This window comes from Carassius auratus, unplaced genomic scaffold (assembly GCF_003368295.1).
Source record: "Carassius auratus strain Wakin unplaced genomic scaffold, ASM336829v1 scaf_tig00014308, whole genome shotgun sequence".
In the NCBI taxonomy this organism is placed as follows: domain Eukaryota; kingdom Metazoa; phylum Chordata; class Actinopteri; order Cypriniformes; family Cyprinidae; genus Carassius; species Carassius auratus.
Window position 1 is genome coordinate 350,933 of NW_020524488.1, and position 288,358 is coordinate 639,290.

At 37.3% G+C, this 288,358-nt stretch overlaps 8 protein-coding genes across 11 annotated transcripts in view; 3 read left to right on the forward strand and 5 right to left on the reverse strand.

Moving 5' to 3' along the window:
• Positions 1-37,400: 37,400 nt before the first annotated feature.
• Positions 37,401-164,566, forward strand: LOC113074315 (pro-neuregulin-3, membrane-bound isoform-like). 2 transcript variants are annotated; one of them, XM_026247114.1, is made up of 9 exons: positions 37,401-39,715; positions 118,530-118,662; positions 149,105-149,178; positions 153,824-153,853; positions 156,050-156,152; positions 156,811-156,937; positions 159,699-159,811; positions 160,193-160,381; positions 163,492-164,566. In XM_026247114.1, the coding sequence occupies exons 1-9, from the start codon at positions 38,863-38,865 to the stop codon at positions 164,159-164,161; spliced, it is 2,292 nt and encodes a 763-aa protein (XP_026102899.1). In that variant the 5' UTR covers positions 37,401-38,862; the 3' UTR covers positions 164,162-164,566. The 2 variants fall into 2 exon arrangements, with proteins under 2 accessions (XP_026102899.1, XP_026102900.1); XM_026247115.1 differs by having other exon boundaries at positions 153,827-153,853.
• Positions 164,567-173,278: 8,712 nt separating this feature from the next.
• Positions 173,279-189,608, forward strand: LOC113074340 (SH2 domain-containing protein 4B-like). Its single transcript, XM_026247164.1, has 9 exons — positions 173,279-173,370; positions 175,428-175,512; positions 185,146-185,369; positions 185,558-185,711; positions 186,967-187,105; positions 187,198-187,507; positions 187,709-187,836; positions 188,924-189,144; positions 189,230-189,608. The coding sequence occupies exons 1-9, from the start codon at positions 173,279-173,281 to the stop codon at positions 189,320-189,322; spliced, it is 1,446 nt and encodes a 481-aa protein (XP_026102949.1). The 3' UTR covers positions 189,323-189,608.
• A 3,434-nt stretch (positions 189,609-193,042) lies between these two features.
• LOC113074316 (BMS1 ribosome biogenesis factor) lies at positions 193,043-208,697 on the reverse strand. The gene is made up of 23 exons (XM_026247116.1): positions 208,517-208,697; positions 207,805-207,984; positions 207,397-207,587; positions 207,167-207,246; positions 205,683-205,871; positions 205,463-205,605; positions 205,234-205,355; positions 204,578-204,771; positions 204,205-204,344; positions 203,472-204,052; positions 202,892-202,993; positions 201,530-201,684; positions 201,329-201,410; positions 200,030-200,109; positions 199,740-199,952; positions 199,071-199,259; positions 198,717-198,897; positions 198,097-198,155; positions 197,838-197,960; positions 197,558-197,705; positions 196,027-196,202; positions 195,775-195,936; positions 193,043-193,950 (listed from the first exon to the last, which is right to left on the reverse strand). Exons 2-23 carry the CDS (start codon positions 207,972-207,974, stop codon positions 193,723-193,725), a joined length of 3,708 nt encoding a protein of 1,235 aa, XP_026102901.1. The 5' UTR covers positions 207,975-207,984; positions 208,517-208,697; the 3' UTR covers positions 193,043-193,722.
• An 825-nt stretch (positions 208,698-209,522) lies between these two features.
• On the reverse strand, positions 209,523-213,691 carry LOC113074341 (homeobox protein OTX2-like). The gene is made up of 4 exons (XM_026247165.1): positions 213,666-213,691; positions 210,894-210,937; positions 210,432-210,604; positions 209,523-210,326 (listed from the first exon to the last, which is right to left on the reverse strand). The coding sequence occupies exons 1-4, from the start codon at positions 213,689-213,691 to the stop codon at positions 209,622-209,624; spliced, it is 948 nt and encodes a 315-aa protein (XP_026102950.1). The 3' UTR covers positions 209,523-209,621.
• A 1,091-nt stretch (positions 213,692-214,782) lies between these two features.
• LOC113074342 (uncharacterized) lies at positions 214,783-218,254 on the reverse strand. The gene is made up of 2 exons (XM_026247166.1): positions 217,439-218,254; positions 214,783-217,238 (listed from the first exon to the last, which is right to left on the reverse strand). The coding sequence occupies exons 1-2, from the start codon at positions 218,252-218,254 to the stop codon at positions 215,208-215,210; spliced, it is 2,847 nt and encodes a 948-aa protein (XP_026102951.1). The 3' UTR covers positions 214,783-215,207.
• A 2,371-nt stretch (positions 218,255-220,625) lies between these two features.
• On the forward strand, positions 220,626-231,398 carry LOC113074317 (zinc finger protein 518A-like). The gene is made up of 2 exons (XM_026247118.1): positions 220,626-220,766; positions 224,490-231,398. The coding sequence occupies exon 2, from the start codon at positions 224,508-224,510 to the stop codon at positions 228,969-228,971; it is 4,464 nt and encodes a 1,487-aa protein (XP_026102903.1). The 5' UTR covers positions 220,626-220,766; positions 224,490-224,507; the 3' UTR covers positions 228,972-231,398.
• A 9,879-nt stretch (positions 231,399-241,277) lies between these two features.
• Positions 241,278-256,665, reverse strand: LOC113074318 (adhesion G protein-coupled receptor A1-like). Of its 2 annotated transcripts, XM_026247120.1 has the most exons (8): positions 256,533-256,665; positions 256,375-256,459; positions 255,692-255,840; positions 249,576-249,703; positions 248,257-248,380; positions 245,206-245,357; positions 244,428-244,523; positions 241,278-244,220 (listed from the first exon to the last, which is right to left on the reverse strand). In XM_026247120.1, exons 3-8 carry the CDS (start codon positions 255,692-255,694, stop codon positions 242,759-242,761), a joined length of 1,965 nt encoding a protein of 654 aa, XP_026102905.1. In that variant the 5' UTR covers positions 255,695-255,840; positions 256,375-256,459; positions 256,533-256,665; the 3' UTR covers positions 241,278-242,758. The 2 variants fall into 2 exon arrangements, with proteins under 2 accessions (XP_026102905.1, XP_026102904.1); XM_026247119.1 differs by having other exon boundaries at positions 256,375-256,665.
• Positions 256,666-272,267: 15,602 nt separating this feature from the next.
• The window catches only part of LOC113074319 (gamma-aminobutyric acid receptor subunit pi), a 22,475-nt gene continuing 6,384 nt past the window's right edge, over positions 272,268-288,358 (reverse strand). For both annotated transcript variants that reach the window (XM_026247122.1, XM_026247121.1), the window contains exons 3-10: positions 282,827-282,927; positions 282,499-282,566; positions 281,315-281,532; positions 280,860-280,942; positions 277,547-277,684; positions 277,069-277,221; positions 276,175-276,368; positions 272,268-275,078 (exon numbers count right to left, since the gene is read on the reverse strand). In XM_026247122.1, the coding sequence (XP_026102907.1) occupies positions 274,743-275,078; positions 276,175-276,368; positions 277,069-277,221; positions 277,547-277,684; positions 280,860-280,942; positions 281,315-281,532; positions 282,499-282,566; positions 282,827-282,927 (1,291 nt within the window). In that variant the 3' untranslated portion in view covers positions 272,268-274,742. The remainder of the gene's footprint in view (positions 275,079-276,174; positions 276,369-277,068; positions 277,222-277,546; positions 277,685-280,859; positions 280,943-281,314; positions 281,533-282,498; positions 282,567-282,826; positions 282,928-288,358) is intronic.

Genomic DNA, 288,358 nt, shown 5'->3' on the forward strand with positions numbered 1-288,358 from the left:
AAATGCTGCCCTTCAACTAGAAAGCCCTCATAAAATGTCTTCCATATCAGCCGGTTGTTGGGTGCCTGCATCAAATCGATGAGGCCATCAGAGGTGAAGCCTGCAGGAGGCTTCTGTTTAAAGGACAGAATCGTGAGCACAAACCTAGCATTTTTCAGACCCCCCTCTTCCCCACAGTGCCACCCATGTTTTAGTACTGTAGTTATCCATCATTGTCATTAAAGTATGAGTTTAAGAGAATTGTCTGCTGCTGTAGTTTCGTGATGGTTATATTTTGTTGTGGTATTTGTTAGCAATTTTGCCTTAATAGTTTGCCAAATCAAGTACTGTTGTGACCAAAAATGGACATACACTTTTCAGTACCTTCAGAATGTTAATTATTTTACCAAAATAAGAGTGATCATGAATAAGACATTGCACATAAAAGACGTTTACACATAGTCCACAAGAGAAAATAATAGTTGAATTTATTAAAATGAAAAATGTATACTTAAATATACTCAATTCTTAATACTGTGTTGTTAACCTGGATGATCCACAGCTATTTTATTTTATATATTTATTATTTAATTTTTTCATGAGTTGCTTGTTTGTCCTGAACAATTAAACTGCCTGATGTTCTTCAGAAAAATCCTTCAGGTCCCACAAATTCTTTGTTTTTTCCAGCATGATTTTGAGATCCATCTTTTCACACTGAGGACAACTGATGGACTTATACGCAACTATCACGAAAGGTTGAATTGGTCACTGATGCTTCAGAAGAGAACAACGCAATTCTGACTTTTTTTTAAATCAGAATTATGATAGAAACTTGCAATTGTGTATGATAGAAAGTCACAATTACCCTTTTTTTTTTTTTTTTTAAATTTTGTCAGTTTCAGAAACAGGCTTCCATAGTTAATAGGGATGTCATGATTCGAATGATTCATGATTTTGATTTAGAAAATTCGATTTTCTAATGATATTGTTAAACAAAATAAGACTGAAGACATATAGTAAATGAAACGGTAGCATTTCATTAGGTAACTGCTGCATGTTTCTTTGTGAAATTGAAATATAACAAAACTAAATTTAAATGTTAAAACAAACTTAAAATCAAACAAGTTACACAAATAAAATAAAAATTTAAATGGAAGAAACTAAGGCTTTGTTTGTGTTCTTTCCATTTGAAATGAGAGGATTTCAGTCATGATTCAAACAAAGATTCAGAATACGTGCAGCATTAGTAGTTTTTAATCTAAATTAGACTGTATAATTAAAAAATTTGATGCTAAAACAGAATGGACTGACAGTTTTGTGAAACCATACTACATAAAACATATCTGAAATGAGCCGAATGAGACACAGGTTCACTCTCTGAGTGCATGGGGCGCTTATAGTATGAACAGCTATGATAAAGAACTGCATTTATGAACACTAATATGCATTGTTCAGAGGCAAGATGAAAAGAAAATATCATAACTTTTCTAAAGACAGTCAATTCCCCACAGACATACTTTCACATAAACTCCTATTCCAATTTTATCACGATTTGTTTGGCTTCTCAACCAATTTGAATCGTCCCATATTTTAATAGATTTTCCATCGGCTTGCGGTTAATCGTTACATCCCTAAAAGTTAACTGCTTGATAATAGTCAAATCTTTTTTTTTATGCACAGCTCTTGAGAATTGGCATGAGTATAATTTATACTTTTGCCACTTTATAAAATATACAGCTGCATTGTTTGGTTTATTAAAATTAAAGTGGCAGTATTAAGCCCCATACCCTATTTATAGTGAAAACATTAGCATTAGACAATTATGTCATACTTTAAAGTTGTCTGCCGCATACATTTATCCACTGACCCACAAAATGTCAGGACTGAGAGTGACAGATATAAGAACAAAATTATCAAATTAAATATGTAATGAGTTCAGTTGAGCACACAAGGTCAGGAAGAAAGATTGCTCCCTCAACTCACTGTCTAATGAGAATATATTTTATATGTTGAAAAATAGCAACTAGAAATGGTTGTTTAAATAATTTTTTAACATTTCTAATTGCAACAATATGGTTGCTAGTTCAGTTTCTATTTTGAAATGTGAAATGTGAAAAAAAAATGCGTGGACACTTACGGACACTTTGGTGTCAGATAAAAAAAAAATAACTATAAAGAGGAGCATTTTGCTAAGCGCTATATTGCTTATTCATATTCTTACTTAACCTGTTGTCTACATGATAAGAAAGAATGCAAGGAGCTAAAGATAAAATTCAACACCTCCTATGAAGCTGCATGTCCACAGGACATCTACAAGATGGATTAAAACGCAGATAAAGACCAGAAAAATGATACATAAACACATGACAGTATGACTGAAATGTTATTGTTAGAAAGATAAAAATAAAATATTTTTATTCTGTGCCGCTTGAAAAAATAATTTGGCGCCTAATTTTGTTTCTTATAGGAGCCAATGGCTCCTACATTTATAATATATTTTACGTTTGGAGACCTGTTTTAGCAAGCAATTGTAACAATCACAATCTTCAATCACAAACAAGTTAGAATGATGACACCTATTTAGCATGCTCAGTAGAGTTTTCTTTCTGCCTGAGGAAAAGCAGAGTGATGCCCAATATTTTTTATGCAAAAATATTTTTCTTTTAGTACGTAAAAATGTTATGCCTTTGAATTCAAAACTATAATAATTGTTTTATCTCCAGGTTGTTGGTTTAAAAATCAATGACAAATGCTATCACTTTCACTGCAGCTAATATTTTATCATGGCTGTGAGTTTGGAGCAACTGCAACAATGAAAGAAATATCATTGAAATATATATTTTTAATATTGACATTTGATTAATGAGCATTGTTCACTTAATTTAATAATAATAATTGATGGTAGTAATAACACCAGTATATTGCTTTGAGGCATGCATTTATTTCAGATATAGTGGGTTAACAATATCTAAATAGCCTGAATGCAGCGTATCGGAAACAGATTTGTCCAGCAAGTCTTGCATAGATGAGCTGCCTCCAGTCCCCTCAGCCATGAAAATGTATCATTAGAAAATGTTTCATTAGCTTAGAATGCAGTTTAAGGGGTTTCTTTCTCAGCAGTTTCAGGTGAAAGCCCAGTGCATGGAATAAAACAATGTTTGATTAATCTTTTTAAAGTTCATGGAGTGTATTTGTATGAAATTGCTACACCTTTTCAATGAGCTACAGTATTTTAGTATATCGAAGAGAGAGATTTTTTTTTTTTTTAAACAGCCCTAGCCTACTGGTTTTTAAGCATACAGAAATGTATGAGAGGGATTTAGTTGCACTTTATGCTTGTTTGACCCTACAGGGAAACTCGATCCTGGGCTGGTAGCAGCCCAGTGCACAGTGCATGTAATTGATTTTCAGGTTTTTAGTGAGAATTCTTCTGAAGAATCATAATTGCATAATTGAGGGAGTTGGACTCTTCCCTAGGTCGCAAAAGTCTGCTGCTCAGCACATTTGCATTCTCAGTTGATTTAGTCATGCATAAATCTTCCTTTCTTTCTCTTCTAACAGCCATCTCTCTCAATCCCTCCTGCTGACACCTTCCCAAAAGCCCAGTAACTTTTCCGTTGTAATGATTTGTGGATGTAGAACAAACGGTGACCTTATTTGATCCTTTGGAAACATACAGTATCACTGGGGTTGGGTGTTTACTCTATTTATGAGACTGAAGCTGCATTTGTCACATAGCAATCTATAATCCCATTAAATGTATCATGCCAATCATTCCCCTCTCCATGTGTCTGACTGATTCACAAGGAGCCCCTGGCACAAGTCAAGCTGCCTGTGGATTGGAGCAGGGTGGTGTTTTGAAGAGACCTGCTGTTGCTGTGCAACTGTGTGGTGTTGACCTGAAAAGATGGCAAAGGTTTATCACTCCACCCTTGTGATCCTAGTGCAGCTCCTATCTGTCTCAGAATAGCTGCATTCTTCACTGTGACCCAATCTGAGCCACAAACGATCAGTTCTCTACGTTTTAACTCTAAAACTTTTCAGAATTTTCAGAAACATTTTCTTGCTGACCTCCTATCTCCTCACTTCATCTTAAACACGTGTCATAAACTCCCTGGTGGCGATAATGCGATTTTGAGTCTGAGATGGGTTGTTTTTCCATTCCCACCCTGGATGAAAAATAAGATAAAGTGTGTAATTGCATAGTCATGTCCACTCTCTTATCTTCAGCCCCATGATCTCCGAGCAGAGGTGAAAGCTCCCCAGATTGATAGACGCAGAATAGAGCTCATTCATAGGTAATCCGCTAATAAGGATGAGCCGCGTTTCTGCCAAATGGAAACACAGTGTTGATTGAATGAAATTCCATTCATGTGTGCTTCCGCTGTCTCCTCTTCATCACAGTGCTCTCACAGTTGAATTCCCCACATAGCCAAAGAGCGGGCAAATCAAAGCATGGTGCAATTTGCAAGTTCAACACAGCTCTTTACAGGAGGTATTTAGGCAAGTAAAACAGCTTCTCACCGGGTGCACTGCATTTAAAAAGAAAAAAAGAGAAAGATAAAAAAGACTGTTGATCTTGGAGGAAAGTGGTGAATAGAAACTGAATGTCTAACATTAAGTTTCTTACACTGATATTTCTTTATCCACAAGTTGACAGCTGTAGTTGCAGTCATGAATACCATGTTCACTGTCAAGTTGTGAAGATAAAGAAATGGAAATTCCGGTGTAAAATACTCAGTTCATAGAAATGTTTTCCCTCATATTGTTCATTAAAGCTGCAGTCGGTAACTTTTGATGCTCTAGCGGTTAATGAACAGAACTGCTTGCGTCTTGCAGAAGAACATCGTAGCCGGAACTACTTCTCTCTGTTTATGTCTATGAAGAATCACAAAGGTACTGGGTACCCCTGAAGCAATCTAAAATAGTCCGAATATAAACACTTATTATAGGTGTACCCTAGTGATTCAGGACAGGCTAAAAACATGGTTTGGAAAATGGATTCATGGTGTACTCGCTTATTATATACATTTTGTATACTTTGAACACAAAAAAAAAAAAAGTTACGGACCGCAGCTCTGATTGGTTGTTTCTTACCGGGAGCGGTGTATTTCTGCAAATGGCAATAGGACCACTGGGAGGAGCCAGAGGAGCTTGATTTTTTTCACAGATTATCTTTCTCACATTCTACTGTCAGGACATAATGACAGGTTTTACAAATATGCAAAAAAATACATTTTTACAAAAGTTACCAACTGCAGCTTTAAATAACTTACAAACGTAATTTGATAACTTTCTGTGATACGTATTTTAGAAAAAATTTGGATTTTAGAAAAAGTGTGAGTGAATCACCACGCTCAGTGCACACTACACATTACTGCACACTACACATAGCTGACATGAAATGTCACTTTGACGCAGTGTTGGATCGTCACTAAAGTTAACTTGTTAATTCTTGCGAGGGTTTAAACCATATAGCACTTGTGCACTCCCCTACAAACAGCCGCTTCTGTACTGTGCTGCTTCTGTACTGCTTATACTTGTGCATTTTCTGTACTAGTGCATTTTTTGATCAAACATTTAGGTGAGAGAATTATGTATTTTAAAAAAAAATGTCAACCCTCCCCGTCCTTCCCGTTTTCAAAAATAAAAATTCAGGCCCTGAATGAATCCTGACTGTAAAAATCCTGACTGAATCCTGTTTTTTGACAGCCGCGTGATTCGCTATATACATAAACAGATGGAAGTAGCTCCGGCTAAAATGTTGTTCCGCAAGACCCACCGGTTGAGAAACACTGCTTTAAATGACAACATCTTGATTCTATAATTTTATTAACCTGTTAAATGTCACCCTGTCCCGTACACGGGACGCCTACGTTGACTATACTATTTTACAATCAAATGTATTCTAATCTTGACAAACTATATATCGTTGGAAAGGTCTAAGACTCCCAAATATATATTATACCAATATATATATATATATATTTAATTATGTAGGAAAAAAGTAATAGATTAATTTATGACAAGAGTGCACCCTCAGAAATCTACATTACAAAAGGAGTTTTGACCTTTGTTTAAAAAAAAAGACTTCCTCGTTGCCTTTTTCTCTATCACATTTTAGAAATCATCAGAAGTTATATATCACTTGAAAACATAAAATCTCAAAATTCATCCTTTAAAACCCATTTTAAAATCAGACATTGCATTACCATGTAAATGGCACATCAAAATCATGCTACAAAATGTTTTCAGTTTGTATCATGCACGTTCAAGTCTATCTTCAAAAACGTGAGTGACAGTTAACAGGTTAAAGTATTTTCTCCCAAAAATAAATAATTAAAAAGTTAAAAAGGAAGTAAACATTGTAACCAACAGGGTAATTGCATTGGGAATCATATTTTTTCGTCTTAAACAAATCTGCCAAACAGAAAAATGTATTGGTTTATGCCGATATTTGAAAAATGCTAAATATCGGCCTTGGCATTATATTGGTAAACCATTACACATGATCTAGTGATAAGATGGCCCTGTGTTGCTCTTAGCGTGTTCAATCAAGGCAAAGTGTCACATCTTTCTGATTTTTCTTTATTGATTATGATCATGGTAATAGACCACAATTCTGGGCCCCTGTCAAAACCATCTCTGGCAGCAGTGAGGAGGGAGTGATGGTCTACTGTATGTCCTGAAAGGTGAAGAGGTGCTTCTCTTTCGACTTGGTTACTTGATTGAAGACAGGATCAGAAGCTCTGGAAAAAGCCATCTGTATCAGAGCCCTCTGATGTTTGATGTTGTAGGTCCACTGGGTTTTCATAAAAGAGAATCCTCACCTGCATTGTAACAAGTCCATCTGGGCTCATTCATACAGCCCCAATCATTGGCATTTCACTCTAAATAAACAGTTTAATTGAATCTTACATTTGAATTTCCAGGTTGTGTTTCCCATCAAAATTTCCTACCCTCTTGAATATAAATAGGCTTTTTATCTCATGCTCAATATAAATATAATGCTTTGGGTGTTATCTTCATGCTGTGGTAGATATCAATTAGGTGAACCAGGCATGTAATTGATTTTCACCCCGTTAACTCTGCATCGGTAACCTTTGACGCAATGGCACCCAAGCTGTAGTCTGGCCTTTTTCAGCCTACTTTATTTTTTAAATGATGCACAGATTTACTTCCTTTTCCCTTCAACTTTAGTGTATTTTGAACTGTTTACTAGTGTCAGGGGGCAGCATGAAGTTTTCTTCTCCCTGCTAGCGTGAAAGTAATCTTGGAATGTGAGTTTCAATATGGCCACAGGGTCAGGAGATGGAGAGTTCAATAAAAACAGCCCTATGAGAAGACTGACACAAGAAAAAAAAAAAAAGAAAAGAAACCTTGGGTCTTCTTCCTGCTTTACGGCAGATCGCAAACTTATAAGTGGATTACTGACACCTATATATCTCTCAAATGGACCACTGACACTCTATCTACAATCTCTATTAGATATTGAAAATCAGAGGTAAAAAAAACTATATAAATACTGTTCACTTTCTTGCATAGCCCGACCCGTTTTGTGTCTTTATGGTCATGAGCAGCAGGGTTTAATTAGGTTTTGTTTGTGTATGTTTTTTGACTCTTAAAGCCGTAATTCCTATCCACTTACATTATACAGTACGATTGACAGTCTGCAATGGTTTGAGTTAAAAATCTCTCTTTGTGTTCTACTGAAGAAACAAAGTCACCTACATCTTGGATATCCTAGGGGTAAGCAGCTAAACATTACATTTTTATTTTTGGGTGAACTATCCCTTTAAGTGCGAGTTTTCTTTCTTTATTCAAGTACAAAAATTCTGTAACTTTAAATCAAAATTAAATTAATAATTTTATTCTTGTCTTATTAAAAGCTTACACTTATTTTTTTTTCAGGGTCACATATCAGATAGATATCCCCTCCATCTGTCATCAGTCTATTCCATCCGCCTTTTTTCTTCCGTCTGTGTGTCTGTTATTCTATCGTTCTGTCTTTCTTTTCTATGTCCTTCCATCCCCACGACCATCATTACATCATTCTGTCTCTTAACCTGTTGTTTTCTCTATCTATACACCTATCTAGTTAGCACAAAATACATTTTGGAATGTGATTAGCAAGATGGCCACAGGGTCAGGAGACTTGAGCAGAGGACGGAGAGCTCAGCTATCATGATGAAAACAACCCTATTATAAGATTGACACAAAGAAAACAATGCTGTTATGAACAACACTGGTTAACAAGCAATGTTTAGGGGTTATATACAGGCCACTTTATTTATATTTGCACTTCGGACGGCCGGAAGTATTTCTGACAAGTTAAGCACAGTGGCATTGGTAAATAATAGCCTATGTGCACCGCAGGAAGGGTCAACTATAAGGCAACAGCCAGAAGCTGGAGTTTTTATGACGCTGGGGATATGACATCATAAGGCTTACTGAGAGCAGTGTTTCAGCTTGGATAAATTTAATGTGTTTTATCAGCCTTTCGGAAAACTGTTTATCAACCCTTGTTTTTCCCCATACAATTCTAAAATGCAGAAAATTAGATTTCACACAAGTTCACACAACAGTGATTCCAGACGTGCAAACGGGATAACAGGCAAAAGAAAGTGCAGATAGTCTTTCTGATGAATGTGACAGTCTGCGGCTCCCGTTCGATCACATCAGGCATCAATGCGGAGGATACATACACATATAAACCTTATCCAGGTGCAGATCAATAAAAAGCCAATAAGCTTTATTAGCCTGCATACATGTCTAAGATGAAGACTATAAAAGAGAGAATCAAACCCGAGTGAAGAGGCCTGGGGAGAAAAGAGACAGGAGAGATAAATTTGCCTTTTCCCTCCAGTCTCTCTCTTCCTCTGCCTTAATTTGCTGTCATTATAACCTATTGGGGGTTTGCTCTTGGCAATAAAGAGAAAGAAGACAGACAATTTTGCTATCAGCCCCCCAGCACAGTAATTTGATTTGTAGCGCCAGCAGATCGTGCAGTGTAGATTGAGTCAGTGGTGCTCGGTGTTTCAAGGTTACTGTGGGAGGCCTGCTTAATCTCCTACGGAGAGCTGCATCTCATCTTACACTCTTCAAACGCTTGCATTTTGTCCTTCCAGTCTTGTTCTCCTCTTCTGCTCTCATGTTTACACACACAATTCAACAGGGCTGTCCTGAGCGGCACCTGCCTTCTCACCTCCTTCTGAGATCTTCCAAATCACTGCAAAAAAGACTGACTGCTGCAAACAACACTACAGAAACTGACTTTAAACTGCCAGATAATGAACGCCAGGAACTCAATGCTCATTTTGTACTTTCTAGGTACTGTTGAAAACACCAGCTTGTCTGTCTATCTAACTATCTGTCATTCTATCATTCTCCCTATCATTCTATCATTCTGTCATTCTATCTATCTATTGTTCTACCATTCTATCTATCATTCTGTATCTTTCTGTCTATCTGTTGCTCTATCGTTGGCTCTATCCATTGCTCTAGTATCTTTCTATCTATCTTTTGCTCAATTTTGTCTTTTGCTCTGTCATTCTATTTTGTCACTCTTTCCTTCTGTGTTTTTTTTAATCAGTCTGACTTTTGTTACTTTTCTTTGTCTGGGGTTCAAGTCCATACTGCTGAAACCCTATTGTAATTGTTAGAATGGCCAAGGATCGGCAATCTCCACGTAAAACTGATTGGGTAGACCAAACCGTAAGTCATAGAGACTTGAAACTTGGAGCAATGTGAGTATTCACAAAACCTCGCACCAATCGGCCTGACAGGGGCGCTACAGAAATTCAAAGTAAAAAATCATTCATAACTCCTAAACCATTATTCGCAGGCTCAAGTGCCTTGTGTCTTTGGAATCCTTGGCTTACACCAGACAAAATTTAGATGTATTGGATTTGATCATCACCTGGCAAAATATTTGGGTATTTAGTTTTTTTTCTTTTGAAAACCTATACTTTTGCGAAGTAGTCCTAGGTTATTTGCCCAATCCGAATTATACCAGTGCAGAAAGATTATCTGGGGATTGAATATCAATTATACATACATATATATAATGTTGCCCTTTCGACTCATAATTGCAAAGGAATCCCAAAACGTTAGAAAGGGGCAGGGCCACTTTTGCTAAAATTTGCAATAACTTGGAAACTTAGAATGGAGTGAGATATATTTGCCAAACTCAGAACACTACAACTATATAACCGTTTGTCCAATCAACATGAAAATTGGAATGCAGTGTCTTTGTCCAAATTGCCACATGTGTCTATAAGTGCATTTGTGTGTCAAAAAAAAAAAAAAAAAAAAACGCCATCGGCCAATGAATTATGAGCACCTATTATTCAAAGTAAACGAATATACCCAAAAGCCTACAAATCCTATACAATTCAAAACTTCTTGAATCTAGGTGAGCACATCTGACAGAAGATTTTAAACAAGCATGCAAAGTTTTATGGAAATCTGCTTTTTGAAATTTTTCAAAGCTTTCAGTCAAGCCCATATTTACAGTTTATTTTTGCAAACTTTATATTTCTATTGAAAATGTATGGTAACAGTATATGAATTTCATTGAATTTTAATTCATGTTAATTCTACTTCCATACATTCGAACAGAGCAGCTAGATGCACCGCAACTGAGCACAGGTGGCTTGCATGCATGACCCTGATACCCTCTCTGCATTAAATAGCTACTGTAGCAGCGGAAAGGGTAATGGTCTGTCACCCCAGAGGCTTGTGATTGCTAATGGAAGCAGGTGCTATAACTGTTTTTAGCTGTGTTACCAGGCCACACAGTCTGCACTGTAATATTGCAATTTTGCAAGACGAGCTGATATTTATCCAGACTTCAGCTGAATCACATCTCAGCAAAATCATCCGCATGTTCAAGGAAGAACTTCCTTTGTGCAAAATGTCAAAGTGTGGGAGGATCAGCACGTGCACAATGCCATGCAGACACACACACTCACTCTCAAATCACATAGAAATGTCGCCCATCGTTCACCAGAGTTGCCTGAGAGACTCAATGAAAGAACACACAGACCACAGACAGGATTTTATGTTCAGGGGTTGCAGAAGGACATTGTGGCTTTATTCAAATTTCACAAAGACTCAGGCTTTTGAGCAATTCACAAAAAAGAGAGTGAATCATCTGTCGTCATGGCTTAAAGCTCAAGCTGGAAATAAATAAAAAGCTTTTTTTCTTTTTCTTTCTCTGTCCATAGTTGCCAGACTGCAATGCTCAGTGTGAGCCAGGGAGTTTGTGTGAGTGTTGAACATGGTGGAGGGCCAGGTGTAGGTTGACTCGGTAGAGGTGAATGCAGCTTGGCTGAGGGGTCGGATGCAGTTTAGGCAACTCTGTGTGGTGGTGGGTGGGGGCTCTGATGAAGATGCCTAGATAAAGACTGTCTCCTGGTATGGCCGTTAATGTGAGTCATTACTCAGTGGCACTCTGCTCCTGTTCTGCTGTCTTATTTAGAAAATTACTTCTTGAGGCATGTGATGAAACTGCTAGGAGGACAAAAGGGATACCTTATGCAAAACAGCATTGCTTTTTTTAAAAACGAGTTGAGAAAGTAATTTGCACATTGACTCGAGGAATAAAACTTGTGGTTATTTCACAGCTGGTTATTTAACTTTTAACCTCTTTGTATAATGTAATAGTTTTGTAAGGTCTATACTAATCTAATGGAGGTCTGAGCAATGCACTTGTCTGATCAGACAAGAGTGAAAATCAATAACTTTTTCATTCTCCTTCCAAACTTGTTATCAGTTTGAGAAGGGTGAACCGGTGAAGAACTCTGATACTTATCCAAGGACATGTCCTTTAGCGTGTGTCTATATGTGTGTGTTGCATTTGATGGTTAGTAGGTACACAAATGTGTAGAAAATGTGCATTTATTTTGGTTTTGACACTGACAGGACAAAGAGCTGTGAAACTGAGAATAGGCTAAAGCAGCAGCATTGGATTAAAATGAAGCTAGACCTTTAAACCTTAAAAGTACAGTCAGTATATTTTTTTCCTCTCATTATAAAAATTGTTTCACTCTATGAATAGTAATTTTTGAGACATGTTTAAAGTCCTATTGGTAGCCTAAGAAATGTTTTATTACATGTGGATCACTTCATAGAGATCACATGACCAGCTTTTAACGTGGTTGTGGTTGTAGTAAATGCTCAATACGAAGGAGTAGGATTAAAGGAATCTTTAATCAACAAACACACATAGACCATTAAAAAGAACATTAATCCAGGACAAAGATGACACCAAAACTGAGACCTTATAAGGAATGCAAACTAAGGAGCAAACAAGATGATTAATACAACACAGGTGATCATAATAAACGATGATAAACTAATAACTAGAACAGGAACTAAACCAAATAAAGGCAAAGAGAAACTGAACGGGAACAATGAGAATGACATAAGACAGATATCACCCTCTCCCGGAAGGCAGGGGTGGTCTCCCTGGAGGCTGGTGCAGGATAGGAACAGTGTGGAGACAAGAAGAGCCAGGGAGTTTGGGGGTCCATGGTGGATCAGGGGACTCAGGAGGCCACGCCGGATCATCCGTCCCAAACAGCTTACAATATTTCAGACAAAAGCTGTCTCTCATTTCACAAGCTAGGACCACGCCACAAACAAACTAAGAAACTGGGGTAGAGTAGAGAGAGGATGAAGGGGTCGAGGGAATGGGGTGAAGGGGTCGAGGGAATGGGATGATGGTCAGGTTGATCAGGTCTTCTTGAATTGAGGGCTCAGAGAGACTCAGAGTGGGGGTACCGTCTCTAGACTTTGACTTGACTTCAACTTGATTAATCCTCGAAGGGAAATTTAGATGTCACAGCAGCACAACCATACAATGAATAAGTTAAAACAACTTTAAAACAACATTCACAAACAACATAAAAACTTGTTCTCCAGTATCAAGTTGCAAAACATTGTAATTATATACAAAAACATAAATCCCAAAAAGTATGTCATCTTAAATAACACTGATTATACAACCTAATTGCCGTTGGGAAAAAAGACTTCCTACGCTCCCTGTGACAGTGTGGATAGATCAATCTTAAGCTGTGGGTACTCATAAAGTCACAAACTATTTCATTTAAAGGATGACAATCATGATTTATCATCGTATAGAGTTTCCCAATTCTATCCTGCATTATCACCTCAAAGGTGGTTAACACACTCCCTACGACAGAACCTGCCTTCTTTATTAGTTTATTTAACTTATTCTTCTCCTTTTCTAGTAGTCCCCCTCCCCAACTTGTGACAGAGTACAATATCACAGATGAGACCACAGAGTCATAGAAGGTCTTAAGTAGTACATGACTTACACCAAAGGACCTCAGTCGCCTTAACAAATGAATACGACTTTGACCTTTCTTATAAACATGAATCGTGTTGTCAGACCAATTGAACTTATTATTCAAATATACACCCAAATACTTGTACGTTTTTACAATCTCAACTTCTGACTCTCTTATTTTTACTGGTACCACTTGCTGAGGAAAACTACTAAAATCAACTACAACTTCCTTTGTCTTACTTGCATTTAACCTATGACCATTTTTCTCACACCAGTCCACAAAACTCTTTAGTAGCTCCCTATATTCACTCTCATCATGGTCCGTTATACAGCCAACAATTGCTGAGTCGTCAGAAAATTTCTGAAGGTGACATGATTTAGAATTGTACTGAAAATCTGACGTATAAAAAGTGAACAAAAATGGAGCTAAAACCGTTCCTTGAGGGACTCCAGTGCTGCACCTCACTACTTGAGAGACACAGTCCTGCATCCTCACATACTATGGTCTAGCATATATTTAGGCCAGAAAATGAGGACCCCCCCCCCCCGATACAACCTGATAGAGATATAATGTGGGAGAAGGTTGACTAAATGGATGAGAAGGGAGGGAAGGGTGGGTTCGAGAGAACAAGACTAGCAGTGCAGTGTGACGTGGCCCGGTATATATGGAGGTTCTTAGAAGTCAGGTGATTGTTTGGGCGTACCCCTGCCCCGAACTTTAGTTAATACCAATTAACTCCATTTTGGCCGGATATGTCATCAAGGATGTCTGACTTCAGAATGTAACCCATGTAAAGTTGACATTTATTTCTTGAGAGGCATAGTTTATTTTAATTTCCTTTTCACTTTAGAATGTAATGGGTACTTTTCTGAAATTACACATCCTTAATAAGATATGTAGCTGACAAATGCAGCCTCTGGAGGGCGCAGCCTTCAGCATGAGACACAGTAAAAGTGTTTCCTGTATTTTGTTAATATTAAGAAATATGTGTCCTATAGTGCCCGACTACAAAACGATGACATCTGTACCATCTAGGGTGCCATATGGTTTAAATGACCCTCTAACAGAAGGATGTTCACTCTAGAGAACAGGTCTCTACATGTACCTGCTTGCACACATATTTTTGAAGCTGTATTAATAAAGACTTCTCATAGATGCAGTTATTGGGAAACCTTATACTAAGAAAATGATAATTGCTAAATGCTACCCTTACAGAAACCTGTAACATTCACACTGTTCACATCAATATGCATCAACTAAGCAACCGCACATCATTCCTTTCAAAGAGAGATTCCTGATGTGCCACAACAAGACCGTTGGTAATGCAAATGGCAGAAATGTGACAGAGTTGGGTTCTGTGGAAGATATGAATGACTTTTAGCGATTTAATCAATGCGCGAAGCAGAACATGATTTTGCAGATTTATGATAATTTCAAATAGTTTGTACCACTTCAGATATCCTTAAGTAATTTTTTGACGTTTCATCGTATTTGTGAAGACATTTTGTCAAACACACATTTAATTGGCTAAATGGGGACAAAGACCATAGAGTTACTAAACATACTACAGACTAACCTAAGCCCAAACTTGCATTTATACAACGAATGATGATGTCCTTATCCCCATTCCATAGACGTATTGTTTTCATATACAGCTAGTAATAAAAACTATAACCTAAGCATATGTTTTAAGGTATTACAATTTGTAAAGGTGTAACAGTGTAGATTTTACCTGTGGTTACAAGGTTTCTATAACTGTGGCTTTATAAGCTGCGTTACTAAGCATAATTATGCATTATAGACAATAATAAAATATAAAGAGCTTCAAATAACATGTTACCAACAATTATTTCATAGCAGTTATTAATTTAAACATTCCCTTATACATTAATAAAGCCAAAAGTTCTGTCTATTAATATAATTTAATGGACCTGAGTTAACTTGAACAGCTGTATTTTTAGTAACTAATATTAACAAAGATTGTGCATTGTTAGTTAATATTAATTAATTTATTAGTTAACTAATTGGACCTTATTGTAAAGTGTTCCTGAAAACATTGTGCATCTTTATGACGATGATAATAATAATAATAATGTAAATTTTTTACAAACGAGGACATCACCAGAGAGGTTTTGTCAGATTTGGCTCACTCTGGGTACTAATTTGTCCCCAAAGTATGGTTAAATGGGTAAACAAAAAGCCAATGCAAAAAATCTGCACACTAAACAAAGAGTAAAATTCAAGGTCTTTGGAACAGTTGTTTATTCCTGAAGATTTATATGAAGATGACAACAAAAACTAAAGTGCACAAACAAAAAAGTGACTGATCAAACTGAATCAGTAAATTAGGTACGCCGATGAGAAAAAAATAAGAAGCTTGTTTCCTCATGGAGTATAAAAAATATCCCTACAAGTTCAAAATTTAATTTACTGGTTTAACTACCCTTGTGCGAAAATGTGGTCCCTGTTAACGTAGGGAATACCAAAACAACAACCACACAATATTATTCCTAATGATTGTTTTTAAATGCTGTTTTTAATGTTTTTTTTTTTTTTTTTTTTTTTTACTGCTGGTAATTACAGTACTTCCAGATAAAAACAATTGGTGTGATGACTAATAAAAACAGGAAATTAAAAAACAACTTGTTTATAAATGTTCTACCCACAGCAGCCTCATGTGAAGTAATAAAAATGAGGAAAGTTGGTAATAAGCAGTGTTGCTCTGAAGATGGCAATGCATTTAATAAAAAAGCTTTTTTTTTTTTTTAAAGTAGTTTGAGCTAAAAGAGTGCTTCACCATTGAAGAAAGTAAGGTCGATCAACTCCACATGGGCAGGAGAGCACATTGACTGAGTCCATCTGAAAGTGAGTGAAGGATACAACATCATCCTCAGGGATTTTTGAAAGCTAGCTTTTACATTTGGGAGAGGAAAAGGGAATTGATTTAGTCACTTGTTTTGCCGCATTGACCACCACCCTGCTGTTTTTTTGTTTTGTTTTTCTCTCAACTACTCCAATCAATGTAAGCATACAGTATGTAAGGAGCATGCTGAGAGACGGATATCTGTGACTTTTACCTCTAGTAAAAACAGATATGTCTTTGGTAAACCTGGTCTAGATTAAACAGATTATTTCCTTTTACTGCCTCGCTACATTTGTGAATAGCAAACAAAATAACAAAAGCACAGCAGGCCTGCATACAGTGTGGGTTGTGCATGTGTGTTCATCTGATCAACATGTGTATGTCCATGGATATGTGTGAGACTATATGTGTCAGTCTTGTGTGAAGGCCACGGAACTGTTTTGGTGGTATATGACAGTTTCATTCAAGGGAATCCGAAATAATCAAGCAGTTATACTTAGTTTATTGAAGTTTGCAAATGTTATTTAAATGAGTTTGTTTCAATGTTTTTACTGACGTGAAGAGACTGCTCAATAATTGCTAATTCTTCTGTTCAAAGTTGTGACATAAGTATTGTATTATATTGTGTGCTTTAATGTTTCATTCATAATTATTAACATTCAAATTGGCAAATTAGAATTATTTATGAAGACTTATGTTATGGCTGATGGAAAATGCTGCTTTGCTGTCATAAGAATAAATTACATTTTAAAGTCTATGAAAACAGAAAGCACTTATTTTAGATTGTAATAATCGTCCATATTATGACTGTTTTTACTGTATTATTGATCAAATATATACAAACTTGGTGAACATATGAGACTTTAAAAATTAAAAAAATCTTACTGACCACAAAAACGAGAATGAAATTTATCATATTTATATATGTTATGTTTCTGTCAATTTTAGAATATTTACACATTTACTTTGGAATTAATTTGTGAAATCACAAAACAATCCTTAAAACAATAATTTTATATTACACCTAAAATAACTAGTTGTGTACAGTGAGTTGTACAAGAAAGCAGATATAACTGAAAAAACAATAAATAATTTTTTGGGGGTTTAGCTTTTTTAGTTAGTCATTTTTTTTAACAAGTTCCAAATGCAACAGACGACTTTACTGTGTAGGTGGAAACATGGTGTATCTGTAGAGTTTTATTTATTTAAATGTGTCTCTAGCAATATCAAGTCATCTTTATTTGTATAGTGCTTTATACAATACTGGTTGTCAAAGCAACTTTACAGTGTCAAACAGGAAAATAGTTTGTCAATAATATAAGAAGACAAAAACGTACCTAAAACAAAACCTTTGTTTCTTGAGCTGAACAATTTTGTATGGAGATCATTTGTTTTCAGAGTCTTTCATAAGACTTTCAGTTTTTGTGGATTTTAAATTGGGAATCACAATGGTTGGATGGGCTTCATCAACTGGATTCAGTGTTTGGGACTCATAATTTAGTCATTTTCAATGCAAAAAAAAAAAAAAAAAAAAAAAAAATCATCTAACACCAAAATACAGATAAAAGATGAATCTTCAATTTTCATTCAGCGGATGGAACATGGATTCTCAAGGGAAACCTTCATGCTTCTGTCCTAAATTAATTCTGCATGTATGGCCATTCTCATAGAGTGTAGGCGGCCTTTTGTGATGATAGAGAAAAAACTTTCTTTATGTTCACCAGCTAGCTTTTAGTTTTCTTATTGACTACTAATACATTTAATACCACATTACAAACAGATTAAACATAAAAGATAAAGAATAAAACACCCCTTTTTTGGGGGTTTAGGTTAAAAAACAGGTGTAATGATTTAGCCGTATTGCTAACTTGTGCATATAAATGCTAAATAGATCAATTACAGAAATTATTTAATCAAAGACTGTTTTACTTTGTGACTGAGTACAGAACTTATCAACATCAGTGTTATCACAGTTGGGAACACTCACTTACACACAGTGTGCAATTAGCATAATAGGTGCTGTAGAAAAATTCTGCCTCTATACTGCAGTTGTGCACAACTCATTCTGCTATTAGCACAGCACTCGTGGTAATAGTTCCGATTTTCAGTGAGGGGAGAAAAGGTAAATTAAATGACAGACATCATTAATAAAATTAAAAAAGCCAGGTGATTCTGACTCATTTCAAATGATTTCTTTTTTTTTCATATCTACTTGATTGCAGCATTCACAGCATTCACATTTTGAGCTTTTTATACTTGTCAGGCATAATGAACTAAGTTAACCAACTGGAGCACAGTCTTGCATGTGATTCTTTCGAAGGGATTTCTTTTGTCTCCCCATTAGGGAGACACAGGTTAAGACTTCTAGAGCTTCATGAACTCATTGCAAGTCAGTATTATTTCCTTTCACTTCATCTATATGTGTGATATATAAGGTCCTACAAAGGTCTACTTTGTTTTGATTAGGACTGTACTCTCTGCTGTGTTCTGACATTTACATTGCCACAGGGAGCCACTTTCCCCCAATGCCCTGATATATCTGATGTTTGTTTGCAGTTATTCAAAGACACCGTTCTTTGTATAATGTCGAATATATAGATAAACTTAAATCTAACTATATTTAAAACATTAGTTTGTGTATTTGGTGTAATGAAATGTGTTTATGTGGTTTAAGGTTCAAAAATCACATTATTTTCCCCATAATGTACATTATTGTTTCTACACTATGCCCCTCCTTTTTTACAAAGGTCACTGGTCTGAAAAGAGAGTTGTGCTTTGATTGGCCAGCTATCCAGTGTGTTTAGATTGGCTGAATGGCACAAGCGTGTGACTGAAATGTTATGCCCCTCACGACACTGTGATGGCGTATCCAGGTCTGAACACCTGCATGACAGGATAAAAACAATCAATCCCATTACAAACGAGCCATTTGTTGCATCCAGTGGAGACATAATTATGAATTATAATGACTTTTTCTATGTTTTTACGCTCTGTTTTGCATTGCGCCGCGTAAACATTAATCAATGTCTGCATTTGTGATCGGAGAAGTGACAAACGACAAGTTCTGCTCTACACTGCTCAAAATTCGTGTTTGAATCATCCGTGGCAAATCCTTTACATATGTAAATGTACTTACAGACTGTGAGTCAGAACAGCCAGCATTGTTGACTACTCTCCCAGGATGAGGAAACAGTTCTCCATAAAATTCGCTGCACAAAGTCTGATATTTGGTTTGAAATGTTCTGGAACAGTGTTGTTAATACAACTTAACCACTGATTTCTATTTTTAGCCTCTATTGGAAGGCCAAAAATTAGTTTTGCTTTCACAACGAAACACACAGCATCTGTTTCCACAACAATACTACAGTGAGAATCAAAGTTATGCCTTCTTTCTTTGCGTGAACATTTGGGTGGTGTTATGCAAATCTTCCCACATTGTGAATGGGTGGGTTTAAATGAGGGATTTTAGGTGGGCGTCGACCAGCCTTAACTTTTATAAAGAATATCTCTTTGGGTTTGAGACGTTAGGCTTTGCAACTTTAGGGATCTTATCTATTCACGAACAGCTTGTAACACTCCAAAGAGAAAGGAAAACTTAAAATCACATCATATGACCCCTTTAATAAAAATGTGAATAGTATATAAATAAAAATAAAATAACACTTGTTTGGAAAACCAAACAATAATCATTTTGATAATTTAGTGGCTTCTGACATTTTTGTGGAATTAAGTAGACATTTTATTTAGACAAGTACTGAAAGTACAATTAAATCGTATTGTGAATTAGCATATATTTTCTTCACAGTTAATCAAAATGATGTTGAATGCATTAGTTATAATAATAAGTTATACAAATTAACGCTATCAATGACTTGTCTCATCATGCACTATTAACTATTAATATTTGTTGTCAATTTAAATCAGTTATAATTAAGTAAACTTAAAATCTGATCTTTTTAAGGAAAAGGAACTGTGTCCATGTGCCACAAGATGTGATGGTGGTTTATTAGTCATAGTTTCTCCAAATCTAGGACACAGGATAAATACATAAGCAGGGAGTTAACTCCTAAGGGATCTCTCTGGAAGCTGGGCAGGTCAAAGATGGTGTGTGTAGAGTTGTTCAGTACTGCAGCTGCTTTCTCAGGGACTTGAGTATTTCTCTCACTCTGTAATATAAGCCTCCGTTACATAGGTAAGCTGTGACTTTAAATCAGAGCTCTGCAGTGTCACATATTTGATGACCTGTGAGTGTTTGGCGTCTAAGCTCCTGCATCAGGATGGCTGAGGGGCTGGCATGCATGGTTTTTGGGAGGCTTGGCAGTATGAGACTGAGGACAGAACAAAGTCTAATGAGACTTAGGAGACAGATACTGCTATGTGTTTCAGTCTGTTCTCTCAGTAACATGCAGATTTTATTAAATAAAATAAAAAATCTTCATTCAAAATGAACTATACCTTTTAGAGTGGGGTGATGATTTACAATGTACAGTAGGTTTAGGATCATCGTACAACTGCCAGAATCTTAATAAAATTACAACAGTTGTCTCCTCATACTAAAGTGAATCTCACAAAATTATTTCATACTATAGTTCCCTGATTTTTTTAGATTTTCGGTTTAGGTTAGATTGTTCTGCAGCCTTTTATTAAAAAGGTCTGTGTAACCAAAAGAAGGTAAGGTTTCAGGATTGCTCATTACTGCTTTTCTATGCCTCTCTTTTTTTCACCTGTAACGTTGCTTTTTAGCATTGGTTTATGTTCATGTTTTCATGTCTATTCTTTTATTTTATTTTTATTATTATTATTAATTCAGTAGCATCTGATAGTTTATCTAATCCTTAGATTATATAATAATGGTACGAATGTATTATTTATCTGGGTTTCTACGCATTTAGGTGTGAAAGGAAACAAAGAGGTAGATCTTTTAGCAAAACAATCTCTCAAATCCCAAATTATAGATTCACAGGTTACATTAAGTAAAGCTGTACAAAGGAACTAAGGAAAATATATGTACAGTTAATTTCATATCTGAAAGAGAATGAATATGAAGATCCTAGAATGTGGGTAAATTATTTTTCCTATTATCTCTCTCAGCCATACTTTTTTTCCACACTCCAGTCCAGCAGGTGACAGTAAAGCATCTATGGTTTGCCAACCACCAGAAATGCTTAAATGGGTGCTTTACTGTTTTTTTCTAAGCTTGATTGTGTTTATGGGGTGCAGTCTAACATGTTAATGCTTCGTTAAAAAACAAAAACAAAAAAACAACAACATAATTTCACATAATTTACCTTTCTTCCACACCACTTTGTCCCTTCTCTGCGAAACACACAGATCATTTCTTGTTTTTTTTGAAGACCCTTCCTTTATAAATAGACGATGGGCTCTGATTGTATGTCTGATCCCACTTCTGACAATGGGTCTTGGGAAGTCGTGGCCTAATGGTTAGAGTCAGACTTAATTGTGGGGAGTGCATGATCAGCTCTCTCTCCACCTTCAATACCGCGACTTAGGTGCCCTTGAGCAAGGCATCGAACCCCCAACTGCTCCCTGGGTGCCGCAGCATAAATGGCTGCCCACTGCTCTGGGTGTGTGTTCACAGTGTGTGTGTGTGTGTGTTCACTGCTCTGTGTGTGTGCACTTCGGATGGGTTAAATGCAGAGCACAAATTCTGAGTATGGGTCACCATACTTGGCTGAATGTCATGTCACTTTTTTTTTGATTGGTTAGCTATTCTAGTGTGTTGTTATTGGCTATACCACCTCTAGTGTGCGTCTAAACGTCCTGCCCCTCACCTCAGCAGCATGTGCTCTGGTTGTTTTGTAAACAACGGCATTGTTAATATCGCTTATCAGTTTGACCTCGATTGAGAAGTATTATTGAGTATTATTGAGGATATTATTGAAGAGGATCGTGCAGGACCTGTGCAAGCATAGCTTTTAATGGTAGGCCTATGTTTTTGTTTGTTGTTGTCATACTTTTAGATATGCTGTTATTTGTTGCTGTTATTGTAATGTTTATGTTAGCTTTTAATATATGTTTTTATCCCAATTAAAGCTTTAATACAGCATGGCAACTGCACGCGCATCCATGTTTAATGCTTCTCATAGCTATGTGGAAATAAGTGTATACTTGGAACAGTTCAACGTGTGCATAGCAGGGGGATGCGAGGATCATAATTAAGAACGGCTGCTTTAGAAAACTGATTTTGAAACTTGTGAGTCTGTTAGAATCCTTAGAAGACAGAATCGAGATTCATATATTAGTAGCACCTCTAGCACCTTAACGTGTACCTCTAGTTTTCACAAAACCAGAAAGTAACTTGTTGTAGTCCCTATGAGCCATTTTTGTTCAAAAAGACGATATCTCCATTTGCATTGAACTTTCATCTTCTTAACTTTGCAAAAAGCAACATTACACACTAACATAAAAATAGTGAAATCGCAATCAACCACCTCTTTAAGAAGAAAAAGTAGATTGTCCATTGTCATTGTTTGTGTAACACGCTGTTGGTTAATTGTGTTCAAGTTCAAGTTCTTGTTTAGTTAAGTCAAGCAAAGCCAATACATGCCTGATATAAAAAAACTCCACAATAAAAAAAATACTTTTTGTCCATATTAGAGCGCTTTGAATTAAACCAACTTGTTGACTGTCCTGCACATGACGAAGGCCACACTTTAGACCTTGTGTTTTCCAATGGTTATTACATAAACTCTTTTAACTTCTCGCATCATTTATTATTACAGGTGGAGATCTATCTTTTTCAGATTTTATTGAGTCTTCTTTATGTTGCATTTCTCTGTCTGATGATCTGGATGATAATGTCTCTGCGCTGAATTCTGTTCTCTTGTCTGGCCTGGACACGCTGGCTCCCTTGAAATCACGATCTGTTTCTTTTGTACGCTCTGCTCCTTGGTACAGTACACTGATGATCTGCATGCTATGAAGGCTATGTGTCATAAAAGGGAGTGAAGATGGTGCATATAACGTTTAACTGTTCATCTCCAGGCCTGGAAAGACAGCTTACTTGAATATAAGGCTGAAATTGTGTCAGCTAGAGGTGTTTATTTTTATCAGATAATTGTCAGCAATCACAGAAACCCTAAACAACTGTTTCAGTCAATCAACAAGCTGCTTAAAAATCACAGCCTTTGTAATGTTCCTGCTTTAACTCACCTTTGTAATATATGTTTCTGGTGTTTTTTTAGCACCAAAAATTTATAATATATGACCACATCATTACTACTCATACTTCTGCTACCGCTTTACCCTAAATATTTCTTCATTTTCTGGTATTTCTCTCTCCAGCTTTGCTATTCATGATTCCCCAGTCTCTCTGTAATATGGTTTTGAAATTGAAACTTCGACTTCCAGAGCTGATCTGATACCATCTTGTCTCTTCAAATCATGTTTTGATTCCCTTTGTCCTGTTGTTTTGAGAATTATCAATGTAACTTAACTTAAAATTGCTGCTGTCACCGCGGAACCAAAAACTAACAACATAGACTTTGATAATTTGAATAATTTTGATGAATCTTCCATTCCTCACCAACATTTTTGAACAAATACGTGACTTCTCAATTGCTTTCTGATCTTTCCCCTAATGATCTTTTTGAGCCACTTCAATTTGGATTCCGTAAACTCCACAGCACTGAAACAGCCTTAGTTAAGGTTACTAATGACTTGTTAATGGCTTCCAATTCTGTCTGTCTATCTACAGTATACTGATTTTTCTTGATCTTAGTGCCGCATTGACACTATAGATCACTATATTTTAATGACCTGTTTAGAGACTATCCTTGGAGTTTTGGATTCTGCATTGAAGTGATTTAGGTCTGTTTGGTCATCGGGCTGTCTTTTTTAACGTATAATTACCTGACATAAACACTTCCACTTCTTGCATCATTAATTAACAAGTGATGATTTATCTTTTTCAGATTTTATTAACTATATCATACCTCTCTGATCATAAGATGTTTGTTGCGATGGGTGGTTGCTGGTCTGAGGTTGGTGTGGTGCAGTCTGGTGTTCCCCAGGGATCAGTTTTGGGCCCTTTACTTTTTAGAATTTGAATTTTTTTCATTTGGCCCATTTTTAAGAACTCTTAACTTTCATTTTTATGTCAATGACACTCAGATCTACATAAATTCAAAACCTGATGTCAATATGCCTGCGCCTTTTTTTTTCTCAATGTTTTACTGAGATTAAAAAATGGATGTCTGGAAACTTTCTCTCTCTAAACAGTGACAAGACTGAAATTATGCTTATTGGTTCAGCTCACCAGGTGCGCAAATCAGAGTCTGTAAGCTTATTAAGTGTGGATGGTTCTGCTTTAGAAATTTCAAACTAAACTAAAAAATCTGGGGGTGATATTGATGCCAACTTAACACTTGATCCACATGTTCGTAATACAGTCAAAACATATTTTTTTCATCTCAGAAACATTGCCAAATTACGTCCCATGTTGACTTTTTCTGCAGCTGAAAAGTTAATCAATACTTTTGTTTTTTCTCATATTGATTATTGTAATGCTTTGCTGGCTGGAGTTAAGTAAATTACAGTTGGTACAAATTCAGCCGTTAGAATTCTGACTAGGACCAGTGCAAGGGAGCAAATCACACCTATCCTGGAAAAATTGCACTGGCTTCCTTTTAATTTTCGTATTGATTTCAAAATTCTCATGCTCACTTATAAGGTGTTGAATAATTTGTCTCCTCAATATTTGTGCAAGCTTTTAACCCCCTACACCCCTAAACGTGCTCTACGCTCTTCTGAAGCATGTCTTTTAACTGTTCAAACAACTCGGCTAAAACCTATGGGTGATCAGGCTTTATCTTCTTTATCCTCCTAAATTGTGGAATTCCCTGCCCACTGTTATAAGGAATGCAGAATCCCTTAGAGTTATATTAAATCGTCCTTTAAAACATACTTTTTTTTAGGTTAGCTTTTATGTGATTACATTGTCTTATATTATTTTAGCTTTGTATTGTTTGGTTAGTTTCTTTACTGCCTGTATTGTTGTGTGTATCTTTCAACCTCATATTTTTATATGTATGTACAGCGCTTTGAGATGCTACTTTTAAAGGCGCTATAAAAAATAAAGCTTACTTATTATTATTATTATTATTATTATTATTTGTTTATTGTGTATCTGCTTCTACTTGAATTTTAATCAACTGCACTTGGGTTCTCACTTCACTCGCCATTTTGTTACATCGCCATTCTGCCATTAATTGTAAGATACATTTTTGAGCTCCGGTCCTATTCTTTCTTATGGCATAAGATTTGAGTTTTGTCAGATCTATTTTTTTTTTAACTCTTTTTTTTTTTTTTTTAATAAGAGTCTCCTTTCAGATATTTTATAATACAAGGCCTGCATTATGTATACATTATTTTGGTTGCATTATGAACTGTATCTGGCATTTAATTCTTGAAGCTTCTTCCCAGGGTGCCCTGTCACTGGAAGGATAGACTAAGAACATTGTTTAACACACATTATCCAATACATAGATTTTTCTAGTATCAGCACAATACATTTAATGTTCTTTTATACTCTAATAAATTAAACTGTTTAAATGTCTCATTGTAACGAAAAAAAAAACACATTATTTGATAAATGTTTCATTGTGCTCCAATTTTTAATGCACTTCTAAATGTTTCAGCTGTTTCAACTATGCAATCAATAATTCTGTACTTGGACAGGATTTACCGTGAAAGGTTCTGGTTTCTCAGAGTCATTCTAATGACATAGTTTTATTACACTTGCTAAAGAATTGTATTGATTCATGATTTTTTGCTTCTTCTTTTTTTTTAATCATTGTGCTTAACCTAAACCACTTCATATATTATATCTCGTTATTCTGTTTACATCTACACAATAACGACTTTCACTTTCACCACTAAGTACCCATTTAAACAAAGATTTCAATTATGCAAGTAACCAACTTTTTTCCAGCTAGCTTGAAATGAGATGCTTCTGCAATAATGAATCTGATCTGAGATCTTAAACAAATGAAGGGCAAGCATCAATAAAGATGATGAAGTCTTGAGGGTGACTTCAAAGAATCTAAATTAACCAACATAGTGTTTTGGCCAACACTGAATAATGTACATATGGTTTAGCATCAGAGATGTGTAAGATTCCTTAATGTCTTGTGGTCTTAATATAGACCAGAGCTTTACTAAAAATGACAAACGTTTTGGTCACAACATTAATTTCTACAGCATAATAATGGTAATAATCCTTCTTTCAATCTAAATGTGTTAACAAATATTTTTTTTTTTTTTTTTTACATTTTGGATTGCTGTTGTCTATGGACCTAGGCTTTTTATACCTAAGCTGCAATGGGTTTTTGGTGATTTTTTTTTTCAGTTTAATTCAGTAAATACAGTAAAAATAGGGTGAGCTATGTAAAAGTGGGACAGGCTTTTCTGAATGTTTAATGGAGCACAGTTCAAAGATTTTTACTCCCAGGGTTTTTGTGATTGATTTGTGACTGTTGTGGGTACTGGTTTTCACTTGAACTTTGTTAAGATCAAGTGGGACAGACAATCAGCAAAACTGGGCCAGTGGTTTAAAATGTACTGTAAAAAGTATTGTATGCACTAGAACAGTTTAAAACAGTTGTCTTCATTAAAAAGTTAGACTAATCATTTATTTATTTTTTGTCAAAACCGGTCTATATTTCTGGTAGAAAAATCATGTCCTAAGGTGGTCAAGCAGGTGGTCATGGTACTCTAACAGCCACACTAAGCATGATCAAGGTCTAGTAGGTCAAGCAATCCAGCTAATCTATCGTGTAGATCAGATTGAATCAGTTAATGTACCATGAACTGTACCAGTACTCTATACAGAGGCTTTATTTTTAGAAGAAAAATTTGGTTTTGCAATTTATTTTGTATTTGACACTATATGACTGTTGGGCACGGTTTAGCACAACTCTGCTTCCGTGCCTCATGTGACAGATTTCACAGACCCCACTCTAAGCATTCAGCATTGCATTTTATTAATTTATACAGTTCTTCATCACTGACTAGTGTATTATTTAACACATCTGTCTCTATGTTATACAAATTGTACCTCTGTCATGCAGTAGTGGCAGCATCTCAAGGCAGTGTTTGTTTTCATTCTTGCAGACGCTTCTGTAGTCTTTATCTGCCACCGCTGTAAACAGAAGTATACCAAAAAATCCAACCCTTTTTAATGATGCTTGTGTGAAACTCTTTCTCATCTAGACTTCTCCATTTCACAGTGGAGGCTGTATGTCCTATATCTCTTAGTAGCACAGGTCACAGATGCAGCAGGGACAATGGTCGCCCCTATTAAAGTGAAGGATTTAAGATTTGTGACATATGTTTGTGTGTTTCAGTGTGTGATTGAGCTGCTGATGTGTGTGTGAGTGGATGTTTGTGCTAGAGGTGTGACACACTAGGGATGCACACTCCTGCGGCTGTGTGCTGGGCCTGCAGGGACGTGCATGTGTGAAATGCCACTTTGAATCACTTTCTAATCTAATAACACCAGCATGTTCAATCACCGGGACGGAAAGAGACAGTGAGAGGGAGACAAAGAAGATACATAAGCAGTATTTTTGTGTGTACTGCATATTGGACTAATGTGTTCTCCCATGTCCTTTTGGTCTTGGTTTGCAAACCCTTAAGTAAAGAAAATATTTTTCTTTATATACGAACGATCCATATATTAAATTATTTAACAGTACAGTATATTAAACATATACATAATATGTTGTGTGTACACAAATTCATATTTATATGGAAATATCTTGGCAACATGTTGGTATGTCTCAAATATAGTCATTAAAAAAAAAAAAAAAACATCTAACAATAAATACAGTTGTATGGCTCTTGTCATGACAGATTGCTACTGTATATCTTCTCAGTTCAAGCAGCACTTGAACCGGTCATTTATTCCACTTAGTTATAGCATGAAATAAACATGAATGAACATAAAGTATCCTGTTTCAACCACGGAAACACTTCAGTGCACAATTTTTTTCAAGTTCAAATCCAGCGGCATTAATCTACTCTCCTGTCTGGTTTGTTTGTCCACCCATACAGTATAGCTACACTTCGAGCTTTGGGTTCTGTTCCATGGAGATTAAATATAAATGTGGCTTGGCCTTCTACAGGTAAGTTACATTTTGAACCTCAGTCTGCTCATTGTGGAGATCAGCATGTGGCAAGTGTAATGAAGTGTAATGCAAAGAACATTAAATGGTTGTTGACAGGCTAGAGGCTGAACCTTGAGTAGACTTTATTCAATAGAGGCTTGAGAATAGTGACACAATATAGGGAATCGCAGTGGAGTAAGTTGCAACTCACTGAATGATTCTTGACAGCTCCCGCTTTCTGTTATTGCGGTACTTACAGATGTGAATCTGTGATGTTTCCTTTAAAAGGTAAAATAAAACAGGCGCTCATACATAGTCTTAGGTTTTCTTTGATGCTCTGTTTTACAATTTGACTTTCACTGTCTTTGCCTGCAAAACATTCTTCCTTCCAGAAGTCAGATACATAATGTATTTTGTCATTCCTTCTACCCATATAGCTCTTTCCACCCCAGATCTACTTTTTTTTTGTCATTTGTTCAGTTATGTCAAGGCAAGCAGGCAAACACTGAAGAGGCAAAACACTGTAACTATGACAACACTGGAACTGAGAAAATATGACTTCTGATTGATTTTGACAAATTTTTCCATTCCATTTTCTCAAACTCTGAGTATACAGCTGAGCCTTTCACAGAACAGATCATAACCTAAAAGACCTGATTTTGGTCATAGCTAGTTTCTGAAATTGTAAGTGCATTTTGCCTACATAAGGGTTCCTCAGATCCATTTTTGGTGGGCCACTGCACTGCAGAGTTTAGCTCAAACCCTGATCAAAGGTATTTAATTAGGGTTGGAGCTAAACTCTGCAGGACATTAGCCCTATAGGGCAGGATTTGAAACACACACTTCAAGGCTGCATCCGAAAACTTAGGAAGCTGACTTGCTGCCTCGCTGCCATATGAGGCAATGACTTTGCAGGAAGCGTTTTTGCACGAAGGCATCTCATGAAACTGATTTCCAACAGACTTTTGAGGCAGCATAATGTTTAATGATCTACAATAAAATATAACAAGTTTTTGTGATAATAATGTGATAATATTTTATTACTATAATACTGATCTCTCGCCAGAACTAACATCAAAGTGCAAAAAGTTAGTCAGAAATATACATATACACAAACTGAATACCAAATACAAATATTTTTTTTAGCTCAGCCATCACAGAATGGAATGCACAGGATTGTGGGATATCAAAGGCAGGGAAGGATACATCTATGCTGCCTTCAAAAACCGGCCAGATGAAGGCATCTCAGGAGACAGGAAATAAAGCTGACATTGATTTCGGACTTGCCTCCGAAGGCAGCATTTTTTCAGTTTTCGGATGCAGCCCAGGTCTTGCAGTCTCAAATAATGAGCTGATGAGTTGAATCAGGTGTGATAATTGAGGGAGACATACAAAATGTGCAGTGCAGGGGGTAATCCTGGACAGGTTTGAGAACCACTGGGCCTAGTCATTTCTAAAGTGACCTGCTGCTATTCAGGAGGCTTCAGACTGCAGCTCTTTTCCTGTTGGGGTGCATCTACAGCCAGTAGTTTGATAGATTTCCAAAGAAAATTACATCATCAGAATTTCTGCAGAATGGCACATACAGTATAATGTCGAGGAGACACATTTTAAATCATTTTGGCTATCAAATTTGATTCCAGCCTGACAGATTATGAAAGTTTATATGGATTGTTTGGCATTATAAAAGTATTTTCAACAGCCTGACAGTCTGTAAAAAAAAAGAAAAGAAAAAGAAAAGACATTTTAGTTTTATTTTAATAGTTCAAGGTAAACAAAAGATGCTTTGGCTAATTTAGTTTAGTTCCTTTTAAATGATTAAAGTATTACTTATGCTTCTCATGTGTATGCAGGCTGATGTGGCAGTCATTAAGTTGTCCAGCTTGGATAGTTTCTGCCTTAATAATACAACATAACTAATTTCTGTTTGAGACTGCAGATGTTGTTGTGGTGAATTTCTTTGCTTTTTAATTAGTCTGAGAACCACAGATCTAGCCATTTATAATTTAGTCTCATATAACCACAATTTTGAATATCGGCACACTTTGACTTATTGACTAAGCAGTTCAATTTGCATCATATTTTGGTAAAGAATTACCTACTTGGACAGCAAGAAACCATCTGCTTGATATTAGAGAAATCAAACACATTTGTTCTTTGCGGGGATGACTGTTTCTGAAATAGCTGATGTTGCAATATTTAGAAACTCATTCAAATAAAGGAACAGCAGAACACACTGTACAGAATCAACAAATAAATTGGTGAAAAGTGTGTGAAGACTTTGTAATTAGAAATGTTCTACAAGTGCAGGTGACTTCTTCACACATAGTAAATAAAACAGAACAATTTGTTCTATTTGTGTATACGGTTCACTTGCAAATAAGTGTCTCAGAGATTTGATACCACTAATAATGCAAACAAATCTAGCAACCCGGTAAATATGGATTTGTTTCTAAGTGGACTGGATCCTAAACTGCATGCATTCATTCATCCCATGTATGTACAAAAATTTGGACTGTAAACAACTAAACAATGTCTATGCTGGAGTGTTCTCAGTGATATGGTGCACGACAAAAGTGTCAGTGTTGATTTTACAGGTCCTTTAAGCTGTGCCAGTTCTGTTGGGATGTTAGGGTGCTCAGAATGCAAACTCATACTGCTTTCATCTTACATAAATCTTTGCTTTCTAACTGCAGAATGGCTTCTGAGTACACAGATGATTTTCGGTTTCGATTTTGGATGATCTTTGATTTCATGAGAATAATCAGATTGACATCAGAATAATCAGAATAATGCTCTTCCACTGTTACTTATTCCTCTGTTGATTTTAATGACGTGCAAAGCTAAGCTATTTAAAAAAAAATGATCTAGTCAGTGGGTATTATCAGTCTTTTAATAGTCCGATAAATGATTGACCATCATCATGACCCATCCCTAGTTCTGTATGTGCTTCCAAACAGCCTCTGTTTACCTTTGATCTCATTCCATGCCACCATCGTGTTTGTTTGCTTGTTTGTTTGTTGACTGCAGCCACTGACTATTTAAACAGGTTGCTTTGGTTTTTTTCAAGACACAACAGGTCTGCTTTCAAAACAATGCAAATTCTGCCCGACATCTGGTGGGAACCAGACATTCAGTAGACGTCTAGTTATCAAAATGCCATAATTTCATGAGGCTTTAGTCATGATGTAATGATGTCATATAGTCATATGGTCCAGACTTATAGCTTCTAAAGCAACCTTGGACCACATCTGCACTAAAAAGACATTCCAGCTATGATAAATACATAATTATGTCTCTTTGAACATTGAATAAATGTATTCTTTAAGGCACATGGAATGGCTTTGATATTAAAGCACATTGCTCAGAGTATTACAGCGGCTTTAGTGGATGATCACAAAAGAACAATTTACTAGACCCGCAGAGAAATAATGAAACCAAAGCAATGCACACAGAAACATTCACAAAAGGGAACAATGGTCATTAGATTGCGAAACTGCCTTCCTGTTTATGAAATGATTCTCAAAGGCATCTCATGAATAAAAGCCTTCCTTGTTGCAGCGTTTTGAAAGATTGAGTTATAGTCTTTCCCTTTTCAGATATAAGGTTCATTTATCCAAACGTAACAGCACACATATATATCTAGATCTCTTTTTTATAGCATCTTTTAACATCTTTATGTTAATATATCATTGTTTGAATATTGCAACTACGTCATTAAGTATACTTAGATTCTATTAAGTCGTCTGCTGTTAGTCCTTAGATGTACCATCCATTTCAAGGCCTAAATATTGTCATCCACACGTGGTGTAAGAGTGCCAGGAGGACAGTCCAGGACAAAAATATCAAATATTCAAAAATCTTGAGTCAATATTAATTATGCATTAATTTGGCATGTTAAACTGAGCAATGTAGCACTGTTTTCATCCTTTTTATTCTTTCTTCTTTTTTGATGAAAATCAGTAAAAAGAAGGCAATAAGGTCATCTTTAGGGAGTGAACATAGTAACTCAATGGAATAGTACATGCTGCAGCCCATTAAAGCCGTAGAGGACGCAGCCTTAAAAATCTAATTGCTTTCTTTCATAGGGAGCCTGCGATTTTTCCCTTGAGCATCAACCATTTTTTAAAACACATTTCTATAGATGAATTGTTTGGCACAGTAGGATAATAAAAGTGATACTGTAAAAGGGCTCAGAGTCATACAGTGGAAGATTTAGAGGAGCGTCGGGTGTGTCAGAGCTAAATCATGGAGAATTCAACTAGCAGGTATGACCAACTGAGTCAACAGCATCTAAATGAAAATCAGTGTTGAGGAAGAACGACAAAGAGAGAAAGACGAAAGATGGAAAGAGAGGGAAAGGGAGGGGAGATAGAAGAGACAAATAGACTTTCTCAACTTGGAAGGCGATAGAGCCGCTTTTCAGTGTAAGAGGGATTTATAGCCCAATGAACGAGTCCCCTAGGGAGGACCTATCCTCAGAACTATGGCCCAAAAAGTCGGGTCAGCTGAACGTTGATAAATCATGGAAACCAGACCGTGTGTGTGCAGGTCAAAAAAAAAAAAAAAAAAAAAAAAAAAAAAAAAGATGGTCAATTTTATCTATCTTTCATTCTACAAATCTGTATATAATTCAAATTGTCGTTTAGTCTATCATTCTGTTTGTTTATATATTTTTCTGTTGTTTCTATCTATCTATCTATCTGTCTGTCTGTCTGTCTGTCTGTATGTCTGAATGGTGAAGATTAGGTCTCTGATGAAAATGTCTGACCTCTGCTGGTTGTAAATGGTCAGTGCTTGTTATTACCCTACAGCAGATTGTGTCCCTTCCTCCATAGTGTCTTCTCTGGACGTCTTGGCATCACGCTGCTCTCTCCAATACCAGCTGGGCCTCTCACACTGTCCATAGACCACAGTTTGAGAGAACCCTTATCTGTTTCTGTTTGCTTCTGTGAATGCTCTGTACATCTGATTGTGTACTCTTTTTGGCGCGTATTTATTCTGGACTGTGAGACACTCAGCGCGAATAGCCAGACTTTTCAAGTCTGAGGTCTTGTTTCTAACCTGTATGGAGTGCTTTCTCTCTCTCTTGCTCTGATGCTGAAGCAGGAAAGCCCTCGTTCAAAAGGGCTAATTTTCCTGGTGCTCTTTCTTAATTCAGGAGAGTGGTAATCCTTAGTGACAGGCATATATTACAGCTGCTGTGACAATCTGTCACTCACAGCCGGCCTTGGTAACTGTGCACTCTGAAGATGCATTAGAGGGCCTCCCCGCCCCAGTGGCACATTGTGACATCATTAAACAAGAGGGCTTTTTGATTAAGTTGCTTCCAAGCAAAAGGGACAGAGTGAACTTGGGGAGAGGCAAGCTTGTCATGTTAAATTTCTATGAAATCAATTTATGGTGCCGCCTAACACAATATTACTGTACATAAAAACGTATGTACTTGTATTTGAAGTTACACATAACTTTAGTCAGGCATAATTGTAACTGTCAATTTACTTTATAAATGTAGTTTCTAATTAAAACTATTTTTGAATTTAACCAGAGCTGCTCCAAAATTCTGCATTTAGAGTGCTTACAAGATCCATCCCACCAGTATGTAAGAAAATGCATTCTGTTTTCTTGTGTGTATGTAAATGTGTGGGTTTGTGTGAATGTGGGTGGATCTCAGTCCAGTCTCAAGTGTAATGGCAAAAACTCATCTTTTGAACAGACGGAACAGTCTTTTCCAATCTCCTGGATGCAATTATGTTATTCTGGCAAGGCTCGCCATAAACAATGGATCCAGTTCAATTCATGGTCAACTGCACCTCAAAGAAAATGACCAGTAAGAATATGACTCCATTGCACAGACTAATAAGACGTTATTTACCAACAGAGAATTGCCTTCCTTTAATGGCACAATCTCTTTCATTGTATTTTGTCACTGGCTTCAATAATCTTTCTTTTATAGAACCTGTTTGCTATTTAAATCCATACAGTAACTCAAAAATAAATGTTTAGATGTATACTGACAGTCCTGTCATTTACAGTGTCTATTCCAGTGGCATTGGTTTCATTTGCTCTGCAGAGGAAAATAGATCCAATACATTGGGAATATTGTGCTCATGGTGTTACACAGTCCATGTCTCTTTTGCTGAGGATCAAAATCATTCAGTATTGTGCTGTAAACTACATTTTTCCATCTAAAAAATGATACTGAGTGAAGATGAATTTTTGTGCTCTTGAATGTGTTATTGCATTCATGTCATCCAGTGTTGAAGATGACGGCATGGCTTATGTAAATATTTGCATCCTCCACATAAGGAACTGCACCACTGGTGGTATCTTGTTCTCATCTGATGTACTTCTTTTGTCTTCTTCTCTCATCCTCGCCCTGTCAATCACTCTTTTGTTTCCCCTTGGTGCTCAGGTTGACAAACAAAGGAATCCATGTTCCCTGTTTTCTTAGTTTCACACCACGTTCTCCTATATATCTCATTAGAAGGAGGTCCTATGTGAGGTCACCACACATTTAATTGTCTCTGCTCTGCAGTCTCTGCAGAAATGTCAACCTGTCAGTCAAGTACTGTCAATCAGCACTTAAATGTGTCCAAATCCACCAAAGATCACACTCAAGATGGGTGTGCATTCACAGTCTAGTGCCCCCCAGAGGAAAGTTTTTTTTTAAAGGTTCTGATTGATTGTTTGCAGAGGGATATGCTATAGAGCTGGGCGATATGACGATATTATCGTATACTGACGATGTCTCGTAAGTATCGCAATGTCAACAGTCAGGTAACAGAAGATTATTGATATTATCGGGGTAAAAATGACAAATGATAAACTTATTGTAGTATAAGTTTAAAAAATATGTTACATAGCCCCATATAGTCACCATACAGGTCTTTTTTGCATGCAAGAATAAAATAATTTTGGGGGATTGGGAATCGAATAGTTATTCCAATTTTGGAAATCAAATCAGATGCTTAAGGTCAGGAATCAAATTACTTCTGCTTCTCGATTTCTGTATGCACATTTATTGTGATTTTCTTAGATTCAACAGCAAGACGAAGAAACGGAACACACTTCTGCATTCACACGTTTTCTGTGAACACACACACACCGTGAACACACACCCGGAGCAGTGGGCAGCGTTTTTTATGCTGCGGTGCCCATAATAATAATGGATTAAGGATTCAAGGAACACAAATATAAAGCTCAAATATATTTAGACTTTTTTCAAGTATAAGTTAAGCATTCTTAAAAGTAAGTTTAAGCATATTTCTGAGGAGTACATAACAAGGAAACTAAAAGCATACTTTCCCATTTTTTGGTAAAAAAATATACTAATAGCACACTTGAATAAATATTACACTATATTTTCGTAAGTGTTCTTTCAAGTTCTTAAAACAAATTTTAATTTAGAGATTTTGAAGAATGTTGGTCCAAACAGTTCAGCCAAAAATATCTTCTTTTGTGCTCAACAGAAGAAAGAAACTCATACTGGTCTGGAATAACTTAAGGGTGAGTAAATGATGACAAAATATAAATTTTTAGGTGAACTAAGGCCTCTTCACACCCACACCATATTTGCATGAAAAATCTGTCCAAGATTTATTTATTTATTTTTATTTTTTTATGCAATTTGTTTCTTAAGATCAGTGTATTACAAATGGCAACGAAAATGGAATTTACATTGTTTACAGGTGGTGGTGGCTTATAGAAAAACAAAAATACCCCAAGTACGCTACAACAAAATTGCCGAACATTCAAAGAGAGAAAATTAAGTAAAACAATATTGAAATTTGAACAGTATTTGAGATTTTTGAATTAACAATGCATTTATCAAAGCAAAACCTAATATAAGAGTACAGAGACAGAAGAGCCAGTTCCAGAGTTTTAGATTACTAATCATTGTCACTTAAAATAGTCTGCTTGTGAACCCCACCAAGTCATAGTTTTATTAAACAGCAAAGACACTAGGCCTTTGACCAAAAGCACAAATCGTATTTGTTATGATTTGCAGTTTATCAGTTTTATTTCGCAGTGCGATGGGAAGATATATAGAACATATCTCTGTGAAAAAACATTCTCACACCAACATTGATCTCAGTGATCAGGCCTTTAAACCCTGCCTCTCCACAATCAAATTCATTTTTGAGTGCAACGACCACATCTCAAAGACCAATCAACAAACGACTGAGGGAACCAAGTTTTTATTTATTTATTTATTTATTTTTATTTTATTATTTTTTTGTGATTACCTTCTACCCACTGAGTGTTCTGGTTCGAGACAAGTCACTATACACTGGCACCAAGACTGTATGTCTTTATGTGTCTTCTAGGAGCCTATTCTTAAGCTGTCCCTCAGGCACTGAGGGGTGTGCCTGTGAGACAGGTGTCTGGGGGGATTTGAACTACTTTACATGTGCTGCTCTTTCTTAACAACTCCTTTCCTTTCCTTTCCTTTCCTTTCCTTTCCTTTCCTTTCCTTTCCTTTCCTTTCCTTTCCTTTCCTTTCCTTTCCTTTCCTTTCCTTTCCTTTCCTTTCCTTCCTTCCCTTCCCTTCCCTTCCCTTCCCTCCTTTCTTCCTTCAATGCAAGTTTAATTGTATTACACTTTTCATGATACAAATTGTTGCAAAGCAGCTTCACAGAAAATTAAGTTTCTACAATATATTTAGTAGCTGCTTATCAGTGGTAACTATGTCAGTTAATGCACATGTGGCAGCAATGTATGGAAAAATCAATTAATGATGTAATCAAACAGACGATGAACACTATTAACAGCTGAAAATGAACACTGTTAACTTCTTTTAATTTGATTTCCTTTCCCTCTCTTTCCCTTTCTTCTCCCCTTTTCTTACCACCTATTCCTTCCTTCTCTTTTTCCGTCCTTCAGTCATTCCTTCGCACTTTTTCTTTATATCCCTTCTATTGTTTCTTTCTTCCTTGTTTCCTTACTTCCTCCCCTCCTTCGCACCTTTACCTCCCTATTCTTTCCCCTTCCCTTCCTTCCTTCCTTCCCTTTCCTTCTTTCCATCCCTTGTTCATTCCTTTGTTTTATTCTTCTTTTAATATTTATTTTCTTCACTTATTCCTTCCTTCACTTGTTCTTTTCCTTTCCTTCATAACCCCCCCTGCTCCTCCTAGTCTGGTCACAAACAAGCACAAGTACAGTTATTTGGCAGTTCATGTTTGTCAATCTGGACATATGCATTTTACAAAGATGGAAGGGCCAGGAAGAGATAAGAAATTTATAACTAGCATCTTTCACACCCTCCACCCCTATCTGAGACACAAACACTCCAGAAAACACATGCAGACACACACTGCAGCCTCTAAGAAAAGCAGCCGCATCAGTTTTCAGAGCGGCGCTCTCTCCTTTCCCCCTCCCTTTTCTATCTCACTCTCTCCCGGTCTCTCCCTCCTCTTCTACTTTCTCTCCATTGCACATTCTATTGCTTGCTCTCTCTCTTGTTTCCGCTCTCTCTCTCTCCCTCTGCTTGCTTCTCTCACACTCTGTATGCCTGTGTTTCTGCCAAGGTCTGAGTCTTTCAGTGTGGGAATGTAGCAAGCTCAGAGACAGGACTGCCTTTGAATTCTGGTGCAATGACGGATGCAGGACAGTGGCTCGGATGTACACTGACAGAATGGGAGAACTAAAGGCAGGGATTGGGAAAAGGATCTGATGGATTTAACCCTCACAGCCGTCTCTATCTGATCACAGTACACCCCCCCCCCCACCCCCTGCTATTTTCTCCTTTGGGGTGGATTACCGGCTGCTCGTGTCCACTGATGCATCACTGTAGAGACTAGAGGGAAGATCCAAACTGCGTAGCCAGAGACGAAGTGCCATGTCCGGAAAGAGGGAGAGAGATGCAGAGCTGTCCCTTGAGTGGAGCTGTGCTTCTGCCGCTACCTGAGCTTCTCCACACACACACATATATATGCACACACTCACACACACATACAGAGGCAGGGCTGCGCCAGCCGCGACGACCGATGCGTTAATGCAGCTGTGAGAGAAGATCTGCAGCAGGGAGCTGCCCTCGCTCATGGATTTATAAGGAAAATTTGACTCCAGGCAGAAAACAGACGGATCCACAAAACTTAATTTTGTTCTATTTTTCATCTCTTTATATGGCGTGTCTTGGGAATTACCTTTGGTTCTATGGAAGCTGAACTAAACAGAGGCTTGTTACCAAAACCCGCTCTTATCCCAAATCCAGTCCCCTTCGCTTCTTGATTGAGTGTTTGTGTATGCGTGTGTATGTGTGCGCGTTTACGTGTACGTGACTAAAGGTGTCTTTGATCATTAGGGTTTGTTTATTGTATTTGTAAAGAATTACTATTTATGTATTCATATCTATATGTATATAAATATATATACATATATGTATATTTATATATATATTTATATATATGGGCTGATGTTTGCGGTGCTATTAATGCTATTAGTCAGTGTTGCATGTATCTGTAGCTGTGAAAGATTGTTAAATGAATATTAATGAGAAGCCCAGTTTTGGCCCCCTACCCTGCCCCCTCCGCTGCTTGCACTACTTCCTGGCTCGGCCCTGCACCCCAGAAGCATGAGTGAGAGAACGGCATTAGGGGCCACCATGGAGACCATGACCCTGGAGGAGCCCGGGGGTGAACAAGCCTCTCCCCGGGCCCCAGGGCCCCTCCGCTGTGGCCCCTGTGCGGTGTGGCCACGCCAGCAGACCTGGCTTTGCGTTGTGCCCCTGCTGATGGGCTTTGTGGGCCTAGGCCTCAGCCTGATGCTTCTTAAATGGATTGTGGTGGGCTCAGTGCAGGATTATGTCCCGACTGACCTGGTGGATGCCAATCGCATAGGACAGGACCCCATTTTCCTATCTAAACCCAGTGCCCTGCCCAAGGGTTCTGATGGCACTACGTCTACCACTCCCACCTTGCCCTCAGCAACTCCGGGTTCAGCAACCAGAGCAGCTGATGGTACAGGTACAGTGCAAAGGACTCGAATTGGGCAGTCCTCAAACCACACGGCCAGTAGCAGTAGCAGCAGTGGAGGAGGTGGCGGGGCCTTAGGGGGAGGTTTGGAAAACGGAGTTCCACACCTGCATAACAGAGTGGGAACACGATTGATCAACAACGCCACCCGAGCCACCAATTCTGCCCCTCCGGGAGGAAAGGAGGTGACTCCGCGCAGCACAACTGTCCGAAAAACCAACGGCGAGGGTGGGAGCCAAAATGCATCTCCTTCTGCACGGGCTGGGCCACAGAGTATGACTACCACGAGCACGACAACCACTACGATTATGGCCAGCACAACCAACACGCAAGCGGCCCAACCAACCTCCACCCTCACGTCCCCCTCCAAGCCCGGTCAACGTTGGAACCATGGGCGCTCCACTAAGGGCCCTTCAACCAAGCCTACTCGGCCACACCATCGCTTCAGGACGCGTAAGTGTGATCGTCTAAACATTTTGTTTGTATACTTGCATGGATGTCGGTGTGTAGATATGTTATTGTGTGTGTGAGCTTGTCCCACTGTGCGTGATGGCATGATTTTATGAAACACCTTTTTTTCATATAGCCACAATATTTGGTAAAGTCTTATTATTTTTCTAGCTTACAATAAAATCCCTTCCCAACTTCTTATGCATCAGGATAGATACCTATTCCAGCTATCTTCTCTGCATTACAACAGAGGCAGTCAAGCAGTCTAATAGTGTTTGTGCTTGCTGCTGACTTCATTAGTTCTGCATGTTAATGAGATAATGCACATACAGTAGTCGACAGTTTTTCATCTCTGTCTTTATCCTCTCTGTATCATGTGGACACAGTGCTGCCCACATGTTCTATTTATTTCATATCAGTTTTCAGGAATAATGATTCCCAGTGTTGCAGCTTCTATTTTCCCCCAATAGCGTTAGCATGTTCTCCCATTTAAAGTAGGTCTATTGTCAGAGAGAGATTTTGCCTGATCTAAAGCAGATATACAAGGTGAGAGGAGTAGAGACAGATAGAAGGCAAAAGAGGAAGTGCAGTGCTGGAGAGGGTGCTGGCTGTTCTCATCCTGTCAGTGGAGATCAGGTATTAGGGTGGAGATTCGATTTAGATAATAAGTAAAGATATGAGTACTGCAGTAGGTATGGTAGGTAGACTTGAGGCAGTGGATACATGCTAAGACACTCATGCAAGGAGTATGTGCACATAGACACACACACACACGAACACACACACGAACACACACACACTAGAGAGAACTCAAGAAGATATATATGAGATTGCTGCTAATGGGAAATAGTATTTACATTGTAATCTGTGCATACATGACTCCATGTATGTCCTTAAACATCTGTATGATAATGCCACCAGTTCCAGTCTCAGCATTAACAATTTGAAATTGCAGTTGAAAGGCCACAAGCTAATCATATTTTTTTGTCAACCTAGTAGTTTGCTACATGAAGGCTACTTATAAAAATAATTATTCTTTTAAATGCATACATATCCCGGTATATGAGTTATTTATGGATTTTACAGTTCAATTAGCCGTATTTGTCTGGAATGAAAATAGTGGGGGTTTTAAATGAGCAATGTCAATTAGGCTTGCTATACTACTATAAAATCAATAAATTGTGAAAATAATTATTTGCATTTTTTCTATTAAAAATTTCACCCTGTGATGTCAAAGCTTTATTTTCAGCAGACATCACCACAGTCTTCAGTGTAACGTTATCTTTCATAAATCATTCTAATGTGCTGATTTGGTGATCAATAAGCATTTCTTCTTATTACTGATATTGAAAATGTATCGATGTTGAAATATTTTTGTTGAAACAAGGATGCATTTCTTTTTTCTTCCCAGTCTAATTCACATGAATCATGAATTAATAATTTTACTAGAAATGCAGTGCTACATGTGAGAGACATTTCAGGAGATAACACATTTGTCTGCTCCTACATTTGCTCACACTCTGTGTACACATTGGTAAAAGTAGCTTGCTAATTTGAAAAGCCAATCTTCTTTCACACTACTGAGTAGGTGAGTTTGAGTTAGTTACTCTTCAACAATGCACAATTCACTCATGAATCCTGAAAAAAATTGACATCCAAACAGTTGACTGAAAAAAAAAGTCAGTTTTATTTGGGAATGAGGAATTGGCATTAGACTGCATGTTAATTTGATGAACATCTGTAATCAAATCTGGACTGTTGTTTATTTGTAAAGCAAGGTGTTAAAAGCAGGTCATCACTTTTGTGTGTCAGCACTAATTAGCTAGTGTGGAGTTTGAATGTCATCCAGTCCTGGGACTTTAAACAGCTTCTTACAATGAGAAGACAATTGCAGAAATAACTTAAATGGATTTCACATTACTGCTTCAGCTTTTTCGTCAATAATTGTATCTTAGAGATCAGAGAGAGGTTTATAGCATTTACAAATCTAAGCAGTTAACCATGAGATGTTTTCTCATAAGGAAGGCAAGTCAAGATCTGCTGCTTTACATTCCCATAGCTGACCTTTATATATACTGTATGTATGTATGTATATATATATATATATATATACATATATATTGTATGGAGAGAAGATGTATAATTTAATACAACACATTCTCTCTTTTACAATGCAGTGAATTTTCTCTTGAGCTGTAAGTGCCCTGGAGCGAATACTGATAAGGGAAGGGTGGGGGCAAAGGAGGGCCCTGACCCTGGTGCCAGAGAAGGATGAGAAGGATCCATGCTTTTGGCCAGTGTGCTTGCACAACACATGGCTGTCTTTTTCATTTATTAATAAGTTGACATTGTCTGTGTCAGAGTCATTGCTAAATCTCACAGGACCTGTAGTAAAGTTTCTAAGGTTGGTCTTTAAATACATAAAGCAGTGTGTATCTCAAGTGGATATTCCTGACCCAAAAATGCAAGTATTAAAATGCCTGATGAAAAACAAGCAAACAAAATATATATTAGTTTGTGGTTGGTTAAATTTTTCAATGTGTTTGAAAGTCTCTTATGCCTACCAATGCTGCATTTATTTGATAAAAAATACAAAAAAGCAGTAATTTATCCTAATAGCAATATCAGGTTCTCCTATCTGTAATTGTGAAATATTAAAAACATTACAAATTACTACAGTCTTCATTGTCACATGATCCTGCAGAAACAATTCTAATATGCTAATGCTAAAACCTTACTTATCCCAGTTTCAACAGTGTTGTGCTGCTTAGTACAATATTTATTTATTTTATGAAAATTAATATTTAATTTAATATTTATCTTGACCAAAACCTTTGTGGGCACCCCACTCACAGGGTCCATAACAGTGTACCTGGTTTGTCCACATGACAACACTGAACAGAAAGCATAGTTGTATGGCACATTAATGCAGGGGTATACTTTTTTATACAGTGAACAGTGCACAGATTTTGTTCTTGGAATAGATCTGCAACAAACAAGGGAGGTGTTGTTGTTGGGCAAAGCTGTTTTATGAATAGAAATGGCAAACAGAAAAAGAGTAGTGGACTGTAAGTTAGATTTTGAATGTGCAATATTGTGTTGGGTAATACATCACTGTATAATATAATACAAGCCTGTTCTGCCCCTGCTTGGGCTTTCTCTCTGAGGATCGTCTGACGGGGAACATGATGAAATGCACTGGTAGCAACCAAGTGTGAACGTATTCATCTTTACGACTGCAAAATGATCTCATGTTTTGGTGGGACTTATATGGTAATGTACCGGGAGAGACTATGTTGTATTTTCCATAGGATCCCAATTGAATAAGCGAGACTCTAACATCATTTTAAAATCGTCCCAATGAGAGTGCATCTCTCATTCATATGGGATGACATGTAGCCGCCCATTAGCTGCAGTGCTGTAACCTGAGCCGCTCATCTTCTTCCCTGCCTTCTGACTCCATTTCTTTCACCCTGATGCACAGCGACCTCCGCCTTTACATTTCCTACTTTAATATTAATATTATACTTTATTCTGTCCTCAACCTCCTTCTTATCCTTATTTAATTTTCCCTCTCTCTCCCTGTCCTCATGCCTGAGTTTTCTGTATGTGTTTTTCACAGTTTGTCTCTATGTCCTATTTATGTTAAGGGATGATTCGGCTCAGGGGCCAAGCCTCATTACTTCCTGTGTAAGGAGGCAGTGGGCGTCTGCCGCTCTAAATGCAGCTGGCTATCTGCCTTTGGGGGGCGGGGACACTTCTTCACTGACACATCATTGTGATTCCATGCACACCTTCCACGGCACAGTCGGAAGCCGGTGTGGTTGAGCGGATTTTGTCAGGTACAAAAGCGCAGTGGCATCAGGAGAGAGACACCGAGAACATGTCAGACTAAAGCCTGGGGAAAAACCTAGCCAGAAAATCACTAAAAGAGAAGACTCGATGAAGAGAAAAGCTCTGAATTGGTGATTAATAATTTTGATGGCTAACATGTAGCATGCACTCAAGTAAGTGCATATGCCGCAACCCCTGTGGTTCGGGAGGGGAATAACCATAAACTCATACACAGGGATTAAAGACAGAAATCCATTTTGCGCCGTCTCATGGGAGGTCAGCGAGGCTTTCACCCGGGCCAAGAGGAATGTAGTTCCAGCAGCTGCTGCCACACTGCTTTCCCCAGATACCAGCAACAGGGTAGTCACGTGATCCTTGACCACCAATCACAACCTTAGAGGCTCAGAGAGTGAGAGACGAACCTTGAGGAAGAACTTCTCACTCTACCTGGTGCTTTCCAGGCCGCTCCGAAATGAAGTTCCATACTTAATCGCTTTTATCTTGCAGATAAGCTGAGTTTTATCTGCAAAAAGTGACATGACATTTTCAGTGGATTTCCTGTTTGTCCTCAATGGTCTTTGTGTAACTGTGCGCTTTTAGACAGTCCTCTCCAAAATGGTCTTGTTTAGTAGTGACATTTTAGTTCTCTGTGAACGCCGGGCTCTCTCCTCTGTCTGGAGAGAGGGCGAGATTAATGCGCCCCGATGTGTACTTGTGGTAAGTGGTAGTGAAGGCCATCTTAGACTTCTTTAATGTCATTGTGTGATTTATGAGGACAAAATGTCCACTGGGAAGCCAAGAATATGAGGGGACAGTTGTCGCAGAGTAGGCTAAAATATTAATGCACAGAAAGAGAAACATGTAGAACGCATGTGGCAGAAAGTATAAATAATAGATGAAGTGGTGCGGATGTCCCATTCCGAGCACTGGGAAATGGAGTCATGTGCGTCTGCGTGTTTTTTTCATTGCAACATAGACTTTCAACATAAGTGATATGATGGAGCATTTCATGGACAAACACACGATACCATAACTTGCCTGTACCAATTTACTGTGATTGTGTCGTTTTCCCTGCCATACTGAGGCAACCAGGACTTCTCTTAACCTTTTGTAATCCACAGATAAATAGGAATTACAAAATGATGTAGTGCAGAGAAAAAAACTGTATCTTGAGGAAGTAAAAGTGAATAGAATTTTTGGAAAAGACTTCCTAGGATGGTCAAGTCTGGTTTGTGCTATTTTGGGTTTTTTAGCTTTTTATTAATACTGGGGTACAGGCCCCCTATCAAAAAAGTATCCACATATTTTGATAAGTTGTGATTGCTTGCATTAGAGAGTTGTTCAGAAGCTGCATGCTCAATAAAAAGCTGCTTCAACACTGAATATTCATCTCATCCAGTGCTCTTTTTGTTACCTGTCTTATAAAGTAGCCTGTTACTGTTTTGGTGTGTGGCGCCAGGATTTTTATTGTAAGTGTGCCTCCAGAAAACTGGATGGGCCATTTAAAATAAGCCCCCCCCCCCCCCCCACACACACACAAAAAAAATGGGTTTCCCTTCATCTCCGTTCCACCATTCATTTCATTGGATCACTTGCTGGTGATGATGCAGAGTCCACACGTGGGGTAGAAGCCGCTGATTGGTTGAGAAGATTTCACTTAAAGCTTATTGGATGAACAGCTGGAATGAAAATCACTCACTATTCATAGGCCTGGGCCAAAATGGGTGGGCCTGGACCTAAAATGGGTGGGCCCAAAATTAGCTTCGCCGCTGGTGGAGCAGCTGCAAATGTTTCGGTGCCTGAGGGAACTCTTTGAATGAATCATATGCAGTCTCCATCAAACAAGGACTTATCAGTGATATTTTACTGGGCTATAGATGCATTTCACTAAAAACTTCCCAGTTCCAAACCTGTATTGTTTTTTTTTCCACTAAAGGAGTTTTTTCAAGCTAGTCCTGGTTTCTTTAAAGCTTCAAATAAGCACCATTAAAGTATTCCATATGTCTTTTAGCTCTTTATTCTAAGCCTTCTAAAGCATTACAGTTTTTTTTGTAAGAAAAGGACCATGCTGTCTGTGTTGATCTCTTATTCTTTGGTCCCTTATTGCCTTTCCTACCACCTACCCATTTGTTCATAAACTGAAACTTACATCTTGTCCTATAATAAGATATGACATGATATTATTGCATACTGCTGTGGCAGAGTAAAGGGGATTACAGTTTAGCTATAGAATATCCTCTGTATTGAATTACACAAGTTATCAGCTCGCCTCTGAAAGGATAGATAACCATAGATGGAACTGACATTTGGGCTTTCTGCACTTGTTACATTGGAATGTTCATAAGACGCTAAAGTACTTAGAAAAGAATGGTACTATATGTATTTGTGGATGGAGACTGCGTTTTGACACTCTTCTCTAGCAAGAGGTGGTGCACTGGCCTGTGGGGAGAGCAGGTCCTGTCAAAAGGCTTGAGATGTTTTTCAGACTCGCTTTGGTACACTGCATCATCCAATGGGCTGGAGAAACGGCTTGAATTATATAAATTTAATGATGATTTTTATCATTATTTGTAAAAAAGAATATTTTTATGAGCCTGGTAATACTGAGCATTAAATTACAATTGGGTCTAATTTGTGAGGAATTATGCATATAAATGCTTTTAAAAGCAACCAACAGACTGTGAGTACTAAAAACATTTTCCCTTCTTAAAAGGTGTAGATGAAAAAACAAAATGGATTCTGAATGCATGAAAAATTGTGACCGTAAACACAGTAATCAGAAAATGATTATTATTGCAACTAGTACGCATTGTTCGGAAAATGAGCTGCGATGGCATACATTTGTGTTTAAGAAAATGTACAGGAAGACATTAAACTTAGTTTTTGTTTTGTATCTAATGTATTTGTACACTGAAAAAAAAAATCTGGGACATATAAAGAAGGTGCACAGTGTCATTCACACAAACACTCAACACCATCATGTTAACTCACATTATACTGAAATAATGCAATAAACATTAATTTAACAACATTAGATGCAAGATAAAAACATAATGTACACAATTAACTGATAAGAAAAAACTAATAAAAAACGGTTATTTAAAAAAAACCCATAAAATGTGAAGTGTCATTTAGGGAATTCTGGGAGTGATTATACAATAACTTTGTTATTTTTCACTACCGAAAAAACTTGTGTTAATCCTGTAAAATTACATTAAATATAATTCAGTTATTCACATGGAAACTTACTGTTAACCAATTAACAGGTTTTTGCGCTAACATTTTTGCAGCCTTTTGCTGTTAAAATCACAATTGTTTTTTTACAGTGTAGGTTAAGTATTCTGTGTTTATATATAGAGTATGTGTGCGTATGTGTGTGTGTGGGCGATGAAAGTCAGCAGAGCTGTCCAGAGCAGTAGTGTTGGGCTCACTGGTGTAATCCTGGCATGGTAAAAGCTTCGAAGGGATAATGTAAACGACTCCAAGCTCAATGTTGTGCTCACCTCCAAACTCTGGCTCTCCTCTAATCTCCCATCTTCCATGTTTATCTCCCTTCCTCATTCCCTTCTGTTTGCCAGTAACGATCCATGACCCCGGCACGCTGCATTCCATCCCAAAACAAAGTTTGCACATCTCCTGAATAATGAGCTGAAGAAATACGAGTCTGGGGGACTCATCAACTCAAACTACACGAAGAGCTTCTCAACTTGTCAGGCAACAGTGTGAATTATAAAATAGGATGCTCTGCTGAGGATCTACTCTCCACAACATCCCTCGCTTTCCATTTGAAGTGAAACATTAAATCATTGATAGTTGAGTTACACACCAACAATACCAAGCATTTCTTAAAGCACCTATCACAGACAGACAGAGAGGAACTCCAGTGCAGGGAAAGTGTTTGATCTGCTCAACATGCAACAAAGCACATAAAAATAGCTGTATGAAAAAAAAAATACACCGGGAAGATGCACTTTGACGTTGGTGTGCTCTGGAGTGATGCCTTACTTGCAGTCATTTGCCAAGCCTGACATGTAGTTCGTTCCTTTTACCTGAATATACTTGTTCAAATCACAATCAGGTAAAAAAACAGGTGTTGCATACAATTTGTTCCTCCAGGTATGGCAAATATTTCCAGATATATTCTACTGTTTTACTTTTTAAATCAGTCATTTATTTATTTATTTATTTTAGCATGTTCCACGTTTACTTGCATATTTCAAATTCTCTTTGATTTAGAAAAAATAATTTATAGAGAAAATGTGCCATGATTTTGGGGTTCTTCTGGTAGCCATCATTAATTTGGCATGCTTACTAATCTTTACTGGGTAGTGCACTTCAGAAATATCTGCAATTGCATTCAGCTTCCCCCGTGGTGCTGGTCCAGATGCCATTACTTAAGGATTTGAGACGGCAGATTTATTGAGCTGCCATCAGGTTCTTGCAAGTGTGGTATTTGAAAATGTGTGTATTTTAGTGGGTACTGTACTGGTTAGGTGATATGGTACAAAATGTTATCACAATATGTTTTCTGTATCTTATGATATTGATATTTATCACAACATTTGTTTACCGTTAATTAGGAAAGTAATGCTTTCCACATTCCATGATCTTGATATGATGTAATTTATTACCCAGTTCTATGGGTATGTAGCTTGTCCAAGTCTCTATCAGGTTTATCTGTATTGTTACCTGCAAGAAGCACTCACATGCTTGGGTTCACACAAATTAAAATTTTCCAGAAAAGTAGTCAGCTAGTAGAATATTCACAGCTCAGTGTTTACCTTATGAAAATGACTCACCAAACGGCTTGCAGCATCAGTGGTCTTAGCTGTTTTTGGCAAGTCCAGCGTTGTTTATGGAGAGCGTGTGAGGGGAGAAAATGTCCACGCAGCCTAGATGACGCGGGAAAGCGTGCACCATCTCCGTTGCCAGATTCATGCTGTTTGTATTGTCGTGCACACACAGTCATGTCTCAGTCGTGTCACTCCTGTCAGCCACTTCGTGACATAAGTTTCAGCTTGCAAAATTTTTTGACTTGTCAGTGAACATACAGCATGTCAGCTGCCAGAGTGATTTACTGACAGTATAATATATTTATGAATGCAAAGTTGATGTCGTTTTTATGTTGTATTTTTTTTTTTCTATTCCCAAATTTTTTTTTTATTATATAAAATGTTTCAGGATGAAATCACATATATATGTGTGCGTGTGTGTGTGTGTGTGTGTGTGTGTGTGTAAAAAGTATTTGATTCAAATATATTCAGGAAAATTACATTTTATATATAATATATAACCAGGATCCGGTGTGTGAATTGAGGAAGATTGTTCCAATTATTGTACAAATACAACTGAAATCATGTAATCCAGAATTATTCGACACAGTCACATAATGTAGACTCTGGCTGAACTAAATGAGTCTATGTAACCTTAACGCCTACACACATACCTGGAGTTCATGTAGCACTTTGACTGTAGAGTTCAGGGACTCCCCTTTTCACATTTTCAAACATGCAAATCTCTGCAAATAATTTGTGGTCCGCTTTCCAGCTCTCTTTATGTGGCTTGGCTGTAGGCGTGCTGTGCATATAGGACCTTCAACATTAAATATGAGAACTTTGTTCCCAGCGTGGCATACTGCTCTGCAGGATTATGATAAGATGTGCTCAAGCATGCCATCTCAATAAAATTAAGGCTAGTGGCCTTTCCCACACCTGTCTTATCTCTCTCTGTGTGTGTGTGTGTGTTCCCCTCTGGAACTCATTCAGCCATCTGGATGAAAGGACTGTTAATGTATCCTTTGTGAGTGGCTTCCCTTCCTCCTTTATGATGGCAAACATTACAGTATGGATGTGGTTTGCCATCCATCTGTTTGTCCAGCCAGGCCAGTGGGATTCAGATGAAATAATAAAGATTAAGAAAATATATGGATTGGAGATTTTAGAGTCATGGTAAATGGATGGATTTCCCTTTCTGCCCAACAGCCTCTCTTTTTATTTTTTATTTTTTTTTTTATAAAAAAAATTTTTTAAACATTTTTTCCTCTTCTAGAGCAGTGTGCATCTTTTCAAGGTGCACAGTGACAGCTATAGATGTGTGTGTGTGTGTGCGCTTGTGTGTGTGTGTGTGTGTGTTAGATGTTTATTTTAGCATGGCAGCGTGTGCTGAAGACTTTATGTATTTAATGTTATTGTACACCGCTGATGTCTCAGTTTTTTTCCTATTTGAGAGTCCTCATCATCTCTTCAAGGTGTACTGTGACAGCTATAAATGTATGTGAGATCCTGTTTTCAGCATGCAATCTGCTGAGAGCAATCTGTGTGACATGGGTTGTGACGATGGATGAATTATTTATTTATTTTTGTTCTGACAGGGAGCTCAGTTTTTGCTAAGAGTGGCGAAACAGCCTTTAGGAAGCGTGTTTATAATAGAACAGAAGAGAGATAAGTGCACTGATGTCTGCCTCTCAGTGCTTAATGTCAAAGGCCAGGCAGAGACACTTCTTGTGGTAGATTGCTTGAAGATTGGTTAGATTGCCAATACTTTTTGAGTATGACCATTCAAGATAGTGAGGGTTTGTATGTGTGTGAGAGGAAACATAAAAGAGTGTGTGTTTTACATGTTTGGGAGCAGCTAAATATATTCACAGACTCTTTGGTTCAGGCAAGCTCAGTCTTGCTTCAGGTCAAACCCAGGACCAACCCATCACAAGCTTGGTGTGCATAAAAAAAATAAAAAAATAAAATAAATCAGCACTTTGGTTTTATAATCCACAACAGCTGTGTGGTTTGTGTACTATTCAATAAATACTGTGTGTGTTTGGGTGTGTTTTCTAGATTATGTAATTTGCATTTGTGTGTGTGTGTGTATGTGGGCAATGCCTGTTTGTCCAGATGTGGCCAGCTGCGGATCTGGTGTCCTAGATAACCATGTGCTCGACTCCTCCAGGGGTATATCAGTGAGCTCTGCTTTTGGCCATGTCTTTGGGCTCCCAGTGTCACCTCTCATTACAGATGCAGAGATATACTCACCATAAGCACAGGAGAGAAGCATGTTCTCTGTTTATTATTCAGACAGATATTACAGACAATCTGGTAATGGCGATACATTGCCTGGTTTGCATGGCTGATTCCTCACGAAACTAAAATAAATGGGAATATACTGAAAAATATAATGCAATATATAGTAAATAATGCATTTACATATATAGCATGATAAACTATTAATAATGTTTTTCAATATACTGCAATATATGCATGGACCATATGTTGATACATATAAAAAATATATTACAACAAAAACTGCACTACATTTTTACATGTAATCGCTTTATTTGAAACACTCAATTAATATATCTTTCATGAGATGACATAAAGCTGAACACATATTCATAATAGTGGGTGTAAATGTAAAACAAACAACAACAACAACAAAAAAAACATGACATTATTATATATAAGTAAGTTTATTGTCACATTTTTTTATATATGTGCATAACGAAAGCGGCAATTCCTTGCTGGTAGCCCCTGAAGGTTCTGTAGATGCCGTAACTATAACTAGCAATGCAATGTATATCGGCGATATATATTATATAATATTCTGTTTATTTAGGCCCATAGGAGATACATATCAGCTGATATTGTATACTTTACATTTCTGCTCTAAAAAAATAAATTAAAAAAGTAAATAAGAAAAAAAAATAACAAATTTTTAATACTTATAAATGTAATCTTCATTACATCTCAAAATCTATGTCAATTTTAAAGACAAAATAAATTTTCCTTTTCTTGTTTATCAGCCACAGCATGAAACTAATTGATTTCTTTTTCATATCTTCTGGGCAGTTTGAATATTTTTGCAGGGCCTTTAAAAGTGTGAAATGCACTTATATTTTTCCGTACGCTTTCCCTTCACAGCTAAGCTTGTGATCAGCCAACCAGCATTGTCATTTATATCACTTTGCTGAGGCTCTAGACATTATTGCTTACATACTTAAAAATAGTGTTATTCATGAGTAAAAAGTTACATTTTCAAATTGTACATTTTTACTTAGAGGAGTGCTTCACCAGCCAAGCAGCTGTCATTGAGATTTCCTTGAAATGCTACCTATACTGAAGCTTTCTATAGATATGGTAGAGGCAGGTGAGATTCTCCCTTTTTGTCCTCTGTCAAGACTGCACAGGACAAACATTGCTCTAAGGGCCTGAAGGAAAGGCAGATTAATGCAATGGGCTTGAATATTTTATATCGAATGTATTAAAGCCTCACTCTTTTTCCATCAGTCTGTAGTCACTGCAGGATCCTGCAGGGTGACTTTGACTCGAACAGAGGTAGGGATGCCCCATCCCAGGACTCACACTCTTGTTTGTCACATTTTCTTACCACCTAATTTGATCACCCTGGCCTACACCTTCTGTTTAATTTAATGTTTTCGCAAATTTATGATATGAAATATCAGTGCTGCCTGGCAGTGTGATGTTCTTCGTCATCTCATGGTCAGGTTTGTGGGCTGTCAGTGTATGTATGCTTGAAGGAATATCCATCTGTGTTTGTTTCAGTGTTGTTTCTGACTGTTCACTCATTGCACCAACAGCAGAGGCTTAAATCTTTAGCTACACAATAAACATGTGTTGAATTCATGCTATATGATGTGTTTGCGCCATGTCTGCAGTTTGTAAATCTAGTTTAAGAGGATTAGGCCTGACAGCGTCTGCCTCTGTGAGGTCTGCATGGCAGCGGATGACGCCTGAATGATGCATGTCAGGAATGTGATGACATTGTGATAATGCACCACTCGCTATCAGCCCCTGCTGGTCTGGAGGAAGATTTTGTCCACTTCTGATTGACACTGGATCCTCTTATAGACAATGAAAGAATCAAAGGGCCCGGATCACAAAATGCACTCTCCCACTCATGTGTAATAAGAGTACTTTAGAGACTGTTGTGCCTGATGCACCGATTTGACCAGTACTTTGCTTTAGACATAAAGGAATGTCAGAGTCCACATTCCTCAAAGTGCGAGATCAAAGTGATATATTCTCTCTAACGCAGTGAATTAAATCTCAGCACACTGTGCGAAGCACACCTTGCCAGCGGTAAGGGTGTATTTAAGTCTGGCCACACACTCTCATTCGATCACCGGCTGTGGTGGCAGCTGCTATGCCTTGGTTGTGTTTTTCTCCTCACCTGGACTAATTCATTATGCATACTGTTTAAAATGTCACTCTTCATTTACTGTTGGTCCTAAAACCCCTGGGCTTTGTGCTGAGTAAAGTCTATCCTCAGAATGTTCCCATGTGTCTTTTGTTTCTATGTGCTGTTCTCCCTTGCTCGTCTCTTGATGGGGATGGAATGCTATCCATTCTGCTTTCTGTCCCCTCTTGTATGTCTCTTTTGGTTTCTCTTCATCCTCCTTTACTGCATATGGCTGTCGGTGACTCTTTTGTACTTTCTGTGGCAATATCGTTTTCTTTTCAGTCATTACTTCTTTTGCTTTTCACCCCCCTGCTGCTTTTCACTCGGTTAAATACATCAGCTGTTGGCTTTCATCTCAGGCTCAGTGTTTTATTAAAATTATTGTACTTTGTCAAGGTTGCATGCTTACAATTTACATGCATGATTACACATTACAATTAGCTGTTGAACTATGCAACAAGATAAAGCTTAGCTTTAAATAAAGATCACATCAATCAATATGGTTACAACAAGGTTGCTTTCAGTGTGGAAGATAATGTACACTGTAAAGTAAAGACACAATGTTAAAAGTTTAAGTTTATAGAGCTGTATTTATTTGGTGAAAACCACAGTAAAACAGTAATATTGTGAAATATTATTGCAATTTAAAATAACGGCTTTCTATTTGAATGTATTTTAAAAGATATGTATGTGATGGCAAAGCTGAATTTTTGAACAGCGATTACTCCAGTCTTCAGTATCTCATGATCCTTCAGAAATAATTCTAAATGCTGATTTGGTGCTTAAGAAACATGTCTTATTATTATCAGTGTTGAAAACAGTTGTGCTGCTGAAACATTTTGTGTACTTTATTTTTTTCAGTATTCTTTAAGAGCTTAGTATAAGTTTATAACATGATTTGTATACCTTGACTGAACATTGATTTAAAATAGAAAACGATTGTATTATTATAAATGTCACTTTTAATCCATTTGATGTGTCCTTGCTGAATAAAATATGCATTATTATTATTTATTTATTTTAAATCTTACTGATACCAAACTTTGGAATGATAGTGTATTTGTAGTTGTTACATTTAAAGGAAGGATGTTAATCTGATGTCCTTTTAATCCTTTTTTTATTTTTTTATCTGTGTACCAAAAAAAAATATTTTGAGGAATCTTTTCTAGGCTGTTCAAAGTGACAATGGCTTTGATAAACTAGGGCTGGGTATTGATTTTAAACTTCCTGATTTCAGATGTATTGTCCATATATATATATATATATATATATATATATATATATATACATATACACACACACACTATATATACTGTAAATTGCTCTCTCTCTCTTTCTCTCTCTCTGAAACTTGGTGCATTGTGAAAATATTAAAAAAATATATAGAATCCTACACAACCAAATTGACTTACTGAAGTAAACAAGTAAAATAAACTAAAATTTTGAGTGCTACTTTATAGTGAAGATGGTTTTAAAAAGTGAAATGACATCAGCCTGAGTTTCCTGGGTGAAAGAATGTGTAAATAAGAAAGAAGGATTATCTCCTCAGATGTCAGAAGTTCACATTTCTTTCTTCTGTGGAACAAGAAGGAAGATGTTTTTTTGTTTTTTTGTTTTTTAATAAATTTGGCAACAAAGCAGTTTTGGTTACTACTGACTTGCACTGTATGGACAAAAACCAATGAGACTTTTTTTCAAAATATATTCTTTTATGTTCCAGAAGAAATAAACTTATGAAGGTTTGGAACATTAGGTTGACTTAATGTTGACAGATATCATTTTAGTGTGAAGTACAGTATACATATAAACAGCTGGTTTGTGCACATAAACAGGTCAGGGATCCTTCTTAGTATTTTAATAATATCAGGATTGTGATTAATTAGAAAAATCAATGTTAATTCAGACTTAGAAACAACACTAAATGCACCATATTAGTAGTCCATACAACTTGTGCACTTGTAATCTGAGTTCAAGCAACATGATAATTTAATGTGAGCAACAGACAGATTAAACACATTATTCACAGATTTCCCTCCAGTGAGCTGTTAACTCGAGAACTAAATTATTATGATGATGATGATGATTATTATTATTATTATTATTATTATTTTTTTATTTTTTTTTCAGTTTATCTATCACTAATTTTGACTGAATGAACATGACAATCATAGTTTAAAGTTCAGATTGGATAGAAATTGTTCTTTAAAGTAACAGTGTACCAAAATATAATAATAATAATAATAATAATAATAATAATAATAATAATAATAATAATAATAATCATCATCATCATAATAATTTAGTTCTCGAGTTAACAGCTCACTGGAGGGAAATCAGTGAAATCAGTTGTTATCATATGCACATTTTGAAACATTTTTAGGTTACCTAATAAAACCTTCTCTCAGTGAAGCTGGAATTTCTTAATATTCTTAGTGCCAAAACTTCAGCATCAGCTAAAAATTGTGCAGAATGTGACGCCAAAGCCCAGTGCCCTGCCCTCTCTCTACTCAGAGCTTTATATAAAAAATAAAAAATACAAGAAGACTGCAGTTTGAGTAAGCAGTAACATCTGTTTCAGCCCACTATATTAATTTCCTATTCTCTCTCTCTCTCTCTCTCTGACCTGTTCTCACTTACCACAGTATGTAAACATCGGGCATGTCAGCAATAGAAAAGGGACAAAGAGGAAAAGATCTTCTTTGCCAATAGCTGTTAACATGAGGAGAGCTGTCTTATGGTGGTGGTGCTGAAAGCCACTCCGCAGTGCTTTGGCAGACAGGGTGCTGTCCAGTGCTGAAATCTGAGGCCTCGAATGGAGGAGCACAGCGTGAGCTGCAGTGTATGTGCTTTTCTGTGTGTGATTGTGTCTATGTGGAGAAAGAGTAGAAGAGAGGTCAGTTGGAGTTGCATTGTTTCACATGGCCAAGTTCTGCTTTAGAAGCCAATTATGCTGTAATTGTACAGCCAGAGCAGGTGAGTTCTTCTCTCTCTACTGTCTGTGATAGCTGTACTGAAGAGTCGGTCCGCTGTGAAGAGTTCCAATAAACGTTCCATTATTACAAAACAGCCCAGGGACTGTTGCCAAGAAGTATGTTTGTGTGCCATATATGAGTGTAGATATACACGTGTGTGCTCAAAATGAGACTGGGGTGGTTCTGCGAGTGCAAGTGCCATGTGTTACAGTTTCTGTGATATATATGTGATGCAGTCTGTGTGTGGTTGAAACAAATTAATTTTAGATCTGATCTTCCCATAAAGCTGTTATATGGCTTCAGAAAGCTTGTAATTTAGTGCATTAGTTATAAAAATCACAGTTTGTGGTATTTTTTATGATGATTTTATGCTTCTGTCATAATTTTGAAGCTTGACAGACCCAGTCGCCATTCACCTCTATTATACTGTATGGTAAAGAGCAGCAAGACTATTTAAATCAATCAATTTAAAACTAATCCTTTATATTTTACTGAAGAAAGATAATCAAACCAGTTTTAAATGGCATAAGAGAGAATGAATGATGCATTTTTTTTTACCGCTTTTAGGTGAACTACCCCTAAATCTTAATGTGGCAAATTAATACCCTAAAGGTGCATATTAGTACATTGAGGTTGTATATAAGTGCATTAAAGGTGCATATAAGTACCTTGCAATGCATCTTATTAGCATAAATGGACATATTAGTACCTTTATGGGTAGACAAAGTACAAAAGTATACATTTCCCATCCCAATGACAAGCTCACTAAACAAGTTTTTTTTTCTTTGCACATCTTTCTTTTAGTGATAGCCAATGAAAGGAAGACCAACAACTCCTTCTCACCACATACACCCAAACATGTGCCAGCATCCTGTTTATTACATTCTCTCAAATCCAAATATCTCCTAAAATTTCCCATTAAAATAGCAGATTTTATGATGGCTTCATTCACGAGTCATTAGTCCAGGCAAAAAGATCACCCATAGCACAGGATGACTTCAATCAAACTCAGATCCTTCAGTATTTTTAAAGATTCATGGACAGCCATTGGCTTCCAAGTAGTTCTGGCGCACATTCATTTTAGTGATGGAAAGGAGAAAATTGGACCCATAATGCTCCTCATCATATTCAGCCTGCATGCCCTTTGAAGAAATTAAATTGCTAAAACCAAAAAAAAAAAAAAACACACACACACACAAAAAAAAACAAAAAACACAAGGGTTAAGGGTAAAACATTAAAAGCACAGAATTGAGTGTTGAGAGAAAATATCAGGTCCAGAAATACACAACCAATTATTGATTCTATAGGGAACCCCGTTGGGAGGTGTTGCCCTTCACCCTAGCTGCCAATCAAGCATGATCAAAGCTCAGTGACCCCCACCCCATGAGACATAAAAGCATTCATCTCTGTATCATTAGAAAGCTGAAAAGGCTAACTGCGGGACTGTGCCTGCAAAGGGTAGGGTACAGTAATTCATTTGACATTATGTGTCATTTGCATACAGAGTGTATGGACGAATATATTCAAAATCTCTCCCAGTGGGGGCAATAATATTAAAAATTTACAATTATATCCTATGACAAGAAGTCAACCTAAATAATCAAGGACAACAATGCTTAGTTTCTAAGCTTCTAAGCTTCTAAGCCGCTCAGTTAAGTACTAATATGCCCTTTTAACATACTAATCTTACTTTTAAGTTACTAAAATACTCCTTACAGATACTAATTTGCCCATGTAAATTACATTTTAATGGCACTCTAAGTTGTCCTAACTAGACATGATGCAATAAGATTCCAACAAAAAGTAATTGTATAGACGGTTTCAACGGCATCAACATAAACAAACTTTAATGTGCATGAGCGCTTTTGTGGACCTAACTTAACTTCCGGTAGACTCCAAATACAATCAATAACAACAGCCAAGTCCCTCTAGAGTAGATATTTTTTGATAACAAACAAAATGTGTTTTCTGTGTGGATCAGACGGACTTAATGAAAATGCTAATTCATTATTTGCCAGCAGGAGATGTTTTAAAGCATAGACATAAAGCGCGAGAAATAGAGGTTTCCCCAGTAACAGCTGTAAACGAAGCAGAGCTGGTACGCTCACACGCTGCTTTATCACGCATATAACATGCAAATCTTCTTTCAGAAATACAGCGATATAAAAACTCCAAAAATCTCCAAAAATAAATAAATGTATGGGAAACACATCCCGCAGCACAACCACCTGAGCCCAACTTCAGTCTACTCATCACCTTGGCTTTAACTGCGTTTGCAGATGGCACCGCAGCCAGACCGATATACACAACACAGACCGGAAGTTAACTTAGGTCCAGGCGCGTGTGCCCGATGAAACCGTCTATAGCCAAACTAGACTCAACAAAATTAATCAGATATCAAATCCAATCAGAAGAGTATGTGGGCGGGGTCTCTCTACAAATGCACTGCAATCATGACAAAATGGATAATTACATAATCTAATATTTAATCTTTCATCAATACTAAACCATTTTAACATTATAACAAATACATATTGTATGACCGAAACAATGTTTGTCATGGAATACACATTTTTCACACTTAGTTCACCGTTTTAATGTTCATGTTTCGTTTAATTTTTTTTCAAGATCTGATGTAAATTATTCATTGCTGCTTTCAATATGGCTATAAAGATCATGCAAAGAGATATTCTAACTCACTAAAGAGGCTCCTACCATGAAGTAGAGCACAGAGCATGAAATTATTATTCTCATGGTTAGGCTAAAATAAAATACGCTGACGCTCATCACCTATCGTTGTCATGACTGGTTTGGACAGAAACTCTGATTAACATGGAAAAGATGCCTTTTATGTGCAGTGCCATGTTGAGTATTGCAATAACACATTGTCAACGTACTAATATGCACCTTAATGGTTCTAATATGTGTGCTAAGTTACTAAAATGCAAACTACTAATATGCATCTTTAAGGTAGTCATGCCCAATTAAGATACTAAAATGTTCCTTTTAAGCTACTTAATATGTCATTTTAAATCATTAAGTTTCACTTTTTAGCTAATATCTTATATCTTTAAGGTAGTCATATGTCCCTGTAGGGTACTAATATGCATCTTCACGTTACTAATATGCACCCTTAATATACACATTTGAACCCAAGTGACAAGCTGTTTTACCCTTAAAATTATAATTTTTGCACACTTTTTCTGACAGAAAGCAGACAATTCAGTAAATATTTTAAATTGCACAATGCACACAGTGTTCCTGCAGTATGCATATGCTATATATATATGTTCCTGTACAGTAGCTTATCTGGTATAGCATAGTGCTAACAAAACCAAGGTCATGGGCTCAATTCCCAGGGGCAATAAATGCTGATTAAATGTACTATAATAGTCCTTGAAGTCACTTGGAATAAACAAATGTGAATGAATATATATAAATGTATGTAGTTATTTGAGATCATGTATGTTGAGCAATAAGAATGTAAGTAGATATAAATTAATATGCAGCGCTATCACTCCTATATCCCTGAATCCCTTGATGACGAAGAACTTACTAAACTAGCAAACATCTGTCTTAAATAGACTGTAGTCTCTTTGATGTTCTGTTACTAAGAGCAGTGTGTCAAACCTTGTGTTGTTTTTTTGGTTTATGCCATTAGACGTGTGACTTTTAGAGTGCTTCCAGGAATTAGGTTATACTCAGAAGTCGACAGGAAATAGCAAAGAGCAGCAGGTGATGACTTTTATGAAGGCTTACTTAGAGGATTATCTTATAAGCAAAACTTAACTGGAAAAGAATCAGACAATTCTCTGAATCTCAGGCTCCTCCAGGCCCACTAAGAGCCAATAATATTCCACTCACTTGCAGCAAATGCAAAGCAAATCATGTCAATTTAAGTGCCGAGATTGGGTGCCTTTACTTGGTCTAAATTAAATCGCTCTGTCCGAGAGTCTCTGGAGGGTTCTGCTCGGTAAACAAACATGGCCAACCATTTCATCTAATCTAGGATTAGCCCCACCTGCCGGTCTGATTGTTTGAGGGCACTAACTGCTAAAATTGCTTCAGAATGAGAGTGTGGATTGTTACGAAAGGGTCAGTTATAGCACAGAGCAGAGATTCGAGTTGCATCTGCGATTTGTGTACCATGAAATCCTCCGAAACTAAGGGGCATTAACCGTGTGTTAGCAGATGCAAATGCCATTTTTTACATAACAAAAGCACCTGAATTCTACAAAAAGTCTTCTCACTCAATCAATTTGGCCTGACAATGCTTTGAGTTAGCACTTAGGAATATAAAGTTGAACAAAAGGGAATAGTGAACCGTCAGAAATGGCATTAGGGCAGCCTGCTAATGACACTCGTGCTGCAGTAATGGCAACGTGAGTAATGATAATCAGTGTGCAATTATAGCAGGTACTTGCAGATGTTATGAGCCCATTCTAGCCAATGCGACGCTGAACGCTTTAAACTTCAGGGCTGAAAGCATTGACAGGTGGAGACGGGGCCATTTGCTATGGACCACTAATACAGAGCCATTTAATCAGTGAGTCTGGGCACAGCTGTGCATTGTAATAGTTAATCCACAAAGCCACACATATACGTGCGTTGAAAAGCCCCGCTGACACATGTAAAAACACACTGGCAGAAATGACAAATGCCACAATCTTTATGATTATGGCTTATGTCACATTATCACATTATCACATTATCACGACAACTAAAACCGTCACTACCAATTCCTCAACGCACAAGTCAAAGTCACTCGCTCGTTTGACTGATAATACCTGGTATTGTGGGGCAGTAATGGTGGAACATAATGGGGACCTTGCACTGTCTGATTGCAGTGTGTCGCTGTGCTGCAGTGGGCAGATGCGTGAAGGGTCCAGCGGATCATCCAACAAATCACATCACTCATGGCTCATTTCCATGCTGTATTCCCCCAAGCCTGGCAAGCCAATGGGGCCATGTGCTCTGATTCATCCTCTGCGTTGTGAAAGAAGCGTATACATTATCTTAACACCAGGCTGTACTTAATTTCACAGAGTCATTATGGCCCAGTGGCGGTTAAAAGCTAGACACAATCACAGTCTGTGATCCATTGTTGCATTAGAGACAGATCTGGGTAATTAGAATAATATCCAGAGATACAATTCATTGGCAGACAAGTGGAAATAAGCGGCACAATTCAGCTGGTTGGCACTGTGTTTTTGATCTCTTGATTGACAAGTTAATGTCTTCCTTGCACGGCTTTGTAGATTTCCAAAAATGCCTGTTTTCTCATAACATGTTGTTTCATAGCTCCCTGTGGAGGCTGTTAGCTCTTTTGTCCATAAAAATAGATCTGTAAATATCCTTATTGTTGCAGTAGTGCAGGATTACCTTGCAAAAATGTCTGTTATGACCATAAATGCATCAAATATATAGTGTGAATAGATTAGAGAGAATTTAATGCAACAGATTTACAAGTTTCTGTGTCATTCAAATGAAAGCGGATTGTGACAAAGATTCTGTTTGTTCTCTATACCTATTCAGGCGTAGGAAGCTTTTGGTAACAGTGCACCAGAACAAATGCTACAACAATGATTAACACAAAAAAGAAAGATGCAAACAGAGAGAGCAACACCTAGCTGAGGGCAAAGGAGTGCATTAATCAATTACAGCAAAGGCTAATGCTGCACAATATCAGATTCATGAAGTAGACTCTGACACTTACAACAAGGTTTAATCTAGTGCTGAGTAGTGAAGGGAATCGTAAGGAATTTCAACAGTTCTGGTTCCAGTTCCACTTAATGATTCTGATTCCTTCATTTCATTTAACAATTCTCTTAGTACTTTTCAGGAAGCTCCAGTCAGAATTCACTGAAAGTGATTGAGTCGGATGTAAATCCAGTAACTGCCCAGATTGATTCAGTGAGCAAGCTGCCATTTGAGACTCATTAAAAATATATAAATTTAAAAGAACTGGCTTTTAAGAGTAATTAATTCATGAAAGGGACCTCACTGGTTGTACTGTACAGGGGTGCGTTTCCCAAAAGCAACGTTAGCCAACTATGGTTGCAAGTTCCTTCGTTACCAAAATAGTTCAACAATTCTGTGTTTCCTGAAACCAGAGTTCAAATGAACATTCTCAAACAGCGTCGCAAACTTACATTGTAGGAACTACAGCTCTCGACCTGTGGTTAGAAGGATAGTTTCTTGTTAGTAAGACATATTGACTTAAATAAATTATGCTCATGGGCACAATAAGCAAGCTAACAAGAAGTAAAATCTATATCTTCCATTCTATTTAAATACATAAACATTTTAATCGATAAATTTCAGCGCATGCTCAATAAGCACCATTTTTGAAGAGCGCGCACATGCATAAATGCCTAAAGGGAACCCCGGATGTAAGTAGAAATCCATGATTTAATCAAACCTCAAATAAAGCAAAAAAAAAAAAAAAAAAACATGAAACAAAACATAGTAAATTAGTTATCAGGTGCCATGTTCAATATAGCAGAATCTCAAAGATCTCAATTCAGTTAACTAGCAGAAGTTATTACTCCAACACATGCGTGTGACATCATTAACAACGGCTCTAAATTGTTGTACTAATGTGGTTCAAACGACAGGGATGCGACCATATTAGTTTCCACAACAATGCATCATACTAGGGTGCTTTATTCATTTATTTTTTTGTTTTACTGTCACATTGGAAAATTTTGTAAAGTATTCTATGTATTTGCTTATACTGTATACATTAAATTGTAATTGAAAGACAATAAAGATTGTAATTATTTGTAAGGTTCAGATGTTATACAATATATATCATTTTTCTAGAATTTCAAATCACTGACTAGACTGTCAATTAAAAGTTTGTTCAACCAGTGGAATTGCTTTGGGGTCTTTTCCACCACTGGCCACTTTTCCACCATCAGGCTGAACCTTTCTAAAAATGGTAAGGAACTGTTACAGCAGGGGTACTCAAGTGCAGTGGCCAAGAGGGTCATATTTAAACCACATAAAATGCAAATGGCCACAAATTTCATCATAAGACTTTACGACCATATTTGCAGTTTTACTGATTTAAAAATGCAGTTTATTACACATCTACTTTAAGCCTTTCTTTTCCTTGTCCTATTTAAAATAATATTTTTTTTTACATGAAAATAAAACAAAAATATGGAACAAAAAAGTGGATTAGCAGTTTGTTTCACTGTATTCAAACTCAAAACATTCCTTAGCAAATACGTTCTCACATTTCTTAAGAGAGGAGTATTGTTTTCCCTATTAATGCCCCAAACAGGACTGAGTTTGCATTGATGACTGCTAAATACATGAAATGTATGTTTCATTCATACTGGAGGCCAGAGGGTACCCTCATGCAGAAACTCCACATGTGCATCACAGAAGCCGTAGAACTATCACTGCAACTGAATAAAATGAAACTTGAATACAAGCTTGTTTTTTGTGCTGCTTAGAGGACCATTTGCCATTTATACTATGCAAAGTGTCAGGAGAATCAACTGCATTTAAATGCCATAAACATAAAGTCACACTGCTTTATATTTGAGCTACTTTTTTGAGTGCATAGTATATAAATACATTAATCCCCAGCATGACACAGGGCACACAATTAATGCAGATGGGCCTCCTGTTGAGTACCCCGGGTACCGGTTTATATTTCCTCTTGAGCTTGGTTTGGCAAGGCACGATTACAAACCTTTCTGAGCCTGGAACCATACTGTTAGAACCATACTGTGTGCAGTGACGTCACCACTCGGGATTGGTCAGTTGTTTGCTGCCTGGCTTCCAGTTTTCACATACTATCTGTAAACATTTGCGATACCAATGGCAATGACTGATCCATTTCTATTATGAGCTCTGTTATCATACCCACAGTGGAAAAGGAAACCATGTCTGTACCGGAATGGAATGGTTAAGCAATGAGAACCATTTAACCTGACGGAGGAAAAGTGGCTTTAAGCTCAACTTAAGAAGGACAGAATTGTTTATAAGCTAGTATTCAGAAATGGGATAATGTACATTTAAGAATCATTAACACAACCATAAACCATAAAAATAATCTTTATTTTATGCATGTATTTATTTATGAACTTGTTCTGAATCAGACCTGCCTTGTTTTTTTCTACCTTGAACTTATTTTACTTCCCAGGTACTCTGCAGAAAATTTGATAGTGTTAAAATGTTCTATAATCTTGCCAACACAAAAACTTGAAAACAGGTTGCAGACAAATTATTTTATAAGAAATACAAGTTCTATTTTGTACAAATTGGGAAAAAATTAAGCATCTTCCTCACAAGATTGCCAGCTATGAGCACATGAAACTAAAAGATGAAAAGTGAGAGAGATAGAGAGTGAACATCCAAGCAACAGAGTTTGACAGAGTTTTCTTGGGTGTTTTGTTCTGTCCTTCCGGCGATAACCTGACCTTTAGCCCGGGATCTATAATGCCCATCATGGAGAGGGAGGAGAGATGTCTCAATCCTCCATGCTGCCATTTCCGTTGCCAAGTTCTCAGCCATAATGACATTCCCCTGTTAGGGGTCATTGGCACTTAGGTTTTCCTGACTTTGAGTGGAAATCTGACTTTGTGCCAGAAGAAGCATCTTGTAGAACAGCCATAAGTTTTTTTATTATTTATACATGTGTGTAATAATTTATTTTACATTTAGTTTTTCTGCCTAAATTACTCAATTTAAATAGCTTGCATTACAGTTCATAGTCAGATTGTTTTAAGCAGGGTCAAGTAGAAAGCCATAGTGCCTCTGTTGTTCCATTTTTTTTTTTTAAATCACAGAAAACGCTGATGACAAAATACCCCAGGAGCTTCATATATCTCATCAAAGGGAACCATTCTTGCATCAACATCCGCTTATTTGTACGTCACAGGGACAGCCTGTGGCATTCGGCGATTAAGAGAGATTACTCTCTCGGACTTCTGCATGCCTGGTAATGTCGCAAAGAATAAACTCTGACGCAATGGGTGAGCTCTCACACAGACAGGGCACTGCTGTGAGGGAAAGCAATAAGATCATGAGCCAGGGAACCGAGCGCACATTGCAAGACCTATAAATGAGGTAAAGAGGTGAATCAACCTTGCAACCTGCATATTTCATCAAAAAAGAAAATAATAATAATAATAATATATATATATATATATATATATATATATATATATATATATATATATATATATATATATATATATATATATATATATATACCTACCATCGTTAACAAGGGAAGAAGTACTTCACTGACAAAATGATTCATATTGCTGACAACTCCCTGCAGAATGGCCAGTTTTCATGTTTGACCTAGAGTGCTCTCAGGGTTATCACGGGTAAACTAGATTTGAAGTGCTTTTCCATGTCTGCTTTCTCAGAAATTAGAAAGCTGCAGATTGCACTGCCCTGACCTTGACACTGGAATGACCCTAAATGAAGAGCATGAGCTGACCGGAGTGGGGAGGGGGTAGGGGGACATAGAGAAATACAAAATAAATAGTTGAGTAGCAGGCAGTAATCTCAATGCCATTTACTCTGCTATCCTCATCTTTGCTCTTGGGATGCACAGGAGCTTTTTGAGTTAGCCACCAGATAACTCATCCCATCCAAAGAAATGTGTGTGTGTTAGTGCTGGCAAATAATATGTATATGTATATTTATTATTTATATGTGTTAATAAACACATATACATACCGTATATATATATATATATATATATATATATATATATATATATATATATATATATATTAGTGCTGGGCAACGATTAAATATTTTAATCGCGATTAATCGCATGATTTTCTGCGATTAATCGCGATTAATCGCAGCATGCGCAAAATTCAATAATGAAATCAAAAGTAGTGTATTGTGTAATTTTATTCTTTCAAAGTTCTACTGTATGAACAAAAGTGCAATACAATTTTGTTTGTCAAAACTTTAAACAAATAAAGTGCTTTTTTACAACAGTTAAAAGTTAGTAGCAGTTAACATTTCTTGTAAATCTTAACTTAAACATTAATGTAATCAAATTAAATATAACATTAACGTATAAATAAAACATTAAAGTTTTGTTTAGTTTGTATATATATATATATATAAATTATGTCCAGAACCTCAATCATAACATTTTAACTGCCCCCTTCCGAGCAACAACATCAATCTCCTTTAAGAGACTGAGAATCTCAGTAAAAAAAAAAAAAAAAAAAAATGTTTATCTTTCAGTGATGCAGATTGAGTGGACAAAATTAACTTCATTTAGCCTATCCATTCTTCCAACTTTACATTTACTTACTCATCTGCACCTAGCCAGTTGCTTAGACACACAAGGTCATTCACATTTTCAGATCAGAATCAGAATCAGAATGAGCTTTATTGCCAGGTATGTTTACACATATGAGGATGAATTTGTTTTCGTGACAGAAGCTCCGCAGTACAACAGAATGACAGCGAAAGAAAACACAAAACACATAATAAAAAAATAAAAAATAACGCGGTTTCTTGGAATGGTAGGGTTTTTTGTAAATTTGTATTGAGATGATAAAGAGAGACATTTTGCTGAAACGTGCGCTAAACATTTTATTCCTGTTGCACATCAGTGGGACATTTCAAATAAAGTCAGCACACTTGGCACAGATAGCGCAAGAAATATGATAGCTGCTGCGAGACATCTGCTTTTTGAACACGCCCTCTGCAACGCGCACAGTCTCCAGTGTTCTGTCATAGTATCTCTGCACAACAGCGCGTTTGACAACGTCCTGGCCAAATGCAGCGAGTGCTGCAGAATTAGAACAAAACAAATTGAACTTAGACAAAAGAAGGAGTCGCTTATACAAGTCATTCCTACCAGATGGAATTCGGCTCTGGACATGATTTTCTGTTTTGCGCTGTAGCTCATCCCAAGCAGCAAGTAGCCTACTGATAAACATCCCACCCCTCCTGTGACCCATGGTTTGTGTTGTATTCGGTTGTTTTATTACAGTCTAGCTATGTGTAGTGAAACGCAGTGAGCAACGGACTTTCAAAATAAAAAGTACGTTAACGCGCGATAAACTAATTGTCGGCGTTAATTAATTAATGCGTTAACGCGATAAAAACGCGTTAACTTGCCCAGCCCTAATATATATATATATATATATATACAGTGTGGTCTGCTTATCAGCTCACGCACATCCGTTAGGTGTGGATATTGAGTTTGACATTATATGAATTACTTACTTGTACTTCATAGACATCGTTAATCTCTAATAAATCCATTGTACTCTCGGTTGTTGGTGTTTCTTTTTCTGGACACCGCTATTCACACACTGTGTGGTATCGGCTTTTAGTATCAGGGGGTTTTTATGAGTACGAGTACAAGTACAGGAGCACAGTATCAGGCCCGATGTATCCCTAGTATATACACATAACAGCCAGAGCTCTCAGAATCATAAGAAGGAAATAAATATTGTAAGTGTATGAGCTTATAAATAATCTTTTTTTAAAAATTGTTTTATCATGTTTCTTGCAAAAGGTTTCATCAGAATGCACAGCCAAGTTTTTTCAGTCGATACAGATAGACGTGTTTAGGTCTAGATGGTTTACATATGGCATCTTCCAGTGTGTGTTTGTGTGTGTGTACACATCTGTATCTATAGGTTGGATGGAATAGGCATGAGTCATTGTAATCTTCTGATGTGCACTTCTTATTCGCTCTCCTACACATCTCTTGCCAGCAACCGAATTGAAGCTCACAGGGGCAGGAAGGAACAGTCAGGGTGCATGAGCTTCACAATCGTACCTTCTTCAGATTCTGAATGCTCTGGTGTCAACAGAGATCACACGATGCAGCTCTAGAAATGGTTTAAAATGAATTTGACAGTTGACATTAATGTTACATCTGCAATTCATGACCTTCTGAGGCAAGAAATTACACTTGACATCCTGAAACTGTAGCGAAGCCATTGTGTATGAGTCAGGAGGTTCCATTTTCATACCCCAAGGTGAATAGTCTGACTGCCATAATCTGCATAGCCAATCCTATTTTTGCAATTTTGTTTCCTGTGAGATGATGGGCCTTTTTTGAGCACCATTTACAAAGTAGATAGTATTACACGTCTTGGTAAAATGTCAGTGTAACAGTTGAATTTTGATAATTTTTTCAACTAATTTTTCTGCTTTATTAAAAATATTTTTATTACAAACTATATTATCAGCATAATAGTTTTAGTGATAAGTTGCACTTAAAACTATGTATGAATTTCAGAATTTCATGATAGCAGCACTCGTGCTACATGAACATCTTATATTCGAGTAAAACATGATAGTCATGTTCTCCATCATTATTTGGGAATGATCCAAAAAGCATCTTGTGCTTTAATGGAAGAAAGTTAATCTGACATTTTGAACAAAGGATTTCATTTTCACATTGTCACAAATATACATTAAGAAGTTGTGCAGAATTCAATATATTTATTCTCCTTTTTTATATTTAAAGAAAATTGTACATTTTATTAGATTTTTTTAAACAGTTTTATTTTTGCATAATTTAATATATTTGATATTAATTCCTACAGATGCTAATAAATTTTTTGTTCATTATGTATTATAACAAAAAAATATATAATTGCATGTTTTATATATATATAGGAAATAGGAAATAATTGTCACGAATAGTCCAAGGAAGACAAAGAAGATTATAGAGCCATATGAACTTTAATAAATAATTTAGAAGACAAGCCAGATGTGAGACAGCTGAAAGGTGTACAAAGAGGAACTTAAATACTGTGATAATGAACTAAAGGGAGAACATGTGTGCTAATTGATGAGAGTGTCCATGGTAACTGAACTAGAACAGAGAAGCAGGAAAGTGATAAATACAAACCAAAAATCAATGAAAATTAAACTAAAAAGAACATGACCATGACTGTTATAAACTAGACTGCAAAAAGCTCAATGTGAATTAAGACTTTAAGGCCCGCACTGTATTTCTGAAAATCACCATTTTGCAATGTGTCCTTTATGCACGTCAGGTTAAAGTCTCAACAACCATGGAGAATGTCAAATGCAGATGTTGACAGTATGATAGTATAATGGAGCAATCTATACTTAATTAACTCCTTTAGCCTGATTAAAAGCATTTCATTTTATGGCTGGAAACACATTTCATCTGAAAGAGAAGGCCAATTAAAAGCTTGTTAGTCTGCTAGATTAGTTGTGTGCGAGTGTATTGAGTGTTCTATAGCCTCTTTTTAATCCAATCATGATTTTGCACACTAACGCAGGATGCGCTTTAGTATGTTTCAGAGTGAACGGAATGGGTTAAGGCCATTATGTGACGTTACATCAGAGCCATTCTTTTCGCCCTCTTGTTTTGGTCTAGCTGAATCGCTCAATGTGAACGCAACCTTACCTGCTTTAAGCATTTGTGTGGCCCTTTAAAAGGTTATGTAACTCTGAATTTTGGAGTTTAATGGAGTCACTGTAGGGTGTGACCTCTAGAATTGCTTAGTAGATCTTCAGCACACTAAAGTATAATCTATATGACAGTGCAGTCAGCCATTTAAAAGAAAAAGAGTGTGTGTGTTTCTGGGTCTAGTTACTGGCTGGATTGTTGAGTATGTCAGTGTATGTCAGCAAACTACTCATTTGAGTATCTATATGGTAAAATACAGCTGAATAATGCATTTTTGTTCACTCAGAGAGATCTTTTTCGGCTGCAAGTTAAAATACTGCATATAAGATTCACTTACGTGATAAACTCACACACACTGATTTATCGCAGTTACATCAATAAACTGATGACTCTCCGATGTTTAATACTTCTCTTCTTTAATTAATAGTTTAGCCTAAGTACGTATGTATGTATGTATGGCTGCATGTTACACTATGGAGCAGCAAGAACTGTCAGTAAGAGGAGAGTGCTGCCCGTAAGCACGACTATGCTGCTCTTTTATGTCATATTTCACAGGCACACAATCCATAATTTAATAACTCAGTGAGGGACTGGAGGTATTAAAACACCAAGGTGGGACTGAACTAGACTGTGTATTTATATGTTCATATTCAGAATTTTCTCATCGTGAGCATTAATGGTAGGCTGAAAGATCTGAGTCAACATTCCTTAGCTGTCACTATACTTTAATATTCATTTGGAAGCTAAAATTAAGTTTATTTTTAGAGTGGCGTTTGAACCGTCTGAACAGATGCACTGTCTTATACATACACTAATTTATTGCTGTTTAATTACAGTGCTTACACTCTAAAAAACGCTGGGTTGTTTTTTCAACCCAACTGCTGGGTTGAGGCCGTTGGATAGGACTTTGGGATGTTTTAACCCAAGTTTGGGTTGAAAATAACTCTCTTTTTTAACCCAGCGGACTGGGTTGAGGACGCGGACGTGAAGGAGAGCACGCACGTCACGTCAAAATCATACGTCTCCAGTGCGAGCAGCCGCCATTTTCTCAGCGTGATAGAAGCGAGAAGCGAGTGAAAGACTATGGTAAGTAAATATTCAAAATGTAAAGTTATCTTTTATTGTTTACCCGGTTGTATGAAAGGCGGAAGGTTTTATGAAAGGCGGAAACAAAGGAGCTTAACGTTATATATATTTTAAAAAAAAACGGACGCGGTTTTCGCCTCAGACACGGAGGTCTTAACTGCCTCATATAACGTTACTGAACGGAGGATGTACTTTTAATATAACGTCTGTGAATGTATTTTGTCATATTTACATAAGATTTTACATTATCTGTACTTTTTGAGGCGTTAACAGACGGTTATGGTCACGGTTACGCTCATGTGAATTTGTCTTTTTTTTTCGCGGTTAAACTGAATGTATGTTTGTCTCCTAAAGGAAACGGCATTGTGTAGTAAAGACTAGCATAATTATTTTGAGGCTGTTGAAGTTGTAACTGTTAAAAGTATGTTTTACATGTAATATTTCTTGTCGAGCTCCTGTCTTCATTGTCCTTGCGCTGAGAGTTAAAGACACAGAAGCTGTTTGTGTGAGGAGTCACAGACCTGTGTGAGGATGAGGAGGAGGAGGTGTTCTTCTGAAGAGAGGGACAGACGGTTTAAGGAGAGTAAACTTCAGAATAACATCAAGTTATCTTTATTTTTACTAAGACTAAAATAATGTGTGTGTTTTTTTTTTTAGATGTTGAAATCCAGAGACAAGATAACTTCTTTCTTTTGAGACTGATGTAAGTTAAATTATTACTTTTTTTTTTTTAGAAAATTAATGTTTCTGTTGTGTCCTGCCTGTTAACTTCACATTTTGATGCAAAAACAGTGTGATTTTATATATGTATGTATGTATATGTTAATATTTTATTGAAACCATTGATGTCCCTCTTTGCAGAACTCAAACTAACTGGAGTTAAGGACACACAAGTCTGCTTGTGTGAGGAGGTGGTTTTCTCAGCTTCTTCTAAAGAGAGGGAAAGATCGTTTAAGGCAAGTAAACTTCATATTTCATGTTATCAGTTGTTGTTGTGTTTTACTAAGAGTAAAATAATGTTTGTTTTTTGTTTTTGTAGATGTTAAAAGCAAGAGACATGGGAGAGCATCATTCCTTTGAGATTTTATGTAAGTTATTTTTAGAAAATACATTTTTCTGTTGTCTCCTGCCAATTTACTTCACATTTTGATGCAACAACAGTGTGATTACGTGCTCATTTCATTAAGACCATTGATGTCTGTGTTTTTTATTGCAGAACTCAAACCAAGTTTGGATTTGTCTTGTCTGATTTGGAGAGTCATTATTCTTTGTCTTCGCTCTTAGAGGTAAAGTTCACACAAAAAATCATTTACTTGCCCTCAAGTCATTCCAAACCTATAAGACTTTTGTCTGTCTTTACAACATAAATTAATATATTTTTAGTTTTCTCATAATATTTGTTAATCCATTTATAGTCTAGATAATCAGTATTTTCAAGCTTCATAAATATAGAGTTATTGTAGAAGTAAATTCTGATATTTATATATGAATACATCTTAAATTATATGATAGCAAACATGTATGTTCAAAATAAAATACTGGTCTCCCAGACCAGCAATGGAGGACACAAAAAGAGAATATTAAATATATTCATACGTTTTCCAAAAAATGAGCAGAGTTTGTATGAGTCTGGAAAAACATGGGGAGAGTAAATTATGACCATTTTAATTATTTGTTGAACTAGCGGTTTGAAGAGCAGCCCTCCATGTACATGAATATTGTGAGGTATGTGAAGGTCATGTCTGTTTTAATGTTTCAGTAAAGAAGCTTTCTGAAAGCAATATTTATTCAAACAATATCGCATGTCCTCACACTAGTGCTGCCATTATAGCATTCTGGAGCGCTGTGGTGGACTGAGACATTAAACAACCACACAAAGTGTTGAAACTTTATAACCGATTATTTACCTATCCTTACGGATGTGAATACACCTCTACCTGAAAATGGATAGTTTAATTAAATGTTAAATTTTTTCAAATGTGTTTCTCTTAGGCCACTGATGAAGAGCAGGCGGTGACTGGGATGAATGCTGGTCAGAGAGGAGAATCTTCTTTCCCCTAAACTGATGCAGCGGTGGTTTTAAAGGAGGACGCTGCCCTGGATGATGTAGAAGATGTCACATGCTGTGCTGATGGGGTTTCTTCATGATTACATCAGTTATGCTAAAGAGATCATGAAAATTGACTGTGATGCATGATCTGTATTCATGGACTATGAAACAAACTGTAAGTGTATAATTTGTTTTAAAAAAAAAAAAGTTAAATGCTTTTTCTGTGTTGTTTAGTAGAAGAGTTTACACTCTGTCATTCATACACCTGTCACTTTCTTTCACACACACACACACACACACACACACACACACACATGCGTCTGTTAAATGTTATAATATCAAAGTTAATGTTGTGATTTATTTGTGTACTGTCATGCCAGAATAGTTGGAAAAAAACCTAACTAATTGTAAATTTATTGTATGTGTTTTCGTATATTTTTATACAATATATACAATTGAACAAAGTCCAATTTGATCTTAAGTTATATTCATCAAATGTTCAATGCTTTGTTTATGAACTCTGTAGCTGTTAATGCCATCCTTTTCTGCATTTCTTCTAACATGTTACTTTTTGACTTTTCTCTTGTTTTTAATAAATATTTTCCTTTTGGTAATTATTATTTGTGTGTAAAAGTGATATTTAAAATGAACAACATTTGTAGGTTTAATGCCTAGCTCAATTTGGGTTAATTATAACGTAGAAATGCATTGTTTCCCCACATGGCTGCACTCTGCGAGTTTATTTTCTGCCAGCAGGAGGCGCTAAGAGCGGGAGAGGTAGGTTTCTCCGGTAACGGCTGCAGAGCGGTGCTGAGCTCACAAACGCTGCCTTATCAAGCACATGCGAAATGATATCGAACATTTTCTAAATACAGTAGTTTTCCTTCTGAAATACAGTGATAAAAAACACCCGCTCTGTTTTTTTAAACCTTGCAATATAGTCATTTTAAACCATAAAAAAGGCAACCCAGCAGGCTGGGTTAAATATGATAACCCAACTGGTTGGGTTAAAATAACCCAGCGCTGGGTTCGTCCCTTTTTGACCCAGCGCTGGGTTGTCAAAATAACCCAAATTGGGTTGTTTTCAACCCAGCAGTTTTTAGAGTGTACGAGGCGATTGATATTCCTGTTCTTTTTATTCTCCACACATTTCTGCAATTAATTCAGATTGAGCCATTTAACATGCAAACTCAATTCAAACTCCTTTAAATCATTTCTAAAGTCTTAGCTGTGTCTTTTTATTTTTCTTGAAGAAATTGTTTTAGAATAAATTTATTGTTGAAGTTCTCCCATTTTCTCTCAATGATTTTTATTTATATGTACAAGCACAAATACCTTAGAGCAGAGTAGTTACAGTCAAGCCTTACAATCAAATGAATTTTTAGAGTCTTTAAATAATGAAAAAATATATCAACATATTTTGAAAATAAAACATTGTAATTTTCTTTCAACATTTACATTTATGAATGCAAAATATTGGACAGATATTAAATGGGTCTATTCTCAGAAGTAAACAAAAAAACAATTTTATTGGCTTATAATTTTGACTGGTTGTCATGTGCATTTATTTGTATACCAAAATGTAACTGGCCTGTTCTTTCATTTACAGCTCCTTTTGCATTACAAAGATCAGGCTTGTATCTGAAGTGGAATGCATTTGGTTTGCCGCCAGATTTTAGTATGAAGGCACCTTTTAAGGAAACTGTTTTCTGGCTTGCTATTGAGGCCGTATAAAGTCTTCTGATTATCCATAACAAATTCAAGTGAGCTCTAGAGACAATCAAATATTTAATGTGCATATATCTTGGTATATATATGCATACATATAAACACGTGCACATATTGCATTGATAAAACGAGTGGATATTGTATTTTCAAGACATGTCTAGATGGCAGTCTCATATTTTCATCTATTCACCATAATACTGTTTTTCTTTTTTAAGCCTTTCATTAAATTAAAGTCCCTCAATTTTTCCCTTTTAACTTATTCTTTTAAGAGACCCAAACAGTCCGCATGAATTATTTAGAATGTGTCACGGTGTACAGTATGTTTGTCTGTGGACAAACGTAAATGAATGGACAGTCCCACTCACCCCAACAAAGAGAAGACTTCATCTGTCCAATCAAGTGGAAAGAACAGGTAAGGAAAGGGTCTTCCAAACGACTGTGGTGTAAAACTTTTGAAGTGATTTTGTAGGTTTTTGATTTTGTTTCGGTTTTGGACAAAATCAAATCGACTGTTTAGACTTGAGGCTCCCTGAGTGCCCACGGCAGACATGTTGCCTGGTGTGTTAGTTGCCACCAGTGGCGGCTCCAGACAATTTTGATTGGGGGGGCAATGGGGGGGTCCTGGTCTTTTCAAGGGGGGTCTCATGAAAACCAACAAAAAATACAGTGGACATGGCTAATAACTGCATATTTCTGCTACTAAACAACAAAAACACCTTTGCAATGTAAACAAATGACAGGCTATATTTGTTATTCATATCCTTCACACTGCACTTTCATGTCAGGTATATTATGCATTTTTATTGACATTGATATTTTTACATCTCTTTCCAGATAGATATTATTGAGTTTACAGGCTAAAGTGGTCTTGCTGTTGTAAACACTGTTGCTTTTGTAGAAAAAATATTTGCATCACATTTAAAATATAATTATATTTTAATTCATTTCTGAATAGTTTTTATTTTTATAATGATAATTCAGAGAATGAGAAAATCTGAATAAGCCTTACCAGTGTTGTGATAATTATTTTTACGTGTTAAAAATAAATAAGTACTGTAATATAATAAAAGTTTATTCAAATAACATAAAAAAGACCAGACCCCTCGATGCATGTGAAACTTTTCTCCCTCAAACAGCACGCTAGTGTTACTTCTACACTACAGCAAAGAGTATAGAAGTTACTTCTACACTACAGGCTACACACAGCAATATAAACAACGTATCTGCATGTTCTCACATCACATCGTTCTTGTAAAATAACAATAAGTAAATAAACACCAAAATCACTTCGCTGAGAATGAAACAGCACTTACCAGCTGCCACGATGTTGAAAATATCCTTTAGCAATTAAAAAATGCGCGTGCAGCATGAGGAATCTTCCCGGTTGGATGAGGTCGTAGTCAGGTGAACGGTCATCATGTTGGTCATTTTATTTACGGCTAAATTATTATTAATAAATTGTACTAATATTATGATTGGGCGTGGGCAGGCATTCACAAAAGTTTATGTTATTACAAAAAAAAATATGAGGAAATTTTGCTTTGACAAAAGGGCACTTAAGGGGCAAAGGAGCAGGTGCTCAAGTGAACCGGTTCTTTCGGACAATTCGATCAAATAAACCAGCTGAAAAAAAATGGTTCACCGGTTCTTTTGCGCTCGATGTAATGCCGTCATTGGCGATGATTGCACTTCATTCAAGCCTTTGGTTTACCCGCGCTTATAACATTAGCACAGAATCAGTTCAGAATCAATCACCAAAAGAATCAGTTCGGTTCAGATGTGCTCTGTGTCAGTCTGCTTCACGCTGAATCACGCATGCGCAGTTATCATCAGCTCATCGGTTCTCCAATCGGACGCGTCCGACAGAAACGGTTCTCGGTTCAGTGTATGAATAAATGTCGAAATAATTATTATTTATTATTGTTCTGCGTAGTTTGAAGAGAAACATTTTTGGATCTTTATCCCGAATATATATATATTTTTTAATCAGGAAGAGGCTGGGGGGTCAAATGGGGGGTCAAGGCATTTTTTGGCAGGGTCTTGAGACCCCCCAAGACCCCCCCTGGCGCCGCCGGTGGTTGCCACTCACCATCATCTCTTAATTTTACACTGATGGAGTGTCTATTCTTCATCACAACCAGAGAGGGGACAACACAGCTGAGACTTCTGTTACTCAAATGTCAGGGGAGGAAATACCAGGGAAATACCCAGATTACTTCTGATGTAGTGGGCGATACCAAATGCACCACTGAGCATTCAGTAGTGATGGGAAATACTGCACGTTTCTGTGATTTGGTGGTTTCAAGCATTTTGTTTAAATTCAGAAAACTATTTAGTAGTTTCTTTATATCAAGTCATGACAGCATTGTGACACATAAGATTTTCTATAACTAAATATATAGGCATAGAAACATATGTGGGCGAAAATAATGCAGTTGTATTTTTCTGTAATAAAGGTGTTAATTGTAAATTAACACACATACTGGTCAGAAGTTTTAGGTTTATAAGACCACAATATTTCGAGGTTGGTACTGACCCCAATATTTTGGATGGTAGTTTATGTCCCAGTTTAGTTCAGTCATGATTGAGATTTAAACAAAATAATTCAGAAACTAAATATAATTTGGATTTACATAATAAAATTCATCACCATAATGAAAAAATAAATAAATAAAAAACATAAAAACCTTTTCTGTACTTATTTCCTGTATGTTTCTTTCACATTTCAGTTTTTCTTTTAAGAAAGAGGTGGATTTGTGAGTTAGTGAGCCATTGAATTGAATCACTGCAATCTGAAAATGTCCTGAAAGAGACTGTCCAGTGCATCAGTGAGTTGTTAAACTGGATCATTATGAGTCACATGTCTATTCTCAGTTCAAGAGTTTGTTAGCCGTTAACAAGCCTCTTTAGGATTCAAACATGTCCAAAAGAAATAGTCGTGAGTGAGTTGTTGCTTGTTACAAGTCTGAAAGATATTGTTCTCAGTTCAGTGAGTCAGTAAATTGTTGATCTGAGAATTACTATTGGTGACTGATTCATTCGGAAACATTTCTGAACCTATTAATTGAAAAGATCTAACTCAAAATAATCATTTGTTTATCTATAAAAAATGTGCAAATTACCTAGTCCAACAGGTTTCCTCAATTAAGTGTTATGTACGTATCGGCAGCCTTAACTGTCTGACCACCGACTATCTACTTGTGACTAATGATGACATTTCCACCAGAGAAGTACTGACGGAAGCAGATTTTATCTGACTTTCCCACCCACACAAACACACTCATACATATATACACATGCACGGAGGCAAGCAGCCCACATTCGTCATATCTATCACCCACATTCAATTAAAGTGGCTAGCTGACGGAATTGTCAATGTGCTGTGGGCAGCTTTGAAATGCGTAACTGCCTGACAGCATCTTAGGTGTGCTTGGATAAGCAGATGTGCGTGAATTGTTGCGACTCTGATCATGGGTGGAGTGTGGCGAAGCTGTCATAAGCTCTGCCTTGCAAAAGACATGACAAATGTGCTTATGTGGACACGCAGGTTTGTGTATGTGTGTTTCAAAACGCCGCATTGACTCCTGAGGTGTGTCAGGCGAAGCTTGCTGTATACCATCAGATAGAAAAACAGAATTAGTGTTCTCCTCCTCCCTCATGTTCTCAGTAAGATAAGAGAATCAGCAGACGTTATAGTTTGAACATGCATAGCTAACATGCTATCCCACGCAGCAAAAGGGTTGATTAATAGGGCATTTACAAATGTCAACTAGTTTTTCAATTAATTTTCCTTATCCTTCATATTCAGCTTCATTTATTGTTCCGTGAATGTGAATATGTGTGAGATTCTCTCATGTCAGGCTTTATAATAATGGTGATATCAGAACAGTTTCAGATGAGTGCTTTAATTCATTAATGTTAGTGGTTTCATAACTTTATTTCCCGAGAACTTGTATATATTTGGCCCTTATATAATGCTAATTAGTAATAGCCTGCTCCCGTAGGGCGGGGTGCATTCCATCTGTAGGGGGTGGATTTCTGCGCTGTGCTGCAAGCCCCATCTCATTAAATACTAAGCACATCCAGCATTGACTGGCTTCATTTGCCTGCATCTCTTGCACTCAGTCGGTTTCATTATCATTAAAACTAAAACTTGCTCCCAGACACACTGTGAAGTGAGAATACAGGCAGTTAGCTTAAAAGGATAGTTCACCCAAAAATGAAGATTCTGTCATTATTCACTCACCCTGTATGGGTCAGTAATTATTTACTGAAACCTGTATGACTGACTTTATTCTGAGGAAAACAAAAGGGAATATTTATAGCAGGACATCCAAGCTGCTCTTCACTACTACAGCTGTCAAAGCAATGCTTTAATTTCATTGTTTTTAAATATTTGAACAGGCATATTACTGATCTGAAGTTTGGGGTTTGGTACGATTTTAGATTTTTTTTAAAAACTTATTATTATTGTCGCTTAAGCTTACAATGACAGCATATATTTTTGCAAAATTGAAAATTATGATAAATTTTTTATATATTGATCTATATCAGTCGTTATAATGTACTTACCACATTATTACATGTAAATACTGTATGTAACCTTTATTTAGTCAAATGACAAAGGGCTTAATTTACTTAGCTTAAATTAAGTCAGTTCATTTAGCTATTCCAATATCAAAGTTATTAAACCACTTTTTCAGTGCATTCAGACTTTCAGCGGATATGAAATTCTGGAGAAGAGCTGGTACAGAGTCAGAGAATCTTACTCATCCTGACATGGGAGGACCAAATGCTGTAATAGCTGCCGTGGGGCGGGGGGAAGGTGTGAACATTCTGACTTGATGAAGAAAAACTGTCAGGGTGTGGGAGCGAGGATAGATGATAATAACAGTGGGATCAAAGAGTGTTATTTCCCCTTAGGCTCTGCAGTGTTGGAGAATGATGGTTGATGCCCATTTTTGATAATGAACTCCACTGGTTGGACTCCTGCAGGAGTGGGATCCTCCGTGTTCGTACATGACAACAAGAGATCCACTTGGTGGCAATGACCCATGGGTCAAGCCTATTAAATTATACAGCTGTGCTGTGAATTATCGTCTCTGAGCTGTCTAACACAATTGCAATTAGCTTGGACTAAATACTATATTTAAAAGCAATAAACATTTGTGTAGACTGCAGACGTCCTGAAAGATGGGTGTTGTTTATTAAGGACAGACTATCTGCCATATAGACTTGCTTAACACAAAAGAAATGTGCTTTCTTTTTATTGGCATGAATTTTAAAGGGGCTACATGCCTGTGCTTTACTTCATTTATCCACCACATTCAACCCCTGGAGTACAGCTCTTCCACACTGTGGATCTTTGATTTAAGCCGCTGTTGTCCCTCCCATACCCGCCTTATTAGTCTGTGTCGACTACCCACACATTTAAATGTTTCCAAGAACCAAGGGTATTCCGCCAGAGCTTGAAATGAAACCTGAAAACAGTGCTTTGGTATTCCGTGTGCACCATGCAACCAATTCTGCTGACAAATGAGGCCGCTTTAGATTTCCATGGCTTTGGAGGAATACTCTTTGTCTTTTTGAAGACCCGTACAAAAAATGAGAATAAAGTTCCTGTGAATGCATATATAAATATATTAGTACGCCATTATATATATATATATATATATATATATATATATATATATATATATATATATATATATATATATATATATATATATATTATATATCTATATTTATGATTGAACAGCATTTATATTTTACCATCTTTCTGAACATCCACAGTTGGTGACCGCAGAGCTTTTCTGGATTTAATAGTGTCTTTGAAAGAATATACTTTTTGGAGTGGAAATAGCTTATAGCATTTAGGGCTCACAAATTACAGAAAGGCTCCAAAGCCACCAGAGACAAGACAGTATAGTTCTAGACATTGTTACCATGCACAGGCCATTGGCGTGGCACTGACAGAGTGAATGGCTGGACTAAGCGTGAAAATTAAGTCATTTTCTCCCCAAATGAGATCTCTCACTCTTCAATTCATTTCTGTGGAGCAATTTCAAATGATTACAGTACCTCAAACAAAACTTGAAACGTTAGATGACAGTCTTGGCTTGCAATAGATAATGGTGTAATTATTAATTAACGATTATCATGATATGGGCTTGAGGTTCATTGGGGCAATGTAATGCTGCAGATATTACTACATGAGTCTTTGTAATTATGTGGGCGACCACAATAAGAATGAATGAGTTTTATACATCTTTGATATTATAACAGAAACCTTCTTCATATTCTTCATCTGTATGAGTATACATACTATACCATCTTAGGATATGGGTGAGAGAAGTTTTGTCCCACAACACACATAAATACAGCAGTGTTTGCTTATTAAATATTGCATCACAGATACATGTGTGTAAATTCTTTGCTTTTCCATGCACTGTCCCAGTTGCTCTTAGCACAATTTAAACATCAAAATCAATAAGGAACTTGTCCAGTATACTATTACACTGGGCAGGAAGTACTAAGGGGAAGCAGGAAAGAGGTCTGACCTAGCATGAAATATGAGATTTTGATCAAATCTGGAGAGAATGCACTGTACACTTAGGGAGTTCTGTTTTTTTATGCTTGAGCTTGTTATATTTGTTTGTCATTTTAATAAGAGAATCAGACAATTCTGTGTCTGAGTTAACAAGGGTAATTATTCTGTCCATTTGGCAAATTGAAAGGAAGAGTATTGGGTTCAATGCTGGAGACCACTCACGTTTGCTGTGTTAAAAAGTACCTTTTATGGGGTACACAGCGTACTCATGGTGTGCTTTGGAGTCCAATAAATGAAAATGATTGACTTTCTCTCTAATTTTACAGCATATGTCTTGTCGAGCACACTTAACACAGAGTGAGTTCTCTGTAGACGAACTGCTGCTCTCTGGCTGTAGTGAGGAGGATGTGTCTGCAGCCCTTGTGCGAGACTAAACTCAAACAGTAGCCGACATGAGTGTTTCCAATTCAGATTCAAAAGCACACCCCACGCAACCACACACAATCACAAGATAATGAGGAGGACAGACAGCAATGGCGCATGGTAAAATGTTCTTATTCCCATCCCCCTATTTCATTCTCTCCTTCTTTTCCTCCCACTGCTCTTTTTGGAGCCTATTCTTTCCATCTGTGAGAGCGTGGGTCTCTGTTGTCAGCTGGAGGATTGAGCTGTGACGGGTTATGAAAAGCAACCTGTTTAAAAATGTCAGCTCGGCTACACAGCTGTGGGGTCTTGCGAATGGGCATGAGAAAAAACGTGCTTTGTTGCTAAACTCCCACTTGCCATAACCGTCTGGGACAAAGTGGTCATTGTTTGGATGGTTAGCATGGGCCTGTTAGCTTCCGACAGTAGAGGCTAAAATTATTAACTGTGTAGACATGTCTAGATCTTTTCGCGTTTTATTATTATTATTATTATTATTATTATTATTATTATTATTATTATTATTATTATTATTATTATATTGTTTAATTACTTTGTTTTTAAGTCTCTTATGCTTATTAAGGGTGCATTGATAGAGTAAAAAAATTATATTGCAAAATATTATTACAACTATTACAATTTATTTTTTATATATTTTAAAATGTAATTTATTTCTGTGATAGCAAAGAAACATTTCTTATTGTTAATTTTAAAAGCTATTCATTTTTATTTTCCAGGTTGATATTTTTGTGGAAACCTTGATTAGCGCTCTTAATATCTCTTTTAGCATCACTTTTTCTCATTCCTGCATGTTCCTTTCAAAACCGAAACCAAATTGTGCTTCTGATGATCAAACACAACTTTCTAAAACAAAGAAGGTAGACCTCTCTAAAGATAATTTTAGATGTTTAATTACTGTTTGGGGCATTGGGATCAATGGGTTTAATTAACTCATTTTTGTTAAAAACCTCAAATTTGACCAAAATGGAAATCTTTCACTTGTTTTGCCTGTTGCTCGCAACTAGCCTGTGCTCTTTCCGACTCATTTTGGCAGCACAGTCACATATTATAGTACATCTACCTGTACATACCTATGTATTACATTACTTGTTCACTTTCTCTGATGTTTGTTACGTGACAGCCGATGACAGTCAGTGTGTGTTCTTGTGGTGCCATTAGCTAATTAACATGTTCTTATGTGTTTTCCCTTTAACTCCATAGTTATTAGCTGCATGGCATTTACAGGTCAGGCGATTTGCTCAAAAATCTCCCATGGGTTAAGATGGCTGATTTCAAGTTGCATATTTCCAGGGGGTTCTATTCTGACTGAGCAACTGTGACAGATAAATGGGAATACTAATAGATAGTTCCTCCAGATAATATAGACCTATTGGTCCAGATTCTCTTCTGGTTGTCTTTGTCTGGCACTTCCTTCTTTATCTTCTTCTGTAATCAGTACTGCAGAACACACTACACAGGCTGGAGCAAGTCATCTGGTGAGGCATCACTACTGGCCAGATGAACACAAAGGCTAGAACCGCACCAAAAAGAGAGAAAATGAGAACTGTGCGTGAAAAGTGAGGGGGTGGTGGGTTATGAAAGACAGAGAGGGAGACAGAAAAAGAAAAACGAATAATGGAATCAGTTCCAGGGATCAAAGATTAAGCCTGTGGCCTTGGAGTTGAGGCCAGTGTAAGCCATGGCAGCTGCCAAGAACACAGGCGTACAGGGCGGAATCCATTTTTATGAAACTGAAAGGAAGGTCTGGATCCATCATTTAACCCTTCCTGGTCTGAAAACCATCCGTCCTCTGGTAAAAAAAAAATTATTCCCACAAGTATGTCAAGGAGGAGTCCAGCTGTGGCCCCAGTTTGAGAAAGCACTTGTTATGTGACTTGAGAGGGTTATTGAATGGATCCCCACCTTCAAACCAGAGCCAGGCTCAAATGACATCATCTGCTGCTGTCCCAAGGACGCAGTGATCTGTTAAAGGAGAGTTCACACGCAAAAAAATATCATTTAAATTATTCATTTATCATCGTGCTCTGCCCTGAAGCTCTGAAATCTGTGATCACGATAATGTAAATGGTGCAGCTTTTTTTCAGACCAGTTATTATTTTCATATAGTAAGGATAAGTTAATCAAATAATGTCAATAAATACTTTTATAATGTTACAAAAGATATTTCAAATAAATGTTGTCCCTCAACCTTCTATTCATCAGAGATCCTCAAGAAATATGCATCATAGTTTCCATAAAATTATTTCGCAGCACAGGTGTTTTCAACATTGATAATAAGATGAAAAGATACTTGAGCATCAAATCAGAATATTCATATGATTTCTTGAGGATTTTAATATTAAAATATTGTGACACTGAATACTGGAGCAATGACTGCTGAAAAATCAGCTTTGCCATTAGAAGAATAATGTATTTTGAGGTTTATTTTAAAATAGAAAGTACATTTTAATTGTAATAATATTTTAGCATACAGTATATTCATTATTTTTATTTTATTTTATATCAATAAATATATATAAACTTATGAAATATATATAAAGTTGGACCTGTTCTTTATACAGAGCTATGGTATGATTTCAGATATTCTGCTTTTGTGTTCTACAGGAAGAAAATAGCAGCATACAACCTGGGGCTGAGTAAATAATAACAACATTATAATTTTTGGGTCAATTATTCCTTTAAGCATCTCAGCAGCTCCCATTTTTAGGTTTGGTATGTGGAGGTAAACAACAGCAGGGTAAACAGTATAAAGTAAAAAAGTAAAACAGCAAATGTCAGTGCAGCATTTCCTTTTGCTCAAACAGCAAATAAAAAAAGTACTTTGCTGTACAAAATGGGAAGAATTAAGAGAGATGGATTGCAGCAGTCAGACGAGGAAGGTGCCACATTTACTGTCATTCTCTCAGCAGCTGTATATGAATCTGTTTGTAAAGGCAGAAGAATTAAAAGCAGTATAACCATTTATACAGTGCTGTTAATTCTTGTCAACACTACTAAACAATATAATGTTACAATTACTGTAGCATTTCTCACACAACATTAAGTAGGATTAGAGACTCATTCGTCCAGTAAACTAGCTAGCTTTCTAACAAATAAAATGAGAACACAATCTCGCTCACACTTGTAATGGAATTGAAAATAATTTGTATGCCTTTTGATTTATTTTATAATTTAAACATTTTCAGTAATCCTGGAGATGTTTTTAGAATAATTATATATCAATACTGTTAAATCCATTGCAGCAGTGATGTCTTGTTTTCCATAATTTTGTTCTAGGTTAAATTTGAATAATTACATTTAATTTACATATATATATATATATATATATATATATATACATATATATATATATATATATATATATATATATATACATATATATATATATATATATATATATATATATATATATATATATATATATATATATATATATATATATATATATATATATATATATATATATAATAATGTATATATATAAGAAGCAACCTTGAACAGAGGTTCTTTCTATAACATCTCTGTTTAAAAAATCTAATAATAATAAATAAATAGATGTCTTCTTTGTTCTCGCTTTCTCTGCTTTTCTGCTCTATAGCTTCTATACTTTAGTGTACTTATGAAACTTGCTGTTCCGTAGCGCAAATATCATCAGCTCTTATGATAAATTGCTTGTGATGTTTCACATTTGTATATATATATATATATATATATATATATATATATATATATATATATATATATATATATATATATATATATATATATATATAATATAATATAACAGGAAATACAGAGACCCAGTGGATTAAACAATATCCATTAAAATTGAAAATAAAAGTTTTCTAGATTTATCCTGCTGAATTAAAGCCGAAATACGTCACTGAGCTCAGTGGGTCCATTGTGACATCTCAAAGAGAATTACTATGTCACCAGCTAAAGTGCTTAGCAACCCTGCAGTGGGGGGCAGATGAGCGCTGATCCACCGGATTAACATGGTTTGTGATGATGAGAAATATTTCACTCACATTTCTAGTGCTTTACACGGGGCTGAGCGGCCTCCTGCCCGCTGCTGACGACATATTCGACACCACACTCTCATCTTCACTCCTGATCTAAATTAAGAGTCTTACTCAGCCTAAACATTCATTAATAGCACCCCATCACACTGCATCCTTTAGGAATTTTGCCACGTTATGGCAGTTTGGTTTTCAGAATATAAAGAAGCAGAACTCTAGATAAACTTGTTGGCATTACGAATCCACTAGTTTATTGTTAGATGGCAAGTCAAGCATCATGACTCATCCCTGGTTGTTAGACATTATTTCTATATCCCTCCGTCTGTCATTGTCTTTGATCTCTTCATCTCTCTTTCTCCTCACTCTGAACTGCCACCTAATTTTCTTTGGCTGTGCGGTTATGTTAGGTAAAAGTCACTGATTGGAAGCTCTATGGGTGTAGTGGAGGTCTTTAATGAGCATGTGGACTAGGGAGGGGGCGGCAGTTGTAAGGCCACAAGGGTATTTATGAAGCTCATCTGCAGTCTGAGCTGCTTTCACGGGAATAAGGCAATGACGTCCTCATCAGCACTGTCTGATTTAATTCCAGCACACTGTTTCATGCATCATATTTCTATAACTGGATATAGATAGACAGCAGGTTTTATTTGCAAATGATGCATTTGTTTGTGTGAAAGTTGCCTTAGAAACATGGAATGTGTTAAGATTAAATAGTTTTTGTGTGTATTAGTACTACAAATTTAATAATTAAGATTGCCTTGATTAATTTTTTATTGTTTTAGTGTGACAAAAATGATATGCATTATCAATCAGTCTGTGATATGGGTTTAAATTTAAAGGTTTATATAATCATTCTCTCTAAACCGAGAGTGTTTTCAGAGAGAGTTAGTATATGTTTGCAGCCCTTTCATGTTGGGCATGTGCTATGATAATTTCTACAAAAATGTAGGCATGCACTCACTCATGTAGAGATATCAACATTAGAATGAGGGTAAGACCAAATGTTTGTGAATCTGGCTTACTTAAGTGTGTCAATTTTCAAGCACATTTAGGTCTCAGCATCTTAAAGTATTAAAATCATTTGAACATCTTTAATTTTTTATACATTTATAATAATTTTATTTTATTTTATTTTTGTCCAAGACTCAGACTTTCAACTATAAATATGGAAATCCATTTTAAATATCTGAAACTGAAAACTAAAACTGAAGAAGCTATAAAAATGTAGTAAAATAGTAAAATGTTTCAGTATTTATTGTGTGAAAAAAAGATTGATCAGGTTTATTTTTATTAGATTTTTTTAAAATGTCTCAGTTCTGCCTTCAGTTTAAACATTCCAAACAGTTTAGACTGTAATAAAGGGATTTATTTTTATTTTTATCTATTTTTTTTTTTTGCTTGTAAAATTACTTGCTTGTAAAATGTACTTGCCAAGGAGACAACAGACCCTGTGCATTTTGTATACACAGCTGGGCCAAATATGACCAAAGTTCAAGAAAAAAAAAGTACTTGCTTATTAGTGAATTAAGACTCAGCGTACCTTAAATTATTTTTGTTTCAATACATTACATTTTGAGTTAAATACGTTTCAGTGAGCCAGACTACTTGTTAAAAACAGCAGTTTCCTCTTCCTGCAGTCTTTCAGTCAAAACTCTGGCAGACGCTTTTTTGCTGTGTATCACAGGGATCTGTGATCATCTCTCAATTACAGACTTGAACTGACTTGCAGTCACTTACAGTGGATGTATTGCATGCGAAATTATGCACCTTGGAGACCAGGGACAAAATACTCTATAATGAAGCCTGGCTGGTTTGGTTTCCCCATGGTTCACTGTTTTGGCAGACAAGTTTAACCGCATTACTTGTCTAATTATTCTCTTGTTAAGGCAGAATGTGGCAGAAGGCCGCATCCCTCACATAGGTTCTGCAACAATGTTGCTTGGCCTTTTTCCGAACAGATCCATAATGAATTCAGGAAGTAGTTCACAAAATAGGCTTTGTCTGTGTGATGTGTTTATTTGGAAAAAAGAGTGAGGGTAAAAAACAGAAATGCAGACAGAAAGCGCGTTTGATGAGATTATTGGTGTAGCTGCAGACAAAGCACCCCCTATAAGCTAGTATGTTTGTTTGTGTGTGTGCAGGTTGAAAGAAGCTCTTTTGTTTCCTTTTTCATGCAACCCGCCACAGTTTATGCATGCTGTTCTTAGTTTACAGAGCCACGCCAAATATATTTAGTCTGTCAGTGTGTGTAAATCTCTTCCTTCCTTCCTGCTTTCTAGGAATAATTGTTTTTGCTCAGAGCAAGGTGAGACGTCGCAGAATTTACTGCTGCTCCACAGATAAACATCCACTGAAAATGGAAGCTAAAGTGTTGTCTTTCAGCACTATAGTTGACGCTCCACTGACAGGTTGAAGGTCATCTGAATTGTTCAGGGGAGTCTGTCAGTCTCAGTGTTGCTGCCGTGACAGACCTCCTGGCCTCTGAGCAGCTCATTGAAATGCAGAGCGATATGTATCAGTTCTCATGCTAGAATCCATAATACATTTTTCTCTGTGACACGTTTCAGCTATCGGCCATCGATCTCCACGTCATTCAGTGGTATCCGTCAGCCTTGGGGCAGACTGCGCTCACATCTTCCTCTAATTGCTCATGCATGGAGGAGCACCGTTTTTGGGGACAGGGAAAGTGTACATCTCCATCACTAATTTATAGCCTTTATGGAGCCAAGTTATATTGGGACAAACTGTTTTTTTTTTTTTTCAAATTAAAAAGTGGGAGAAGGAGAGGCAGGGTCAAGGTGGTAGCACACAGGAAGTGAGAGAAAAGATGGTTTTCACTTGATGTCACTTTTGTCCATAACAAAGAAATGCTCAAGGCCATATCTACACAAACACATCTGTTGTGTTTAGATGTCAATACATGCATGCAGAGGCTGTCTGCTTCAAATGTTTACAATCTGTATGCTGAATGCAATGTAGCACTTTGCCTCTAAACAATGCTACTATGTTTCCCAAGACAGTGAATATTCACCTGGGAGCTCTTTCATGGCTTGTCTGCTCAGTCAATGAACTCTGAAAGAAATTAAATAAATTGATTTGTTTGCAGGGGGTTCAACCAAAGCATAATGGGACATATAATGGCGTGTTCTTTGTTTTCCCTCATTGCTGGAGGTTAAAGATTTCTTGACATTTCTGTTTGAGATTTTCTTTATTTTTCAAGTATCTCAGCTGTGTTGGCGGACACGTATTCAAGCACACAATGTATCAGCGGTATTAATAAGCCTCAGTGGTTTGTCTGGGCTAAACAACAAAGGTGCCTAAATAAGCAGTTGCAAAAAACAACAAGCAGTCTCTAAATTACATTTGTGTCAAGAGTCTCTCAGGTGAGCGGAGACAAGTGAAGTTTAAACAGCCCACTTCCACCAGAGTGTGGATTTTACTGGCAGTGAATGAACATGGAAGTGATACCAGTGATTTTTTATTCATGAGTGTTTCATGTCCCTTGACACAGGCAAGTTTTTCAAGCTCTATATTTGGCAGTGAAGAGTTATGGGTGTACATCTCAAAGAATGGATATATATATATATATATATATATATATATATATATATATATATATATATATATATATATATATATATATATATATATATATATAATCTTACCTTATACTTACCATACTGTGTTTAGTTACACTGCAATTAAATAAAAAAAAACTAGTCAACTGTTGTGATGGAGTTTTGAATATTGAATATTTTGAGAAAGTGATAGAGAACTTAATATATTTCTCTTTTTACCTGGTGTAATGCACCTTTCACGTTTTCTTCCTCTTTTTGAGTTTTTCATTCAATGCTTTTGAAAATAGAAATACAGAAGTTATATTTGTTATGATCTTCCATTTAACTGTATTGACGTTTAGCCTGTAGTTTACTTCCAAGTTCCAAACCCAGAAATTAGAAAATAATTCATTATTTTCTAAAAGTTTTGAATTTACATACAACACATAGCCTGTGACATAATTCTGATTCATAACGCAGAATTATTATTGTGGCGAGTGGGGCGGGGCCGAGAGGCGTGGGAACGAGGAGTGAGGCCAGGTGTAGTGATTGGAGATGAGCTACACCTGAGCCCCACCGCTAGTATCGAGTCCCACGTAGGAGATGGAAGGATATAAAACTGGAGCGACGACCGTGAAGGACGAGAGAGGACCAGGCCTGGGACATTAGTTTATGTTTTGGCTTTTATTTATGCGCACCAGTCGTCCGTGAGGGGCTGGTGCGCCGTTTTGTATTTACTTTTGATTATTAAAGTGTTTTTGATTGTGCGCCGGTTCCCGCCTCCTTCTTCCCGATGAATATGGAGATTTGTATATCATTACAGTGGTGCCGAAGCCCGGGAGAAGGAGGGACGCGCTGCTGAAGATCCCTCGCCGCTGTGGTGAATCCGCGGTGCCCTCGAGCTGGCGAGGTTTGTGCCGCCATGGACGCTCGAGGCGGTGGGCTGGAGCGAGTTGCCGGGGACGGGCGAGCTCGCTGCCGACCGCCCACGACAAGGAGGGGCGGCTGCCGTCCGTGAGGGAGCGGAGGAGTCGGCGCCGTTCGCCAGGGGGCCGGAGCCTGCCGCCTCCGTGACGGAATCCGGAGGGGCAGGGAACGGGGGACTCCTGCCGCTGCCCAAAATCGGAGGAGCCGTCGCCGTCCACCGGGCGGCGGAGGAGTGTCGTGCCGTCCGCCGAGGGCCGTCCAGTGCCACCGCCGGGCACCGCGGAGGAGATCACCCAGCCGGTGGAGGGCCGAGCAGCAGTGCGTCTGGGAACCGGATTTTTTTTTTTTTTCCTCTCTCCCCTCTCTCGTCCCTGTCGCTCCTCCTTCCATCTCCTTTTCTCTCGCCTCGTCTGTCCTACCCCCAGGTTCCCGCAGGTCCCCGTGAGCGGTCTCCCCCGGAGGGAAGGGGGGGGGGGGTAGAGCGCAGTCTCGGGAGTACCCCCCGGCCTGCGAGGGGCGATGGGGGTATGTGGCGAGTGGGGCGGGGCCGAGAGGCGTGGGAACGAGGAGTGAGGCCAGGTGTAGTGATTGGAGATGAGCTACACCTGAGCCCCACCGCTAGTATCGAGTCCCACGTAGGAGATGGAAGGATATAAAACTGGAGCGACGACCGTGAAGGACGAGAGAGGACCAGGCCTGGGACATTAGTTTATGTTTTGGCTTTTATTTATGCGCACCAGTCGTCCGTGAGGGGCTGGTGCGCCGTTTTGTATTTACTTTTGATTATTAAAGTGTTTTTGATTGTGCGCCGGTTCCCGCCTCCTTCTTCCCGATGAATATGGAGATTTGTATATCATTACAATTATTTAAAGACAATATACAAAGACAACACTGCAGACATTTCTTTCTCTCACTTATACTGTTTTATGTTATTGGTACCACTTTACTTTGATTTAAGCAAAAACATTTTGACAGTGGTTAACCATATGTAGTAAGTTAGATGTGCTAATGAGGTCCCGAACACATCACAAATGGGATGTACTAATGTCATAACAACATATCTCCAATGTGAAAGTATATATACTATATTAAGTTTCAGGCATCCTTGGTGTTACATGAAACCTAATCACAACCTTTTATGTTCAACAATATAGTTTATAATGTGATGGAAGGATAGATAGTTAGCAAGCATGGGGTTAGGTCTTGTGGAGCCTGAAGATTAATGTGTTTTCCACAGCTGAATCGATCAGTAGACTCCAGGTGACAAGAGCTGACTAGCACTTGTGTGCACACTAGGCCAGATTCCGTTTGGCAACAAGTGTCTGTTTGCATATGTACAGTATTATTAACACTGTTGGGCTATAACCTGCTGTGTTTTGCTAGTGAGTTCCCCGATTGTAAGCCCTCTCTGTACGCTCATGTTAGAAATGTGTTATTTGGCAGAGGTGTCAATGTATGTTTATGCCTGTGTGAACTGATGTGTGTACTTAGAAGATTGCATCAGCCTCTGCTCTCTGATTCTTAGCTTGCGGCCAGTCTGATCTCAGGAAGAGGTACTGACATTGGTCAAAAGGGCCAGTGTACACACATCCCTCTGAGCCTCCATCACTCTCTATGAACAGTACTCTACATCTTCCTTATTCTAAACTAATACTAGTTTGTTTGCTACTAATTATGTTTTTGAATCTGAATTTTTAAGATATTCCCTGTTGAAGCAATCAGCACAGGGTAACAATTCACACTAATAAGTAGTTGCTTATTAGCATGTCTATTATTAACATATTGGCTATTTATTAGTGCTTATAAAGTACATATAATGCATGACATCCATAATCCTACCCAATGCCCTAAACTTAACAACTACCTTATAAACTATTAATAAGCAGCAAATAAGGAGTTAATTGAGGCAAAAGTCATAGTTAATGGTTAGTTAATAGTGAGAATTGGACCCTAAAATAAAGTGTGACCGAAAAAAAAACCCTGAATTGATACAATTCAATTAATCCAGGGGTTTTCAGACTGGGGACAGCAAAGTGGGGTTATTCAACAGTACATACACACACATTTAAAATGTATTTTATGAAAGTGAAAACCCCTGGACTGGTTGGTCGTTGCTCACACTCTACTAACTCTGTCATTTTTTTTCACCAAAAAAGATTGAAAGCAAGGCTTTAAGCCATCTTTATTATTCACAGCATGGCACAGTTGCTGTGCCATCAACAGTGAATTTCCCCTTCATCATTGTATAAATCATGTCATAAAATGTCTTATCTTGGAAAAAGTCCTTCACTGACTTTGCATCAAAATCTTTATTTGCTTCTCCCCCTTGTATCAGGCAAACAGAAAACAATTGGCACTTGCATTCAACATCACTAAGTTGCTCTCCATGGCAACAGCTCCCTTTTATCTAGTGCTCTTCTTTATAATTTAACCATGTTGGAATGGTTTAGGTACAGTAGCATTATCTCGTTAGTGGGGAAGTTCTGGCTTGCTTAAACGTATTGGATGATCATATGCTATAATTCAACACTGTAATCACAAAGATTACACAGTGCTCTTTCATAAGTTAAGCTACCACTGAGGCAAGCTGAGAGGGAGATTGGCACTTTTGTAGCTGGTAACAGAATTGCCTCGTTTTTTTTGCAAAGAGATTCCTTCAGAATGATATGGTCAACTGAGCCACTCATGATCCCTGTTAGCAAGTTAGGCTTTATCTGAAGCAAATTGAAGTGACTGTACATGCCATGCCATTCTTGCAAGTTTACACTAGAGAAGATAAAGGGAGACAGAGTGGAAAGCCCAGCAGAGACCTGAGGTATGAATAGACATTGTGTCTACTCACACACGGATATATCCGGACAAAGGGTGACTCCATCCAGAACACTAGATTGGGCACAGTGCAGTACATTATGCCATTCATCATCAAACAGAGACTCTGCGCCTCCATTCAGCTCAACAAACCTCTTGCAATTCTCACCTCCACCAATGTCAGAGCAACAAAGAAGCCACTGAAAACCATCACACACCAATCTTCATAAACCGTTCTGCTCAATTGTGTTTTATTTTGAATGAATAAGAAAGCAATGAATGTTTATGGTTTATTATAAGTAACGGTATATTGTTTTATGGTGCATCAAGATTGCTTTTATTAGATACTTGTTAAAAACTCACAAAGTCAGCGTTGTGTTTTTCTTTGCGTTCGCTTGATTGGCACTTTGATAACTTGCATCATCAATTCCGCCATTGGAAGCCAAATGACTTCGAAGTTGTGTCAGGGGTCCTAGAGGACCATGCGTCCACAGTTCGCACTTTGCCGCTGGCTATCATTGTAAAATAAACACGCAGGCACTTCTGTAACTGCACACAGCCTAAAGCTAGATAGATTTGTAAGGGAGAAGACAAACACGGCATGCTGGGATATTGGTGGCAGGGAAACCAGCGCCCAAATGCTAATTGGAAACTCACCCTGAGCCGGCGGAACGGTGATTAATGATGATTGTTTCTGTATTCAGCATACTTTCCTGATTGAGCCTGAGTTTCACATGAGTAACTCTGCACATTGGAGAAAAGGAGGCAGGCTGCCAGATCTGCCTATAAGTCATCAGCCACCCGCTGATTTGCATCTGCAGTGTGAGCGTGCTTATATATTTATACATATCTATATCCTGCTGGAGGCTTGGGCCTGTTCCTGGCCCTAAGGGAGATGGAGAAGCCTGAGTTGGGAAAGGCTGGCCGATTAGCCTTCTACACAGCCTGCTGTTGCTCACAGTCTGTCACCTTCCATCTTGAAACCTGGTGCAGAGAGCACAATTGCAGGCAGAGGCACGGGAAATGGATTGAGAAGCTCTCACCTTTCAACTCTGGCTTTGGCAGACTGGCGGGATTCATTTTCACTTTCATTTCTATCCTTCAACCCACCCTCCCCCCACCCCTGCTCCTCTGTCATTACCATCCTGCCCGCAGGCCTTTAACCCACCACCGACTTCCTGCCCAAACATTGTGTTTCGACCTCAGAACATGGATCACTTAACTCAAATGGGTACGAGAGGGCTTGTAAAATGGGTACAAGAGACCTTGCTGCACGTGAATAATAAAGCGAGTTCCTGTCAGGCCTCTTTGATCAGAGAGCTTAAATGGCACGTCCTTTCAGATCGGGCTTCATATGTCTATTGAGTGTGTGTGCATTCGTTGTTGAAATGGGTTCATTTTAACTCACCGTGAGAATTAAGCACAGAGGAGCAACACAGAAAGGAGTTTCCTGAGAAATAGACAGAGATAGCGCAAACAAACACATGTGAGCACTGAATATGAGCACAATGTGGCCAGATGTATTTTATAGCTATTTATATTCAAGTGAGTGCACCAATCAAACAATTATGTGCAGGGAATAACATGGTGATTTAGAGGCATGCTTTGTTCTCCATTCTTCAGTCTCAGTGGGATTTTGTGCTACCTCTAAGCACATTTAGGAAAGGCCCTGGCTGTGCTTTAAATATATTGCCTCATTCCACCGTTGCCAGGAAAATGTTCCTGAAACCTGTTCTAGCATTGACTCTTCAGAACATCTAGGCAAGGGTCACCCCAAAGAGAGTATCCAAAAATGAGCTTTGGGTGCTGTTCCAACATTTGTTATGGAGAAGTGTGAACGAGTTGTGTAAAGAGAACTGATGCAGAAATCAACCCCTGTATGGAGTCTTTATATATGTGTTTTTTTTGTTTTTTTTTTTGCTTTGTTTTTTTATCATCATCCATCATTCACACATCATTCACAAGTTATTGATGATCACAAGTTAATGTTTTTATTTATTTATTCTGTTGACAGGCCCAATATACATTTATGTAAAGATATAAAAAATTAAATAAATTAATATACATTGTGTCGATATGAAATAAATTAAAACTTTTATTTGGCAAGGAGGCAATAAATTGATCAAAAGCAACAGAAAAGACATTACAAATGATTATTTCCACTTCAAATAAATGTTCTTTTGAATAATCTACAGGTGTTTTGAGTCCCTTGTTTGTCTTGAACAGTTAAACTGTCTGCTGTTCTTCAGAAATATAATTTAGGTCCAACAAATTATAAACTAGGAAACATGCCTAGGTATCTTTTGTAGCTTCTGAGTTAAATATTGATAATGATAATGATAATAAAAATAATGTATAATGTATTTTGTATGTTTCCTCTTATTTTGGTAGTAATTAACATTTTGCAGATGCTGAAAAGTGAATATAAAGTGTTCACCACATATAGCCAATATTTCTTAATTTATATATATATATATATATATATATATATATATATATATATATATATATATATATATATATATATATTTTTTTTTTTTTTTTTTTTCATATTTACTGCTGCAAATTACCTCATTTGTTTTGGTACGAGTCTTCTGTATTGCTGTGTGTATTTGAAGCTAAAGTGCAAGGGTTGCTAGGAAGGCTGTTTGATCTTTTATTAAAGAGATCATAGATGGGTGATTATTGGATTTTGCGCGAATGTGTCCAGGTGGTTCTGGAGTAGCTGACTCTGATAAAAGCCTGTTTCCCATTAACACACTAACAGTTTATCTAACTGTGCAATCGCATTCTCCTCAGTTTATTAAAGTGGTTAGGAAGTCACTTGTGCCCCATGGTGACTGGTTGTAATTTTTCACCCAAAGGTCTGCATGGTGAGAGATTCAGCAAATGTGAGCCATTCTCTCTTGCTCTCCTCTTATCTCTCCCACTCACTCAATCTTTGATTCCTCCCTTATCTCCTCTATTTCTTTCGTCTTACTCATTCTCTCTCTTTTTCCTCTCCTCTGAATAACCCATCTTCAGTCTTCTCTACACACAATGACATTTTATTTTGTTTTCCCCCTGTCTTTTGGGATTCTCTTTCCCTGGAAAACCAAAATAGCAGCCCTTGCAGTAAATGCAGTTACTCCCTCTGATACATCTCCATACCAAACAGTAGCCCAAAACTGATTGGCTGAGATAGTTTGTGGTTGCAGTCTGGAAGCACTTGGCTTGATTGGCGCTTAGGCAGAGGCTATAATCACAGTTTACAGCAGTGTTACAAAAGACCCAAACACACTCACATCAGACCCCTGAATACCAGTTGTCACAAAATATACATACCAACAACAGCATCAGATCAACAACACAGCAGACCCTCGGCTAGATGCCTTGTGATTGAGACACGCCGTTGATTGAACTCTTGTCATGATCATCGACAAACCTTTTCACTGAAATCAGATTGTCACACATTTGACAGCTCTGCGTGATTATCACTGAAACTGCTCATGAAAAAAAATCCATACGTTGTCACCAGATAAAGTGAGTCACTCTGTGGCATATGGAAATGATGGTTGAGACACGACTAGTGACTTTTCTTTGCCTGAGTAGAAATTATTTTCACCTCCTGCTGAGTCCAAGACAGCACTCATAGAAAGGCACCTCTCGGCTCAGATAAAAATGTCATATACACACATATTCACAAACAGCTTTTCCTTCCCTTCACCATCAAATACACTCATGAACCCACACATAACATTTAAGACCTATAAAACATTTATTTTCCTATACCCAGAGGGGAGGAGATGCACAGTTCCTGCCAGTGATATAATTATGGTTTGGATTATTTCAAGCGGATGATACTCACAGAAATGCTGTGAACAAGATATTTAGCTTTGTATTGTATTTTTTTAAATCCATATTTGAATGTCCACAGATAACAGACCAAAAAATATCATTGGCTAACTGTCGTTAAAAATAATCATTGAATGGGGAGGTGAGTGTTATTTTGAAATAATGAAATTTTCATAAGAACTACTGATGCGTGGTGTTTTGTGATGGGGAGGAAGCACATATGATGTACAGAGAGTGAAGTATATTGTCCCGATTTGTCACGAGGAAAGAGCACAGTGGTTTGTCAAAAATAAAAGTTTAAATAAAAGATGCACTGATTGGCTGATTTTCCGGTCAATTAGATTTCTGCCTTGTCGTTATACAATTTTGCCTGAATGGGTCAAGCGATAAATGGCAATTAAGTCTAGAGATAAGAGTCTAGCGATAATGATACTGTATATATATTTTACTAAATAACGTTCAGTAATGTATATTGAATATTTCAGAGTATATTTCTTTCTTTCTTTGTATTCTCTCTTTTTTATGAAAGGAACCATTTACAGGTTTCTATTATAATGAAGAATTGGAGTGGAAACATAATTATCATAATCATGTTCATATACCCCCCCCCCACCACCATGTATAATTTTAATATTTGTATACAACTTTTTGTGTGTGTATCGATAATTATACCTAATATATATATATATATATATATATATATATATATATATATATATATATATATATATATATATATATATATATATATATATATAATTTAATTATTTGGGCTCTGTTCTTTAATGTTTTAGTAATATACCAATTGAGAGGATTTTCTGTTTACATAATTTGTCTCAGTTAGCCACCCTTATCCCCTTGGATTTGTGTTGTAAGTCAAACAGGAACTGGAATTACTCTGAGACTCCAGGGCTGCTTTGCGTTCACACATCTTTTTATTATTATTTATTATTATTCAACATTCAAGGTGAACTACATTAAAAGTTCTCAAAAAGATGTTCTCTTCATAAATTACTGTGTAAAATGCTGTTTTACAGCTGCAGGCAGAGCAAATTACAGAATGAACTATGGGTCAACAGGATTTTATTTAAAAATAGCTGAAATATATACATATACAGATGTTTCCGCTGAGAAGCCGATATAAGATTCTTTAGTCAAGTCAGCCTTTATAGTCAGACTTTAGAATCTTTAAGCTAGATAGATTAAATATTTCAATTTTAATCAGTGTATTTGTGAAATCCCATAAAATTTAGTTTGATTCATATACAGTAGCAATATGAGAGAACTTAGAAGGACTTAAAGTATTACTCAGCAGTGGCACAGCAGCGGGTTGTTTCCTCTGTTGTGCACTGCAAGAGGAATTTACGAGTTGGTGAAGAGATGAGTACATACTGCATTGTCCTGAAAATCCAGTGAGGATTTGGTGTGTTCTCATACAAAGCCTCAAATCTGCACCTTTGGGATGCAAAGTAATCCAGTGTAGTAAGCAGTGCTATTCTGTGGCTCAAGGCAGTGTGTTTCTGCTGATCTGGGACCTGTCCATAGGGCTGCTTCAGTTGGCTCTGGCAGTGTGTCACTGCTGAGTTGTCTTTCTCTGATCTTTGAGAGTCAGCAAACTCTAGCGACGACTCTTCAGCCTGCACACATCATATATTGTCTCACAAGTGCATTGGTCATGAACCTGTCTGCTCTGGCCCCTAAAGGTGTGTTAGACTGGGAACATGTTACAGCTGCCTGATCTGTTATGGTTCAGAGTTGCTGTGACTGGAGGCATGGCTGTGTCAGTGTGGTTGTCACTTCATTCCTGTTCTCACATCGTTTGTGCCTGTCTGTAGCAACAGCACAGTACAAAAACCTCATGTTATGAACACATAAACACATAAATCTAACTATCTATCTGTCTGTCTGTCGAGCTTTATGTCTATCGTTCCATCTCTGTATCTACCCACTGTTCTGTTGTATCAGCTGATTTGTTCATTGTCCATCTATCGTTCTTTTGTTCAGACTATCTATCTATCTATCTATCTATCTATCTATCTATCTATCTATCTATCTATCTATCTATCTATCTATCTATCTATCTATCTATCTATCTATCTATCTATCTATCTATCTATCTATCTATATCTGTCAGCTGACTTGTCATTCCTTTAATTTGTTTATCTGAATGTTTAGCTTTCGTTCTGTCATTCTATTACTGTTAATTTATCCATATCTCTGTTTGTCTTGTATTGTTCAATCTATCGTTCTATTTATCTGCCATTGTCCTATCAGTCAATCTGTCTGTCAAATCTTCTATCCATCTATCTGTCTGTCTGTCTCACATTCTGTGTATCAGTCAGTCCATCTATCTATATTTTTTCTACATGATCTTAAATAGTTGGAACTTTGCAACAAATTAAAGCATTTGGAATTCACCAAACTTCACCGAACAACGAGTGCTTGGAGGGAGACGTAGTTAAAGTCTGTCATAGCACATTTACATAAGTGTGCATAATCGTGTCTCTTTCCCAGTGCCATTTGTAAATATTGAGATAATAAGACTACAGTTCTGAGCTAATAGGCAATTGTTTTCATTTAATAATTTAACTGTTTAGTTTGAGAAGCTTTTAGGAGGAACATTACAGACATCAAAATTAACTAGATCTGAGCTTACATTTTGCCAGTGATAAGTGAAATCTGTGCTTCGCCACTTTTGAAAAGCAAGAGCCGCCACTGATGCCCGAATCTCGTTGACTGTCAGTGTAAGTCAGTGCTGAGTGTGTGTGTGTGTGTGTAATTTTTTTATTAATTTTTTTTAATCAGAGAGAAATAGGTTGATGATGTTGTTCAAGCCACTTTAACCAAAATCTGAATAGAACACAGTTCATTGACTTTCTAAAGTCATGTTTTGTAATATGTGACCCTGGACCACAAAACCATTTTTTACAGATTGAGATTTATACACAATAAATAAGATTTCCATTGATATATGTTTTTTTTATGATAGGACAATATTTGGCCAAGGTGCAACTATTTGAAAATCTGAAATCTAGGGTGCAAAAAAATCTAAATACGCAGTAAATCGCCTTTAAAGTTGTCGAAATGAAGTTCTTAGCAATGCATATTGCTTATATATATTTACAGTAGAATATGTATAAAATCTCTTCATGGAACATGATCTTTACTTAATGTCCTAATGATTTTTTTTGCATAAAAGCCAAATCAATTTTTAACCATACAATGTATTTTTGGCTATTGCTACAAATATACCCCAGTAACTTAAGACCAGGGTCTTAATCACGTTATCTGTTCAGTGCTTTACTTGTCTACTACAGTAATGTACAGTGCATTAATGCCGTAAGTTATTTTTATTTAGGGATCTTTTATCTCCATATATTATTTTGATCAATTTACAGTCCAACTTGACAGTAATGTTTTCCTAAGACATCAAGAATGTTGAAGGAACAGAACCTCAATATTTGGGTAAATCACAGAAAGGTGTTGTTCTGTCTCCTTTAGGTAAGAAGAGTCTTAGAGTTGATTTACACAATCATTGTACACGTTTTTCATGTTTTTGTTCATGTTTGTGTGTGTGTGCTTGTCTTTTTTATTTGTGTGAATGGAAGTAAAGTGGAGGATAAAAAGGGACAGAAAGAGGAAATTGAAAGATTAAGAGGAACCAATTTATTCATGTCTGAAGGTAGATGTTAAAATTTGTACAGAAAGCAACAATAGTAACAGCGGTTAACCAAACTCCCTGTGGATGTAATTAAAACAAGTACCATGCTTCTCCCCCCATATGCCCCTAAAGGTTAGCACAATCATAACCATGATGAAAATGATGATGGGGAGGAAGATATAAACTGCTGTCAGCTCTGTATTGTTTGTGTTTAGAGCTTCCTCGCTGTCAGCTGCATAATGATGACTACAAAATGTAATAGCCAATCAGTGGCAATAAATGAGCGGAATTTGTAGCAAAAAGTGCATGTGATTTTGTGCATAAGCACACAGACATTCATTTTTGCTCCTTTAAAGATGTGATTATGCGATTGCCTGCGCATTTATGCACGCATACTCCACTCATGTTTACAGCCACAGTTAAGTTGCATCTCCCCCATGAGTGCTTTTACATACAAAGTGCTCATGTACATTAGCTGTCCCTGCTGAAGATTCAAAGGGGGACGGCGTCTCATAACTATCCACCGTCAGAGCAATCATGGTTGCCAAACAAACACATTTGTGCTTTGTCCCTACATAGGCTCATTCCTGTTTTTCCCCTGTCTGCCTTTCGAGCGTTTCATTCATTCATCCTCCTGGGTCCCAGAGCCTTGTGACTGAAGTTAGACTGAGGAAGAGCTGCATTTACTGCTAGAGAACGAGAGGAGAGGCTCCTTCACGCCTCATTGGATCTGTTTTCACTCACTAATTTTCTGCCTCTGTTGGCTGTTCCGTACACGTCTGGGCTGTTTCGTGTCCCCTGACGCCTGTCACTCTTTAGCTCTGCATTCTTAAGTAATGCCATCCTCTTGCATAGGTGCCGTTTTACACCTCAGTGCACAGGTCCCATTACAAACAATCATAGCTCGCCCACATCCCATATTGCAATTTGAGTTTGTTTGCATGGGTTGTGATCTTGCCCTGGTCCAGTGAGGAAGGCTGCAACAGCTCATAGATAAAATGTATATTTCATAATGAAAATAATCAACAACTATTTGCATTTATGGCAAAATAGTTTTTTGATCTTATTTATTAATATTTAAATGAGCTTAAAAAAATCAGCTCTGTTTTATTTATTTATTTATTTATTTATTGTACAGTTTTAGTACTTTTTTTACAGTTAGTTGCCAAGTTGTTCATTTAATATTAATGTATTATTTCATTTCAGCTTTATTTTAATGAATGAAAATGGTTTTCAATAGGGTTGATAATAGCATATTGTAGGATAATACAGTTTTCACCCTATGAAGAGAGCAGTTATCACAAGGAAAACTAGAGATCAAGTCTAAAGTTCAGTCAGTTGACAGAGAGAGAGAGTATCCACACTTCTGGCCCTTGAAAATGAGAATTAACTTCGGATCTACAAATTCTAGTACTGAACTGAAAAGTACAGATAATTCTAGCAACATCTGAACATGATGTTCGGTTCTTTGCTTAAATATGGTTATTTAAAGTTCCATTCAGAAGCATCTATTGTAAAGGTCTTAAGTGAGTCATAGATCTCACAATGTCAGCTGTTGAGATGTTGGGAGGTAGAGACACATAATATTCCCTGGAAACCCTGAAAAAAATACCATTAGATAAAACAGGCATTACCTTTTCCCTAATAGGTTGAGCTACAGCACATTTCTAGAACAAAGCAATAATAAGCAAACTTGAGCTGAAATAAATTTCTACTTATGATTTGGTATGCAGCTCAAACGCCTGGATGCATGGTGCGTTATTGACCTACATGACCCAAGGCACAATTGACTTTACAGCTCTTATTCAGCTATTGCTAGAACGGTTATTGCTAGAACAGCAAAATGCAACGTAATAGAATGAAATCATTAAACTCTAGAACTCTTCATTTATTTGACTGCATAATCAAATTAATTTTAAAACAAGTACATCTTTATTCTCTGAATAATAAATGAAATTAATTAACTCTTGTTTCTAGCGATTGTAAATACGCTATACACTAAATATCCTTTTTTTTCGTACAACTATTCTTATCCTTACAGTGTACTATTGCTATTTTATCCATGGATTAGATAGTAGAGAGGAAACTTATGTGGCAAAAAACATGAGCTGTTGAGAAGAAGTTCTGCAAGTCTTGCAAAACCATCAAATTCCTACATTAAAAAAAAAAAAAAAAAAAAACTGTTTATCCTGCACTGTTTATCCTTGGGGTTTTGCCATAACATGAATGAGTTATATTTTAAAGTATGTTCAAATGCAAAATATTTCACAATATCATAGTTTTACTGTACTGATCGAAAAAATGCAGTCATTGTGAGCATAAGAGACTTCTTTCAAAAACATAAAAAAATCTTGCCAACAGCAAACATTTAAATGGTAGTGTACATCTAGCATTTGTTTTGGTTTCACACAGTTTAAAGCACATATGGAATACCATGAGCACAAAAGGAATAACATTATATATTTATATGAGTAAGGATTTTATTTTTTCAGCTGTAGAATAATATAGATTATTCAGATGATAATTCAGCCATTTGCATTGATTGCATTTGATAGTGTTATTAGATTTTGTTACACAACATAGCCATAGAATTTGCAACATTTTCTATTGGCTTATTCATAGCTATCTTGGTGTATTAAACTGGTATCTCTGTGTGTTGTATCCTCCAAAAAATTAGCCGCTTCACATTTCACCTCTATTAGAATGAGCGAAGAAAACAGCCGAACTAGGGTCTGTTGTTATAAAGACAGAGGTAGTGTTTCATTGTAATTGTAATTGACCAATTTTCTTCTTATTTGGCCTGTTGAACCAGTAGAATTTATCAATTAAATACAAAGGGAATGAGTAAAGGGAACACCAAAGATGGTGTCCAAACTTTCAAAGAAGATAAAGTATGACCAGTGCTAATAGATTATTGGATTATTGACTAATAGATTAATTGCTACATATGTCTGCAGAGCGAAGAGAAGAATGGGTCAGGGATGGTCTTTGAAATTAAAGTGTCCTTCTCTGGTTGGATGAAGCTGTGAGAATGTCTGGGTTCAATATGAGATTGGATAGAAAAGTCTGACCCAGGTTGATCCTGCTGACAGGTTAATTATATGAACTGGCTGCAGTGGAGTGTAGCCTATCAGATAGAGGCAGAAATGAAAGCTGTATCACTGGCGACTACTGCAGTGAGTTCAGCTGTGAACTGATGGCTGCAGCAAAGGCTGCTGGCACCAGGCTTCACCCTGATTTTATGCTAGAAACAGACAGAAATAGAGAGTAAAGGGAGCCGCAGGGAGTGTGCATGTGTGTGCTTCCAAGAGAAAATGAGACGGCGCTAGTCTCATTTGGTGATTATCACCTCTCATCCCCACTCAGATGAAGGAGGAACACAAAATTGCACATTTTAGGAAAAACATGTCCTCCTTCATTAACTACTGCTAGAACAAATCAAGTCTGATGTTTCAAGCACGACTTGAAATTCACAAAATAAAATGCGCAAGTAGAGTTAAAGGTGGGGGTTTACCCACAATTCAAAATCACTTTCCCAACATGCAAGTAAATTGAATTAATAACAATACACTGCATCAAAGAGTAGTATAATATTGGGAAAAAACAAAATAGAACAGAAACATGAGATATTGTGACTAAAGGGGTCGTGAACTGAGTAATTAAAATTCCTTTGATCTTTTGGCATATAAGAGGTCATTGTACTATACAAATATCCTGTAAGTTTCAGAACTTAAAACTTTCTCATTAATCTAAAAACAGCTTTTGTTGAAGCCAATCTGCCAAAAAGACAGGTTGGGGAATGTGCCATGTGCCTTTATGATGTAATAGTGTGGCTAAACACCACCTCTACAGAAGATCAATGCCTGCTTCTACCTCACTGCCTGTTTAGCCCCGCCCACTGATTTACACATGTAGTGTAAATAACGAGAGAGTCAAACGCAGGTCTATGCAGACATCAGACAATAAAAATGCTCTGAAGACAAGACACTGTACAGTACCAAACTGTGGAAAATACAATCTTTGCATTACCTTCCTTCTGTTCCCAACATTAGGAAATAGTTTATTTTTAATGAAGCTCCAGACCATGTCAGTAAAAAGTTTGTTTACAAACAAGGCACAATTCGAAGCAGGATTTTTAGAAAGATTGAAACTATAAGACAGTGCTGTCCCCGCTATATTTGGATCTGACAATAATGTCGCACCGCAGCCGTGTGAGTAACTGTTTTTTTAATATGATTGCTATTTCTTTGTCTGTTATTACAGATCATTTGACATGTACTTATATTTATGCATTTGTAACCTAAATCAAAGCAGCATCCATGTGTGAAAAACTGCAAAACTGTTCAATGAAAATCATATCAATGGGCATTTATTTCAGAGTTTACAATCCGTCACACCCATGCAAACAGAGCATTCCAATGATGGGGGTCAAAACAGGACAGAAAATAGCCTATTCCTTTTTTTTTTTTTTTTTTCATGTAAAAATCTTGATAACATCAAAGAACCATATAAAATAATAAAAAATGCAGTTCATGACCCCTTTAAGCCACTCGTCTCAAGTGAATATGAAAAATATTACAAGGAAAGCAATTACCGATGGCAGCAGATTGAAGGGGATGGATATGTAATTGAGAGACAGATCTCATTTTTCCCCAAATAATTTGTTTGCTCGCAAACATTGTTTCTGTGCAGCTATTTCATCTCAGATGTGAGTGATCATACAGGCCTCTGAGCTCAGGTGGAACAGGAACACTCCACACAGAACAAGATTAAGGGAACAGGGAGGGCTGTTTGTGCGGCACTCCAAGCAAACTCATAGCTGGCATTATGCTGAACAAAAGCAAACATCTACTTCAGGTGCAAGGTTTGAAAAAATGGAAGCTAATTAACTTGATTTGTCTCCTCGGGACTGGTGGGTGATGCAGACACAATTTCCCCGGTGTATCTGTCTGTGTCACTCACACACTCCACCCCTGAACGGCTGTTTTTGTTGAGTGTGGAGTTGGCTTTTGCGAAAATCACAACATGCCTCAGAGCTGAACATTTTTGATAAATATGTCTAGTAGGAGTGCCGCGCTCTGGTGGAAACCATTTTGAAAAACAGGTCCATCAGTCTGAAGCTACATTTTATGTGTCAGGGCTAATGCTTTCAGATGTCCTTCCAGGAAGTGGTCTGTCTTTCTCTTGCTCTCTTTCACTACATTATGTCTATTTCTATTAACTCTCAGCTAGTGGTCAACTGACTTGGGTTTTGCTGAACCAGTGCCTTTATCTGTGTAGGTTAAGTATGTACGTACTGTATAAAAACATGAATAAGTTAAATACTCATTTATCCTGAAATGTAATGCATGAAATGAACTTTAAATTGGACAAACTGCTTAATTCCCACTAAACAAAGGCAAAGCTAAAGCAGGTAAACTAATTCAGGTAAATGTATACACTTAAATCTTTGGATATTCAAGTGGACACCAGTCAGTGCTGGTAATCTCTAAAATATTCAAATGTCAAACAGCTAATCAGCTTGGCCTACTCTGCTGTATCAGTCGGTACTTTATGCCAGGTTTCTATATTTTTAAAGCAACTCTGTATTTTTGTACAAGTACAGTTCAAATGTGAATACACAGATAGGGTTTATGTTGGCTGAAAACATGTAATATGGGCTTTGCAGTTCTGAGTACATAATTTGCTCCCTCACTGAAATGATTGCAGCATAAAGGTGAAGTGCATAATTTGTGCAGCACTAGTGGGACCAAACAGAATTGAAATTGGCTGAACATATCACCATTGGCTCAACTGGAAGTATGATTTTAAGATGGGGCTTCCCAACTCAAAATGTCTTTATTTTTGCAGTTCCGATCTTTTTGCCACTACTTGAAGCACAGGAATGAAACACTTGACCTTTAAATTTGTGTGAAGTTAAAGATTGTTTCACCAAATTTGTGTGTACTCTCAAATAAATCTAATCTTTGGTCCTTCATCAAAAAAGAAGAGAAGATAATTTCAGCTGCCTACTGCGAAAAGAGCCATTTTACAAACACATCTGATGCATATCTGATGAGGTATATTATTCATGTGTGTTTGTGTTGCAGGGAATGTTTTAGCAGCACATCTGTGTGCGTTTGTGCAGAGGACTCGTGTGTGTTTGTAGAAGTGCATATGCACACAGGCTGTACTCCCCCACCTTCAGCTGGGCTCCTGCTCATAAATCACAGGGCTGTTGGTTAATGAAAATCTCAGGCAGGAGGGAAGAGGAGCGATACTAAGAGAGAAAGTGAGCACAGCAACAAGGGCCATTGCTTTTTTCTCTCCTCTTATAGGCTGTTCTGCTCTCCCCATCTTTTTTCTCCACCTCTAGTCTCCTCCCCTCTCATCTGTTCTCTTCTTGTCTCCTCTTGCATCACCTCATCTCCTCCCTTCGCACCTTCTCCCTTTGCCACCCCTTTTCACTTCCGCTGTCTCCTTTTGTCTAATCTTTTTTCATCCTCTTTCCTCTCCTGTACTCTTGTTTCCTCTCCTCTTATCTCCTCCCATTTTCTCCTCTTTTATCCTCTTCTCTTCTCTACTCTTCTCTCACTAAATCCTGGTCTCTTCTCCCACCTCTTTCATCTAGTCTCGTTTCTTCTCTGCTTTCTCTCTTCTACCCGTGTCTTAATTTCTCATCACTCTCCTCTCATCTCCTCTCCCCATCTTGTTCTCTAGGCTCTCCTCTCATCTTTTTTTGTCATGTTTCTCCTTTCCTCTCACCCCATATTATGTGTTCTCCTCCTATCTCCTTTGTATCCCTCTCCTCTTGACCCATCTTGTTCTCTCTCCGTTGTTATTCCTTGGTTCTCCTCTCATTGTCTTCTCAGGTCTCATCAAGTATCTCCGGGTTCTCCACTTTTATCTCCTCTCCTCATGCCTTATCTTGTCTAGTCTCTTCTCTTCTTTCATCTGATCTCCCCTCTTTGGGACTCCTCTCCTTTCCAACCCGCTCATCCCCTTTTCTCTTAAATTTCCTCTTCACCTGTCTTCTCTTCACCTCTGTTGCCTTTTCTCCTTTGACCTCCTCCTAGTCTCTTCTTCCATCTCCCCTCATCTAGTGTATTCTCTTCTTCTCCTGCTTTTCTCTCCTCTCGCCCTCTTTTCTCCTTGAGTCTTCTCTCTCTTTCCTATCTTCTTGACTCGTCTCTTCCCTTCTCCTCCTGTCTCCTTTCCTCTTTTCTCCTCTTCCCTTCACCTTTTTATCTCCTCTCCTCTTTTTTCCTCCCCTCTCCTCTCAACTCCTTTTGTCTCTTCTTGTGTTTTCTCTCCCACCCTCTCTACTGTTTTCTCTTCTCCTTCTCCCCTTCTCCCCTCTCCTCTGTGTTGCCTGGCAGCAGTCCATCTCTCGTTCTCTGAGGTTAGATGAATGTCACAGGTCTGCATACTAAGCAGGCAGGGAGCCTGGCACTTGGCAGGGCACAGAGGTTAAACAGGATCACACACATTCAGAGTCTGTGTCACTCAAATGCACCAGCACCAGGGGGTCCATGATAGACACCCCAAGGAGGCAGAGAGCGTGACCCCTCACTTGTTTAGAGTGTGTCAGCATGATTGGATCAGCCCAGCTATTGCAGGAAATGGGTTGAGAGTGTGCTGAGCTTCAGCCTTATAATCCTCTTTTCTGGAATCCAGAGAGCTGGCACCTCTTCTGTTTGTTTGGACGGAATTCAAGTGAATCACAGGTCGGATACTATCCTTCATCTTGACAGCAGTGGCCTATTGCATATAATATCCAGGAGATGGCATGATATGTAATATTATGACTTAAATTACAGGCTTTCCTCTGCAAATATTGATATATGTGCAATTAATTGTGATTCATTTGATTAATTAGCATTATTCTTATCACCTCACCCACATGAATGGTCTGTGCAATGTTACTAACAAGCAAACAAACAGCAAGCACTGGCCACAGTCATCTAGAGCAGAAAAAGGTCAGTGTGGTGAGTCTTGCATTAGGTCTGTTGGTTTATGTGTCAGTGGGTCCTAATGCATCTCCTGTGGATGCCCATCTTTGAGCCATATGCTGGGAGCAGAGCCAAGGGAAAGGGAGGAAAGAGACAGGAAGAGAGAGACTTACAGACCGGCATGCGCATACTCTGTTCTCCGTCCTGCTTTCTTGCATACTAAAACCAGGCCACCTGCTAGCAGTACATCACACCCTGCTTGCTTCATCTCACACACACACACACTGCAAAGAATATACACTACCTCACAAACTCATTGCCCACTGCTGAATCACATTTCACTCCAGAGGGTAGTGGAGGAATCACTCTTCTGATTTGTCTGGCACTCTGAGAGAAAATGAAAAGAGACAGATACAGGTTGGAATAATAAATAACCATAACACTATACTTGTAACTTGCTGCTATCTTTTCACTCCAGTATCTCTTATTCATTGCTTTTTTTTATATAGACAGGTATAGTACCGCCTTTATTCTAGCTTCCCACAGAATAACTTCCTTTCACTGACAGAAACCGGGAGAGGGTTTGAGGTTTTCTAATTCAGACAGTCCTCTCCATTTAATTTTTCCTGATTTCAAATATAATGCTTTACTCAGGCTTGAGATCTAGGTCATGTTACTCATCTTAAACCTGATTTTCTCAGTTCAAACGTATATGTGTTTCATCTAGCTTAATGTGATTTAGCCAAGTAGGACATGCTCCTGAATCACTCTTGTTGGTAGTTGAACCAACCAATAAAATTTTAGGGAGGGGTAATATATAGGGTTAGGGGTTTAAGGTCAGGATCAAGGATGTGATTGTTTCATAATAGTATTTTTCCAGGACCAACAAAGGATTTTGATTTACTAAATCATGTTGCTTGTTTAAAAACATAAGCTAGCACTTTATTCTGCAAAAAGATTATTATTTTAATCCATTTGGGTGTTTCTTCAACTACAGACACTTTTATTTCCCAGGGGTTGATATTTTTAAATCATAAGTATAGCTTTTAGCTATAGTAAAATCACTGTATCACACAGTCTCCACTGACTTATTGCTTTATGATATTTTAAATGATTACATTAGTGAATAAATTAATCATACACTATTTAAAATTAAACTGTGTTTAGATGATTTTTATGAATTTTAACACAAATTATGACTGTTCCTCATCTGTGGCATCATTTTAGCAAAAATAAATAAATAAAGGAGACGGCAATGAAGAGCTTAAGAGAAACACGAGACACAAGAAATGTAAGGAAAGTAGTTAAGATTACTTATTTAAAATGATTTCCAAGCTGAAGATGTTGTAAACAATAATAATAATAAAAAAAAAAAAAAAAAAATATATATATATATATATATATATATATATATATATATATATATATATATATATATATATATATATATATATATATATATATTCTGAACTGTTTTCATGTACAGTATAGAATGCTATTAAACACAACATATTATTTAAAAGGTTGGATATTGTTATTAGGTGTATGACATAATCAGGCTAGTATATAAAACGTGTTGAAAAGTTGAAGAAACACCTGATTAGTTTCTAATGAATTAAGAATATAGTATTTACAGTTTAACATTTTAAAAGCACGTGCAGCAAATCAATTCACTACTTTAGTTGTCAGTTTTGCTTTTGTTCATAGTTTTTTTGTGTGTGTGTGTATGCAATCCAGACCCCTCATTCCTAGCACTTTCTCATCCCATCTCTCTTTCACTCTCTTGTCTCTAAGTCCCCTCCCATTTATGCTGGCTCTGCACATCCTCCTGTGTCATTGCTTGAGGATAAATATTTCATTGGGTGTTAAATATAGCAGTGCTCACAGTGAAGCTGATGGAGCTACACTTCCTCTCCAGGACAGGAGTTTGGGGGTGGGGTGGGGTGAGGGATACGGGGGGTATAAGACATGTGAGGCGAAAGGACACCCAGTTTAAAGGAGTCTCCATCATGGATCAGCTCTGCAGCTGTTATCTTATCGCCAAGGTTACTCTGGTCAAACACCCAGAAAGTCTGTAAAAACATGTGCTGCAGCATGTTAGGAGCTCTACCCAAGATATACTCTATGTGAAAAGCAGTAGAGCGCCTTTGACAAGACTTCACTATTGTAGCAGGTTAAGCTTATTGGTAGCGCTCGCAGGAGCAGACATCTACTATGTCTTCAGAGACACGGCTCATAATAACTCCTCCTCTTCTGGAGAAACACGAGACCAAGCAGAAACATAAAGTAGCTTTGTGTGAGTGTAGGAGAACAAGAGACAGAGGGAGATAAAGAGGAAGAAGACGAATAAGAATAGCAAGATATAGAGGCCAGGAGAGAGTGTGCGAGTATAGGCATGCATCCTCGGTGCTGGATAATGAATACATGAATCAGTTTGACGTTTTGAGAGTGTAGGAGGCAGAATGATTTGAGCAGATCAAATGATGAATAACTGGCCAAATCTGCAGTACATCAGGAGACTTGAGGAGGCCAAAGGGTCCTGGGTTTGTTGCCTTATGCAGAGAGACCTCATAAAATACAGTAGTGTGTAATCTGGATCTCCAGTGTCAAGGATTTTAATGCTCGTGTTCCTGCCGCAGGACATCAGTACATTGCAGGATAATGTGCTATAAAATATCAATTAATGGCTTTTGTGTGATAAGTACAGAGAATCTTGTACAACCCGTCAGTTTTGAGCTCTGTTCACCTATCTATCTAACTGTCTATCTGTCTGTAGGTCAATTTATTGTTCTACCTATCGTTCTGTTTACAGTAAATATAGTTCTATTTGACTGCTGGAATAAACCATCAAACTTCATGGCTTTTTAAACCTTTTTTAAAAACAAAACATTTATCACATTATGGACAACTTGTTTTTTTTGTCACATGATCAACGGGTAATGAAGTTAAGAGCTGTTTAAAGACTACATGGAAATCCACCCCCTTGTTTGTTAAAAGCATACAATCTGCACTAATATGCCTCCAGTCTACATAATTTATTTTATTTCATTCAGGGATGATTAGGACCCTCTTTTTGTGGCATTGGGAGATGTTTCCTGCTTATGAATGGAAGGTTTAATACTACCATACCATTAATTAATAAAACCATACAATTTCAAGTTGTGCAGTTCAAAGTAATTTATGGACTGTCATAGTGGAGGTTGTGAAAGCACATTATTTACCTTACATAATTTACTAATGCATGTGAGACATTTCACTTAATTAAGGATATTTGCTTTTAGTGTGATAAAACCATTTAGATACATTACCTGTCCACTCCATCATGATTTTGTATTTTTAATGTAATTTTGCCATGCCAGTAAATGGCTAGAGTCTCATTTTACTCCTCCAGGCCACTAGTTTTGTCTTAATTGTCACTTGCATTTTGTCAGGCATACTTTGTTCAGTCATGGCTATCATTGTTTCCAGAGGAAGTGCTAAGACGAGTCCATTCACCTTTCTAGATCGCACCCTTTTGTGAGAGTTATTCTGTCTTCTTTTTTTTTTCTGTTCAGAGCGGTAATGGGTCTAGTTTCTGGCATTAATCTGTCTTAAGTTTTCCCTGTCTTCGCCTCGCCGGGGGATTTAATGAGTCAGTCTCCTTTTCCTCTCAGGGGAAGTCATCTGTCTAGACACTTTCAACTCTTCTTAACAGAGCAACAAATTGTCTTCCCTTGGTTTTCTCCTGTCCAATTCTGGTAATTGTAGAAAGTTGTAATGAACTTTGCAGCATCTTTAAATATCTACCCAATGTGGAAAGCATGCTGTGACATATTCTCAATGGTATCTATCAAAAGGGTTTTCACTGAATACAAAAAATGTACATCCGTTAGAGTAAGTGAGTTTTATGCCATTCAATCCAGATTTTCTTACTTCCTTGATGTTGAACATCAATTGTCCCTTCTTTAGCAAATATGCTACATAAGACGTCTTACATTGAGACTGACCAGGAGATTCACTGTGATGATGTTAATGCAAGCGCAGCGCGAAAAAAATCGCTGTTTACTTTGAAACTTCAAATGTATGATATGTAAAGGTGCTGTGCTGGCACAGCGATCCATTATACGAGTTTATTGCTGTTTTGCTTGCCTCATACATGCTGTCATCTGAGCTTTCTGAACTGCAGCTAAATGAAAAATGGGTAGGGCATTTAACTACAAGAAAGAAAGAAAGAAAGAAAGAAAGAAAGAAAGAAAGAGAAAACTCTATGAACATTAAAATGTGCTATATTCATTACCAAAAATGATTTTCAGTAGCATCATGTTTTGTAAAAGTTAGCCCTGTAGCATTCTCTAGCTTTGTCCATTTTGGAAATAAATACATAATCATTTTCATCTTAATTTTTATGAAATTTGTATGTGTCGTTTGTGTGAGAAGGTGTTTCATACTACATCTGGCAACTGGACAACCTTGGAATTTGTTGACGTGATTATTCATGAGGTTTGGGCCAGTGCAAATGTAGCAAACATATAAAATATATATATATTTTTTTTTTTATTGAAACATTATAAATATGGGAGAAATATGGGAAAACATTTTTTAAAACAGTTTATAAAAGTTGGCCCTGCTTAGTTAACCTCCATTCAAAGCCGGACATGTGAAAAGGGTCAGTATGAGTACAAACTAGAGCAATGTTTTCATAGTGGCTTGCTTACAGTTCTTGCTATATATTAAGCTGGGAATATTTTAACATCTGAAGATCTGCACACTTCACAAGTGCATTAACAATTCCTTTAGTACATGAAGTAGGCCACTATCATCAAATTTAGGGTTCAGACTGAAAACCAGAACTCAGCTAAAACATGATTTATTTTGCTGTAGATTCTGTATCAGCACAGTCATGCTGTGCCGGAAACACTATCAATTTAGTGCACTGTTCCCTCCACAGCGGAGAAAGAATGGAAACATTCAGGAGACAAAACCGAATGACATGAAGACCATTGAGTTCTTATGTTTTTTTTTTTTTTTATGTAACTAGTTCTCACTCCCCAGCACTAGTTGTGAGTTGAAACAGGCTTATTGCAGAAAGTTGTCTCAAGGGCCTGTCATCCTGACCGGTGAAGGACAGGGCGTGCTGTTACTGTGTGACAGATGTCCGTGTTTACAGCCATCATGAGCTGTCAGTAAGTTGACGCGTTCATAGCCCGCTGTCCCTCTGACAGTAAAGGCATACGCTTTTACGCACAAGTCCTCCTACTAACCTCCATTTGTCCATGACAGGTGGCCCCACTGGGTAGGTGTGAGAGGGAAAGGCAAGGTGGAGGCTGTCATAGGTGACCATGTGCGTAGGTGACTTGTGTCATGCCTGTTCAATAAATTAACAGAGAGTTCAAGTTAATTTAATTTATCTCTGAGTAACTGCAGCAGTACTTATATTAAACATTTTGAAAAATCTATTTCTGTTTCTCTTCTGAATTCATAAATTTTAACTTAATGAATTTCATGAATTTGGCTCAATGTCATTCCAAGAGAGCTCATTTACTGTAGCAACCCAACAGCACTCGTTCATTTATTCTTCCTGTAAGATACACAGTCTAAAATGATTTGTTTAAAAGCACTGACTCATTCAGGAATTAAGTGTATGGGAGAGTCATAGCGTAATTTACTCAACTAATTTGTTTAAAACACTGATTCATTCAGGAGTGAAACAAATGATTAAGTAAGCCTTTGGATCCTTTACTTAACCAGGGTATTTTTTTTTTTTTTTTTTTTTTTTTAAATACAGATGCATTCAGGAATAAAACAAATGACTGGCTTACAGTGAGTCATTGAGTCATTTATTTAACCAATTTGTTCAAAATACTGATTCATACAGGAATAAAACAAGTGCATCTGTTTAAGATAGAGAAATTGAATCGATTTAAATTTGAGTAACTGGAACTAGCAGAACAAAAATAAAGAATATAACTGGAAATACTGTGTCTAAACAGTAAGTTACTCAAAAGTGACTTGTTTATTGGAGCATTAGATAATAAACAAATCACAGTCATGTTGTTGGTCCGAATAACATAAAATGTAATTATCATGTTGTTGGTCCGAATATCATAAAATTTAATTATCACAACATGAGAAAAGTGCACAGCTTTTGCCATTCATTGCACATACTCTGCTCTAAAACAATATTAAGCAGCAGATGAGCGAAGTGATACAAACGGGGAAACGTCCCAGTGCTCTTGAACTGTATATAAGATGTCCAGGGATGTCACTGTCCAATCAAATTAGAGGACCAGAACTAAATATTGTATAATCCATGATCTTGACCCACAAAAATATGCTCTTAATAACTATTTTTGTTAGTGAAGACCAGATACAGTTTCCTGCATAATTTATTCTAATATATTGGCATACATTATTCAAAATATGCAAAACATCTAAGAATTGCCGGGGCTTATATGTGGTGCTTGTGTCCCAAAAGCTCTGTACGCTCAGTGGTCAGACACAGACTCCCTGCTTCACTACACCACTCAGGAGAGAGCAGCAGGACAGTGGGCAGTGGTGCATGATGGGAGATCTAAGCCCAGGTTCCCAGAAGACCTTCCAGCTCTGTGTGTGTGCAGTGTTTGATGTGCAGTGCAGTAAACAGCACAGAAGAACTCTGCTCATTCTGGTGTCTCCCCAGAGATACGCCAGTGCATAAGCACACTAATGAGCAGGGTGATTACGAGAAGGCTTTCAGGAAAATGTTACAAATGTAAATGTGCATTCTGTCTCTACTGTGACAGAAAGCATGTATGTTTTTACACATGGATATGCATGTCTTGTCAGATATATGGAGGTAATTAATAATGAAAGAGTTTTTAATATTTAAAATCGTTTTTTTCCTTTCATCTCTTCAATTCGGGTGCTTTGGGACTAGAAACCGAAAGAGAACAGCAGGGAATTATAAATTATAGTTAGAGATTGCTGCGAATTTTAAATTGGTTGATTATTTTCACAGCTGAGTTGTTGAACTGCTACATTACATACATTACATAGTACAACACATTGTGTGCGGAACCGGTTAGTGGAACAACCGCCTATGATTTGCTCTTGTATTCAAAGCTACTTGAACGATTTTAATCGGCTGTAGGCAGGAAAGACCAGGCTATTGCACTTCCAGAACATTTTTTTTTTCTTCAGAACTCCCAGGCTATTACAAAGGCTATTTAAACGCACATTCACACACACTAAAACAGCTGTGTTTTAGTGTGTGTGAATGTGCGTGTGTGTGGAAAGAGAGTGTACCAATTGCCCCTGTCACAGTGGTCACATGAGACAGTGGTCACAGTTCACCTCACATGAGAGCACACGTCAGAGTACTAATATCATACCGCATTAATTCTTACCATAATACTGAACAGTTCTATCCTTTATAGGCACAAATTCTTTTAGCTGTCAGAAATAACTTGTACCACCATAATTGGACCTAGGTAATTATTATTTTAAAAAGTGTTTTTTTTTTTTTTTTTTTTACTAAAAGTAGTTGTTTAGTTAAGTAGAACAGTACTATTTATAGTTTTAATGAAAAGATGTTAATCGTGCATTATGAAGACTTAGTTATAAACAGTAGCATTTTCAATTTTGTCATTTAATTTTTCCTTTAAAACTAGTGTTGTTGCATTTTCCCTGACTCTATGGTAGCTGCCAGCTACAGTGTTTGCAACTTTTAACCAACATCCTATCTGTAAAGAAGAAACGTATTTAAACTCAAAAGCATCAAAACTTTAGAAGAAAAAACAATTATTATAATAATCTTGTGTTAAAATTGACCATAGTCTCCCAGACTACACTGAGAACTATTTTCACTGCAGAATTTATTCATTTATTTAGCTTTTTCAGCATGCATGAAGGATGGATATGTTATTTTTGTCCATTAGCTTATTTCCATCTATTAAGACAAATAAACCACAGGGATTTCTGATTTAATTCTGAACTGCTGCAATACTGCTTCATGCACCTTATCAAGGGACTTACTTGTGTGGATTGCCTTCCAGAAAAAGAAAAAAAAAAAGAAAAAGAAAAAAAGCCAATTTTAAAGCAACTGGGATGAATCAAATGTTATGACAAACCATTTTGGTAATAACAAGAGGGGAGGATTTATCACTAAATAACCAGAAGCTGAGCAATTATCATGTTATGCTTGAGCTGGCTGCCCATGAAACCATAGTGTCTGATGTGCAGAGATCGCTCTCGAGTCCCAACGCACAGGTGCACTGTGTGAATGCGCTCATTTTTCCACTGATGGCCTCAACTGGTGATGGCAAACTCAGAGAACCTGCTCTGTCATCTTTATTCATTTCTTTGTACTATATCTGCCGGCATTACATTTTTTCACATTTGTAAAAGTTTCTCTTTACAAGCAAAGCCCATTGTGGGAAGAGGAGATCGTTACCTCCCTACAGACTTAATTAGGCTAGGTATTGGGGGTCGCCGCCCACGTGCTCTCAGTTTCTGCTCTGCTTCAATAACCTGTCAGGAATAAAGAATAAAGCATGCATTGTGGGTGCTATGCCTCAGTTCTGTCTCTGCAGGCGTTTGGCACCTTTGATTTAATAAACTCATCAATGATCACTTCTAAAATGAAGCTGATCACTAATAGCGCTTCTGAATCCCAGAGCATTGATTGCAATGTTCATTAATTCATAAAGCACTTCCGCCTCCCCCTTGAGATCATGTGTTTATTATACAGGATTTTTTTCCTTTTAATATAGTCCTGTGTAATGATTATTGCATGTTCTGCCAGTCCTCGCCTGCGGATGGGCTCAATATGGCAGATTTTATGAGCACCTATATTAGAGCTGTAGTGGTTAGAGATCAGTCCATAAGTAGCCCTGGGTCACACAGTAAACACTGCTGATTGCGCATCGACTAGCCAGATAGCAGCAGTACACCAGTCAGGTCTGAAATACCACTCTGGAGAAAAACAATACTAATAATCTACCCAAAAGAATCCTCCGTTTTAACAACAAAATGTGCAGATCAATGGTCATTTGATCAATGCTTCTTAGATGCTTTATGTATGAGTAATAAAACCCCCCGTTTCTATGGACACTTGAACAAGAGGATATGAAAAATCCAGTCGGTTGCTGTCTGAGGGCAAGGATAAGGCATTTGTCGCTTTTAATTTGTACTGTTTATGGTGCAAAGCAGTTGCTTTTGGCTACCGTGTGACTCCACGTAATGGAGTCATCCATCCCAGCTTTCTCAAATGAACAAAGCATCTTTGTTCTCTTTTTCTTGTTGCAACAATTTTCTAATCCGTCATCGTCTTCTGCACCACCGACCTGAGATTTATCCATCAATACGTGAGAACAACAGATTGATTTGACCTTTCCTGTGTTACTGCAGGTGTCTGGTGCTATTTGGATTGCCTTGTTTTTGAACAGGGTGCATTCTTGCACTGCCTCCTCTGCTGGCAGCTGCAGACTACAGATGCAGCTCTCGAGCGGGCGGTGGGTTCTTATGAGCATCTCTGCTTTATTTCATCTAGTGGCAGATGCCTGGGAGATTATGTGTGTGCATGCTTTCAGTGCATTGTTTTCTGCTTATGGACATGGTTTGTGGTGGTATGACGGCGTAAAAATGTACCAGGTGCTGCAGGCCTGGGTTTTGTGTTTAGAGTGACTGCAAACAACACAGCAGATGTTGAAGTCAAGAAAGCAAGGAAGGGTCAGAGGAACCGGATTCTTCAGACTAACCCTGTTCTGATCCAGATTAAAAGGTGCCAGCAGTCTTATATAAACAACTGTGATATGTGAATCATCACAACAACGGGAAGGTGTTAATGCAGGCTATTTAGTTTTGACCAGCATGCATGATTCATTATGCTTCAGTCTTGGTTAAGCGTGTTATTTACATTCATAAATGGCACTAATTAAATATATTAAACAGACAATGCGTTGTGGTCCACATCTTGTTAAATGTTACATATTATTCTTTGATAAAGCAGGTATATATATATAAGAGGGTAATCAGAACAAACTGTTTCTCTGAACTGAATCAGAATTCTCAAAGCTTCATATAAGAGGGAGAGGGGACATTGTTTCAGCTTGCTTGATTATTGCCTTTATAAAATTTATGGTGCAATACCTTATTAGAATAAATAGACATGTAGCTAAGGATTTATCAAACTGGGTCTCAGTCATAAGTATTTTTATTTAGTAAATAATAAACACATTATACATAACTATTCTCATAATTACTTATATGAGTATATATTTTATTATAATTCATTTTACTTATTCATTTTATGCTATTGACAGCCATAGCTGTAAGGTAATACATCTAATCTTACATGAATGCATGAGTAAATATGAGTACCCTAATGTTGGGTCGAAAAAAATACAGTACCAACTAAATATAATAGTATATTGCACAATATAATTATTTTGTTATACATATATTTCAGACACACACACACACACACACATGCAGTTAGTCCCATAAAACATTTGAAAAATCCCTGTCGTAGCTTATTGTGTGAGGTTTATTATCTCTGATGGCCTGTGTCATTAAACCCTCATACCTTATAAAGCTGTATAATTCTAGAACATTTTCTGGTCCTCACATGAGCTCATTTGAAATTAGTGGAGTAATTGTGAAACCATCGTAGTACTACTTGTGATTCAATTAACACCATTCATGTCATAATATTGAGAAATCACTCAGATGTAATTTGCTCACTGGAATGGACATTATGGAAATGCATGGATTATTGGTGTTTGATTCATTTGATTAAACATATTTAATCTTGATTAATTTCTTTCTGCCCCCTTCCCGCGTTTCTTTCACATACAGTTGCCCCCACAACCTCCACTGTACGTTCGGAGTTCTTCAAGCCGTGCCAAGACAGTCAGGAGATGGCCTTCTGTTTGAATGAGGGAGAGTGCTTCATCATTGAAACAGTGGCAGGTGTACACAGACACTGCAGGTGAGCCTATGTGTTTGTGTGTGTCAGATAAAAGTTTTTTTTTTTTTTTTCACCATTTCTTCAAAAACACTGACAAACCCCTAAGATATAATTTTTTATGGTTCTTACAGAGTAGCTATTACCCTTTTTTACTAATCCGTGGGGAAATGCCAAGAAAACTAAGACGGTCTGTGCTGGATTGGCTTAATGTATGCTTAAAATCACTAAAATAGAGTGCAGATTACTCCAATGATGTGAGATGAAATGAGAAGTCTTGCTGAACGATGTGGTCTATTTTGGAAATCTTGGCACATGGGCTGTGAATAAGGTTGAGAACTGGTTGAAATAATGCCAAAAATACGAATGCTGTTCTGTTAATGGTTCTTGCATGTGCATGCTTCCACTGATACCATAATAAATACATGTTTAGATAGAAAAACAATGGAAAAGCAGTCATGAGTGGAATGCCAAAAATAAAAAAAAAACACATTTAGTGTGAATGGCCACTAAAAGTAATGCAATATGACAAAATGGTTCCACAGTACGGATACTAAATCTACAACACAATCAGTGTTATCAATTCGTAAAAAGAACATCTCTTAAGAGCTACTTTTATTATTTTATTTTATTTTTTATCAAAAACCTACAGCTCAGTCAGTGTTTTACGATTTCTGAATGAATTAATCTATTGAAACGGTTCTTTTTAGTGAATCAAAGACATAACGCAATGCTACTAAGTGGTTTCTTTTCTGTGAATCAAAAACATATAGCTAATCCAGTCTAGTCCTGTTTCTGAACAAATAATTCTGAGTCTGTCTGATCTTTTTGTAGAATCAGAAACATTTAGTGCAACCAGAGCAGTCCAACTCCTGAACAAATGATGCTATTGAGTCGGCTGTTTTCTCTGGTATCAAAAACAAACAGTACAGCTCAGCCAGTGTAGTCCAATTTCTGAACTCTGACTGACACTTGAGACAGTCCTTTTTAGTAAATTTTGTGACATTTTGTGCAGTTATTGTAGTCCATTTGCTGAACAGCTGATTCTAATAAATTGTTTGATTTTTTTATTAGTGAATCGAACGCATACAGCTTACAACTAAGTATGAGACTTAAATGGAAGTCATTGATCCACTGTTCGTTAATGTCAACACTTAATGAGATAGTATATCTGTGTACTATATTGTGAAGGTCAATTATTGTATTGCATTTCTGGTGCCTCTAAAAAAACAGTGAAAAAAAAAAACTTAGGTCCATGCATATTTATGTATTTATCACGTTATACTGTGCAATACAGATTGTTTCAAAGCATTCCAAAGCAGGTCTACAGAATATAAAGGTGTCATTGTTCAGATCAGTGTAGATTACCTTTGTTTCAGTTTAGTTCAATAACTGCCATTGCTGCAAAATTTTCAATTATTTTCAAAAGGCGGAGATGTCATTATTGATAATAATCTAATAATCTAGCTCAGTTGTCATCCAATGTGCCAGTCCAGTTAAATAAAAAAATATTACTGCATATTGTGTTTTAAATAAGTCTGTTTAAACGAACATTTAGCAAGAATTGTTGTACTTGTTTGGCATTTGATCTGTGTTTTTTCCCCCCAATTTTTTTTTCTTTAAACTGCTTAAAGAATCATTAAATGTTAAGGAACCAGATCAGATGCAGAAACATGATACTGTAATTCCTACACTCTGGCTGTAAATCTAAGAGTGCTTTGCCATGAGCCATGCAACGAGAACTTGCAGATGTTAATGAATATACATTTAGTGTTATGCCCCATCAGAGGTTCTTTTTGCTCCCCAACCTCTTTTTCATCTGACAGACCTGCCTGCTCCTCTTTATCACTTAAATGTAATCATGTTTTTTTAAGTGTGTGTGTGTGTGTGTGTGTGTGTGTGTGTGTGTGTGTGTGTGTGTGCGTGTGTGTGTGTGTGTGTGTGTGTGTGTGTTTGTGTGTGTGTGTGTGTGTGTGTGTGTGTTTTAATAAATACCGCTACCTCAGGCTAAAGGCTCAGCTCAGGCTAATGTTCAGTAGAGCACCATGCAGTAAATGTAATCAGAGGTTTTACCCCTATTATGGCAGTTATTTCTCTCCTTTATTTCTCTTTTATCTTTTTTTTCCATTTGGCCTTTTATCAATCCCACTAATGGGATTGTTGTTCCCAGTCATTGCCATGGTAAAAGATCTTTGGTGTTCATAATACGCACACAGATAATAAAGAGCTGTGTCCAAATATGGCAGTAATATAAAATATTTATAATTTAATGTTCATGGCACAGAGAGGGTGCCTCCAATATCAGTCGTCTGTGCAATTGGGAATTGTTTTCCATCACCTTTATTGCACTTATAAATTGAACAGGGCCAGGTTTCTCATAATATTAGACGTTCATAATAAGTAAATGTGATATACTTTTGTATCCGTTAATTACATTTTAAAACATGCTGTATTATTTCATCACAGGTATTTGCCTGTAAATATCTAGAAGGATGGCAGAAAGAGAGCTAGAATTGAAATTACAGTGTTAGGATTAATAAACAGCATGTGTCTATTTCACACCAAGGAAAATCTGACAGGAGGGATTGTTCGATGCACTTCACTGAAGACAAATGATAAAGACATAGATGTCTAATGCAGGAGCAGGATCTCGGAAACCTTTGTAGGGGTATTAAGGGATATGACTTGACAAAATGAATCATATTAATGATGACGATATGCTCTTTTTCAAGTTTCTTATCAAGCTCTCTCTTCTCAGAGGAAGCAGTGGCGATTAAGCTGTCAGATCTCGACACACAGTGTTAATCCAGGAAGCTGTCTCTCCTCCCTTTCGCTGGCTTTAGGGAGGACTCGCCGTGCTTGTACCCTCTTTAATGCCCAAATAACATCTGACGGATGTTAACTAAGTAAGACTATATAATTATGGCATGCATAAATAAACTAAATTTCAATCAAGAATATACACATCCTACACATACTACCTTAGCATTGTCTCAGCTACAGCAGAGACTGTATGGATTAAATGGGGGGAAAAGACACAAGTTTTTGTGCTTAAGTTTATGGTAGGCAAATGTTAATATAAACTTTTGGTTACACTTATTTGAATGTGTCCTTGTTAAAGTTATGCATTACTGAGTAATATTAATAAACAACATGTACTTACTACAGGGTTAAGATTAGAGTTTATTTTAGGGTTAGTTGCAAATAAGTATGAATAATTTATTACCGCAGTATTTATTACAGTTATTACTATAGTAAGTACATGTAATGTAACAATAAAACTTCAAAATAAAGTGTTGGTAGCACTTTATTTTACAGTCCTGTTCCTCGTGTACATACTATGTACTTATTATAGTAATTACAATAACTATGTAATAACTAGGTACTAACCCTGAACCTACCTCTAAACCTAACCCTACCCCATTGTAGTTACCTTGTGTTACCAGAACTTTCTTAGATAAATACACTGTAGGTACACTATAAGTACATGTTAGTACACGTACTGTAAAATAAAGTGCAACCAAAATGTTACCCTAATTTTCATATCATGATAATTGCTGAAACAATTATGGTGTTGAATTGCAGATGAAGTGTAAAACAGATGTTTTTTCTGTTTTTTTTTTTTTGGGGGGGGGGGGGGGGGTCATTTCTTGGCGCTGCTTCATAAACACCATAGCAAACAGCTAAGAGCAATCTAAAAATGAAAATCTAAAAGGCTGTTTGAAAGCATGTAAATATTGTTAGATTTCCATTTAATATGAATTAATGACCTTATATGACCTAATATGAATTAATGTCAATGACCTTCAGAGAGTGTATTTGCATTTTCAGTTTACACACAATGTTATAAATTTCAACCATTAGATAGATCATTTAAACAATTTGAATAATAGGGTACACTGAATTTTTAATTGCCCATGATATCAAAAGATTGCATGTTCATTACCACAGAGGACTGCATTCCCAAAAACTGGCACATGTACTTTATAGTTTATAGGTAAGCAGTTAAAAACAGATTTGTCAAGATAATGGCACAGATCACAAACAAATTCTGTTGGCTCACGAACAGCATGTCAGGTGGCAGCAGTTCGGTGGCTAAAACTGAATGCAGACAGCACACCTGCTGGTACTGTCCTTCCTTTTTGGCTACTCAGTTGGTTTAAAGGATGAACATCTGCGGATGCTTTATTGTAGTTGTTGAAATGAATCACTTACATAGTGGCCCGACAGTTCAAAGCATTTTAACTGAAGCATGCATGTTTAAACAGACACAGGTTTGTTTGGATAAAATGGCTTTTCATGTGTCAAGAATTTCACACCGCAGATGTAAGATAAGTGGTGGTCTAGTGATTTGATACCCCATTGAATGTCAAACTCAGCAGCTTTGTATCAGATTGAGAAAGCTGAGACAAAGATAGAGGGTTTAGAAAAGAGATGGACGGAGGGGTATAGAAAGAGACAGGAAGGTTGTAAAATGCTGCCCACATAAAATCTTATGATGTTTTACTGAGTAGTCTAGGTTAAACCGTACTTTAACTATTCCTTCAATTTATGAGCATTCTTATTTATTTGTTGTCTGTTTTACTGTTGCTGTAGTTGTTATTATATAGTGGTCGTGATGGCAGATGGAGTGCTCTCTGAATTGAATTTGATTTGAATGGAGAGGACTGAGGGAGCGAGTGATAGAAAGAGACAGGGGAAGGAGCAAGGAGAGCATGTTTTTCTCCCCCGAGTGAGACGAGATGTCAGCAAGAGAGCTTGGCGTAATTAATCATTCTAAGTGCACTAACAATGAGAGAAAAGGGGAATAAACATTCAATAATCACATCAGATGGGCACCATCGAGCAGGCCTTTAAGAGCCCCCGGGTGAAGGAGGTCGGCTTTGATGCTGTGGAGTGCCGAGACCCCAACCCTGCCACCTCTCCACACCAAGCAACAACTTGGTCTGCATGTATTTTACAACACGCAATAAAGCAGTATTCAATGCAGTGCTTTAGCCATGGGTGGCCCATAAAGTGGACACCTCTGCCTTGTGAGGTACAGTCTGATTATCTGGACAGAAATGGTTGAACTGGGATAACATGACATTACAGAATATAACTACATTTTACATAGTGTTTTATTGTTGTTACTACATTAAATGCAGAAACCAATGGCAGTTGTTCCAGATGCTTCCTAGGAAAAGAACTGTCCCACTGAACCGTTCCATTTTCCCTTCAAACAAGCAGTGTGTGTCTATTTAAACAGGATTCATACTGAGATAGATGTTGGAAAACTAAGATGCATAAAACAACAGTCTACGATAAAACAAACACTTCATTAATAAACTGAGCTATATTGGGGATTGGCGACCTTAGGCACACATGACAACGGTGTGTAAATGAAGAGAAGCTAATGTGTTTTAAAACCTCTGCAGATGACAGATTGGAATAGGCATATACAGTAATAATCAATATTTCAGATTTACATGCATGTAGTTAATAGACACATTTATATATATATATATATATATATATATATATATATATATATATATATATATATATATATATATATATATATATATATATATATATATATCCTTGCTCAACAAAATATGAATTACTTAAAAAAGTTCTAACATTTATTTGAAAGAAAAAGTTAAACATTTAAGTGAAAGTTTTAAGGCATGTTTTATGTAAGGTTCAAATTAAACAAGAATCTTTTAATTATGTTCTTTTTGTACACAAGCTCACCTCAGGAGGATGGTTTTCTAAGTGGTTTAACTGATGGTTTTACAACCTAGCCTTTGTTACAACCATACATTTTATCAGCTCATGCATTTCAATGGGATCCCAAGCCACAACCTTGTTGCTAATGCTATGCATTTGAGCTACAGAAACACTTTCCACTTTCCTTACGTGTTACTTAACATTACACATACAATCTTGTAACACTCAGGGGACTGACGTGTCTCAGTGGTTTACTAGAAAAAATGACAGAACTGTGAGCAACATTATGGAGCACTGTTTCTAAAACCGTAAGTTTGTACTACACTAAAAGTTCTGCAGATGACTGCAAGTCCATTAATTGTTTGAGCACTTGTTTTATGGCTCAATGCATGTTTTATTTGTGACTCAAAGGCTTGACTGAGGCATGTCGACATCATTGTTAACTCTAATTAATTTAGTGCACTCAATGGTGAGTCAGTGGTGCAGTCTCATCATCTCAGTGACTTCCTTAATTGGTGAAAAATCAACAATCAGCACATACAGTGGAAGCAAAGTGACATGAACTTTGCATACATTAAATCTTTTTGCATACACACACACACAGTGAGAATTTCTATTGAATACCAAGTCACAGAAACAAATATCCAAACTCTGTTATAATTCCCAAGGTTCAGGGAGGTTTAACTTATATATAATTGTTCTTCTAATCAGACATTTATAAAAGAGGCTAAGATTGAGAAGCAGAAGAGAGAGAGAGAGAGAGAGAGAGAGAGAGAGAGGTGGAGAGAAGAGGGAGATGCAAAATACTTTTTGACAAGGAGTCTCTTTCAAGTTAGAAGGTTTGATGTGCTAATTACATGCAAATATATGCAAACGAGCCTGCTTGGTGCCCAAACCCAGGCAGAATGTGTGAGGCAGAACTGCAGTCTGAGAAGCAGAGTGTGTTGGCTATAAATAATCAAAGTAAAGAGGAAGTTGTGTTTTCACATTAGCCTATTTGAACAAAGACCACAATTTAGGTTCAAGGGCAGATAAGAGGATTGATGAAGAGAGCATCCTCTGTGATGAATCCCATTCACCTATTTCATTTCCTGTGGCAACTGTCTGTCTTGCTGTCGTGTATGCATGTACGTGTCTCAAATAAGCTGCCATCTTTATGGTAAAAATCCTCATGTCAGATAGGGATATGCATTCGAGCCATTATTTTTGTGTATCTGTAGCAGCTGCAATGACAAAACAGATTTGTATATGCATTATTCTACAACAGGATGTAAATATAAGATAATGTATATGTAATTTAAAATAATGTATTATATATGTATATAATAATAATGCATATAAGAAATGTTTTTATATATTTCTTGTTTTTTATGCACGCTGAATAATCAGCCTACAGAATATGTTGTTCTTTTACTTGGTAGTTATTAAATATGAAGTCATTCTTCATGCCAAGATGTTTGTCTTTATGCACATAACAAATATAAGGGTCATAATAATACATTATTGTCTGATCTTTCAGAAATTTGCCGTGTTCCAGATTGTACATCATCTGTGTTTATGAATGACACCTTGTATATATTTACAGTGCGATATGATCTCTCATCACATGATTGGCAGATTTGTCACTGCCAACATTGTGTGTTTTTAGAAATTTTGAAGAAAGTGAGAGAAAGGATGCTCATGAATAAGACTGAGGAGTGATACGTCAAGCCTCGCAATGTCTATGAGACCAGATTGGACTTGTTTCTCATTTCCTCTTGCAAATCAAAGTATGCAAGGGAGACAAGATGAGAGGCAATCTTATTTTGCCTGAATTATCACTTGTGATTGTTACATCGTTGTAGCTCTTGCAGAACGCACCCGTACGGTCTCCCTACTAAACCTGACAATGTCTGAAGTCCAGGCTGCCTCTGAAGAATCAGGTTTGTAGACAATGTATTCCAGAAACAAATGAGTCTCATCAACTTCTAACGCAAACCATATGTTTTCTGTTTCTCATCCCATTCTTTTCTCTTTTTTCTCTTCCCTCCTGCCAGAGAGAAAAAAAGAATGTTATCCTCTTTTTTTTTTGTCTTGAAAGCTTTGCTGCAAGTGACAGAGGCAGCATCAATTTCTATTTGGTAATGAACTGTTCAGCCTAATGTGTGCTTTGGAGCAAAAAGGGCTCAAATTTCTGAGTAGCTCAATGAGTTTTTCAGTGAAGTGAGAGAGAGGAGACATTAGAGCTGTGATACTCCAATGGTTTTAGCCAGAGAGAGAAAAAAAGCTATATTCTTGACTGGCAATGAACCTGGAATCAACCATTTCATTGAGAGCAAAGGGACTGTTTGTTTCTGTGTTTGTTCTGCTGTAGCAGGTAGTTAAATTAGGGTCTTCTGAAAAATTACTGTTTATCCCCAAAATCCTTGAATGTGTTTTTGTTTATTTCTCTCATTGGCCCAGTTAAAACAGTGCTGCGAAGGCAGATGACTGCATTAGGCATGTAAAATCTTTATGTGTCTAAGACTCCAGAGCCGCTTGTATATAATTTAAATGAACAATTCATTGTTCAGAACTCAAGTGTTATAGAAAGTAACCATAATCCCATGCATTTGCAATTTGAACAAAGGGAAACAGCCGTTGGCACACAGAGACCATAATTGAACATGTTACATTAATCTAAAACAAGAGAAGGTTATAGATAGAACAAGAGAAAATGCTAATTATTTTTTTCCCATACCCATCTACCAAAAATTCTCCAGGGGACACAATAAACAAATGATGGTGCTGAGTTTTCCTCGCTATTATTCAGAAATGCTAAGTATTTAACGCTTCGGCCCAAGCAAAATTATGGATCATCCAGTGCTTTAAATCCCAGTTCTGGGTGTGTTTTTGAGAAGGGAGGGGCAAACGGGTTGCACTTTTCACTCGCTTGGGGATTTTTTTTACCCCTTTAATGGCTTGTCATAGTTAATATACGCTTGTAAAAGCATGTTTATGCTGGCCTTAAAGGTGGGGTAAGCGACATAAATATATAGATGACAAAAAAAAAGAGAAAAAAAGAATAATACATCTGTAAAATAAAAGAAGGCATAAGGCAAGAATTGGGATCCGTGTAAATATCGCTTTCCAGCGCTGGAGAGAACTCAAGGAGCGTAAGGCCTGCAATCAGACACCAAGGTTGCTTTTTTTCTTTTCGATAGGTGAGTAACACCATGTCTGCACCGCAACAGCTAAAGTCTGTCCGTGTCTAGTACACTGGACATGTCAAAGTGACCGTTGAAAATCATTTTAAATTTGTGTCATATTATGTCATAAATAGAGTACAGCAGCAGTTTTTTGTCGGGGATTTGTTGTGTCGTGCCGCATCCAGTGTAGACCAGAGATTTTCAACTCCAGCTCAGCCCCCCCGCTCTGCATATTTCATACGTTTCTCTTATCACTTCAGACATCTGCTCTATTTGACCATATGTGCCCTGCGAAGTGGACATCACCAGATAGCCTGTTCACCATAATTCCATTTCGAAGTAAGCGTGTATATTCCATTCAAATGGCATTAAAGTGTGCACGACGAGAATTTAAATTCTTTATTTAAAGAGGTATATTATGTCACACTTCTCTAGTAAGTTTTGTCTGTGTGTGAAGACGCTGCAGGCAGCAGCGCAGCGCAATTCCATGATTGAATGTTCCGAAGTGAAGTAAACTTCAATGGATTTCCCCTGCTCAGGGCGTAGGGAGCAGTGAACACTGTGTAGAGATCATGTCAGTCGGAAGACAGTTCATTCACTTAGCACTCTTCTAACGAGCTGTTTTTTTTTAATCGGGTGTGTAAGAGAAGAGCCGCTGGTGTAGACCATAGTGTAACATTGGTTTTGCTTTGTTTCACAGAACTAATCATTGCCTGCGTACATTGCGTACATTTGTGTGGGGCGGAGAAATCTACATAAATAGGGGCGAGACCCTTTTGGGGTATAGGTATGTTTGTTTTGGTCAACATTGGCTAGCAGAAACCACTTACCCCTCATTTAAAGTCAGGAGCTTTTGTTTTCACAGGTCTTGATCCACAGGCGACCATTAATGCTGAATTATATCAAGATGCCGTATCGACGTGAAGAGGCTAAATGCAGAGATTTTAGTAGTGCTACCGACTTTATTACAGCCTATTAGCAACAGTGTCTCCCATTATGGAGAGGTAAGGTGGGGATCGATTCAGGATAGGCAGTATGTCTTGAACACAGAAGCCTGTTATTCTCACAATAAATCTGCATGGCCCTGTGTGCTCTGTAAACATTTATAGGTGAGCATTCTTCCTTTTACAGAAGTCGCTGAGGTAATATTTCCCGTTCAGTACAGTAGAGCTTCTCTAAAATCACCCCAGTGTGTAAAACCCAGATAGTTGTGTGTTTGTGGAAATGCCTGGGCCACTCTATTGATTTCTGCTGAGGCTTTGCCAACAGACTATTCTTGATTTCCTCTTTGTTAGCTGAAACCTGCAATTTCCATCATTGTCCAAAAAAATGGGCAACGAATGAAGAATAAAGGACCTTGTACATTTTATACATTTAGGACCTTGGTGAATCTAGGAGTGTAGCAGTACGCAGTGTGGGGCCAAGATATCGCTACATAAAAAAGAAGAGACAGGAAAGCCCCGGTAGGAAGACACTTACTAAATTGTCAATTGAATTTTAATGGAGGGTTAAGGTCAGAACCATATTTCACAGCAGGAAAGAGGCAGAGGCAAAGTAAGAGGGACCGATTCTCAGATTTCAGCCTGAAAATGAGATGCTGTTTTTTCAGTGTTTCAGCTGGTGACGCTAGCTGCACGGATATCGCACATCTTTAATTTAAAAAGTTTTAAGCTTTTAAGTGGATGGTAAGAGCGAGGTGGATTTGGAATGAAATAACTTGATATGTTTGTGCAGCTGCTGTTTTCAGCAGACATGTAGAGAGATCTCATAATCATAGATTTTTAAGTGGCAAGATAGCAAAGTTAATCGCAGATGGTTGGGGGGGGGGGGCTGATATCAAAGAGGGGGCTGAATCCCTCCTAAATAGGGTCTAGACATGCTCATTTGAGTGGGAAGATATGAAGCAGAACACTACTGGTTACTGTAACCATCTATTGATAGTTCATGCAAGTTTAAGGTTAACTTTGGCTCCATTCAGGTTACTTCTGGGGAGCTTCTTTGCATCTTTTCAAAAGCGTGTGTCCTCGGCATACCAGAGGGTGCGCAGTGAAAGGATGACAGATGAGGAGAGAGTGTTTCTATTGTCTATCACGATTGTGGGACAAGCTCAGTTTCTTATACTTAAGCAGGGGGTAGATATTCCTTCAACCTGGATCCATCAGATTATATAAAGTCTCATATTTACCTGTCACCCATGGTTATGCAATAAAGTGCTTTGGACTGCTTTGGCTTTCCATGTGCCCCTGTCCCTATTTGTTGTTCCCTGTCTCATTCTGCCGCTCTCTGACTCTTCTCCTCTGTCTCAGTATCTCCCCCTGTGTGTCTGGCATTAGGATGGCATTAGTAATGTGGCTGTGATGAATGATGTAATGTCTGATGCATGGCTGTTGTCAGAGCTACTTTGTGGCATTATTAAATTAAAGACACAGTAATGTCAGCAGCACAGTGTTTGTAAGTAAATCCGCTCCATTTCTCACGGTATTCTGATTGACACTTCATTATGATTGCCTAACTGGACAGCTGTCTTAGATCTGAGCACAGGCTGGATAACTTTTTGGCCTTTTAGAAGGAAATTAATCAACGCTGTTTTCTGAGACAAGAAAATAATCTACAATTCAAATGAAACAGAGTATTACTACGTATGAGCTCAAATAGCGATTGAAAGTAGTGACATCAGCAGATAAGGCATCAGAATGAGACTTTGTATAACTCCCTTGTGTTGGCATTCTCACTGAGGTGTGTAAACAGGAAAAATATAGGCAAAAGACAAGAACTTGAATTGGAAAGTGGCTGTTGTTAATTCATTTGATTTGTTTATTGTTTTGTCCTTTGATTTTGTTTTGTTCATTCTTTGATTTGCTAATTCTGTCCATTTTCTTTGAATTTCAGTTTATTTTATTTATTATTTAAACTTTCTTATATTCAGTTCAAGTTCATTTTACATTCTTTAAATTCAGAAATGTAAAAGGCAGTTCTGAGTGCTACACAAACTTGGACCTTAAAATTTTCAGTCATGTTCAAATTGAAACTTATGAACTGTGAATTGAAATGATACCTTATGATAGTCAAGAATCAGATTGGATGGGATGGTACTTTATTTTATTGTAAAACAAGACCTGATGTTGCACTGGTACTCCTAAATATTTTTTCACAGTCACACACAATCATTTTCAGTCACAAATGCGACTGAAATAGTCTCAGCGGAGACCCCTGTGAAGGTAAGTAATGTTAATGCATCATAACACTTGCAGTGTTTACAAGAGATTTGTTGACTAATAGTTCTATAAGGCATTCATTTGAAAACCATGAAAACATCAAGTGGATCTGCAACATGAATTTACATTGGGCTATAAAGAGAAGGGACATTACCTTCTCATTTTTATAAGTTTGCCACACGCCACTGAGCCAGAAAGTTTTGATGGTGAGGGATCAGGTTGCATGGTGCAGAGAGATGAATGGAACTTTCCAGCGAGTCACTAAATCAATAACTTACTTAAGATTGCCTTGCTTTTCTCTGCAGAGGATTTGCAAACACAAGTCATTCTAGGCTATCTCATTAAGCAAATCTTCCTCTCGCTGGCAGTCCAGCAGTATTGCAGCTCACAAAATAACAAGTTTGAATAATAGAAAAAGTGTCAGTTTTCTTATGTATGTCTGTTTACTGCAGATACACACAGGATGCTACAGAAGACAGCATGACCAAAAAAAAAAAAAAAAAGGCAGATGGGGCATGAACAGAGGATCAGGATTCATCTTTTCAAAAGATGACATCCTGAACAATTCCTCTCACTCTCTCTTTGAGTGATGTTGAAGATGTTAAATCATTCTCTAAAGGAGCGATGGGTGAGCATCAGGATCTGTCCTGTAAAATTCATATGGTGCACTCTGCTGTTGTCTTACTCGGTGACAACAGCTCTCCCCAAAAATAAGATCTAACTGATGCTCCAGACACAAGGACATTCAGTGGTGTGTTCTTAAACATTGATATGTTTTCCAACAATATCTGTGTCTGATCTAGAAACGCTGCAGCTGTAAATAATTTAGTTTCCTCGTCTTACACCGAAGCAGAGGGTCAAGATCGGGAGATGGAGAGACGGCCATGATTGGCATTCCTGACTCAGCTCCACTCGTGCAGGCTTCTTCCATCTGTCCGCAAGGCCTGAATTACTGAAAGCCAGTTGTTTTTAATGAGACTGAGTCTGTGAGGCAACATGCCCATTAATCAATAACTCAAGCTGAATAGGTACAGCTCCAGAAGCAGTGTTAGTGTGTAAACAGGAAATTACTATCAGAGGGTTGTGGGTGTCTGGTCTTTTGGCAAATTTGACAAAGCTATTACAAACTAGGCCCCGCTTTGCTAAAGATTACACTCTGGTGTTGTTTGCCTTATAATTAACCATTATAGGCACAGGAAGCTTTTACCGGATCTTGTCATGAAAAGAAAGCCTGGAAGGCCTTGTTTTTGTTTGGGGAGTGATATGTCTTCCAGCTTTGGCTTTTTTTATGTTGTTGTTGTAATTTTGCATCAATTTTAATATAATAAGTAAATATGCATAATTTTTGCAGATACTGAGTAGGATATCCATCTTGATTAGTTTGTTTGTTTTTCTCCGAAAACGCTGTGTTTCCATGGGAATGCTGGCCTATTTAACTCTCCTCTCACTGTACATGCTTGTGGGCAGAATTATATTTTGGGCTGATAGAATTAGCTGTAGCATTAGCTTGATCGCTTGCGTTCACTTATAAATAATAGCCCCAGTTCCTAAACAAGGCTTAATATGCTTTCATGGGCCTGAATCTGCAAGTCTGCAACTGTGCTTAAAGTCCATAGTTTGTGGCTAATAATCTGTGTGACAGGGTGACCTGTCCCTGTTGGTTAGCGCAGCACATACATACACACACACACACACACACACACACACACACACGCACACACGCACGCACACACATACACACACACACACACACACACACACACACACACACACACACACCCTCTTACCTCATCCTCCGTTCCCTGCTGGGGCGTTGTGGGTGCACACGCACGCCATTAACACGCTGGTCATCATACACGCAAACATAGCCTCTCAATTTCCATCCCTTTCAGAATCCCTGCTGCGCATAACAACATGCATACATACCTGAGTTGTGTTTGTTTCTGTTTCTATGTTTTATGTTTCGTCATGCTATGTTAATACATACCTGTGTTCGGTGTTTGTCAGCGTCTGTGTTGCCGGTCTTTCACGTTGCTTCTCCACCATCGATTGACCGAACCCGAGCGCCACCCAGCTGCCTGGATAAATAGTGCCAGGAACAGCATTCAGCACTATTTATCCAGGCAGCTATTTATCCAGGCAGCTGGGTGGCGCTCGGGTTCGGTCAATCGATGGTGGAGAAGCAACGTGGCCGCATCGGCGCGAAGCAACCGGAAGTCGGCTCATCCATTGCAGGCGGCAAGGAAGTCGACCAGAAGTTGAAGTGGGCTGCGTGCTGCCATCTTGTAGCAGAACTTCACTTGCGTTAGCATTCCCACTGACTCCCATTCATTTTGGCGTCACTTTGACAGCGAATAACTTTACATCTGAGGCGTTTAAAAACTCCGTTTATCCATTATTTATTTCTAAAGATACACAAAAAAGGTATAAAGGCCTCCATTACCTTCTGTGTTACATTATGGCCACGTAGAAATAGTTTTTGTAAAAAATAGGCTAACAATTGCGTCACGACCACTCGACTCTCTGTCGCATTACCGTACAGACAGGAGGAGAAGCTCGCAGGCAATTTGCTTAATATGGCGTACTGTCGTTACATTTTAAAATACTATACAAAATAATTAATCAGAATACTTACTCCTGCTCACTCACGCTGTCTCTGCAATATTAAAGATGGCAGTTTGCACGCACAGCTACAAGAAGATTTACATCTGTCAGACAGGTTGCTGACGTCGTCAAGCTTCGTTTGAGTCTGCGCGTCAGAAACGGAAGTGCTAAAAAGAACGCTAAAAATGGGCTTCAATTGTCTCAGTTGAGTTCCAATGGGGTCGCTGTGTCCATTTCTTTTACTGTCTATGGTCCATTGTCTTGGTTCGTTAGGGGGGATAATGGAAATTTGTTATTATTATTATTATTATGCTAATTTTTGTGTGTCTACATTTGTATTTGTTATTTTTGGTTTGGAGTTTGTTTCTGTAAATATTTTGCTATTTTTGTGTGTATATATTTTTTGTGATACATACAGTGTACATACTCACCTGAAATACTTATCCACTAATTTATGTAATGGTTTTAACAAAAGGGGCTGGGCTTGGGCTATGAAGAGGAGCCCGAAAGAACTTTTGGCTGTCAGTTAACCTGGCGAGCGAGCGTGCAAGTGTGGTGCTGTGAGCAATTTATCTTTGGAGGAGTTTGCGTAGATATATTTATATATTTTTGTCTTTGTTTCCTTTTGTATAGGGTTTAATGTTTCAGTTTTCTTTGTTACTTTTGTATATAGCTTTTCGTCGTTTGTGTACTGGGACTGTTTCACCTCTCGAGCACTGTAAATAAACATCACTTTACACCTTACATCTCTGCGAGTATTGCCATATTTTTTGGGGGGATTATTATTTTTCTTTTTTGGCATACCCAGTTTCGCCTGACAGCGGGCCTGTGAAGACCCATTGTCCCACAATCTGATCATTAGCAAAGCCAAAACAGCTAATTTTCTTAAAGCTAATCTCCACTACAAGATAATCGGGGGCATTATTCCTATATTTCACTGCCTTGACCATCCCTCACCCATGTGGAGTAATCAATAATCATCCTCCCACATTAAGCCTTCTTATTTCCATTCCATAGTGCCAAAAAAAACTGTTGGAAATCACAACAGTTAATTGATGTAATTACAAGAGTGGATGAGTGCCATACAAGCTGTAATATCAAATAGTGCCAGCATCCATACATCCACTTTGCTCTGCTCCTGTCAATCTCTTTGCCTAATGACCTTAAACTTTAAACAGGTTGTGTAATTAGCGCCTTGTTGCCCGTCTTGCCTCTGTCTATCAGAAAGGTTCAGTGTGAACAGGAAGCTGGAAGGCCAGCAGAGTTTCTGGAGACATTTTGTCAATACTTCATTTCCTCTATCGCAGATCAGCAGCATATCATCTCCGTAACCGGGAAGAAGGATGCATCAAATCAACTCTTAGCCCCCTTAAAAAATCAAACCGCAATGAGAGCAGATTGTATCACCAAAGCTGAAAGGAAGTCTATAGTGACAGATGTTAACAAAATCAAAGAATCTGCAATGAATCTGTGGCTCAAGAGATTTTGGAGAATGAGTCAGTCTGTAGAAAATATGAAGTAGTGGATGGATGTGCAGGAGATGCGTGACTTAGGAGCTGTGAAGGCAATTTTTATTTTGAGGACTCACCCAAGGCAGTTTGGACTGGTGTTATTGAACTGCTAATGTAAAACTGAGAAACGTCAGTGCTGTATCTATCATTAAGTTACAAGGAGGTTTGCCTTTCAACTGTTAAAATGGTTATATCATAGCATATATATTTTTTTAATTTAAATAAAAATAAAAGTTTCAGAGTCAACTTATTGTCATCACTCTGCTTTACAGAAATTGAGTGCACGACAGCACTACTAAAGAGAAAATAATTATGTTTCATTACAAAAATTTAACATTGGTTTAAGTAAACAAGCTATAATACATTGCCTGTCGAAAAAAATAATACATTTAATAAAAAATTGTCATTCAGATTTAAATATGTTAATACTGAAAAGTCTAGAATTGGATCATTATTACATTGATTAACATGTTTCATGTTACATTGCCTGTTTTTTTTTCTCTCTCTCTGCCAGTGAAAGAAGTTCTAAATTAAGCCACAGAAGAACTCCTGTACATCTCTGAGCGTCATTATTCAGTAACTCGCACGTGTAGAGAGTCGCCATCAACTGGCACAGTGATGTAACCTGCTGAAAGAGTAACTGAAAAATGACAGTTTCTCTTATATTTCTTTTAATATTTATATATGAATCATACATTTTAATAACAGTATAATTATATATTATATATAATAATCTAGCTAGTGATCTAGCTATTCTAATGATTGACTACACTAAATGATAAAAACATGAACATTATGTTTAAATGTAGTCCTATATTTCCCAATATATTTTAATTTTTAATATATATGCATATATATATATATATATATAGAGAGAGAGAGAGAGAGAGAGAGAGAGAGAGAGAGAAAGAGAGAGAGAGAGATCTTTAGCTGGAGGTCATATAAAAAAAAACTATTTTATTGTTGTTGAGAATTTGGATGATTAACGTGAGTGTATTTAAAGGATTTAAATCCTTTTTATTTTTTTATTCCTATTGTCACATGACTAAAATAACTACTGCCACAACCTGGAAACCATGAAAAATTGGATATCCTTCCTGTCAGGAACAAAGATTTATGTGTTTATATAGATGCAGAATATGGGGGCCTGGGTCATGAATTTGTATTCTGTGGTTGTCCATCAAAAGATACTCATTCACCACATGCATGGATTGGCAATGATGCAGTGGTGCTAAACCAAGGGCTAAGATGCATATGAGCAAATGAGTCTCTATCCTGGTCGACTGTGTGTGTGTGTGTGTGTGTGCCTGTGTGTTTTTTTGGTGAGAGACCGTGCAGGTTTCAAAGCATTGATACATTTATTATTCCATTAAACCTAGCTGAAGTCAGAGCACCTCATTAGACTGGGACTTTGAGCAGAGGCTCACTGAAGAATTAATCTGCAGAGAGAGTCACGCCGAATGATTCCTTTTTCCTTGCTTTGTATTTCGCATCCCTCCTTCTCTTGCTTTTCAACACAAATACCAACAACACAAGCATCTCAGACTGAGCCGAAGCAGCTTGTCGTGTATCTGTCTGTTTTTAATCAGTCAGAGATCCTGTGGCGATACCGGAACATGACCTTTCCCCTGCTTTAAATGAATGCCTGAGAGGATCTGGAAATGTCTTGAAAGAATCTCCCTTGGCACGTCCGTGAGAGCGTATCTGAGTCACCATCACCTCTTTTTTTGCTAATGAGCAGCCTCTGTGCCACTTCTCCGTGTTTGTGTGATTTAAGCAATACAAGCAAGCAGAACCAAACCGGCACTCATTCCAAAGAGAGTCTTTTGCAAACTCTAGACTGTGGGCTAATGGTTTTCTTGTGTTTGTTTACCCCTGTTTACCAAGAATTTGTGCCAGGGACTTTGGGGAAAAGCCTTGCATTGTCAGCAACTTGGCAATCACAGAGTCTAGTCAAGAAAGGTTATTAAAACAGAGAAAATAAAGAGAATTAACCAAAAAACAAAAACAGGGAATCAGGGAAGAGAAAGCAAAGGAAGCAATGTTTATTCATTTAAGGGTATTCAGAAAGAGGCCTTAAAGCAGGGTTGTCAAAGTCAATTTCCTGGAGGGCCGGAGCCTTGCAGAGTTTTGTTCCAATCCTGCTCCAACACACATACCATGTAGCTTTCAAATAAGCCTGAAGGACTTGATTAGTTGGATCAGGTGTGTTTAATTGGGTTTGAATCTAAACTCTGCAGGGCTCTGGCCCTCAAGGAATTGAGTTTGACTTCCCAGCCTTAAAAATGAATATTTAGTGTTCAATGCGTGTCTCAATTGACAACATTCATGGCATAAGGTGAGGAACTTACAAAGTGAAAGAGGCATTTGCTGGATTTAAAAGCAAAATTGTGAACCCTAACTTATAAAAGCTCTTACAGAAAGGCCCGGCTCCAGAATCAAAACACTGAGGGTGCTTCTTAAATTAGTGAGAGTGCCCTCTCTCTCTCCTTCTCTCTCTCTCTCTCTCTCTCTATACAGGAGCATCTCAATAAATTAGAATGTCATGGAAAAGTTCATTCATTCAGAAATGCAACTCAAATTGTGAAACTCGTGTATTAAAGAAATTCAATGCAGACTGAAGTAGTTTAAGTCTTTGGTTCTTTTTATTTTGATGATTTTGGCTCACATTTAGCAAAAACCCACCAATTCACTATGTCAAAAAATTTGAATATGGAAACAAGCCAATCAGCTAATCAACTCAAAACACCTGCAAAGATTTCCTGAGCCTTCAAAATGTTCTCTCAGTTTTCATTCACTAGGCCACACAATCATGTGGAAGACTGCTGATCTGACAAAAAAAAAAAAAAAACAATCATAAAGACACTTCACAAGGAGGGTAAGCCACAAACATTTATTGACAAAGAATTAAGCTGACTGTTCACAGAGTGCTGTATCCAAGTATGTTAACAGGAAGTTCAGTGGAAGGAAAAAGTGTGGAAGAAAAACATGCACATGATTGTCAAGCAAAATTTATTCAAGAATTTGAGTGAACTTCACAAAGAATGGACTGAGGCTGGGGTCAAGATGTCAAAAGCCACCACACAACTGGCTACAGTTGTCTTATTCCTCTTGTTAAGCCACTCCTGAACCACAGACACCGTCAGAGTCGTGTCCTGGGCTTATGGGCTAAGGAGAAGAAGAATTGGACTGTTGCCCAGTGGTTCAAAGTCCTCTTTTCAAATGAAAGCAAGTTTTGTATTTCATTTGGAAACCAAGGTGCTAGAGTCTGGAGGAAGGACGGAGAAGCTCATATCCCATACCACACACACTCATGCATCCCCATACCATGAGAGATGCAGGCTTCTGAACTGAGTGGTGATAACAACTTGGGTTGTCCTTGTCCTCTTTAGTCCAGATGACATGGCATCCCAGTTATCCAAAAAGAACTTCAAATTTTGATTCGTCTGACCACAGAACAGTTTTCCACTTTGCCACGGTCCATTTTAAATGAGCCTTGGCCCAGAGAAAACGATTCTGGATCATGTTAAGATATGGCTTCTTTTTTGACCTGTAGAGTTTTAGAATGGCATGGATGGTGGATTGTGTTCATTGACAATGTTTTCCGGAAGTATTCCTATGCCCATGTTGTGATTTTCATTACAGTAGCATTCCTGTATGTGATGCAGTGCCATCTAAGGGCCCGGAGATCACAGGCATCTAGTATGGTTTTCCAGCCTTGACCTTTACACACAGAGATTGTTTGAGATTCTATGAATCTTTGGATGATATTATGCACTGTAGATGATAACTTGATAACTAATAACTTCATTCTTACTTATATTTCTTATGGATATTGTTTCACAATTTCTCGCTGCAGCATTGGTGGAATTGGTGATCCTCTGCCCATCTTGACTTCTGAGAGACACTGCCACTCTGAGAGGCTCTTTTTATACCCAATCATGTTGCCAATTGACCAAATAAGTTGCAGATTGGTCCTCCAGTTGTTCCTTATAGGTACATTTAACTTCTCCAGCCTCTTATTGCTACCTGTCCCAACTTTTTTGGAATGTGTAGCTCTCATGAAATCCAAAATGAGCCAATATTTGGCATGGCATTTCAAAATGTCTCACTATCAAAATTTGATATGTTATCTAGATTAATAAAATATAAGTTTATGAGTAGTAAATTATGAGTTTAGTAAATTACAAAGTTCTTATAATCATGAAGTTCTCCATGCTGCACAATAAATCTCTTATTTACATCTCATTTACACTTTGTTATGAGATGATTTGTGATGAACACAACATCTGAACAAAAACCGTGGTGATTTGAGTGGATTGGAGTGGAACTTAAACGCCTCTGATTGGCTGTTGGGTTCAAGAAATCAACACATATTTCTGTGATTGGCTATATTGCTCAATGCTGCACAAGTTGTTAAAGTAGAAACTGATCTCCAGAGCACAAACCATAAAAGCACTGAATAGTTTGCAAAAATCTGCAATGAAATGCCATCATTACAGTGTTAACTGAAGGTGATATTGATTTTGTTTGAGGCTGCTTAGCACCCTTTATTTCACGGCTCTGTGGAATGCTTCATTCTGATTTGTCAGTCGTGACATTCCGATTTATGTTCTCTTTCGATAGCAACCGGTAAAAACTAATAACACATGCTCATTTGGGTAACTGCAGTCGGCGCTATACTCTAGCTAGAAACATTTTGTCTTTGTGGAAGCTTTGCATTTGGTTAGATAATAAAATATTAAAACTCAATTCAATATTATGACTCACTCACATTTCATACAAACACAGTATTGCCATTTTGCGATAATTGTTTTGTACAATGTCATGGATTATAAAATAACTAACAATATTTTCATCTTAAAGCAATATATTTTATCGCCTTATTTATTTATGTGGTGAAATGTTGTGTAATAAGTGGTTTGACTGCACCGTTTCCCTTAAATGTCTTTCAGCTTGAACTTGCCTCTAGCGCGCAACTGCTGTGTTCACAGAAGCTCTGCATTCAAATATTTCAATTCAAATCAATATTTTGTGTAATTATTTACTTTTGAGGCAAGAAGCTTTTCTTCGGGGTCCTGACCACCCTGTCGGGGGTTATTCTGCGATAGCAGCCAGCTGGATGTCCATTATCCCTTACTTAGCAATAGAACCGGGGCTGCTTACAGTACATACATTAATCTCTCTGTTAAACTTGTATATTATTTGATCTTCAAAGCTGTTCTGGTCATTTTACATTATGTTGTCATGACAACAGTGTTTTAAAATTGGATTTTAAAAAAAAAATAATAATTTCATATTAAAACCACATTTAAACGTATTGTTAATGTCTTGTGGTGTCACTATTGCAACAGTAATTTAAAGTTTACTGATTGGTTCCCACTCCCATTTGTAAGTAAATCTCTGTACCCCAGATATTTGCTCTCACAAAATTCACTTTTGTGGTTATAAACATTATAAATGCCGTTGATTGAGCTTAATTTGTACTAAACCTGGAACATTGCTTTAACAGAGAGAAACAGTCAGGATTTAATTGTGGTGATGCTGGAATATGATCCTAGTGCCAGTATAATGCATTTGGTAATTACCTGTTAACACTTTTTTTTTTTCCTGATAAGCTATTTTGATTAAGTGGAAATAAGCTAAATAGGTGGGAGCTATTTGGCTGACAGACTTTTCTCACGCCTCTTTAAAGACAAAAAAGCAGCTGTGCTTTTTGGGAGTTTTATAGGAAAAACCCTGTAAAATAGAAAGAGGGCAATGAGCATTTTCTTTATCTTTACACTTTGTTGTGATAAGAGCATCTTTCCCACTCCATGTGGAAATTGGTTACTGCTAGAAAGAGGTCACCTATCTATCACTTGGTATCCTAGCGGCACAGCGATTTAATGCTCAAATCACACGCACAAACATGCCCACTGCATCAGGTCACGTATTCTGGTTAATCTTGATTATGTTCCGTACTCATGATATGTATTTGTTTGCTGAGTGCAATCAGATTTGATTTGCACAGACTGTTTCTCATTTTTAGAAGGGTGCAGTGATTATGATTTTCGCACATACACTTATTGGGTTTATAAGCAAGGTCTGAAAGGAGAGACCTGATTGGTAATGCATACTTGAGCAGTATGGGATCAAACAAAGTAATTACGGGGAACAGCATTGCCCCCAGCATGTAAAGCCTGCAATTTAGAGATGGTGGGAGGGGAAGATTTCCTACGCCCATGACACAAGAGTCCAGAACTTCGATTTACCTCACACATGTGTCACTGTATCAGCTCTGATGGCATTATGAGGCAATGGATAAATTTGTTTAAAGCTGCAATCGGTAACTTTGACGCTCTAGCGGTTAATCAAGAGAACTGCTTGCATCTTGAGGAAGAACAACGTAGCCTGAACTACTTCTCTCTGTTTATGTCTATGAAGAATCACAAAGGTACTGGGTTACTCCGCCGCAGTACCCCCGAAGCAATCTAAAATAGTCTTTTACAAAAGTTACTTACTGCAGCTTTAAGTTCTCATATTAGTTTACTGGAAAAATAAAGAGAAAATTGGTCTATTAAAATAAGGACATCACATTTTATTTAAATGTTTTACTATTTCTAGTCATTTATTTATGAAAAATACATAAAAACAATTTGAATAAACACTTTATCGTCAAATTTTTAAATCCTGAATACAAATTTGTATATTTTTGTCTGGCGTAAAGTAAAAAAAAAATTCCTAATTAAAAATCCTAATCAAAATAATGAAATGCTTTAAAAAAGGAAATGTGATGTCTCCGCAAACATAATGGTATATATGAATGAAAACAAAAACTTTTTATATTGCATTTTTTTTCATAGGAAAGTTACGTTTACAAACATTAACAAAGTTAAAATAAGAAAGAAAGTTATTGAGAGCTACTTCAGAGAGGCTCGTTTAAGGAGCACTGACCCAATACATTGTTGAAACTCTATTTGGTTTAATAAAGCAATGGCACGCTTTGAATTAAAAGCACTGGGCATTGGACTTGGGGCTAATTAACAATGTTTTTACTAAAACGAAAAAAGGATGGTTTAATTATGTTTTAATGAAACGTAAACTAGCCTGTCTGCTTGATTGCCAGTGGCCAGATGCTCTAATCAGTCTCTTTTTTCCCAAATCAGACAGCAGACCAAAATACAAAAATACAAAATACAGATGTTAACCCCACTGCAGCAAATATTAAACTCTCCATTTGCGATAAGTCTTTAAATTAAATATGTGTACTTGTCAGTAAGACCTTGTGTGTGGGATTAATTCTATTACCTGCGCTCAAGACCTAAACCTAAAATTCCGGAGGACCTCATTAATGAGGTTATTAAAAAGGATTAGGTTGTCAGGGTTCCAATGGCTTTCAGACAATGCTTACCTACCACACAAACAAATCTTATTATTCCTTCGTTTGTTATTTTCTGTTGTGCAGTAGCAGTGTGGAGGAGACAAAGTGTTCCCCGTGGAGCTAGAATGAGTTTTCTCTGTGAAGGGGCGTTACCTCTCTGTCACAGCAGGCACAGGAAATGTGGAGGTAATGAACGGTGACAATGACATGCCATGTCACCCAGCCCACAAACCAGATGCTAACAAGAACAGTGGCCACAGTCAGAGAATGATAAGGTAGCTGAAGACTTGCAAAATATAAGTGACAACTTCCACATCCTGATATTTGCATTAAGGGAATAGTTCACCCCCAAAGATTTGCCCATTATTTACTCACTCTCATGACGTTCCAAACCTTTATAAGATTGTGTTTTCTGTAGAACAAAAAAGAAAAGTTTTTCCCAAAGGATATTTACACAGCTCTACAATTACAGTTTTTCATCACTTCAACAACAGTTTTGACAATTCTCCTCAACTTACCTCTCATTCATTTCTTTAAAGAGACTGAAAAAACATATTTACATAATATGGCATCTAATCTTATTATTCACAGATGGAATGATGATTATTAGAGCTAAATTATGAAGTGTAAGCCAACATCATGAATATAGCCTAGAGCAGAACATATCCCAAAATGTGAAGATCACAATGTGATGAGACGCAAAATGTACACACAAATAAACAGCTCTTTGGCAGGGAGACAAAAGGCTTCTAGACAACACACAGCATATTTACGAATGAAAAATGGGACACTGAGGCAAATTTATGGATGGAAAGCTCATTACAGCAAAATTGTGCTTGAAAAACTACCTCCCAAAGTGTTCTTTCCTGCAACCTTATAAATCTATTCTTGTCTTCAGCTGACAGTGATGCATATGTACCAAACATTCTTGTAAACACACCAATATTTTCTTATTTATTCACCCGTGAGTTCCTGGAATAAAAGGTTATTTGTTAAACTTGCTATTGATTGGATTTTGATTAAATTTTCCCACAAACAAGCCGAGGCGGAGATGTACAAAACATCTCATGCTCTAAATATGCTCTGTACAAATATATATGACCCGTGACATGCCTATTACCTCTCACATGGTATCGCAAAAAATTTGCAGTGAATTATAGCTGGCACACAGACAGGTTATGGATTTTAGCCACTACTGAGCTCCTTAAGCCTTCTTTTCTTCTTTCCAAAAGCCTGTTCTTGACACATGGAGCTCGGCATAGGTTGGTGACAAGCCTTTCACTTTAGTCTTAGCTGTAGCTGTGGCTCAGATGGGTTTAAAATGGCTGCCTTTTACTTCCTGTCCCGAGAAGTGGTGGAGAGCGAGTCGGGAGGAACTGGCACACCTCTGTGACAATTAGATCCAGCTAGTGTCCTAAATCTGGTAAACAGCCACTCACGAATTAGTGTGTGTTTTAAAGTTAGCATGCCAAGTTTTGATTGAAGAAGATTGTGTGTGTTTGTGAGGCATGCTAGTGAGATCCTGTCCCTCTGAGCACACTCTCATCTTTAATTATTTTAGCTCAGTCATCCTGAATATGCAGCTGACAGGATTAACATTGCTCAAGCAAATGTTAAAATCACAAATGTCGCTCACAAAGGCAACGTTGTCTTTATTTACGCAAAGCAATTTTAAAACGGCAGAGGGCATCCTTTTTTTTGGCAGCGAGGTCACGCTAAATTTTTTTGCAGTTGGGCAGATGAATAGAAGCCTTCAGGCCAGCAATGGAAAATATGGGGATTGTTTGATCAGCCAAAGATGCGAAAGCTAATGTCTGCCAAAATCCAGCGCCCGAAGGACTTGTGTTCCGTCACACAAGAGGAAGCACAGCGCCTCTGAACGCCAGGATTGTTAACTGTGCCTGAGAAATACTTTCTGATTTGATTGCCCCGTTGCCTTGCCTTGTTGCTACTTAAAAATCTGTATTATCATACACCTTGATGAATTGGTGAATAATCAGTTTTATCTTCTATATGTTTGTTTGGTCTTCAGACCTTCATAAGAGCTGCAAATTATTGCACCAGATGCTTAAAAGTGCAGTTTTGGCCCGTCTAATTGGCTTACTCACTTCCCAGTCAAGCAAAGAGTGAATAGTAAATGAAAAAATAAAATAAAATGAAATAAAAACAAAATAAAAAAAGATTTGAAATTCAGCTCAGATGGACGGGTTTCGACTGAGTGATCTTAAATCTGCTTGGGTTACTTTATAAAGGCATTATCATAAAAATTATAAAACCTGCAATTTTATTGAAAGCAAAATTAGGGAAGCATGGCCTGCTTGAAGAAGAAAACAGTGAAAAACAATAGAGCTCAGAGCAAATGTAATTCTGTAATTTCAGTTTCAAGTAAATAGATGTCTGACACACAGATAAGGTGGCTGCTGAAAAAGCATTTGTTTTTGTCTTAAAGAAAAAAAGATAAGAAGTGCATTAAATTTGGACCTCAATATGGCCAATACTGCCTCCGGCACAAAAATTTCTATGAAATCTTGATTAGTTTTATATGATAACAACCTACGCCTTAATAACAAGATTGAATTAATATAAATTTTGCTCTGTACCCATGGAAAAAATTGTATTCAGGAGCAAGCTAACCTGTAATGAGCTGTCAATCAAATGCATTGATTTTTTGAGAGATGCACCTTTGAATCTGTGGAACGTTTTCCTTTGCAGGGCGTTAATGGACTTCAGAGATTCTTAGCAACATTTACCATCTTGTTGGCAACAATGCCCATCTCATTTATTTTCACATGCATTTCTGTAGTTGCGTTGAATCCAGTGGGCACTAAGCCCACAAGGACGACAAGTTACCATGGTGAATGTTACCACAGAGATGCAGAACCTATGAACACCTCATCGGCATGTTGATTCCATCAGTGTCCACCTCTATCCTCCCCTACAGGGAAGTAGCAAATTAAATAAAATGGCATGATGAATACATCAAAGCGGCTTGATTAAAAAGGAAAGGATTAACCAGGGTTTATATATAAAGACTGAGGAATGATGAAAAAGACAATATCACAATTTAACGGAATTATACTTATTGCCCTGACTGCAGAAGGGACATGTAAATGATATTTAGGAGGATAAGCTTTTAAACACCTCTGAGACAGACTGCCGCTCTCACAGCTTCATTGGATTATCTCACCATATCTGATGAAAAATGAGATATTCATGCTTTCATTGTAAAGAGACAGGCACTGGCAGTTCAGTTTCAGTGTCTCTGCACATGTGCCGGCTTGCGTGATGATGTGTTGTGTTAGTGAGATGATCCCTGTGAATGTATGTGCACTTTCACACCAGATCACACCGACACCTACCTGAACAATCCATCATCACTGACCTAAAAACAAGAGTAGAATGTGATGTGTGACAAAAAAGCATTTAGTTCCTATTGACACCTGTGTGATTGTTAGTCTGACAGGAACAGTTTAGTGTTTTATGAGCAACTGTCTGGAACCCAGCCCTGTTTTATTTACCCAACTGCGATCACCCCTTTATCAGAGCCTCACCGAATAGCACCTGTGTGTGTGTCGGAGCTGTGAAGTCACGTGAAAATGGCCATCAATGTCTCTAACTTATTGTCATCCTCCTTCCATGTGCCCTTCAGACGGTTGCTGATCCTCACGCTGGTGGATAGACTTCACACAAACTGTTTTGTGACACAATGCTGTGCTTCCTCTTATCTCTAACCAGGGCTCTTTCATGACAATACCGTCATCAGGAGAACTCCCGGTTGAGTGTTTGCGCTTCCGCAAGTAAAAGCTTAGGGGGACTTATCTGCTCATGCACGATTACCATTTTAATAGGTTTATTTTCAAGTCAAGCTATTGTGGCTTAAAAAGCATGTGAAAAGTAGAAAAAAAACTCTTAGTTTAACAAAGCTCAGGGTAAATGTGTGGCTCCTGAAAGAAGATACATTTATTATTTACTGTCTTGCTTGTTTCCATACATTTCTATACATATTTCATATGTGGGGTTTTATTCATCTAAAGGCACCTTTGGCCCTGTTAAATGTTAGAATTTAAAGTATTTTCACACTCTCTCTAGTTCTTTTTCATAGTTCTTTTTTTGCCCTGAAATCATGAATGTGTTTAATGTGATGGAAAAGTGTGTGTGTGTGTGTGTGTGTGTGTGTGTGTGTGTGTGGGTGTATAATATTCTATTTAATATTATTTCTATTGTGCATAAAGTAATATTAAAACGCAAACATTTCTCATATTTCTGCTTTTGACAAAATTTTATTAAGGGTACAATTGGTGAAAATTGACAATAAAACTTGAGAATCATTTATTTTCACACAATAAGGGATGTGGTTTATGTTTTTTTTTTCATTATTTGCTTAGATTATTTTAATTTAACCTGAAATAATATTTGTAAGATGGATAATTTCATAGTTTAATATTGCTAGTCTGAGTAATGGTAAATGTATGTAAAATGTTTCTAAGGTCATCTTTATGCATATATATATATATATATATATATATATATATATAGAACTGAAGTCAACCCCTGGGACATAAATATGCCCAGAGTTGAAGAGACACTAGTTGAAGAGGTAGGGAACTGGTCCCTGTCTTGCCAGGTTTTTCTTAAACAAAAATAGTTTTTTTTATTGTATTTTTTGTTTTCGTTTTTTGACAGGAATGCTTGGTAAGGAACAACTGGACAGATATAGTTTCCATTACTTTCCTTATTTTAGCCTCGCTTTTCGTCAGTAATACTAGAGGATGTCAGGATGAGTTTGTGCCTTATTTACAGAGGAAAGTTGTCACGGGATCTTGAGGAGGGATGACAACATGTTTGTGTAAATGTGTGTTTGTACAGTATTTGGGTGTGTTAACATAGTTAATATATGCAGCACCCACATGCAAGTCACAGGCTCAGTCTGTTATGTGGGAGCTGTTTGACAGGGAGGAAAAGAATACCACCCCGCACATCCCACTCATAGACACACTTTCCTGCACAAACAAGCTCACCTGTTTTCTCCAACTTACATCCACATACCTTCAAAAGTGTATTTTCTGCACTTGCAAAATCCTCAAAAGTTATTGCAAAAATAATTATTGTTTTCAAAGAGGTTCCCTCTGAAAACTTTGACCATCTGCCAATAGTCAGGAAAGCAGAGTGCCCGCCCTCTAACTTACGCAATTGGCTGAGCCACTGTTGCCTTGCAACGCAGGTCGGAATTCTCAGACACTTTTCATGGAACCCGCCCCACTAATTGCTTACTTTTAGTTGTCTCTACATATTAATCTGGGAAAGGAGTATTTTAGAATCGAAAAAAAAAGACACACTTTAGCTTTAATTAACAAGTTGGGCCGTAGTCAAATCTGAGTCCTTCTCATTGCCTTGGCCTCCTTCAGGGGAGATATATATCCTTTTTCTCTTTTTCTCTCTAGCTGTAATTTAACCAACGGGGGCAAGATCATTGATGCCAAGCAACATGTCCTTGAATGATAATGAAAAGCCATGAAGCAGATGCAGACATTCTAGTTTACAATGTTGTTTACTCCGTAGGCACCTCGAATGTCATATTTACATGCGCACACATTGATTTTCCTCCGATGCCAAGTAAACAATGATGCATGAAATCATTTGTCTGTTTGTTTTCTGGGCATACGCCTAAAAGCTCTACAGTATTGTTTAACAAAAAAGGGGAGAAAGGGGAGAAACAAACAAAGAGGCATCCGACAGTCACGGCCATCATTCTTCCATCAACGCGTAAGTCAGTGTTAACCAGGCGGTGAGCTAACAGAGTGCGAGGGAGCAGGAGATGAGACCGCACTTCATGCTCCTCACCTGTCTCCATGACTGTAATTACAGTCCAACCGTGGTTTTCCCTCTTTGCAGTCATTTCTTTTCAGACTCTTCCCTGTTTCTTTCAGCAAACCTCAGTCATGCTTCTCAAAGCCAGACACACAGACAGGACTGAGTCTAGGCAGCTGTCGCACGCACACTGCAGATGAAGCCAGATGAAACAACATCAAGATCATTCTGTTAAGGGGCTTATCGGATGCTTCTCAGTCTGTACGCTTGTTGTTTCCTTTTATGAAGCCATTATGTCATTATCATGGTATGCCTCATCAAAATCATGTTTGCGTTGCACAGGATAGAAGTGATCACAGAGGCAGATCTCAGAATTTAATCATTTTCTGGTAAATGTGCTGAATAAAAGGCGCAAAGCTGCTGGTAAATGGGGAGTATGTGTTTGCGGCATCGGAGATGTGTTGTATTTATATTTATGTAGGTGAAAACTACAGTTGTTAGAAATAAGAAAAATTTAAAATAAGAACTGCAAAGAAAGGACGAGAGAGACTGAGACAGAGATTAGAAGATGTCTGAAATGCTTTAGCTGGAGGGCAGCTGGTGTTCTCTGTGGTTCTTCTAAAGACGTATTCATAACACATTGCTACTTTTGGAAGAAGTCCCCTGTTTCAAATAGATCTCACAGTAAAAGTGTAGTCAAATGCCTCCTTCTTTTCCATACAGTCCCATAGCTCAGTGGGGATGTGACATAAATGTCAAGACTGTGTTATCTGTGTGAGTGCAGGCACCACTGAGCTCTTGACAGACCCGCCCTGTTGTGATCCCTTTTTTCTTCTTCTTTTTGTCCCTATCACCCCTCTTTCTTTTACTTCCTGGTCTTTTTCTGCATTGGGGTTAATTTATAAAATTTCTGGATAATGTGGTTTCAAATGGTGAGTCAATCTCTCTCTGAAAACGATAATGATGGATGGACAGTATTATAAATGGGTTGGCATGCGGTTCCCAATAAAATGAGAACATCCTCTAACCTAAACCAGGCCATTTATATTTCTATGTTGAAATGTTGAATCCTGTCTTCTCTTGCAGGTGTAAAGAGGGTTACCGTGGACTTCGTTGTGACCAGTTTGTCCCGAAGACTGACTCCATCTTATCTGACCCAAGTATGTATTTTTGTCAATGTATGTTTATTTTAAGGGAAAATATGAGGGAATCTATTCTTTCCTGGGCTTAATACATGGACACAGGAAAAAAAATCTTTTGAATAAACACAAAGTTATTGAGTTATTTCCTACTAGAATGAACAACACAAAGCCCTTCAGCAACAACATGCTTCATGATACAGCAAACCAAAGATGAGAGAACATAATTTACGTCTTGTTTACTTGCTTTCCAGTCTTAGTTTCAGAAGTTTCCTGCCTCTCTATCATCAGGTGAGTCTCTTAGCCTCCAGGGCTGAGAGTTCTCTGCCATTTCCTCAAAACCGTGTATTGCTTAAGTAGTTAATTATACATCTCGCTCTAAGTGCTGAAATTGCCATCACCCTACAATGCCACACTCTTGTGAAAATCAGAAAGCATTTGCATATGCTATTCTCTTTGGCAAAGCTGATCTCTAACTCTGCAAGAGCAGAATTTTGTTTAGTGTGACAGATATAGTGTGTAACCTGCTCACTTTCATTGTCCTGCTACACAATGTGATTGCAGACTCTAACAAGGATGAAAGTGGCTACGAAATGTTATCAAGTGACCATTTTTCATGAAGAGCACATTTCCCCTGCCATTACTAAAGTCCTTGAATGAAAGTAATTGCTTTGCTAATTTTAGGTTGATGCTAAAGTTATTAGCCATTTCTGTGGCAGATGAGTGTCTCAAAGGTTAAAAAAGGGACTTTGGAGCATAAGTAGCCAAAGGGACGTTCATAGTCACTGAAAAAGCTGTCAAAGAGAGATGTTTGCTTTCTTACAGGATGGTATTGGAGAGATTTGTGGAACCTCACAAAGCCTTGATTCATAAACTTCTTCCTGTGACTCAACTTTCCGAGAGCTATTATACTAATATGAAAGGAAGTCGAAGCCTAGGAAGGAGAAAGCAGAGAAAAGAGCTGTCCAGCACACAGATGAATCTGCAGTGAAGCTGTTTTCTCAGAATGGCTTGTGTTGAATGAATTGTCTAGCTTTTGGGGCGTTATCTTTTACAGCGAGTGAGACGGCAACCTAAACTCCCATTTAGTGCACTTTGAGTGGCTGGTAATGGGATCTTTCTGTAGCCTTTCTGCCAAGGCCCACTTTATGTACCTGATACTTCTCTTTCATATCTGATTTTCTCAATGAGAGCATTCAAATCCCTGTTATCCATCATGCCCTGATATGGAGCCATCATCTTTAGCAGTGCCATCATCTTCTTCACGGATACACCTACACAATCCTTCTGGTATTGCCTCCTCCACCCTCCTGTTGACACTGTTTAGCATTACAACAATTTTAAATCAGTGCTGTTGCAAATTTGCTAAATGTGGATGAAGCTTTCAGCATCTATAGTTTTTTGTTTTTTGTTTGTCTATACAACATTGATAGAGATGAGCCAGTTAATCCAGATTATGCTTGAATTACAATCCATTCCGGCCGTGAAAACAAACACAAAAGGCAAAAGGACTAATATCCTATGTCAAATTACGGCCTTTACAATTTTTTATAACCTATTACTGTATGTTTTCAATGTATCTTAAGTCCAACCTGTAGAGGCCAATAGCCGCTTTTCCACTGTGGGGCCAGTGCGAGCCAGTGCTTCAAACAGGCCAGGTGGGCCTTTATAGGCTACATCACATTTAGAAATAATTATAATTTCTATATTTTTTATAAAAGCTCCCAAACAAAAAACATTAATATATATATTTATGACAGGCTACACGAAGCTAAACTCTCGAGATGAAACTTAAGAAAGATAAAATATGTTACTTAATAAATACACGATTGTTATAGACTTCTTCAAGTGGTCGTGTCTACTATGGTAACGTTAATGCCTAGCGTGTATAGTCTTTTTTTCATCACTTATAAATATGTCTGCCTTGTATGGTGATTATAATCCACATCGGATAAAGTTATTTGAAACACTTGCTGCTGACTGAAAGTTTTGAGCTCAACTTATTTTAAAAAGTTTTTAATGCTGGTGTTATAGCTGTTAGCTTTATGAAATGATCCGCAGTGCTGACGCTCTCCAGACGCGAAGAAACTCCGCCTTTGTTCATAACCAAATGTTGGCCCCAAGGAAGCACCAGACGAGGACGATCAAGCACCAGAAGTGACTGTGGAAACCCGACTGGCCCTGGCATGCACTTGCACGTCCGCTTTTGGCCCGACAGTGGAAACGCAGCTAATGTTTTCCATTCCTAGTTTGAGCCTGATGTGTATGGCCCAGTGCATCTTTATTCACTTAACCCACCAAATGAGCCATAAATCACCCCCTGGGGGTGGCTTGGCTTTGTCTGCCACCTAGTCTTTTGTCCCCTGAGCTTTTTCAAAATCTATCTCTGCTCAACACGCTAGCACAAATCATCTGTCGACCGTTGTTTTTGTCTCCATATCGACTACCACATAAGAGATGATCCAAAGAGCCTTGGTTCTGCTTGGCCCCTACCTCCCCCCAGCTCTCTGGCATGAGAAAACACTTTGGGTCAGTGTCAGCAGAAACCCAACTGCTCAATATGAGGAATTTTGCCTGCACTGTATGATAGGAGGTATCAGAAGTGTAGTTTACCCAAAATTGAAAGTTTTCTCACCTTCATGTTGTTCTAAAGCCCTATGAATTTTTTTCTTCCACAGAACACAAAAGGAGAAAATTTATTTTTGTGCTCTTTTGGGGACAGATGTTTTAAGGCCATAAAAACATGCATAAAAGTATCACCAAAAGTGGTATCGTGCACTATATTCCATTTCTTTTTAAAGCCAAATGATAGCTTTTTGCAACAAAAAAAAACAGAGCTTTAGTGTTGTCTGATTCATGAACAAATCATTCTTTTAAATTGAATCTTTTTGACAAATAGTTTGATTTGGTTCACAAAACTGATGTAAATGATTTGTTCACATTTTACTCATTTGGTTCTCATGTTCTAAATCAATAATCTGGTTGTAGTGGTTAAAAAAAGGACTTTGGTTAGTGAAGCCATTTTCCAAGCTGTGGATAAACCCGGGATTCACCCGGTAACTCAAGAGAGACGGATTTCACGACTGGCTTGCTCAAGGGACAGTAGCCCCTCTCATTTAGGTATTTATCTCTCAAGCATTAAGCTATGTAAGTAAGCTGCACAAAGGGGCTTTCGCCTATTGCTCCAACTAACCGAAGGATTAAGGATTTGATTCATTTTTGTAGTTCTTCCGATCAGTCTCTGAGCGACTGACGTTGATTCAGTGTGCTGGGTCCCATCGCTCTTTGATGGCGTAAATGTCTCCCAAGGGTGACAGGACAACGGATGGAAGGCTGTGGTTTATAGGAACAGTACATCAGGACCTTGCTGCCAGGTTTCGAGGAATGAATGCATATCCGTGCTTAATGACTTTGTGTGTGGCTCATGACAGCACAGCGATTATGACAGGATGAATGTGGCAGTTATTGTGGGCAATCAGAGGCAGCCGCAGCATGAATGGGCCAAGCAATGCTGGCAGTAGGTATACGACAGAACCGCTGGATCATCGCCTGGCCCTTTTGTCCCACAGAGCTGTTGTATTTTTATTTTTATTTTTTTAAAGCTGCCAATAAACAAGGGTTCTGTCCTTACACACCATGAATTTAAATTATAAGCAGGAACTGGCAAAAACTACCAATCCTTGCATTCTCATTAAGAACTGCTGAATGACCTCTTCGAAAAAAGAAAAAAAAAGGACATTTTGGCTTATTATTTTCCCAAAGATCATGTTGAAAATGCTGCTTGAATGTATTCAAAAATGCACCATTGATAAATTGAGGCTACATGTGGCGATTCATCATTTGACCGAAGGTTTTCTGTCACTGTTTGATTTCTGTTTTTCCCCCTAAGTATGTCCACTAAAATAATCTTTCTCGGGCAAGCCGCAGTCTATTTAAAAACCTTAGACCACCTCCGTCAGAAAACCAATTAAGTTTGAGGGTTTCGTTTGAATTTAAATGAGATTATATTACAGTAGCATGAAAAAGGGGACTATTCAAATGAAAAGAAGCATGAGTGTTCTTCTCTTTATCTGGACCAGCAGTTCTGAGGCTTCAGTGGGATAGAGGAGAGAGAGAGAAAGAGAGGGAGTGACTGCATTTACAAGACGATTTGCTTGTGTGATGCTCTGCTGGAAAATACTTTTTTAAAGAGGAGGCATATTGGTAAAAGCTTTCAGATGATTTAATAAAATTTTGGAACCAAAAATGCAATTTATAGCATCTACTGGGCAGAACAGTTGACATTGAGGCATTTCTAAATGCTGTCTCTGACTAAATCCAGCATCTCTTGGGGAGCATGTGTTTTCTACAGGCAACTAACAGGCCTTTATGTGCTTTATATTATAAACTGCTTCACCCTCTTCAAAATTGTGTTTGCTTGTATCTTGGGTAATCAAGAGAAAGCTATTTCTGTTGCCGAAATGATGCCACTACAGAATTTTTTCTCTTTCTGAACAATGAGCAGTTTTAGTTGACACAAAACTTGCTTGCTTTTTATTCACGGTTATTATCTGGGTGATTTAATGTCTTTGTTCGTGGAAATCTGTATGATAACATCTCTCTCCTTGTTTCTGTCTTTCTCTCCATCTGTTTAATCGCTTTTCTCTTTTTTTATTTCTTCCTGAAGCAGCAGATGAGCTGGGCATTGAGTTTATGGGTAAGAAATGTATTTATTTATTATTATTAATATTTATTTAACCTCTTCTCTTTTCTCCCTCATTAGCATGCAAACAGAAGTAGTTGATAAGAAATTCTTCTGGAAAATTCTGTAGTGTGACAAGCTATACTCCATCTAGTATATAATATATATATATTACTTTATTATATTTTATCATATTTTATTTTTATATCATTCACTATTCATTTTCTATATAATTTTAAGACCACATTTGAATTAAGAGACTTGAATTGAGAAGCATTCTTCACACTCCAAATCCATTTAAATGATTAAAAAAACTGTGATTATAAATGTTTAAAATTAATCCCATATAAATTCCAATAAATTTAAATCTAGCATATTAATGATGTTTGAAAAAATAAACACCCACAGGCTTCTACTCTCATTCCTGGCAGTCATTAATGTATACAAAATCACATGATGCTCTCTGTTCCTCAAAAAAGCCTAATGTTCTTGAGTTTCCATGGAAACAGAGCACAAGAAATGTATTGTAAAGGCACAGGGTAGCATCTGTATGGGCGATGTGGTTTGTGTGGCTTGTGCGCATGCATGTGTCTGCTTGCGTTAGTCTGCGTGTGTTACTATGTGTGTCACTGTTAATTACGGCAAAGCCCTGAGGTGTGCACCTTGCTGAGGTGGCATGTTGTATAGCAAGTCTCTGGGGATAAGAAATATCACACAGCCATGGGCTAAATAGATGCATTTACCCTGACAAACCACAGTATCCACATACGTAAAGCAGTGTCGACAAACAGAAGCCCAAAAACTGCTGTGAAAATGGATTTTCCACAGGCTTTCTCCTTTTATGCATCCACACCCCTTCCCCGACCATCCTTTATCATGTGCCTAACAACTGAAAGCATTTCTTTAAGTGAACGAGTGATTCCTGTGAAGTTTTCCATTAGTCGTGCGTCACACGCTCGCCTCAAGATTTCCTCAAAAACTGTCAGAGAAGGAGAGATAGTTAAAGTGGAACTGATATGCATTTCTGCTTCTCGGAAATGACTGCCTGAGTGATTTTAATCTGGATGGTGAGCGAGTCCAGTTGTGGCCATTACGAAGTGTTTTCCATGAGAGAGAGAGAAACGGGAGGGCGGTTGTTGAGTGCATGTGTGCATGAATGGTCAGCTTTGTGCATTTGTGGCATGAGAGAGCATTTCAGTCACGTTTGTGAGTGAGCCTAGCCATCTGCTCGCAGACACACTCTCCACCAAACCAGGGCTCAATTTCCTTTGAGAACTAGTGTTCAGTCTCTTCTATCCCACTAACTGTTCTTGGTTTTCCACAGACGTGATGCTAAACTGTTTTGGATGCCCATTTTCTGCTCCTGTATACAAAGATAGATCTATATAGATTATTCTACTGTACTAGAAGTAGCTTTAAAGAACAAAGCTCAGACCTGAATCCCTTTGAACACTTTTACAATGTATTGAATCACAGGATATGAGTCACACAGCAAATCTCAGCATTGATGTTCTGACATCAAGTGGATCTTCTCCCAGATGAATATAAATTGTTAGGGAGGATCAACGTCTTACTAATCAGAGTTATTATAATTTAGATGTAAATTGAGAATGCTTTTTTCAAATCCAATGCATGAATGTTTCATTTATAACCAGAAAAGCAAGGTTTGATTGAGACGAACTGTGAACAATGGATTGACAATGTCTTACAATTTCTTGACGTGAGAAGGTTTTATAGGCTCTACAGACAGACAAGCAATAATTTTTCCATTTCATGGACCAAGATGGAAAAACACTTCCTATGGCGGCCTATGAACCGATCATTAGTCCGATTCTTCAAGCACATTTCAAGCCTGCCTAACCTCTGACACAAATGAATGTCTAGCTGACAGCTCCCTGCATGTTTCTCTGCTGTCTGTCCCTGAACATCAAATCAAATATGATTGTGCACGTTTGCATGCTAGTTAAAAATGCTGAAATTGATAAAACAGCCGTTATTAATTTTGAGATGGTCCCTTTTCAATTGTCTCTAAAAATGTATGTTCCGTCGCACTGGGAATGTTTCCATTATTGTGGCATTGATACATTTTAAATTTTTTACAACCAATAAGAGACAATTATCTACACAAGCTTTTTTTGTTCAATCAAGACAGGCAAAGTGATACCTGTGAATAAAGCCTGAATTATGTGCTATCTTTGTCTGTCTTTTCAGAGAGTGCAGAAACCTATCAGAGACAGATATTGTCCATCTTCAGCATAGCCATGGGGATCAGCCTGCTGGGAGTGGCTTGCATGGTTCTTTACTGCAAAAATAAGTGAGTCCCAATAATGCTTGGGATTTTGAGTAACATTGTTTCAACATATTTGTTTTTTGAAGGTAATAGGTGGAAAATAATAAATGAAAAGACAATTAAAAATGAATTACAATTGCAATTCAGGCATGCAATGGCTTATGCCTCTTCTGTGATTTCCTATTTAAGAATGAAATTCTTGAAAATAAAACATTATTTAGTAGTTTGGCACAATCTTGTATTGTTGTTTCTTAGAAAATAAATATTTTAACAAAACTACACTGCTTATTAATATTTGAAAAGCTGTTGTCTGTAAAATCAAGGTCTCTCTTGTCAAGGGCTCATGAAATATTGATTAATTTCAACATTTTCGTCACAAGGGAAGGTTTGTAAAATGTCATATGATGCAACTCCCCATCATCAATATATTTTTTTAAATGAATAATTTACATTTGTATTTGAAGTAAAAAGCAATGTGTACACTCAGTTTAAAGTAATGTGCACACTCGTGTTTTAAGATGCAAGGAATATTTTTTAAATCATGTTAAACCAACATGAATACAGAGAGTACATTTTGAAGAACCTGTCGCAAACTAAACTAGATTGTTCCTTTTCTTTTGTTTCACTGATATGAGTCTCATTACAGATTATTAAATGTTGTGGTTTAAAAATGTATTAACAGGAGACAAAGAGAGAAGCATCGAGCCCATCTGACTGAAATACGCAACATGAGGGACTGTACTATCAATGCCTCGGGTCTCATGTCTAAATCCAGCCCCAGACTGGAGAGCACCCTCCAGCTTCAAAAGGTGATGTTTGTTTATGTCCCACAGAGCAAATCTGCATGAAGTCCACATTTGTGCTGACAATGCACATAATGATTGCTTGTCCAAAAAAAGCCTAAACCCGTGTGTATACCAAATATATACGTGTAAAGTCTGAAATCAAGTCACCCTCATGTGCTGTAATGGAGATTGAAATAAAGTCCCCTGTGCATAACAGTCACCAGTAATGAATACAGTTGGAGGAATGATGCCCTCCATGGTTTTACTGCTTTCCCACCTGCTCCAAAGATCCCTCAAGTTGACAGAAATAACACTGCATGCAGCTTGGGGAGTAAACACTGCATCGATCTGATGCAACAGTCAAAGGCAGCCAGCCACCTAGCTGATGAAAAACTGGATAAATAGAGTTACATTATCCAAACTGGAAAATCAGTTTCTTCCTGCTGCCATTTGGCAGTTCATTCTCATCCCATACACAAATGTTGATGGCTCACATTCCCATGTGTGTTATCAGGTCCAATGAGAGTGAGCAATCAAACTTAAATTATTCCCAGTGGCTTACATGTATATTTCCTTACAGATACTTTAATACCAAAGTCATTTATATGAAAATAGTGTGTAAACGACACAGGGTGCAGCATATCAGATCAGTGACTTTTGCTAGTCCAAGCACGAACAGAAAACATTTAATTGGACCACTTATATAATTGCCACCAATATCTGCTGAGATAGTAGCAGACAACTATACAATTAATTTCAGAAGAAGCTGAGAGGGGGAGTTCCAATCTTTTGTTCAGACTTCACTTGAATTTTGCTTGTTTCTCCCCTCCTTCAAAATTTCTTTCACAGTAAAGCTTCGGTTCTGCTTCTCTTCCTCTGAGTTCTCTCACCCTGCTGAGGCAATGAAAGGGTGGTCAGAAATCATCCAATTTTCTTGTTGGAGAGAAGAACAATGCTAACAGGTCCCCAAGGAAGGAAGCAGTGTTAGAAGGACATGCTTTTTCAGCTGTAAGGCCCCAAACTACATTTAAGTCAAACTCAATCGTTTTAATGATGTTCCACAAGACAGGCAGAGGGAGGGAGATTTCACTAACTGGAATAACTGCATTATCTGTCTTTTCCAGCTCCAGCAACATTTGGGACGATTGGGGGGGGGGGGTGGCGGGGGGTCTTGGTGTACTTATAGCTGTCTGCCCTCAGATTGCTGGTTTTTTTATTATTAGTTAATGGCATTAATTTTAAGAGGGGACTGAAATTCATTAATGTAATCTTGTCTGAGATTAATTCCTGACTGGGGAAGTCGAAAGGAAGAATAATTAGAGTGTGTCTTGCTTAATCTGCAGTTTAAATGTAAAGTCTAATTAAACTGGCTTTTCCTCACTGAGGGACCTGTATATCGCAGAGTGAACATTTCTATGCAGCCTCTCTTTAGAGTTCATGATCCCTTTATTTTTTCTTTGGTCTGTGTGTGCGTTCTTATATTTATCTGTCTATACAACTGAGGGGAAGTGAGATGAGATGCTGGACAACACTAGAGCAATCATAGGTGTCATTTACAGCCAGTCGTGTCCACACCACTTCATGAAATAGCTTGCAGCATCAATGTATATAATACAGAGGAAGCATCCCTAATTGCTGAGCAAGAGTTTTCATTTTGTTAGTGTGTGTTATAACAAGTGGCAATCCGGCGTTGAAATTCGATTTTAATGTTTTGCTGAGAGGTTGTTGCAGTTGTCATCATTGGCAGAAAGCGACACTGTTCACTTGGCTCCCAGATGCACGCAGCTCGCTATCCGTTCTAGTTAAGTCATGAAACAAAATCAAACAAATGCATTCCCATAACTACTCTAAAGTGAAAGAAAGAGTGAATATTTTTATTCAGTATGGGCGCATTAAATTGATCAAAAGTGACAGTGAAGACATTCATAATGTTACAAAAGATTTATATTTCAGATAAATTATTTTCCTTTGAGCTTTCTTGTCAGCAAAGATTCCACAAATATGTATCAAGGTTTCCACCAAAATATTAGCTAGCACAACCATGATAATTATATGAATTTCTTTTAGAAACATTTAAAAGTCGTGCTGACCCAGGACTTCTGAACAATATTTTACATCCCCTGCAGTTCACCTACAATTTAAATGAATGAAAAGAAGTTACATAAGGATGGACCCTGAAACCAAAACGTGGAAAATATTGCTGGACCAATAAGCCATATTCAGGCCTCAGTTGCTGTTTTACACATTCATCCACTGACTTACAAAATCACAGTGGCAGATATAGAAGTGAAGTTGTCAAATTAAATGTCACAGAATTATTCAAGTATGTGAACTTGGTTAGAAAGAGTGATTTCTGCCTCCACCCAGTGCGTAATTACAGCTTATCAAATCATTATGCTATTGAAATTGTTTTTTTTAAATGATTTTATGAACATTTCTAATCGCAATGTTATGCTCACATTTCAAATTAGACTAGGGTATGAACAAATGCTTTACTACTGATCTGTTTAATCAAAAAAAAAAAAAAATATATATATATATATATATTAATAAAATATCTCTTGAAATAGATTTTGCTAATACTAATTAATATTCATGAGCTGAGCTGCTACCATTTCATGACATCAAAGTCAGCTGCATCCACTCATCTATCTTCCTCACTCTCTTTGGTTAATAGCACCCATTAAACATTCACACATGCATGGAAATGATAATCAGTGGGTCATCTACTATATAGTTTTGTTCATCTGCAATAATATCTTTTATTTCCTGTTCGTCTCTACAGAGCAGAAGAGCCCATGGTTTCTCCTCTCCGCAGGCGGCCAGCATAGTTCTCAGTAGCTCTAAAGTTTCCCTACCAAATCATAATCGCAGTCTCTCCATGGGGAAGCGCTGCAGGTACTTTCCCAGAACTTCACAACTATTGTAAAACTTCTGACACACTGTCCCTCTCTACAGAAGTGAAAGCAACGGAGGAAGAAATTTAATCAGCTTTCAATATGGCACCATATGTTAATGTCAAAAATGAACCACTTAAAATAATTATATTAATTGTAATTGGTAGCAGCCATGATAATTAGCATTTCCGAATATGTTTTCCATAAAAGTAATTTACAAGCACTGATTTATATGAAGAATCTAACAACAGGGCCTGAATTATTTATTTTGAACTCTATCATTGGAGCCGTGTGCTATCCTAAAGGTGTCTCATATAAAATATTTGAAACAACCTGCACATTTTTGTCTCCTAACTCCAGAAGCTTTAATCTGTTTCTACAGAAGCTGTTCCTTCTCCTCAAGCCCTGCCCTAAAAAACAAGGTAAACGGTTATCGAGCTGTCTCAAAGTGGACTCCACCCATCTCTAGAGCAGGCCATCATCTCAGTGGAGGGTCTCGAGATTCTCTTCATTCCTATAAACATCTCCAGGAAGTGGAGGTGAATGAGGTGATGCCACAATCTTTGAGAAGGTAAGCAATAAAATGCAACGATTGCAATGATTTATCTTTATTTCCCCAAGATCTAAATATATATATCATTTTTTAGGTATCAGGTTTTTTTTTTTTTTTTTTTTATAAGGATGATATTTAACTATATTTTTTAAGATATAACACAATTATTTGATATGCCATTTTACTATATACAATATGTGTTTAGAATTTCCATAAACATTTTTCCTCATTAAAGACAATGTTATCTATACACTGCACCTACTTTGCATATTAATGTGCTGTTGGGACAGCATGTTGAAAAAAGAAGTGTAATAGTGGGAGTATTTATTGGCCAGATTTTGATATAAAAAATATCAAATATTTCATAAGAATATTGACATATAATTTATTTTCCTATTCATTTGTCGTGTGTCCCAAAATGCATAATAAACATGCTTTTAGTCCTGGTGTCCTCTACAGTGGACATGTAAGAAATCAACATCCTGTTCAATAAAAGTAAGTCATGTTTTTGTTTGAAACCCCGTAACATTTTCCTGAGATGTTGATTTGAGAGAAACAATTTGAAAATTAATCAGATTTAAATGATAATTACAAAATATTATAAAATATTATCATATTTCCATAACCATGTACTATAATTCACAACTATATATATATATATATATATATATATATATATATATATATATATATATATATATATATAAAATAGTCAAAATGTATATAAAATAAAACTTTATTTATAATATACATACAGTAAAATACATAAATATGTTTTCCATCACTATAATTTTAGTCATTATTTGAAATGTGATGGAAATGACACTTTGATGGATCAGAAAAATGAAATGATTAGGTGAAAACGACAATTCTTTTGGGATACACGTTCTCTTCAAAAATTTGGGTTAAGGTTTTTACTTTTTGAAAGAAATGAATTATATTCAGCAAGGAAATTTATCAAAAGTGAAAGCAAATAGATTTATAATGTTACCATGTTTCCATGAATATATTAGGTAGCACAAACAAATCATCATATCAGAATGTTTTTTAAAGTATCATTGGACAATGAAATATGCCTCATGAAATTTTACTTTACCATTACGGGAATAAAATAATATTTAAGAACATACTAAAATAAAAAAATAATTGTTTTAAATTGTAATACTATCTCACAATATCACTGTTTTACTGTACTTTTAATTAAAGAAATGCAGTCTTGATGGGCATAAGAGCCTTCTTTCAAAAGCATTACAAAATCTTATACCAAACCCAAAGTTTTGGAACACCATTTGACATTGTTAGTAAACAAATTAAGACAGGTCCATAGAGCCAAAGGTGCACATGATTGTAGAAAAACCTTTAAATGTTAAAGTTAAAGATCATAACTGCTGAACTGTTCTCTATAGAACTGGTCTAGAACCAGATCCAGAGTTGAATGAGATTTCCAAGGAACATACAATATTGATTCAGAGAGTGAAACTGGGTTTCATTGACAGGGCACATGGCAGGAATAGTGTATTTCAGTTAAGTAGGGTGTATGTGAACAAGTAGCACTTACTCTTGAATTTCCAAGCAATGTTCTCATTACCATGCCAACTTGATCCAGCTTCACAGTGACTTGTAAACTCTGCTTTCTGCCAAACTCTCTCTGTTTGACCTATTTCCATAATTTACATTCTTAAACAGTGCAGCTTTGAGCTTGGAGACTCATTTAAGGGCTGTGATCGAGCACATATATACTAACACAGTTACAAAAGGGGGGGTTTTCTGTTTTTCCAGTGTGTCAGCAGAAGGGCTCTCTGTGCTTTTGTAAAGTCTGCTGGGTTCATTTTTGACTTTTGCTTAATTTAAGCTCATGTCTGAAAGCACAGACAATGGGTTACACTCTTTAGGGTTACACACTATTTAGCTATTGTTATTACTGTCCATGATTAATTAAATATTGATAATCCTCTCTGAACCTTTCTCAGGCCGGTTTAGGCCCGGCCCAAAGAGAGACAGATTGGGGCTGAGCTGACCTATTTCTAGACTTAACAGCTTTAAAACACCAACACCATCCCTGAACCTCTCTCTTGTTGCCATGGAGACACCCTCCAGTCTAATGGAGAAAAAAAGAAGTGAAGATGGGGGGAAGAGAGAGAGAGAGAGATGGGCACGCAGAGCTCGCTTATCCCCCTCACTATGACAGCAGGACCCCCACAGAATGTTGTCAGTTTTATAAATAAAAATAAAAAACACTGCATAGACACAAATATGGATTGAAACTGTGTGTTCCATTGGTGCGGTTATATTTAGATATTGTTTTGATTTGCTGCGATCTGCCAGATTAACCTGCAGCTAGAATACACTTTTAACAGCCATGTATTGTATTATATTATTTAAGCCCTGTTATTTAACAGTCTTTGATACCAGACAACAACTCAGTGGGAAGATGAGCTGGGGTTTCTGGGAAGTGACAAAACCTAGCATTTTTGTGTGAAGCTTTTATATTCACTTTTTACCAGGAGCAAGAATGATTTGGTGCCCTTGCAAAGCTTAATTTAAATGTCATCATGTCGAGGTTTAGAAAAGAGGGCGATAACTGAGCCAGTTTGAACCTCAACTCTGAGAAACCCACGACATTTCCTATGATTTTACATCTGACAAACCCTAGACAACCCAAGATCTGAGTTTAACATCACGGCGGTCTCCAAGCAAAATACTACAAGATATTTGGTTTGTCACCACAAGGTGTGCTGGATTCGATAAGCAGTTCCATCCTGCAGATCAAAACCATAGCTAAATGAAGTAAAGTGGCCTTCATAAACTCATAGGCCTGGGTGAAGGATACACAAGCTTTGATGGGAATGGCTCCAATCTTTGACAAAGCCATCAGAAGCAAAGTCCAAGCTGTGGCCGGATTATACATAATTACACTGAGATTCAAAAGATACAAAATTCCCACCACCTCAAAATTATTTTTTCACTGCTGTGATTGTTTATTTGTTTTTTTGTTTTTTTTGTTTGTTATAGAATTGTTTTCACAACATCCTCAGTGACCAAGTGATTTATTTCATGTGTAACAGACTAAATTAATGTAATGGATAATGAGATGTAAGCACTAATTCCCTCGGTTTCTCATTCTCTAGGTGCCAGTCTCACTCGGACAGAAATCAACAAAGCTGTTGCAATTTGAATATGCAAATTACGTTCTCCGCCCATTCCAAAGGAAAGATGGGCTACACCGATGTTCCGTGCACTCGTCTCGACCAGGGAACAAACTTTCCTCCCCCTTCTTTCCGAGCCCACTCCGTACCCATTATCCCCTCCGTTCAGGGACCTGATTTTGGGGAAGGGGGTGGGAACAAGCTGCATAATGGGGGTAGAGGATCTTCTAGCTACAACCTAATCAATCCTGAGACTGAGGCGAAGCCAGTGGCAAATTCTAGCGGATCACTTGCCAGCTCCTCTGTGGCGGTGCAGAATCCACAGAGCCTCACCTGCTCCGAGTCTGCACTGATGTCAAGGGGCCAAATCAAACACAAAAGCCTTGTTACCTACACAACAGCCTTGGGATCAGGTACAAGCTCCAGGAGAGCAAAGACTGTCATTTCTATGACTGTACTTGGATCGGGGGTGAAAACCATGCAGTACGCCGCCAGCATGCAGTCTAAAACTACCGGAGGACAGGAGGGACTGTCTGCTTTTGGGGAAGGACAGGATTATGTTTTACAAACCCCATTTGTGGGGGATGAAAAAGACAGCTTATTTCCTGATGGGGTTAGAGGTGTGACCTGCCTCACATATCCCGCAAGCTGATTGGATAAATGCAAAGATTGATTTGGAAAACTCCATGTTGGTGTGGATGGGGCAGGAACATCCCCGCTTCTGTAAAACACTTACTTTTGGAACTATTTTACTGCATTGTGAAGTACAACTACTGAACCGAATTTAAAACACTGACTTACTGACGACACAATGTGAATAGATGCGAGAGAATGAAGACTTTGGTGGGATGTTGATCTAAAGAGGTACTACAGAGGATTTATATGCCACTATTTAACAAAAGCTTCAATTTAGAAACCAAATAGTGTGTCATCTCAATGTTGTTTCTCTACTGTAAAGAAGAAAAAATATAATAGATGTCAAAACTATATGTATGTCATATATTCCTTGTATATGACATGCGAAGTGACGAAAAAATAAAGATGCAAAACATGCTAATGCAGAAGTTTTTTCTTTTCAATAACTGCTGTTCTATAATCTCAGCCCAGCTCTGTCTTTTTGTCTGTTTTGCTTGAGGTCTTGAGAAGAAAACGGCAGTTTCTGAATAAAATCTGAATGTCACCCTGTCATTTGATCAGAGATTATCTGCCCGTTCCCGTGCGATCGATGTTGTGCATCTCACACCTTCTGTTTTTAGCAGAGAGCTCACTGAGCACCGCAGCCAGGTATCTGCAAACATCGCCTGAAACGATCCAAGGAACGTGCTGAATGGAGAGAAACCGGCAGAGTCACCATCTGTCTCCATGGCAACAGAGACAAGACCATCAACGGATTTAATCATTTACTTGTTTATCTCCAGTGAAAGTAGCTCTTGCTAATTGAGCCCAGACTCATTATTTTGGATCAGCTATTTTGAAACCGCAAAAGGGGAGGAAAAAAAGTTTCCTCAACTAGCTCGTTTTTTTTTCAGGTGAGGGTGGAATTAATCACCAGAAAGATTAAAGTACAGTGTCACTGATGTCCCTCATCGTGTTTACCTCAAACGAGTGACTCGCACCCAGAAAGCTTTATGAGTTATCATGCTAATTTTCTAAGCACGAGTCTCAGCGGGAGGTGACATTATAATCCATATGAGAAAAAAAACAACAATAACCGCTGGCAGCTTGCTCCAACAATTTCTTCCAACTGAGCTCCACAGAAGCAACATTTGGCAATTCTTTTAATTAATTTGCAGATAAACATATTTGTTTTGCTCTCACGCACTGTGTCTCTATGCAGATCTTGTGTGAGCCATTGGCTCTGAAAATCATAATGGGTGATCCTTTAATTTTGTAAAAACATTACACGTTCATCCAACAGTTTAATATTCAATCTCAAGTCAATCTTTGCTCCGATGGGAGAGAGGCATGAAAACACTGATGTAATGTACAATGAGCTGGAATCCTGTGTGGATGTCTTGGTGGGGTGGTGGTGGTGGTGTTGGTGGGGGGTTTGGTAGAACACTGCATCCCAGTGCTATTGCATCTGATTGAGAAGCAGGCCCGTTTCTCCTCTATGCTGATATATTAATAAAGGTAGTATGTTTCTTTGAAGCAGGCTGCTAACAGTAGAGAGAGTACAACCACACAGCACAATGGGTAGACCAACAGATTCTGGTGGGAAATGAATGCAAAGCTGAACACAAAGTGCAGAGAACGTAGACGCAATGAGGGCAGTGGAAAGATGTGAAATATGTCTGTCACCTGGAAGGAGCTGCAATAACTTGAAAATTACTTTTTTCCACAGCAATGCACCTTTGGTTTGTCTAGTTACATTTTTTTTTTTTTTTTTTTGCCTAAAGCCACCGGCGGCGCCAGGGGGGGTCTTGGGGGGTCTCAAGACCCTGCCAAAAAATGCCTTGACCCCCCATTTGACCCTCCAGCCTCTTCCTGATTCAAAAAATATATATATTCGGGATAAAGATCCAAAAATGTTTCTCTTCAAACTACGCAGAACAATAATAAATAATAATTATTTCGACATTTATTCATACACTGAACCGAGAACCGTTTCTGTCGGACGCGTCCGATTCGAGAACCGATGAGCTGATGATAACTGCGCATGCGTGATTCAGCGCGAAGCAGACTGACACAGAGCGCATCTGAAACGAACTGATTCTTTTGGTGATTGATTCTGAACTGATTCTTTACTAATGTTATAAGCGCGGGTAAACCAAAGGCTTGAATGAAGGGCAATCATCGCCAATGACGGCATTACATCGAGCGCAAAAGAACCGGTGAACCATTTTTTTTCAGCTGGTTTATTTGATCGAATTGTCCGAAAGAACCGGTTCACTTGAGCACCTGCTCCTTTGCCCCTTAAGTGCCCTTTTGTCAAAGCAAAATTTCCTTATTTTTTTTTTTGTAATAACATAAACTTTTGTGAATGCCTGCCCACGCCCAATCATAATATTAGTACAATTTATTAATAATAGTTTAGCCGTAAATAAAATGACCAACATGATGACAGTACACCTGACAACGACCTCATCCAACCGGGAAGATTCCTCATGCTGCACGCGCATTTTTTAATTGCTAGAGGATTATTTTCAACATCGTGGCAGCTGGTAAGTGGTGTTTCATTCTCAGCGAAGTGATTTTGATGTTTATTTACTTATTATTATTATTTTACAAGAACGATGTGATGTGAGAACATGCAGATACGTTGTTTATATTGCTGTGTGTAGCCTGTAGTGTAGAAGTAACACTAGCGTGCTGTTTGAGGGAGAAAAGTTTCACAGGCATCGAGGGGTCTGGTCTTTTTTTATGTTATTTGAATAAACTTTTATTATATTACAGTACTTATTTATTTTTAACACGTAAAAATAATTATCACAACACTGGCAAGGCTTATTCAGAATTTCTCATTCTCTGAATTATCATTATAAAAATAAAAACAATTCAGAAATGAATTAAAATATAATTATATTTTAAATGTGATGCAAATATTTTTTCTACAAAAGCAAGACCACTTTAGCCTGTAAACTCAATATCTATCTGGAAATAAATGTAAAAATATCAATGTCAATAATAATGCATAATATACCTGACATGAAAGTGCAGTGTGAAGGATATGAATAACAAATGTAGCCTGTCATTTGTTTACATTGCAAAGGTGTTTTTGTTGTTTAGTAGCAGAAATATGCAGTTATTAGCCATGTCCACTGTATTTTTTGTTGGTTTTCATGAGACCCCCCTTGAAAAGACCAGGACCCCCCCATTGCCCCCCCAATCAAAATTGTCTGGAGCCGCCACTGCCTAAAGCATTCACACTGTCTAGATGGTTCGCACTGGCACAGAATACAATTTGTTGGTAAAATGTGTAATTTTGTAAGGAAACTGCTAAGGAAAACACTTTCACAATTCAACTCACAGCCTAAACCGAAACTGAAGATTTCTGATGGATGATTAGCTTTTTCATTATTCAACAGATAAAAGATAATGAGTAATGCATGCATTCAGTGATATGGTAGATAAAAAGATCCCTTACTTTAAATAGCTTTGGTTTTGAAAGGATGTGAAGAACTTCTCGTGTTTAATAATAAAAAATAAAAAAAAACATTCTATTACAAATGGGTTGCTTAAACAATATCACACATGCAAATCAGTGCAATCTATGTGAAATGGAAGTCATTTGCACATATCCTGTAAAGAAATCCTAAAAAGGTCTAAATTTTTGTCTTGAAAAATGCCTTAATAAATTGTCCATTTCATTGATTTGATTATTGCTGCCCATGTTAAACCAGACATCATTTTATATTAAATGTAGGTGCATTCAGTAGTTCTTTGGCTAGCATTACCATCAATTTTCTTCAGTAAAAGTTATATAAATTATACTGATACTAGTGAGTTTTAGAGAGCGGTCTTCATTTTTTATTTTGTTTAAAGTGCCCCTATTATGCCATTTCAAATATAGCCTTCAAAGCAGTGTGTAATGTAGTTGTAGTATGTGAATGTAAACAATCTGCAAAGTTGTAAAGCCGAAAGTGCACAATAAAGTTATTGTTTCCCAAAAGAAAGAATCAACTCTGAGCAGCCTAAATAATTTGTCAGTAATTCAAATCCCACTTCCGTGACCGATATATGTCACGGTGTATAACATCACGATGCTGTGCCGGTGAATTTGTTTTATTATCACTTCCGAAAGACAAGGCTGCAAAGAATCAGTGGTTAAAATATTGTTTTCCACTGTACCACAGCAGTAAAACCCCAATCTTTTTTTATGTCCCCGTCATTTTACTGACGACTGCTTCTCTAATCTCAGGGATTCAATGCAGGATTCATCAAACGCTTGCTCTTGAAAGATGGCTCAGTACTCAGTTTATTTCGACCAGCTGGCTCCACTGAATCACAACTTGTAAGTATGAGAAATAATAGATGTTCTATCAAGTGTTCATAATACAGAACATTGGCAATGGGCTTATAGTATCTGACAAGCGCTGTACGGGGTAGACTAATCATAACAGACTGGGCCATGCTTTAACCTTGCATGCATGTAAACCTATTGTAGGAGACTCCCAAAACGATATTAGGAACCTTAAAAATGGCATAATATGGGCACTTTAAGTTGATTTACTTGAAATTAAATTAATAACTATAGGCATATTTAAAAATTAAAAACTAATAAATATGACAAACACAAAAAAATTACTCAAACTAAAATCGAAACCGGCACAATACTGTAATTGAATGTTTTTTTTTTATAGCAATCTGCTGTAAGCACAATCTTCATCTGATGCGAGTATACCATTCTGATCACTCTTCACAAAAACATCCCTTTGTTAATTTGCAAAACTTTTTAAATGAGCACAAAAGTATTAAATGCAACTTTAATTAAGCAGTTAAGTGAAACTATACATCCTTAACATTCAGCATTTCCTTGAGGTACTTTATCACAAAGGGCTCTTCATAAAGCAGATGAATGGCATATATGTGCACAATAGACTGACTCTGAATTCTTCCCAGGTGAGACAATGGTTTGTGATATTAAGTTGACAATGAGACTGATTACATAAAAAGGGAACTTATGATTCTCCATGATTAGCTGCATCCCAGTGGTGCATCATTAAAACATACATGACTACTTTAATATACTTGATCATAAATCTACTGCCGCTGTTTACAAGAAAGTGCAAATTTTCAGATTTGTTGTTACTGTTCGAGGCTAGTGACAACCATGCATTGTAGTAGCAAATGATACAAAACACTTCTATGTCTACCTAAGTATAACATGAACATAATATATAAAAGGTGTCCATAAAATACAGTGAAATGACTTCATATCATGGAGTTGATTAAAAATGGGTCCGGTGAGAATACTGAAAAAAGCATGTGATCGATAAAATATTAAAACATTCAAATTAATTTCATGGTATATGCAACCCATTAAATTGGATTTTCACAATGAAATTCATAGTGTTTTCAACAAACCAGGGTTAGTGGTGTGAGTCGTGTGACATAAAGATTAGGCCGTCAATATCATAAGATACAAATTATTTAAAAATGGTTTACAGTAAGTTTTTCCTCTGGCAATACAGAATGCAGAAACAGATGCAACTAATTTGTTACATGTGTTACTCTCCATTCCAAACAGATTTTTCGACTTTGTGCCACACCAAGCTCCAACTACATCCAGACAGTGACGGATGCTTCGCTGACCACCACCTGCATTACTTCAGCTGACAAATACTACAACTAATAAACATGACTACTGCCTACTGCACATATACTAGTTTTGCATATGCACATTTATTTAAATCTGCCTGAAAGTTTAGATCCACCTGCAGAGTTTCTTTTTTGGCTTCTTTCTCATTCACACTAAACAGCTTTCAATTTTAGCAGTTTTGCTCACTGGTGGGGCTTTAAGACACTATTTTCCATAAAGCTGGTTTTATTGTGAAAAGAATAATAATAAAATAAAATAAAATAAAATAAAAACTGACATAGCTTAGTAACCCCACATTTTCCATTTCTCATGAACATATCCAAATTTTCTAATGAAAGATAAGCATTATGGGTTCTGGCTTTGTGATTCTTCTCCCATCTGAAATTGGTGTACTTTTTGAACTTGTGTATAGCAGAATTGATAAGAGCAATGAGATTATGCTTATGAGCTTAATTAGAAAGATGGTATCTAATTTCTCTTGCAAATACAATTACAGGAAATCATGAGCTGAGGAGAGAAGGGGCTCTATAAGTGAGTGCAGAGAGGCTATAACACGAGAAACGAGTCTCAGTGGGTGTTTCCAAGGAAATTAGACGCAGAAATACACAATTATTTCTAAATTAATAGATGTGATTATTTGCCAAGACTCAAGATGTGCGAATACTGGCCACAATTTGATTAATCTCAAATTGAAAATAAACAAAGATGGAGTACTTGCCGAAGCACTTCAAATGGAAATAATGTTAATATTTATGTTGGGGAAAGAATCCATGATTTGGCGAGTTATATTATGTATATTTCTACATCTTCACTCACAAATACAAATGACGCCTAAAAAATTCTAATTATATTTTAAAATCTATACAGATTTGTAGTATTAAATTATTAATTATTTAATTGTTAATAAATTATTTATATAAAAGCACAAAACTGACATTAAATGACTCTGTTTGTACATGCATTGCACAGTTTTGAATCTGGGGACTGAAACATAATATCAAATCAAAGCCTTGTCTGCCAGGGACCGTTCTGCTGCAGCTCGACATATAAAGTCATCTAAATATGGTTTCACAAGAACTTTAAATCAACCAGAGGCGTCACTACTTTGGCTGGCTAATCCACATGGACTTTGCATCTTTTAAACTGCCTCATTAAACTTTTATATGAAATGAATAATCATCACAATTACATTTATTTGATCTTGGGCTCCTTGCATATGCCCGTACCCTGAGGATTCCTAAAAACCAAACTAACCTTAGCTTTCTTGTTCACTGGTCCAGCCAATTTACCCATTTCTGCAGAAGAGAAAGCAGATCTTTGCAAGGAGGACAAGAAAAGAGAAAACAGCATGTTGAGGAAGCTCTGCATGATCTCTGGCAAATAAATACACTTCTGTAAGCTATTTTTGGTGTTTGTGGATAAGATAAGAAGAGCGAACAGAAGGAAGTGATGGAGAACAAGTGTATCGGACACAGGCAGGAACAAGAGAAATAAAGAGACAAAGATATCGCTCGACATTATGATTCCTTTCATGTTGTATACAATCACTTCAAATCACAGAGGTTGAATTACATTTTTAAGATGCCATTATAGATAAACATTTACAGTGCTTTAAATATAGGTCTATGTTGATAAATCTAACTGCATTCTTTTATTTCTTCCATTTGATCCAGTATTCAGTAAATCTCATTAACGTGGAGAGGTATTCAAATTAGCCTAATTGAGTTTCAGATATCGCCTGCATGTATCTTCTGTTGTGTGTTTCTGTGTTGCTCTTCTATTCTCATGCTGCTAAACAAGCAAGCTAGCAAAAGACAATGAGAAAAACAACAATAATGACACATGGAAAAGGCTGGGGAAAAGAGAGACAAAGGTTTAGGAAAAAAAGAATTGAGAAAAAAAGAGACTGTAAGAAACAATGAAGGGAATTGGAAAGAAGAACACTTTGGTGTGAGTCAGCCATTTGGAAGATATCCCATTGTGGGGTCACAGGGTCACCACAGCTTAAAGTAGATCTGTTGACCTCTTAGTCTCCAGACTGTGAAAGTGTTTGTTTAGGTTCCATGGCCTGGAAGTCAATGTTTTATTTGGACACGCTCTACCCTTGCCTTGAAAACAGTGTTTCTATCGCTGGAGATAATCCATCATTCCCTATTCACTGTTGGGAATACACAGTTATAGATTTACAGGTTAGAGCAGTGCTTTAAGGGTCATTCCATTCCATATTTATCCAATATATTAGGCATTAACGGACATAGGGTGCATGCGAATATACATTGTAATTAGAATAATTATATATATACTAGAAAGAAAGTCACATAGGCTTATATGATAGCCAAGAGTGTAAAAAAACTCAGATTGTAATTAAAATAGTAATAATATAAAGCCTCAATTATGAGAAATAATGTTGCTATTGTAAAAACTAATATTACAAAATAGAAGTGGTCACAATTTGACAGATCATAGCAAACGAATGTTAAGATAAAGTCACAATTAGGAGAAAGTAAACTGAAATGGCGTAATAGTCACAAGATATAAACTCGCAATTCTGAAAAACAAATTTGAAACTGCAACATAAAATCAAAATGTGCAATTTTGAAATATTGTCACATTGAGAGATATAAACTTGCAATTTTTAAAATCTAATCTGATATTGTAATATAAAACCACCATGACGAGAAATAAATGGTCAATTTTAAGATGCAAAGACACACTGTGAAATATAAAGTCATGGGTTTAATTATCTGTGGGAAATAATGCACAATTATGAGAGAAATTGAATCATAACTGCAAAATAAATTGCAATTGCCTTACCATTTTTTTCATATGTTTGGAGTCACATAAAGTGGGTAATTGTATTTAATTTTGCAGTGAACTAGTTTCAAGTCAACAGATTGACTGTACTGCATTTCAGGAATTACCATTATATCACTACCCACTCATTCACGGTCATCCGTACATGCAGGATGAATACACGTGGAATGTATTAAAAAGTCATCTAAAACAGTGTTGTGTATTAATGGTGGAGTAATGTTATCAGTCCTCGAGTGTGCATTATATGCAGCTACTTATTATGGAGAGCTAGTACTAAATCACCATTAGTAACCTCTGATACCAAAAAGAAGATTCCACCCCCACTAATGCTTCACAAATACTAGCAAGCTAGATAAATATCCACAAGGCTGTTTTTCCAACCAGCTCCATTCATTCAATGAAAAAACATGCACTAAGCAAGCTCTGATAAAGTCTTTATAAAAAGAATAATTCTATATCTCCCAAAGTTTAAAATGAGTGATAATTTTGTTTCAATAAAGAAAAATTCCCAGGTGTAACATGTTTGTTTACTGTTTGTTTTCCCTCCCAAACCTTTTTGAAATATGCTAAGAATCTAGTGTGTAGAGCGCAAGCTGTAGTCTGAGGTTTAATACAACAGTAATTTGTCATGAATGGAAGTTTGTGTGGCCCCAAGTCTTTGGATCTTCTCTGCAGTCTAGACAGCACTCTAAGATGGCAACCTGGACCCACGATGAGCGTACAAATTACTCTCAGTGTAGTCTGCGACTCTCATGCACTCACTCAGGCGATGATCCAGTTGTCTGGTACTGCCATTTCCACTTCAATAAGAAGCCAGCTACGCTCTCTCTCATTCATGCACACATCAAGACACTTCCATCATTTATTCTAATGTCAACACAAAAACAAAACAATGCATCCCTGTTCAAGCCCACAACCGTGCTGAGACAGAGAGAGGTTTAAACAAATCAGACATTAAATCTGCTTCAATTAGCAGTCTACCAGAGAATGAGTAAGGAAACGCTCACAGATCTCTTAGAAATTTTTAGGGAAACACTCTTAGGTGTAAAATGTGTTGTGTCACCTAAAGCACAAAGGCATACACACAGGTGGAGAGGAAACTAGGGGTGTTGATCAAGAAAATGTGTTTCATGACATGCTGAAAATAACTCAAATTAATCATAGAGATCAATATTTACTACAAAAAAAAAAATCAAGCTAATTACACAATTTAATTGGTACAGGATTTAACGCTTTGAAAAAAAGGGCACTCTTAAGGACATGGTTCACCTGAAAATTTTAATTTTGACCCATATCCTTTCACCCATATGTTGTTCTAAACCCATCTGACTGTGTTTTCTTCTGTGAAACACAAAATAAGATTTTAATAATAAATGTGCATCCATTGGTGAATTCAATACAATTGCAGTATAACATTGCAGTATAACACTTTAACAGAAAATAAAAAACTCAAAAGTGTCAGTAAAACTATATCCGGCTTGCTGATCATTTCAAATGTTTTGAACCATTTTGATGAAAAACAACTTGATTTTTACAATTATTCATTTAACATTCATTAAATATTTAAGCAACTTTACAGTAAAACTGTTGCAAATGCCACTGTTTTTCTCATGCTTCACTCTCCTGTCTAGGTGGCAGATGAGCTATTCCTAATTCTTCTGGCATTTGAATAATTTCATAATAATAATTTTATTAATTTGATAGGTAAAAATGTATAGCTTGAATGCACTCTAAGTCGCTTTGGATAAAAGTGTCTGCTAAATGCATAAATTAAATTAAAATCAATTATTTTTTATTTAATTTAATTAAATTTTTAAATTTAAATGGCAGTTGGTAAACTATCATAACAGGAATCAAAGTTTGGGGTCGGTAAGATTATTTAAAATATTAATGCTGTGAAATATTATTACAAATTAAAATGACAGTTTTTAAAGTTTATATATTTTCAAATGTAATTTATTCCTGTGTTGGCAAAGCTGCATTACCTCAGTCTTCGGTGACACAAGATCTTTCAGAAATTATCTTAATATGCTGATTTTGCATCAAGAAACATTTATTATTGACAGATGTTGAAAACAGTTGTGCTGCTGCTTAACAGATTACATACAGATCAAAGCTTTTCACTTAATTGCACTTAATTACCATTTTAAATTAATGGCCCTAACAAATATCGAAATACTTTTTCGAATAAAGGGAGCATAACAGTGTGCAGATCTTTTTTTATGCTATTTGATTTACCCTTTGATCTTGCACCTGGGCAAGACTTTTTTGGATGTGTGTATTTCCACTTTTTCTTTATGCCTAAAAAATATCAGAACAAAGGTGCAGCTCGGGATCAGACAAACAGACAACAATATTCATCTAGTCAACAGACATACATGTTTTATTAGTTTTTTTATGGGCCTTAGGACAGGACTGAAAATTAGCCCTATTAAAGCATGGATGCATGCAGATGAAGATGTGTGAAAAGCAGCCCAAACAGCATCAGCATTGCATTAAAATACATTCAGTCTACAAAACAAAACAACACAATATCAAAGCTTTGATCTTTGCTCACATATACTCTCTCTTTCTCTCTCCATAAGTCAAAGGTTTGGAAATTGAGAGCTTGTTTGTGAGGGATGGAGGAAAGGAATGGTGATTGAGTGACAGCAGTAAAAGGCTCCCTGGCCTGTCCACTCTGATGAAACCTGTTCGCCTATTCAGCAGTGTAGGTTGGAGTGTGTATCCGCTGAAAACATCCCAGGAGAGGTCAATGCAAGGGTTGTATTTGCACTGTCAGACATTAACAGACATACACACAGTCACAAACCCAGATAGTGTGTTTGTCACTCCATCTCAGTGTCAGTGTCACCACAGTTAAGAAGAGACTGGCAGAAGGACACAGGGTCATCCATAGGAGCCAGACCGCAGAAGCCCACCAAAAGGTAAGACCACAAATTAAAAAGCGGGTTAAGAAAACACTCTTGTGTGAATGACAGAAGAAGAGCAAGAGTTTGTCACATCTTAGAGCCTTTGTTCATAAACACTGTTTCATCTCAACTGATTCTTCTCAGTTTTTGCTTTTTCAGTCTGGGAGCTCCTGTATTCACCCAGTGAACACTGTCAGAGCTGGTCTGTGACAAATGAGTGAAAGGAACTGCAGACTTGACTGAGTAGGACTGGGAATTGAGAACTGCTCCATTTAAAATATTAACACCAGAATCAAATTTGTTTCATGGTGTTCTAACAGTTCCTGAACATCGTTAAATAAATTTGTTAACAGCTTAAAACATAGTTGTTTGAATGTTATAGGTCAACGAAAATAGTTAAACTATAGCAATTTGATTGATGCGTTATAACTATGAATGTTTTCAACTCAGCTGCATATCTAAAGAACGCTGGTAGTTCGTCATTGACTTCAATTCATACTCGGAAAGTTGAAGCCTGCATTGCATTATCCGCGCTAATCACATGCAACACAAACACATAACAGTGCTAGTGTCATCCGATTCCCAGATGAACGACTCTAGATGCCGTTTTTTTTCACTGAACTGAGTCACAAACTCATCAATCTTAAATGGCCCACTACAGAATAATTCCAAATTGTTTACTGAAAATCTGATTTACTAACTTGATGAACTGCTGATCATTACTATTAATTAAACTTTATTAAAATACACATAAATTGTTTTTTTTTTTACAATAACAATGTCATGAATACATTAGACTATTACCAGAGAATACATCATATTACCATATAAAACAATAATACTGTACAAAACAAGATTACTAATAGGCTATAGGCTCAGGATTGTGGTTAGTTTTTATATGTGTTTTGGTCATTATAATGTTTATTTATTATTATTATTTATTTAACGCAGAAATCATAATGGTAGATTATTGCCGCTATCACTTATGCCATAAAAATTGCACAGACAAAGACATATGTTTTTATATTTACTGTTGTTCACTGTGATAATTACATTGTACGTAATTAGTGCATCATGTAATTAGGTTTTGTCTTATATTTCTATCATATAATAAGCGATATCACAAGCAGTGAGCACTGTTTTTGTCCTGAATTGCACGAGTGCAAATTAGATTTTTGACAACAGTTCAGTAAGTTAATATTGTATTATATTTTATACACAATATTGTCTGCTTTTGCCAACGAAAATATTACCTATTTTTAAGTCCACGGCAAATCTGTTGAGCATCTCAGAGCAACACAGAGGTGTTTAGATTAGGAATCAATTTGCATTTTGAATGAATTCATTACGTATGGTAACCCTTGTTCCCTGAAGGAGGGAACGGAGTCGTCACATTGATGACCGTCGAAATTGGGATATCGTTTCAGTAGACCAGTCTACTTCGAGTTTAAACTAAATGAGCCAATGCACATTGGCATGCAATTATTGGATCCAGCTGCCGCGGATCACAGCGCAAGTATAGTAAGGCAGCGGGTGCAATGCATACCAGATTTCGCTGAGGAGCCGAGCAGGTGACCCGGCGGTTCAGCTGTGGTACAGCAACCGTGGCAACAGGACCGTTCCGTCCTTTAGGGAACGAGGGTTACCATACGTAACCGAGACGTTCCCTTTCAATCGGTCACTATCGATGTCTCATCGATGACCAACGAAATTCGGATCCCTACCAAAGTGCCATGGGTGCTGCCCCTTTCAGTGTAAGCCGGGGCTTGGAACAAGTAGGTCCACTCACCATTGTCAAACCACTACCTCACTAGGTGAGATTGGGTAACACTGGGAAAACGTACCCGTTACGCTTGGAACAGGGATGCTGCGGAAGCCCCATCCATCCCGAAGGAGTTTTCGGAAGCAAATACACATATAGCATCCATTTAAGTGTATACAGAGAAATTTGAGGTGATTAAAACCCTCTTGGAAAGGCAGAAGTCTGCCGGGGAAACACGGGCTCTAAGGCTATACCGTGTACAATACACATATGAGTACCGCTTAGGTCTCAATATGGAACCCAGCATTCCATGGTTCTCAAGAAATTCATCATGAAGACCTGTCGCCAGACGTTCTGCTGCGTCCAGCTGCCTAGGGTGATGGAGGATCTCAACAGGGTCTACAGTAAGGAGCAGTTTAAGCAAGCCGACACTAACCGGGGCCTCTCAGTGCCCCTACCCATTTTGGTGTCTCAGTGCCACTACACCAAGGCTTTAGAACCTAGCAAATGTGTTAGGGGTCACCCAGCCCGCAGCTCTACAAATATCTGTCAGCGAGGCACCACGAGCCAGCGCCCAGGAGGATGCAACAATTCTAGTTGAGTGAGCTCGCAACCTGAACGGGCAGGGCACACCCTGTGCCTGATAAGCCAGGGCTATGGCATCCATAATCCAGTGGGCCAGACACAGTTGAGCAGAACGATACTAACGCTCGGCTCCGAAGCGAAAAGCTCATATGCATTGCACCTGCCGCCTTATTATACTCACGCTGTGATCAGCGGCAGCTGGATGCAATAATTAAAAAATAGATTGGTCTATCGAAGTGATATCCCAATTTCGTCAGTCATCGACGTGACGTTGAGAGTGACCGACTGAAAGGGAACCAATAATACAAAGGCCCATTCATAAAGAGAGCCATTACTTTAGTCCTGATTGAATCAGCCATTTCTTTCAATGAAGCGAATGAATGAATGACTCAATGACTCATGAAGACATTTACCACCAACTGCTGGAAGTTTTAGCAAAGTAGTTGTCTCTCAACAGCTTTGTTTTAGTTTATTTCATAAAAAAAGAAAATAATATTGATTAAAGGATAGTTCACCCAAAAATGTTGTTGTCATTTACTCACCCTCATGTTGTTTCAAACCTTACCTACTTTACTTAGTCTGCTATGTTCTTTTGCAGAGTTCATTAAAGAAGGTATTTATTGATGTTTTGGTAGCCAGTAACTTTAATTGCATAAACAAAAAAAATAATGAGATGTTTCTTTCTAAAGCTACTATTTGTATGTCTGCTTGATGCTTTTCTCATTTAAAACATAATAGCAAATTATTTTTTGTGTGTATTTGGGATTAATATTTATATATATATATATATTAATATATTTGCATAGGTAAACACAAGCAAAATCCATAGACAAATAAACAAGCATATGTGTTCAAGTGATGTTGAAAAGCTATCTTCTCTAGATGGCTTCTCTTCCTCCATCTCATGGGTCACAATAAAAATCGGGCAAATCAATAAATAATAAAATACAACTCACAATCATAAATGTGAAGGGCACTGTCACAACCTTCCCAGCAGTCACATAAAAATATTTATCAGTGTCACAGTTTTGACTGTTGTCTGTTTCTTCGTCTTTGGTCTGGAGAAGACAGGATGTCCTGTTAAATTTGTGGTTACAACAGAGATGGTACTGTCAATCAACTGAAAACTTTAATTGAATTAATGGCATCATATGGCGATTAGTAAATCTAATTAATTGCATAAATTAATGATTGCAGAGAAAATTGCTTAAATGAAGGCAATTCAAATACATTAGGCAATTAGTGTGACAAATCAGTTAAACAGACATTACAAAAAGATGATTTCAAAATAAATAAATATTGTTATTTAATATCAATGAACGTAATATTAATTTCACATAGATTGATTACATTGATTGTTTTTCACCTTTGTCCAAATATAGCTTGACAAGTCGCAAATAAAACTGCCTGTCTATATGCTGGTTTCACTGAGGCACAGCTGGCACTGATGACAGACTCTGACAGAGGCTTCCTCAAGAGAATGACCTGCAGGAGGCGAAAGGGGACGCGTCCTCTGAGGTACCGAAGAGAAAAGCAGCAGGGTGTTTCTCAGACGCTAAAAAACTGGTTCACACACTGTGAAAAGAAGGTTTCGTTTCAGACACTCACTTCCTCCATCATATTATGTAGAAATGAGGAATGTGTGACCTTTGCAGTGTAAATGAGTTCTGAATACGGAATTAGAGGCATCAAGCCAAGCACAGTATGACTGCTTCGTACAGTATGTGCATTGGATTACCTCTCGTGTCTTCTCTCTTTCTGTTTAGGTCAAATTGACATGACATGTCAGCCTGTCTGTGTCACCATTGTCTCTCATTTTCCTCCACTTTCATTTCCTGAGCCGTCTGAGGAAAATATGGGCTTGGGCCAGTTGGACCAATTCTGGCCGTAGTAATTATGTTTTGAGAGGGAGGCAAGGGCACTGACAAACTACTGATGATGGGTTACACTACCCCACTGTGGTCGCACTGAAAAACAGTGGCCTTTAGTGGTCATTGCTGGATACAGCTACTCACAATCCCACAGTTTTTGTTGTTTTTTCCTTAGCAATGGACGACAGCTGTCAATGCAGATCTCAATCTCCTCTGCTCCATCCTTCAATTTAAGAAGTAACAATTTTTTATGCTCAAGCCTGCATTAAAACTACTCCATGACAGTAAAGATCAAACAAGTTCAGCGTATGCTGCTGTGGCGCATTAAATAAACACCAAGTATCAATCTGAATGCAAGATGCACAGCGATCAGATGGAGTGAATAATCATTATTTAATGGTCTCGCATGGAAACCGTCTCCTCCCAGTCCTCTACTGTATATAAGGGCCAATTTGGCTTGACAGGTCATCAGATGAAGATGAAGGGTACTCCTGTTTTATTAAGCAACACTGACATAAACATCCAACACACATCTTTGACTGCAGAAGAGATTTTAAAAGCCACCGCTTTCCACATAATGGATGTGAAGCCCTCTCAGGTCGCAAGTCTACAGGGTTGAGGAAAGAAAACATGCAGATTGCTGCTGTGTGGTGCGAAAGGCTAAATGACATAATTGGTCTCGCTCTTTGCCCAAATTCGCGCACCATGAATTAGCTGCATTAGTGTAAACACTGAGCTTTGGACAGGCATGACACGGTTTTGTTTTTGATTAATTGTATTTGATAACGTGTCTCACTGTTAGACATGATTATTACATCAATGATGTAATTAGCATGTGTGTTGGAGTTCTCCCATGAATGCGGGAGCCTCTTTGACAGGTTTTAGCAGAACATATTACAGCTGTAGTGTTTTTGGATGTACAATTTCCATAAAACGTTTCTGTTTGACACTGGCTAAATGCATTAGTTTGTTCATTTTCTCTCTTTCTCTCTTTTTTCTCATTCTTTATTCTGTTTTCCTGACTCTTGTTCTCTGTTCCCCTTTGGCTAATAGTGACCAGGATGAATAAGTGACACTAGAATAATAGTCAGGAGAGAGAAGAAGAGTAATTATGAGGTCAAGGGGGTTTTATGCAGAGCATATAAAGCCCCTTGTAGAAATCAGGTCCGAAGGGCAACAAAGGACAAGAGGTGATAGAGACATGAAGATGAAAATACTGATCTCAGAAAGACAATTACAATACACAGAGCCAGTGATTGGGAAGCTGCAATCTGCTTTGACAACATAACATGTCAAGCTACAAACTTCTTATTTGTCCAAGCAAATAAACTGCAGGACAAACTGCACTTCTGAAGAAGTAGAAAGTTACAAGCTAAAAAAAAGGGGGCAGGTCGAATAAAGGCCACAATTAGCAGCATTTATTAATGTCACATTTGTATTCATTCTAGTGAACTGGTTCAACTTAAATCCTCCTCTTCTCTTATGTGGCTTTAGAAAGTTTGGTTAATTCTAGTGAATTCAGTTTGATCTACAATGTTGGGGAATGTTAAATTTAAAAGTAATTTGTTCACACTTTATTTTAGGGGCCAATTCACACTATTAACTAACCATTATATTACTTTTGCCGCAATTAACTCCTTATTTGATGCTTACTTACATTTTATAAGGTAGTTGTTAAGTTTAGGGAATTGGGTAGGATTATGGATGTCATGCATTATATGTACTTTATAAGCACTAATAAACAGCCAATATGTTAATAATAGGCATGCTAATAAGCAGCTAGTTATCAGTGTGAATTGGACTCTATACTAAAGTGTTACCGTAATGAATTACAATATTGCGTTACTCCCTAAAATAGTAACTAATTACGTTACTTTGTTGGATCGCTGAAGGTCAGCAGTATTATTCATTTTGAGGAATAATGAATGTGTTTTTGTGCAAGTGAGACAAGTAACTGCATGTTCACATTTAGTCTAGAACTACAGTAACAATCATGTTACACACACACACAATGTCTCTGCACCTTTTCCTGATTTCTTTCACCATGGGGACAAAAGAGCTGAAAGTCAATAAATCGGAAAACAAAGTAACTCTCATTCGAAAAAGTAGATCCAATATTTTATTTTTTATTTTTTATTATTAAAAAGTATTGCATTACTTAATAGTTACTTGAAAAAAGTAATCTGATCACTGATTACATTACCCCAAACACTGTGTTTCTTCGACTTTGGAGGTATTCTAGGTTTTTATTTATATTTTGTTTAAATGTATCTTTTCAAGTTCACTACAGTACATTTAACAGGAAAATACTATTTACAAATTTCATATTTAATCCAATGCATTACTTGCGGATTTGTAATTGTTTGTGAAATTTACTAGTTTCGGAGTTTCTACATAAATTTTATTCAGTGTATTTCACAAAGATCCACCACTTGGGAGATTTCTGCTCTCGCACACTGACGGGGGCAATATCTTTTTAAATATATAACAATCAAAAGACATAATGATCAGACGCAATCAGAGCAGTATTTATCTGGTACAAAAATAATAAGATTGTCAATTAGGATGACAACTAGAAAATGAGACCTCATACTTCAAACCAATAATTATACAGCAAACCAAAGTCCCTTTAAGGCCATTATTTTCTTCTCAAGGACTACTTTGTGTCCAGGGTTAAAAAGAGGGGTGTAGGTGGGTTAACACCATTTGCTAGTGCAGAACTATGGTAATATGAGTCGCAGATGTAAGATTACACCATAATAAAAAGAGAGGGAGAAAGCGACATATCAGATAGCATGCCCACACTCACACACACACATACAGTATAGACCAAAAGTTTGGACACACCTTCTCATTCAAAGAGTAAAATTACTATATTTTCATGACTATGGAAATTGTAGAGTCACACTGAAGGCATCAAGGGCTATTTGACCAAGAAGGAGAGTGATGGGGTGCTGCGCCAGATGACCTGGCCTCCACAGTCACCGGACCTGAACCCAATCGAGGAGATTTAGGGGTGAGCTGAGCTGAACCGCAGACAGAAGGCAAAAGGTTCAACAAGTGCTAAGCATCTCTCAGGGAACTCCTTCAAGACTGTTGGAAGACCATTTCAGGTGACTACCTCTTGAAGCTCATCAAGAGAAAGCCAAGAGTGTGCAAAGCAGTAATCAAAGCAAAAGGTGGCTACTTTGAGGAACCTAAAATATGACATATTTTCAGTTGTTTCACACTTGTTTTGTTATGTATATAATTCCATATATAATTCCACATGTGTTAATTCATAGTTTTGATGCCTTCAGTGTGAATCTACAATTTTCATAGTCATGAAAATACAGAAAACTCTTTAAATGAGAAGGTGTGTCCAAACTTTTGATCTGTACTGTACATACTGTATATACAAACTCATCTCAAATATTCACATTGCATCAATAATTAAATATCAATTCTTATTTCGCAATAGTATGTCTGTTTCAAAATTTGACCTCACTGAGTAATTGCTTGCATATTGTTTGTTAATCTGACATATTAGGCTAATTGTTGACATACAGGTGAAGCCTAGAGAAAACTATACAAGTCAGTTCATCAAAAATGATATAAATAGACATTTTAACCTGCAAAGGAGCTGAACATTTTTTTTTTTTCTTTTTTCGAGCTGTCACATTTCGAGCTGCAGGTAGCAGTGTCAGACACACCTGGTCTGTAGGGTCACTGCAGGAGACAGATAGAGAGGGGAAAGGGTGAAATGAAACCCCATAAAGGATCTAAACGCAAGAACAAAACACCATTGCAGCATACGAGAAGCGGAGAGAAAGAGACCCTACCTGGATCAAGATCAAAGGAAGGGTTGCAGTTATGATCAGCACTTGTTGAACAGAGAGGTATGTAAAATAGAGGGTGAAAGGAAGGAGAGGGCTCCCAGTTATATCACACTCTCTTAAAGAGCTTCACATCAGTTGTGCATTACACTGGACACACCTTGGGCCTTTCTCAGCCAGTGAAGATTGATCCTGAGAGACAGACACACTTGCAATCTGCGGTGACTACAGACAAAGGTCAAAGAAGTCGAGATAGACATATACCTGGCAGGCTGTCAGGATGATGCAGCAGATTCTTCAGGATATGTATATAGAACCTCAGCTGTTGTCTGAACTCCACGAAGAACAGAAACAGATCCTCTTCTATAAAATTCGGGAGGAGCAGGTGAGGCGCTGGAACGAGAGGGAGAGAAGAGACCCCAGCCATGCTTTGAAAAAAAAGAGTGAGTCCAAGGTTCATTTTGTACCTTTATTTGATGAGTTATACAAATGACACATGAATGTTTTTATTAAAGTGGTTATAGGAAGTATTTTGACATTTAAGTCACTTATAAAAATGTATGAATGTCTTTGCATTAAATAACAACTTACCAAACCAAGTGGTATTTATTAAAGAAAGATAACTCAAGCACACTTTTCAAACCAAACTTTGAATTTATTACGCAATGCATGATTACACATAAATGTTTTCCTGTAATGTTATGTCCATTACTGTAATTATTTTGCACTACCATTCAAAAGTTTGGGGTCAGTCCACCAAAGCTGCATTTATTTGATCAAAATTACAGTTTATTACAAAATATTAGTACTACTAAAAGTAATACTGTTTTATATTTTACTATTTTATCAAATGCAATTTATCGTGTGATGGCAAAGCTGAATTTTCATCAGCCATTACTCTTCAGTGTCACACGATCCTTTCAGAAATTATTTTAATACGCTGATTTGGTGCTCAAGAATAATTTAGTATTTTTAGCAATTCTAAAAACATTTGTGCTGTTTAATATTTTTGTGATGCATTTTTTCAGTATTCTTTGATGAATAGAAAGTTCAAAAGAACAGCATTTATTTGAAACAGACATATTTTGTTTCAGTCACTTTAGACCAGTTTAATGCATCCTTGCTGAATAAAAGTAGTAATTTATTTTGATCATCATTGTAAAGTATTTGTATGAAACATTTTACAGGTTTATTTTATTTTGCCCTTTTAAGTAGTTAAATCATATGGAAATAGAAAACAATTTCTTCATAGATTGTGTTGTGAGGTTAAAGTGTGTAATTTTGTTCCATTAGCATTACCAAATTAAAATGCAGAAATAATAATTGCTTTAAAACTCCACAAAACCAATGTTGCTGCATAGGGCCGGCTCATATGCTGAAGGTTTATATCATTTAGGTTTACATTATATTGCAAGTGCAATCTTCCTGCATCACTGATTGTGTGTGCTGACAGTTACGGTTACCTTGTTTTCAAAAGTTCTTACACTATCTTATTCAGTTGTCATGTTACTGCAGTGCAAAGGATCCCAGTAGGATAATCTCTTCCAGTTTTGTCGCGCTGTCTGTGTTATTTTGTCTTCATCTTACCTGAACACGGTCTGATGGGTCTTGAAAGTGGAAGAAATCGTTTTTTGTTTTGTTTTGTTTTTTCATATTTGTTGTTTGCTGTCTCTTCCCAGGTGACCGCAGAGGCATTCAGTGGCTTCTGGGCTCAGATGGAGAGGTTTGGGTATGGGCAATGGGGGAGGCCCCGGGGGACAAGCTCTTTGAAGACATTGTGGAAGAACTGATGGAGGAGAGAGCAAGGAAGCAGGCCCAGCAAGAGACGCAGGAACTCCGGTGAGAGAACCATGGGACAGGATGAAGGGATGGGAGCAATGGGACACTAGGGGTGGGTGAAGATTGACAGATGTGATTGAGCTAAAAATTGAGAGAGGGGGCTGAGAGGAGGGGGGTGTCAGGGTAATAATGATAGAAGTGTAGGGAGATGGAAAGTGCATAACTCATCCCCTGCTGAATTTCCTGAGGCGTGTGAAGGAGGCAGAGATTGAAAAGAAGTTTCGAGATGCCATGGCGAAGGAAAAGGCTCGATTCATGGCAGAAAAATGGAAGGAGGAGACAGATGACAGAAAGGCAGCCAAGCAGGAAGCAGAGGAAGATCGCATTAGAGAGGAACTGAAGGTGGGATTGGCTGGAGTGTTCCTTTGAGTAAATGACAAAAACACAGAATACTGTATGCATCTTTTGAAAGGGTGACACAGTTCTAAACAAAACATCAAATACAGCATCATGCCATCTGTCCACTCAGATAATAAAGCCAAGTGGATTTTGAAGTACACTTGTCCTCATTAAAAAGTTTTACAAATAAAGACATGAATAGTGCTTTTGAAAAATGATGAAAAATTATTTTGTATAACTCACATTTCTAAAAACATTTCTAATTATGAGACATCTGGCCAGTGCAGCACAAGTAAAACAACAACAACAAAAAATAGAGTACATACACTATAACTAAATCAATACAGCAAATTTGTACTAGAAATAAAATAAACGTTAACTGAAAAAATATATAATAAAATCAAATATAAAAAAGCTTGAACTTATTTTATTTCAGCTAGTTGCCAAACAATAATTCTTGTTTTTTTTTAGTTTAACTTTATTTACTAAAATATCTAAAACCTAAACTTAAATAAAAATATATAAAAAGTATATAAACAAATACATATTATTATTATTATTATTATTATTATTATTTAATAATAACTATATATTAAATAATAATAATAATAAAAACTACAATTACTAAAATTGCATCTAAAATTAAAACAGATAAATAAAAATCAAAACTAATTTGTAAATTAATAAAAAGAATAACAGTATCTCAATTCTTCTAAAATAACACTGGTTGGTCTAGATTAACATGTACACATAAGAATCACTAATCTATTTTTTTTCATGGGTGACTGCTACTAATTGTAACTACTATTGAAGCACCCTGTATAATAAATCTACAACCCCCAAAAATTAGCATAACCATTGTGATTTCAACAGCTCAGTTGTGGCAAAAGACCTAATATTTAAGGGTCCTTGCATTTATTCTTCAACCAGGTCTTTAGTCATAGTCTCATAATAGAGTTTGAGGTTAATTAAGCTTAATTACTAAGTTTTCCATTTTCTGAGAATGAATTATTTAAAAGATGGCGACCTCTCAGAATGTAGATAGTGATCTCTGAGACCCAAGGCCAACATTGGAACGCCTGATCTATAATAGGGTTGAAAGCACTGATGTTTGGGTTAATGACATTGTCCAACAAATTAATCATTTATATTCGCATGCAGCTTAATGACACCAAAAATGAAAAAACTAAAGCAAGCTGGGGTGAAACTTCTGTGCCTTTGTGTTAGCAAGGGCTGATGCTTTCTCCTTTATTCACAGAAATGTGAGGAGGAAGAGAGACAGCGAGGCGAAGAAGAAATCCACCAAACGGAGGAGAGAAGAGCAAAGGAGCTGTACATCTCTCTGAAGCAGGAGGAAAAGAGGAGCGAGAGAGATGACAAAGAATGGCAGGAACAATGTGAGGGAACAAACAGAACGGAAAAGAAAATGGGTAGTTTGGCTGTTCTAAAACAAAGTAGCTCATTTCTTTTCAAATTCCACTGATTATAGTGCAACGCTCCAAGACGGCGGATGAGGAGATAAAGTGCAAGGCACGACGGGCTAGAGATGAATATAAGCGCCAGTCTCTGCGGGACATCCAGAAGGGCCTGGTGGCTGGACTTAGTGGCCTGTTTCATAAGATACACCTGAACAGATCTGGTCACATCCGACAGCACGGCGAGGTCACTGAATATCTGACCCCTCCAGCTGAGGCCACCCATTCACCTGCAGCAAGCTCGGGTCAACTTCCCTCAAGCCATTACAGGCACAGACAACACCAACGTTACAATAGTCCAGTCACACAGTCACTCACAGAATGGTAAAATCAATAATCAAATCAATAATAAATTATCTCGACCATAACCCATTTATATTTTTGCGAGTGTGATATTGTTTTATGGAACAATAAGTTATCTAAGTAAATTACATACTCTGGTCTTCAATGGCAGAATAAAGTGAAAAGAAATAATGATAGATTTGCATGCTGACTATCACAATACTGTCTTCCATTGCCTTTCAGCCCAGTTTGGATTCATCCACCCAGACCGAACTCTCGTGAGTCCATTATCCGCTGGTTTAAAGAGGAGCAGAGACCAAGACGAGCTGGATATGAGCGAAGTAGCAACACCATCGCACCCTGGTTCCACGGTAAAGACAGCTAGAACTTTCCTAAGGCTTTTTCACAGCTCACATCAGGCTTTAATAAAAGCAGCATGCTCTGACCTCCACACAAGAAGTAGACAGTGTCATGGAAGGATGATTTTGCAAACTAACATTAAAACGAACACAATAAACTATCAAAGGAAAGGATGCATCACATTTGACATATTGCTGAGTAAAATGACGGAACACAGAAATACTGACAATTTCTGAAAAATTATTATCAAATAAACATTTCATAACAGCAAGAAGTATGAAAAATTAAAGTTTGGGGTCAGTAATTCTTTTAAAGACTTTTTTTTAAAACAGAAATGAATTATTCCACAAGGACACATTAAATTGATTTCTTTTTTTAAATAATAGATGAAAGAGGCCAAATCTTGAATGAAAAATTACAAGCATAGGTGGAAAGCAAAAAAAAAAAAAAAAAAGGTTGAAAAAGACTATAAAAGATCGCAGACACATCATGAAAACTGTCTGTTAACCACTGACTGCGCTTCAAAAGGTCAGTGGGAAACAGGGTCAGCTGAAGTTGGATTTGAAATAGTTTGAACTTCAAGTAACATTACAACGTTTGACCGCACTAGGATACTGCTGACGCTGCACGTCAAAGAGTTCAGAGCAGTGGGGCAATGTTGACAGGAGTCGCATAAAACAGCCTCTGATGTATTTTTTAGAAATAGACTCCGAAGTTTAGTGGAAACGAGCAGTAGTTTATTGGTTGCAATGAAGGAAAGACATTGATTAAATCGAAAAAATTATAATGAAAGAGACCGAAAGGGGAAAAAGCAGGCAGACAGAAAAACTCAATAATTCAGCACTTGTGCCAGGATTATTGGAGCCCCAGTGTGTGGCCTCTGATTGGAAAATGATAAGATTAACGACTATTTGAGTGATGCTATTCGACCAGGAAACACAAGAGTGCTGCCAGCTTCGCTCTAAGATCAGAGCACAACACCTGCACTCTCACTCAATCTCTCTCCATATCTCCCTCGTCCCGTCTATCACTCTGCCTCATCCCTTCTCCGGCTCTCCATCTGTCTTTCTCACTGTCACCCGTCTCCTGCCTCTGCAGGAATAATATCACGGCAGGATTCAGAGGCTTTGCTAGTGAATGCGGCAGATGGCTGTTTCTTGGTCAGAGTGAGCGAACGGATCTGGGGCTACACGCTGTCCTACCGCACCACCTCAGGCTTTAAGCACTTCCTCATTGACGCATCGGGTGATTTTTACAGCTTCCTAGGTGTAGACCAGAACCGTCACGCCACCTTAGCTGACCTCATTGACTTCCATAAGGTAAGCTGGAACTTGTGTTTATCAAATTGTACAATTGTCGTAGGGTGACTGACAAACATGCTTATGGGGTCTGCTTTTCCTGAAGGAGGAAGTGATCACCACGTCTTCTGGAGAACTACTCCAGCACCCCTGCAAGCAGAGAAGCTCAACAGCTGATTATGGAGGGCTTTTTGAGTGATGGTTTCCCTTGTTGTGAAATTCAATTTGGCTACCATATCTCTTGCCTTCACATCCTTTCAACAGCACGGCACAGCTTTTATTTGTAGTCTGCCAAGCTTCTTCTGTGAAATGTAAATTTGCTTAGCAGGTTTAAAATGTGGGTGATAAAAAAATGATGCGGTCACATTACACTTTAATCATGCAGAATTAATTTAGACTCCAACGGGAGAATATAGGCAAAGGGAAATGATGTACCACCCTAACCCTTTTGTTTTAAATCAATAATAAATTATGATTTTAAAATATGCACTACAAGTCTTGTACTTATTTGTTCCAGCTCATCTCGGATCAGCCACATCAGAATGTCAGAATGAGAGTCCAAAAAGCTAATAAAAACAATCATTTAATGCTTTGTGAAGTGAAAAGCTGTGTATCCTTAATCCCTAATTATGGACAAAGCCCCTTAGTCCATCCCGTTGTCCTCTCACATCAAAATTTTTGGACTGTTTTCGCTTGTAAATGGTGCTTGACCTGTGCATATTTCACTCCTGATTCATACAAAATGACTTTTTTTTTAATGGAGAAAGCAATATTATGGATAGAAGAATGGTATTTTAGATAACATCAGTTTTATGTTAAAAACACCTTAATGGATTTATTATAAACATGCAGCTTTTCACTTCACAAGATTATTGTGATGTTTTTATCAGCTGTTTAGATTATCATTCTGATTCCACCCATTCACTGTCTCAGATTCATTAGTGAGCAAGTGATGCAATGCTAAATTTCTCCAAATCTGTGGCAATTAAAAAAATAAAAAATAAAAATAACAAACTCATCCACATCTTGTATGGCCTGAAAGTGAATTAATGCTCATTTTTGGGTGAGCTATGCCTTTAAGCAACTTTTTTTTTTTTTTTTTTCAGGTAGGCAGGTCTTCTGTCGGGCAAAAATATAAGTTAATCAAATGGATACATTGGTATGCAAGTTGCAACTAAAAAATAAATGTCTGTGCATATTCAAGTGTAGTGTGACCACCTCACCCCCGTAATTTTCCAGCCTACGCAAGTGTCCCTCTATGATTCAGCATGTCCCATGTCACTGAGCACAAACAGTTACCCCCTGTGACTTCCCGTACACTCACACAGAGGCGTAAAGGGGTATCGGGTTTCTGTGAAGTGCATGGCTGACCTTGCAAATCTGCACATTGTTCAAGAGGAAGGAGCTTTCAGCTAGCAGCAGCGACAAAGCCCTGATAAACACAGTGTAGAGTGGAGTAGAGGTGCAGGGTGACAGAGAAACTGTTATGAAAGATGACAGAAAAAAAATTATGGGAAAGGCAGTTTCAGTTTACCCATATTTTCATATATGCATTTAGCAGACGCTTTTATCCAAAGCATTCAGGCTATAAACATTTTTTTTTTTTTTTTTTATCAGTATGTGTGTTCCCTTGGAATTGAACCCATGACCTTTTATACGGCTAACGCAATGCTCTACAACTTAGCCACAAGAACATTCCATATTCAAGAAATGTGACCCTGGACCACAAAACCAGTCTTAAGTGTCAATTTTACAAAATTGAGATTTATACACCATCTGAAACCTGAATAAATAAGCTTTCCATTGAGGTATGGTTCATTAGGATATATATATATATATATATATATATATATATATATATATATATATATATATATAGGATATATAGGATATATAGGAGATACAACTATTTGAAAATCTGGAATCTGAGGGTGCAAAAAAATCTAAATACTAATAAACTTCATAAACTTAAGTTTTGATATATAAACAGTAGGAAATTTACAAAATATCTTCATGGAACATGATCTTTACTTAATATCCTAATGGTTTTTGGCATAAAAGAAATATAGATAATTTTGACCCATACAATGTTTTTTTTTTTTGTTTTTTTTGGTTATTGCTAAAAATATACCCCAGTGACTTATGACTGGTTTTGTGGTCCAGGGTTACATATTTCCAGTCAAGAAAAGCTGACTCAGTTGCTTGTGATCAGTGATTGATAAGACTGTTGGGGAATGGAAAATGAGATGCTTATTGATATACCAGGCAGCTGATAACAATCATAAAAAAAGTAACAAAGTCATTAGCCTGGACACAAAGGCTTCCTGTCAAATGCCAGCCAATGAAACATGATGCTGACATGCATTAAACTGACCTTAAACTGATCTTCACAGCACCTGCTTTACCCAAACATGTCAAAGTAGATAAAAAATTATATGCCAATTCAAATCCAGCATAATAATATAAGAAAAACAATACAATAAAATCTTCTGCAGTTATAACAATTACAGGGCATGTGGCCAAAGTTATAAAAGTGCATTGCAAAAATCAGATGGTTCATGAGGGCTGTAACCAACAACCTTCTGCCGTAACTTTGCTAAGTAAAGCACAAAATGTGTTGCTACTACAGCTTGGGAAAAATATCTATTTGTTTTCTATTTGAGCCCAGTTTCTTGTAGGAGTTACAAAAAAAGAAGGTGATGCTTGCTCTCAAATTGCTCAAGTACCATTACAACATGTTGTCAATAGTGAAGCTTGACTTTGATTAGATGTTCTGAAAAAACAGCAGTCTGCAATAAAAGTCTAAATGATGGTAAGACAAAATGGGAGACCTTGGAAAACGTTTATATAGAGAGTTTGATTGGCATGCAGGGTTTTCAGACCCACTGCAATCAGCTTTCCTATGGGTTACCATACAATCCCAATTTACCAGAACAGCGTTATTTTAAGTTATATTTATACTGTGAAATATACTATTATAATATTTTTATGAAAATTTTTAGTTTACTTTTTATCAATATTATGCACTTTTTCATTTTTATTGGTTCTTGTTTTTTATGTACTTTTTTTTTTTTTTGACCATTTAAGTCTGAGATTCTTATTATAGACAAAGTGTCCTCTATTTTCCCCAGTGTTTTTGGTGCAGTTGTACACAGAGACATTAGTCATTATTTCAATTAATTCTCCCATGACTCCCAATCTCCATTATTAAAATATAATCTATTTTAGTTAAACCCATCCTAAACAGAATGGTTCATACGTCAAAGGTCTGGATGTTTTGTGTGACTCCTCGCCAGCTGATTCAAGCAAAAGACATTTGAAAAACAAAACAGTACTGTTAATTGCTACTGTTTGGAGACTGGTGCACGACAGACCTGCATCATGTAGTCCCCAGAGACTCTTGGTAGAGCAGGACACTCTCAGTGATGTTTACTTTCTCTAAAGACACCGAAACACCTCACATGCTTAATTACCAGCGTCAATAAATCGCTATCACACATATGGAGACACTCCTCCCACACTATTAAACATCTGTCCATACAATCCCTGATGCTGACATATTGCTGTTCAGTTGCTATTCTTAGGTTTTTCATCAACCTGCCATTTTGCTTTGTGTGGAAAAACCATAACACGTATTCTGGAAAGTGCTCAGCAGCAGGCACCGGATTATGTCTGACTCAATATCTCACACAACCACAAAAATTCACTCCAACTTGATAATAAGACCTAAAAAAACAGGGCTATTGCTTAAAATAACAGGGTCCGGACAAAATTGAAGTGCCAATGTGTAGGCAATAACAGAGAACGCTATTGGGCGCCTCCAGCCCCTGCTCAAAAATTCATTACAAGTGAATACCACTGAAGGCTGACAAGTATCGCCACCCTTTTATCTGACAACAAATGTCATTTCCTTCCCATGTTTCTACTCTCACATTGATTTTTATTAAAAACACAAAATAAGCATAAGCAGTTTCAAGTGACTGCAGGAAACATCAGTAAGAGGTGGCTATAAACATACTTTTTTGGTGCATTATGGATCTTTTTTGTTGGAGTTTACAAAAAGGTTCAATTTATTTACATTATGAATGCCACAGTAAAATTAACAATGAACAATCCTTTTAAAGCATTTTTTAATGCAGGTTAATTTATAAATATATCTACTAATATATTTTAACAAGTTGTACAAATTAACATTGATCTTGAACATAAAATTGATCTTCAATGTTGTAAAAATACTCAATTTTAGGTCATTTAATACATTAATATGTTAACAAATTGAACCTTATTGTAATTTTTTTTTTTTTTTTTTTTTTAATAGAAATCATTTTAGATTCACTAAACATTAACCAGGCAGTTTTATTGGTCTTGTTTCTAGGGATATTGTATCTTCTAAAAACTTCTGCAAAACCAGGGTCAAAAAACTAAAAACTTCAGAGTCTGCTGCAGTATCATCTTCTCGACTCTTGAGCCAGCTCAGAAACGGCAGCCGGTGTGGGAATCGAATTATGGCGCATTTCAAACAGTCCAACTAAGAGCCTAACAGACACTGATCCGATTGGCCTGGAGTTACAGATGAACAGAATCAGGTGGGAGGTAGACTCAATTGTCCTTGGATGCTCCCTTCAGGCTGGATTTGAGTTTCTTCTTCTCTTTCTGTCCCATTGCACGGTAGGTCTTCTTTCTCTCTTCTTTCAGCCTCTTCTGCTTTTCTGCCTCCTGTTTCTCTTTCTGCTTCAGGAATTCTTTGTGCTTGGCGTGCTGTTCTGCTCTCGCCTTCTTATTCTTGTATGCATAGACTGAGCTCAGAGCATCAAGCAATGCCGCCACCTGGTGGAAAAGGTTGAGGTCATATTTATTAGAAGAGATGTGAGCCCTGTGGCCTCCAAAAATACCTTGAACAAAATATATGATCTTCACACTCAGTTTATCCCTTTTTTCACACAATATTTTACTTTTTTAATCACAGACTTGCATTATTACAGTAGACTAGAACTGCAAAATAATGCATTGTTTATCTTTTTGATCTTTCATTAAAAAAATTAGCTAAATTCTAACATTTCATTGTAGTAAACCAATTGGAAGTGGGGGGAACTCACATTATGGAATAAATGTGTTTCTCCTATGCATGTTGTCCACAATTATTGGCACCCCTAGAAATTCTTATGCATAAAATATCTTTGAAGTATATTCCCATTCATTTTAAAAAAAATTTAGCACACAAAGGTGACTAGGAACATGCAATTTTCTAGCTATGACTTCCTGTTACACAGGATAATAAATATGAGAGCTCAAAACCCAAATTCCCTGAATCATCCATCATAAGGAGTAAACCCAAAGAATATAGTTCAGATGTGCAGAACAAGATTGTTGAGCTTCACAAAAAAAGAAATTGGCTGTGAAATAAAATAATAATAAAAAAAAAAAATAAAAAACATAGCTTAAGCACCGAACATTCCCATCAGGGCAATAATTAAGAAGTTCCAATCAACTAAAGATGTTACAAATCTGCATAAAAGATATAATATATTGTCCTAGTGCATGGTGAGGAGTAGTGTTGGAGTGGCTAAAGACTCTCTCCAAGGACCACAGCTGGAGAATTGCAGAGATCAGTTGAGTCTTGGGGTCAGAATGCCCAAAAAAAAAAAAACAGCCCCCACATCACAACATGTAGAGCTGTCACCATAATGCAATACCACGCTATTGATGAGCAGACCGCAGAGAAATGCAGCAACCACATCTGTGTTTTCTTTTTTCGTGAGGTTATGCTCTTCTCTTTTTACACTTCATGCATGTGTACTGAATATTAAATAAGTCAGTAATGATAACAATGTGTAACATGCTCCGTAGATTTCCACTTAACAAGCCTAAAAACACAGCGAATGTGAGAAAGAATGTGATTACTTATGTCTGTCCTTCAGGCAGAGTCACATATTTATGAAAATAGGATGCCATGTCCAAGGTAAACAAAATCTCTGAGATAGAAATCTATAGAACCACTCAAAAACTCTTCTACATTTTTTTCTGCATAAAAAGCTTTCTTGATGTCATAACATTGTATGATTTTTTTTGTTTTGGATGAACTATTTCTTTGCTGGTTAATAGACCATGATCCTCACAAAAAAGGCAGAAGGTGAGAATGACCAAAGAACTGGAGAGTTATGGGCTCCTAACCCTTCTGTCCTTTGAGGAACTTGTCCAAATAATTACTGTTTTGTAACTGAATAAAACCTTTTACTTGTAAGAATGAATACAGCAACATCTAAAGGAATGATTAGAAAAAGTCTTTCTGATTAAACGATGATTATGATTAAAATCTCTTTATTACTTTCACATGTCACTGCCTAGCACATCTTGGAACAAACTGTGAGAGAAGAAATTGATTAAAAATGTTGCCCCCCGTATCATCTTTCAGACAGGAGGATTTCAAAGGGGATTGGTAAAGAAATTGTCCAGCAAGCCGTCTTGGTATTTGCCAGGGACACGGATTAAAGAAAATATGAAATTCCGCACTCTGGAGGCTTCTTTGGTGAATTAACTTTAGACTAATAGTGGATATTAAAACAGTCTTTGTGTAATGACAGTAAAAAAGCTCACTGGAGTTACAATGGCATGACATATGTATAACAAAAGGGCAAGTCCGACAGCACTCACCTTTTTCTCATGGGGCTCTCGTACAACAGCCGGTCTTTGCAGGTCCCGCGGGGTTTTGCCTTTGGCCTGCATCTGTTTGGGTTTGTTCTTGAAGGGGAGGCCCTTTTGCAGCTCTTTGGGGATGTGGAGGGGGTTGAAGTGTCGAACTTGCCTCACAACCGGCTGTAGGGATTTAAAGACAGAGTGGACGATTAAAAGGACACCTTGAACAAAAAGTAACTGGTGACTCCACTTTTCTGAAAGAGGGCTTACCTTGTACAGGGAATCCTGGATCGGTTTGTTGCGGATACCCAGGTCATGTTTTAGCTGTCCAAGGGTCCTCATACCTGCCCATGTGTCCTTTTGTCCAACCGGCATCAGTAGAGATGTCACTGGATTATACAGCTGAGGAACCGTGACCGGATACCAGGAACGCAGGAACACAATATCTAGAGAGAAACATTCATTTAAAATTTAGGGCCACAATATTTGGTAAAAAAAAATTGTGTTTGTGATTTGAATTGCAAATGTGATAAAGATTTTACATCTTGAACTGCTAGTGCAATTGGTAAAAAAAAAAAAAAAAATCAGTATTAAGACATTGAACCAGTGGAATTCCTAAAATCCAAACATGACTTCTGGTCCACTTTTCTTAATTTCCCTTTTTTTTCTCCCTACCTGGTTAACCTTATTGAGCAAGGATGCATTAATTTGATTCTGTCAGACATTAAAGACTTTCATAATGTGACAAAAGATTTCTAAAATCCTGTTCTTTTGAACTTTCCATTTAATCAAACATTCCTGAAAAATATGTATCAAGGTTTCCACAATAATATTAAGCAACATAACTGTTTAACTGGAGTCATAAATGCTGAAAATTCTGTTTTACCATCAATGGAATAAATTTAAATTTAAAATATAAAACATTCATATTAAAATGTAATTATATTTCACAATACTGTAATTTTACTGTATTTGTTACCAAATAAATGCAGCCTTGGTGATCAAAAACATTTTTTTTTAATCTACCAACTTTTGAACAAGAGTGTGCAGAAAGGTATAATTAATTATTTTAGTAGAATTATAAATTAGTATTGTTGCTATTGACAATAAAAAAAAAAGTATAATAATAACCTGTTGTTCTTATGACTGTTAATGCGTATTAGTAATAGTGGTGGTAGTAAACATAGAAATTATATATCCTTAGTAGGACACCGAAGAAAAACATTTCAGTTTCATCGGAAAATGCAGTGAAATTGGATTTGTACAATTATTTTTAGTTGCCAAAATGCTTGAAATTATGCAAACCTTGAGTGTTTTGCTTGTGCTTGAATAAAGCTTTTTGTAGCATAATACAGAAAGCAGAGTGATGCACCTTTCCTTTGAAACATAGTGAAAGCATACTCATATTTTGATTAAATCGCAGCCTTTTGCAGTTTAATAACTGCACAAGCCAATAAACATGATTCCGATTTATTATTCCAATCAATTTCGCAGCCCTTATATAAACAAACAATCACCATCTTATAAAAGATGCAGCAGACCTAATAAGCCTTAAAAACACATAATGCTTCAATGCAAGTTTTTCCACATGCCTGTCTCTCCAGAGAGGAGCATAATCAGCAATAATACCCCTCCATTTTAACAAGGAGGTTGTACAACGGAAATTCTGGGCAGTCATTACATTTGTAGCACCACTCATTGTATAAAATTCTAATAAATAAAAACTATGGTAAAAAAAAAAAAAAAAAAAAAAACTGCAGCAAACAAAATATTTATAAATAGAAAAACAAGTCTGACTCACCACTCATCAGTAGTCTGTCCTCAAACGTGGCTCTGAAGGAGCCCGGCGGGGTCCGCAAGGCTTTCTTTATCTGCCCTTTAATGCCACTGACGGTGCGGATGGACGCACCCTCAAACTTTGCAACCTCCAAGACGGTGTTAAACATTCCCTTGGAGTTGAAAAAAGAAAAAAAAAAGAAAAGAAATGCATGACCAAAGATGAGAGGGTCCAATTATTCAGAGAGAGCACGAGGTGTGTGCTGTGCTGTGCTGTTACGCTCCTGACTCTGCAGACTCCCTACCTGGATAAAGCTGGTGTTCTTAAAGATTTTATAAGGGTATCCAATCAGTTTGAGCTTCTTCACAATTGTAACTGATTTGTCCAGGTCCAGAACCACTCCTGTGGCTGCGATACGGAAACTGGCCTGAGGGGAAAGAAGATAGACTGAGTCCAAGAAAAAAAAGAGAAGCCTTTCATCTGGCTGTTTGTCGGACTGGGGACTCGGACTGAAGCTGTGACCTAGGCTACTCCTGTGCTCTCATCATATGCTGGTGTCTTACCTTAATACCTCCGACCGTCTGCACAGCCAGGAAGCCTGTACCCTGGGGTGTTATAGGCCCTGTACAAGAGTAGAAAAAGAAAGAGTGGAGTGTGCATGAGAAGACAAGAAAGAGAATTGGGAAACACAGTTGAACTTTACAACTAATCGAATAAACTCATAGTAAAAAGCTTGTGCCGAACTGCTTAAGTATTTGCACGTTGTTCATTTCTGTGTTTTGATGCTGCTAAATGATTCACGCGTTGTTTTAGATATCTAACCTATATAAAGAATATGGCATGAAGTTGCCATAGACAAAAACTACCATTATGGATGCACCAATATTGAAACTCCTATATGTTTTGTTTGGGTTCCTATATGATTATATGATTATGATTAAAGATTTAAGTTTAAAAAAATTGTTTTAAATGATGCAAGTGAATTGTAGGCATCATAACATTTTGTACAGTATGAAAATGGACATTCATTTTTAGACCTACTAAAGACTGCATTACAAAGTGTTATAACATTAATATCAGTGTTTTAAATATTAACTTCCTAACTGAGCATCAGATGACTGCAAATGCAATTTGAATGTAATAACAGGGAAAATGCCGGAGAGGTGTGTGGTTTGTCCCTCACCCCAGATGGTGGCACCGCAGTGCATGTGTTCAGGTGTGTATTTGAGTAGGCGGTGACGTCCGTTATGGTCCTCGATGTAGTAGAGGGGGATGGTCTGAAAGCGCCTCCAGCCCAAAGACAGGATGAGAGGGTCGCGGGTTTTCAAGATACGATTGTGCCAGCGGTGTTTCTTCAGACGCATCTGTGCAGAGGAGATAAAGAAAGGACCTGAATGTTTTATCCAGCCCAGCCTTGTAATGGCATTTGGTTTGGCGTTAAAGCAGGTGCCCTTCACTTTATTCACAAGGTTATCAACTACAATAGAAGTTGCAATTGTCCGATACGAATAAGTCACATAAATCCCTTCAGACTTACCTGCAAGTAGCCAACATTGCCCTCACTGGGGCCCAGTCCGCCAAGGATGATGGGATAGTGGGGGTCAAAGTTGGTGACAAACTCACAAGGTAAAGCAGGGATCTCCACACGCACGTACATGCCTGGCCTGAAGCCCTCGTATTGAACACGAATTTCATCATCTACATCTTCGAACTCTTGCCTGTTCAACTAGAGAAAAACAAGCAGCAAGAAATGAAAATTCTGTTATTTATTCACCTCGTGTCGTTCCAAACCTGTGTGGCTTTTGTTCTTGTGTGAATTAAGTAAAAGTAAAGGATTTCAACAGTTTTTAACCTTACAGTGGAAGTCACTGAGGTATATATATATATATATATATATATATATATATATATAATATATATATAATATACCTGCATGTACAAAACAATGGGACAATATTCTTTTTTTTATATTTTCTTACAAATATTTTTACAAAATATCTTCTTTTGTATTTCACAGAAACAAAATAAATGCATACTGGTCTGTAACATTACTTAAATCTAAATAGATATATAAATAAAAATAAATTAATTTCAAATTTAATGCGTTAGGCTTATTCAGTTAGTACGGGGGGAAAACAAAGCTTTACACACATTCTTGCTATCCCCCACAAGGAGGTTGATCATGTCTCAAAATTTGACCTCTGACCTCAGCCTGTTTCTGCATCTCCTCCTTCAGGTCATCAAAGTATGTGGCGTCACCATCATCATATTGTGCATCGAACCTCTCCTTCAGCCGCCTCTTCTTCTCCAAACGCTTGTTCTTTTGAACTTCATCGTCGTCAAGTTTCACTTGGGGAGCCTCCTCCTCTTCGTCATCATCATCATCATCACCGCCATTTGTTTCATCATCATTCCCTCCCTGTGTTTAAAGAACAGTTTAACAAAATTTTCTCAGATGCAAATCAGATGACAATGCTTGAAAAACTATTTGTATACCTCAGCTTGGTCTTTATTCCCAGTCTTTGCTTTGTGAACCTGTCCTGTTTCCAAATCTTCAAAATCTCCATAGAGTTCATCTAGAAAGGTAAGAGGAAATACATTATATAATATAGATGTACCACACGTTTTAATGGTCGATATCCAGCCAGTGAAATTGTCTGTCTTTTAATCAAATCAAACATGGAACAAAAACAGTAATATGCTACTGAACACATCATCATTACACTCAAAAATGTATTAAAAAAATTCTACAGGGCTCACTAAAAAGATCAAGAAGGTACTAACCCACTAACTTTGGCGCTGCTAACACAATGCTCTACCACTGAGCCACAGGAACATATTAATGACATAATATTAATCAAACAATTAAGCTGCATTAAGACTGATCTCTTTTTTTCATCTGAACTTTGTTCAATCATTTTTAAATCTGAAATGTTGTCCTGTTTATCACTTAAAGGTACAATTTGTAAGATATTTGAAGTAAAATATCCAAAAACCACTAGGCTAGTGTTATATATTTTGTCCAGCTGATTATTAACAATATCTCTAATGTTTTCAACTACTTGTAAGGTTGTGGGTTCGATTCCCAGGGAACACATGATAAGTAAAAATTGATAGCCTGAATGCACTAAGTCCCTTTGGATAAAAGCGTCTGCTAAATGCATACTTTTTAATTTTTAATTTTGTAAATCATGAGAAAATTCCCATTCTAAACAGTGACATGGGGCAGTGCAGTTACCTGTCAATGAGGTTAGTTACCCTTTGTTACACTTTTACTGACATAGAAACCACATCACTAGTGTGTCGTGGACAAATGCGGAAGTAGCTTCGCGACAAAATTCAACTAGAAAGAGATGCCGATCTCGCTTGTGTTTTACTAGACAGGTGAGTTGTTTTGATTCGTATCTTTACAGAAAACGTATGCTATTATAACGATCAAAAAGATTAGTATTATGGGGCATACACGGCAAACGCGGGACATCGTGTCTCTAGACCCATGCAAGGACGCGTCTGATCCATAGTCTGATCGCGTCTTTGCATTGATTTTGTATGTGATCTACTCACGAAAATCATTGAACTCGCGTTAAATTCATGATTTATCTTTCAGTCTGATTGATGGCCGTCAGCGGTTGGGTAGAAGACAACAAATCCCATCATTCCACGCTCCACGATAAATTAATACATATTGAAGAAATTCAGTATCGTTAAAAAATTTTTTATTAATACTGACTAATTACCAGTACTGGGAAACACCTACAACGGCTTGTGACGGCGTCTGGTGCATTTAGCTCTTACCATCTTCCTTAAGCAGTGTTGCAGCATCTTTATCTTCCTCCCATTTTCCAGTCACAAAACAGTCCCTGATAGAGGCTAGCATCTGAAAACACAAAGTTTGTAAGAAAATGCAAAGGACATAGACAACAAATGGCATATTTATATGCATTATGCAAATACATGTAAATGCATATGCAAGTGTGTTTTTACACTGCATCTCACCTCCTCCTGATCCCAGTCATGGCTGTTGTCTGGCTGAAAGCGAGAACAGTCCATCGCATCGGCTCGTACTTTCTTACTCTTCTCTGGTCGATTGACTTTAAATAAACCACCTAACTCTTCGTCATCATTAGAATCGTCCTCTTCTTCCTCCGCCACTGACAAAAATACATATAGCAGATGCATTATAGCACAGAGATTTGTGTGCCTTATTTTTTTCCAATGAAAATATTTAATATATCAGTCCTTATATATAGCACCCTATTCCCTCCCTGTGTAAACAATAAATAAGTATTAAATAAAACATAGTAAATAAATAAAATATGGCTTCAGATTCAGAAGACTCGATATACAGCACACAGGCCATGTGGATCCTTTTGGCAGCATGACAGACATCACTTGTTCATTATATGGAGAAGGACTAACTAAAGAGTCTTCAACATTTCTACAAACGATTTCTAAGGAAATAACAGCATACAGGTTGGAATGACATGACAGTGAGTAAATAAGATTTTACTTTTGGAATGAAACAGAGGTTCTGCTGCCAGTGAATATTCTAAATTTTAATATATATTCGAATAGTTAAAAAAAAAATGGGAGAAAAAACTCCCGAGGCATAGCATCATCGCTAAAAGTTGACGCGTCTTGGATGGAAGATGGCAGAAAGTGCAGAGCCCAACTCGACCGCAGCAGAGAAAGTGAATTTAAACCCCCCAAAATCTAAAAAGCCATGTCTGGAAGTACTTTGGATTTTGGTCGATAGGAGGTAAAATTGTTGAGCCGCGAGATAAAGATGCAAGCTATGTAAGATACAGTTAGCATACCATTCGACCACTAGCAACATGAGCTCACATCTCGAAAATGTACACCCAAATGAGCATGACATAATGTGTGGAACTTCAGCTAAACAGTCACGTCTTGACACTTACTTTGCATCGCCCGCCACAAGCTCTTGGTCTGCAACACGACAAGAGGCCATAACGGAGAAATCATATTTATTTCTTTTGTAAGGACATGAGACCGATCAATGTCGTGGATGGGGCAGGATTCAGGGAGTGCTGTCAAGCAATGGAACCGAAGTACCATATTCCTACTGACTGAATAGATATTGCATGAATAAAGGATAAATGCTTCCGCTGGTTTGATTATTTACCGTTTCATGTCATGTTCCATGTTTACCACATCACAGCTCGCTCGGAGCGTTCACTGTAAAACTTCAATTAATATTATTTGTTTCAATCACTGAATGAAGCCTGCTATATTTGGAACAAGAGTCGCAACCTTACATTTCTTGCACAAAACTCTTGATCAGCACTCAAAATTTGTTTGTTCATTTAAACTGTTATGCACAGAGAGAAGACTCACCTGTACCGTACACTAGCTTGCGCAGGTTTGGGGCTGCAAGCTGATGTCTTAAATATGCCTCTGTTGCTTTCTGGGCCAAATCTTCCTTCCACCGTAGCGCTCCTTCAATATAAACACACACACACACACACACACACACACACACACAACATATTCAGAAGGGGCTTTCAGAGCAGTAAAATTCAATAATAATAAAACAGCACTAAGTAGAGACTGGGGAAAATTAGTATGAATAAAGTGCAGCTTATTTCATAATTTAAAGGATAGGAAACACAAAACACAATCTACTTTATAATTACCAAAATGGAATTAAATTAAATAACATTACCGTATTTCAAGCCAAATAATACAATCTGATAACATTAGGAGTATTTGGGAGAAAATAACTGTTTACGGTTTCTGAACTAATTGCATTTTTACAAAAACAAAGTATTTTTTTTTATAACTATCGATAAAACTATTATTTATTAATAAAACGTGTTAATTAATTGATATTATCCATAAAATTAAACACTAAATGATTTCTGTTTTGAAACTTCTGAGCTCAAAGTTCAGAAATTGTGAATCAAAGAAAAAGCACCTGCAGTTTCATAACCCATCTCTGCATCATCTGTGTCTATCTTTTCTTCCTCTGGATGCTTGGAGGACATCTTTGATTTTACAGTCCCATCTCCGTCTTCATCCGTATCAGAATCTTCTTCATCATCCTCATCATCGTCCTCCGAGCAGAGACCAGAATCTGGACCAGAGCATCTTTTAGCAGGCTCCCCTTCTTCCATATCCTCATTTTCTTCATTCTCCTCCTCTTCACTTTCATCTTCTTCAGTGTCCTCTCCTTCACTATTTTCCAGCTCATCATCACTGTCAGCAAATGCAGGCATCTCCACTGGTTTTTCAAACTTCTGTTTCTTCACAGGAGGAGCTGCTGTCTCAGCTGCTTTCTTATCGTGCTTTTTTTGTGTTGTCACCCCATCTTCATCCTCATCCTCATCCTCTTCATCATCCTCATCCTCATCGCTCTGTTGCTCACCATCATCTTCTTCTTCATCATCATCATCATCTTCTTCTTCTTCTTCTTCGTCTTCATCAGCAAAAACAGCTCTCCTCCTCTCTCTCTGTGCTCTCTCATCCCATTCCCGGCTTTCCATAGGGTTCTGCTTCCTGACGATTAATTCAGAGAACATCAAACAAGTGCATAAGAAAAAAAGTATTTGAAATGATCTTTGAAATCATTTTCTGGGTGCTCGGGTACTGGGGCCATCCTTGTATAAATGACAACAATATAATCAGAGTTGTTTAGCAAAACTACTTACTCGTTCTCCTGCACCTCCTCTGGTGTCAGTGCAGCAGTTCCTGTGAACAGTGACACTTTGCTGGCAGCCATTTTTGCATCCAAAGTGGCTTGTGTTCCAATAAGAGACTGAACGAGTTCAGTGGTGGGCCGCACCTCCTCCTGGGACAGACATTTCTCACACCATTAAAACGCTTAATATCCATCAGATCACAAATAGTCTTTAAACCTCAAGGTCATTTTCACTGATGGAACAAAATTGAGTGTAAAAAGTGTTATTACTTGGTGTAATAAGCTGTGACTGCCCTGTAAACTGCAGACATTATTGCATCTGGTATTAAATCTACCATAGGTAATGCTGTCATGGGGGGGAAATGCTGAGACCGAAATCTGACCTGCTGCTGGTTGGCATGTCCACTGGGCATATCGATGTAGACGGCGTCCTTATCATACACCAATCCCCCTACACCGGCCATGGGGGCGTACAATAACCGCTCCTTAACATTCAGCGCTCTCTTCTTAATCACCTCCGGTAGAGGGCAAGGGTCCGGGAGGAAGCTAACATCCGCCACAGAGAAGTCACCCACACCTATACAGAGAGTTATATCATGATTAACAGTAGTTGTAAGTAATATATTTATGCATAGTTAGAGTAGCAAAATAAATACACTAATGTTCAAACGATTATGAAGTCTCTAACGTTCACCAAAGCTGCATTTAGTTGATCTAAAATACATTAAAAACAGCTATTTTACAAAATATTAAGATAATTTAAACAGTTTTCTATTTATAATATGTAATTTATTCCTGTGATGGGATAGCTGACTTTTTAGCTGCCATAACTAAATGCTTCAGTGTTACATGATACTTCAGAAATCATTCTAAAATGCTGATTTGGTGCTCAAGACACATTTCTGATTACTATTATTGTTATATTAATATTAATATTCATGTTAAAAACAGTTGTGCTGCCTAATACTTTTTTGGAAACTGATTTTTTTACTGAAAAAGAAAATACTGGGTTGCCTCATGTACATAAATTCCATTTTACCAGGAATGTGGACCTGGCATTTATTCTTCAAGAATGTCCCACGTAGGTAGCCGTACAGAGAGACCGTTCTGTCACATTTGGGATTTAACCTAATAGCCTCAGGATCAGTTAGATCTTCCATACTGTTAAGGAAATAAATATATATCAATCAATCAAATAATTGCCAGTTATAAAAGGCAACATAAACTTCGAAAGGCCATTAATAATAGAAAGACTTAAGTACACTCACCGATCAGCCACCACATAAGGGTGAGAAGTCCTCCAAACAAGAGGTCTGAACTTCATGACTGAGATGAACCGCCCAAGATTTTTTACTTCCTGTGTCTGGTACTCTCCATACACCATTCCAGACAGGTAAAAGAGCTTGGCACCCTGCAAGACTTTTATGTTGAGACACTAGACAGTCCAGTTTAAAGATATGTCAGTTATATATCGGGCTGTTGACATACCTGGTAAACTTCAGTCCAGAAGCGGTGTTTGAGGCGTTTCTTTGTTTTGCTGAGTGTCTTGTTGTTCTTAAAAGTGTCCAGATGTGTGAGGACCCCCATGACCCGAGGGAAGCCATGAACTTGGCAAATGTTCAGGAACTCAAAGGTCTCCATTTCAAAGCCAAAACTTGCATCTATCAGCATCAAAACCTAATATAGAAGTTAAAATATCAATACTGCCTTACTGGAAAACATAACATTAACACGTATAAGTAATAACACGGTCTAATAAAACATTTTAATTTTAGTTTGTAGTTACCAGACAGTGTTGGGAGAAACGCGTTACAAAAGTAATGCATTACAGTAATTTATTACTTTTTCCTGTAACGCAGTAGTGTAAGGCATTACTAATTAATTTTCAGTAATATTTTACTCTGTACATTTTCAGCAAAGCGTGCGTTACAAAAATAAAAACTTTGCGCGACCGCGAGAATTCATTAATCTCCTGAGTCCCTCTTGTTGGTGTAACTTTGTTATTGCGTGACATAGTCCAGTGAAGGCGGGTTTTACAGGAGTGGCGCGAGGCATGATTTCTGCCCCTGCTCTGCTGTGCTCGCGAGTCGCGCTTGCCAGTGGAAAAGCGGCTAATGAAGATGGCAGAAGACGACTGTACATTCACGAGGTGGTAAGCAGTAAGGCTATGTTTAGCCTATATGTTCAGTTCTGTGGACTAAAATGACTGAGGCTAAGGGGTTGGTCCTCCAATTGCACTTTATACTTGAGAAAGCACAGCCTAAGCTATGTTCATCATGTGCACTTTGTGCATGACAGTTTTGTGTTGTGAACCTCTTGAATTCAAAGAGAATAAAGTAAAACAAATGTGCATCTTATCATGGCATTAGAGTTTACTTATGTTGTGTCTAATATTAATAGACCCAAGCTATTCACGGATATTGCCAGATAATAATTGTACCTCTACCATACTTTTAACAGACTTTAATCATTTGTGATTTTGTCTGTCATCCTTTTCTTGTCTTGAGCCTTCTACTGACACGATGGGTTTATCCTTTTTCCAACTCTGTGATGTTTTTTTGTAGGTGTTATGTCTTTCACTCTGATGTTGTAAATTGCACGGATTAAATACAACTTGATAAAATAAAAACTGTTCCACAAAAAAGGGATTTTGCCCTATTTTGTGATTTTTTTTCCTATTTTGGAAGGCCAAACAAAGCATTTTTGCTTTCACAGCGCCTCCACAACATGGTGGTGCACCATGTAGACATGTTGGGCCGTGTTTAAACAGTGTTTTAGGAGTACCTGGACGAGTCTTCACTTTTATAAAGAAAATATCACTGGGTTTGATACTTTAGTCTTAGCAACTTTAGGGATCTTATATATTCACAAACAGCTTGTTACAATCCAGAGAGAAAGGAAAACTTGAAAATCACATCATATGTCCCCTTTAATCTTGGACAGTTTCTCAGATAATGCTTGCCTGCACTCACCAAGTCAGCAATTTTTGCCAAATCAATCATGCTGTTGATGTCATTGTTGCACTCAATAAAGGTCAGGCGGCGTTTCTTTCCTGAAAACATTAGAAACAACAAGAAAGAAAAAAAAAGTCACCACAAGTGTGACATTTGATTTTTGACGTTACACCCAAAACAGATGTTAATAACAGGTGAAAATGAAAACTATTAGTCATATGTCTTGCATTAAGTATTACAAAACTTACCGGAAACTATAGTCACAGGTCCACAGATGTCAGAAAGCTTCTGTCGTGTATAGTTTTTGATCAGGCATCGAATGAGGGTGCTTTTGCCCACTTTTGGAGGTCCCATCACTACTACAACAACAGGTGGAGGCTCCAGAGGGGTCCGATCTACCAGAGGAATGTGATGTTTCTTCGTTTTAATATCCTGAGTCCTACAAACCAATGTTAAAAAGGCATTAAAAAGCAATAAAACCATCTAATTTTCTTTATAAAAGTGTAATTCAAAAGCACAAAGTATATCACAGCAGAGATACACACAGAAGCAGATCATAGGAATAATGTGAAAACTGTTTTGCTCATAAATAGGATAAACTGATGTAAGAGAAAACAGTAAAGGATGGGTAATGTTAAACCAAGCTGAGCACTGACCTATGGAAGGTTTTGGCCATGCGCACAGCTGACTGGACGCTAAACGCCCGTGGGTTCCTCTTGCGCTCATCCTGCTCTGGTTCAGTGCCCTGCTCCTTCTTTCTGTTCTTCTTCTGTGCTTTGGGTCCACTGTGCTTATGCTGGTGCCGTTTCTGTTCTTTCTTCTCCATCTTTGCTTTTCTGAGTCCAGAAAATAAGAAGAATATCAACAACGACCTCCCATAATAATATAGATGTCTCCCACTTAGGTTATGATCAAACTCAACCCTGCTTAATTTTAGTAGGAAACCAGGCAAGAGTTACAGGGTGACAGCTACTGTTTTTTTTTTTTTTCTGTTGAATATTTTCATCAAAGTCTGACAAGATATGATGACAAACAAGTCCCATTAAAACAACCAGCATCAGTATGACATTACTTCCTAAGCGTTCCAAAAACAAAACGCTTGCATGTATTAAACTACTTTTAAAACAGAATAACCCACGCGTTGTCTCGTGTTTATCTAGTCACGCTCATTGGAAGCTTTAAAAATCTATCAATTTAAGTAAACATGCAAGGACAACGTACAAAATAAGAGATGGACTTACTTGGTATTTAACAGAATTTAATTTCAGGCATTTTGAGTTCGCATGGTTCAAGAATAAATACGCCTTTGTCTTTAAACACCCATCAATGCAGCCGCTGTGTAGTTTAAGCATTAAAATAGAAGCTCACCTTTTGGGGTTGCAGTTTATTTAAATCCGATGCACATATGATCTCAGAATTCGAAGATGTTAATTCATGTTTTCATATAACAGTAGTACAACGTGACTCTATCCACGGTTTACACGTGTGTTGCACTTCCGGTTAGAGGCGGAAGTGGTTGCGTTCGACAGTGTCTATGTAAACAGGAGCTTGTACGGAGCGATCCGTGTCACACGTTCCGCATACACAAATTTGTCTGTTTTTAGCATGTACTCTGTTGATGATTTTATCGTAGTAAACCTGAATGTTATAGCAAGCTGTTTAGCAACAGAAACCCAATCATAAACTCGTTAAATATGCATGCGTTGTTTGAGGTAAAGTGGACGAAAATTTCGAAAGTTGGCGTGAATGTCGCTGGTGTCAAAAGGTTTAAAGGAAATTATCTCGAGTCAAAGAAACTGGTGTAATTTTGTAACATACAGTGAGATAATAAATGAATAAATTCGACCCACTGAAAATGGTTCTTTATGTTGAACAGAATACAAATTTGAATCAAATCCCCCCTATAAACTGGTAATGGTGTAATCACCCTGTAGCCTATGTTGTCAATGTAATATGTCCAGACATGTTAGACACCTCTATTCTTGCAATCAACTCTAATCTTTGGAGATGTTTTGATTCAACACTTCAGAATCAATGAATCATTTCTCATTTAATGTAACATCTAAAAAATAATAAAAATGTTACATAAAATGTAATGTGTTAGCAAATCAGAGGAAACACATTCATAAATAAATTGTGACATTTTATTTCAAATAAATATCTATTACTTTACAAAGTGACAGTATAGGTTGTGTGAGCATAATTAAATATAGAAATAAATATCCTAACTGTACTGTAATACCTTAAAAGAGCATAAAGAATAAATAAGTTCTAAATTACTTTCTGGTGTAACCATACTGTTTCCAATCTACTCCTTGGTAGAAAATATCAATAAAAAAGTCCAATGTGGATATCTGATATTGCTCTGTAACCGGAACTTGCACAAAACCAAGCTTCATTTGTAATACAGTCCAAAAGAAATCCTTTAAATCAAAGCAGTGTTTTTCTCCTTAGGTTATGGATGTTTGCAATATTACTGTAGATCCATCTCACCACTGAAGCTCCACCAGGCTGGCTTCATTTCTCCAAGGACATCCTCCAGATACTGAGAGGACAGATCTGGAAGTGGGGCCACAGGATGCTCCTCAGCGAGCATGTCCCACGGGCTGTCACAGTCAGTGTATGGCACAGATTGAGAGCAATTTTCCATTCCCATGTCCCAAAATGCAGAATCAGAAGAGGCAGGAGAGTTGGGAAGTGACTCCAGGCCACTAACACACCCAAATGTGGCACTTCCATGATGATAAGGATGTGGTGGGTGGTGGAATAAATGGCTCTCATTCTTGTAGGAATTCCCAAAACTCTGTGCTGGTAGATTCCATGTAGACTCAGGAGAGGACTGTGTGCTTCCTCCAGAGCTCCAGCTGTCTGCCACAGTCTGCAGATCAGAGGACCAAGAGGGGGAACAAGAACTGGTTCCCATCAGCCTGTTTTGTCGTGGCTTAATGGCAGGTGTGCTGTAGTCAGTTGGAGGAAAGGTAAAGTGCTGTGGAGATGATTGAGCTGTCTGAATGTTGAATGATGTCTCTTGAATGTCTCTTTGTTGGCCATTGAACCCAACACTAGTTTTGTGAGGAGGTAGAAAAGGGCTGGGCAGAGGAGAGGGACTATCCAGCTGTGGTGAGGTCCAAGTGGCTCTGTTCTTTAGGGTTCTGGCTCTCTTGTTCTGGAACCATACCTGGAAAAAACAGAACATTTATGTTAGATTTTAGATGGGTTTTCATTGTTATACTTTCTGAAAATTATGCAAAACAGTTTCCTTTCTATACCAATGCCGACATACCTGAATACGGGACTCTGGTAGGCCTGTGGCTTGAGACAGACTTTCTCTGACACTAATCCCAGGGTAGGGATCCACGCTGAAAGCCATTTTTAGAAGTTCCAAGTGGTCTTTAGTGAAACAGGTTCTCTTCCTGCGCCCTGCAATCCTGCTGGCCAGTGAGTTCTCATCTTGAGCTGTAAGAGTAAAGGATTTCATGAACAATGTAAATATATATTCAAAAAAGTTCTTATATTATTCATATATATATTTATATATATATATATATATATATATATATATATATATATATATATATATATATATATATATATATATATATATATATATATATATATACATATATATACATATATATATATATATATATATATATATATATATATACATATATATACATTTCACAAATTTTACCCTGATATATAAAATGTAGAGATAAATACATTTAAGAAAAGGAATTCTTACCAACGCAGTCAGTCCACATGTCTTTCAAGGATTTGTGATGATCACTTTATGAGGACTGAGCAGATCAAGCTGAATGCTTTGTTACTGCTCCTTGTGACACTGACCAACAACTGAAGATTGCCACTATTTGTATCTGCCCACCTAATAGGCCCGAAGGGGGCTGTCCTAACACTCGTACACTTTAAAGGTTAAGTGGGCTCTATGATCTCTAATGGGCAAGTGACACCTTCATACACGCCACACCTTAATTTACACTTCATTCATCCATCAACTTTTGTTGTTCATCACAAAAACTTGATCGATTTGCAAACATGTCAAGGCAATTTGTAAGATTGTTTATATAAATATTACTTATGGTCTAAGTAGCCTATTACTGCTTACAACTTTTGAAAAAATTTACAATATTTGCAGATATGTGACTATATTTATTAGGCTATTATATAACATGACAGTACATCTATTTGTATTTGTTTCTTTGTAAATAAATTATCCAGCTTGCAAAAAAGTTATGATAACTTTAATTTAAAATATTAAAAATGAATATGTAATCATTAAATAATAATTGAATATGTTAGTTATAGCTAACATTTTACCCTCTCTATTTTATTATTTGTATAACATCTATTATTATAAATAACTATACATATACATTTATTTTTATGTGTACTATTTGCTACTACTATTGAAGTTTTTGTTTAATATTCCAAAAGGGGAACTGCTACAATATTTAATATAAGTATAAATATTTATAATCATGTCACACTAGTCCTCATGTTTGTATTAAATGGTGTGATCCTAAAGTATCTAGCAGTGTAGGACTAAAATATTATTTTGTGTCTGAAAATTCTCTCAAATTTCAACATTTTGTGATAATCGAAAATATTTATTTTGTCTTAGGTGTGAATAGGTTTGATTAATGTGTTTACACTTCTTTGATTGATATGCCACAATCAGTTTTTACAATAGCTCCTAAAGAGCTAACTCTAACCCTTAACAACTGTGAATATTCCTTTATTAATATGAATAGGCCCCATCACAGCTGCCCGACACAACAGAAGTGTTTCAAAACATTTATTTATGAGATTTCAGGACAGAGCCCTGCTTTAAGGGAAAAAAGAGCTAAATCTGCTGTGTCATAGGTATTGTTACATAACTGGCCAAAATTATTTTTCTTACCAGACACACATACAAATTTCATATTAAATAATTATTTGACTATACTTTAATATAGTTCAGACAGAAATTAACAGACATAAGGGGCTAAATTTGTCTTTAGGGATTGATTTATATTTTTACCATAATATGTGTATGTTTTCTAACAAATAACACAAACACAAATACAAATGTGTTCCATATAATTGAATGGTATCAGTTGTGAACACATATGCCTTTAAAAGAATTCACAAATGAATAATGTGATAATATATATATATATATATATCTGAAATATGTCAAATTCCTAACTTTTTCGATATGCATGTCATTTGGCCTGGTAAATTTCTGATCTTGGTTATCATTCTTCATTCTGGATCTTAGCATGTATGGCCTATAATGATAAACACTATCGAAATTGTGATTTTTTTTAAGTACTGTATGCATAAAGATTAAAAAGTCACACCTTCATACACGCTACACTTTAATTAACACTTCATTCATCCTCTTTTGTTGATCATAACAAACACTTGATCAATGTGCTAAATTGTCAAGATAATTTGCAAGACTGTTGACATAAATATTATTTCTAATTATTACTGCTTACTACTTTTAAAATAAATCTATTTGGAGGTATGTTACCATATTTTTCAGTTTATTACACACATTTTAATTGTCTTTTTTGTAAACAAATAACTATGATTATATATACCTATAATTGTAAGTTCATGATAACTTTATTGAATTTAAAATATTAAAAATACTATAATACAGTCATAAAAATACAGTAAAAGTAGACATTTCACTCTATGCCTAGAATATTTCTAATACAGTATGCATAAAATTATAAAACATATCTGAAATATACAAATTTAAATATATAAATATTTTTGTCATATTTGGTGATCTTCTGGGCTGGTAAAATTCTGATCCTGTTCATCATTTATTTTAAATCTTGACCTACAGTACTTTAACATTTTGGAGTTGCAAGTTAAAGGACGATGTTTGTCTTATTTGTGAATTAACATCATTGTGGCAGTTATTTAGAATTCTTCATACGTCATATGATGTTGCCAAAAAGAACATTATTTTGTGTATTTGGTGTAATGAAATGTGTTTATGTGGTTTAAGGTAAAAAAAAAAACTGTTTTCCATATACTGTATATTTTTGATTCTCCTCTATGCCCGCCTTTCTGAAACTTGTCGTTTTTTGTTTGTTTGTTTTTTTACAAAGCTCATCGGTCTGAAAAGCGAGATGTGCTCTGATTGGTCAGCTATCCAGTGCGTTGTGTTTGGCTAAAATGCCTCAAGGGTGTGAAAGAAAAGTTACGGCCCTTAACATACTGTGATGCGTGTCCCGGTCAGAACACCTGGGTGACAAGACAAAAACAATAAAAACCCATTACAAACGGGCCATTTGTTGCATCCATTGGGGACATAATTACTGATTATAATGATTTATGCTGTCTTTTTACATATTGCATTGCATAGTGTCGCGTAAACATAAAACTATGTCTGCATCTGTGATTGGAGAAACGACAAACAACAAGCGCTACTCTACACTGCTCAAAACTCACGTTTGAATCATCAGTGGCAAATTCTTTACATATGTAAACTTACAGTCTGTGATTCACAACAGCCAGCATGGTAGTCGGAAACAGTCCTCCATAAAATGTTTTGCACACATCTTAATATTTGTATTGAACTGTTCGGGAACCACTGATTTCTAGTTGTGTCCTCTTTTGGAAGCCAAACAAAGTATTTTCGCTTTCACAACGAAACAGCGTCTCCACAACATGGTTCCCGGGGCAACAGTGAGAATCAAGGTTACACCTTCTTTCTTTGTGTGAACATTTGGGCAGCATTATGCAAATCTTCCCTCATTGTGACATAGACATGTGCAGTGTATTTAAAGGCGTTTTAGGAGGTTGTGGATTAGTCTAAACTTTTATATTTTTGGTTTTGAGACTTTAGTCTTTGCAACTTTGCAATCTTTGACCCCCTGCCATCAGGCAGAAGACTATGCAGTTTCAGGACCCACATGGCAAAGTTCTGCAACAGCTTTTTCCCCCAGGCTTTCATAATCCTGAATAAGCTGATACCATCCTAAATAAGTTGATACACCCACCATCTTACACCGCCTTCCCATCCCATGCCTACAGTAAAACCACTCCAACGGATATACATCTGCACTTGCACTTTAACTGTCCACTATAGACACCTTTACACAACTGCACAACGGTCAGTTTACATACAGCCGCACTTACCCACCCAATGTGTGCTAAAGACATTATACAAATGCACATTATTTAACAGTATTTTGTCTGCTCTGATCCACCTCAATTGTGCACTAGCACTTTATTCTTACATTTCTCGCATTACTACAATGCAACATTCCTACCTGTTTATTGCTCATGATGTTGCATTATTGCTTTTATTATGTTATGTTTAATATGCCGTATGTTTAAATTCCTGCTGTCATGAACACATGCTTATACTTGTTTTGTCAATTGCAACTTTCGTCAGAAACGACATTTCGCTTTCCTGCGTATGTGGAAGAATGACAATAAAGTTGAGTTAAATGATATTGAATAAAATGTTTACCTTACATCTATTTGCGTCAACTCTGTGTGTCGATATTAATTACCCACTATTTATCGTTAGAAGAATGATATTGTAGATCAAGATGGCGCGCCATGATCATCAGTGAGTCATGGCGTCCCTAGAGTCTACAAAACAATAGGTTACTTGCGTAACCCCGGTTCTCTGATAGCATTAAGTGAGGTGTCTCACTATGGGATACGCCCCTTCCGCGTATTCCTCAGAAGCCCAATACCATTACGCCAGCCCCAATTGGCTGGCAGTCATGACGTTGCGTCAGGGAGTGGCTCCCTCCTCTTGGTATAAAACGAGCGACGCAACGTCATTACGACATTCAAAACAAGCATACCTCTTCCTCGCTTCACACAGCAAGGAGGGTGATCTGGTGAGACACCTCACTTAATGCTATCAGAGAACCGGGGTTACGCAAGTAACCTATTGTTCTCTTTCAAGCATACGTTTCGGTGTCTCACTATGGGATATCCTAACTCCCGTATTGCCAGATAGCCTGTCTCGAAGTCTCCTGCCACCCAAAAACACTAATATAGGGCTGGTCAACACTTAAGATCCAACGCTCAAAACGGCATGTGCAAACGTTTGAGCTGTAACATCCAGTTTATAGAACCTCGCAAATGTGTGCGGTGAGGACCAACTCGCCGCTTCACAGATATCTTGTAACGTGACCCCCTTAAAGAGGGCCCATGTCGTTGACATTCCTCTTGTTGAATGAGCACGTAAACCAGACGGAGGCGTAAGACCCTTACTGGAATATGCAAGAGAAATTGCCTCCACTATCCAGTGGGATAAACGCTGTTTAGTAATCGGCTTCCCCGTACGCGGCTTCGCCCAAGACACAAACAGCTGATCACTCTCTCTGAACACTTTAGTCCTCTCAGTGTAAATGCGCAGAGCACGCACCGGACACAACGTATTCAGCCTTTGCTGTTCTGCTGAAGCAAAAGGCGGTGGGTTAAAGGCTCTTAACTTGAGAGGAACAATAGAATTGACCACTTTGGGCATAAAAACAGGATTAGGTTTCAAAAGCACCCCTGCGTCCCCTGGCATAAATTGCGTACACGCTGAATTCACAGAAAGTGCGTGAATTTCACTTACGCGCTTCGCTGAAGCCAAAGCTAACAGCAGCGCCGTCTTAAACGACAATAATTTCAGGTCAGCTTTGTCCAATGGCTCAAATGGAGACACAGAAAGCGCATCAAGCACCAGAACCAAATCCCATGACGGAGAGATCGGTTTCGAAACTGGCAAAGCGCGACGCGCACCCTTCATAAACCGGCATACCAAAGGGTGCTGCCCCACAGTTTTGTTATCAAAACCTACATGACAGGCAGATATTGCGGCAAGAAACACCTTTACTGTTGAGAATGCCTTACCCTGATCTATCATATCCTGCAGAAACGATAGGATAACTGCCACTGAACACTGAAAAGGGATTACGTGTCTAGCCGCGCACCAACGCTCAAACACGCCCCATTTACATTCGTAGAGTGACCGAGTGGACAGGGCCCTGGAATTCTGTATGGTTCTGATGACACTGTCTGGCAGACCAGCTGCATTCATATTTAGCCATTCACTGGCCAGGCCCACAGTGCCAGGCGTTCTGGATGAGGATGAAATATCTCCCCCCCCGCCTGTGACAGCAGATCCCTGCGCAGTGGCAGGGACCACGGCTCTGCGTAAAGCATATGTATGATCTCCGCCAGCCAAAATTTCCCCGGCCACCGCGGAGCCACCAGTATCATTCTCAGCCCCTCCTCCCTCACTCTGTGAAGGGCTGGAGATATCAACGCAATCGGTGGGAACGCGTACAGGAGAACGCGAGGCCACTCGTGCGCTAGTGCGTCTATTCCTAGAGGCGCGCTCTGATCCTTCAGAGAGAAGAACAGAGGGCACTGAGCATTGTCCTGTGACGCGAACAGATCCACTGTCGCTCTGCCGAAAATGCTCCAAATTTGGCCAACCACTTCCGTGTTCAGCTTCCACTCTCCATAAAGGGGATTTCCCCTGGACAGCATATCCGCACCCCGGTTCATTATGCCTTGTACGTGTGTAGCTCTCAGGGATAAAAGACTGGCATTGCTCCACAAAATCAGTTTGCGTGCCAACATGTGTAAAGGGAGTGATCTGAGACCTCCCTGTCTGTTTATGTATGCCACAACTGTAGTGTTGTCCGTTCTCACGAGAACATGATGTCCTTTCAGAAAAGGAAGAAAATGCTTCAACGTCAGAAAGACGGCCAGCATTTCCAAGTAGTTTATGTGACAGTGGCTCAGATGGGGACCCCATCTCCCGTTCACTGCCCTGCCCTCGTGAATGCCCCCCCAACCGGACAACGACGCGTCCGTCGTTATGACCTTCCTGGTCTGGACAACGCCCATCGGTGCCCCTTGTACCAGAAAGCACGGGCGCCGCCAGTGACGCAGTGCCAAGACTGCGGCGGACGTCACTCTCACTCTCCTCCGGGAGTGCCGTAACGGGTCTAGTCTCAGAGAAGCTACCCAGCGTTGAAACTCTCTCATAAATAGTCTGCCTAAGGGAATGACTATTAGAGCTGAGGCCATCAGACCTAATAGTCTGAGGCAGATGCGAAAAGAAACATTGTTCCCCTTCCGAAATTCGGCCAGGCATTTCGTAAATTTTATTACTCTCCCCTCTGACAGTCGCGCTCTGAATGTCACTGAGTCCAGTAACAACCCCAGATACGTTATTGACTGTCTGGGAACTAAAACACTCTTTTCGGTGTTTAATTTTAATCCCAGTTTCTGTAGATGTACTAGGAGCATGGCTGTGTGATCTCTCGCTTTGTGCTCTGATTGAGCCGTCACCAGCCAGTCGTCTATGTAAGTAGCGAGACGAATGCCTTTTTCCCTGAGCGGAGCTAGGGCCGCTTCTGTACATTTCACAAATACCCTCGGACTGAGAGATAAGCCGAAGGGAAGGACTAGATATTCGTATGCCACGCCAAGGAATGCAAACCTCAGAAATTTCCTGTGGGGTGGATATATTTTTATGTGAAAATATGCATCTTTCAGGTCGATTGATGTAAACCAATCGCCTGGGCGCACCAGTTTCAGAAGTGTAGAATGGGTGAGCATTCTGAACTTGTACTTCCTTAGGTATTTGTTCAGTGTGCGAAGATCTAATATGGGGCGGAGAGCTCGAGTCCCTTTTTTCGGGACTAGGAAGTATCTCGAGTAAAACCCATTGTGACTTTCCTCGGGTGGGACCACTCTTATTGCCTTTTTGTTCAGCAGTGAGGTAATCTCTTCCTGAAGAACATGTACTAATGCTCCCCGCACCTGAGAATAAATGATTCCCTTGAACTGCGGGGGAGAAGTTGCAAACTGCAGTCTGTAACCGTTTTGTACTGTTCTCAGCACCCAACGAGACTGCGTGCATTCTCGCCAATAGTTTATTTGCAGCGTTCCGGCGCCATCGTATGGCCGAGTTGAAAACGGGTTTGTGGTCTGTACTGCGCATGCGCGAACACTTATCGCTTGGACAGAGTTTATGTGGCTCACCACCTTCAGCGGAGCGATGACTCCACGAGGTGGTGTTACGCTGTGTTCTGACAAAGTGTTTTGCAACATTTTTTGGGGCATTATGTTTTGCAACATTTGTGGGGGAAACAGTGAAAACTTTATTGAACTTTGAGCATGTAAAGTGCTTGTGACTAGTGGGTGGGTGTACACCACTGCATCGTCTCTCGTTCTCTTCACTGCTCTGCATCCCCTGGACCAACTTGGCTCTGGTTTCCCCACAGAACATCTGTAAACAACTGAACTCGTTTTCCGTTGAACGCTGAACAACTGAGGGTCGGGGACAAGTGAACGGGGGGGCTGTGAGCCCCCTTCCCTCAGGAAGACCCCCTCAAACGGCCTTTTTCTTCCTCCTCATCACCTGGGTAGGGTGAGGGGCCGGCTGGACCGTCTGAGCTGTCGCGGGCGGATAATTTTTTCTGGGCCAGGCGGGTTTCTGCTCTGGTGCGCCGCTCTGAACCGTTGTTGCATTCACACGCGGTCTCTGTCGCCTAGGAATGCGAAAGCTGGGGGGTGGGCGAGCTGTAGCCTGCGCAAACGTCTGCCGAGGAGGTGGTGGGGGCGCGGTTTGCGTCTTTCTGGGCATGCAGAGCTGCAAGGCCTCATCATCCCTTTTCTTCTCCTCGCATCTCTTCTGCATCCGTGTCAGCGCTGAACCGAAAATGCCTTCTGCGACGACCGGTGCATCTAAGATGGCTTCCTTTTCTCTGTCGGAGAGATTCGCCAAATTAAGCCAGCGTCCTCTCTCCTGAATGACCATTGTGGCCATGGCCTTGCCCGCAGCCTGAACGGCACATCTCTGAAGACGGAGCGAGAGATCTGTGACAACACAGATTTCTTCCCACTGTGTCTGACTTGGCGTGGCAGACACCTCGTCTTGTAGCTCCGCCTGGTATGCGGTGAGCAGAGAGATGGCGTTCATGGCCCGGACTGAGAGGGCGACTGCTTTGTAAGCGCGCTCCGTCATGCTTGACTGGAAGCGGTCCGCTTTTGATGGCAACGTTGGGTTTGCAGCCGCCGTACGCCTTGGATGCAGATGCGCTGCAACTAAAGGCTCCATGGGGGGCATGCGAAGAAGGCCTTGCTTCTCCATACCCTCCACGTCGAGCGCAGATCCCCCTTGCACGGGCATTTTACTAGTAAAAGGGTTGTCCTTCCAGGTGACAGAAACCTCTTCCAGAAGCTCTGGAAAGACTGGAAGGAGTTGTCTCGCTGCCCGTTTAGCTCTCGGCAGCCTCTTCCCCTCATAACGCGACTTTGCAGTCTCAGCTATTACGGTCGGCCACGGAATATTGAGTTTCTCTGCAGCGCGTTTGCACACGTCTTGCAGATCCACACTAAGAAGCGGAGAGGATGGTGCCCCGCCCGCCTCCTCCGTGGATCCCGCCGTAGCGAGGGATTGTGCCGATTGCGCAGGGGGGAGAAAAGGGGAATCCTCGAAATCTTCCTCCTCTTCAGAGAGAAGGAAATCCGATTGCCCCTCTTCCTCAAACTCAAACGCGCCCTCCTCCTCCTCCTCGTCCGTGCTGAGGACACCGGCCAGAGGGGCGCATACATCCAGTTGTTCACCCCACGATAGGGTTGCCGTGGTGGGCAGCTCTACAGGAATAGGTACCTGAGGGGCGGAAACCGGAGCGGGACTAGCTGACATGAGGGGATCATGGCCAGACAAGCTAGCTTGGCGTGCTAACCTGCGACGGAGGCTCTTCATGGTGAAACGCGCGCAGTGCTCACAGGATCCGGGACTATCGACCGCCATTTGAGCATGTTTCAGCCCAAGACATGCAGAGCAGACCTGGTGTGTGTCTTTGCATGAGATCTTGTTCCCGCATGAGCAAAGCCGCGGTTCTCCCTCGCTAGCTACGTTAGTCTGCATTGCTGCAGCCATAGTTGCGGTACTGAATGACCCTAACAATGAGCTGGAATGCCGATTGAGGGGTAGGCGAAAGCGGCGTGGTGGCCAACAGATCGACTATAAGCACAGTACCAGAATGATAAGCCAGCAACCAGCGTGGAGACCAGTTGATGGCTATCAGATTTAGGAAGGCTTCTGGTGTGAAGCGAGAAGAGGTTTTTGAATGTCGTAATGACGTTGCGTCGCTCGTTTTATACCAAGAGGAGGGAGCCACTCCCTGACGCAACGTCATGACTGCCAGCCAATTGGGGCTGGCGTAATGGTATTGGGCTTCTGAGGAATACGCGGAAGGGGCGTATCCCATAGTGAGACACCGAAACGTATGCTTGAAAGAGAACAGCACTATGCATGGCCACTTTTAAGAATAGACTAAACTGCTTCAAACAGAGTGATAACTGCATGGACTTTAAACAACACGTTATATTCTTTAATTAACCAAAGGAACATTGTATTCCATTTATATGCATTGTGTTGAGGCTTAAATATATATATGTATGTGTGCGTGTTGGTAAAGACGACCTAATGAGTTTCAGGTAATCCATATTCATCCGCTCTGAGTTCCTGCCTCACGCGCAGTGAAGGGAGCGGAACCCGGATGGAACTGTCATGGCTGCCGTCACCGACCTGCCAGTCTAAAGAAAAAAAGAGGTACATTTCTCTAAACTACGCTTATTTAAAACAGCAGTCTCAATTAATGCATAATGGCATTCAGTTCGACCATAACGGTCACTTTTTTGAGTAGTGTGCTGTTGCGTGGACTTCTTTGTTTGTAATCGTTTTGTTACATCCAACGTGGGTGGGGGCGATTTGCTTTATTTTTGTTGATGTGGATAAACAGCATGGCTTTTGAGTGAATGACTGAGTGACATTTGTTGACGTGTTCGCTAAGAGAGTAGCGGGATAGTCGGTGTGCATCTAAAAATGCACGGCCATAATTGTCGTGTTGAGTCGTTTGACATGCCACTTCCTTTAGTTGGATGTGCATTGTGCGGATCCGCGTTGGACAAAGTTGGTGAATGTCATGTTAATTCAGATAACCTAACCTAAATTAATCATTCGCAGATGCATAACTATGATGTTGGTTCTTACTGGTTTTGTATCATGTTTTTAAAAAGTTTGTTCGTGCATCTGTAGAGCTAATGTGAAGTAATGAAATCCTGGTCAAAAGTTTGATTAATACAGTAGTTGTGGAAAATAAATCAACGCAGTCTACGAAGATGTGCATGAGATTATGAAGTTTACACTTCACACGCGAGTTCACATTTGAAATGATTTATGGCACATAATTTAATACATTACTTGTTTCTACATGCACTTTCTAGGGGCATTGAAAATATTAGTATATTAATTTTACCACATTATATATTTTAAAACAGTCATGAAAAAACGGGGGAAAGCCCCAGTGTTTCCACAGCTCACCAGATAGCTCAGTGAAATAAATGTATTTTCTAAAGGTTTGAATAAGTTAGTGATGCTGATCACAGTTACAGCCAATGGGAGTCAAAATTGCTCAATAAGATGCAATCAATAAGAAATTTTTTGTTATTGAATCTAAAATTAAATTATTTAAAATTAGTTTCAAGGCTTGACTTTTCAAGTTGACTTTTGGCCCATTTACACGTTTATAGGTTTATTTGTGCCAAAGTAGTCTTAAAATATATTAATAATAGGCACTTTATTTTGTGTTTCAGAAATTATGTGTATTTTGACCTATTTTACTTTTATGAAGCTTTCAACACACAAACTCATCTTTCAGAGGGGCAAACTAGAATTAAACTGCTGTAGTCATGAGACCGTTATACCAGCCATATAAAAATGATCACATGAAATCAAGACAAACTGCACTACAGATGATAACTATGACAGAACATCTTAAGATCTTAACTATGATAAGAACAGCTCTTTTTGTGATCTTCAAAATAAAATGTTGACTATTTTTCTAGCACATGGAACCAACCAATTTCTGTGATTGTGTGATTTACTAGCAAATTTAAAAGTTTTTGACTTTTCCTCCTTTTCTTGCTTCATAGACAAGTGTGTACTTTTTTTTTTTAATTTTATTTTATTTTTTATTTTTTGGTGATTTGATATTTTAGAGTAGTGATTTTTATCATTTCAAAATATAGAGAAAATAAATTATCTGTATATGTGCTGTACATGTGGAAGAATTTACTATAAATCAGACTTTAAAAAAGTAGAAATTTATGACTAATAAGCCAAAAAGTGCTCTACTGATGTCTACTGGTTATAATTGTGATATACATGTGCTGGTCATATAATTAGAATTTCATCACAAAGTTTATTTTACTAATTCCATTAAAAAAGTGAAACTTCTATATTATATTCATTCATTACACACATACTGATATCTTTCAAATGTTTATTTCTTTTAATTTTGATCATAACTGACAACTAAGGAAAATCCCAAATTCACTATCTCAGAAAATTAGAATATTGTGAAAAGGTTCAATATTGAAGACACCTGGTGCCACACTCTAATCAGCTAATTAACTCAAAACCCCTGGAAAGGCCTTTAAATGCTCTCTCAGTCTAGTTCTGTAGGCTACACAATCATGGGGAAGACTTCTGACTTGACAGTTGTCCAAAAGACAACCATTGACACCTTGCACAAGGAGGGCAAGACACAAAAGGTCATTGCAAAAGAAGCTGGCTGTTCACAGAGCTCTGTGTCCAAGCACATTAATAGAGAGGCGAAGAAAAGAAAAAGATCTGGTAGAAAAAAAAGTGTACAAGCAATAGGCATAACTGCACCCTGGAGAGAATTGTGAAATAAAACCCATTCAAAATGTGGGGGAGATTCACAAAGAGTGACGGAACAGGACACACAGTTTGATTGCTGAATGGAGGATGACAGACAGCCGCAGCAGAAAAAAAGAGTTTATATGAACTTCAATTTAATGACTTAAATATATTATTTTGTACCTCACATTGAATTATGGAACAGCTTCAGGACTCTTGAAACTCTAGTCTCTAGTGCACAAAAACATTTTGGTGGTTTATAATGTTTTTGTGCCTTTCGTGTAGCTCAACAATAACACAGAATAGTACACGCACAGTATTGGATTTGGATCGGTCTCGTCTGTCCGATACCCTATCCGCAGAAAAGACCAGGATCGGATCTGATACCAATCCCACGTATTGGAACGATGCATCCCTAAATTCAGGCAAAAGGAGCCTCAACTAAGTATTGAATGCTTTACATGCTCATACTTCTCATATTCATACTTTTCAGTTGATCAAGATTTCTAAAAATCCTTTATTTGTATTGGTCTTAAGTAATATTCAAATTTTCTGAGATACTGAATTTGGGATTTGTCAGTTATAATCATCAAAATTAAAATAAACATTTGAAATATATCAGTCTGTGTGTAATGAATCAATATAATCTACAAGTTTAACTTTTTGAATGGAATTAGTGCAATCAACTTTTTGATGATATTCCAATTATATGACCAGCACCTGTAATCTATTTTTTGTTTTTTTTGTTTACCACAGTATTTTTTGTTTATCCGATTAAAAATAACATTCAAACTGTGTCATATTAGAGCTTTAAAGTGCTGGAAATAGTTTAAAAAGTGCTCAAATGCTTGAAAGTCATTGAAAAGTGCTTGAATTTCTCTCTCTAAAGGTTGTACAAACCCTGAAATGAATGATATAATGCTTTCGACTATTTCTACAACAACACCATGGTAACAGTTAGCGTTACCGCTTCTGGTTTCCTGACGTAAGTCAGTGCTGTTTATAAGAGAAATTTCTGTGCAGAAATTGAATGATTCTCACTAGATCTCACAGTAACCTTATCATTGTGTGACGAATTCAAACGCTTATCACTGGATCTCACAGAACTGTTGCATCTGTGCAGTAAATCATGAAAAAAAAGTGTTGTAAAATCAACTTTGGCTCTTGAGGAAAGCTGTTCTGAGCTCGGACAAGTTTGTTTGCGTCACGGTCCGAGCTGATAAATGGTCCGCGCTGCACAGCTGAAACTTAGCATGGTTTAGTTTAGTTCTCATTTTGTTTGCGTTTGATGTTTCTCAGATGCCACATAAATGGCAGAGCTTATGAGCTGGATTTTTAAAAAATATTATTATTGTTGACTGCTCTGGAGAGAGAATGCAGCGTACAGTAATTTTCAACAAAATGAATTACTATAAGTAGAAGTTAAATTATTTGTGTAATACTTATATGCTCTACATGTTGCATATATGTTTGAGAAAAAACTTACATAGAGCACAGTGTCATTTACTAAAGGGGTAAATTTCCTCATTTGCTGTAAAACATGAATTGTGCAGAGGTATTATTCCCATATTACAATATAATACTGTTTGTTTGTTTTTTTTAATATTGCAGGAACCTTTATTCCAAAGCATGGATGTTGACCTGACAACATCAGATGATCCCCCTGAAAGCCATGACCAGAGCCAGGATGATGAAACCTCATTGGACCACAGTTTGCCTCTTGAGTTGGCACATCAGCTTCCCGAAACAGCCTCTTGCAATGAGCATTGTGCCCAAGATGAAGCCTCCCATGAGGAGTCAACCACTGATAATCTTCAAGTAGACGGAAAAGCTTCTGGAAAGACTCCATGTAAGATGCAGCAGGGTGCAATCTTCTCTGGAAAAATACTGAGTTTTTGTTGCTCAGAATGCAAAGATGACACCACTTACAGCCCTAACGACTTGCTGAAACATTTTCAAGGTACACACAAGGGTACTCTTCCAACTTATCCTTGTGATCTCTGCTTGTTTGTCACCAATGAATTCTCATCTCTTCAACGTCATCGCATCGGACATCGGAACACTTTGGTCACGTGTGAGATTTGCAACGATGGGGTGCAGTATTCGCTTCTTTTGCTCACAAGGCACTTTACCAACTGCCACAGCCGTAATGGACAGTTTCGCTGTAAAAAGTGTGACTTCTCCACTCGAGATGCAGGAACCTTTGTTCAACACATTCATCATCACAATGAACGTAATCACAAATGTGTGAAATGTCCGCATGGTAGCCCCACACAAGGGGAGCTTCAGAGGCATAATGTGGTGCATTCTGGGACTTTTCCTTTCTCTTGTCAGATTTGTGGATATAGTGCAGCTCGCAGAGAGTACCTGAACAAACATCTTACTGTGGCACATGGTGAGGAGATGAACAAGTGGAAAACAAATGAGGACAATTCAGAAGTAAAACAGTTGCTTAAAAAGTCTCCTCCAGTTGGAGGATCCAGAGAACCACAGTGGATGTCAAAACTTAACTCAATCCCTGGTATAGGTCTGCTTGATCATAAAGGTAGGTCGTTTAATCCTGAAAAAAACTTGGAGGAGACCCAGCAGTTCCTAGAAAGAGCTGTTGGGGTTAAAAAAGAGAGTATTAAATGGACAAAGTCTACCCTAAACAGTGAGCCGCAAACTTTGCAACTCATTCCATCAACAACGCCACAAACAAAGTTACAAGAGCTTGAGATTAGTCCAGGTCTTCTGAATTCAACCAACAGCAATGGACTGACTGTTCTGATGGTGAAGAATAAAATTTCTGTTCCACCGAACTGCACCACTAAAGTCATGGGCTTTAAGATGGTAGATGGAAAAAAACATTTAGTTCTAAAAGTCATACCGACAAAACAAGAGGACTCCACCGAAAATGAGGTTTCTGATTCACACATCGGTGACGACGAAGATAAAATGACCAACAGCTCCTGCTCTTCATCTTCACCAAGCATAGGATCTCTCCTCAGTTTAGAATCAGGAGAATCAAATGAGACGTCTTCAATAAAAGAAGAGTCACAGGAAGTTGAAAATCACATTGGCAACCATTTCCCATTGACAGAAGAGCACAAAGTTAGCTTTGAGAGTGCATGTAAAACAGGGCAGGATAATGTCTTGCATAGTGTTAAAGTACTGTCTGCAACATCTAAAGATGCTGCAATTTCCCAGTGTCAAAGCCGTCAATCCAATGGGAGGTCATCACCTCATATTCATGACGTATCGTTCCTGTGTTCAAGTGAGAAATGCTCCACTGATGATAACCAGATAGCCAGAACACTTCCTGTTTCAACTTCAGAGCTTTCATCCACTGATTCTGAGACCATGCTTTCTGATCTGCAGATGGCTGAAATAGATTCATCTAGATATAAGGCTACAGCCTTAGCTTCAATTTTGGATGAATCCTCAGGATCACAGTCGCCTGCTGATGAAACCACAGGTCATGATGCAGTTTCTGATTCAAAATCAGACCCTGAAATGTCTGTAGAAGTCAAATCCACAAACACTGATATCCTGAAATCTAAACTTCCATCAAAAACTACTGTATATGCAACATTTTCAGTGCTGTCGGAGAAATCTCTTATCCAGGAACCTCTATTCAGCTCAAAATGTGGTGAACCACTTGAGAATAGCATTGAAACAAACTCTCCTATTAAAAGACCTGTCAAGAATAACATCCTTGATTTAGTGGGTAAAGAAGGGCAGGACTCTGGTTCTGACAAAGTTGAGACCATATGTACGATGACTGACCTTAAGACCTCTGACACAGAAGTTGGAGAGAGGTCTCAATTTTACTCAAATGCTCATTATTGCAGGAGTGGTACTCCAGCCTCAGACAGCATTGTTGTAAAGTCCTCTGAAGTAACTAAAAATGAAGCCACAGAGGCAAACTTGCAAAATGAAACTAGTAAAAGTGAATCAACTGAAGCCAAAGATTGTAACAAAGAAGTTGAAAATAACTTGCTCAGTTCCCCAAGTCAAGAGGTCTTTAGTTTCCACAATTATTCTAAAGATACCTCTGGGAGCTCTCCTGATTCATTGCTGCCTGAGGAAGACTCACCGCAGGGGCTGGAGGAAGAAGAGTGTGAGGAGGACTTTGGTGATTGGAGCTTAACTCTGCCAGCATCGCCGCCTCTTCCAACTGAAGAAGATAGCAAGGGAGGGGCTAATGAGAGTGATCCGGTCTCTGAAAGTGGAGAGAAAGCATTAGAGAGAGTGTCAGATAGTGATATTGAGGTCGATGAGTGCATAGCTACTGTCGATGATTCACTTGTTCCTGTGATTCCAGAAAAAGGAAGTTGTCCACCGGCACTAGAGGAGAAACAGGAAGGTATCACCATTGCAACCGAGAATGCAGCGGCAAGCTTGAGAAGTGCAGCTGATTTGGGCAAGATACTTGAAAAGCACTCAGATGCCATCATCAGCCAGCAGCTTGAAAAAGAAAGAAAGAGGTCTTCGGTTACAGCACAGGAAACTGTTAGGCCGACCAAAACCACACTTCGGATCTTGCAGACACCTGAAGGAAAACAGCAGATGTTCCTTCAAACCACAGACACTCCATATGCTGTGCCAGTTCAGCTGAAAAGTGGAGCCGGGTTCAAGCTAATTACTAAATCCTGTTCTCCCAACATTAATGTGTCTTATGTGAAACCCGGGATTGAGATGGCCAGCAAGGCTACAGGAGTAGCTCTCACTTTAAATGGAGGCAGAATTGGCATGTCTGCACAAAGTTCCAATCTTGAAACTAAAGATCAAGCATCTGCCCAGATGGCACAGAGTGGCAGTGGAAACCGCTACTTCGTCAGTGCTTCTGCTCTTAAAACATCTCTTCTCTTATCAGGTGCTGTCAAGTCCCCATCTGGAGAACCCGTGAGCAACGTGCCACAGACTTGTTACTTAGTTCAGAGACCACTCCCTGTTACCTCTGTTAGTAGTGAGTCAAGTGGTTCAAGTTCTAAGACTGTGCTTTCAACTTGTCCTGTATTGGCCATGCCTGTGAATTCAGCAGATAAAACCAGTCCTATGCAGACTGGGAGACAAGCTTACTTGGTTCGATATCTTTCTCCTGCTAAGTCAGGTATACTTTTGAACAATTCAGACAGGAAAAATTTGAACCAGGGCAGGGTAAATGAGGGTGTCAAAAACAGGGTTTTCCTTAAGGTAGTAAGAGGTCCTAATGGCACTAGATTTCTTTCCACTGCTCCATACACCACAGACAAAAAGTCAGTATACCTTGCCACAAGCTCTTTGCAGTCACCTTGTTTGTTAATGTCTTCAAATAAATCTTTAACCAGCGTGTCGTCAGGTCTTGAAACCTCGACTAATTCACTTCACAAACTCATCCCCGCATCCCAGTTTAAACACATTCTACCCCAGTCCAATGTTCAAATCAAAAGCAGGTCTGATCATGATGTAGCATTACAGAAGGTGCCGCATGTTCCCGGTTCCATCCGTCCACGAAGCCAAAGGAAACGGAGGCGAAGGGCTTTGTTTGAGGAAATGCTGGAGAGCTCCTCCAAAATGAGGAGAATCTCAAGCAAGTTGTCTGCTGAGAAAGACGCCATCTCAATTTGGGAGCCTGTTGCAAAAGATGTTGTAAGAACGCTGAGACTCTGTCCCTTTAGTCCACTTCAAGAAATCAAACGTCCCCATCGAAACCAGCCTGTGGTTGTGCTGAACCATCCGGATGCAGACATTCCTGAAGTAGCTAGCATCATGAGGTCCGTGAACAAATACAAAGGTGAAGTTCTCAAAGTGGCTTTGTCCCAAAATACAGTTAAAGCCCTCGCCGATCCTCCAAGAACACCTTCAAAGCAGAATGCTTCCATTGGCAGTGGGGGTGAAAGAATAAGGCCAGTAGGTGTTGTTCAAGAAAGATTCTTTCTGAAACTAAAGTTAAAAAAGACTAGCAGAAATAAATATGAGGTGGTGAGGTCCTCTTCTTCTGGTTCAGAGCAGCAGTCAACATTTTGTTGCTGGTTTTGTGGCCGAGTTTTCAACAACCAAGAGGACTGGATCGGCCATGGTCAACGGCATCTAATGGAGGCAACAAGAGACTGGAATAAGCTGCTGTAATGCAAGTACACAGCCCATGGATTGGGTTCAAATGCCATCCTTCATTGTAGAAAACAGACTTTTTGTAATCTTTTCTTCTTTTAATAGTACAATAAGATAAAGTTAACCTGTCGATGATATTTTTCCATAGAATTCTCTTCAGAAGCTTTTAAATGTTTCAGTGTAATAGAGAAGAGTTAGGTACCTGAAATGAGTTTGTATGTAAATAATTTTCACCTTTTGTATATTTAAATCTAAACCCTTGAGTATGTATAGAACGGAACTGTGAAAATTGGACACACTGTATGTTTATGGTGCAAGCAGAAAGATCACTGGTATAAGATGGTGCTGTCTCTTATAGACCTCTTTTAATGCAGACAATTGAATTGATTTCTCAGGTAATTCCATCATTTTTGAGTGCGTGAATGGTCCAGTTCATAAATAATTATCTCTCATTCTGAAGCTGTGTTTGATAGTTTAAGTTGGCTACATATGTCATGCCTACATCACTGAACCAATTTTGATTTCCAATTAATGCAAATTTTAAAGGGATAGTTCACCCAAAAATGAGTTAAATTTTCTCACCCTCATGTAGTTCTAAACCTGTGCAACGTTTTCTTCTGTGAAACACACACACACAAAAATACATTCTGAAGTGTATATCACAAGTTTTTGTTCATGCAATTAATGTGAATGAGGTCAAAGAAAGTCTTACAGGTTTGATGTGACATTAGGGTGGGTAAATGATGATGGTGTGAACAATCAAAGTATTATTTAGGAATTTTGAGAGGCATGATATTGCCTATAAACAAACCCAGCTGGTTCCTGTGGAAACCATCCTGTTAAAATTGTGTCCTTTTACCATTAATATTCTGTATTTGTTCTCATATTGTTTCTTCGGGTCAGTTTCATGTTTTGCTGGTTCCATCCATGCATCTCCCTTCATTATGTCAAATCAGACCCGGTGTCATTTCAGTAGCAATAATGGACTTTATAATAGTTGGAATTTTTCTCTGTAAAGGTGTTCTGAACCTTCATCTGTTAGTTATGGCTTTGGTGCTTTTTGTTGTCTTTTTTCACATTTGAAATGAAGTAATGCACCTGTCAATGTACTATTATTCTTTACAAAAAAGATAAAAAGATAAAACAGGATGTATTGAGATGCAAGCCAACAAACCTCAAAAAGCCAACCAAACACTAACTGTATTTTCATTTTCTGTAATACTTCAGTGCCTCATTCTGCCTCAAAGTTTTAACAAGAGGGTGTGTTTTTCATGATAAAGTCCAGATTTGTAAGATTCTTGTGTGCTTAGCAGAGTTCAAAGTTTAAGTTGTGACCATTCATCCTCGCTACATTGATTTTTGTTTTCAACTGATTTGTAAACCGTAAAATTAGGAGTCAAGACTTCCCTAACTATTTTTAGACACTATTTTCCCATTGATAGTATGAATATCAAGCCTTTTCAGTGTATGTTCCATAGAAACAATTGGTTACTGGTTTACATCACAAATTGAGTTTAAAACACAAATCAAAACAAAGTTGAGATGGTCACCTGTTTTCGCAGTTATAACATTCAGGATATCCTTTGCATCAAAAGCTCGGTTTACTATTTCAATGTTATGCAGCTTTTCAGCACTGTCGAGAACTGATGGTGTACTCAGTGGTGCTTTTAATCTGAGTCTGCTGATTTTTTATAAGTTTATTTTATAGAATTTCTTTTAAATCTAATCTACACAAAGTCCTCAAGTTCTCCGATCTGCCACACTTAAGACTCCCTGAGAGATCTCTCTTATTGTAGGGACAGATGTATTCATTTGTCTGTGTCCTTTAATTGTTCTTTGTCTTTTGTGCTTGAAAGAGGCTTTGATGGCAGATTAGTAATTATCCATCCTTGATTTATGTAGCTAGTGTCCAGTGTTTTATAGTTTTCAGAATAAGTTTTTTTTTTATTATTATTATTATTTTTTTTCTGAAGCTTTACTTTCCTGTGTTTGGTCCGTTCATTTTGTTTCTAACACATGAGAATGTTGTTGGCCTATAAAGTTTTCTTTTCAGTATTCACTCTGTATTCTTGTCACCCTTCTTGTGACATGACAATCACTGTTATACATGAAATAGTGGAGTTGTTTATGCAAAACCATAACAGTTGACTAATATTCAGCTCAAATGGCCTAACTTGCAACAAGTCACGCCACGAATGAGCAAAAATATAGTCCTCACTCAGACACTTGTCAACCAAATAATGTTTGTCCTTAAGCAAAAATGTTCTTCCTTCTTTCCTTCGTTGTTGTATTGCCCATGTCAGACAGCTTTTATTGGGATTTGAGAGACAAGTTTATTTTTTTATGCTAAGTGCCTAAAATGTGATGCACCAGGTTGACACTATATTGTACTGTATTTACCTCCTTGCAGTTCCTTCTTTAATAAATGTAAATACCTTTGAAAGAGATGTGGGTTTTTTTTTTTTTACTGTAAAAAATTTTTTTGTCGCTTCTGTGGTTGGCAGTTATATATATATATATATGTATATGTGTGTGTGTGTGTGTGTGTGTGTGTGTGTGTGTGTGTGTGTGTGTGTGTGATGTTACTTTTAATATTGCAGGGAGATGTTACAAGGGAGCTTTCGCCTCTAGATGGCAGTATTGCATTAAGGTAGTAATATAATACTGTACTGTCATGCAAATAGTGTTTTATGTGCACATTGGCATAATATTGACTTCAATGGTATTCAGTAGTATGATGCAAATACAGGGGTGTTTTTCTTCTGGCGAGAAACATATTCTCTACGTTTGTGTGGAGTCAGCTACACATATAATGAATTCACAATAGAGCAACTGCTTATCAATGTTTTTTTTTTTTTGTTGAGATTATTAATCCAATATATATAATAATTCACTTCAACATAGTTGCAGATGTACAACTGCTGAATAATTTCAGAGATCTTTATGCCGAACTGAGAGCAATCTGAATAGTATCAGGGCTGGTAAGGTTACTTTTAAAATGTATTTCACAGCAGATTACAAAATGCATGCTTTAAAAATTATTTTAGAATCTATTTTGTTAGATTACTCAAGTAATTTAGTTCTCAAGTAGTCAGTAACTTAAATCTAAATACTTTGGGATACTTAAGGTAAGGGTCATATTAACTTTGATGTCTTGTTTTTATGTTATATTTACATTTATTCATTTGGCGCTTTTATCCAAAACAATTTATGGTTGAGGAATACAAAAAGCGATTTATCATAAAATGGTAATAAATATGAGGAGTGCCGTTACACAAGGTTTCAGTCATCGTTTAAAATAGTAAAAGCTTAAATAGGAAGGGAAAAATAATAATGAGAGAATAGAAAATGTAAAGGCATAGAAATTATTTTCTTTTTATAATTAGAGGCAGATGTTCACAGAACCACCTCTTAACATTAGTGACATTGATGCATTTGAAGCAATTATAAATGCATGAATAATATTATGAAATTTATGTTTTAAATATAAAATTTCGAACATTGAAATATGAGACAAAGCCCTCCCAACACCTTCTCCCGAAACCTGTCACTACTTGATATACAACAGAATACAGTTCTGAAGCCCAGTTCTCTGAAACACTGAGCGGCGAGATACACCTATGGGAAGGACATCTGTGCCCAACCTTTGCAGAATCATCCAATTAAACACCAAATCAGGCTTGACAGACAGGAGCGTGCCCAATGGCAGGTGAGGGATTGCCCCCTAACCGATCACATAAAGCGAGGAAATCTTGCTGGATCTCTTCACTCAATATTTCAGAGAACTGGGGTTACAAACAGGAACCTATTGTTCGTCTTCATCATCTCATGTTCAAGATCTACCTCTGGGAGTTATGGACATCTCCCCGGTTTCCCAATACACTCACAGTGAGGACAGTCACCTGGAAAGATGGTGCTTGACACATCACCAAGTATCAGACACACACACAAAGTGAGAAAGCAATACCAGCAATATAAATGATGTGGTACAAAACATGACAACACATCTCATGCTAAAGGCATATAGTATATTATATATTGTCACATAATTAATTTGTGTCAGGGTACAGTCAAGTACAGATGACCTGCTTAATGACATGAAAATGCTGAGCTAGACAACCCAGGCTTAAATGGTGTAAGTGCACAAGGCTACAAAGAACCCACACCTAAAATTGAATTAACTACTGGGGTCTGGGTAACTTCAAGCTGGTAGTATCTGACAAATGTGTGGTGAGGCCCAGCTTGCAGCTGCACAAATGTCATGCAAGGAAACCCCATTCAATAAAGGCCATGAGCCCACCATGTCCCTAGTGGAGTGTGCTCTGAGGCTGGAGGCAGCATTCCGTTAGATTCATTTGCTAATGAGAGAGGCACTGTCCAACAAACTAAGAGCTGAACACTCATCCTGAAAGTGTCCTGTAATGTAAACTTGCAGGGGGAAAAAAAGGACACAAAGCATGTTGCCTCTGATCCCCCACAGAGGATAATGGAGGAGGGCGAAATGCAGTAAGCTCAAGCACGTCACAAGTAAAAGCTGGGAATCATTTTGGCATAAAGGCTGGGTTAGGCCTGAGAAAGACCTTATCTCCACTGAAAGAGAATTTAGTGCACAAGAAATGAACCGAGAGTGTGTGCAAATCTCTGATGCCAAGGCCAGGAGCAGAGCTGTCTTTTAAAGACAGAAGCTTAAGTGAGATATCTCCCAGGGGCTCAATAGGCTGTTGAGACAAGGCTTCCAGCACCAAGGAGAGGTCCGATACTAGAACTACTCTTCTGGTGACTGGAAGGGTGACCCTTCATAAATCTATAATAAAAGGTGGGGGTGTTGCCTCACCGTAGTGCCATCAAACCCAACATGATATGTATATGATTTCCCACCATCAATAAGGTCTTGCAAAAACCTGAAATATCTGAGCAGATATGATACCATCAGCAACAATTTGCCAATTTGATTACCACACATTTAAAATGTAAAAATTTTATATAATTAAATACTTACTCCTATTTTGTATTTTAAACACAAAATGACGTTACATGTTTTCCGTTACATCCCAAACCTGATGGTAAAACAATTTATACATCTTTCACAAAAATACTCCCTATGAGGACCGCAGCGTCTAATATTGCTCAGATAACTTTTCTTGCATCATTTTGTGTTGTAAATTCACTAATTACTTTAATATTCTAATATGTGTCAGCCACAGTTTAGTAACATAACCTAAAAAAAAAACATTTGTGTGTCAGATTGTTGGGGTATTCAAATTATTGCCCTAGAAGAATTATGAACAAGCAAAGGGTAACATGCAAAAATATGAAACCATTGTTTTGACCAACATATATTGTAATAATAAATATTTGTATTAATTTAAAATATTAAATGTGCCTCCTATTTATGCCTTTTTATAATGAACATGAATAAAATATGCATGCATCTAGAATGGCATTAGTAAACATATGAGTAAATAATACAATATAATAAATTACAATACATGTGTATATAGAAGTATTAATTAAGGAATGTATTGGTTAAACAAAATAATGATAGTAAAAATATATTATTTAGAGGGAAAAAAAGGGGGTTTAAGCAGTGGTCTCTTCATTCCTCTTCTAATAAACGTGTATTCTAATAATTTTTTATTGTTCCAACAAATTTCTGAGCCTGACCATTTTCATATATTCCAATGACACTTAGCCCATTTTGTGCAGTCTGTTGTGAAATACAGTGAATCCAGTTCAATAGAGAGTCATGATAGTGTGGATGTTGTCTATCAAATCAAACAAGAGAATCAATACATGAATAAAGTTTAACAGTACATGACACTCCAAATGAATATATTTATTATCCTATTTTAGATGTTGTCCCATACACTCGCTAATTTCATCTTCATTCTCATGAAGGCTCTGTCATGATAATAAGGGCAAAATCTCTAACAGGCTATGATTTGCTGTGAGTCATTATCCTTTGTCACTACGAGGATATTTGAGATGCATAAAAGAGGCGTTGTAAAAGGGGGAGACTTGTGGCCTCATGACACCCACAATCAAACAGATCCCAGATCTGGGAATGAATGATTAGTTTGGGATCATCCGATTGATTTTATGTGCTGGTGTTCAATGCTGTGTTCCAGAAAATCTGTGGACCCTCACTGAACAGGAAAGTGAGAGACAGGTCCGCCTGCTTTGACAGGATTTAAATAGGTCATGCTTGTACCAGAGCTGTCTGCAGACTGCCTCTGACTTCCTGTCATTGAAGTGGTTCAGGCCATAAAGTGGCCTGCGGGAAGCAGGGATGGCAGCACATTCTATGAGAAATAAAGCATTAACACACAAAGATGAGAAAAGGCAGAGGACAATACTGATTAAGCGTTAGTTATACAGTCACCATTTTGTTGCACTGTTTAATAGGAATATATAATTTTATTATATCATTGAAAAATTAGGTATTATCATTAATATTGTTTTCATTATTTTAATAATGAATTATTCCTATTTATATATTTTTATGTTAGAATAAATAATGACATTTTAAATGTCATTATTTTTATTAAATATACCAGTAAAAATACCAGCAACAAGAAGCCAATCTGAGTTTTCTGCCCCAACTTACCAGGGTAATTTTCACTTTAACATATATATGTCCCTACACACATTCATAAATATTATATCTTATCCCACATTTGACATTTATGGCCAAGAATTCCAAAATGCTTACAAAAAAGAACCATCCTTAAATTTTAAGCAAAGGAGGCTATTTATAAGACACCCATCCACGTATTCAGCTCACCACGCTGTTCTATTCCTGTCTGTGCCTTCTTCTGTCTATGGATCTATTTGTCCTCCTTCCTTTTCTTCGATGCCTCGTTTTCATGGCTGCCTCCTCCTCCCACTCTCTCAGATAGTATGTCATCTGATTTTGAGTTGAGAGTTTTGTCCATAACCAGTCAAACCAAAACCAGAACATCAGGGAGTAGGCCTACGCTTGCCTCTATAAGGCACAAAATAAATAGGTCACACCATCCCGTGAATGCCAATGGTTGAAGTAATTGCAGTTTTCTAGTGGTGCTCAAATACTGAGAGCTATCTGATTGCTGTGGACTATAATGTGTCATACAATGACTAAGCAATGTTTGGTTAAAGTTGCCTAAATCTGAAATTGCGGCAAACTTTTCTTCCCAACCAAGGAAGAGACTTCATTACAAGTAGGAAGAGACATTAAAGTTTCAGTTTCAGCCTCGGGATCTGATTCTGGATCATAAATAAATGGCTGAATCTGACTGTTAGCCATGGTTTCTTTTGGATGATGTTTTTTTCCAAACGCTCTACTGGCGCTCATGATTCTTTAGCTCCGCCCACACGTCACGCCTCCAGCCGGTCGTGTTTTTCCAGGAAAAATCGGTACAGACTATATTTCTCTTCATGACTTTTTGGAGTTATGAAGGATGCAGTAATACTCTATAGGTACTCAAGATTAACAGGATATTGAGTGAAAACGAGCATTTCACCCCCCCTTTAATATTTTTGCTTAAATATTTGGTCAAATGAATGTAAAAAAGTAATGATGTGCACGATTAAAAAAGTATAAGTAGTGAAAAAATAGTGAATAAATTGATCAAAATCATCCATTTTTATTTATTTTTTTAGTTTTTATTAGTCATACTTTCTGTCTTTAACAAAACATGATATAAATGCAGTCAATATTTAATATAAAATGTACATTTATCTAAAATTACATCTAATTATTTTGGCTAAATAAATTTTTTGTTGATGAGAAGTGCAACAATGAAACAATAGAAAAAAGATTTGAAACGGCTGAATTCCTTCATTAATAACCCACTAAAATGATGCAGCCATGTCATCCTACATGAAAATGCATATTTTGGACATTAAACTGAATTTACAGAACTATGAGCTGGTGGTGGAGCTTGAGTTCTTTCAGTGTTCCTGTGGGAAAAAAAAACTGACAATAATAAAGTCAGAGATTAGGAACCCGCTATAAGTACTTAAAATCAGTTTAACATCATTACAGTCAATCTAATCTAGTCTATTCTTTTTCACATTCACATTTTCCAACCAGTGCACAGCATTCAGTTACACAGTAGTGTCTGCTGCACTAATGAGTTAAATGGTTAAAGGTGACCACTAGCCAATGGGATTTGCGTTTGCACTTTAGTGGGGGGGGGGGGGATGGGGGGTGCTAGACCTCTAAATGCACTAACAATGTTGGGAATACTTTATGTTTTAATTATTAATTTTAGTCAGTGTTAGCTAGGTAAAGATCTCATATGTGATTAATCTCTTGCGTAAAATCGTTCAAATTGTTAAATTATCACCACAATGCAAATATTTCATCCTTATTATAGTTGGAATTATTTTTTTACGAGATGAACACTGCCACAGTTTTAGCACAAAATGCAAGCTGGTCAAGCACATCATCTCAGACAGCAAGTCTCCTGATCTGAGCCTATCAAGACTGTTTCAGTGAGACTGATGAAATCTGCCAGCAGACAGAAGTGAGGAGTGGCGCCGTTCTGAAGCGATCGGAAGCGAATGTGCCCGTCTCCACAGAACATTTTAACAACAGCACCCGATGGGTTTTTCAGTGAACCCAGCATTGCTTAAATCCAATTTAGCCGTGTGAATGCATTTTGCTGTTTGCCTTCCACTTTAACGAATGACCTATGTTTGCCCCTTAATTCTTTTCCTTTTCTTCTTCATTTGAATTCTTACATGTTTCTAAGTAGACTTAACTCCTCTTTAATTAAACATAAAGGGTTGTTTTATGTTTCAAGAAGTCTTCTTGTCATAACCTCAATAAACCCAGTGGGCAACTTAGTGTTGCAGCAAATGTTCAGTATAAAACATTGAAAAGTTTCCAAGCATGTACCAGTGGTAACCTCTCACAGCTGTTTAGTTGGGAGGTAAAAACTTCTATACAGGTTCAGTAAGGACATACTAGCAGTTCTTCATCATCTCTTGGTTCCTACAGTTCTGAGATGATGTCAGAGTCCTTGACAACAGAATGCGTGAGCAGGGATCAGCTGCAGAATGGGGAGGACTGATGAATAAACAATCGTCCAGGCCCTGCAGCTCTGAAGACTGTCAGCAAGAGCTGAGACGTAGGCACGATAAACACATGACCAACTCAAGGCGAAGGCGATGCCTTTTCTTCCTGCCGAATTCATGGATGATTTTGACAAAGCGCACTGGCCTTCACACAACACTGCGAATGGATAGAATGAGAAAAAGATCTAGTTAAGGAAGCACTCAGGCAACTTTGGGCATTATGTATTGCATTTTTGCTCACTACTGTGATGCCTCTAAAAAGAGAGCAAGAGAACAGGAATGCAGTGTGAGGTGATAAAATACATTTATTGAAAATTAAGACAAATGTAAAAAAAAAAAATGACTAGCTTCAGGTCAGGTAAGAGCACAAATCACATTTACTGACCAAAAAACTGCAGTACTTGGTTGTGTGGGTAAAGATAAAGCACAACACAATGTAAATCAGGAAGCTAGACAAATTTCATTTCCTCCAAGGATTCAAGGGAGGGCTTAATTGTATCCATGTGCTACACACACATCTGAAGAAGCATGGGTTGGTTGGTGAAGGACAGTTTGAGTAAAAAATTAATAAATAAAAAAATCTAATTTTTATAATTTATTTTTTTAATTTGGTTAAACACTCAGTGTTCAGTAGCCAATATTAATGTCATGCAAATGTATATATTGTGTGGTTGTACTTGTAAAAATGCAACATGATCCCTGGGCCCGGTTGCATGAACATACTAGCAGTATGTTCATGCAGTAATCTATAAGAAATCCCTTAGTTATAAGGTTAAGATAAAAACTTAATGGTCAACTTAAGGAACTTTAAGTCTATCATTTTTAACCATTCCTCCTTTATTATCTAAGTGTTCCCTTAAGCATTGCTACAAAGTTCTTAGTAACCATTTCACCTTAAAAAAATTAAAAGACCGAAACAAGTCCCTCAAGTCATCTTAAACTCAAATGTGATGGCTGGTTTATGTTGTTTATTATTATTATTAATTCTTAACATTCATCCGCATTAATTCATGATAAACTGCTTTGAGGAACACCAGCAATATCAACTAGAGTAGGAGAATTCTTCCCTAATATGTCTTGAACCAATTTCCCTGTTTGGGATAGGTCTTGTAGCAGAGTCCCCTTCACCTTTACACAATAAAAAAATTATTACATTGTTCCAAAACAAGTGCAATACCTTTTGATACAATAGGCACAAGCTTAAAGGCATTTTTTCATTATTCTTCTTTATCAACCTTATTTTTTCCGTAAGAGTGGGTGCGGCCATTTGTAAATTTTATGTGTCTGGCTTCAGGGCTCATCCACGTCCAGCTAATTTTAGCTGTTCAGCCCGTTTTGCTGCTTTATACAGCAAATTGGTGTGTTTTACCATATTATTTAAATGTATTAACTTAATTATGAACAGACACTGGTTTTATTTTCTTCTCGTTATTTCCCTATAGTGGCTAATGGATTGGAAGTCTTGCCCAAAGGCCTACATTCGCATTGAGGAACAAGGTGGTTAGTTATTTCTTTTCTTGAACTCACAACTACATTTTCATACTTTTTCAAAACTCTGTGCACTTGACATCAAGATTTCTTGAATTGATTCATTCGATTCAATATGAATATCCTACTTTCCACAATGCCACAGTTACAGTTAGAAGTACTACAAAAAATCTTTTTAAAATGTTGGTGATTTGTGGTTTGAAAAGTCTTCTAAATAGATTGTTGTCGGAGAGTGTTTCTCTCGTTTTGTTCAGTGTTGTTGAGAATGTCAGTGCTGTTTCATCTCCCTTAAAACTAGTATAAATCACTCTAACATCTGCGCTGTTTAGTGGCCGTGTGTTAGGGTTCTAAAAATACAATCAGGTCCAAAGCTCAGTGTGGAAAATGGTAGTAAAAGATTGTGACGAGTGGGGCAGAGCCGAGAGCCGTGGGAATGGAGCAAGGCCGGTGGAGTGATTTGGAGCCCACGGCTCTCTGCCCCGCCCCACTCGTCACAAAGGTCATTTATTATTTTAATAGATTATTGTTTATTAAATCTTATTTAGATGTGCAGCAAGCCTAGCAGAAGTGATGTCTTCGGTATCCATGAATAATGTATTTTAATATACAAACTGTGGGCCTTTTGAAATTCATAAAAGAATAGCCTTTCCATCCTCTGTCCAGTTTGGTTTAAATTTTTTGTGATCTTTGTATTCTCTATAACACAAATATATTTCAGTTGTGGTTGTAGTAAAGGTAGGTTTGTGGTTTTTTATGTTCTGATCATTGTGAGTTGTAATAACTATAGCATCCGCGGCAGCCGTTGCCGTATGCTTCCAGAAACTACAGTGAAATGTTTAGTTTAAACACTTAGGTAAGGGTGACAGTAAAGGCATTTGTTTCAACACTTTCCTTGGCCTCAGGAACATGAATCTTCCAAATATTTCACATTACTCTTCAGTTGGCATTCTGATTAAATAAATGGCACATATTATTAAGAACAAAATGAGACCAATACGATCACATTGTATTAAAAAAATTATATTACTCCTTAAACGGATACTCCACCCCAAAATGAAAATGTTGTCATTAATCACTTACTTATGTCGTTCCTAAACTGTAAAGGCTTTTTTTGTCTTCAGAACACACTGTAAAACATAATCCGTAAAAATATACGGTAAAAAACTGGCAGCTGTGGTTTTCCAGAATTATACCGTAAAAAATACAGTAACACCATTGTAGGTTTTAAAATTTAATAAAAATTTAATTTATGCATTTAGCAGATGCTTTTATCCAAAGCGACTTACATTACATTCAGGCTATAAATTTTTACATGGCAGATGGACTATTCTGATGACATCTTTCATACTTTTCGGGACTTTGACAGTGTAACTTGGCAGTCTATGGGACAGTCACAAGTCTCCCGGTTTTCATCCAAAATATCTGAAATTGTGTTCTGAAGATAAACAAAACTTTTATAGGTTTGGAACGATGTGGGAGTAAATGATTAATGACAAAAGTTTCATTTTGGGGTGAAGTATCCCTTTAAATTAACATAGATACATGTAGCTATTAGCAGATTTCTGTGATCATGTGTTTGTCTCCTTTTAAATTAAGAATTACATAGAATATGCAAACCTAACCACAAATTAAGTTTAATAAAAAAAGACAGTTGCATCTGCACCAATTTACTGTTAATCAAGTGTGCTAATTCAAAACAAAACAAGTAAATCTAAGATATAGAATTCAATAAACAAATCACATATTGAGTTAAATGAAAACAAGAAGACCAACAAGAAGACCAATTGTTTTACTGAACAAAAATGAATAATTAAACAGTGACACACTTTAGTTACTTACTTGTTGCATCATATAAATTGATCCATTTCTTGATTCAAAATTCTGGTTGTTTGCCCTCATAGTGACAGTGATATAAACTAACATGAGTGATATAAAGTGATATAAACAACATGAGTATCCTTTCTGTAGAAAATGAAGCCCTCCATTTTTTTATTTTTTATTATTACTCTTTTTTGGCTCAGAATAAATAACAATGAGTGTTTCCAGTAAGCTAAGATGCTTTCCTGTCAATAACTTGAATATATGTAGCTATATGTATCTCGTTAGGCATGTAAATGATTGCTTCCAACATTATGGTGAACATGCTTTAATGCTTTAGTGCAACGTAAGACTTTTGATCAACACAAAGCCAATACGTTCTGTAAGGCCATTGACTTGAACTGATCTGCACCTCATTGCCAGTAACTAAATACTGTATGTGCATACATCACATGTGCAGTTCAAAATGCATTCTGCCCGGGCACCTCTCCTCATGATTTGTCACCATGGAAACACAGGGAGCCTATTTGTTTGCTGTTTTTATGTCTGCAGATGGAAAAAAATGACAGCTTTGTTGTGACAACCACATACCATTATTCACATATCACAGACTACTCAGTACTTTGGGTTAGATCTCAGTTTTAAAAGTTGAATTGTAATCATAACACTTCAACTGTGAGTTACAGTACATTGCCACATATACTGTAACTCACATATATGTTCATTGATTCTTCTTAATTTCATTAGTGGTGATTCACAGTTTTCCCTAAAAGTGTAAAATCTAATTAAGTGCTGGTGGTTTCACACATGGTGATACTTTTGGATTCACTGTTTTTTGTTTTGTTTTGTTTTGTTTTTTTGTATTAAAAGGCAAAACAGACATGTAGAAGATTTTGGCTTTAAAACAAAGGACTTTCTTACACGGATGGAAATCTTGCTATCTATATACACATGGGCATGTTATCATGCAAATAGACACAAACACATGCACTCTGATCTTTCTCACCTACTAAACAGACCCCCCCAAACCCACCCCACCACACACACACACACACACACACACTCATAACAATAAAATTGAACATTATTTTACCATACCCAAAAACACATGTACAAAAATCAGTTTGATTTTAAAAGTTCATCCAAATTAAAATGTATGGCATGTCATCTTTGCAACAATATTAAAATGGCAAGAGGACAAATAGAATGGAGCTGGGATGAGACGTGAGATGTTGTCTGAGAAGAGGTAAGCAGAGGTTCAAACCTCTTTAAAGGGGAAAAGAAGGTATATGGGGTGGGTCAGAGAGGGGAAGTCACAGCAGGGGGACTACACAGTAGCTTAGCTCAAAGAAGAGAGGGCCTTTGGGTAACAGCCCTGGGACTACACAGTAGTTTAGCTCAGGCGAGAGAAACAGGTTAGCACATAATTTACAGGCCTACACGGTTGTCTCGTTTTTCCAAGGTCCAGTCCTAATGTTACCTGTGGAATCAGAGGTAAGTACATAGTCCTCCTGCTGACTATTGTTCCGGCTCAGTGTCCCTCTCCGGCTGAGGGTGCCTTTCCTGCTGAGTGTGGCCTGGGAGCATGACAATGTGACCTTCGGAGGGGTTATATCCAAGTGCAGCATGGTTTCTTCCTCTTTATCGGCCATCTTTGTGCAACTGTACATCAGCAGACCCGTGTCAGGATCCTCTGACTGGCAAGGGCTGACAAATGGGTCAGCTTTATGGCAGCATATGCTCGAGAATGGGTCTGCTTTGGCACAGCACATGTGTCTATGACAGGAGAGCTGACTGTCCAAGTGTGCACTATGGCAGGAGAGGCTATCGTGAAGGCCGTGTGAGGCCAAGCTCTCAAGGTGGGGACTGGGACTGGGGCAGCGCAGCTGGTTGTCCAGGTGGGGACTGTGACAAGAGAGTTGAGTATCCATGTGGGACATGTGGCAGGTGAGAGGGTTGTCCAGCTGCACACTGTGGGGGCTGTCCAGGTGGGAGCTGTGCACACTGCCGTCCATGCTGGTGGAGGTCATGTGGTAAGAATAGTCCCTGAGGCAGGGCCGAGGTCGATTGAAGGAGCGAGACTTAGACCTGTCCTTCAAGCAGCTTTGCAGGGGAAGGGTTGGTCTGGGCAGTTCATCAGGGAGGGTCTGCGGGTGGGTCGTCAAAGAGGAGGGACTGTGAAGGGTGGCACAGCAGGTGCTCGTGTGGTTCTGGGTGGAGGGCAGTGTATCCAATTTGCAGTGTGGCAAAGGGGAGTGTAGGTGTGGGGAAAGCAAAGGTTTACCCAGGCAAGATGAGTCGATCTGGCAGTGGATTTGGTTCTGTCCATGGGACGGATTATGGCTGTGAATTAGAGTTGGGGGGGTGGCGTTCCCCGCCGCTTCTCCATTGACCTCCACCTTTGGTTTGTTGGGGCAACAGGCCCACCAACGGTGCCACACATCGTCACGTTTTGCACAGTGCTGAATCAGCAGAAAAAGCCCCAATGTGACTGAAAATGCTCCATATAGGCAACTAAAGATCATGTCTAGAAAATGGCCCTGTGATATGGCCAGTGCTCCGAAAACCCAGGTGGCCAGGAAGAGGAACAGCGTAAAGGCTGTGGCCCTCAGCTGAGCTTTGAAAGAGTGTTCATTGGCCAACATGGAGGCTGTGATGGCTGTGCAGCCAGTGTGATCACCATGCTCACCTGGCTCTCCGCTGATGGCGTGACAGTGCCTGATTTCAGCTAATGCTAAACGCTGCTGTTCTTCGGTCATAGCCTTGAGCTCATACTTGCGCTCCGGGTGCTGCTTAAGCTGCACGAATGTCCACAGAAAGTAGATGCACATTACCAAGACCAAAAAGGCAGTGGGTCCATAAAAGCCACCTAGACTGGGCTCCAAGGCCATCCAACAGCTGCAACACAGACAGATACAATGATTAAACTGGCAGTGTTGTTACCACTGTAGATCTAATTACGGACCTCATGGTAATTTATAGCTTTAATTAAGATCCATTTCCCGGAATCAGTGACATTTGTGATTTTTACTGGCTTACTAAAAACAAAATACACATATTATATCTGACAGCTATCTGGACATTACCAGGAAATATGATACTTACTAAGGGGCATCATCTCTGCTACCGTAGTTATCCAAGCTAACAGCAGCCGTAACACCCACTATGATTAGAGGGATTCCACCACTGACCAGATAAAAACTAAAAAAAAAAAAAGATGAGGGTGGAAAAAAGACAGAAAAAAAAATGATTTTCATTTTGTCTTACAAGGAATTTCATATCTAATTAAGTTATTTTGTCTAGAGATGTGAACCGTAAGAATGTCATTTCGTTTGCCTAACAACAAATACATTGCATACCAATTAAAAGAGAAAATATACAATACTATCAAACGTTTGCGGTCGATAAAAAATAATACTTTTATTCAGAAGTAAAATCAGAAGTGACAGTAAAGACATTTATAAGGTTACAAAATATCTATATTTCAAATTTTGTTCTTTTGTAACTTCTATTCAAAGAGTCCTGAAAAAATGTAATATGGTTTCCACAAAAATATTAAGCAGCACTGTCTAATTGATTAATAAATGCAGCTTTGGTAAGCATAAAAGACTTAGAAAAACATTGAAAATCTTACTGATCCCAACCTTTGAATGGTGGTATATTTATTGTATCTATCAGCTTAACGCTTTAAAATGTTTTACTTTTACTTTTTAATTAATCTATAGTATTTATTGTTGCATTTATTGGGTATGTATTTTAAATCAATCAATCTAAATATCTTAAATACAATTTTTTAAATAAAAAAATTCAGTTCTAAAGAAGAACCACTACTGAATCAGAATTCTCAACCTTTAGTAAATTCATAAGCCTTCATGTTGTGTACCTGAAAATGGTGGCTTTAGGGCGTGGCTGGTGGGGAAGGTCCCGGTCCTGAGGTATGGGTGGAGCCTTGGACACCTCCATACAAATATTCCTGGCAGTGAAGAGCAGCCATAGCATGCTAGAAAGGGAGGAGTAGTGCAAGATAATGCCAACCTGTCAATGAACAAGATGAAACATTAAACATTGAAAGCTCACTCACAAAGAGCAGACTGGCACAGAAAACTAAAGCAGCAGTGTGTATGTATGTGTGTGTGTGTGTTTAGCCGCCATGGTGTGTGAGGAAGGATGTACTGAGGGGGAGTTTGAGGTAATCCTCCTCAGACAGTGAGGTCATGCTGTTGTCCTCTTTGCTCCAGTGCACATACTGCATCAAACCCACCCAACCATCCATTCATATATAAAATAAATGACATTTATTTGGGGCACTGGATGTAAATTATGTGCTATGAATGTCTCTCATGCTTTTTCTGAAAACGTATAAATGTATAAAAAGCGAATGTGAAATTCACTTTTTTGTTTATATCTAGGAAAATTAAAATAAACGTAAGGAAAAACTGTCACATAAATACAGAACACTTTCAGAAACCAGACAAGTGTACTCAATACAAAATATACAACTCATACACAATTGTCTTTTCCATATTGAGATAGCAGTTAAGCGCCAAAACACTTCATACAGGTCTCAAAATCAACTAAATCTTCCATAACAGCAAACATTCACACCTGTCAAAACATACTGACCTTAAAAACCCTAAAACCTAGAAGCAGTTTTACAGAATTACAGATTCAAACTACTAGCACTCAAAAGTGGTAGTAGTTTTTTTTTATTTTTATGATTTTTAAAGTTAAAAAAAAAAATCACAGAAGTCCCTTATGCCTATACCAAGGCTGCATTAATTTGATCCAATAATAAAACAGTAATATTCAAATATTATTACAATTTAAATACCTGTTTTCTATTTTACTATATTTTAAAATGTAATTTACATTACAAATACCTTTAAGGTAATTTGATCAAATTAATGCATTATTGTTGAATAAACATTAATTTTAATTGAAAATAGAAATCCTACTGACCCCAAACTTTTAAACAGCAGTGTATCTTTTGTGTCAGTGTTTTGTTTTTGTTTTTTACAGAAACTATGAAATATATATGAAGAACTACAAATTCTCACAAAGTTTGCTACAGTTGTAAATTTTTCATTTAACATTAATCATTATATACATTTTCCACAATCCAACAAAATTTTTCAGATTTAGATTTCATTTAGCTGCATCTGTCATGGTGTGACTCCCTCCTTCTGATGGCCACAACTTGGGCATTGGCCCATGCCTGCTTGTTTGAGAGGGCACTGTACTGCACATCAAAATCAATCATCTACATTTATCCATAAAATCCTTATCTCTACACATACACAATTAGCACAGCTATGTAAACACTACATTTGGTGTTGATCAACTTAATAACAGTTTCCTTCAATCAAACTTCCTCGGTCAGCCATGTTTACACACAGTTACAGTTTAGTTTCCAGTATTGTGCACCAGTTCAGAATGTAGTGAGAATTCCTTTTTAAACACCAATTCAGTTCCTAAATTTAATTTGAGCAATTTATTTTGAAGCAAACAGGAAACAGATTTGTGATCTGAACTTAAAGAAAGTAGAATTGAAACGAACTGAAATCCGAAAAAAATAATATTTTTTCACTCACCCTTCAACCATCGATCATTAAAAGGTAATTTAAAATTGTAAAAGCAATAATAAATTACTTTAAACATGCCTTGAATAACCCCAAAAGACTGATAATTTCTGCAACAATATCATGCACATGTTAAATATCATTGTAGCATTATACAGTGGATATAGAAACGAATCACAGTATCACCCCTTTAAAATAATCACATTTTGGTGCTTTGCAGCCTGAAATGAAGACGGACACCGTTTTTATTTTATCCAGCTGTATTTACTTATAATATCCAAGTAAGATATAACACCAACTAATTTTTATTATTTTATTTCAAAGGGGGGTGATTCTTATCTATATCCACTGTATGTCTATACAATATAACATACTTTGCCTTAATCAAAAATGTTCATTAATAATAACAATGAGTTATAATATTTCAAAGTGATTTCCATCATTTTCATAGATAACAAATAGTGTATTTACCTCCTTTAGAAATATTCCAATAAACACAACTGATAGGGATTAGAAATCACATTTTAAAACACCTGTGTGAACACCTGGAAAGAGTAGTGAGGATTTGGGGAGAAAAACAAGACATTCTAAGGGATTCCAGTTAATTATTTATGGGATAACATAAAATAAATTTGGAGAGCAGACCACTAATATGCAGTACGTTGTCTTTTTTTTCATACTGTTACAGTTAAATACAAATAATAAGGAGGAAAATAATGTGGAAGTGCCCCCCATAATTTAAAACGCAGCTAGGAAAAGGGTGGATAAATGTAATTGTAACTACAAAAGAAAAGTAAAAAAATGACAAACAAACCAAACAAGATAGACTGATAGACAGATCATATATAATTTTTTGTTGACGAAAGATATATATTGTATATAGATATATATCGATATATTGTATATATTGTATTGTATATGTATAGGCGCATCTGTAATTTATGCTCATTATGCTTCCAGTCATAAATCTGATGCTTTTCATTCTGAAGCTTTACTGAAAGTGAATCAACTGCTGTTATTAACTAAAATATGTTTAATAAGCGTGCAACTATAAACATAATCAAATTAATCTAACTCACTGGTCCAGGCTGTAAATTATCTGTTATGAAGGCATAAGCGCTACAATTTGAAAGGCTATGGCAATCCTATCCTAGAAACCCCAGTGCATTAGCTTCTCAACACTGGGCAGCCGTGTCAAACAAAGCCCTCTGTTTCTTAGTAAATAGCAACAATGCCAGTTCGAGAGTCAAAGAGGCCATATGCTAGTGACTGTGAACTGAGAGCCACAGACACAGAGCATGAATAATGTGGATCCCTCAGACCAAAGAAACAGGGTAGAGAACTGGGAGACTTACCACTTGACAGATCACAGGGTACTTGATCTGGTTGATGCCTCCTGCAAACACCCCAAACGTCATGGCAGTGTGGAAGAGGAAGTTGAGGAGCATGTGCCATCCTTTCCTGCTGATTCGGATTATGCTGTAGACACACACACACACACACACACACACACACACACACAGATGAAGAAAGAGCTGCACCATGAGTAATACATCAACAGCTCACTAGTAAAGGGGACAAGTAACTGCGCTTGAAGTACAATGCTATGACTAAAGAATCTTTTGACCCTTTCTGCAAAGTGTCTGCAAAGTAGAGCAGCTCACTAAATTTGGCACTGTCCCTCTAAGGTTAGAAGTGGCCCGTTCTCCACAGAGCAAGCATTACTCACTGGAAATATCTGTGACAGTCAGGGGTGATGATACTATAAATATTAGCGGTCTGTCTCAGGATCACAGCACTATTGTGGCAGTCTGCCCCAAAAACATTGCCTACTGTGATCTTTTAGTGTTAGTACTGGCGCTGCAAATGGCATGTTTGGAATAGGGGAAAGCTTTTAAACTATTTTTGACTGAAGCAGTTTAACAATGCAAAAAGGCAGCACTAAAAATACAAAATTGCACTAGTAAATTTTATTGCTGAAATTCAGCTGCAGAAACACACTTGACCAAAACAAACCTATTATGTTATGCAAATAAGACCTAAAGATATTTGTTGACAAGTGTCTATTTAACTATTAATTAATTTCAAAATCAAAATTAGGCTTGGTAATTTATCAGTTTACAACAATACTTTAAAGCTTGTAAACAATGCCACGTAACAAAACATTTTTCTCAGGATAACCTTTCGGTGTCCATATGTTCATCAGTCAGCTAGAAAAAAATAACTTTAAAGAGGAGCATTTTTTTTCTAAATGTATGCCCTATATCCATGATCCATGATATTGACACAAATTCTGTGTAATGAAAAATTCTTTGTGACTGTATATATAGTTCTCGAGTTTGGATTTTTAGTTCCCACTTTAAGTGAACCTTAGTTTCCAGGAAATCTACAAGATGGATTAAAATGCTAATAAATATAATAAAATATGAGACATAAACATGACAGTATGACTGAAATGTTAAAGTGTTAAAATGATAAAATAAAACATTTTTATTCTGTGGCATTTAAAATATATATATATATTGGCACCTAATTTTGTTTCATATAGGAGACAATGGCTCCTTAATTTTTATTTATTTTTTAATTTTTTTGTATTAATTTTTTTGTCTTGAGCCCTGAGATTTACACTTTGTTATGCCACTTGTTCAGCTTAATTACAGAAAAAAGCATATACCTGTGGTGTACAATGTATGTCATGATAGAAATCAGCAGGCAGAGCAGCATCACTGCAGTGCAGGCATATACCACTGGGTGCAAATAATCCCCTGGATATGGAGGAAAGGACAGCACCCTCTTTAAATCCTGTCAATAAAATCAGATGAAAAAATTAGAAATAAAATTGCATGTCAAATGATAAAAAACACCAATCTGTATATTGTATATGCATTTCCATAATAGGATCAGTCTTCAAATTTGCTTCTGTATGTTTTTATTAATGCATACAGATAACGTATGTCTCTGGTTCTAATATTTGCAGACTCTTATTTAAGCAAAATCATTTTGTTCATGTAGTGATTGTAGCAATCAGTCTCTTAGTGGTAAAGTATGCACTGCAGTACGGATGCACAACATGGATAAAGATGTTGGATTTAAGAAACTGATCATTAAAACAGTTTTATCTTTATAAATAAAAGAAAAGGAGGGAGAGCTGGAGAAGGTGACAGGAAGAAAGAAAAACAATACAAGACAGGAGCACTGTCCCTTTGAGCCAAAGACTACGCCCCCATTGCATCAATCTCTTTCAGTATGTCTATTTTATCATCCGGCCCGAAGAGCCCTTTTGTTGTGTGCCTGAAGGGATTCTTCCCCTCTGTACAGATGTACATGCATGTCTTTACACTCCAACAGACTGAAAACGCTCTGCGCTGGGGTGGGCGATATGACAAAAATATCACATCCCGATTTTTTTCCAGGACAATCACAATTCTTCATCATTTTGGTTTTATTATTTTGCACGTTTTGTGAGTACAGTAGTACAACCAAACTAATTTGCCTATTTAAAAAAAAAGAAATGCAAAATATAAAAGAAAATAAAAAATTACAGATATTTAGCCCAAAGTGGGTGAAGATAAAAATCTTTGTTATTATTTTATATTTGTTATTACAGTATAAGCTAAGAACATATACAACATATATAATATACAAATAAAACAAACACTGATTTATTTTTCAGATAGGTGTAGTTAGCAGTAGCATTCAAGAAACTACATGAACGAATATAAAGTAAAACGCTACATATAATTCACTGTACAGTTTATACACTGATTCTTATTAAATGCATCTAACATACAAGCACACATCAATTTTTCTCTCAACTGTTTACTTTCAGCTTAGCCATAACTCACTGTGTTTATATGTAAACCTTGTGTTGTTTTGACAGTATTAGCACAATAATATGTGAAAGATAACTTAGTACAGTAATCAGGCAGCCGTATGTGCTCAGGAATAGCACATATCAGAACTGGTAATTTTTTAGGTCAGCATAATGCTATTATGCACAAGATTGGTTATTTTAAAACTAAAAGACGGTTACATTTAAATTTGACACATGATCATAAAACAAAAACAAATGTAACCCTAAAATCCTGGTTATATTTTATGATTTGGCATTACGCCATGTCCCAGAGAGTGCATGTCTGCCTCAATCCAAGGTGACATCAGCACAATTGCTACTCATTAATCAGTTTCCCATAAAGTATCACTCAGTGTCACATTATTGATCCTTTGACCTCAGTTCTTCAGCAAAGATACTGTACCTTTAATGCCCTAAGACATCAAACCACTATTGCACTGAAAGTTAATGCTGATTAATATCAACTCCATTAGTGCCCCAAAGCAGAGGAAGTAATTTCAAACAACGTGCCCATAAAATGGTTATCAAGGCTTTGGGGCCTGCTGTAGTCAGAGTTTGTACTAAATAAAGATATACTCAGTGTCACCTCACTACAGGAAAAAAAGAAAAAAGAAACAAAAAGGATTTTCACGCTATGGTTTAGGCCTGTCACATTTATGTTCTGTTCTGTTCCATTTTGGTTTGTTTTCAATGTTTTCTGTTCCCCTGCATTAACACCCTAGTTTGTTTTTTTTCCCTTAATTGTTAATCGGCTCCACACCTGTTCTGTTTTCATCTTGATTATGTTCCCGTGTATTTAAGCCCTGTGTTTGCTCAGATTCTTTGTCTGCTATTGTTGTGTGCCTATGTTGCTGTTCTGTTCTCCCTGTGGATTTATTAAAAATACTTTCTTAGACTCCACTTCTTTGTTCTGCACTTTATACTGGACAGCCCATGACAAGGCCTGAGTAAAAGCGTTTATGTTGTCACTCTTTTATAGTTTTAATTGATATCAGAAGAGCTGCCAACGCTCTTGTAGGCAACATTGGTTTCACTTGTCAGAAATCTCAAAATATCAGGCCAAAATACCATCTTTCATTAGGGATGGGTAAAAATAAACTCCATCGGATGTCTGTGGTGATTACACATGCACTCCATTGCTCATCCACCCATCTATGGCAGTTTCATGAGATTGTGCCCAATCTTCAAGCTCTTTGACCAACCACCCCTTTCACTGACTATAAATGGTCTTTTTCCAGACAAAATTTGCTTCCAAAATATATACATTACCATTCAAAAGTTTGGGGTGAGTAAGATTTTTTGAAGTAAGCTCCTTATGCTTACCAAGGCTGCATAATTTGATCAATCAAACACGCATCGTGTCTTTAACTGCCGAACACATTTCCCACGACTGTACACGCACTCGTGCCTTTGATAACTGTGCACGTCGGAACCGGAAAATGTTGACCGATTCCCAATCCTACTGATAAAACATGACATCTAAAATCAGTATAAAGATGTGTGCCCTTGATAGACGAATTGTAGTTTTGAGATGGTGATCATATGAAAACTGACAGATCCAATTCTGAACCAAATGGAGGCAGTGAACAATAGTAAAAAAAACTTGCAGCTGTCACTTAGCCCCTATCAAAATGGAGACGCATATAGCTGTTTATGCATAAATTTTTTATTGCATAGGCATTTTGTCTACACGGATGTTTTTGGGAGATTGAAACTGATATTTTTTTAAAACCTGGGTCCCAGAGTGGAAAAAAATTTGAAAACGTCACACTACGTTTTCATGTGTACAGCGAATCCATATATTTTCTGAAACGATGAAATCATCAGTCCACATCTTGCCCCTAGTCAGACACCGCTACATCACGTAACAGCAACCAACACAAACACTGAACGATTGTCTTTGTTTTACCTAACATTAACACAGATCAATAAATATATTGTTCCATGTTCATTTGTATACCATCCGCAAGGTTTATGGGCATAGTCCAAATCTTCTTCTCTGTTTTTAGTGTATCTCTGTGGCAGAATTATAGCGCCATTTACTGGTCTGGAATGTATACTACATTGTTTTGTGTCACTTTTGTGGTTTCATGTGGATGCAGAAAAAATTTAAGAAAAATTAGCAAAAAAGCATCAGACTATGGCCCTTTAATCGTTTAGGGGTACATTGTACGCTCAGGAGTCATTGTGATTGACACTTTTCACACAGTCATATGAAGAAACTGACATTTAAAGAGGCATTGGAATTAATTGATCAATACAGCACCTTTACAACATTCTACAAAGCTAAAAGCGTTCAATCTCATAAAACTTGTTCGTTTGATATTAAATTGGTGTTATAAAAATTGTCATGACTCCTCCGTATTTAGGTCTTTGATGCATCTTGAGCATTAAGAGTGTTCTTGGCTTCTCCTTCTGTGTGCCTCAGTGAGCATGCCTATCTTGGAGACAAAACTTGGTCAATCAGTCTGCTCCAGTGCACATACTCATCTCTCCAACAGAATATGACTGCTTTGTTTGTTGCAGGCGTGTACAGATATATTCATAAACATATACCAACTATGCACACTCACATTTACACATGTGTAGACAAATGTTGCAAACACACACAGTGCAATGTATAAAAGTCACGTGCATGTGCATCCAGAAAGCCTACAGTCTTGCTCACATACTCTCTTTTTTTCCTTTTCTCTCTCTTATACTCTCACACACAGCACAAAACAAAAAGCAGTAACACACTCATTATATAACAACCATCTTTGCATTCTTTCAACAAATACTGTTTAATATTCAAAATTTCACTTCCGTGTAGACAACTAAAATGAATTACCATATGATCTATAATTAAACTGACTTCAGTATGCAATTCAATTTTCATATGCAATGTTGGTGGTAGGGAGCTATGATCTTCACTGTAATCCTTGTGGAAAGTGTGCACTTGTGTGCAGTTTAAAAGAGCTGCTCTGCGCATCCCTTGCACTTTCATGTCCTCTGTAATCTGAAAAAGCTCTTTTGCAAGGTCTAATGTATAATGTGGCAACGGGGAGAACATACTTTGTATTTTACACGACTCTCTGGAAAACGTGATTCTGATTGGTCATTCGCAGCATTCATATATTTTCATACATAGGCAATGATGTGCAACTGACCCTCCATCCAGGTTATGTATGTTTCCAATTTAACTTCTGTTCCACCCCTACATGGTCTCTACAAGAAGGATAATGAAATAATCAATATTTAATTTCCATTTATTTATTTATTTATATCTATTAATATTTAAATATCTTCAGGGTGGTCCTAATCACTTAATTTCAAAACGGTAGAAGCTTTCTAAGACACTACATAGAAACAAAGAAGATCTCGAATAAATAGAAGAAACAACTTGTGGCTTACTACATTTAAAAGCATTCTGTTTTCACCTGCTTTCTGAACATTTTTTTAACTGTTGTTCTATTTAAAGCCCGCCTTCTGAAAAGCCCAATCTGCTCAGGTGTATTACATGCATGGGGACATAGCTACATTACAGAAGTAATGTGAGGACTACAAACTAGGTGTTTAAGACATGTTTTCTGTTTAAACAATTCCCTTTAAACTCTGCAGATTATTTGCATGCACAAAAAGCTATATTACATAGTACAGGTGCAATAACATAAAGCATAATAGGTCCTCTTTAAAATAAAGAAATATATAGAAAATAAATAGGTGTTTGATTAGGGTTAGAGCTAAACTCTGCAGGAAAGTGGATCTCTTGGGCTAGATTTTAGGATCCCTAAATTACAGAATCGGTAAGCTGTCATAATATTGTGGGGCTGAGAAAAGTATACAAAATGTGTCTTGTGATAAGATGGAATAAATGTTATTTTCTCTTCATCACAGATGTGCGTCCCTAAATGACGTTTCTCAACATCATCACCATTTGATCCTGTGATTCACTGTTTTAATAGCTGGTTTGTTTACAAAGATTCTAATCTTATCTCAATCATTTCCCCTGCCTCCTTGCAGTATGTCCTTGTTTTCAAGGCAAACATATGCCCTTGCTCAGATCTATGTTCTTAAATTATTAGATCAAGTCAATTTCGGACATTGTCATTGACTGTAGGCCTAGTTGATTCTGGTCTCTGTCCTTGGTGCTTAAAACAGATAAAGCGCTTAAGGCACTCTCCATGGTGCTGCAGTGATCCTATGTGCTTTCTGTATGATGAACAAAAAAAAAAAAAAAAAAAAAACATTTTGCCTGGTTGGCTAATACCAGTGACTTGATTGGCTGGATATCTGAAAAGAGGAAGCGGCTACAGCCGACGTCATATAGCCAATGTAGACGTCATAACGCACAATTAAAACCACCATCCACGCCATAAAGCCACGAGTATACCTTGGTGTTGTCATAGATAAAAACAGTGTAATCGGAAAACAAAGTAAGATCGCCACGGACAAGCCACAGCCCTTTTTGATGATTAGCTAACAATGACAATTGATATTCATTGCACGCGCTCTCCAGCTTCCAGAGCCACCAGTGCGGTTACCCTCTGACTAAATCCCGTCTACACAATCTCTACCATTTTCAAAGATTCAAATACATTGCATCTATACGTAATTGAATAAAGTTTATTTAACAGTGCAGCGATACTGAGCAAGCGTCTGTTACTGCTACAAATGGATCCTCTTTCTCTGCAGCTGCATCGCTTTAATTTCGTATATCACACCTGAGATCAATGCTAATGGCCACGTAAACACATATTTGTTTGGGAGAAACTCTCAATTCACTGGTATTTCAACTAAAAAGAAAAAACAGTTGATTTATATCATCACCGAAAGTTTTTTTTTTTTTTTTTTTTGCGTGTTGTCAACACAGGAAGAGCGACCAAAGTTTTATCTTGTAACAATCTGTCTTAAAATGTAATAAAATAAATATAAAGGAGGTACTTAAAGTCACTCACCATCAGATCCGCAAAGTTAAGCTCCAGCTTTAGTGCAATAGTTTCACAGTCGGTTATGATGTGGCCATCTGGCGCGTGGCCCTTGCGCACGCGGAGAGAAACGGCATTCCGAAAGGCGCTGAGGGGGGGTCATTCTTCAGCAGGAGAGGCTGCAGAACATCCCAGAAAAAAAGCAACAAAAAGAAATAAATAAATAACAAAACAAACAAACAAAAAAAGCGAGCATGACCATAAACCATTCCTTGTTAAAAACATTTTAGAACTGATGAACTTCAGTCATTTGAGGTGATTTCAGGCGGGCACGTGCGCATTCGCCGTGACGTAAGTCTTTAGAAATATCACTCGTGAAACGATAAAGCACAAGCATTAGAGAAAAATAACAGCACGACCTCTTGACAAGGTAGGTAGTGTAAAGATGGTTATAAAACAATCTTACTGCCGTTTGAGAGCCCTAAGAACAGTTTAACACTCTCGCGTCTCCAAAATCATAATCATATGACGAGCAAACAAAGCCAACACCCCTTACCTTAAACCAGAATGGCACACTCATGACTTAATCGGAAAATGTTTTTAAATGAATACAGGAGTATGAGCTACCATGTTTTGGCAGTATCACTTAGGCTACCGTATCAGAGCGAGATATATAGGCTACTAAAGGTAACATTTACTGCATACATCCTTACCTATTTTAAAGAGAGCAACTGGTGTCGAACCCCATCTTTACGTCCCGTTATCTGATCGAGCGTGAGCGCATGTAATAAAATCCATCTATAAGGAAGCCAAATATTAGGTCTTGGGATGTTCCATTTTTCAAATAACTAAGCGGAACCAAATTATTTACATGACGTTCGGCTCCATTAATGGTTCTCGAATCTGCATTGTTCCTCCGATGCAGAAGGACCACCGTAGTGAAATACTCTTGACAGTGTGTGTATCCTACCATGCACCGCAACACCGTCCGCCACTGAATCTCTACAGCGTGAGACACACAGCCCGACCGGTGTTTAACGAATGACTCTTATGAGCCGGATCTTTAAGTCAGTCAAAAACATAGCCTATAATACAATATCCTTAGTCCGGTTCTCGAGCAAATGATTCCAATGAGTCGGTTCTTTATTGAGAATCAAAACACTTTTGAATCATTGAGCTGTTACTGAATTTATATGACTTACTGAACGCCAAATTATTATTTTCGTCATGTCAGACTCGAAATGAATTGTTAGTGTTATTGGACTTAATTGGGCTTGTTATTAGGCTTGCGACAGGCTACTGACATCTTGCTCACATTATATTTTGTTGTAATCAGTAATTTGTTAAAACAAATGAATACATTTAATGTTACCATATTTAGGATTAATTAGTTACCCCTAAAAAGTGTTTCGTATATGTATTTGTGAACAGACCTTTTATGTATGGTTTGTAATTTAGATTTTTTTTTGTAGTCTGTTAAATATCTGTCGTTGGCCATAAATTCAGTCAGAAATCGATGTATTTTTCCCCAAAATAATTATTAATCAAAAGTTCTTCTAGGCTATATAGTTAATTGAGCAGTTAAGTAACCCAAATCAGGTCTGACGATGGCCTCTATTAAAGCACTGTGTGTGGGAAGAAAAGTAAAAAGTTTCTCAGAAATAAAGTGGGTTGAATTTTTGGAATTTCTGAAATTTTGGATATTTTACTTTAGCGTGGGATCTACAGTCTGTAGGAGAGTGTGGATGCTGAATGACGTGTCGCGTGCGAGGCTGTTGAGCGCGCGCGCGTGGTTGAAGTTACCCACTGCAGAGGTGGAAATGGTTGTAAAACCGTCTGTGCTCGCGGGCACATCACCGCTGCAGCGCTGATTCAAAGAGACAACCTACCAGGTTTTACCCTTCGCAAGCAGCGCGTTTTGGGGAATCATCGGGAGGTTTCACCCCACACTGTTATTGCTTAAAAGGCGCACTAAAAATAGTTCGCGTTTCTTATAAGATTTCTATGCGTTTGTCTGTATTTGCATGTGTGTGTATGAATGAAAGAAAGTGCTGTTTTATGTTAATTTCAGGCTAATATTATGTTAAAGGTGTACTTAAAAATGTTCTGGCAAAAAAAATAGGCCTACTTAAAAGAATTGACCATCAATTTATGAAATTTCTCAAAAAGCGGTTTGCTTCCTCCATGGATGATGCCACAACATCACTAGTTGTGCAATTGACAGTAGTATATAGGCCTGCACTGTGTACAATATAACATACTTACTAGAAGGTATTTGGTTTGACACTTCACAGCAGTTAAAAATTTTGCTCTATATAGTATGAATATTGGTAGTATAAATAAAATTTAGATGTATTACATCTTCCATGTTACAGTAAAGTGTCCATTGGGATTGTGTAGAGTCCATTGAAACTGCAATTTGGAACCCGATGTCTACCACTGAAGTCCATTACATGGAGGAAAATCTTGGAATGTTTTCCTCATAACTTTAATTTCTTTATGACTGAAGACAGAAAACATCTTGGATGACATGGGGGTGAGGTGAGTAAATGATCAGGAAAATTTTTAGTTAACGAAAGTTGTCATGTGCATTGTACCGGGAAAATTTTAAAACAAGCGATTCATTCATAAATTTTCACGACCTTATTTTCACCCTGTGGAAATACAAACTGGAAGACATAAGACAATGAGTTCAGTGCTGAAAAGCGTCCAAGCTACATATATGAAAGTAGGCATATTCGTATGCATTGATAGTGAGTTAAAAATAATAATAATGAGCAATATCCCCACAACCCACACTTCCCATGTCACCAATAAAATGCAAAAACAATTTTAAATATATAAAGTAATTTTAAATAACATCATAGAAAATCAGCAATAAAATAAGCTTACATGCTTAGGAGAAAAATATCGACGTATTCATATGCAGATTTGAAGCCTTTTCTAATCCGCAGTTAGACTCAAGTAAATAAAAGCATCTTCTTATTATCAATAGGCTACTCTGCTGCTCAGAAAAATAAGATAAATTAAACAGAGATGTAAGAAGATATGTGTTGTCACTTCTGGATTAAGGTTAGAAGCAGAATACAGACAAAGATAGTCATATACCAAAGATGTGTTGTTGTTGTTCTTTTTCCTGAGGTGGTACCACTGTCACTCTTTTTCAATTTCCTCTTAAAACTATGACCACCCACTCGTTTTCTGCCATGTTAGGTCTCAGTAATGCAATGCCGTGGGGCGTGTTTTACCCTGTCACCCACATTGCTAAATGAAAACAGTCCCCATCTAAATACTTACCTGTTTTATCAGCAATGGAACAGCTGCTAGCTTTCATGTTATGCACTCATGTTTTTTCACAAGTGTGCCTGTTTTTGTTGTTGTTATTGTTTTCTATGAGCCTCATTATATGCAGTTACACTACAATGGTATTCAATATGGTTATATTAGCATGCTAATTGAAATTTATAAAGCAATTGCCCTAGAGAATTTTGAAAGGTCCCTTATCCAGTTGTTGGTGTGTTAAAAGCATAACTAGCCAAGCGTAATTAAACCCTGTAACCAACAAGTGACTGTTTTCAATATAAAACGAGAAGAAATTATTCCTCCGAAGAAACTTCAATGTATTGCATTGTGAAAATATGTATTAAATAAAATGACCTATCAGGCATCTCAAACAAAATATTCTGCCTTGGGTCAGGAAATGTCTGGATGCATGAACATCAGTAAAAATAAAGTAGTAATGTCTATGTGAAAGTTTATTGTGTAACTTTGATAAAAGCACAAATTTAGGTTGGTTAGATGGTCAGAAGTTTAGAATGTCTCTTATAATCAGATTATTCCAGGTTTACACCACTCCTTCCAATCCAATTGAAATTTCATTTGGATGAGCACAGATTAATTGAGACATTTACACGAAGGCTTTTCAGTCCTATTGAGCCATCAATCTGATTACAAACATATTATTTGTCTACATGTAAACATAGCTATTGATGCATGCCTAGCACTTTGTAAAAAATCAGTTGATGACTTTGTTAATGAATGCTGTAATTGCCTTGGCTTAACTTGATGGTTTTGACTATAGTAAATGCAGAAAAGAGTCTGTGTATATATGTAATGTCATCCTTAATACCAGGTACTTTGACTAGCAAAGGAAGTAGCAAGTACTAAAGGCTGATGCATGGATGGATGGATGGATGATAAATAAATATATATATATATATATATATATATATATATATATATATATATATATATATATATGTATGTATGTATGTATGTATGTATGTATGTATGTATGTATATATATATATATATATATATATATATATATATATATATATATATATATATATATAGGTTCAGTCCTAACTTAAAGCTTCTATAAGAAATCATGTCACACAAGAGAGAAGACTACAACAAGATTTCATGGGGTTTTGTAATGACATCACAAGTGGCAAATGTCTATTTTGAGTGGACTGTGATATAAAATAGCACACTTGGGGACATGTTCTTCTACTACAGAGTATTTAATATTTAATAATGTGCAAGAGTCAGCGAGATGAGGGGCAGATGTCTCTCCACTGAGTGTTCTCATTTAACCCATATGAGTCAAAGTAGGGAAAATATTATTTATATCAATTTGATATTCAATGGCCTGGCTCTCCTCACGAGGCTGTGACTGAGTGACAGCATTGTCTTGGACAGGAAGTGCCTGTCAACTGTCACATGTGATTACAGGTATGTTAAATATTTGCCATCCTCTTGGAGAGGCTGCCTCAACCAATCACTGTTCTCTAGAAACCGGATTATAATTACTTTTACTGTTTTTTTACACATTGCGTTGTGGCACGTTAACATAAAACCATGTCTGGATATGTGATCGGAGAAATGACAAACAACAAGCACTACTCTCTACAATACTCAAAACTCGCATTTCAATCATCAGTGGCAAATCCTTTAAATTTGAAAACATACCGTTTGTGAGTCAGTCGGTGTTCTGTCGATTTGTGCTACCCTTTTAGATTTTGCTACCTTCCATTAAAACAGTAGGTAGTACACAATTAATCAACAAAAAATGTTGTCTATGGTTTATTAATGTCTTCCCCTACCCCAACCCTAAACCTACTCTTAAAGTGATGCACATATTTTAAATGTAATTCAGCATGAGAAAAAGGACGCAATATTGATGTGCGCAACTCTGGTAGGAAAATCTGATGAGTAGGATAAAATGTCAGGACATTGGCATTGTAGTCTACCATTCCAGGATCAGGACAACAGTCCTCCATAAAATACGCTTCATACATCTGAATATTTGTGTTGAACTGTTCTGGAACACTGTTGTAAATACAACTTAACCACTGATTTCTAGTTGTGTCCTCTTTTGGAAGACCAAACAAAGTAGTTTCTCTTTCACACGAAACACATAGCGTCTCCACAACTTGTCGGCGGTGGTTGCAGCAACAATAAAGTTACATATTCTTTCTTTGCGTGAACATTTGGGCAGTGTTATGCAAATCTTCCTACAACGTGACATAGAGATGTGGGGGCATGTTGGAACGAGCCGTTTTAGGAGGACATGGACAAGTTTTAACTTTTATAAAGTATATCTCTTTGGGTTGTAGTCTTTGCCACTTTATGGAATCTTATCTATTCATGAACAGCTTGTAACACTACAAAGAGAAAGGAAAAATTTAAATTGCATCATACGACCCCTTTAAACATGAGAGATACTTGATTTTTTCTTGTTCATTTTCAGCAGCATAACAGTGTTCTGGATGCATTGTTATTTTAGGATTTTGGATGGAGAAGGTGCTAAATGTTGGGCAGTGAGCCAAAGTGATGAATGTACAATAATTAGCTAGTGGCAGCACTGTAAGAGTATATGGTAGAGGAGATGAAGCTTTTACAGAGTGCTTGATTACCAGACAAAATTTGTTAGATTTACAATGGTAAATGTTGCCACTGGGCAAAATTCTGACAATATACACTACCATTCAATATGTTTGGGACGAGTATTTTATATTTAGCAAAGCATACACTAAATCACTGAAATCAACATTTATAATGTGTTTCTAAACAGATTTCTATTTAAAATAAATGCTGTTCTTTTGAATGTACTATTCATCAAATAAATCTGAAAAAAATATATGATTTCATAAAAATATAATAGGAGCACAATTATTTAAGATTGATAATAATAAGAAATGTTTCTTGAGCAACACATCAGCATATTACAATTATCAGTGCTGCAAATGTTGATTCATATGAGGATGTATATCAGCCTGGGTGGTCAAAATGAAAATCTCATATATTATAATAGATTAAGGCTATTTAAATAAATTTACCAAAGTTGGCCACTGGCTGCCGAAAATTCAACTTTGCCATCACAGAGAGAGAGAAAAAAACAGCTGAAAAATATATTACAATAGAAAATTTAGTCAGAATCCCAAGCCCTAAAGTTTTTAACAGTAGTATATTTAAACATTGGTAATTAATATTATGTCTGTTATGACAAATCTTGGAGAGATTGGCATGATAATGTGCATGATAATGTTAATGTATTTGGTCTTGGCGGAATAGATTTGCTTCGGTGCTGCTGCTGCGGCAGAACAAGTACCTAGACTTTCTACTGCCAATATATCCAAAACATGCTGCTGTGAACATGTAAGAAATATTGCTGCTGCAAATATAACATACATGAAATAACCCCCATATAGCATACATGAATCATCTAGCAGATCTATACAGGTAAGCAGCAAGCTCATTGGCTACCGATACAGGAGACAATCAGCTGTGTCATGTGATAATGATGTCATTAGATCAGGTTGAATTAGACCTATCGGACTGCACCATATAGTTTCATGACAGAACTCTGTATTTATCTAGTCCCACTGTATAAATAGAGTAAATAGAGTCCTTGGTGGCTAAATATGTAAATATTTTAACTAACTGAGTCCAAAAGATTTTCACAAATGTGAAGAATTAAAACTCATTAACAAAGTGAAGTATGTCCTGTCATAGTAAAACAGAAGCAACAGGATTACTGGGACAACATGATATGGCTAAGTCACAGGAAATGTCACCTGGGATTGTGAATCACAGTTCATTTTCCACATGGACCAGCCCACATCTTTGTTACTATGGAAACAATCCAGTTCCTCTGAGCAAAAGGTCTGGGTCAATTGAGGTCAGGGGTCAACAAAGTTCAGGAGGATATGGGGTTAACGTGATTCTGAGATTGAGATTCTGTGTCATATGGTGAAAACCGCTGCCAAGGCAACACTTCCCCAAATAGTCAAAGAGCACTTATCAGACAGCAAGTGATAGAGGTTTCTATTTTACAGTGCAGCAGCCCATCTCAGTGATTTAAAAAGTCATTAATTGTGTATGAGAATATGTCTGTTAAAAGATGCAATGACAAAGAGTCACAAGAAGGGTTACAGTACATCCTAGCATCTCAGACACATAAGCAAACAAACCCTTGAAAATAGACATCAAGCTAACATTTTAAGACACGTATGAAGCTTGAATGAGCATTGCATTGCACTGTCAGTATTGAGATCTGAGTGGAAAAGATAGCTTGGCATGTTTTCTATAGATCAGATGAGATGCATTCAAATATCTCAGAAGGCTAAATCACATATCTCTAATTCAGAAGAAGAATGCAATAAAATTAAATCCAATCAACTCAGTAGGACTTCCATAACTTCAATATTGGGGGTGAGAAAATAAATTGAGTGCAACAGGTATTTTTCTTTGTAAACGGAATTAACCCACTTTTTCAATGGTATTTGTTACTACCAGGTTTCACAATGATTCACTGATTACAATAAGAAGTGCAGAGGGCTCTTTAAACATATATGTGTAATTATTTTTTATTATTCCCCTTACCACACCATAAAATCTATTGAGATCAATTTAGGAAGCTATTTGCTATTGAATTGTTTGAACCTTTAGGGAAATATAATAAAACAACAGTTTTGAGTGTGGCTTGTCTAATCAGAATTTAGAGTTTTATGATGTACCATTTATTTAATTAATAAACGTGATGAAATTTTACCTACTACACATCATTCAAATCTAGCTACCTTGTTAGCTGTGCAATCCTCTCTTTTCCATTATTTGGTGAACAGGACTGATACCCCACATTATAATGCAGTGGGGAGCTTTATATCCTGCATTTTGGCACAGAAACAATAAAGTACTCTTATTCTTTAGAGAGAGAGAGAGAGAGAGAGCGAAAGAGTGCTTGAGAGCAGAATGTACATCACCATGCAAGTGTCAGTGCTGATGGCAGCTAAGTGCACTGATAGCTATGCACAGTTTTATTTAATCATGTAATGAGCATGGTGAAAGGGGGCAAACCCTGAGAGAGGCTGCAGCTTTTTCAGATATACAGCATCAAAATATAGCCATCGACATGTACCCACCAAAATTAAACAGTAACAATGTCATACTGAGTATTGTTTAAACCTTTATGAATCATCTTATGCTGAACATTAAAGAAATTTCAACTATTTTGTCTAATCAAAGTCAGTGAGGTCCAAATCAACATTAGTCTCCACAATTTCAGTACCTGTTAATGGCAACTGTTAACCGACAACTTGCATTGCATTTTATGCACTAAAATCAAAGCTTACAGCTTAGTGAACTACCCAATATTTTTCATGTGTCATTAGCATCTTAGAAACACTTACTCTGCACCACAGAAGTCAACAGCTAGTCAGATAATCTATTGATTTTGAACTAGTTAAACCAGTGCAAAGCTGGAGCCTCTGTGGGATTTCTCTCATTGGTGTGTGAGAAGTGTTATAGATTAAATATTTTCGCTCACATAACCATTACTGTGTGTGAAGTGTGAAAGCATTATTATTATGTCCTGTGGCAATCACAGCTTTTAGTTCACTAAACTATCAAATGAAGTCATTTTCCTTCAGAAATGCAGTTGGCAGCAGCTTGGTAATTATGGATCAACATCTGTTCCTGTTGTTATGAGGTCAACATCCCATACAATCCGTGGCATTAGTTAAAGAGCACAGAGGTGTTAAAATGTAGTGACATTATGCCAGAGTACCATCAGTTGGTTGAAGAAAGAGTGAGTTAATATTGGATTACAGTGCTTTTCTTTTCTGTGCAAATATGCAAATGACACAACAGGACACTTCATTAAATTATTTGCATGACCGAGGCCTTTGATGCAAAGCAGAATAAAAACATTACAATTGTATAATGTGAAGGAAAATAACAGTTTCTTTTCAGAAAAATCTGATATTAGTTAATATTTTATAGATTCAGAAGCAGAATGTTGATAAAAAAAAGTGTTTCTACACCATTTGTTTTTTTATTGTATAAACTTTGATGAAGAATGTATTTCATTGAGCATGCTGCATTCATTTGATCAAAAGCAACAGTAAAGGCAGTTATAATGTTATAAAAGATTTGTATTACAAAGAAAATGGTCTTTTGTTCTTTTTAATCAAAGAAAACAAAAATCTATTTCTGAAGGCTTGTTTGACATTAAACATTGAGCAATGTGCTTGGCTGCTGAAAATGTAACTTTGCCACCATCACATTAATATAGGCTATATTAAAACATTTGTTCCAATTGAGACTCCAAAAAAAAAAATAAAAAAAAAAAAAATTCCATGACAATTACTGTGCTAATCAGATCGTTGCAGATACTCCAGCCCTGAAATTAAAACAAAACAAGTTGATCGTTGTTCATATTAAAGTGGGCAACCCTTGGCTACAAAAAGCAACAAAGAAGGCTACCTAAGACTACTCTGAGTGTTGTAGTTGTGAAAATATAAGGTGAGTCTTCAGAGAGGTGTACAATACTTCCTGCACTTCTTTGGTACCCATAGAGTTCTGCATGTTCCCATCAGTTCTGTTCAATTCATCCAATGCAAGAAACATGTCTCAGCTAGTTACCTTTGCAAGTCCAGCACATAGTTTAAGGGGATCTGCTGTCAGCATCTATCATTAGACACGTCATATGTGATCAGTCATATAAATCTCTCCATCGCTCCCTATCTGCATCCACTTGTTTCCGTCTGCCTTTATATATATGTTGTTTGCAAATATAAACACATTTCTGGGTCGGTACAAAGAGTCAGCATGAGGGCAAGTGCTCAAACATCAGTATGATCAAAATCTGTGCTCTCCTAAAAATAACAACACAGCCACCCTGAAAGAATGTGTGAGCTGACATCTATGTAATGTTATGCATGAAATAACATCAGCCTGCTTCTACAGAGAGATGGGGTAATGGGAGCAGCCCATTTGTCTCTTTGGCTTTCTCCTTACAGAGGTCAAACTCTTCTTTTTGTGCTGCTCTAAGAAACAAAAGGCCTAAAACCAACAGAAAAATGCCGCCTGTAACCCAATTTACTTATGTAATGTGATTGGATGGGCATTACATAGCAGAGTTGAGCCTAAAACAATGCCTAAATATCTAAGTTACTGGGTTACAGTGAGGATGCTGCAAACCCTAAAACAACAGCAAATTTATAATTTACACAGCTTTACATCTAAATTAATGCATATTCTAACAGAATTAAGTGCTATTGAATGCTAGGTTATTATTATTATTTTTTTAATTATAAGTTTCATGTTTCTGCTTCTAAATCTGCCAAAATTGGCCCCTATTACTTCCTTTAAAAACACCTCATTGTAACATTTGAACCATTTTTTTGTAGAACAATTTGATTAAAGGTCATGAAGTAAAAAAAATAAATAAATATATATATATATATATATATATATATATATATATATATATATATATATATCTCATGCATTAATCATTCACAATAAGGCCAGGGGGATGCATCCAAGTAAATGAAGCAATTTTGATGTTGCATTCTGTGTATATTCTGTCATAATGGTTTCCATTTATATAACAAGACCCTTTACAGTCATTAAAAATCAAAATGTGTGGACCCCTGAAACATGATGATCTGACCTGAAAACATCCATGAAATCAATGTTTCACAGGCTACGAAAAATGCTCACACTTCCAACGAGGCAATTACTTCAGTGACTTAATGTTACACAGCTCAGATTTCTTTTCATTAACACAGAAAACAATATCATAAGCCAGTGGCCAACTTTGGTAAATTTATTTAAATAGCCTCAATCTATTATAATATCCTATGAGATTTTCATTTTGACCACCCAGGCTGATATACATCCTCATATGAATCAACATTTGCAGCACTGAACCTCACTGACTTTCTTCTAATTAGTAGTGTCCCGCGAAAAGCTGCTCGCCCTGCCCCCACATACCGCACAAGCCAGAATGACAGCACAAGATATGTCCAAGATAACACGGCTCTTCATGTTTGGACCCCCTGCATTATATATGCACTTGCTGTCTGCCCATAGACTTGCTGTGTGTGTTTAAATATGCACGTGCATGTATGTGTGCCATTGCCGTACAGCCGAGTAAATGGCCTAGATTTACAGCATGCCAAAGAACACCACTCCCTGTGTGGAAGCAGTGTGCTCTGAAGCATAGTGCCCTGAGAAGCGCACCATGCTTTTCATCATTTACACACACTCCTCTTTATCCTTTGCTGGCTTTCCATTCCATTTTTCCTTCATGTTCATTCTCCTAATAACCTTAGTTTACATTTATGAACATGTGATCAATTGGAAATAGGTCACTGTGTTAACAATACCAGATAGCAGTGGTAGACTATAATGCTTACAGCTCTAACCTTTTCCATCATGCATTGTTATAATGCAGGTCTCGTGTTCAGCTGTGGCCCAACTATATATGAAAATCTGCATGCCATTACAAATGTAGAGGAAAATACGAGCTGTATGACATTTACAGTCCCTGTACATTAAGTGCCAAATAGACATTTATGGCGCACTGCAGTTATGCGTCTAAAAGCTTCTGAGAATGTATAATAGTTATTCTTGCATTTGTGAATCTTTTCTCATAAAAACTGGGAGATGAATATTCATGAAGACCCTTAGGGATAGATTGCAGTCTGAAAACTAAAAATAAAATGGGGGAGAAAAAAAAGGATAGAAATGTGCTGGGACTGAGTCCTACACCTTATGTGAACCCTGTATGCTTAGTAAGTACATTATACACTCCTCCACACCTCAGAAAAAGTCAATGTATGTACCAGTTAGCATCTATTGGCACAGGAAATTATATGGCCAAATTGAAAATAATGGCTGAAAATATTCTTGCACTGTCTCTTGACAAAAAACTGCTTCTAATGATTGCACCTTCCACTACCAACATACCAACTCGGTGAAATACATTGGGTAATTGAGTAGTTGTCATATTTTACTTTAGGGTAGGCCAATTGCTCAGTAGGTTTATTTTTTGAAAGCCAGTTTCTCTGTGCACAGAGAGAAAATGTTTCTAACCAAGTCGTGATAACAATTTTTTTTTTTAATAAATAAACTACTGAACATTTTCACCACTATTAATAATAAAAAGATATTGTTCAATTGACACATTAGCAAAGGTGGGGCAAAGGGGGGCTGATGTTTAAAAAGTGCACTTCCACTCTTCAGACTTGCATTCTCAGGCTTTGCACTCTCAGACACTTCCGACAGTGCTTCCGCTGGTGACGTCACTTGCAGTCTTTATATTTTTTTATTTTGTTCTATTTATTGATAACTTTTTGTTTGAATCTCTCTACATTTTACAACAGTAGCCAGGTGGTGAAGACAAGAAAAAAGCTAGAAAAAAGAAAAAAACTAAATTACAATGTCACTTGCAATCGCCACTTGCACTCTCCGCTACCTGTGACGTCACTTGCAATCAACACAAATCGTGCATGTTGCCAATGGAGACAAGTAGCTGTGGTGGGGATTAAATGAATAAACCTAAATTAGTAAGCCTACTACTATAACATACAGTGTCCTGCAAGAAAAAGACAAGACTGGCAAATCCAGAACAGCAGAATATGAATGCAAGTTTTTTGTTGAGCGTTTTCCTCCTGTAGAAAAAACAAACACTTAATATGGCATAATGTATTAAGGTACATTAAGTTCAATTAAAAGACCAAATTCGATATATAGTTATTATTTAATGCTACAAGGCAAGCAGATCCTCCCATACAGCAAAACGCTTAATGTGGCCTAAAAGACTAAGATGATAAAGAGACTTTGCCGGGCCCTATGCATAGGCAGACCCTAATGGGCCCCCCTCCCCTTGAAAATAAATATTCCAGACTTTTCAAGGGCCCTCTCTTCCTCTGGGGCCCTGATAATCAGTATTGGTTTTACCCCCAGTCCAGTGCCCCTGTGCGCAAGTGTTCATATTCTGGTGTTCTGGCCACGGATTTGCCGGGCTTGTATTTTTCTTGCAGGACCCTGTATGTTATAGTACTAAATTAGGTTTAATCGTTTAATCACCACCACAGCGTCTTGTCTCCATTGGCAACATGCACGATTTGTTTCGATTGCAAGTGTCACAGGTAACAGAGAGTGCACGTAGCGATTGCAAGTGACATTGTAATTTAGTTTATTTTTTCTTGTCTTCGCCACCTGGGTACTGTTATGAAATGTTGTGAAATTCAAACAAAAAGAAATAAAAAATTCAACAAAATAAAAAAATAAAGACTGCAAATGATGTCACTAAGAGTGCAAGTCTGAGAGTGCAAGTGCAAGTCTGCAGCCAGACCCTCTTGAAGCATAAACTCAAAAGAGTAACAAAATTTTTTTAAAAGTAACATAAAAAATATTAATTGACCATGTACTTAAAATTTATGAAATACAATCAATTTGGACAACCTGTCCCTATCTACCTTCAACATAAAGTTACTGTTGCCTCAATGTATGACAGTGTGTTTGTCATTTACTTGTTTAAACAAAGCCTACAGCTGTATTCATCTTTTTTGTCTATTTTAAGTTGTCTCTCACCCAGCTCAGTACATCTCTTACCTGTTCCTTGTGTTTCTGAGCGACGTTTTCTAGTAAAACTGCTGCTTAAAGGGATAGTACACCATAAAATGAAATTTTGATGTTTATCTGATTATCAGGGCATCCAAGATGTAGGCGACTTCAGTAGACTTCAGTAGTTTCTTCAGTAGACCACAAACAAAGATTTTTAACTCAAACCGTTGCAATCTGTCAATCATATAATGGAAGTAAACGGGAATCATTGTTTTAGAGTAAAAAAAAAAAAACAGCTCATGATGATACACTGATGTGTAAGAAAGGAAACGATCGGTCTGTGCAAGAAACTGAACATTATGTATACAGCTTTTTACCTCTGATTCACCGCAATTTCTGAACGGTCCTGAGCGAGTTCTCAACAGCCAGCGTGTGACGCATCTTCTTCTTCTTCTTCTTAGGTTCCCATTCATTGGTTGGTTTTCTCCTGGGGGATGAAGGTTTTAAATATTGCATATTTGATTGAAATGCTTGTATTGAAACATTTTGATAAAACTATAATAAAACTGTGGTAAATGTTAAGTTTTGTGAAAGATGAACACTGGTAGGAAGCCTTTTAGCTGTGTTTAAAATCAATCTGCCAAACAGTGACTTTAAAATAGGCCCTACAGTATGTATTTTAGTAAATTACATATTTATAGTTCTGATATGGGATATGGTCATTGCGCTACTTTGGAGGCTTCTTTAACCCCCCTGAAACACAACAACCAACATGGTCTTGCTGACAAAATCAATTAAAAATTGTATATATATATATACAAACATTGCTGGAAGATGACCTCATCCATAATAAAGTTGTGTACTGTATTCCTCTGATAGCTTTCACACAACAGATTTACACACAGACACACACAAATCCTATATGTTACACTATTGAATTCAAATGCTGGATATTCTGCTGAATATGCACATCCCTATACATCATGTGAACCGAATATAAAATGACTGGTGCTAAACATGTGACCTGAAATCTGAAAATAGAGCGGAAGGGGCAGGGCTTTTACCCTTTATGAGAGAGGAAAAAAAGGACTTAAGTGGAAAATGATCCATGTTGTACAGCTTTTGACCTTCCTGTCCCTGAGCCATATGCATACCACCTGGCCCTCATTGCTCCAGGTGCAGACAGAATGTACTGGCTCTTTTTCCTTACTCGCCAAATGTGCTTATTGACTCAGAGAGTTTGGAGAGTGCGAGAGGGGAGTAGAGAGCAGCTCATCTGTGCAGAAAGTGGAGTGACTCAATGACATAATGCACCGTGGCTGCAGCTCTCAGTGTTTCGCCAAGCTAAATAAATAAAGGCTAAAGCTCAAACATTATGCATGCTTCACAGATTTCCTCTGGATGATTTGTAATCTATGAAACCAGTTTCTTGCTTTTAAGTCTCTGTTACATTAAATTTCTTGCGATACAGTAAATGTGTACACACATATATATATATATATATATATATATATATATATATATATATATATATATATATATATATTTATATATATTTATATATTATATACAATGTATAAATTATAAATTGTAAATGTTACATATGTTTTTCTGTTATTTTTATTATACTATTGTAATATATTACGCCATTTGTTTATTTATTTTACTTTTAATTACATTATTCTTATTATTATGATTATATAAAGTTCTATTCAATGCAATGAATAACTAATCATTTTTAAAAAACCATGTATATATACTTTATACTGCTAAGAATGTTATTATTATTATTATTATTATTATTACTATTATTATTACAAAATGCTTAATTTAATGTAATAAAATTAATTTAAAATAATATATAGTTACATTCTACATTTTTATGTACGTTTGATATTTAAGTTTGACATTTTTTTAATGTAATTTCTTTTAATATAATAAATCATAATGAACAGTATAGGTCGCAATGTTATCAGCCTAATACCAAACTACAGCACAAAACTGTAATGCTAGCTGTCACATGTATGATTGATAAAGGAGGGGGTTTTGATGAAGTGCTCCCTTTTTGTGTGATCCTAGATGAAGCAGGAGAAAGAGTGTACCCTAAGCATGGCTGACTGAGAATCCCACTGAGATGTTAACAACCCCATGGCCAGGGCTGCTGGACTTGGGGTAAAACCAGTACTGATTACCAGGGCCCCAAAGGAAGAGAGGGCCCTTGAAAAGTCTGGAATATATATTTTCAAGGGGAGGGGGGCCCATTAGGACTGCCTATGCCTATGCCTATCTTGTGCAGCGGCCCTGCCCATGGCCCATATTCCCATCTCTTCATCTATTAAACCATCTCAGACATGCTATCTTCTGGGTTAAGAGATAGCTGATTACACAGGTTTGCGACCAAGATAATAGGTATCGGGTCGTGCTCTAGAAGAAGATGAGAGAGACTGAGATTCTTCTTAATGGAGAAAATCAGTGAGAACAGCTGTGATGTCTATTTTGAGCGGAGCCCTTCATAGTGAAGTTGATATCACAGCGCCTCCATGTGGTTGGGTTTCATCAGGCTTAGAATAATAATGACGTTAATGAAATGTTGGTTAATTAATTGGTAATTGTTTTTAACAAGGAAGCTAAGAAATCACATTTCTGGGTGATGGAAAACATAATTATAAACTGACAAATGCACAAATATTCATCTTTCAGTAAAAAGATTTTATTACATTAATTTACATGCATAGTGAAATGTGAAGTATCTTACTACATAAAAAATAAATAAATAAATTCACATTAAAACATTATATTACACATTAAGAGTTCATTTACATGCTGAAATCCAAATTTGACCAGTCAATACAGAATTTAAGAATGTATTATAAACTACTATAAAGACTGCAAAGGAATGTGCATAAACTGTGTAATTAGAACAAACTGTTATTTTCATTTTTTAAATGGAAGTGCTTATGTTAAAACACTGGCTTTTTGGCATCAACATCAGCACTGACAACATACTATCCTAAGGGCAGTAATATGCCAGATGTATTGCCAAGTGTTTCTTTCTGAATTGAGTTGATTATAAATTTAGATGAGGATAAAAATAAATTTTGGAAGATTTCAGAGAACTGGACTCACCAGTAAGAGGCAGTTGGACTCTTAAGATGCCATTGAAGGATTTTGTGGCAGGATATTACAAGCGTTTGCTAAATTTCACCATCATTATTTGTTTTTGTACAGAACAGAGGAACATGGAAGTTACATTTGTCAAAATGTTACTAATTGTTTCCAGAGAGTATTGAGCACTGATAAATGTGCAAAATAACATCTAAAATATTTTTTTAATCAAAATGTTTAAAAATGTTCTGTCATGAAATAGATTACTTTAAAGCCAGTCTTATGGATTGTACAACTATTTATTGTATCCAAATCTGTGGAAAAAGATGCAGAGCATGCACGGAAAACACCATGACTGTTGTCTCTCTAACTATTGTATGCAACTTTCATGCATTATTAAAATAACAGTATTAATAATAAATATTATCTGGTCAACATAATTTGCAATATTGAGTCAGTATATACAAAAACAAAATGCTTCTTGGCAAAGTAATATTGCCTTTGTAATTCAAAATCTCAGTGCAAAATGAAAACATAAAAATATCTGTGCAGCTCGAGCACAAAATATATTCACCTATAAGAAGTATGACAGTCACAGTAAAATAAAATATTTAGCCACAAAGGTCAGGTGGATAACATGTTCTTGAAAAAGGTCATACAAACCAATTCGCTATGACATATTGATAAAAAAAAACATGTTGACAGTGAGCAAAATGAACTGCAAACTATATGCAAATACGAGCAATTGACATTAACATTGCATAAATGTTGAATATGCATGTTGAATATGCCATTAGCAAATTTTCACATCAATGTTTCAGTTTTGGCATTTTCACAAAATAGTCTGCTATCAAAAAGAATGTAGTGCGGTTCTTTAAGGAACAGTTAACCAAAAAATTTAAATGTTCTCACCCTCCGGCCATCCAAGATGTAGATGAGTTTGTTTCTTCTTCGGAACAGGCTTGGAGAAATTTAGCATTACATCACTTGCTCTGCAGTGGATGGGTACCGTCAGAATGAGAGTCCAAACAGCTGATAAAAGCTTTCTCCAGTGAAAAAAGATATCTTGTCTTAATCAAGCAGCAAAAACAGTCCAAAACAGTTGACTTTTTCACTGGAGTAGGCAATATTATTGGATTATGGATATATTTTGGCCAAAAGCGATGGTTTAAAGTTAAACGCATTAATGATGGATTTGTTACTCACAAACATGCATCTTAACTGCTGGACTAGAGTTGTGTGGATTATGTCAATGTTGAATCAGCTGTTTGGAGACTCATTCTAATGGCACCCAATCATTGCAGAGGATCCATTGGTGAGCAAGTGATGTCATGCTAAATTTCTGCAAAGCTGTTCCAGTGAAGAAACAAATTAATCTACATACTGCATGGCCTGATGATGAGAAAACTTTCAACATATTTTCATTTTTGGGTCAACTATTTCATTTATATTGAAACTTTAATTAAGTCAGAGAGCTCAGATCAGATAAATGCATTCCATTAACAAAACTAATAAATTAATAAATACAAAAATATACATAAGAATTAATAAACAATCATGCAAATAATACATAATAATTCTATCCCTAAGAGAATATTCCCATAAATCACAAGGGGAAAATTAGTCAAACCAGCTTGGTTTTTGGTTGGCAGCTGATAATCAAGACATACCAGTACTGAATTTGTTTTGTTACTTGTTTCAATAGCTTTAGTTTTTTTAAGAGAAGTAATCACACTTTCATTTAGGTCCATTTTAAATTGTTGTACAGCGGTCATAAACTTCAATTTACAGCTAGACTGATTTTGTTGCAGATTTCAGTTAATCTAAAGCTCCATCTGAAAATGAAGGCCACGTTTTCCTGACACATAGAAGTAGATGCATCTTTAACGTATTGACATGGTACAAATATATCCAAATAATGAATCAAAACTCAGATCCTGCATACCTGCATACCTGCATACAGATCATGAACACCATCAGTCATACTTGAGTTGAACTGAAATGCATGCTGACATGTAAGAGTAAAAACCCTTAGGAAAACTGTGACACAAAAAGGGAAACACATACAGTACATCACTATAGACCCCTCGACACACAAACGACAGGAGCTTTAGAAGTACAAGTAGTATGTCCAGTAGAGGAGGTTGATCATGATGAAGGAGAGGGGGAAGGTCCGCCTTGAGTAGTTGTCGATGTAGTGTGGGTTTTCCACTTTGCAGCAGTACAGACAGCGTACGATTTGGCGTGCCGTCGACATGCACTTGGTGCAGCGGGTCTGTGGCTGCGAGGAGTTGATCTCCTCCTTACTCTCACTGGGGGTGGGGTTGCTAGCGCTACCCATTCGGGACAGCATCTCCTCACGTTTACGGGCCCGCAAAGTGTGGCTGCCAATGGAGTTGACGATGCCGTTCATCTCATTCTCGCGCTCCTGCATTTCCTGGCCATACTGATGCAACAATGAGACGTAAATGTGTTTGATTTATTGTCATGACTATGGCAAGGCAACGATAATTATATAATTGGCCATTATGTTATCGTTACTATACTGCAAAAAATAGCTTTTTGAATTTACTCACTATTTTTAAAGAAATAATTCACCCCAAAATTAACATTTGCTGAAAATGTACTCACCGTCAGACCACCCACGATAAAAATGTTTTTTTGTTTTTATTTCCTCTGAACAGAAATTTTGCATTAAATCACTTGCTCACCAACGGATCCTCTGCAGTAAATGGGTGCCGTCAGAAAGAGCCCAAACAGCTGATAAGAAACATCACAGTAATCCACACAACTCCAGTCCATCAATGAATGTCTTGTGAACTAAAAACCTGCCTGTTTATAATAAACAAATCCATTATTACGACGTTTTATTTATTTAATAAACGTTTACGTCTAAAATGCGAATCCTCCATCCATAATATTGCATTTTTCAGTGATATCTGTTGTTAAGTGATGGACTGGAGTCGTGTGGATTAGTCATGGATTACTGTGATGTTTCTATCAGCTGTTTTTGGACGGCACCCATTCAGATGATCCATCGGTGAGCAAAGATGCTAAATTTCAATGAAGAAACAAACTCTTCTACATCTTGGATGGCCTAAGGGTGAGTTAATTTTCAGCAGATGTTCTTATTTTGGTGAACTATTTCTTTAAGTTAAGTGGTTTTGAATATTCTTCATATTAAAAATACATTTTTAATTAGTTAATGTTTTCTTTTTTAGATCAGCTCAATTATATTGAGAAGATTCCAATATATTCCAGTTAGTGTTTTGAGTAAATGGAAAGACCTGTTAATGTTGAAGAACAAAAGCTGGAAATGATGTGTCACTGCAGTGACATTTGCACATCATAAACTTCTCATTGAGACTTGATACATTATAGTATAGTACATTTCAGTTAATGCAGCAAAAATGGATTAAACTGAAGCAAACTTCAATTTTGCATACATTTAAATGGAATGAACAAAACATAACTTCTATAACAACTGTGTTATGTGAATTTAACAAGCAGCATAAATAGTTTATTTTGATAAAGGTTCTTACCATATATGCATTGGCAGCGTTTGGCTGGTGTAATGTGCAGAAATGTGCAACTGCGTATTCAATCAGAGCGCCAAAGATGAAGCTGAAGCAGATGCCCAGATACACATCAATGGCTTTGATGAAGCAGTTGGCATTGGGTAAAGAGGTGCGGGCTCCCATCATCAGGGTGGTCATAGTTAAGACTGTGGTCACTCCTGTGAGTTAACGACAAAGAGGATTGAGTTATTGTTGAGTTCTTGAGTATTGGGCTATTGTGGTGATGAAGAGAGTATGTTGTTATATCAGAAACAAGCTATCACTTGACAACAGTGCTGCATAAGTTATTTAGGTGAAAAAGCAAATCCAGATCCACTACAAAAGGTCCACTACGGAAAGATTTTAAAAATGTTTTGGAAAGAGGTCTCTTATGCTCACCAAGGCACTGTATACTGATCAAAACAGTAATGAAATGAAATATTATTACAATTTAAAATTGCTGTTTTCTATTTTAATATATTTCACATTTAATTTATTCCTGTGATGGCAAAGCTGAATTTTCAGAAGTCATTACTCCAGTCTTCAGTGTCACATGATCCTTAAAAAATCATTTTTAATGTGTAGTTTTTTTGCACAAAACATTTCTTATCATTATCAATGTTTAAAACAGTTATGCTGCTTAATAGTTTTGTGAAAACTACTTAGTTTGGTGGGGGGGGGGGGGGGGGTCAGAATTGCATGCAAAAACTTATAAGTATAAATGAAATTTATTTTAGGAAAAATAAATAAATAAAACTTATGACCCCAAACTTTGAATGATAGTGTAAAGGACATCTGTTGAGATTGGTGTCACACTGAAGCGGTGTTTATATATTTTGATCTCATGTTAATGTGCTAATGATTGCATTTCGATCCTACCTATGCAGATGCGAGCAGGTACAGAAGATTGACTGATCCAGAATGAGACCCAGGACAGGACCACAAGAGCACTGGAAGGCACGTATGTCTCCAGAATGAAATATAAGATGCTCCTCTTGAGTTTGAAGTGGAAGATCAACTTTGGGTAATTACCTGTTACATTATTGAAAAGAAAGTAAAAACATCAATACAGCACATACAGTCTCCAGCATTATGTGTGTCTTTTGTATAGTATAGTAATACCAATAAATGTTGACCATGTGGGGACAAAAGCTTATATAATATAAATAATTAAGTTTCTGTAAATCTAAAATAGCAGAAAAGTTTTGTGTGAGGGGTAGGTTTAGGGTTAGGGCAAGGGGGTAGAAAATACAGTTTTTGCAGTAGAAAAACCATTAAGTCTACGGAATGTCCCTACAAAAAAAAATAGAAACCTGTGTGTGTGTGTGTGTGTGTGTGTGTGTGTGTGTGGACATACCAGTCTCATAAACAGCTTCAGATTCAGAGGTGTAGTGATCCTCAAGGGTGTACTGAGCCAGATGTAAATGATCAAGACCGCTAACTGACTGGTTTCCTCTTGTCCAATAGAAAACCACATCTTTCACATTATATCCCCCTGTGAAAAACATAATATAAATCAAGGAGACAGTTATCACTACATAAGTAATTCCAATGCTGAGCGCTGTTATATTTCCACCAAATTACACTTCCTGTATACAGCAGTAAGAAAGAATTTAATTACTACTAATTTTATATGCAATGCTACTAGAGGACTATACTGTAATATATGCATTATCATAACATCAATAATTCTGAACAGAGCAGTTCAATCATTTATAGGCCAACTTGAAATGTTAATGTATGAGGGTTCCCTGAGGAAAGTTGCTAAATAAGGACTGCAACAGTTACATCCTTGTTAACCATTTTTTCTCTCTCTCTTTAAAAATAAATAAATAAAAAAATAAAAAAAATTATACAGTTACATTTGCAAAAGAAGATGAAAAAATTTGCGTGAAATGCAAAATAATAAGCCAAATTAAGGATAAATAAATATCCATTTTCAGATGCAGAACATCAAAAAAATTTGAAAAAAGTTTTAATCAAATCATTTTAATTACGAGAAAATGTTTTTTGTTAAATACATTTTTGTCACTCTTTCTTATTTTTTGATGTGTTGTTGTAATGTGTCAAAGTAATATAATATAATATAATATAATATAATATAATATAATATAATATAATATAATATAATATAATATAATATAATATAATATAATATAGTTTTAATCTGCTATTCATATTTTTAATTGTTTCATAATGTGATTTTTGGTGAACTGTATTAAAACAAGTTACGGTTAGTTTGACGCACACACATCAATCAATCAATCAGTCAATCAATAATATAACCCTAAGTAGAGAAAAATACAAAAATTATATTGTCCCAATTTTTTTAAAGTGAGAACTTTATATTTTAAACACTATACTAGGAAATGTCCCCAGTTCCATTTCAGAAATCTGGTTACCAGGGTTTTTTTCTCCCTTATAAACTAAGAAAAAACTATTTAAAACAGAACCACTAAATAAGCAGCTCTATACTTGCAGCATTTTGTATTTATATATATAAAATATATAATGTAATATATAATGTGCACCTCAAGATGGCACTGTGTCATGCACAGTTAAGTATGAAAAGGCGATAAAAAAAAACCTTGCTCAGATTAAATATCCTCACCTCTACCAATCTAGAGCATAAAACATTGTGAAATATGCTGCCATGATTGACCCAGCAATTAGTTATTACATCAGACAAGAAGCACATACTGATCTGTGAAGAGTACATAACTCAAGCTGTCAGACAGTTTTTTTTAAGCTTGTGTTGCTAATTTAACTTTGTTTAGACTATAGTCAAGTCATTTCAAGTCACCTTTATTTATGTAGTGCTTTTAACAATACAGATTGTGTCAAAGCAACTTTAGTATCAAATAGGAAAATAATGTGTCAATGGAAAATGACAATAGAAAACATTACATTTTCTGTTAAAGGCAGTTCATCATTGAATTCAGTGATGAATTAACATGCTGGTCTATGCTTTAGTGTTCATGATGGTCTACAGTAGCTGGCTCATTCGTCTCTTGCTGCATATTGTGTGAGTAATCTATCCGGTATTGCCAAAAAGCACATACAGTCTTTCTTTTAAGGTAGAAGCCAAGTAGAGATGTCAGCATCCAAAACACACCATATGCTAGAGACCAGCCATACTTGTCTTTTCAGCAGGGTAATGTCCATTCAACTGGCCGATAAATAAAAGGTCAAGCAGAGGTGACAGAGTAAATCTTGAAATATTTTGAATGATTGCTGCCTTGACTGTCTTACAGTGGCATCAATTCTCAATTCTTATGTGTCTAAATAATATAAAACATCTTTAATATTGATACATGCCAAGCCAAACACCCACACAGCAGTCTTAGGTGAGTGAGCAAATACAGAAGATCTTGAATGCAGATATTGGTATTTTCGGTAGAACTTGACCCCTGACGGAGCCTGGTTGCTCCTAAGGTTCTTTCCTCCATTCTGTCACAATGGAGTTTTGGTTCCTTGCTGCTGTCACCTATGGCTTGCTTAGTTGGGGACACTTAATTTCCAGCGACATCGTCAACTTGATTGCAAGGATATTATTTAAACAGAACTGAAATGGATTATGACATCACTGAATTCAGTGATGAACTGCCTTTAACTGAAAATGTAATGTTTTCTATTCTCCTTTTTTTTATTATTTGATACTAAAGTTGCTTTGACACAATCTGTATTGTTAAAAGCACTATATAAATAAAGGTGACTTGAAATGACTTGACTATAACCTAAACCTAAAGTTAAATTAGCAACACAAGCTTTAAAAAAAAAAACTATCTAACAGTTTGAGTTATTTACTCTTTACAGATCAGTATGTGCTTCTTGTCTGATGAAATAACTAATTGCTGGGTGTATCATGGGAGCATATTTTACAATGTTTTATGCTCTAGATTGGTAGAGGTTAGGATATTTCATCTGTGAGCAATTGCCTTGGTCTCTTCCTGAATCTGCAGTACAGAATATTCCCTCCAAAGTGTGATTTATGTTGCGTGGCAGCCCTTTAAGATACATGCAAGTTTCAAGCCTTTTTCTAAATTTGTGTAGTACATGTGAAATATTAATTTCACTTATGATAGATGTTCCAGGTGTAAACACCATAAATATCCCTTAAATTGTTAAAAATTAATCTGCATACATCTGCATGCCGCATGCTCACTCGCCTAAGACTGCTGTGTGAGTGTTTGGCTTGGCATGTATGAATATTAAAGAGGTTTTAAATTATTTATACACATGAGCATTATGTTAATATGTTGCATTGATTCTGAAGCCAATGTAAGACAGTTAAGGCAGCAGCCATTCAAAATATTTAAAGGTTTAACTTTGTCAGCTGGTCTTACATCCGCTTGATGATTTTTATATATTTTTTTAATAATATAAAATAATAAAAAATATATAAATCAAATTAACTTTATGAAAGATTGAATTTTAAGCATGTTATACATTTTAAATATATTTGAAACTCTATAATGAGTTTTTCATATTTCAGAATAAAACAAAATAATCATTACAATATGCATATATCGGATATGGTTTTTCATAAAAATGCAGTCATGTGTAGCCTAGGCTAAATTTTATGACCACTTAATTACTAGTGAAAACACACAGGGTTGTAAATATCTTAACAATCTGTCTATAGAAATATCATATCATTTGAGACCTACAGCTTTCAAGTTGAAGGGTGCACGTCTGTCTGTCCATGGGATATTTGGTTAGATCCATATTGCAGGCCACCGTAGTGGTAATTCTAGAGAAACAGAGAGAGAGAGAAAAAGAGTGACATACATGAGAGAATGTTGGTGCTTATATAATGCTGGAAATCAGCTGACTGTCTGTGGGTGCTCCTTTCAAGCTTATTTTTGGCGCCAGCTGCCCATCTGTACACAAGCTTTGAGTCCCTTGCTGCCGCCTCTATTCTTACCCTGTTTTCTGACATTGTGAACTCTTCCACTGGCCCAAAACTATCCCTGCCTTTTTTTAGCTGTCCTCTCATCCCCTTATCCCTGCATCAACTCTCCAGTCAGTCCTTCAACAGTAAACCCTGTCCTCAACAATCTCCTTTCATAAGACCCAGTAGCGTCTGACTGTAGAAAAGATCCGGTGAATGACACCTCACTACCTCAGGGCATACAGCACAGTTCCGTTGGGGAATATCCGGATCAGTCTGTTTTCGACAGTGATGTCATGCAGGAAGGATTTCTTGGAATCCACAATGAACGTATCAGGGACCCAAAGGAGCTCTACCAGTCTCCCATCCAGACTCAAGCTCTTATTGCCATCAAAACACAAGCGTTCGTCTGTCCAGCGCTGACGAAGAAAGATGGTGGCTGTGTAATCCTGGGGAGATTGAACAGAGATGCTCATTACAGATATGTGCACCACAAGCTAAGAATTACATCATAGATTCAGCTTTTATATAACTCCGTCCAAAGATCAAAGAGGCTCTTTGAAATATGGGCCAATGATGTGACACTCTTTTTTTCTATTGAGATAAAAAAAGGAGCATTAAAATGCAATTTATACAGACAATGACTTGAACACTCCTCTTCTTTCTGAAATTACTATTCATTTTGAAGTTTTTGTGGTGATTAAAGTCCAAAATTGGTGTAAATTATTATACTATATGATATTATATCATATCATATCATATCATATCATATCATATATCATATTATATTATATATTATGGATTAAACATGTATTTAGAAAAAAAGATAAGGTGAATTTTATTCAGAAGGGTATATGCATTATATATGTATAAAATATATAGAAATTTCGGTCCCACTTTATATTAGGTGGCCTTAACTACTATGTACTTACATAAAAAATAAGTACAATGTACTTATTGTGTTCATATTGTATTGTAAAACACCTTTGCTGCTATTGAGGTGGGATAGGGGTAAGGTTAGGGAGAGGGTGGGTTAAGGTGTAAAGTATGGGTCAACAGTGTAATTATAAATGTAATTACATAAATTAAATAAAGATGTAATTACAAGTAGTTTTTTTAATATAAGTACAATGTAAAAACATGTATGTACACTATAAGTACATTGTACTAAATTATCAATTAAAATGTAAGTACATAGTAGTTAAGGCCACTTAATATAAAGTGGATCCGAAATTTCTAATAACTTGGCACTTATTTTTATTAACTCAGATACAAATGAAGAATTTGTCACTGAACCCATGCTTTCATATTAGTTGCATGAAGAAAACATTTGCAGAAAAATGTAGAATATGTTGTGATAGTTTAGTAATTTAGAAGTAATATTTAGATGCCTGTGTTTTGTAAGATTATCATACCATGTTGATTTCTGATATGGTGTCTATGCTGGCGATATCCAGACTCATTCCTACAGTAACAGGCCCATCTGAAAAAAATAAAACAACCGCACACACTGCATTCACTACAGAGTGATAACACTGCTAACATAGAAAGACAGCAGAAAAAAGGACTTAATTTACAGGCGTTACAAGAGTGGACTGCATCAACTCAAGCCTGGAGCGTTTCCGCTGAGTTTATATTTGTTTTAATTGCTGTTGTTGATGATGACAGGATATTAAGAGAAGATAAAAATCCACTTATGCAAGATAAAAGTTTGTGTAAATGTAAAAGCTTTGATCGTCATACTGCCAAAGAATGGCCTAAGGTACTTGTTGTATCCCTTCATGAGTTTCTGAATGGTGGGGGGCAAGATCTCCTCTGTGCTGGTGACAGAGCCATCCATGCTCCTGTAAAAACAGCAGAACACAAAACACACAAATACACACACATTAAGCACTGCGCAATTCCACAAGTCAGTGCAGAAAAGCAATGTTACTTCCACCAAGCCAAGGCATGTTTTCGACTTAATTGCCGATAACTTATGGCCTAGATTTGAAACACTGTGTATTTTTAGATTTCATCTTTTCTCTCATTAAAGCACTGCAGCTGACTGTGGCGTGTGCGATTTGAACATCCTCAGTGATGGTAGAAGCACTGTGTTCTTTCCCGCAAAGCAAAGTCTCTGTTTCTGGCCCATGAGCTTCAAATATTATTCAGCTTCAGGGTAACAACACCACAGAGCACAGCAGCACATGTAGGAAAGACTTCAAGAGACGTCTAAGGGGAAAAGAAAACTGTTTGGTTGGCACTACACAATATCCTTATGAATATTCGAGAATGAACAGAAACTAGGACTGTGGGCCAAGCACAGGAAGAGGACAGTGGTACATGTGGATTTTTACTGCTTCTCAGTGCAGCAGATCTCTTCTGTCCCTTCTTTAGCTCTCTCAGACATCGCCCTTCCCACAATATTCTTCTTATATAAATGCATAAAATCTGAGACCACACTGAAAATCTGAGATTCAAAAAGGACATAAATTTAAGCTTCAGGCAGTTGCAATTAGACTATTATAAGAGCATTAAAACGTTCTGTTGTAACATGATTAGGAAATATTTAAGATTCTGCATTCATTTTAGATCTGTAATCAAAGTAGATTTGAATTATTGATAAAGTGACTGATTTATCCAATGTTTTTGCTTTTATTGTATCTAAAGATGCTCTTTGGGTCTTTCTCAAACTATACTGGAACACATCATCATCAGATTTCACATGCAACTCAAGAGCTGTGTTCATTAAAATATAGTATGAACAAATCAAATGAAAATCATGTTAATTTTGCTCACAATATACTGTTCAAAAGTGTGTGCTTGACATGTTTTTTAATATAAATTAGTTCTTTTTTCAGTATATTTATCATATTTCAAATAAATAATGTTTTTTTTATTTTTTTAATTATCAATGTTACTACAAAAAAATATTAAGGAGCAAAATTGTTTTCAGCATTGGTAAGAATAAGAAAAAATAAGATAATAATAAATAAATAAAAACGTGTATTAATAATCTTTAGAGAAAGATTTCTGAAGGATCATGTGACACTGAAGACTGGAGTAATGACTGCTGAAAATTCAGCTTTGCATCACAAGAACAAATACAATTTTAAAACATTTAAATTGTAATAATATTTCACAATATTGCTGTTTTACTATATTTTGTAATATATTAAAATGGAAAACAGATATCAATAATATCTCAAAATGTTGCATATATTTCTTTCAAAAACATTCAAACTATTTGACTTATAAATAAAATAAATAATAATAATAATAATAATAATAAATAATAAACCTATAATTGAATAATTCCAAAATCAGGTTTGCCTCAAATAAAAACACTCATCCGAAACTTTTATATTCAACCGTATCCAGGTATGAGACATTTTTTTCTGACATTTTTACCCAAATGATGTACAGAATTATGCATGCTAAATCCACACACATATTTGTATGAAGAAAAAAAGGGACTGGGAAAGATCAAAAGAGAGGAAATGAGACAGATGGTGAGAGAGTGAGCGACAGAAGGAGAGCTTTAGGTCATTGACATGATCACTTCTATTATTACTCTCATTAAACTGTTACTAAAATCTAAAAGTATAATTCAAGAAAATCTAAAAGTATAATTCAATAAAACAATAAGTGAACTATGCAGGTCACTGCCTCTATATTAACCCCTATAAACACATGGAAGGCTGTTGGAAAACATTTTCAAACACGTCTAATCATATACTTGGTAGAAAAATACTTTCTACAGCTGGAAAGTACAGCAAATATTTCAGAATGTGTGTTTTTCAGGTTGCTTTTCTAGATGAAGTCTGACTCCACATGCTTCCCGTGATAAAGTTGAAGTGTGCAATTTTTCTATGTTACAATATTTTCTCCTATCTCAGCTTAATAAGCATAGACAGCTAAAAGCAAGCCATTTGTAGGTTGTTTTCGTAACACTGTCTTCTGAGGTATAGCCAATGCTCTGTTTGTTTTAGCATCCCAACACAGCAACATTGGTTCAACCAATAATATGACTTTAGGGGCATGATCTGACAGTCTGACCAATAGCAAACAGTCATAATTTTTTTAATTCTTTTTGGTGACACCAGTGGCAAAGAAATTACACACTTCAGCTTTAATCATCCATGCTAGTCAGGAAAACAGGACAGGGTCTTTACCTTTGGAGACTCAGTAAACCTGTAACTAAAGAAAAATGTAGTATTCTGTCATGCAAAGAAAACAAGTTATGTTGGTTAAATAGGAAATAGGCATATCACCAAAGCAATGCTATTTGTGTTGTTTTATCTTATCACACAAGCTGTGTATTTTAAATAAAAGCAAAACTTATTTTGAATGAAATTAAACCAAGTGATTATATGCCTGGCTTATAATTTTTAGCATTAAAAGGCAACCCTTTGTTTGCTGCCCCCTTCAGGCTGAAGTCCAGTCATGTGTGAGGAAATGCTGGGTTACTGGTCTGTGAAAGCTGGGTAGATAGTTTTACGCTGCTGAATGTGGATGTTGATATGCATCCATCATACTCTCACAGGCGTCTAACATCATATTGATATATTTGATACAACAGATACAAAAAGATCGCTCTTTTGAATAATATCTTTTACGGAACAGATTAAACCATTTTACTGAATTTTAATGTACAGGTTGAATGTAGCTCTGAATGCGGTTCTCACGTTAACGGAGTCAGTCATTACTCTGTGTGATAACAGTTCACAGACTCAGTGAAACAAGAGTCAAGAACCGGGACGTCATTATGTAAAATAATTTCAGAATCTGATACGAAATAAATCTTGATAGAAATAAAACCTGAAAAAAAATTATAAATCCTCTTCACATTTTCTTTCTTAGTTCTGAACCAACACTGAAACGAAATCCAGCCTGTGTCTCTGGTGTTTATGCTGACTGACGTGTTGTGTATGGAGATACAGGACTGTCTCCCCAACTGTTTCTGCTTTGGTCCACAGAGACAGTTTCTCAAGCTTGTATCAACTCCATCTCCCCGTCTACACACACCAGTGGTCGTATGAGATATGAGTCCCAACATCGCAAACTCTCTCTTTGAGAGTATCTGGGTGCTCTTCCCCAGAACTGGAATATTAAACAACTCCAAAAAATAATTTAAGTTTGCATGTTTTTAAACTGATAGAAAACAGACTGAAATAGCAATAAAACACATAAACAAATGAATGAAATATATATATATATATTAGCATGCCGGGCAATTCGTTTTTACAAAAATAAGAGTTCAGAGTGATGATGTCCTAATTACTTCCACCACTCTGATCTCCTTATGTGGCTTGGATCTAGTCTGGTTTACCCAGAAGTATGTGTCAAAGAAAATGAATGCTTACTGTACTGCGGGTTCATGCATTAAATATGGCTTTTAAAATAGATCATTCAGCTGTGTCTTTCATCTACAAAACAGCCCTACAGTTTATTTATGTTTCTACAGATCTCTGCCAACCGACCAATAAAATAAAACATTAATCATGGGGAGTTTTTGTTAAAATATAAATGATCTTACTATAAATATTTTCTTTGAGGTCATATTAAAATGTTGCTACATTTTTCTTTTGCCAAAAAACATCTTAGTTTTTTGTGCCCATTTCAACCTCTCCCTGAATCTTAAAATTAAACATGCATGCCAAACACCACTTTTCTTTGCCAAATCCTAAACTCTCCAACATTATCGCCATGTCTGCTTAAGCGACTTTTTTCATCATTTACAAATTTGGGCAGTGGCAGATTGCATATTATAGGCTTATTTCCAAAAAATACATGGGTGTTTGAGAGAGAGAGAGAGAGAGAGAGAGAGAGAGAGAGTGTGAGAGAGGAAAAGAGACACATTGAACAGTCATTGAATTGGGTTGACAAGTCAATTATGCAAATCATTTTAATAATTTTTGTAAATCGTAAATGCAGTTTAGATTTAGTTCATTTATTTATGCACTTTATCCCAATTACAAGAAACATTCTCAGCTAAGGTTTTGTCCAGGTTCTCTCAAAGTATGAGCAAACATCCTTCCAGTAATGTCAAACAGTTGTTCAGAGTTATCTGGTTTTTAATGTTCTTAAATGTTAACACAATAATGTTAGTTATACATTGTCTATGGAATGGAAGGACAGTCTAATCACCCGACAGGCTTCATCAGCATAAACATGAATGTTGATGTGATGATCGATTCATTCCTAGTTGCAGAAATACTGAACTGTTTTTGCAGCTAGGTTTAAAAATAAAAAGGTCTTGAAAGTAAGTTTTGAGTTCTGAAAGTTACAGTATGATTTCAGAGTACCTCAAGCTCTTTTATCTCAACATGACATGGCCCCTTTAAAATCCACCTAAACAATATTGGGTCTATATAGAACAGAAATCATCCATTTTAGATTTCAAACAACAAAAAGATTACAAGTCCCTCTGCAAGATTAGGCCTCCAATAACGCATCCTTATCTTCATGTGCTATTCTCTAAGAACCCAAAGAGGAGGTATGGCTCTTGTTGTTGTGGTTTATGTGATGGAAGCTCAATTTTTGGCCAAACTATATGTACACCCACTAAAGTCTCCCTGCTTGCCAGGAAGCGAGACTGGAGATTGGAGGGGAAAGGAGGACAAGAAGGGGGTGGGATAAAGCAGATGGTGAGGTGAATTGATGTTGGCACACTTCCTCAACATCCCCCTTTGATCTTTTGAGTCGTCCTGACCAAGTCCTACATCTTCCCATCCAATTTCAAAGGTCAAGCCAGAATACCAGCATCAATGATGATATGCATATCTCACTAAATGGAAATTGCCTGAACATGTCTGAGTGGTGGCCGTTCCAGTAAATCAACTTGGTTTGTCTCTACACTGTCACTTGTAATCGCGTTAGCATTGCAGCTACTGTAGCATTGCATGAAAAGATAAGCTCAAACAGGCAATACAGAGAGGGTACACGATACAAGCGCTGTTATTTCAATCTGTAACCCATAAATCGACTCCGGCAGTCTCATTCAGGCTCACCCAAAAGTCTTTAATTCCATCCTTCCTTTAGGAACACTTTTCATCAAGCCGACATAATCCAGTGTGAATGGATACTTAAGGCATATGGTCTTTTATTTGCTGCCAAAAGAGTAAAACCAAAATTATACCCAGCTTGTCATCTTGGCAAAAACGTCACTCCGAACGCTTCTCACTCGGGACAATTCGTTGACGAAAATGGGTTTTCCGATTTTACAATGTCACTACTGAAATGAATTCACATCCTGCAGTCAATATAACAATAAACAGTGTAGGATGCAGT

Bases quoted from the DNA above. Each gene is read 5' to 3' on its own strand.
- LOC113074315 (XM_026247114.1), top strand. From the start codon at position 38,863: ATGAGTGAGAGAACGGCATTAGGGGCCACCATGGAGACCATGACCCTG. The intron at 118,663-149,104 runs GTGAGCCTATGT...CTTCTCTTGCAG, and splicing joins GGTGTACACAGACACTGCAG to GTGTAAAGAGGGTTACCGTG. The intron at 160,382-163,491 runs GTAAGCAATAAA...CTCATTCTCTAG, and splicing joins ATGCCACAATCTTTGAGAAG to GTGCCAGTCTCACTCGGACA.
- LOC113074340 (XM_026247164.1), top strand. From the start codon at position 173,279: ATGGCAACCTGGACCCACGATGAGCGTACAAATTACTCTCAGTGTAGT. The intron at 175,513-185,145 runs GTAAGACCACAA...GGGTCTTGAAAG, and splicing joins CCGCAGAAGCCCACCAAAAG to TGGAAGAAATCGTTTTTTGT. The intron at 185,712-186,966 runs GTGGGATTGGCT...CTTTATTCACAG, and splicing joins GCATTAGAGAGGAACTGAAG to AAATGTGAGGAGGAAGAGAG.
- LOC113074316 (XM_026247116.1), bottom strand. From the start codon at position 207,974: ATGGAGAAGAAAGAACAGAAACGGCACCAGCATAAGCACAGTGGACCC. The intron at 207,588-207,804 runs GTCAGTGCTCAG...ATTGGTTTGTAG, and splicing joins ATGGCCAAAACCTTCCATAG to GACTCAGGATATTAAAACGA. The intron at 198,156-198,716 runs GTGAGGGACAAA...ACTCTTGTACAG, and splicing joins CTGCGGTGCCACCATCTGGG to GGCCTATAACACCCCAGGGT.
- LOC113074341 (XM_026247165.1), bottom strand. From the start codon at position 213,691: ATGCTGGCTGTTGTGAATCACAGACT. The intron at 210,605-210,893 runs GTAAGAATTCCT...TTACTCTTACAG, and splicing joins CATGTGGACTGACTGCGTTG to CTCAAGATGAGAACTCACTG. The intron at 210,327-210,431 runs GTATGTCGGCAT...TGTTTTTTCCAG, and splicing joins TACCAGAGTCCCGTATTCAG to GTATGGTTCCAGAACAAGAG.
- LOC113074342 (XM_026247166.1), bottom strand. From the start codon at position 218,254: ATGTTGCAAAACACTTTGTCAGAACACAGCGTAACACCACCTCGTGGA. The intron at 217,239-217,438 runs GTACATCTACAG...CATCTGCCTCAG, and splicing joins ATCACACAGCCATGCTCCTA to ACTATTAGGTCTGATGGCCT.
- LOC113074317 (XM_026247118.1), top strand. From the start codon at position 224,508: ATGGATGTTGACCTGACAACATCAGATGATCCCCCTGAAAGCCATGAC.
- LOC113074318 (XM_026247120.1), bottom strand. The intron at 245,358-248,256 runs GTAAGTCTCCCA...GTTCATTGACAG, and splicing joins ACCCTGTGATCTGTCAAGTG to GTTGGCATTATCTTGCACTA. The intron at 244,524-245,205 runs GTACACAACATG...TTTTTTTTTTAG, and splicing joins CCTAAAGCCACCATTTTCAG to TTTTTATCTGGTCAGTGGTG.